General features: G+C 36.8%; 6 protein-coding genes, 1 long non-coding RNA gene and 1 pseudogene across 13 annotated transcripts; 4 read left to right on the plus strand and 4 right to left on the minus strand.

Annotated features, from left to right (window-relative positions):
* Positions 1 to 1,079: 1,079 nt before the first annotated feature.
* LOC145824075 (uncharacterized) lies at positions 1,080 to 8,657 on the minus strand. The gene is made up of 7 exons (XM_082923665.1): positions 8,534 to 8,657; positions 7,413 to 8,452; positions 6,906 to 7,288; positions 3,405 to 3,490; positions 2,048 to 2,113; positions 1,786 to 1,956; positions 1,080 to 1,411 (listed from the first exon to the last, which is right to left on the minus strand). The coding sequence occupies exons 1-7, from the start codon at positions 8,597 to 8,599 to the stop codon at positions 1,322 to 1,324; spliced, it is 1,902 nt and encodes a 633-aa protein (XP_082779791.1). The 5' UTR covers positions 8,600 to 8,657; the 3' UTR covers positions 1,080 to 1,321.
* Positions 8,658 to 18,482: 9,825 nt separating this feature from the next.
* Positions 18,483 to 19,652, minus strand: LOC145824076 (uncharacterized). The gene has a single exon (XM_082923666.1). The coding sequence runs from the start codon at positions 19,650 to 19,652 to the stop codon at positions 18,483 to 18,485; it is 1,170 nt and encodes a 389-aa protein (XP_082779792.1).
* Positions 19,653 to 60,691: 41,039 nt separating this feature from the next.
* On the plus strand, positions 60,692 to 150,428 carry GSL8 (glucan synthase-like 8). Of its 7 annotated transcripts, none has more exons than XM_082866300.1 (51): positions 60,692 to 61,246; positions 62,158 to 62,255; positions 62,415 to 62,578; positions 67,103 to 67,226; positions 67,453 to 67,563; positions 68,016 to 68,141; positions 78,453 to 78,542; positions 79,443 to 79,540; positions 79,639 to 79,756; positions 80,273 to 80,401; positions 82,949 to 83,025; positions 83,113 to 83,191; positions 84,882 to 84,974; positions 85,075 to 85,177; positions 85,312 to 85,435; positions 85,590 to 85,776; positions 85,883 to 85,935; positions 91,294 to 91,354; positions 91,494 to 91,575; positions 94,434 to 94,483; positions 97,119 to 97,205; positions 97,410 to 97,495; positions 99,021 to 99,048; positions 100,202 to 100,299; positions 100,380 to 100,461; positions 100,588 to 100,748; positions 100,885 to 101,005; positions 116,647 to 116,744; positions 116,841 to 116,931; positions 117,015 to 117,175; positions 117,270 to 117,379; positions 126,259 to 126,384; positions 126,459 to 126,605; positions 126,696 to 126,867; positions 127,893 to 128,010; positions 132,139 to 132,258; positions 137,130 to 137,245; positions 137,339 to 137,422; positions 139,399 to 139,511; positions 140,719 to 140,771; positions 140,855 to 141,031; positions 141,153 to 141,200; positions 144,431 to 144,589; positions 144,781 to 144,894; positions 145,001 to 145,089; positions 145,214 to 145,372; positions 145,595 to 145,697; positions 146,315 to 146,434; positions 148,941 to 148,991; positions 149,138 to 149,320; positions 149,975 to 150,428. In XM_082866300.1, the coding sequence occupies exons 1-51, from the start codon at positions 61,039 to 61,041 to the stop codon at positions 150,209 to 150,211; spliced, it is 5,787 nt and encodes a 1,928-aa protein (XP_082722426.1). In that variant the 5' UTR covers positions 60,692 to 61,038; the 3' UTR covers positions 150,212 to 150,428. The 7 variants fall into 7 exon arrangements, with proteins under 7 accessions (XP_082722426.1, XP_028116348.2, XP_082722425.1 ...); XM_028260547.2 differs by having other exon boundaries at positions 126,537 to 126,605; XM_082866299.1 differs by having other exon boundaries at positions 60,750 to 61,246; positions 79,440 to 79,540.
* Positions 150,429 to 151,876: 1,448 nt separating this feature from the next.
* On the minus strand, positions 151,877 to 153,197 carry LOC145824077 (annexin D1 pseudogene; annotated as a pseudogene).
* A 40,870-nt stretch (positions 153,198 to 194,067) lies between these two features.
* LOC114316239 (uncharacterized) lies at positions 194,068 to 196,667 on the plus strand. Its single transcript, XR_014365733.1, has 3 exons — positions 194,068 to 194,257; positions 195,929 to 196,109; positions 196,199 to 196,667. It is a non-coding gene; the product is annotated as an uncharacterized LOC114316239 (long non-coding RNA).
* Positions 196,668 to 216,752: 20,085 nt separating this feature from the next.
* LOC114293132 (uncharacterized) lies at positions 216,753 to 218,232 on the plus strand. The gene is made up of 2 exons (XM_082923667.1): positions 216,753 to 217,443; positions 217,490 to 218,232. Exons 1-2 carry the CDS (start codon positions 216,753 to 216,755, stop codon positions 218,230 to 218,232), a joined length of 1,434 nt encoding a protein of 477 aa, XP_082779793.1.
* An 11,849-nt stretch (positions 218,233 to 230,081) lies between these two features.
* LOC145789538 (uncharacterized) lies at positions 230,082 to 231,129 on the plus strand. The gene is made up of 2 exons (XM_082866303.1): positions 230,082 to 230,285; positions 230,393 to 231,129. The coding sequence occupies exons 1-2, from the start codon at positions 230,119 to 230,121 to the stop codon at positions 230,997 to 230,999; spliced, it is 774 nt and encodes a 257-aa protein (XP_082722429.1). The 5' UTR covers positions 230,082 to 230,118; the 3' UTR covers positions 231,000 to 231,129.
* Positions 231,130 to 232,957: 1,828 nt separating this feature from the next.
* On the minus strand, positions 232,958 to 240,543 carry LOC114314104 (Zinc finger C-x8-C-x5-C-x3-H type family protein). Its single transcript, XM_028260548.2, has 6 exons — positions 239,629 to 240,543; positions 239,314 to 239,379; positions 236,820 to 236,948; positions 236,364 to 236,642; positions 235,067 to 235,339; positions 232,958 to 233,394 (listed from the first exon to the last, which is right to left on the minus strand). Exons 1-6 carry the CDS (start codon positions 240,364 to 240,366, stop codon positions 233,176 to 233,178), a joined length of 1,704 nt encoding a protein of 567 aa, XP_028116349.2. The 5' UTR covers positions 240,367 to 240,543; the 3' UTR covers positions 232,958 to 233,175.
* Between the last annotated feature and the right edge of the window lie 27,679 nt (positions 240,544 to 268,222).

Here is a 268,222-nt window from a genome sequence, read left to right on the forward strand (position 1 = left end):
TTTGGAATTGGAAATGAGAGATCGGATTGGATTGGATTGGTCTTACAAAGATTGGATTGGATTGGTCTTACAAAGGATTTGAAAGTCACTGCTCAACATAAAAATCAGAATAAAAGAGCTCAAGATAAATAAGAGGTGCAACCATAAAGAAAGGAACAAGCCTTTATCATTATACACAAAATTGTTAATAGACAATTCTACTTCATCAAGTTATGCTGTACAACCAATAAATTCCTCCGCTTGTTCTTTAAAGGGTTGAGAATCAACAAACAGAGCATCTAACAAAAAATGAAACAGGCTTCTAGGATCATAGACTCATGATCATGAAAATCCTTGGACTTCAAAACATTAAGAAGATCATGCTGAAGGCACACTGTAGCCTGCTTGAATACCTCAACAATTGAATTTGTCATGGTGTTTCCTTGTAAAATTTTGGGGGGAGGGCTGAGACCTGATGGCCCCGAAAGAGAAGAACCTAAAGGCTGACCAAGAGGAGTAAGCAAAGATTATTTGTTAGATTGAGCAGGTGACAGACTCGGCATTGCAATGTTTGCTGCTTCAACATCAAATGTGTCGACATCTTGAGGGACAAAAATGGGATGAAATGCAGGGACAACACCTGAGAAGAAATGCAAAATAAATTTGAAACTTGGTTGCCAGACGTGAAGAAAAAGCTAACTGAAGTGTATATTCATACTTACAACAAAAGAAAGGCTTAGGAGCAGGAAATATCAGGCATTGAGATGGTGAAAACACAAGCCGTCCACACCAACCCTTAACATTAAACCCTAAAATTTGACATATGGTCATTCCCTTCAAACAATTATCTGTCAGGGCCACTGTGGTCGTAGGCAAGGCAGAATCATTGTGGTAGTAAGTAGAACCTACACAAGGTGAATTCATATAAGAACCACATTAACAAAATTATTTCTCCACAACCATTCATTCATTCAATTATTCATCCAAAATTATTTCTCACTTGTAACCTGTGCATATACAAAATTATTTCATTCAATTATTCATTCAAAATTATTTCATTCAATTATTTGTCACATGTAACCTGTGCATATACAAAATTATTCATCCATCCATTCATTCATTCAATTCTCAACCATTCAATAAAAATATTTCTCCACAACCTGTAGCATTCAATTTTCAATCATATACACAACTTAACTATTAACCGTACATATCAAAGAAAATAAGAATCCATAAATATAGTATAATCTAACAAATACATATACTATCCGAACCAACAATTACAATTCAAACTAAAAAAAAAAACTTAATAACAAAACATATCAGTTGTACATGTTTTCCATTAAAAAAAAAATATAATGTAAATTGCGCCCATGCAAACATCATCAATCTGGCCCAAAAACATCACTGTATCCATGCCAACATTATCAATCTGCAACAAAAACCAGTGAGGTAAGTAATAAAAAATACAGTGCTTGATTTCTTTTTAAACAGAATATGGTTAAATTTATTTAACAAGTCGAGTTAGCTTATGGAGAAGGAAAAAATTAGACAACTAACTCAGATGATTTTAGATGAATAACACAACGAATATACCAATTGATATACCATCCTATATCAACTTTGGCATCGGAGCTACAACGAGAGTGTTTCCTATCGCTTTCTACATCAATCACGATATGTAGGAATGGATGATGTTATTAGTACAGCATGACCATGCTTAGTTAGGAAAAAGTACACCATGGCCATGACTCAAGAGCAAAGAAAGAAAGTTATGAAGTCATTGTTGGAGAAGTCGATATTTACCTCCAACCGAGCTAGTTTTAGCTCTGCCTCCAGTGGAGTAATTATGGCCTCAATAGGAGGCATCTCATCATCTTTCTGAGCAGCATGGACTCTTCGAAGGGTTGCTTCTGCGGCAAATTGTGCAGCCAAAGCTGCCTTTTTCTCATCATTTATCTTCTTAATCTCTAGGTTCTAGAAAATTAAGGCAAACCCATCAGCACATGTAGAATACAACTTCTACGAAGAGCTGGCTTTCAACAAACAGAATCACAACACAAAGTACCTTACTTTCCAGAAGAGCTTCAGTAGCTTTTAGCTTCTCATCTACTTTATTCAGTTCATCAGTTAGCTACAATGGCGTCGACCAAAAGAATCAATGAGCAACATCACTATAAATATATTCAGAAAGAGAGTAAATTTAACTTGTAACTTAATCCTTGAATGTGTCAAAAATCAATTCAAGACTATTTAATCCAAGCTTTTGGTGTTGAGCTTGATTTCTGTATTAGCAAGTTCTTTCAAGTGAAGATGAATATTTCAAATTTAAGGATAAAGTACAAAAAAAACAACAAAATCCTACTTCTTACCCAAAGAGCTCCATTCTTTCATCAACTAACTATAGTAAGTGAAGATGAATTTTATAGATTGGAGGAAAAAGGTACAAAAACAAGACAAATGCATTTTTTGGAAGAAAATAAAAAATAAATAAGAACAAAATGAAAATAGGATATTAATGTGCATAAAAAGTAAACCCTATGGAGAAAGTATGAAAATATGTTGTAAGAAAATCAAACACCAAAAGATTTATTGATTAATTTGACTATTACGTGAATGGTCTAGAAATTTAGTAATGTAAAAATAATACTTAAGGAGAAATATAAACCATCGTGTTCAATCAAAAGAGAACTTCCACATTACTTGTTCGTTCTAACTCCTAGTGATGACATCAATATAAGGTCCTTGAAGGTTCAATGCCATTTATAAAGATAAAAATAAATAAATTAATAAATCTAATAAAAAATTACTTAATAGGTCCACAAGCAACCATAATGGTAATTGCCCTTCAATGTTTGCCATGTTATCGATCTGCTATGAACCACTTTGAGTAGATCAACTAAACAAGCCAACCAATATTGGTGAAATTCAACTATGGACTGGTAATAATATAGAATGTTACAAGACATAGAAAGTGGGATTTTATAAAAAAAAAAATTCACTAATATTGTACACCCCAAAGAAAATGTAGTTCAGCTCCTCGGGAGGGCTCTCAATAGAATATGGATATCTGAATTTAAAACATGTTCAGGTTCAAGAAATGATGCATATTAGTGTTTCTTGACTCCTTTAGTTGAATATTAGTGATTAACAAAATTCATGTTGTTCAAATGAGTTATTAGAGCTATAGAAAAATAAGTTCTCGTTCTATTGCAACGAAATTTGTCAATGTCAATCAGCTGAAGAAGTACCATCAAAACTAGAAATTCTTGGTAAGAAAATATGAGGATTGACCATAGAGTCAGAGAAAGGCCACGATTTCATATCCATCAACACATAGGTAACCCTGCTTGTTGATATAGAAAAATTAACTGGAGAAGGTACAGATATGAGCAAACTCTTGGAGCTAAAACCAATTAAAATACCTCTTCTACTGCCTTCTCTTTTACACGTTCAGAGTACTTTAATGCATTGATTTCTGCATGTGCATCTCCCAATTCCCTATCCTTGTCTGCAGATGCGAAGAAACAACATAAACCCTATCAGATAACTGGACTAACCCCAGCCTACATTTATAATGAACCCATCTTCTATTAACTGAAACAAGACAACGTTGTGTGTAAGAGACATAATGCTTGCACAAATGACAATTGAATTTTCATAATGAACCCATCTTCTATTAACTGAAACAGTGGGTGAGATAACCAACATTTTAGTGGTGCATAGTGCGTAAGTGGTGTAAATGTACAAAGATAAATACATACAGACACAAATTTGCAGTGTCATGACATACAAATAAAAGGCTCCATCAAACCTAATATAAGTTCTAGAATGTTTGGTACACCTGTTAACAAAGTTGGGTTGTTTCCTTTACTGTAGACTGCAATGGGGGTTTATGTGGTTTTTAGTTAAATTAGAAGGGCGTAAAATATAACTAAGCCGTCATTTCATCATTGAGATAAGAATTGAATAAGTTGGGGATCAAATGAATACAATGAAATATTATAGACTAATATAACATATAATGAATATATTTTGAAGAGTTTAAAGTCCTTTATTTTGAAATGAAAAATGTCGCTCGAACTATATTAATGCAAGTTGTTGTAGTATGAAATAAGTTAAAAGTAATTTAAGTAGACGAACAAGCTAAAATAGTCACTTTGTCAATAATTGAAATTGTTTGTGTTCTTATTTTATATAATTTTTAGGACAGTGAAAATATAAAGTAAGAAATCGCTGGCAAGTAGAAGATTATGTTATTCGGAATTGGCAAAACGCTTCACAGATGAATCAACAAATGAGAAATCATAACATATTAAGTGAATTATTTATTATTTCTTAAATTTTAAACAAAAGTGAATCAACATATTTTTCTCCTAGAGTACTACATAATTAGCCAGTTAGTAAGGATAATTATTGAGTCATCCAAGAGTATCATGTGGTGTTATTTATTTCATGTTCCCAACTACTTACGTGATGACAATTTTGACAAGAAATAATGTTGACTCACTCTATTAACTAGGTAGAAGAGAAGGAATGAACAACTGGTCCTTCGTTTGCCATGGCAAAAAGACAAAATAGGCAAAAAAGCCAATAACACAAAATGTTACATCTAAACAATATTCATTTCATTTTATCTTTTATAAAAGCCAAAAAGCCTATCCCAAGTGAGGCTTTTAGACCCAGGCTAAAATAGCCAAAAAGTTAAAAAGCCAAAGAGTCAACCCACATCCCAAATGAACCCGTTCATGTGTTTATTTGGTACAGTTTATTGTAAGTTAAAGGTTAGCAATAAAAAAGACGCCGAAAGCATTATTTTGCTAACATTATGGTAATTAACTTTTTCAACTTATTTAAAAATAAAAGTTGCAACAACAGGGCAATACGCAACTCTGAAATTATAGTTAAAAAAAAACTACAAACAATTCATGTAAATTATTCTGAAAATCGTCTCATAAAAATTGAAAAAGTCAATGTGGGTTAATAGTGTGAAAACAGTTCGTACCATGAATTCCAACAACCAGCGGGTGGTTCCCGCTGTTACAACACTTAACTATTTTTGAAAGGGCAAACTCCACCTAGATTTAAAATTTTTTATTGAAATTTATCAAATGAAATAATGTTGTTCAAGTAAGGAAGTAGACAGATCTACTTTTCCACACTCCGATGGTACTATGAGTCGCTGAAATTGGATTATTTAAAAATTTTTTGAGTAGGTAATGGGTGATGAACTAGGACTTCTGATTTGATGATTATATAATATTATTTTGTGCTATAAGATTATGAATTCAACCTCTATAAAAAAGAATTTTGTTTGTGATATTTATTTATTCTTTTATTTTAGGAATTTTATTTACAAGTCCTTTATATTAAAAGTCCTTTGTGATGATTATATAACCAATTTTGATGAGTTTTTTTTTTTTGGTTAAGCTAGCGGTCCATTTAATATAATCTTCTTCGTTCTCTCTCTATGGAAAACATTTACAGTTTCACATTATATTATGTAACAACTACAGTGTTTGTGTAGTATTCAAATATCGATTATAAGTAAATAATTCATACCGACTGACGCCATATCGTATCAGCTCGATGCTGATGAGTCAATAATGGGATCTCCTCTGCTAAATGAGTCATAGACCTGCACAAGTTTTCATATATGAAATGGATATCTGATAACAAGAAGTTTGACAACAGTACATACATATGCTGACAAAATTAGAATACGACCTGACAGTATATCGCAGGTATACAAACTGCAACAAGTTAGGGAAAACAAAAAGAAAGGGTTGCCTGGAAAAATTTCTTGATAACTAAAAAACAGTTCACCACCTAACAAAATATGGCTACGCAATGAATATTACATGCATTTATATTGTTGCTTAGTAATTCATTTCACATTATTGTCATAGGAGATAAGGTACACATGGTACCCGTGAGTTTAAAGATATTGTCAGTGCGTTGTCACGTCAAGCTTTGTGACATGAAAACCCATGCTTTAAGTAGATTTCAAATCCACTACTCACACTTTTTACAACAACTAAGCATTTACCAATATGTACTAAATTTAAGACACATGATTGAATTGATAAAATGGTCTTCCCTCACGTAATGAATTTTTGAAAACTAAAAAAAAAAATTCACGACGTAACAAAATGTGGCAACGCATTAAATATCGCATGCATTTATATTGGTGATTAGTAATTCATTTCACATTATTGTCATAGGAGATAAGGTTCACATGGTACCTCTGTGATTAAAGTTATTGTCAGTGTGTTGTCACGTCAACCTGTAAGACATGAAAAAACGTGCTTTCACTTTAAAGGAGTTGTCATTTGGACTAGAAAGAAGTACGAAAGTTTGAAGAGGGTTTTATGTAGGTTTGAAATACATTAGTCAAAGTTTTTACAAGAACTAAGCATATACGAATACGTAGTAAATGTCCGAGAAATGATTGAATTCATAAAATAGGCCTTCACCCACGTAATGGATGTTGGAAAAAAAATTAAAAAAAAATTAGTTTCCCACATAACAAAATGTGGCAAAACACACATTCAATATAAACTGCATTTATATTGGTGATTATCAAGTCATTCTGTGAATATTTGCATTTTTGTAACATTAGATAAACTGGTGTCCATCGAGGTCAGGACACAATCGACCATCAACGCACCAAAGTCTGCACAATCCAGTGCACAAAGGACACTTGCAACAACTAAAGCAATTAAAGAGATTTGCCACATTTGACCAAATCTATGTCATTAGTAATTGAAGTCGTAAATACATTATCAATTTACTGAATACTGACTCCAATTCAAAGAAAGTAGCGTGGAGCTAATATGTAAAGAAGACAAACAACTACTGTCGAATCGATCGGATTCTCGCTGGACATTTTCTCTTATCATGCCCTCTTTGCAAACACAAACTACAATGGTGCAATCCACTTTGTCTGGAAGTATCCATTTCGTTGTGTATGCGGCTATGTTGAGGACGACCCGTTTTAACTTCACATTGTCGAGCTGGAATAGCAAGCAAAGTTGGGTAATCATTGTCAGGCCAATATTGCTCGTGCGGCATGGGCCTAAACTTCTGCGCGAAGATACGCTTGTGGACTTCCAACCTATACTCTGGTGCAACGAAAGGAAAAGGGTCCTCGCCCAAGTCTGTTGTCACAGCAAGCATGTGGGAACATGGCAAGTGAAATAATGTGTACTTCCCACATGAACAACTCGGTGGTCGGAGACTAACTATTTGACGAGCACCACCCCCTATCCCATGCGGTGCTGTCCTCACCTCATATTCCCCTATTCCCCTGCAGGAAAAATGTATGTACGTGGATGAATATGCATATATGATAAAATTATGACACAACATCAATGATCGGCGAGTGCAAAATGTTAAAGTGTAGTGAATTCGATGCATCCAATAAAAATTACCTATTAATCGGTACCAACATATGCACATTTGCTTTAGCTTGGTGCTCGTCAATCCATCGTTGAACATTAGTCGTGTACAAGTGACCCCGATTACTTGCATTTTCAGCAATGGTCCTGCCCTCGTCAAAATATTTCACGAGCCGATAAAAAGTGATCTCAACTGATGCTGTAATGGGAACACTGCGTGCGCCTTTCAATACACCATTGAAGCCCTCTATATGGTTTGTCGTCAATATGCCCCAACGACAACCACCATCATGGCACAATGTCCAATGAATAGGGTTCATCCGTCTAAACCACCGTTCAGCAATCTTCTCGAGCTTGTAGATATCATCCATAATCTTATTAAACTTCCGCACTTGCCGTGCAGAACCAGCTCTCCAGACAAGATCCTTGGCTACTGTATTGCCGAATTTTTCATTGAAATTGCTGCATACGTGTCGCAAGCAATACCTATGGTACCCTCTTGGTTGAACTGCTGGATTGTCCCAAATTCTGGACAGGACACTAAGCAAAGTTGTGTGTCGATCGGATATCAATGTGACCCCCTCTCGGTCACGGCACACATGTCGCCTAAGCAGAGTAATGAACCAACCCCAACTCTCGATCATCTCCTTGTCAACAACGGCAAAGGCAAGAGGTATAATCTTGTCCGCAGCAGTCACTGCAGTGGCCGCAACAATCTTCCCTTCGTATTTACCGTACAAGTGTGTGCCGTCAATGCATATCACTGGACGACAATACTTGAAGCCTTCTATTGCAGGTTTAAATGCCCAGAACACATAGTTCATGTACATTTCAGTTCCGATTGAGGTAGAGTGCAAATTCGGAATCATGTCCCACATGACAACTGTGCCTGGATTGAATGACTGCAATGCAGCCATATATCTAGGCAACCTTCGGTACGACTCGTCCCAGTCACCAAACACCATTGCAACTGCCTTCGTCCTTGCAAGCCACGCTTTCTTATATGATATAGTGAACTGAAACTTCTCCTTCACGACCTCAATTATGGTAGCAAGAGGCAATTCTGGTGATATCTGCAAATATAAATTATATTTGAATACATTACAGTCATAATGAAATCCTAAAAACAATAATCTATCTACCATGGCACTTACCGCAATTTGTGCCTTGATGAAATGAGCAATGACCTCGGACTTGAGGTTACAATTGTCCCTATTCATTCTGGGGTACACACGCTGATGCGGCGCTTCAAACCTTCTAATTTGAAAGAAATCTTTGTCTTTCAACTTTGTTGCCCGAACCCTCTAGTTGCAGCCGTGCTTGCACTCGGCCACCCAACTGTTTCCTTTGGATTCTACAACCCTGCATTCTCGATTGCGCTTCAGGTTATACAACTGAACAGCGTGCACTAGTCTTTTCTTATCAGTAAATATCATTCCTTTCTCCAAATGAGCAGTTTCGAAGTCCCACAATGGCCAACGTTCGACAACATCACGGCTAGTGATGGAACCATCATTGTCCAAATGCAAATTATGGTAGAAAGGGATATGGACATTTGTGTGTACCTCCTGCATATCATGATGCCCTCCAACTTCATCATCACCGGAGTCATTGTCTGCACCTTCCCATGCGACATCCAAATCTTCCACGGAATCTTCATCACTTACTCCAACCTCGTCAGACAATGGCACTGTATCATCGGAGTATGCATAATTTTGGACAGCCGTCTCCGGTGTACGTTGAACATTACAAACCAGTGGACATTGTTCATTCCAGTGGGGATATGGGGTTGTAAGAACCATCGGATTATACATTGTCGGAGCACTTGGACCTGCTCCGGCACTGTAATAACCATCTACGTTCTGTGATGCATTTAATTCATTGTAACTCTGAGAATGATTGAATAGAGGGTTATCTGCAGGGAACATGTGTGCAGACTGTGTAAGTGTATTGTCAGGGGATTGCAATTGTGTCAACATTTGAGTGAATGTCCCACCCACCGGAAATGGCATCCCTGTGCTACCAAAATTGCTCTCCTTCTCCACATAGATTTCCAAAAAATAATCAGGGCCTAATTTATGTGGGAGGTCTAACACATTACTTAAGGTCTCATTATCTTTGATTGGCAACAACCTATACTGCCCCCGACATGGGAGTCTACATTTAAACTCTAATCGCATTATTTCCCCATGCGTACCAACCTTCGGCACCATCATAGCCTCCAATTCGGACAATGTTATCCCCCTGTACACATTATACAACCCCTGAGGTTCGATGTCGTAGGACACACCTTCATCGCGATTGCTCAAAATCTTTCCACCCCAATAGAACATAATGCTCACAACTTCCATACCTACACTTTGCATTCAAAGTAACTCAATTATTTCAAAATAATGAAGTAAGCACATTTGAGACCAAACACCACATATATTACACAGGAGTGCCTTTAGGCATGGGTCTTTTGGCTAAAAATCACCACAAAAATTAAGACCAACCAAAAAAGATTTTTTCAGACTTTATTGTGAGAACAAATTAGCTACCAATTGTGCTCGTAGTATGAAATCCATTAAGGAGCAATGCACCGATTGTTTATTTTTCCATGCCTACTGTTACAAGAATTTCGCAATTTATTTAAATATACTTTTCTTAAAATGGGAAACCCCTTTATCCAACTAAGCATGCATAACACTCAACATGTTCAAGTAATTAACTATTGAGAATTTATTAACATCAATCAAAGTTTTTGTTTTTTTTCCTAAATATTTTCAGACACTTTCAAATCCTTTTGTTGTTTTTTAAACTTTTCGAAAAGTTTAAAAAGTTTCCAATTCTATTTTCATTTCCAACCTAACCGAAAGAACGTAGGGAAACGAAATTTTGATCCTATTAGAGAAGATTATTAAAATTATCACATTTTAATAACAACATTTGATTTCTTTAACATCAATTTATAACCCAAGTTTGACATCACATAAGCACACCCATACAGTACCACCGAGCAAAGTACTAGCCAAAATTAACAACAAACAAACAAAAAAAGAAAAAAAAAGCTTAGTGGGTTGGGCTAGGCTGTGGGCTCATACAAGAAAATTGTGGGCTTATTGTAGGGCTTGGTCCAACCGGGCCAGACTTCTATATCTAGAGGCTCTGAATTATAGAATTTTCCTTTCTTCAAAAAAGGTTTGATTCCCTTTGTAGATGTGGGCTTTTTCTTTTTATATGTGTTTTGAGGATCTTTCTTGCACATATTTATAATTTTCTTTTTATGTACTAACAAAAAAGTAATTAAAATACAAGGAAAAATATGTTAAGTTTGTTGTGAAGTTTTCTCAAACTTATTATATTATTATTTGAAGGCATTTGTTATTCCCAAACTTGTAGAATTATGAATTTTTTTATCTTGTTTTTTCTTTTTTTTCTTGCCATTTCTATTGACAAATTTAAAATCCAAATGTAGAAATTAAAATTAAATCTTCTAAAATATAGCCCTCCATTCCTCGGTCATTTGGCATATTAATTCCATGTTGATCACTCAACAGGTAAAGTCTCAGAAAATTATGAAGTCCAAGTGTCCATCAATGGCCGTAGGGGGTTCGAGGACAACAATGTGATGTTCAATCACCAAAAACTCCAAGCAACTCATTGTTATCCTTTGTTTTTAATCTTTCCTCAACCCACTTACAAAAAAATATATATTTTTTGATTGGTATCCGGCCGTAATGACTGACTAATATGATCTCAAAAATACATATATATATATATATATATTTGGATTGATATCCGGCCGTATTGACTAACTAATATGAGAGATCAATCCCAACGCAGGATTTATACAAAAAATTACTTAGTAGTTAACCTAACTCTGATACTATATTAAAATATGTAAGAGAGAGAGAGAAAGAGAAATTTGTATCATATTAAATGTTGTAATAATGTATACAAGATTGCATCATATAGAAGGAGATAAATCTAAGTATAGTAATGAATATAATATGGTATGTATAATAGATAAAATATATAGTTACTATATTTAACAAGTAGAATATTGACGATGTTAACTTTGATAAGTAAATTACTCTATTGCCCTTCATGATGTAAAATGAATTACTTAACTACCCTTGCCCTGTCTTTCCCTTGACAGCAATACAGCCACCATAGGCCCCTTACGGTAATTGGTCTCAGAGGTATTGATGCAGGGAAGGTAATGAGATGAACATTCGAACACAAACAACAACAACAAATTTAATAAAAAGATATTCTCTTTGGTAATAATACTAATTCTCCACAATAAATTGGTTTTTTTTTTTTCTAAAGTTTACAATAGTTATTTATAATAGAACGAGGTTCTAATTAAGCTAAAAGATAAATTGAAAAAAACAATATGTGCTCATCAATCTTAAATCAAAGGAATTATAAAAATTATCAAATATGAAAATATTTGCGTTAAGCTCAAATCTAAAAATTACAATGAAAAATACATGTTATGAGCAAAAAAAAATCTAGTCCCAATTGGATTCGTTTAAATTGAGTTATATGTGAATCAATTATTTTCAAAACTAGCAAAATTACAAAATTGAAGACATAAACATTAAAAATTATTCAAAATTCATCGTATGCCATGACGAAGCAATGAATATTGTTGGCCATGTCATTTTCATATTTCGATCAAATTTCACATGATTCTAAAGACATGCCGTATTACGTCTATTAATGTTTTAACATTTATCTTGTTTTTCCTAAATTTCAAAAATTCTATAGCAAGCATGTATCCGATATGCATCAAATTCTCAAGTTAAGAATTGTATTTGCCGCGTATATCAATTGATGAGAGAGAGAGACGTGTGATATACGTAAGTTCTAGAGAGAGAGAGAGAGAGAGAGATTGGAGACATATTTGCATGGGGAGTGTTTCTTACCATATCCGGAAGTTGGGCAGAAACATAGGATAAATATTTGTGTAATGATAGGGTAGGGATGCATGTGTGAATAGCTAAGAAACAAATAAAGAGTTGAATGAATCAATATAAAACGTGGCCGATAATACTCTTTTGACTATTTTGTATCTATCTATATCTCTATAGGTTTGTATGTGCACTTGTCCCTCTTTAACACCCCTACCTCTGTTCTACAAAAACCAATCTCTACCATCCATTTCTTTCTCTTCTTCTATCATCGTAATCCACCTCACTTTCCTTTCACATGGATTCTCTCTCTCTCTCTCTAATTATATGTTTGTATGTGCACTTGTCCCTCTTTGACACCCTAACCTGACTTTTCAACTAGAGCAAATCATTACCAATCATTCCTTTCCATTCTATTTAAGCTAATCCACCACACTCTCATTGACAATCCCCAACTCAGCAATTCTCTCTCTCTCTCTCAAATTAATTAGAAAAACTGTCATTTGTTGTTGATTATCTTGAGCTTTGTTCTAAAAGAGAGAGAGAACTGAAGAATCATCTTTGCACTTCTCTCTCCTATATTGGTTGTGAGCTTATCTTTGCTTCGCTTCTCACACCAATTTGTATCTGTGAGAGAGCTTTCTCTTTCTTTGGGTTTCTCTTTTGCAGCTCTTATTCTTGATACATTTATATAACTACATTTGCACATGTAAGCTCTCTCTCTCTTTCTTTTCCTTGAATCTCTATTTCAATCACATTCTGTATGATAAATCTCAAGACATACTTCATTTTGAAGGTGGTTGTTAGGTCTTCAATAAGATATTGGCTTGTTATTAGGAAGAAATGGTTGGAATCATCATGCTATTCATCTAAATATAGGCATTTGATTGATTTATTCATCATTACAGCTCCTAATATTAACTAAGTTTTCGTCAATCTTACAAAATTCTTTAAAATATCATAGAAACTATTTTCATATATATGATCACAACCTATCAAATTAATTTGAAAAATTATTCACAAATATCATTTTTATATCATGGAACTGACGAGAAAATTATTCAAAAAATTCTGGCGTTGTTGAATGAAAAGTTTACAACCCTAATTTCGAAATTTAAAATCCCAAATCTGAAACCCTAATTTCAAAATTTAAAATCCCAAATCTGAAACCCTAATTTCGAAATTTAAAATCCCAAATCTGAATCCCTAATTTCGAAATTTAAAATCCCAAATCTGAATCCCTAATTTCGAAATTTAAAATCCCAAATCTGAAACCCTAATTTCAAAATTTAAAATCCCAAATCTGAAACCCTAATTTCAAAATTTAAAATCCCAAATCTGAAACCCTAATTTCGAAATTTAAAATCCCAAATCTGAATCCCTAATTTCGAAATTTAAAATCCCAAATCTGAAACCCTAATTTCAAATTTTAAAATCCCAAATCTGAAACCCTAATTTCAAAATTTAAAATCCCAAATCTAAAATGAAATCCCTCATTTATGCGATACAAACCTGAAGTGGGTGTTTGATGAAGGTGTTCCGCCGGTGGTGTGCTTCCTCTTCGTCGCCGGTCTTCTTCGGTTGAGAGAGAGAGAAGAAGATGGGTTGGATCAAGTCGTCGGTCTTCTTCGGCTGAGGGAGGAAGAAGAAGATGGGTTGGATCAAGTCGTCGGTCTTCTTCGGCTGAGAGAGGGAGAAGAAAATGGTTTGGATCAAACACGGCTTTCGTAAGGGAGAAGAAGGAATGAAATGGCTTTTCTAAAACCGGTTTTCATTAAAAATGTTTTTGGTCAAAAAACGACTTTTGTAAAACCGTTTTTAAAAAAAAAAAAAATTCTTAAAAACGACTTTTCTAAAACCGTTTTTTATTAAAAAAAAATTTTTGTCATAAAATATTTATTTAAAAAAAAATTAATGCAAAAACGGCTTTTCTAAAACCGGTTTTTATTAAAAAAAAAATTTGACCAAAAAATATTTATGTTGAAAATATAAATTAAAAAAAAAATTAATGGGAAAACGGTTTTACGAAAACCGTTTTTAATTAATTCAAAATAATTAAAAACTTAATTAAAAACGGCTTTAGAAAAGCCAGTTTCTATTTTGAAATTTTATTATTATTTTAATCGATGAATACGGTTTTGGGAAAACCGTTTTCTAAAAAACGGCATTAGGAAAACCGTTTTACCCTATTTTGGGAATAAAGATAAAAACACACCCTAAAATGGGACTAAAATGTTCAAAATGGCACGAAGAGGGAAATTGGCCCCTTGGAGGAACCAGCCTCCTGCAAATCAAAAGCCAAAGCTAAAGCCAACGAAAGAGGCTCAACAAACAAAATCTCAAATTGCATAGCCATGCCAAGAGCTTCTTTAGCAAGAATGTCTGCACACCCATTAGCCTCGCGCCAAGTTAATTGAACATCACATTCCCAATCCTAATGTAACAGGTTCCACAACTCTTGACAGATATTGAATTAAGGATGCAAAAGAGTTGCCTTCTGAATGGCTTGAAAAGCCTCAGCCGAATCAGTTTCAATAATCACTCAGCGATGCTCGTGCATCCAGGCAAGCTGTAACCCCTTCCAAATACCCTAAAGCTCAACAACAAGAATTGAGGAGGAGCCAACCTGATGCTTGAAATCACTAAGCCATTTACCTTGGGCGGAACAAACGAAACCACCACAAGCGGCTTGCCCAGATCGCTTGGCCACAGCACCATCAACATTAATTTTTACCCAGTCAGTCATAAGGCGTTGCCAAGCAATAAGAATGGAGGTCATGCTTGAACCCGTGATTAGACTATCCTTCAAGGCCGTGAATTCGTGAGCTCTAGCCTTAATGAATGCCACCTGTTGAAAAGGATCTATAAAATCTGAGTCATGAACTTGTTGATTTTGCCAAAACCAGAAAGAAGATATGGCAGCCATAAATAAAAAGGGCCAAGATTCAGAGCTGGAGTTCCATGGAGGAGTTCTCAAATTCTGATATACCCACTGGGTTAAAGGTAATAAGAAAAAGGCTATCCAATGAGATGGAGGAATAATCTCTTTCCATATACACCTAGCTCAAGTGCAGTCACACATAGCATGAAGCGTCGATTCATTATGGTGGAGACATAGAGAGCATGATGAATCTGGCACAAGTTGTCGCTGATATTTTAAAGAATTAGTCAATAAACGGTCACTACGGGCCAACCACGTGAAATATTTCCATCGATTAGGACCTTGAGCCCTCCAAATTAACCTCCAATCCTCCAAATTTGCCTCAACATGACCATCTTGCTGCTTAATGGCTAAATAGGCAGATTTAGTAATGAATTTACCATGAATAGAATGTTTCCACACTAAGATGTTAGGATTTTCAACTCCAGGCCGAACCACCACTGGTGAAAGAAGGGCCGAAAAATTAGGAGAAAGCCAGTTGGATAGTTTGGCCCAGTCCCAGCTTCCGTTAACTCCCCAATACTCTACAACCTTTAAAACCAATTCATCATTAGATAGAGGGGCTAGGACATGATTAAGAAGAGGCACAGAGCCTAACCATAAATCTGTCCAAAAATTGATACGTCTCCCATTGCTAACCCTCCATTGGGCCACATCCCTTACCACCAAGGCACCTTTAGAAATACTACGCCCAGTGTATGAAGAAGTTGAGGGAAAAGGATCCCACACTTGATTACCCGAGGCTAAGTATTTGGAACAGAGTGCTACCGCCTAAGGAGTAGACTCATGAATAGTCTGTCATCCTAACTTCGCTAATAAAGCAATATTTATGGCTCTCATGTTACGTGAACCCAAACCCCCCTCAATTTTGGGCTTACACACCATATCTCAAGCCACAAGAGACATACGCTGATGATTTGGGTCTCCCCCCCAAAGAAAACGGCGATGACATTTATCAATGGTAGTACAAACGGAGCTAAGAAGAAATGTAGTTTACATGGCGTAGGCAGGAATAAAAGATGTCACTGATTGGATGAGGGTAGCACGGCCAACCAAAGACAGCTGCCTGGCCTTCCAACCTGCTAACCGATCATTGACTCGATCAATAATGTACTTGTAAATGTTCTTGGAGACCCGAATATGAAGTAAATGAACACCCAAATATTTACCCAGATCAAGAGTAATAGGAATGCCACTTTCCATGCTCAAAACGTTATAGGTTTGGCGAGCGACACACGGGGAAAATAAAACCTTAGACTTTTGAAAGTTGATGCGTTGGCCGGAGCTAGCACATAATACTTGCATGATGTCTTTCATCACTAAAACTTGATTGCTAGAAACCTCACCAAATAAAAACAGGGCGTCGGCAAAAAAGAGATGAGAGAACCTGGGGCCCTGTCTGGAGATCTTAACTGGCTTCCATCACTTCTGATTAACAGCTTCCAAGATACCGTGGCCCAATTTCTCAATACAGAATAGGAAGAAGTAAGGGGGAAGAAGATATTCTTGTCTTAACCCTCTGGAGGGTTGGAAAAAGGAAGTAGATGCGTCATTCCAAAGGATGGCTAGCTGAGTTATAGAGACACACTTCATAATCAGAGTGATCCAAGAAGAGGGGAACCCCATCTCATTCAGAACCTGCTCCAAAAACGGCCATTCAATTCTATCATACGCCTTTTCAAGATCAATTTTAATGGCCATGGCCCCTTTAGAGCTTTTAGACTTGTGCATGGAGTGAAGAAGCTCTTGAACGAGCATGATATTATCCGTAGCTTGTCTACCAGGAATAAAGTTGCCCTGAAGAGAATTAACAAGCTTTGTGAGAAAAGGGCGTACCCGAAATACCAGAATTTTGGATAGAATTCGCATCGTGGCATTGCACAAGGAGATGGGGTGAAATGATTCATAGTAGAGGGATGATCCACCTTAGAAATGAGGGTAACGAGAGTCTTATTCAAATATGTGGGAATGTCTCCAGAGGCAAACATCTGCTGAATAACTGAGGTGAGAGCAGGCCCAACAATTAGGAATGGCAACGGGGTAGGGACGGGCCTGGGATCACACTCCCCGTCCTCGATCCCCGATGGTAAAATTTTCCCCGTCCTTGGCCCCGATCCCCGACGGGGAACTTATCCTCGCCCCCTAACGGGGATCAGGTTTCCCCGACCCCGAAATTCCCCGAACCAAAAAAAAAAACAAAAACAAAAACAAACAGAGAGAGAGAGAGATCAACAACATCATCAACGTCAAAAACAACATCATCAACATCAGAAGGAGAGATCTGATATGAGTAGAGAGAAAGAGAGAGAAAAAAAAAAAAAGATATCTGCTCGTTGATCTGCTCTAACGTCGATCTGCTCGTCTGAATTCAAATGGCAGATCTGATCTGGCGTCGATCTGCTCGTCACCCATCGTCCTTACATCTCTCTGCTCATCGTCGAAGGAGGTAGCGCTCGTCATCGTTGTCGTAGTCGGAGGTGGCGTCATCAAAGACGGACCGTCGTTGGAGACGGAGGCGGCGTCTCAGACTGTGAGGAAGAGAAAGAGAAGAGCAGCTATGAAATGAAACAAAAAGATAGAAATGAGAGATTAAATGAGAGAGACGAAAACAGATAATAAAAAGAATATATATTATATATATATCAGTTCGGGGAACATACGTGCCCGGGGCTTGGGAACTTATCACCGTACCCGGCCCAAAATTGATCGGGGATTGATTTTTGAATACCATTCTCGTCCCATCGGGGGTATTTTTCGGAGATAACCCGTTCAAATCGGGGTGGGGGATTGGGTCTCCGTTGGGTCAGTTTCAAATTGCCATCCCTACTAATAACATTCCAAAACTGTTGATAAAAGAAATGCTTAATTTCATCAGGACCGGGGGCTTTGTAAGGACGCAATAAAAAAACAGCATCTTTAACTTCAGTAGCTGAAAGAGGATGCTTGAGAAGAGCTACCTCTCTAGGGGTTAAGATCGGTAATAAATGAGTTAAAAGAGAAGTGGAGATCCCAAGCTCAGATTGGAACAGCTTTTGAAAATGTTGAATAGCTTTACTTTGTAACTCTAGTTGATCTGAACACCAAGAACCATCATCATTTCTTAGAGCCATGACTCTATTTCGTTTATGTTGAATTATAGTGGAAGTATGGAAAAAGCGAGTGTTAGTATCACCAAACATAAGCCAGTTAGATTGAGACTTCTGAAACCAGAGAACCTCCTCCTGAAGAAGAATTCTATTGTATTCTTGAGTAAGTTCCGATTCAAGTTGCTCCAGAAAATGGGTTAGGGAAAGAGCCCAAGGCTCGTTGGATACCACTCAGTCTAGCCAAAACCTTGTTCTTTCTCCAGAAAATATTCCCAAAGACTTCTTTATTCCAAATAGTAACAGCATGCACAAGATGATTAATGGTTAAAGGCAAATTATTCTCTGCGAAGCTCCAAGAATGATGAACGACATCCTTAAAGGTAGGGTGAGTTAGCCAAGCTGCCTCCATTTGGAATTGTTGAGGAGTTGTCCCAAACAAAGAAATTAGTAAAGGACAGTGATCAGAGTTTATCCTGGAAAGGTGCTGGACCCACGCCTCCGGAAATAAATGATGCCACGAATCAGTACAAAGAGCTCGATCAATTCGCTCTTTAATATTAGCAACCCCTTTGCGTTCGTTTGTCCAGGTGAATTTCGGCCCGAAGAAACCCAAATCTAAAAGATGACAGCGACTGATATTATCCCATAACATAATTAATTGACGTTGAGATGAGGAGGCACCTCCTTGTTTTTCAGAACGATCCATAATTTGGTTGAAATCACTAGCCACTAACCAAGGTAGAGAGAGGCCATGAGCTACCCCTGCCAGATAATCCCACAATTCAGTGTGAGAGTGAGCACATGGACTAGCATAGACTGTGGTGAAGAGCCAATCCATCTCATTACGCTGACGAATTACAGCACTTAAAGCTTGAGAATGTGGTGGAAGAACCTCCACATCAATCAAGTTAGTTTTCCACAATAACCATATCCCACCGACAAAACCCACCGCTTCAACAGCAGCCACGGCTGAGAATCTAATCCTATGAAGGATGCGATTAGCTTTCAGACTTTGAACCCTAGTTTCAAGTAACACCAAGACTGTCAAGTCATGTGCTCGAACAAGCTCACAGATCGTACGGACAGTTGCAGCACCACCAGTACCTCTACAATTCCAAACAAGGAGCTTCATGGAGATGATTATTAATGGGAGGCCAAACACTTGGCTAGAGCTCCATATGGGTTGATCCTGAACGATCAAACCTTGTTGTAACACCATCCATAAACTCGCAGCTCTCCCCAGCTTCACTGGAACATCGTGAATAGGGCTTATTTTCAATAGGATCACAGTGATTATCTCGGGAGAAATGACCAAGGTGGGCCGAGTAGTCCGGTGGGCGACCATGATTGGCACAAGTAGAAATCTCAGGAATTCGATCATCTGGAAAGGAGATGTCAATAGTGGGGGGTGTAGGTTACAAAACTAATCCATCTACTTGGCTTTTAACAGAGCCTCCGACTTTAAATGAGGGAAAATGGTGAAAATTGTCCAGAGACGCGGAAGGAGGGAAGGGGGTGAGAGAAGTGTAGGATGTGGAAGCTTGGGGGAGATTAGGGATGTGTGGGACTGTGGAAATTTAGGATGGTTTGTCTGGATAAGAGAGGCATTAAAGGCCTTAGGGATAGAAGAGTGGGCTTTTTGGGCTTAATGGAATGGGCCTTGGAACTTGGCTGCAGCTGTTCAGTACTGGGGGAGGGCCCAAAAGTAGAACCATGGCCCAACTCGAAAGGCCTGATGGATAAATTATCAAAAGAGTTAAATGGCCCAAAAGAGTTGTGTAATTCAGTAGTGTCCCCTTCATGTAGGACTGGAAAACGAGAGCCTAAGGTGCCACGTGACATAACTGCCTTACCCTTGTGCAGAGTGGGTCGTGCATTAGGCGACGTGCGAGCACCTTGGGACATGGTTACAGAATCACCCTTTATGGCAGAGGTTGTACGAGAGCGATTAGTGGTCGTACCCCTATTACGTGTTTGCGCTATCATCTATGGTCCAAATTTCTGACCCTTCTCAACTTCGGTCATCGACAGTTGGACAGTCCCCCTCTCAACTCCTGGTGCCGACACTGGAACCAACAACGGACAAACTTCCTTACGATGCCCATACTTGCCACACTCAAAACAGATAAGATGTAAGCCTTCTTATTCTACAGGGAATTCAATATTATTGATGCTCACCTGGAGATGAGTGCATGTTTCAGATTGAGCTTAACACAAACTCTTGCAAACCTCCCTTTAGTGGCATCAGCAGAAAGCCTATCAGTTTTAATAGCCCGGCCAAGCAAATTCCCTAACCACATCAATAATTGCTCATTAAAATACTCAATCGGGATACCAAGAAATCGAACCCATACCAGTGTAGAAGGGAGGTCATCAAAAACTGATCGAAAATTAGGTCACCATTTGCTCACCGTTAAGTAATGCCCAAGAACAATCCATGGCCCATCAAGAAGGACATGAAGGTAATCGGCTTAACAAGCAAAACGAATCAAGTAGTAACTCTCTTCGACGTCAACCATGTCAAAATGCTGCTGCAAGTGCCACACTTGTTTCATCCGCTGGTTAGGAGACTAAAACCAACGGTTCATCCTAAGACTTTAACGATGAGAGCCTTGCGCCATATTATTATTTTTACTTTTTTTACATACTTTTTTTTTATAAAAAAAAACAAAAAATTAATTAAAATAATTGATTTCAAAATCACGCCTAATTTTTTCTAAAAATTTTAAATTTAATTTCATCAAAAAATGAAAAATAATTATCATTTTTATATCAAAAATGCTAGAGGCCCCAAATGGTTTACCAGATTTTTACATTTTGGCAAACCATTTAAGTCCCTAGTATTCCTCTTTTTATATAGATTCATGTTTTTGGAGGGTATAAATAAATTTTAGAAATATATTTTTGATGTTTAATTTTGTCAAACTATAAAATCGTTTCAGCAAAACAAACCAAACATAATACCCAAAAAAAAAAAAAAAAAACATGACAAAGTTGTTTGTCAAAAATAAACAGGAAAATTACAAATACACTCTCTAATATTTGTTTAAAATACGAATTACCTCTTCTAATTTGGAAAATTATAAATACTTCCTTGTTAGAATTTTTTGTTAAACAAAATTAACTGAAAAAATAAAATTCCTAATTGCTTTTATATACAATGATAAAATTACCTAGATTAATAATTAAAATAAATTTTTAATATCATTAAAAAAATAAATTGATTTGATGATTTACTGATAAAATGAGTAATTTGTTTTAAAATTAGAAATTTTGAGAGGTGGAATGTAATTTTTAAAATTACATGGGACATATCGTATTTTAAGTAAATCTCAAATGGTGTATTTATAATTGTCCAAAATAACCTAACACATATTTTGGAAACTAACAAATTTAATCAATAAAAAAAATAATAAAAAAGTCAACTCTTCTCTCTCTTTTCTTTTTTTTTTCTTTTTTTTTTCTTTTTTTTTTTTTTTGCACGGGCAAAAAAATACTAAAAAAAATCAATTCTTAAAACAATCTGGTTATGATGAAAAATAATGGAAAGTGAGGGAAATAAAAAAATAAATCACCTTGTTTGGTTCAAATTTTTAGAATTTAATTTTCTAAAAATTAATTTTTTTGTTTTTCATATTTTTATATTTTTTGTGAATTTTTTGTTAATAGTTTAAACAAATTTTTTATTTTTTAGATGTACCTAAACTAGATGTACACAAGAATATGAAAATGTACTGAATTTTCATATTTTATTTTTGTGTTTTTTGTATTTAGTGAATTTTTTTTAAGAAAAAAAATCATAAATATTATACTTTTTAATTATATTTCTAATAAGAGTATCTAAGAAGTTTTTTATAAATAAAAATAAAAATTCACAAGATAGTAAAACAGGGGGATTTTTTTTTTTTTTTGAAAAAATTACTCATAAATTCTATATGGGAAAATGTTACACTATTTAGTCCTATGTGTTTTCTTTTAGACTAGTTACTCTTGCCTATTTTTGGTATATTATATTTGGTTGATTTATTGATTTTGGAAAGATGTTGGATGTGTGTGGATAAGGTATGTTCTAATATTACTATTTTTTTAAGGAGGATTGCATGGGAGTGATTTTGGGGGTGGATGATATTTCCCAGTTGATGTTTATTCCTAATGTGGAATCTGTTATTCCAAGTAGGCAATCCAAGAATGGGTGAATTGAGTTTCTAAAAATAATTTCACAATATTAAAAATATTAACCCAAGTGATAAATAAATAAATTTGCTCAATAATATAAATTAGAGTAATGAAATAAAATAAGTAAAGGGAAGAGAAAGAACACTCAGCAATTTATAGTGGTTCAGCGTGTCAGGATTACATCCACTCCCCAAGTATCTTAATCGGGAATTTCTCTACTATTTTTCAAATAGTAATTGCAGTACTAGCTTTACGGGTGCTAGTAAACCTTTACAACAAGTGGCCAATCTCGATCACTCTGACTAGTTTAGAATCCCGTACCTAATCACACCTAACCAAGTAATTTTATCTAAAAAATCACTCACAAAAATATTTCAACTAGTTTAGAATTCGGTGCATAGTCACACCTAACCAAAATGATTTTATCCCAAAAACTCTCTCTTTACAAGAATAAAAAGAGTAAGTGATAGAAAACCCTTTTACAATTTTGCTTAACTCTCAACAAATTTTTTCACCAAAAATATAACTTAATGGAGCACAATACAATATTTGATAATATTTTAATATAAAAGATTTTTCACTTCTTCGCTTCTTATTTTTCTCAAACTAAAACACTTCTATATATGTCAAAAAATATATCCATTAGGTAGGCAAACGCTTATCTTCTGACTTTGTAACACTTGAATCACGTAAGCAATGCAGAACATAGGCACAATTCTTTTGTCAAAAACGACAAGCGAAGATTTGAATTAATAAGCCAAAGTCGCTTTCGATGAATAGCGTTCTGCTGATTTTTCTTTCAAACTTAACGAATTTCAAATGTTACACATAACTTGAATAGTAACTCCTCTATTAAAAAATATATGATGCACAGTAAAATCTATTTAAATAATTGTGGAGATATATTTTCTGAGTACCAACACGTGGCAAGGTGACGCCGACGTGTCAGCCGAGGTGCCACGTGTCTTGGTCGTTGTGCCGAGGTCATCTCAGCTAGGCCGAGGTTGCCTCCGAAGATATCGGAATCCGAGATAAGCAGATAAGGGACAAGAGTCCTAGAATGACGAGGGAACTCAACTTGGATATGGACAAGAGTCCTAGATTGGGAGAAGACTTCAGTTTGGGTAAAGATAAGACTCTTAGAGAGTTTATCCTAATCCCACTGGGAGTCCCAGATTAGCAGTAATCCTAAGTCCATTAGGGCCAGGCTCCTATTGGGACTAGGATTGTATTGGCTATAAAAGAGAGGCACCCCCATGGGTCTAAGGTATGCTTTTTTATACTCAAGCTTGTGAGTTTAGTAATTGATTATCTTTGAGAGATATACTGACTTGATCGTCGGAGTGCCCCCGGGTGGTTGAACTATCGCGGGATTCTTATATTTCTGTTGCAGGTCAGTCGGGTGCCATTTATTCTGCCGGTGCTCTCCAGCTGGTTACTAAGCGGGCAGTGTGGTCAGAAAATCACCCACACAATTTGGCGCCGTCTGTGGGAAAGAAAGAAGAATAGACGGCCAATGACGGACAAAAGGATCAGATTAGAGACAACGCTCCTGTTGGGAGTGGGAGACCTATCGATCTCGACGTTGAAGGGGACGACCGCAACACAAAAACTCGTAACCAGAGTCACGGAGTGAAAGACGCCGCCCAGGAAGGTGACGCACCAAAGACAACAGATCAAAGCGGATACTACAACGAAGATGACCTCCAGGTATGGAAGGATAGATACCCGCAGAGGAACGAAGACCCTTCCAGAAGGGATGCAAAGACAGGGGCATAAGCGCTCCCAAGAAGATAACATTCAAGTATAGAAGAGCTCAACCTGAGTGAGCAAATCCTGGATCCCAGATCCCAGAAGACATGATCTCGGCCTAGGTGAGTAGGTCCGAGAAAAGAAGAGCTCAACCTGAGTGAGCAGATCCAAGATTTTAGCAGACAAGATCTCGGCACTTAAGTCCGAAAAGAGAAAAGCTCAGTGAGCAAATCTCAGATCCCAGAAGATAAAAAAGAAAACACACAAGGTTGGACTGCAGTTAGCCAGGTTGAAGATCTTTTATAAGGTTCGCAAAGGAGTATGTGGAAGCCATGCAGGGGGTAGAGAGAAGAAGAATATGTTTATCACTTGTTGAAATTTGTAGCAATTTACAAGTTGGTTAAACCGAGATGATGCTTAACCGAAGTTAAGCCCAGATGATGTTTAACCGAAGTTAAACCGAGACGATGCTTAACCGAAGTTAAGCCGAGATGATGCTTAACCGAAGTTGAGCCCAGAAGATGTTTAACCGAAGTTAAACCGAGACGATGCTTAAATGAAGTTAAGCCGAGATGATGCTTAACCGAAGTTAAGCCCAAATGATGCTTAATCGAAGCTAAACCGAGACGATGCTTAACCGAAGTTAAGCCGAGATGATGCTTAACTGAAATTAAGCCAAGATGGTTCCTTATCTTCAATTATTAAAATTTGTAGCAATTTACAAGTTGAAGTTAAGCTAAGATGGTTCCTTATCTTCACTTGTTGAAATTTGTAGCAATTTACAAGTTGAAGTTAAGCTGAGATGGTTCCTTATCTTCACTTGTTGAAATTTGTAGCAATTTACAAGTTGAAGTTAAGCTGAGATGGTTCCTTATCTTCACTTGTTGAAATTTGTAGCAATTTACAAGTTGAAGTTAAGCCGAGATCATTGTTTACCTTCACTTGTTAAAATTTGTAGTAATTTACAAGTTGAAGTTAAGCCAAGATTACTATTTCTCTTCGCTTGTTGAAATTTGTAGCAATTTACAAGTTGAAGCAAAGCCGAGGTTATTGCTAAACACTTGTAGCAATCTACAGGTTGGTTAAACCAAAGAAGATGCTCAACACTTGTTGAAATTTGTAGTAATTTACAAGATAATGTTAAGCCGACATGTGATCATCTGTTGAAATTTGCAGCAATTTGCAGGTTGAGGTAACAGCTAAGTATGTTGTTTAAACACTTGTTGAAATTCGTAGCAATTTACAAATAGATTATTGTTTAACACTTGTTATGTTAATCCTTGTTGAAATTTGTAGCAATTTACAAGTAGGCTAGACCGAAGATCACCGTTTAAACACTTGTTGAAACTTGAGAAAAAGTTTGCAAAGTTAACATTGAGTAGTATATGTTTCACATTTGTTAGAATTTATGAAAAGTTTGCAGGTCAGTATCTTGCCGAAGTAAAAATTTTGTAGTTATTATACCCGATGTATGTAACCCCGAGAAGATTGCACGAAGGAGGCAAAGTAGGAAAGGCATACAAAATATTCTAAGTATAGAATCATGCAAGAGCAGTTAGAAGAAGATCAAAACAGAATTCGTCATGATTGACACGCCTTCACCTTACAACATCATCTCGGGAAGGCCATGGTTGCATGCAATGGGGGCAGTTCTCTCAACGTTGCATCAACTATTGCGGTTCCCCACAGATCATGGGATTGAAGAAGTCAGAGGAGACCAACTGCAGGCAAAGAATTGCTCCATGGCAGCAATGAAAACTACCTGCAACATTCGGGAACCAGGGAAGGCAGAGATTGAAGACGAGGACATGAAGCTCCTAGATGATGTCGGCAAGGAGCCAGCCAAAAAGAGTGAAGAGACACTGAAGAAAATCCTCGTCCAGGAGGGCGATGAAGAGCGCTTCTTTCTTCTCGGCTCAGGCTTAGCCAAAGAAGAAGAAAGAGAATTGAAAACAAAACTACTCGGCATCAATGGCAGGATATAGAAGACAGCTGGGAAGACTTCTCAGCAGCCTTCTCGGCCTCGAGCTCAGCCTCGATCTCCTGAATAGTTTGATCAAGGCTCTTCTCGGCAATTGGCACCTCGGAGTTTGAAGGCAAAGATTGAAAGCAAGAATCTGGAAAAAGACACAGAAAACAGAAACAAGAATGTAATTCGTAATCAACAATGATGATGAAGCTATCAAGAAATCAAGACAAAAAGATTGCACAAGTATGTCAAGCCAAGAATAGTGGCAGAAATCAACAGATGTGTGAACAGTGTGTATTCAAGAAGATGATTTGAAAATAACGGGTAAAACAAGCAATGGTGATTAACAATGAAGCAGAGCTTCTTGGAAAGCAACAAGAAATAAAACCAGGAGGAACAATGGCTTACCAAAAAGAGGGAAGCCGGAATGAGAATTGCCGAAGTCTGACGACAATGACAGAATGACGTAAAGCTTCACTGGAGAAGAGAAACGAAAACAGTTGCAGAAGCTTGAAAGCTTGGAACAAATGACGGATTTAAGCAAAAGAGCTAGAAAGAGAAGAAGCCAGAGGATTAAATGAAAAAAAAGAAAAATAGTCAAGAAGATGACGAAGTTCAAGAATAAAGCCAAGTGCACAGGCACTAAATAAGTATGTAAAGAACAAGAAATTAATGACCCAGACACGATACTAGCAACAGAAAGCGAATATGACAAGAACAGTGCCAGGCATTCAAACAATTCAAAACTTGAAGACAGACGAAAAACAGATGGCAAGTAAACAGATTCAGAAAGAGTTATGAAAGACTGAGCTTAAATAGCAAGTAAAGAGTTTATGAACCTACCAAGTGAAATGAACGCCGATATGAAAATCGCCGGAGTCAAATAGATGACTGGAAATCGGGAACTCACCAGAGAGTGTGAGTGGAGCAGTTTCAAAGCTCTTGGAGTTTACGAATTAATGGAACCAAAACCTCGGCTAGGAGGTGCGATTTTAAGCAGCTTGGAAAGCAAGAAACTTGATTCTTGACACCAGTGGACAGTAAAGTCCAGGGAACTTTGAGGTCGGCAAGTTTGATCTCGGACAGAGCGCATAGATGAACGAACAGTATAGGTTCCATCACCTCAGAATGCCGAGGTAATAGAACCTAGGGGGCAGTTGTGGGGATATATTTTCTGAGTACCAACACGTGGCAAGGTGACGCCGACGTGTCAGCCGAGGTGCCACGTGTCTTGGTCATTGTGCCGAGGTCATCTCGGCTAGGCCGAGGTTGCCTCCGAAGATATCGGAATCTGAGATAAGCGGATAAGGGACAAGAGTCCTAGAATAAAGAGGGAACTCAACTTGGATATGGACAAGAGTCCTAGATTGGGAGAAGACTTCAGTTTGGGTAAAGATAAGACTCTTAGAGAGTTTATCCTAATCCCACTGGGAGTCCCAGATTAGCAGTAATCCTAAGTCCATTAGGGCCAGGCTCCTATTGGGACTAGGATTGTATTGGCTATAAAAGAGAGGCACCCCCATGGGTCTAAGGTATGCTTTTTTATACTCAAGCTTGTGAGTTTAATAATTGATTATCTTTGAGAGATATACTGACTTGATCGTCGGAGTGCCCCCGGGTGGTTGAACCATCACGGGATTCTTATATTTCTGTTGCAGGTCAGTCAGGTGCCATCTATTCTGCCGGTGCTCTCCAGCTGGTTACTAAGCGGGCAGTGTGGTCGGAAAATCACCCACACAATAATATTTATAACACATACGTCATACAACATATATTTTAACAAATAATATTTTGTGTTAAAGAATGTAAAATATGTATATTAAAAAATTACAAATTATCTCATAATAGTTTAGTCATCATCAAAATCAAACAATATGATTAATAGAATCGTTGTGTTATTTGGTGAGGAGTTGGGTGTGGTTCATTTGTTTGTGCAACTCTTTCTGGGTTTGTGTGTTTCACGAACTATGCGTCTTGTTTGAAGTTGGTGTTCATTTTTTTCCTAATGTTGGTTTATGGTGGTTTTTGTTATTTCGACTTGGTGGGTACGTTGGACCATGCTAGTTATGATGTTAATGCGTTCTTCGATTGGTTTGTGATGTTGTTTTCTTGTTTATGGTGGTTGAAACGTGTAGGCATTTTTCCCGACGATGAGGATATAGTGATGGTATATGTTAATGTTGTTTATATTTTTATCCAAGTGTGTAGTCAAGGTAGTGTTCCAAGATTTGACATACCAAAGTTGAATATGAGGTTATGCTGATATTGATGTTTCTAGCAATACACAGTACCTACATGAATTTCATCAACTTTTTCCACACCCATCTTACACTGCGCCGACAAAACCAACTCTCAAACTAACACTAACATTATTCTAAATTCCAAAACACAAACCATCACAACAACAATCACCACACAGATCCCCACAATCGCTGTAACATTACATAAACAATTTGAAGACATGTACATCAACTAACATTACACATGCAACACTACCATTGTTACCAACATTAACAACTAACCCCAACTAAAAGTATAGTAAAAAAATAGGGGAGCCTAAACCACATTAACACACAACAACACAACCAATACAACCAACTCAAACATCACTAATACCCCGTTAGAATAACTCCAAATACAGATGACCCCAAATGGAGGACACACACTAACACACCCAGTGACACCATCATAACTAACAACACAAAAAAAATGGACACCACACCATTATACCCTCAATGAAATTCGAATTGCACCCTGCCATTAACACACAACAACATGCATTGGACTATCTACCATTACGAAAGTCCGAATCGAAACCAAATAACCAAATAAGCAACAAAGCCAAATGTTACCCATACCATTGTCGATTAGGCCCTAAACCAAAATAATATCAGAAAACACACACCTGCCACCATGGGAGTACGAAATAAAAAATGACACCGATGAAGGGATAATGTGAACTTGCCGGCGATACGTCGTCACTGTCAACCACAAGTCAAAATGACTCAGTCGTCGCTCCCAAATGACGAGAGAATGAGGTTTTCGACTTTCTAGGGTTTGGAGAGGAAATTGAATGCTTAGTTCGGAATGTTAAATGTAAGTGACTAACGTTGCCAAATTCAGTTGTTCAAAACAACTGGAATGAGAGTCGTCCATGTAACATTCGAAGAAAATTGAAAAGTTTCCATCTTCATCTTGTTTGTTTTCTGATCGCTTAGGAGAGAAACCAAAAAAACACTATAGTACATTTGTTGGTCAATTTGGTAAATTCAACATCACCTAAAAAACACAATTACCCCTAAGATTTGCCTTCCATGCACTCATAACATGAGCTCACACGTCTTTCACATTAAAATGGGACTTATCAGTTTGTAAAATAAAAAGGCAAGGCTAAAAGATTGAAAATACCTTGATTTGGGATTTATTGGTGCTTTACCCTAAAAAATAAATAAATAATTTGTTAAACAAAAGCATTGGTACAAGATTCATCAATTTTTTGTTGTCTCACACTGCAAAAAATATATAAATTTTTCATGATATTATTTCCCACAATTCTTTTAATGAAGTATTAATAAAAGTAGGCCTTTTGGTTTATTAACCAAATATAATTTTCATAATGCAGTGCAAAAGAAAATAATGAATCGTACACCATAGTTTTTTATATTTTATAATAAAATTGTTGTTCTAATTTTGTTTGACATAATTTATTTAATTCTTACAACTAAAAATTTAAATATTAAGTAAACTAAATTATTTATACAATTGTTACTTATATTTGAATAAGAATGATTATTTGTATTTTAATAATAAGGGAAATTTTGAAATTAAATATGTCATTAGGAATAATTGAATTTTTTAAAAAATAAATTATGACACATATGATTTAGTTTTTTATTTCCAATTTTGATAGGACTCGTTAATAATCTTAAGAGTAAAATTAAACTTATTAACAATTTTATAAAAAAAGAAAAAAAAATACTATAATCCACTGAGGTAAACTGCAGAAAATTTTATTTCCATACACTTAATTACCTTAGTACACATCTTCTCTCAGTACACACATTTATTAATTTGATTATTAATTAATTTTCTCAATCCATACGCTAAAAGTTACAATTATACATTAATTTGATTATTAATTAATTTTCTCAATCCACACAATAAAAGTTATAATTATACCCTTCACTCATAATCATTGTACACACACCACTCAACCCTCCTTTCCACACACTTAGGCCAAGTTTGGGATAATTAAAAAAAGCCAAAAGTCAAAAAGTTACTCAAAAAGTTAAAAAGTTAACACTATTCATCAAAAGTCAACAATTACGGCTGCACAACTCCCAATCCTAATTTTCCTCTACAAACCAATTTTTACTATTTTTTATTACACATTTTTCCATAAAAAGTCAAAAAGTTAACCCAAACATCCATATTTTTTCCCTCAACTTTTTAGTCCAAAAAGACAAAAAGTGCACTTATTTATGACACCCCAAACAACCCCTTATTGAGTGACCCTACTTTCAGATTTGTAGATCCATTATAAACCCACGTGAAAACTATTCATGACCACGGTGTGAAGTGAAGACAAAGTCTTCCATTAGAGACCCTATTGAACCTCCATTAAAAACACTATTGAAATCCCTTTAAAATATTGTTGAAGATGAGGCATCTTTCTATTTTTGTTATTGCGTTTGCCATTTTCAGATCTCTATACACTTTATTGCCATAAAACCCTCATTTTTTTATATATATATTTTTCAATTTGGGAATTTCGACACTAATTTTCCAAAATTATACATTTAATTCAAAACTTAACTTCTGAATAAAAGTGATTAGTTTGACAAATTTGTTCCGAAAAAAAATTTAAAAAATTTCAGTAGTTGATGTCCGAATATAATGAAATAATTCGGCATTAGTTGTCCGATTGAAAACCGCGAAATGGGGGGGAAAAAAAGTTCTGCACAAAAGAAACTAACATTTTCATCACTAATAGAGTATAAATCTAGAGATTAAAGCAATATGAGAGTTGTTATGAGAGTTGCTTTACAAGCAATAGAGGAGTATAGAGTATGTAGCAACCAAAGTGACAACAATAAAAAAACTAGATTTTAGTTTTTTTTTTTTTTACTCAAAAGGTGTAAATTGAGGTCTTTTTTTTTTTTTTTTTTTTTTTTTTTCAAGATGTGTACATAGAATATTTTCATATAATATTTTGGGAATTTGTAGATGTCTATTATGGCCATTTTAGTTTAGGGTATAATTTCCATTAAAATAATATTTCATTAAGTATGTGCATTGAGATAATTAGGTGTATGGAAATAGAATTTCCCGTAAACTGCAGTAGGGTTTTGAATTTTGGGGGTTGAAAGAGAGAAGCTAGCTAGGGCTAAGGAAGAAGACCTTGATCATCTATGGCTACCACTCTTTTCTCATTTTCCATCTCATATCTTCCCTCATCCATGAGCGGCTAAGCATCTCTCTTAGGGTTTCGATGAAACCTTAGCTAAGTAACCGGTTTTTGTAATCTTTGATAGTTAGATTTGTAGAGTTTTGATTGGAATAGTTGTACAATTTTTCAATTTAATTAAATGTTCTTGTATCTTTACTCTTCATTCATTTTCTATGATTATTAAATGAATACTTTACTTTATTTTTCATTATTGTTGTATTCGGAACCTGCGACGGGCTATATTATGACTAGACAGATTGTGCCACGAACCGTAGTTTAAAGTGGACAATCCATGCCAGTTGAGATAGGGTGTGCTCGTGCTTCAAATGTAACTTTATATCTCACCTCAATTCCCGACTTACAGTTGAGGAATTAGCTCATTCCAATCAAGCATTCATGTGCTTTGTAGATTGCAAATCCAGGTATTAAACTAGTGGTGGATTCAGACCCCTAAGTTCTCAATTCCAATTAATTCATTATCATCTTATTGCTTTATTAATTAGGGTTTTAGAAATTACTATTGGAAACAAACCATCAACTAAACAAATTGAGAAATTAATAATAAAAATGGTTTTGGAATACAATATAGTCCCTGTGGCTATGATACTCATACTTACTATCTACACTTATTTAATAGAGTATTGGAAGATTGGTTCATGACAAACCAGACATATATAGAGGACTCATCATTATATTCCAAAATTACTTAAAAGAGGTGGAGATAAAATCAGACTCAAAGATGGTTGTAGGACTTGCCCAGGATGGAGCAAACCGTAATTCACCTTATAAGGCTTTGATAAAAAAATGCAAATTTTTTATTGGGAACATGCAAATGTCATACAAAAATAGAAGGAAATAAATATGCTGATATAATGGCAAACATAGGAGTGGAACATCAAGAGCACATAGTAATCTTAAAAGAACCCTCAGAACTTATTAGGGTCATGGTCATTACAAATAGATATGATTAGGGTGGGTTGTGCGAAGGATTAGCGCGAACTTCTTTTGTTTGTTTATTTGTTTTTTCCCCTGTTTATTTAACTTTCATTTGAATAAAAGTGTTTGGAATGAGGGAAAAAAACAATTTATTGTGGCAAAATGACAAATTTATCTTAATTTTTACCGAGTGCAAAACTGTTGGAGAATTTTTCATATAGTGTTTGTGCATTGCATCAAAACTGTTGGGGTGTTTTTCCATATAGGGTTTGTGCATTGCACCAAAACTATTGGGGGAATTTTCAAAACGATTTTCAAAATTTATAGTTTAGTTTTAGGTGTTTTCAAAACCTTCCTTGTTTTTTTTTTTGGAAAGCTTGAAATAAGCTTGGGGACTTTGTCCCACATTGGAAAGAAAGGAAAACATGGAGCACTTAATAAAGTGCTACATAGAATATTCCTTTGAATATGGAATTGTGGAATGGATGCTAGTGTGCATGTACTCACATCGTAAGGATGGTGCACCATCCGCACACACACACGCACACTCGCGCACGTGTAGCGTGGGCAATAGGCTGTGTGGCGTTTGATGGCACACTTTGCACTTAGCACGGACGCATCGGCGCAAAGTGCCATAAGGGCGCTTTTCTATTTGCATCGGATAGGTTGAAGTAATGATATGGATCCAACGTGGCATGGGTGATGTGGAATACAGTCAGCTCTACGTGGAAGTGATGTGGCGTCCGTTGGTGATGAGTCAATCAATCGATTGAATGGTTGCATGTCCGATCTAGAGCGATTTGATCATAGCCATTGATTAGAGATGTGCGCAATCATACGGATGAGATGGCACCCGATTGTGATCAGGTATGATCAGTCAAGGCATTTATTCAGTGTGAGAATGATCTACACCATATATCGTCGATTTAACGGTCAGATCTGATCGGATGTGATCAAGAGACATAACCATTCGATTAGATGCATCTGTAACAATCCCGACTTGTAATTAGTCTCTAATCCTTGATTAAGAATGTTTAACAAGTAATTAAGGAGAAATTCTGAGTTAATTGCATGTACCATGTGTTATTTATTTTATATTTGTCTGTTGTAAGAATATCTGTTGATAATTTTGTTTGAATCTGTGAACTGAAAGCCTTATCGGCCACTAAACATGAAATTGGCTGGGCTAACGTGTAATTTAGAATTTTTAGAAATTTATGGTAAGTTTAATTAGAATTCGAATTGGAACCAAATAATTAGAATAAATTGAATTAGACTAACAACTTAAAGTATACTTAATTAAATCCCACTTATATAAGCCAAGACATGCATAGAAACACTCATATACACACACTTTATTCATTATTTTGAACTCAACAAAATGGAGGGAGAGATTGAGATCAAACAAGAGGAATTGAGGAAGACTTGGTGAGATTAGAAGAAAATTTGGAAGAATTAGCTTGGAAACTCAAGGAATTTACTCTATAGAGCCCAATTGAAGACTTACGGTAGGTAATTCAACTCTTAAATTATGAATTTAAGTCACTTAGTGCAAGAAGTCAAGAGAATTAGAATAATGAAGCTAGGATTGAAGAATTTAAACTTAATACATGCATGCATGCCTATCTCATTTCATTTGAAGTTGTTTTCAAAGAATTTTCACATGCATGTTCTTATCTTGGCTATGTTTTAAGAATTCAACATGTTTTTGTGATAAACATCTTAATTGATCATGTTTTGAAAGGAAGGATAGCATGTAAATTCTTGTATGTGTTATATCTCAAGTTTCAAGTTTGGTTTTGCATAATTGACTTGCTTTTGGGCTTTGATTTTGTAAAATGATCTTCAATTCATGAGGTTTTAAAATTTTACACATGTTTTCTCAAGTTTTGGTCCAAAAGAATGTGTTTTGATGCATTAGAATTGTGTTTTGAAGCTTGGAGAGCAATTTGGAAATTTCAGAATTCGGTATGATCGCTCGAGTGACAATTCCTTCACTCGAGCGTAAAATTTGAGCTCTTAAAAGTTTTGCAGAGTTTGGGGGAGTTTGGGGGTTAGCTCGAGCGGCAAAAGTTGCGCTCGAGCAACCACTCTTTGTTTTGAACCTTGGCTCGAGCGACCAAAAGTTAGCTCGAGCATGAAAATCGAATATCCAATACTTTTACTAACTTTGTAGACCGCTCGAGTGACAAAAGTTGCGCTCGAGCGAACCGTCCTGTTTTTTCAAAATTTGGCAAAGTGTATCAAAGTACAGTTTTGCATCCTCATTGCATCCTAGGCATTCCTAGGCCATAATTAAGCTACAATAATAAGTATAAGAGTTAAAAACACACGTTAAGAAAAAAGAATGATAAGTTAAACATCCTTGAGACGTGTGTTCAATGTGTATTTGTCACGTGTTTATGTAGGTCACGTGTTATCGTCCGCTTGATCAATCTGTTTTGTCCACGTGATCTGTTTTACTCTATATATGAGTAACAACTCTGTAAAATTATGTTTGATTATACGTATTTTCTGACTGAAATGATATAATTAGTTTTTTGAAATGCTATTTGTGAACCATGAATGAATGTTCAATTTTTTGTAACGTAATGTGGCATCCTATGTTCATATGGCCCTTACCCGGGGGTAACAATACTGCAGTCTATGTTCATATGGCCCCCGCTTGGAGGTAACAATACCATGGCTATATGTGCACAGAGATCTCTGCCAGTTCCAATTCTTAGAACTACTATTTACTATATTGATGGCCATTAAGTGACTGTTCGGTCTTTAAGACCTACTGTAATATTAGTTACTGGATGTACCATGTATGACTGTTCATGAAATCTATATATGAATCTGAATCTATTTCTGATCTAAAATTTGATGTTTGAATCTAATGGGACATCATTCTTGAACCCTTTACCTTGTTATTCACTCGGCTCCAGCTTATTGTATTATTTATATATGTAGGTGATCAGGTGCAGAACCAGATTTAAACTGTTGCCTGGAGTTCTGTCTTGTCAAGCCAACCAATGTACCTCTCGAGGAGGTTCCCAAGTGGTTCAAGTGATTAAGTTTTGTGCACGTGACGTTTGTTTTTATCTTTCCTTTTCTTCTGCTTAGGCAAGACTTTTGTTTATCTATATGTAAGGGTGACGCAAGACAATGATATGTATATATATGACATCACTGTTTATATGTGAATATAAGTTTTAAATTTTCTATCCCATATATGTCTACATAGCTCTATGGATATTGTATTTTATATATTTGCTTCTGCCAGCCCCTTATTTTGTTAATCCGTTTCAGAGGCTTTCGATAATCTTAGAATTACTAGCCGGTTACGATGCTAAACCTATAGGGGAAAGTTTGGGTCGTGACAACATCAAGGCCTATAAATAGGTTACGAAATCAGCCATTTTAATCCATTCAAAAATTCAAAAAGCATTCCTGCAATTCTCTCTCTCTCTCTCTCTCTCTCTCTCTCTCTCTCTCTCTCTCTCTCCCCCTCTTGATTTAGAGTTTTCGATCAAAAGTTTTTTAAGTAAGTTTATACTTTTCTTACTGGTAATCAAATTTTGCAGACTTGATTATTAGTGTCTTGGTTTTCTTGATTATATCAAGAGTATTATGATCTACTGTCGTCAGTGCAGACGCTGGTAGACTTCATCTTTAGATTAGGCTTCATGGTATCCTAGAGGCGAATTTGCTGTAACCCCCTGCACACCTTTGGTGGGTGCAAATATTGTCTTTAGGAAAACGACTAAGTAATGCAATTTGAAGCACCAAATTTCTGTTCTACATAGACAAGATCATTACCAAGTTTTGAAGACTCGAAGACTACCAACTGAAGAATTCAAGACGAATTGTTTCAACAATCTAAAGACAATATTTAGATATGGTGATGTCTATTCAGAAAATGACTCAAGATTTCATGAAGCTTGACCAATTTGATGGAGGAAATTTTCGACGCTGGCAAAAGAAGATGCACTTTTTGCTCACCACTCTCAAAGTGGTCTATGTGTTGACTACCCCCTATTCGACTGAGCAAGAAGAGGAGACTATAGGGCAAACATGTACCAGAACCAAATGGGAAAATGACGACTACATTTGCTGAGGACACATTCTGAATGCACTGTCAGACTCTCTGTTCAATGTGTATCAATATCTGGAAACAACAAAGCAACTCTGGGACATGTTACAGTCAAAGTACCTCACTAAGGATTCCACCAGTAAGAAATTTCTTGTTAGTAATTTTATGTGTTTTACTATGATTGATACAAAGCCTATTATGGAACAATTCCACGAGATCCAACATATTCTTAGTCAGTTTCGACAAAAGAATATGAACATTGATGAATCTATTGCAGTTTTGTCTATAACAAAGAAACTGACATCTTCTTGGAAGGATTTTAAGAAAACTCTGAAACACAAAAAGAAAAACCTAACTTTGGAGGAATTGGCTCAACACCTCCAAGTTGAGGAAGAGTCAAGACTTCTTGAAAGTAAAGATAACCAATTTGCTCAAACTTCTAAGATTCACGTGGTGGATGATGGCAAGAGGTTTAACAAAAAGAAGCGTAAGCGCAACCCCAACCCCTAACCTAGGAAATATGCTAAGAAGCCGAAAGGAGCTTACTGGCACTGTGGCAAGCCGGGGCACTTCAGAAATTAATGTCGATCATACAAGAAGAAGCCAGAAGCATCAAATGCCAAGAACAAGTTCGTGGCTGTTGTATCCGAGGTCAACATGCTCTAAAATGCTGGTGACTGGTGGGTTGACTCAGGTGCAACAAGGCACATCTGCAACGACAAGAGCTGTTTTACTACTTATGAACAAGTGAGTGATGAAACAGTTCTCTACTTGGGCAACTCTTCAACTGCTACTATCAAAGGCAAAAGGATGGTGGATCTAAAGTTCACATCTAGAAAAGTCTTAAGTCTTAATGATGTTTATCATGTACCTAATGTCGGGAAAAACCTTATATCTGGAAGCCTGCTTAATAAGCAAGGTTTCAAGTTAGTATTTGAGTCAGACAAATTTGTCCTGTCTAAGGGTGGGATTTTTGTTAGGAAGGGCTATATATATCAAGGAATGTTCAAACTTAACGTTATCAATAATACATCTGTTTCTGTTTATATTGTTGATTCTCTTTCTTTATGGCATGCCCTGTTTAGGTCATGTTAATACTAAGAAAATGCATGATACGGTTAATTTAAATTTAATTCCTAAGTATGACATTGATATGTTTGAAAAATACAAATTTTGTGTGCAATCTAAAATTACTAGCATTCCATTTCCTAAAATAGATAATATCACATCTCTGCTTGAACTTGTGCATAGTGATGTATGTGACATGCATAGCACCCCCACTAGAGGTGGTAAGAAATATTTTGTGACATTCATTGACCATTTTTCTAAGTACTATCATATCTATCTTTTGCATTCAAAAGATGAGGTGCTTAATAAATTCAAGATTTTTAAAACATAAGTAAAAAATCAGTGTAATGTCCAAATAAAGAGACTTAGGTCTAATAGAGGCAGTGACTACCATTTTCCAGAATATTATGAAAATGTTGGTATTATTCATGAGAAGTCTGCACCCTACACACCACAACAAAATGGAGTAGCTGAAAGAAAGAGTAAGATATTAACAGAAATGATTAATGATATGCTTTCTTACTCCAATTTAAGTTTTGGTTTTTGGGGTGAAGCCTTGTTCACTGTCTGTCACATACTCAATAGAATTCCTCTCAAGGGAAGAAATGTTACTCCTTATGAACTTTGAAAAAATAAGAAACCTAATCTAGATTACTTGAAAACATGGGGTTGTAGAGCAATAGTCAGATTGCCTGAACCTAAAAAGAAGAAATTAGGCGAAAAAGGAATTGAATGCATATTCCTTGGCTATGCTATACCTAGCAAAGCATATAGGTTTCTGGTAGTAGAGCCCAATGGTTTAGTGAAAACAAATACCATCACTAAATCACTTGATTTGGTATTTTATGAAAATCGTTTCACAACCATTCCAAGGTTGGATTCTAATCAAGGAAATGAATCAACTCATTTTATGTCTACAGAGGAAAATGAACGACATGAACCCATTGAGTCTAATGAACCTAATGAGCCTGTTGAGCTAAAGAGAAGTAAGAGGGTTAGGACTAAGAAGTCATTTGGCCCTGATTTCATTGTTTACCTTGTAGAAGGAACTAGGAAAGCTTATTATAAGCAAACAAGGATTTCTCTGAATATAGATTCAGATCCATCAACCTTTGAGGAGGCTATGAAATCTTAAAATGTAGGGCTGTGCAGCGGATGACCCGGCCTGCCATAACCGCCCAACCCGACCCGACGTCAAATGGGTGGATGCGTGGTACCTGGCGGACGGGTGTGGGCTGAATATTTCAGGGTTTTCGGGTTCGGGTCGGGTGGCGGGTGATCCGCCATTTTACTCCGCAAACCCGACCCGCCCGTGCCTTTCTTTTTTCATTCGTTTTTCCCTCCAAATTAATACACGCATCAGTCCCCTTTTGTTTAGAATTGGCCCTAATTCCTTCACAGACCAACACGCTGAGACTCTCTCTCTCTCTCTCTCTACCCTACCCTACCGTCCGACGGTAACCTCCGGCCGACGATCTACACTGAACGACCGACGATCTACACTTCTAATCGACGATTTGCTTGCACTGAACAACGATCGATCTACTCCACTGAGGTATCTCTCTCTCTCTCTCTCTCTCTACTACATTTTTCTCTCTCTTCTACCATTTATTTGAGGAGTGGAGTACAGACCTTGAATGAGTTGGGTGATCAAGTTTGTGTTTTTTTTAGACTGAAATGGGAAGAGCACCTTGCTGTGAGAAAGTGGGGTTGAAAGGGGGGAGATGGACTGCAGAAGAAGATGAGATCTTGACCAAGTACATTCAAGCTAATGGGGAAGCTTCTTGGAGGTCTATGCCCAAGAATGCTGGTGAGATTTTCTACTCTTCTTTACATTTCACTATATCAAACTTATATATGTAAGTTGAGAGGGTTGCTTTTCGTCTTTGTCTTGTCAATATAAGTTTTCAATAGAGGGAAATAGATTGACAAATATTTCGTATCTCATTATGATTTGATTTTGGGAACTTTTTCTTTCTTTGTTTGGCTTTGGCCAAACATCACTTTGTTTGTAGGTTTTGACCAAATTATGAATCTTGCAATAAATTAAGTTACCAATTATTTTTTTTTAAAAAAAATTATTTTTTAGTTGAGGAAAGCTACCAAATTTTGTTGGTGAATTCTTTAGGCTCAATTCATGGTAGATAATAAGGTCAATCCACTACTGTGAAGTGAACATTTGTCAATTCTCTCAAATTACGTTGTTGCAACGATGGTTTTTTTCTTCTTTTTTTTCTTATTATATATATATATATATTTTTTTTTTAATTTTAGTAATTATATAATACTTATTAAAAAATATCCAATAAAGTTGTGATTAGAAATTGTTTTTAAGAACCACAACTGAAATTGTTTTTAAGTCTCATTCTTTATTTTAAGTCTTTTTCAGAATCTTAGTGAAATTCTTTGTGGTTTTAGTTGAGTTTCATGTGTGATTAAGTATGAGATCATTTGGCTCAAAGTGGTATAGCTTGAATCATGATTGTCTAGAGTGATTTTTCGCAAAGTGTTTTTAGAGTAATTTTTTAAATGACTGAGAATTAATTTTGACAAAATTGAGGATATCTAATTATTTGACCTTCCAACTCTCAAAACCTAATCTTATTACTTTGCAATCACTTTACGAAAAATCACTCTAGAGGATCCTGACTCGTATGGCTTACCGGTGAGACTTTTGAAGCAACATGTTTTGAGTTCAAGTCTCCTTAACTTTGCTTGATATATGCTTAATAAGTATTTTATGGTTTTAGAAATAACAATAAAAAGATAAGAAGATTACTCTGATGAGAAAATTGCATATGATGGCATATGAGAAAATTGCATATGACATATGAAAATCATTTGATCTTCAATGTCTCTGATGGATGGTTGAGCCCATGTGTGCTTAACCTTATTGTAATTTGTTTGTATACTCTGTCTTACATATTCTGTGCTATAAAAAAAATGCAATACAATTTAGATTTGGTATGTCACAACAGCAGTGCAATAGCTAAGCAATACAATAGATTGGTATGTCTTATATTTTTTATTTATGGTTTTGAAGGGTTACTTAGGTGTGGGAAAAGCTGCAGACTGAGGTGGATTAACTACTTGAGATTTGACTTGAAGTGAGGCAGCATATCTTCTGAAGAAGAAGAAATCATCATTAAATTGCACTCTACTTTGGGCAATAGGTTAGTGCAGCATTCCCTCATTATCTTTCCAACAAAAAATCTGTACACATAATCTATGATGTGAATTTTGAAAAAAATTTTATTGAAATTTGAGATTAGATATATTTTTTTTTGTATGTCAAAAATTTGTAAAATTTCAAACCGCCAAACCGATTCGTATCCATTCGCCAATCCGCCAAATCCGCATCCGCCGGATTGGTGGACGGATGCAGATTGATTTTTTCCAATCTGCCAATTTGGCGGACGGATGACGGATTGGAGGTTTCGTGGCCGCAACCGATCCGCGCCCACCCCTATTAAAATGTTGCTTTCTGGAAAGAAGCAATAAACGATGAGATGGATTTTATCATGGGTAACAATACCTGGATCATTGCTGATTTCCCACCTGGATACAAACCAATTGGTTGTAAATGGATTTTCAAAAGGAAAATGAAAGTTGATGGTACAATTAACAAGTTCAAAGCAATATTAGTTGCTAAGGGTTTTACTCAAAAGAAAGGTATCAATTATTTTGATACATATGCTCTAGGTATCAATTATTTTGATACATATGCTCCAGTGGCCAGAATCGCCACCATTCGAGTGTTGATTGCCTTAACCTCAATCTACAAGCTTGAAATCTATCAAATGGATGTTAAGACCGCATTTCTAAATGGAGAGTTTGATGAGGAAATCTACATGCAACAACCGGAAGGACTTGTTGTACAAGGTCAATAACACAAAGTGTGTAAGCTCGTGAAGTCAATATGTGGATTGAAACAAACTCCAAAGCAGTGGCATAGGAAATTTGACCAAGTAATATTGTCAAATGGTTTTAGGATACATGAATCTGACAAGTGTGTGTACAGTAAGTTTACTGACAATAGAGGTGTAATCATGTCTCTATATGTAGATGACATGCTTATTTTTGGTACTGACAATGATGTCATTGAAAGTACTAAAAGTTTCTTGTCATCTAGCTTTAATATGAAAGACATGGGCTTGGCTGATATAATTATGGTTATTAAGATCAAATGAGAGGACAATAATTTGGTTCTTACCTAGTCACATACATTAAGAAAATTCTTAAGAAATTTAATCAATATAATTATGCACCCATGTCTACACCTTTTTATTCAAATTTGAAATTATGAGAGCTTGAATTTTTAGACAACTAATTAATTTGTTAATAATAATATTAAATCAATTAATAGTAATTATTAAATTATAATGTTAATATATTAGCATCTTGATCACTACCACTATTAAACTATTTTAAATAAATTTATTTTTCTTTCTGTGATTAAATTTTTGTATCTAAATACAGTTGTGGAAACTAAATGAGTTAATATATATATATATATAACTTAGTTAGTCAGAGGACAATAGGGACTAAAACATTTAGTGAATAGGTTATATATATATACATTGATTTTATTTTGTACAAAAAAAAACAAAATCATATTTTTTGGGTAGAGGATTCAACCACATTTCCTTCCCAAGGAGGCATGCCAAGGCATGCATACAAACACACTCAAGGCCTACACATTGTAAGTAATCTTTCCTAAGTCAAGAAGAAGAAAATAAATAAATAAATAAATCTGCCTCCAAACTATTTTGAAACTAATTGAAAATAAATAAATAAATAGAGAGAAAGCAGAGTGTGCTTGGTGGTCACTATTTTGAAACTAATTGAAGATAGTTTGTAAAAGCTCTTGAGATAAGAATATTTTACCTCTATCCCCCCTTAGATGTTCTTAACTGAATTTATATATTAAATATATGCAAGTGTATGCATTGTTAATACATACATAGCAAAAATAGCTCAATGCACGTTTGCATTTTGATAGAATGATAATTTCATGACTATATGATTTCTATTCCTTCTTGCAAGCATAGATTAGATGGTTTAGCTACTGATTTTATCTTCTTATATGTTTAAATATTCTCCATTGTTTGAAATAATCTTGCATGGAGGCAAAATGAGATAAGGTTGGTTCACTTTTACTTGAAACTTATATTTTCTTCCCTATTTTAGATTTTACTGGATGAAAAATGCTCGAATAAATTGAAAATAACTTGTGTTTAAAAGTTGTTTTTACAGGGAGTATATATAGGTGTTCTATACACGTGTAAAATTTTATCAAATCATTTGACACCATTTCCTTTCCTTACCAAAGTAAATATTTGTCCTAAGTGTTGCTTATAACACAGTAGAAATAGTGAATTCAAACAGGTCCTATTTTCTTTGCAAATGGTATTTTTCTGCACGACCACTTGGGATAGTTAGGTATAAGAGTTATCTTTCATTTTCCGCTGATTTCACAAAAGATGGATAAGTCTAAGAGGATAAATTGCAATTTTACTAAAATGCGACAGAATCTGTCTAATTTTCTTGGTAAAATTATTTGACCATCTTCCATTGGTTTTCAGTATGCAAGCTCTTTTGTAAACATGTTCTAGACTCAAATATCTAGCAAGCCATTCTGACCATACCTCTATTTGACATCGTTTAAGGCCCTTTTTTTATTTTTCAAAAATAGATAACCTGTGCTGGAAGTTACTGTAGCTCACTGCCCCAGAAACTAGTTTTCTTCCAAATTTTATTTCTCTATTTTAAAATCGTTTTTAGCCATGGTATTCTTCTCAAAATATTTTCCTAACTCAATGAACTAGCACCAGTTAAAATGTTGTGATAATTGAACTTCTTTTGGTATGGGTTTCATTATTTTTAGTCTAACCATATTGCGCTAAAAAAAAAAAAGTATGGGAAATTCTAAGAAATTTGTGATGACTCCTAAGACATTCTATAATATTTATTTTGGTTGCCACATGTGGTTGTATTGTGCTATATAAACCTTATGTCACTATGGTTTTCAAACTAAAACTCGCACATGCATCAAAATGTGAATTCAACGAAGTAAAGAAAAGACAAAATTAAACCGTGATTGGGTGAGCCCAATTTAGAGTCTTGCGCAAGTGAGTTGCGAACCCTAACATAGCACAGGAAGGTATTTCGGCTCTTATCGGTATAGGTGATATAAGGTTTGTGATGTGGGTGTCACAACATAGACCGTTCCCTTGGGGCAGACCGTGATGTCACGACTTAGGTGCATAACCTCGGTGCATGAGCATCATTGGTAGTTACAGCAAGTAACATTTTAATATTTTACCAAGGGAGAGTCAGAATTGCCCCTGGCCATTGCTTAACGGTTGAGTGAAAATAGTGCTCTGCGGGAAGTTACTGAGACTTATTTGATAAACTAAACCTATGTGAATTTAAAAGAAAAGTTAGCATTTTTTCTTATGATGAATTACTGCTTCCGCTTGCCATTGTTCTTATTATCTATTTTATTATTTCAACTGATAGCATTCATGTTATACTTTTTAAATGATGCTTGTTACTCTGTTACTACACAGTATTCATTAATTGTGAGTATTATTATTGGGATAGGTATTTTCAGGTTGTAGTATTTTATTGAGCTCGTCGCTCACTCGCATTCCCGTTGCCCTAGCGTTTTATGCCAGGTACCGAAGAAACCGAAGGAAATACTGAGGTCTTGGAAGGCGACGTTCAGCCTTGGTTAGCTTGAAGTGTGTCCAAGCCTGATGAACTCTTTTTCTGTGTTTTCTAGTTTTTCTCTAATTTTCTTTTTATATTTATGTTTTTCTTTCATGAATGTACTATAACTAAGCTTTAAGTTTGATTGGAATGGTAATTTAAGAACTTTTAATTTATGTGTTGTTAATTAATGGATGATGGCAAACTTAGTCGCAACAATGATTAGAAGTTCTTAATTAAGAAAATTGATTTTAAGTGTTAAACCTTATTATGATATCCTAAAATTTTGGGGCATCACAGAAATTGTATCTTAATACTGAAAGAGATGTTGATCAGCTAGAATACTTAAGACTAATAGGTAGCCTAATGTATGCCATGATTTGCACTAGACCAGATATTGCATTTGCAGTAGAAAAACTTAGTAGATACACTAGTAATCCCAGCAGTGTGCATTGGCATGCTGTTAACCGAATACTTAGATACTTGAGGAAAACGAAAGACTATGGAATAGTCTATAATGGCTATCCAACAATGTTAGAAGAATTCACGGATGCTCGTTGGATAACTAATCGTGAATAGGGATGGCAATTTAAACCCGGCCCGACGGGGACCCGATCCCCCGACCCCGAAATAAGTGGTTTTTCCCCGAAAAATATCCCCGCGGGGACGGGGATGGTATTAAAAAATCACTCCCCGATCAATTTCGGGCCGGGGATAGGGATAGGCTCATCGGCCCCGGCCCGGCCCGACCCCGGAATTTCCTCGATTCATCCATGCCTCTATATCTCATTGTATTATATAAATATTATTAGTTGTATTATATTTTGTATTATATAAATATTAGTTGTACTTTTGAAACACTCTCACTGACTCACTCTCTTAACTCTCATTCTCTCTCTCACTCTCTCGTCTCTCTCAGTGTCTCGTCTCTCTCGTTCTTCTCTCTCTCACTCTCACCGACACGGCGTCACTCTCATCAACACGGCGACACAGTCACCGACTCCTCTCTCTCACTCTCAGTCACCGACACGGCGACACCACCACCACTCTCTCTCACACCTCGTTTGCTCTCTCAGCTCTCATCTTCAGCCGTTGATCGCTGGTCCAGTCTTCGATCTACACCACTACCACCGCTGGTCCAAACTCCGATCTACACCACTACCACCGCTGGTCTAGACTCCGATCTACAGATCTGTTGTTTGAATCTGTTTACTGGATGATGATTATAGATCTGTTGTTTGAATCTGTTTAATGGATGGTGATGATTATGAATCTGTTTAATGGATGATGATGATTATAGATCTGTTGTTTGAATCTGTTTACTTGGATGATTGTAGATATGTTGTATGATTATAGATCTGTTTCCACCGCTGGTCTAGACGCTGATCTCATTTTTTTTATTTTTTTTAGCCGGGGAATGTTCGGGGTCGGGGAAACCCGATCCCCGTCGGGGGTCGGGGGTGGGGGCGGTGATACGTTCCCCGTCGGGGATCGAGGTCGGGGCCGGGGGAAATTTAACCATCGGGGATCGGGGAAGGGGAGGGTGATCCCCGGCCCCGTCCCGCCCCGTTGCCATTCCTAATCGTGAAGATCACTCGTCTACGAGTGGTTAGAATTTCACTCTTGGATAAAATGTTATCTCTTAGGGTTCTAAGAAGCAAACATGCATAACAGACTCAACCATGGCGTCAGAGTTTGTAGCATTAGCTTCTTGTAGCAAGGAGACAGAGTGGCTAAGGAATCTCTTGTTAGAGATTAAGATATGGTCAAAACCTATGCCACTAATATCTTTGCATTGTGCTAGTGAAACAACTCTATCACGAGCCTATAACCATGTCTATAATGAAAGTCCAGGCATATAGGACTGAGACATAGTTGTATCAGGCAGTTAATCACAGAAGGTGTGATTACCATTAGTTATATAAAGTCAAGTGAAAATTTGGCCGACCCCTTAACAAAAAGACTTTCAAGGGATTTGGTATGGAAAACATCAAAGGGGGTGGGTCTTAAGCCCATTTAACATAATCACTCTTGGTGGAAACTTAACTCAATGCTTGAAGAAACATTAAGTCTTGAGCTCAACGAGCCCAAGTACACCATATGTCGTGATTGTAAGCACTTAGTTTTATTTCATTTTTATCCCAGGTTGAAGTGTTTGGTACCTGTAATGTGAAAATAAGAGGATGAGTAGGAATGTAAAAATGGCTCGAGGCCCGAGGTGGGCCCGACCCATTTCGGTCCGAAGCCCGAGCCTAGCCCAATATCTTGCGTCTGGGCTTTCCATTTGTGGCCCGGCTTGGCTTGTTAACCCAATCCAGCCCAAAAAAATTCTGACCTTGTAGGCGGCCCGACCCGGCCCTCTCTTTACCAATGGTCAAATTTCAAAAAATAAAAATAAAAAAACATCTTGCAACGGCTAAAAAATAAAAAAATATAAACAAATAATTCAATAAATAACATTAATAATAATAGTTTATGAACTGAAATAAAAAATTATATTATTAAATAAATAACATTAATAACTTAAAAATAAAACAAAAATAATAATAGTTTATGAAATTAAAATCAAATTAACTTTATTTTGTTTTTTTTTTTAATTTTTAATTTTTAAATTTTAAATTTTTGTGTTTTGTAATAACACGTGTTTAGAATGTCGATCACAATTCTGTCAATTCACAAAGTATGGAAGCACATCACTCATGTGGGGTCCATCTCCAATCGTGATGATGATTCTTCTTACCCAAACTCGTAATTTCTCTAGCCAACCATCACACAGGGACAAGAGAGAGAGAGAGAGAGAGAGAGAGAGAGGGACCCACTAGCTGCTAGCAACCGAAATGACATTGAAGAAAAAGAACCTGCCCCGCCCCTAGTAGCCTACTCTTGTCTGTTGCATCTCATCAATCACTTCACTCACACTCTTCATTCATTGAACAAAAAGAAAAAAAAAAATCAAACGGTCATAAATTAGTAGAGATGGCCATAAAAAAATTCGAACGGTCATGAAAATTCAAACGGGTCATAATTTAAGTGGTAATATATATCTTTTTTTATAAATTTATTTCACTTTTTGAAACTACTATAAATATTCTTCATTTCCAAAATAAATCTCACAAATAATTCTCTCTCTCTCTCTCTTAAACTCTCAATCTCTCTCAACTCTCAATTAATTTTGAAGTGTCATCCCTAAGTAACAATTGTAATTGTGCAACAAAAAACTTTTATCAGAATAAGCTAATTTCTGTATTGCAATCGCCAGTCGGCAACATTAATTAGTTTAATTAAATTTATTAGCTACTCATTTTTTTCATTAATTATTTGTGCACAGATATTAATTATTATTTTTTACTCATTGTATTTATACATTATTTAAATTAATTGTTAATTCTTATATATTGTTTTACTTACATTACTATGGATCCTAATATTCCTAATGTTTATGTCGATATTGATACATATACTATACAACATGAATCTATTGATTCTCCTTCTAATATTCTTCTTCCAATAGTTGGATTATCATCTAGGAGCAAAAGTAATAGTGTTTGGGAATATTTTGAAAAAATATATATAAATAATCCTGATGATACAATTATATTTAAAGAAAAATGTAAATATTGTGCACATTTACTTAGTGTTACATCTGTAGAGGGTACTAGTCATCTAAAAAGGCATGCTAACAAACATTTACAAAGTCAACAGCTTGATATTCAAAGTCAAATGCAATTAGAGGCTTCATCGACTGGTAATTTGCAAATATTTTCATATGATCCTATACATGCACAAAATTCTGTAATTGATTATATTATTAAAAAAGAATAACCTTTTACTACTAGTGAATGTCTCGATTTTACCGAAATGTTTCATGAAAGTTTTGCACCGCAATATTAAAATTTTTTAAGAAATACTATTAGAAATAGGGTTTTAAAGAAATTTGAGTATGTTAAAAATGAATTATTTGATATCTTTAAAAATTTGAATGGAAGAGTTTGTTTAACATCTGATCTGTGGCCAAATTTGAATATCAATGTATCACTACATCTTTTATTGATAATGATTGGAAATTAAATAAAAAAATTATTTCATTTAAATTAGTTGAACTTCCATACACTAGTCATTTGCTTGGTGTAGAAACAATAAATGTATTATATGAGTGGACTTTATAAAATAAAATATTTACGATTAGTTTAAATAATGCTGCATATTATAATCAAACTACACCCCATTTAAAATCAACTTTGCAATTACTTGTTGATGGTGATTTATTTCATGTTCGTTGTTGTGTCCATATTTTAAATTTGATTGTTAAAGAAACTATGCATGTATACGAGACTTCTGTACTTATAATAAAAAATGTAGTTGTTACTATTATGTCTTCTGCTAATCGAATTTTGAAATATAGAAAAAATTGTCAACAAAAAAATATGCCATTTAGAAAATTAATTTTAGATGTAGATAGTAGGTAGAATTCAATATATAATATGTTAAAATAGCTTGTAAATAAAGAAGAACAATAGATTTATTTTTTGCAACAACTTCAATAAGAGGAGTATTGACTCTTACAGAACTTAACTGGCGTCAAGTAGCCTTGTATAAAGATTTTTTAAAAGTTTTCGATACTTCAACAAAATTATTTTCTTATATATATATATATATATTCCTACTTCACCATTTGTTTTACATATGCTAGCAGAAATAATTAAAGTTTTCGTAAAATATATGGGTAATGAATATTATGTAACCATTGTTACTTCAATGAAAACAAAAATTGATAAATATTTTGATCATTTGCCTCATCTATTAGGTTTAGCTATAATAATTGATCCTATATGTAAAGAAATTGGTTTACAAGAATTTTTAGACTAACTTTTCGTTGATCAAACACAGTTTGTCCTTATTATACAAGCATGTAACAGATTATTTGAAGAATACAGGGCAGCTGCATCTGTAAATACACCTACACACACTACACTAGCAATCTCATCTCGAGGAGGGAGATTAAGTGTTTTTTCAGCAATAAAAAGTAGAAGAATATCTCAACATACAAGTGCAAGTAGTTTTGAATTACAACGTTATTTGGAAAGCCCGTCAGTGGATGATTCCGATAATTTTGATATTTTGGAATGGTGGAAACAAAATGAAACTATGTGACCTGTGGTTTCATAGATGGCCCGTGATATACTAACCACTCTTATTTATACAGTTGTTTTAGAAACAACTTTTAGTGCAAGTGGACGGGTGCTGAGCGATTACCGGAGTAGGCTTTCACCTCAAATGGTTGAGGCACTGATGATATCCAAAGATCATATGCATGCGCTTACAAGAAGACAAAATTATAGTGAAAATGAGCGAATTCAAAATGATTTGGATGACATATCCTCCGGCAACGCAACTGAAATGTCTGTCTCCTTTGTTGATTGATCAACAATTTATTTTTTACTATTTCATTTCATTTCGAATTTTTTTTTTTTTTTGTATTAGATTATTGAGGTGGAGTATAATGCAAATGATTGGTAGGCTAGTAGGTGCCAACGTATTTGGAATGTACTTGACCTATAGTGATGCAATTGCTCTGCCATCATTAATAATCTACACATATTTTATTTAATAATATCAATTTTTGTAATATTTTATTTCATTTTGAAATAAAAATTATCCATTCAATAAATGTTATATAAATAATTTAATATTGTAATATTGAAAGTTTCATTTTCATATATATAAAATTATTCATTTCGAAAGGAAAAAATCACATAATTGCATACTTTTTTAGTTATAAGTTCATAATTAAAAAATATAAGTCAAACATAAGTCATACATAATTAAATTTAAATATCACCATGAAATATAACCAAACAAGACATCTCATTAATCTTAACTAAAATACTCTAGTATATTTTTCTTTTATTTGTTATTTCTAATAATTTTTTTTAAAAAAAAGGCCCAACTAGGTCTGATCCGCTGCCTAGGCCCTATTATGAGTGGGCTTAGGCTTGGGCTTGGGCTTAGGCCCTACTTTTTGGTCCAAGGGCCAACCTAGTCGGCCCGACCCGCTAAAAATGAGGTAGCCCGTGAGGCTCGCTTAGACCGGCTCGGAGCAGAGCTCGAACTTAAGCCCGTGCCCGGATGGGCCAAGCCGGGCCATTATTACATCCCTAAGGATGAGTTAGCAAACTCTTAATAAGCTTATAACTGGGTTGTTAGAGTATTGTAATTTACAAGGGTACTCTTAGTAAGCTTACCTATCTGAGTGTAGGAAGTGGTGCCGCTTCCTATGAGTCTAAAGGCTTTACTCTAGAGTGCTCACGAAATAGGATATAGACACAAGGCCAATCCTCGTGTCGGTTTGTTTGAATACTTGTGGTAACATGTACCATGCGTGAGACATGTCCAGTTAGTCGTATAAGATCGCTAGTTCAAAGACAAGTCTACTATGCCATCTTGACTAACTTTGAGGTGTCTTCACTAAGTGAATAATTCAAATCATAAAATATCTTCACCTATACATAAGGTTGCCAAGTGAACCAAGAGTCATCATCTGGTATTTTAAAAATGATGAGGGAATGTTGGAGAATTTTCAAAATTTATAGTTTAGTTTTGGGTGTCTTCAAAACATTCCTTGTTTTTCTTTAGAAAACTTGAAATAAGCTTGGGGACTTTGTCTTACATTGGAAAGAGAGCAAAACATGAATCACTTAATAAATTGCTACATGGAATATTCCTTTGAATATGGAATTGTGGGATGGATGCTAGTGTAGTTACACTGCAAGGATGATGCTTCGCACCATTCGCACACTCGCGATCGCGTAGCGTGGGCAGTAGGCTGTGTGGCGTTTGATGGCGCACTTTGAACTTAGCATGGACGCATCGGTGCAAGGCGTCATGAGAGCGTTTTTCTATTTGCGTCGGACAGGTTGGAGCGATGATGTAGATCCAACGTGGCATGGGTGACATGGAATACAGTCAGCTCCACGTGGCAGTGATGTGGCGTTCGTTGGCGATGAGTCAATCAACCGATCAAACAGTTGCGTGTCCGATCTAGAGTGGTTTAATCATATCCGTTAATTGGTGATGTGCGCGATCATACAAATGAGATGGCATTCGATCGTGATCAGGTATGATTAGTCAAGGCATCTATTTGGTGTGAGATTGATCTACACCATAGATCGACGATCCAACGGTCAGATCTGATCGGATGCGATCAAGGAGCATGACCATTCGATCAGATGCATCAAGGCCTATAAAATAGGCTACAAAATCAGTCATTTCAATCCATCCAAAAATTCAAAAAGCATTCCTGCAATTCTCTTTCTCTCTCTCCCTCTTGATTTAGAGTTTTTGATCAAGAGTTTCTTAAGCAAGTTTCTACTTTTCTTACTGGTAATCAAATTCTGCAAACTTGATTATCAGTGTGATAACCTAACTCGTACTATGCTCAATTATGTATGTGATTATGTGTTTGATATGAATTTGCAAGTTTGAATATGTAAATTATGTGAATTTAGAATAATATCTATTGAATGTAGGAATATATGTTGCAATTATAACTTTGAACTAAAATTGAAAGCCTTAGAGATGCGATAAACAAAAACCGACTTTATATCTGTGATTAGCATGATTTTTAGAGCCTACAGTGAAATTTTGAAAAATTATGATTCATAATATTTTAATTAGCCTAATTTATATACCCCTGGCTCTTATGTTCATCATTTTTGGTTGAGAGCTCTAGAGAATGAGTTAGCGAGAGAGGAAGAGGAAAGCTAGGGATTTGGAAGAGATTCAAAGGGCTAACCCTAGATTTTTACTAAGGTATGATAATCTACGTGGAATCTTTGTATATGACTCGTCTTTTGGTTGAAATCAAAAGGAAATTAGGAAACTATGGGTTAATGTTTGAGATATATAATGGTTAGAGCTAAATGTATGAAATTGAACCTTAATCTCTCCATTTGAGTTCATTCTTGTGGTTAATCCATGAAATAAACTCTAAATGGTTCATACAACCAAGATTTGTTGGAAGAGTCACCATGTTTGTATGTATATTGAGCTTGTGTATGTAATTTATGAATATATGAAAAAGATGAAAACATGAATCTAAAGTTAAAGCAAGATTGATATGTTTGAAGTGAAATTACACTTGTATCATGCTAGTAGATCATGTTTTTGGATTAGTTTTGCATGAATTTAGGGTTGGGAATGAGTTTGGAGGATTTCATTTTGTGCCTTCTTCGGACTGTCTGGTTTTTGCCCAGACCACTCGTGCAGCCATGGGCTCCGCACGAGCAGACCATGAACCAAACTTGGGTAACTCACACTTTCGCAGGAGTGGAACCAGACCGCTCGAGCGGTTGGACCAACCGCACATGTGGCTAGGTAGGGAGAAAAGCCTGCTTTTTTGTGTTGATATTCCCGACCTTTTGAACGCATTCTCAACCTTATTTAAACCCTTTTTGGGAGTGAAATGATGATTAGAAACTCATTAAAGAAGGTTGTGAATTATGAAAGAAAAGTGTACGAATTGAAACAAATGATTTATCGAATGTGCGTGTGAAATGTTTGTGTAGGTCGTGTGCCGGAGGAAACACAGCAAGATCAAATGCACTGTGAGTAATAATGTTGTACATTTATGGTCTTAATTGTGTACTTTAAGCCATGAATAGTGAATTGTGCCGACATTGTGTTTTGATCGAAATGAATGAACTTCATAAATATTATATGACACGTGCAATGTAGACCTAAGGTCGTTCCGTTTCTGTTTATGCTATGATATGTTTGGGCCTAAGGCCGTTCTGTTAATGATATGATAATACGTGATTGGACCTGAGGTCATTCTGAACAGTTATTAATATGTGGACTTGAGACTGTTTTGATATTGATGGACCCAAGACCGTTTTGTTTATATGATGGGCTCAAGGCTGTTACGTGTTACGATTATAGATATTGTGAGAACCTTATGATCATCAATTTATACTACTTTACTGTATTATTACTCATTGAGCTTCGCTCACCCAATGTTATACATGCACATGTAGGTGATCCGCAGCATGGAGTCCATCCCTAGAGTCAGCTTTGGGAGCTATATTTGTGAACCTATCGAGTCATGTCTTTGAGATGGAGTTTTTCCCTTGACTCCCATTATGCTTTGACTTTATTTTGTTTTTTCTATTTTGGTCTTGGGATATGCAATCGTATGTATAAAATTTCCTATGGTACTTATACTTTTGCATGGGCATGTAAATGATGTGAATGCATTATGGTGTAAGCTTTATAATTTTGCTCATATTGGCTCAGCTCAATGAACTTCTTCATTTGTTATATGCTTCCGTTTATGGCTCCATTATTATAATTATTCTGTATATTTGTTTGAGGCCAAATGTAATCAAGTGATTGCTGGCTGGTTATAATCCAAACTTTTAGGGACGGGTTCGGGTTATGACTATTATTATAATTATTCTGTATGTTTGTTTGAGGCCGAAGGTAATCAAGTGATTGCTGGCCGGTTATGATTCAAACTTTTAGGGACGGGTTCGGGTCATGACAATCAGTATCTTGGTTTTCTTGATTATATCAAGAGTATTTTGATCTACTATTGTTAGTGCAGATGCCAATAGACTTGATCTTTAGATCAGGCTTCATTGTGTCCTGGAAGCGAATTTGCTGTAACCCATTTGTACACCTTTTGATGGGTGTAAATATTATCTTTAGGAAAACAACTAAGTAACGTGACGGTAGCTCGACTTTTCGTGCTCATTTCGGAAGATGAATAAGCCCTACAGTATCGGACTCCTGCGGTTTTGAATCTGATTCCACATGTGCAATGTGGAATAGATAAACACCAAAAAGGCCAAATCCGACAAATCTTTTGGAAAATCATTTTTGAATTAAATTGTCAAAAATGGACTACTTTGCCAGATACAGAGTCGCCACCCAAATATTTTTAGAAAATTTAAGAAACTCATGACTCGTGCCAAAGGCCACGTGTCCGTCATCACCGAGATTGTCTCGGCGCGGGAACTTAGGTACGGGAGGAGAAGTTCATGAATTGAGCACCCCCGCTAGCCCGATCAAAGATCTGCCTCTACTAAACATGATATGAATCTTATCTACATTATATGCATTTGTTCCAATTTATTAGGTTAACATTACTATGTGATGCGCACACACGCAAGTATAGACTAAGTTGCAAGAATTTGAACACTTGATCTGATGTTTGTTTTTGAAAATTGTTTCGAATATGTACCACTTGAAAAGGTGATCGCATATGTACATTACTCAAATTATTCCAATTCAAGCAATTAACCTTCATCCACAGGCATTCAAACAGTTTATCATTTAAGCACTTAGCCTCATGGCAAGTATGCTAGACATGGAAACGACAACATTCGTGCAATATGCTAAAGCACAAAAGAGCTCACCTAGTATTCCAAGCCAAAAAAGATAAAAGAGTTTGAATAATGCATGATCCTAACTAATGTAACATGACTAATGCAACACATACAAGATGCAATTAATAGGCTTGGCTATTAATATGGCATATGAATCGATTTGATAGCATGCGGTCTAAGCACGTATTTAAATAAGTGTAAGAAATAACAATGCAAGTTAGAATGATGCGCCGAGCCTTAATGCATACAATATAAGTGGATGCAAACATGAGAGATGCTAAATGAAACATGATGCTTCTAAACTAACCATCATAAGCAAGTAAATAAAAACGAGAAAGATGTGGGGTTGGAAGACATACACATTATTACAAGTTTGCGACCTCACGCAGGAGGGTTCAAATAAATTAACTAGCTAAGATAATTACTACGAATTAACTAACTACAAACCCAAATGAATAAATTAGCTAAGCTACTTAACTAATTATTACAACCAATTAATTAACTATTCTAGTTAACTAATTATTACGAGACAAAATTAAATAACTAGTCTAGCTAACTAATTATTTACAACACTTTACAAAACTAACTAGTTACAACTAATTAATAATAACAAATATCTAAACTAAGTAATTAGACTAAACAACCTTGGAAAACGAGGAATGCTCATGCACGCGCGTGGATTTCCACCCGAAAAAACCACTGTTCTGTTGCGAGGAAGCCCATGTTGCACAGTAGAACACTTGTACTGTTTTTCCTCCTCAAAAAAACTCTATTTCATTTCAAAAAACTAATGCTGGATTTTGCAAAGGTGGCCGGCAGGTTGGAAGTGGTGGCCTGGCGTCTTTAAATGGTGGTCTGCCGACCACTGATGGCTGGTTCTTTCTGCTGCAACAGAAAACAAACAGCGCAAGCACAAGATATTCTCAAGGGTTGCTTGCAGAACTTACCCTTCTTTATCATCTAACAGCTCAAAGGAGTGACAAAATTTGATTTACAAACCATCAATTGATGCAATTTCATTGCATGATGGCCTATGAACCAAATGGTACAAGTTCAATAAATGCAACGAATAAAGACTATTAAACCTTCTCTCTATCATGGATTGATCAAGAGAAGTGGTTGATAATGACTCTTGAATCGTTTACATCATTAGTAAGTATGAAACGATTCCAGACTCAATGGTTCAATTAACGTCCGATTGAACCCAACCAAGTTATTATCTTGCATTACTTTTTTAGTCCTCAATTTTACTTCATTTTAATTACCAACCATTCCTTAGTACATTAAGTCCAAATGTGAATTTTAAGTCCTCTAATGGAAGGGAACATCAAACCAAGAGTTGTTTTAGACATGAGAGAAGTTTCATGCCGTTGGTAATGAACCCCCAAAGGGATTAAACCATTAAGCACAAGACCTCAATCTCATGCTTTAAACAAGCAACTAGTTTGAACCAACTTTTAAAGCAAAGCAAAAGCAAAAGCAAAAACCAACTTTTAAAGGTGATCACAAGTATGGAAAGCCATAAATAAGTGCTATCAATTCAAATAGGTTGGGTGGTAAGACCTAAACCACTAAACCTATGAGGACTATTACACCATAAGCATGCAATACAAGGCTCAAATGCAATGAACACTTAAAAATAGTCTTAAAACAATGCTAAATAAGTCCTAAAACATGCTGGAATTAGGACAAAAATAGCTAGAACAATAAGTTAAAACATATAGCATGCTAGGCTAGTAAGCAAGACACAAGGAGGGGAGGCCAACCCCTCCAATTCTGGACTTCAAAACAACATTTTAGCCACTGAAAATCAGTATTTTTAAAAGCTCAAAAAAGATAGTGTAAAGGTAGGAAACACAAGGGTAAAGGCTAGAGAAGCGAGATGGAAAGAGAGGTGAACCACCCCTCCATCCTTTAAGGCCTTAAACCATAAGTTTCAGTCCAAAATTACAGAGCTTAAATAGCCCCAAAACAATAGAAAAACAATAGGAAAAATAGTAGAAAAATAGCACGCAAAACAATGAAACAAATCAAGCCTGATACCTCTTGAAGAGGAGAACACTTCCAAGCAACAATTTAACACAATCACACCTTAAGAGCTCAAAGAAAACTAAAAAATACCTCATCTCCAAGATGGTAAGGTTTGGTTTAGAGTGTATAGGCAAAAGGTTAGGAAATTTACAAAAGAGAAAGAGAATTGTAAAGAGGGGAGGTCCTCTATATATAGAAAAACATCACACTCCCTCATAAATATCAATACATACACGTGTAAGAAGGTGCATGCATTTGTGCCAACAGTGGGCACAACTGGCAGAAAAATATCTGCAAAACACACTTGTGGCCGGCATGCCACTAACGCTGGCCGGCAGCCAAAAGCTGTGGCTGGCAGCCAATTGTAGTGGTCGGCAGAGCCCAAGAGGTTACAGGATTGAAAATCTATAGTTGTGGTCCAAAACAAGGCAAAATGTGTGTAGGCTTTGAAAGGCTCGAAGTTGTGGCATTCCGCTGAGGACTCTGAGTACTTGACAAGCATATACACTCATCATTGGGTGTGCAAGTGGTGGCTTCCAAGTCATAAGGACAGTAAAAAATGGAGTGTCTACAGCGACTTGAAGCACCAAATTTATGTTGTACATAGACAAGATTACCAACTGAAGAATTCAAGATGAATTGTTCTAACAACAACAACGTTGTTTTTGTGCATACCCCCCTAAAAAATAGAGGAAGATACGTAAAAGTAGAGTAGTGGAGAGAAGACCCACTAGCAAGAGATCAAGATAAAGAGAAACACGGGCTTGAGGGATCGTCATCGTCATCGTCATCATCATCTTCTCTACTCTTAGTTTATCTCTCTCTCAATCGATTTCGCATAGGTGGCTTCTCTATTACTCCTCTTTATCTCTCTCGATCGATTTCATACAGGCGGCGACAATGGAAGCGAAACGGTTTGGCAAAAACCTTAGATCTAGGATTTGGGGGTGATGGTGGTGCTAGGGCAATATCAGTGGTAGCCAGAGGGGTTGGGAGAGGAAAATAGAAGGGAATAAAAACGAATAGATGGTTTTCAGATCGTGGTGGTGCGAGGGTGCTGTGGTGGCAGCTGGAGCTGAGGTAGAGGGGGTGGAGAAGGAGAATGAGAAAAAAGAAGGAAGACAAGGTTTTCAAATGGTGGTGCGAGAGTGGTGTTGGTAGCAAATAGAGCATAGATGAAAAAATGGGAAGGGAAGGAATGAGGTTGTGAGGGTCGCTAGATGTGAAATCCCAGAGCTGTAATATGTGTTATTCTTCTTCACTTTTTTTTTTGGCGCCGAAATGGGGGGTGTATTGTTTTGGTGCACTGCATAAACACTACAAGGAAAAACGCCCCAGAGGATCTGGACTCATTGTCACCATCTAAGCCACCTGTGTGACACATGTCCAAAGATCAACGGTCAAATTTTAAAACACAATTTTTTTTGACGTCATATCATATTTTATATATAAAAAACAACAAATAAACAATTACCCAACACCTTTATAAAGAATGGTTATTAAAAAAAGCATTGAGTTTATTTCCAGCCCTTAATTGGAATAGAGAGGTGTTGTTGGGCTTATTAGGCCAACTTTTGAGTTTCATTTTGATGATTTAAACAAGGGATGGTTATGAGTTAGTTTGTGACGGATTTATAGAAATTCACCCTCGCCCTATATCACATTGGGGGTAAGAAAAATTAGGAGTGGCGGAAGCGGGACAGGTTAATTTTATAAGTTGAAAAATTATTGACAATATAATATAATACGAATAATAATTTGTACTTAATGAGAATTATATTATTTAACATATAAAATAAATGAATAAAAATTAATAGGGTAAATTACATTGACACTCCCTGAGATTTATGTTTATTACAGTTTCCCCTTCACCTTTTGGAAATTACATCCCCCTTCCTGAGATTTAAAGTTTCATTACAAATTGCTCCCTCCAGCAATTTAATTTTTTTAAATACCAATTTTGCCCTCACTAGGTAAGTTACATTGACACCCCTCACATTTTAGAAATTATAATCCCCTCCCCAAAGTTTAAAATAGCATTACCAATTGCTCTCTCGGTTAGTATTAGTTGAAAAAAAAATTCATTGGAAAAAAAATTAATTGGAAAAAAAATTAATTGAAAAAAATTTGTGTTAGTCAAATTTTTAAATTTCTGTTTAAAAACCAACGTAAACTCATTTTTTGAATTTACGTTTTTTCCTCAAATTTACAAACTGGGACAACCATTTATAAAATAAAAAAATTATCAAACAAGTTTTTATGATAGTTTTTTGAATTTTTGTAACAATCTTGCTACAGACCTCTAATTAGAGGTCATTCCGTACAGCTCTAATGAGCTGTCCGGGAATAAAAAAAAAAAACAGTGAAGTAAAAGACAAAAATAGGGGAAGAAAAAGACAAATTAGAGGTGTATTAGAGGTGTTTTTTTAGAGGTCCAAATCATTTTTCTTTTTGTAAATATAAATTGAAAACTGAAAACGAAATGATTACCAAATAGGCATTAGATGATAAAAATGTCGTAAAATTAACAAATAATTAAATAAAATACCAACGTAAGAAATGACTTATCAAAAGATTCGCTATGTATGATTTGATTTTTAGAATTTTTTTTTGAAAAATTAAAAATTAATTTGGTTAAGAAATAAAAAATAAACAATAATTATCATTTTTATATAATTTTTATATTCCGAGTGTAATAAACATAAACCTTAAGGGGTGTCAGTATAATTTTTATCTTACTTTGGTTTTTAAACAAAAATTTAAAAATTTGATTAACAAATTTTTTTTCAACTAATTTTTTTTCCAATTATTTTTTTTCAATGATTTTTTTTTCCAACTAATACTAACCAAGGGGGCAATTGGTAATGCTACTTTAAACCTTGGGGAGAGGATTGTAATTTCTAAAATGTGAAAGGTGTCGATGTAATTTACCCAGTGAGGGCAAAATTGGTATTTAAAAAAATTAAATTGTTGGAGGGAATAATCTATAATGAAACTTTAAAACTCAAGGAGGGGGATGTAATTTCCAAAAGGTGAGGAGGAAACTGTAATATATATAAATCTCAGGGGGTGTCAATGTAATTTACCCAAATTAATATTAAGTATAATATTTTAGTGTTTTAACTTTACCATAATGAAAAATAAACAGATTATAAATATATTTAATAAATATAATCAAGGCGGGGAAGCAAAACCCATTCCCGCCCCACTTCTTAATTGGGACAGGGCAGGAGATGCGGGGTAGGAAAAAATGACCATCTCTTATTTGAACCGTTAACATTTTCGAGTTTATCGAGTACACCATTCATGCAAAAAATCAAGTCGATCGGATAACAACAATCAAGCGTTCGGATCATTGTTGTATGAAATGTTTATTTTGCTATTATCGAATCAATTTAATTCTTTTTATAAAAATAATATATTTAACGAATTGTAAAATATGAATGATGTAAATTATTTAAGCGGATTCAAAAAAATAGGTCCAATAGGCTCAGGGACCTCCCTTCCGACTTCAGGGTAAGTTCGACAACTCAAAAATAATTCATTTTTTTATCTTTTTTCATCACATTACTTCCCTACTTTTCTGCACATCTTTTCATAAAAAGACAAAATATACACTTATTTAGGTCATCCCAAACAACTCTTCCGTCTTTAGCCCAGTCCTTAAAAATCCCCTAATTTGGGGAGCCCTAATCTCCCGAAAATTGGCAAAAAAAAAAAAAAAAAAAATTCTCCAAAAACAACGTCGTTTTAGAAATTAGGGGATTAAGAAAGGCTTTTTTAGGGCTCCAAATCATTTCCCTAAAAAAAATCAGGAAGTCTGAATGATGAAAAAAAAAAAAAAAAAAAAAAAAAAAATCCCTAGACAGCCCTACGTTTTGGTTGACGGCAAACGTAACCAAAGCTTTGAAATTTGACCTCATCTCACAACTCATCTTGCATTCAGAACCCATCGCTTTCCCCCCAGATCCCCCGAGATTTGCACGCAATGTCGACGACGCGTTTCTTCGCCTCACCACCTTAACAACCAAGTCATCATCAACATCAACAACAACAACATCACTGTAAAACCCTAATCGACCCCCCCTCTTTCACCACCCTCACTCACAGATCTGCACATCCAAACTCTCAATTCGAACAGAGCTAGGTTTTGTTTAAACCCTCGGAGAAGGGATGGTGAGGCCATCAGAGAATTGGGATCGGCTGGTGCGAGCGACTTTGCAGAGAGAGAAGCAACGACATGCGGGTAAAGGACACGAGAGAGCCCCTAGCGGGATCGCCGGTTCGGTCCCGCCTTCGCTCACCCGGGCCACCAACATCGACTTGATCTTGCAAGCTGCCGACGAGATTCAATCCGAGGACCCCAATGTTGCTCGAATTCGTAAGTGTCTTCCATTCTTGTTGTTTGTGTTTCCACTACTTCATTTTGATATTTCATGGGTTACTAAGAATTAGAGTACCAGATCAAGTCGAGCTTAAGTAGGCTCGTTAAGTATTTGAGAAACTCGACTCGGCTTGAGTGAACTAGGATTACATGAACCGAGCTCCAACTTAAGATCAAAAAGAGAAATTTATCAGCAAAATGTAAAATAATGCTTATATTAATAATAAATTTTATTAATCAATTACGTAAATTTACACAAATACTAAACATAAATAGAAAAATAAAATAAATTAATGAAAATTGTTTTGATATATATATTATAAATATCGAGCTTAGGTTGTTCATTTGGTAAACGAATTGAACTCAAACGAGAGTCGAGTTTGAGATGTTCGTGAATAGCTCGGTTCATTTGTGGCTAGTAGTATGTGCTGTTAAAATTGCAAGAAAATACAATTTTGATTTGAATTTGATCTGGCAGTCAGAAGAGGCAAGAAGTTATAGGCAGTTACATGAGGGTATTTTGGGATAACTAACAAAAGTGACAGTCTACCCCAACTCAGTTCCAGGCCTTATATAACAGTATAGAAGTATAGATATATAAACACTTAGAGAACCACAATTTAAGTCCTAAAATTGACTCACAATGGCATGATAAGAGAGTTGGGCTTTACATGATTATGACTGTGTTTGCACCAACACAAAACTTCCCATGTCATCGTGGGTCTGAAGTGAAGAGACAGTATATTGTTGTGATTAAAGGCTAATTAAGTGAAGAGGCAGTAGCATATTGTTGGGATTATGCACATATACTAGTTGCAGTATATGATAGAATGATCATACTGCTTCAACATTGATAAATTTGATGGGTATGTCTGACATTTATATTATTTTTTCCTTCTGGATATTAGTTTGTGAGCAGGCATATAGCATGGCACAAACTTTGGACCCCAATAGCGACGGTAGAGGTGTACTTCAGTTTAAGACTGGCTTGATGTCTGTAATCAAGGTATTGTGATTGGTTTTATTTTTGATGTGGTACTTGTTGGATCTAAAACGAAAATCTTGATTTTTTTATAAACATATTAAATAGACTTATGTCTTGTTGTATGATTATAAGTTTTGATTGACGCTATGACAAATTGAGTCATTTTGCCATGTTGTGCAGCAAAAACTTGCCAAAAGGGATGGCACTCGAATAGATCGTAATCGTGATATTGAACGCTTTTGGGAATTTTATCAACTTTATAAGCGACGGCACAGAGTGGATGATATCCAAAGAGAGGAGCAAAAATTTCGTGAATCCGGAACTTTTAGTACTAACCTGGGAGAGTATGGCCTTCTCATGCTATTTGTTTTGTTTCCTTGTATCCTAATTAGTTGCTTATACCCAATAATATTTTCAGCATGACTTTATGTTTTTGAGAAGGAATATTAATTTCATGCATCATAATTGTTGGGTACTGAAAATTTAGATTTTTTTTTGAATGTATACTTCAAATTTTTTTCTTCATAAGAACTCTGAATAGGACTTTGACAAAGAGTTTAGTGGAGTGTTTTAGATCTAGAAAGCATGAGCTCGTCCTTTATATTCTTTAAGTCACTGGTGAAGCTGGAATTGGAGGTATCATAGGGGTAACCCAGGATTGGATTTTAAAAGATGCTGTTTCAGTAAGAAATTTTCTTACAATGTTTGTAGCTACTCCACATATTTCATCACGATAACTAATATGTATTATTACTAGCATAAATTATTTGCCTGTGAACAGAAAACAATTGAATTCATGACTATGAAAACCCCCCCCCCAACTGAATTCACAATTACATTCTAGGCAAGCAATTATTAATCTAGGCAAGTTGTATATCTTACTTTATTTGAATGACTTTCGGAGCTAATTCATTTGGATATCCAACATCCAGGGTTGGTATTGGTGTTGATTCCTACTTGTTTACCAATGATAAAAAGTGAACGACATCATATAAGGGTACACTAGAAGAAGGCTAAAGTTAAGCATTCAAGTTGTAAATTTTTTTAGTGGAGAAAGTAGAACCTTCTTAAATGATAAAGCTTCAAGTTGTATTCTTCTCGCAAAATTTTTAATTTTGAAACTAGAAAACCTGTCAAAATTATGAAGCTCCTGGTTATCAGTGTTGCCCTATCTTCATTGACAAATTAGGAAGCATCGAGATGTTTGATTGTCGTTGTGGTAACTCTCAAGTTTTCAATAGTAGCATAAGGAAATATCAAATACTAACATCTTTAAATCTTTCATTTGTTATTGAATTGTTTGAGGGCTTGTTTACCAATGCACCTATTGGCAAATTATACATTTTAAAATTGTTGTCATTTTCAATATGTTATTGTGAGAAATTTAGGTAGCGTTTGGTTTACTTTTCAAAACTCAATTATGTTTTTAAATCATGATTTGGATGAAACATGTTAACTAAACATATTTTTAAAATATAACTCAAAATTACTTTCAACACTCTTTTATTCTCTTTATTTATTTATTTATTATTATTAATCAATCAATCAATCACTTTTTCTCTCTCCTCTCTCCTCTCTCCTCTCACATTCTCTCATATTCTTTACATTAATCAATCAAACTATTTTCAAAACTCATAACCAAATAAATTTTCTCTTTTCAAATCATGATTCAAAAACTAAACCAAATGGACCCTTATTGTTTTCTGATTTCAAACCTCGAGTTTTCTGAATACGTTTTAGAGGGTTTATGGTGATTAATTAATTTAGCTACTTAATTAATATACAAGTTCATACGTATAAATCATATTGTTAAAGTAAAGATGTAATCAAACGCACAAGACACAATTGTTATGTGAAAAATCCAAACGAAAACCAACTAATTCATTACAACCAAGAACACGATAGAAGTTGCAACTTATAGCCCAACCCTAGCCAAATTCATGGGCTGCAAATGTCAAATTTACGTGCTTGCGGGTGTGCTTATTGTATTGATCGAATCCATGATTTACGTTCTTCAATGGTTGATTGAGTATTGAATCACTACTATACCTCTGAAATCCACCACAATCTAAACTCAATCCATCAGTGTTTTGTAATCCACGAAGACAACCACCGATGGATGTTTCTAATTGTTGAATGCTTAGGGATAGATCAATGGCGAGTACAATAGAATGAGACTTCTTTTAATGTTCTCTAAGGGTTTTTTTTTGTTTTTTTGTTTTGTTTTGTTTGTGTGTGTGTGTGGGTATTTTTTCTAGGCTCATATTTATAGTTGAATCGATTTAGGCTGACTCAAAGGACTAATTTGGCATGTTTTTCCAAGTTGAAACGAATTAGGAAACCCAAAATCAGCGCTTTTTGCTTGAGCTTCCAAAATCTCGCTTGAGCTTCTAAATTCTAGAACCAAAATCGAGCAAATTGTCTTTTTCTAGCTTGAGCTTTAAGGGGCTCTCGAGCAGCCTTCTACTGGTTTCAATATTTGCTTCATCCTGCTTTATACAACTTGTACTTTGGTCTATGCTTTGGCCTTGTCTTTCAGTTCAACTAGCTTGCATGAACACTTAATTCGAACCCGAAATCATTTAATAAAATGCAGTTTAAAAATGAAATATCTAGTAAAACATCTAAAACATTTGAAACAAAATTACAACTCAACTAGGACGTGGGTTTTGTGAATAGGATTGCCAATCCTAGGCTATCTACGGTATCGTGTTACATTAGGATGCATGCATGCTTTCTTTGCCAAGTTTACGAAGTTTGTTGCCTACAATCAAGTGGGGTTGCCTACAATACGTTTTCGCCATTCAACTCTATTGAGGGCTATGTGTTCAGCTAAAATAAATTCATATATATTTTTTTACTACTGTATCTCATGTCAACTTGGGTCTTCCCCTAGCATCTCTATTTATGGTGATCCTATCACTCTTCCTTACTTTTGCATCTATAGGTCTTCGTTGTCGATGAACAAACCATCTTTACTTGTTATTTCTCAACTTATTTTCTATAGGTGCTACTTCTACTATTTCACGGATATATTCATTTCGAATTTTGATGGTGCTTGGGATTGGCTTTTTTGTTTTATTCGTCTTTAGTAAACTTTTTTTAAAATTTTTCAAAAAGATTTATACTCGACTAGACGAATGAGAAAAGTTAAAAAAATGGGAAAAAGTTCACTAAACACAAAAAAAGCCAAAACAGTTTTTTTTTGGTTTTACCTTTTTTTGTCTTTAGTGAACTTTTTGGATTTTTTTTTTCCTTCCATTTCTTACTTTTTAGATCCTTCTACACTAGACATACTATATAAGTACAATTATTTGACACAAATTTTAAAAGAATACTAAATACAAAAAAATTCGGAAAAAGTGTGCCTGTTTTAACTGGATGACAAACAACGCCTCTATATTTTCTAGTCTTACCTCACATTCATCTAAGCATTCTCATCCAGCAACACCCATTTTATGAACATATTATTTTTTAGTTGCCTAACACTTTGTCTCGTAAAAGCATCACTGGCTTTATAAAATTTTTCTTTCAATTTAGTTGGTATTTGTCGATCACATAATATGCCAGAAGAACTCCTCCACTTGTGCCAGCCTACTTTGATTCTATTCTATGAATCACATCATCTCCAACCCCACCATTTTTATTAATAATTGAGCTTAAATAATAAAAATATTCTCTATTTGTTATCTCATGGTTTTGCAATCTTCACTTCTCCATTTTTTCTACTTCTATTGTTGCTAAAGCTACATTCCATATATTCAGTTTTATTTTGATTGATTTTAAACTCTTTTGACTCGGGCACTTTTCTCTCAATTTCTAGCTTAGTGTTAGTTCCTTCTTTAGTTTCATTTACTAGAACGATATCAGTAGTGAACAACATACATCGTGAGATGTCATCTTGAATGTGTTTAGTTAATTCATCCATGACTAAGGCAAATAAGTAAGGACTTAAAACAGACCCTTGATGCAATCCTATATCGTTTTTTTTTGGCTTTTTGTGATTTTTAAAAATGTTTTAATAAGCTTTTTTTTTTTGTTTGTATAATTTTTAATTTTTATACTTTTTAGATCAACTTACTCTAGATACATTTAAAAAGTAAAATATTTGTAAAGAAATCTAAATAAAGTTCAATAAATACAAAAAAAAAAAAGAAAAGAAAAGAAAAGAAAAAGAAAATGTACTAAATTTATATATATATATATATATTTTGTATTTAGTGAATATTATAAATATTTTTTTCAGAATTTTTGTAGTTTTTAAGTGTATTCTAAATTAAGAATACGGATTATACATGCCTTTTATCATCCTGCTTTTCTCCCACACTCACCATATTATATCTTTAGAAACCCTACCATATGCTTTTTCTAGATCTATAAAAGCCATATGTAGATCCCTCCTTTTCTCTGTGTGCTTTTCTATTAATCTTCTTAGTAAATAAATTGCTTCCATAGTTGATCTCCTGGGCATAAATTCGGGCATGGGATGGGTTGTATAAATGATTAAACAATAAGCGCGACACTGGCGGAGTTGTATCCATGATTAAAGCAGCAATTAAATTCTGCTTCCCATACCTCAGCTTGGTTTCTGTATGATTAACCAGTTGTTGTGGTTTTATCACAGTTCAAATATATACTAAAATCATTTGAGGATTTTTTATTAGTTTCTGTTTGGATAATGCTAGTGTAGATGTCAAAAAGTTCAATCACTTGTTAGTTTGAAGTTTATTAACAAGTTTTCCGATGCAAGTGATTACTTCTTACAGAAACTAACATCTTCATTTGTTCATTGTTTTATTTAATAAAGTTGTCTTTGTTGCTGATAAAAAAAAAAAAAAACTTCATCTCTTCATTGCTTCTTGTTTCAGCTTGGAATTCAGATCTTCAGAAATGAAAAAGGTATTTGCTACATTGAGGGCCCTGGTTGATGTGATGGAAGCGCTGAGCAAAGATGCAGCTCCTGATGGAGTGGGAAGACTTATAAGGGAGGAGGTACTTCTTTGCTGTTTTTTTTCCCTCTCCTGGTTTTTTTTCCCTGCTTTCCTGGTTCTTTTGTTGTTCTCATTGTCATGTATAACACAAGTACCATTGTGTACTAAACTGTCTCCTAGTTGCTGTGCACATTTATTTTGCCTTGCAGAGATTATGTTGATATTTTAAATACATCCTCATGCAAAGTAAAATTGACTGAAAGCCTTTTTTTGATTTTTTGTTTCAGCTAAGAAGGATAAAGAATTCAGAGGCAACATTATCAGGGGAGCTCACACCGTACAATATTGTTCCTTTGGAAGCACTATCAATTACAAATCCTATTGCATTTTTTCCGGAAGTAAGTGAAACTTGAAATTTTATGTGATACTTTTTTGTCCGCTTTGATCCTCTTTTCGTATGCATAACTAATATATTCTTAGCTGATTTTATTGCATTTTTTCTGGAAGTAAGTGAAACTTGAAATTTTATGTGATACTTTTTTGTCCGCTTTGATCCTCTTTTTGTTTGCATAACTAATATATTCTAAGCTGATTTTTTGCTTACAAAAAATGTTATAAGTTGATTTTTGCCTCCATTTAGTGTTTTGTGTTGTCTATGATTGTTTATTCCAAAGAGTCGTTGACACTAATTCATGGTTGTTGTGTATCATTTTTATTAGATGGTGAGCATGCTATTATTTCTATTTTATTTTATTACAGAACCTCACCTGTTATCTGGGCTGTATTATAAATTTTTGTTTTTGCCGAATAATAAAATTTATTTCTCACATACTCCTTGTGATCTGTTCAGGTTAGAGGTGCAATATCTGCGATTAAATATACTGAACACTTTGCTAGGCTTCCTGCTGATTATGAAATTTCTGCACCACGGGATATGGACATGTTTGATCTTCTGGAATATGTGTTCGGTTTTCAGGTTTTTGTTCTTTAATATCCCCATCTGTTTCTGATGCTTTATTGACTTTGTTACATTCTCTAACACGTGCGTTAAACTTCATTTATGTATTACTGTGGTTGTTGAGTTGGTACAATACTAGGATACTGCATACAAATGGAGAAGTAAGCCACCATTCTCTCCCAATCTCACACATGGTTTTCCCCCTCCATCATAGTCATTCTGAAGTTGATTGGAGTAGAAAAAGGCCAAAAAAAAAAAAAAAAAAAAAAAGAGGAAGAAAAAGATGGAAGAACCATTTCAGACTTGATTCTTCATCAGTCAAAGTTATGAGATTTTGATTTTTTTTTTTTTGCAATTAATTTTGTTGGTGTAGATGCATCAGTGTGCTCCACTTTTAGATATTTATTATTTTCTTGTTCCTACTTTTCTCATTTGGGGAGGTGCTCTTTCACCTTATTTATTGATGTCACTGTCTTCGTCAATGGTACTTCCCACCACACCCTTACTGTTTCAAGTTGGGTGGGTTGAACCTGAACAAGCCAAGTTCAATCCAACTCCTTGGGGCCTTGGACTGGTGCTTTAACATCAATCTAAGCTTGGGCTAATAATCCTCAATGATTTGAGTTCAGGCAGGGCATGGCAAAGGTAGTGTCCAACATGTGCCAATCTGAGCCAAACATCACATGTATATGCATATATGTAACTTGTATGTGTATTTCTGCTTATGTATGTTGTATAAAATTGTTTTTTCCTTTAGCAGCTCAACCATAAGATTTATTACGAAAATACTTTAGAGCATGTTTGGTACGATGGAATGGGCTGGAATAGAATATTCATTCCAGTGTTATCAGAGGCGAGCCTAAGCGCTAAGTGAGGCGAGGCGAGGCGAGGCGAGGCTTTAGCGCTTCAGGCACACTGAGGCGAGGCGAAATGGTGAGGCGATGGAGAAGCGCCTGAAGCGAGGCTTAGGCGATGAAGCGGGAGGCGAAACGAAGCGACGCTTCACCAGATTTTTGCTTGATTTCAGTTCGAATCATTTGGCACTTCATCGACTTCGTTCGAATCATCTGGGCCCTTCATCGACAAAGTTAATTAGTTTTATAATTGTTTTATACTAAAAAAGAAGTCCAAACCCTAGATCGACTTCGTTCATCGACATTGAAAGGCATACCGAAGTCGTTCCTTCTTCTTCACCTGGTGAGTTCCTTCTTCTTCCTTTCTTCTTCTTCTTCCTTTCTCCTTTCTTCCCTTTGACTTCACTGTCGGACCCCCCCTTTCTTCCCCCCTATTCTTCCTTTGTTCCAGTCATTCATTTTTCTTCACTGAAGAACATTGTCGAACCCTGTGTTAAAATTAATTCAATTATTTTTTAAAATTAATTTTTAATTCGCAAAAATTAATATGCAAAAATTAATTTTTAAAATTAATTCAATTATTTTAAAATTAATTTTTTTTTCAATTAATTCAATTATTTTTTTTCTGTGCTAAAATTTCAATTAATTCAATTAATTTCCTGGTTATTCAATTCATTATTTTAATTCAATTAATTTGTTTAATTCAATTAATTCAATTAATTTAATTAATTTGTTTATTTTAATGCAATTAATTCAATTAATTTCTTGGTTATTCAATTAATTATTTTAATTCAATTAATTTGTTTAATTCAATTAATTCAATTAATTTGTTTATTTTAATTCAATTAATTTCCTGGTTATTTTAATTTCTTGGTTATTCAATTAATTATTTTAATTCAATTAATTTCTTGGTTCTTTTAATTTCGTGGTTATTCAATTAATTATTTTAATTCAATTAATTCAATTAATTTCAACTATTTTAATTTTTTTATGTTCTTTAATGTTGTTAAAATGTGTTCTTTAATTTCTTTATGCTGAAAATATTTATATTTTTGTCTATGCCATTTATTTTAAAAAAATATCCTTTCTGGTCGCCTCGATTCGATGAAGCCCTCGTCTCGCCTCGTCGCCTCGCACTTAGGCGTTAGGAGACCTTGTTGCCTCGGTTCGCTTTTCGCCTTAAAAAACACTGGTTCATTCTAGCTTTGCATTTCCTTTCCCTTGTTTGGTACACCTTATTTAAGTGGGAATAGTCATTCCATTGGAATGACCATTCTAACAAAATGTGGGAATGCTATTCCTCCCTCCAACCTAAGGAATGACCATTCCATTCTATCATGGAATTATCATAAAATTTTATTATTATTTTTTTTGTTGGCACTTGAAAAAAATGTTATTATTTAATTGTTACCACCATTCAGTTCTCCTACCACCCATTCCACCACCCTATTGCCACTGCCATCGCCACCACCACCACTCTATTTCTACCACAACCACAACTGCTACCACGGTCGCCACCACAACCACCACACCACCATGCATACTACTGTGAGAATATATTGTGTATATTCTCAATTTGGCATGATTGTGTATATTAGGAATTAGGAATTAGGAATTAGGAATTAGGAATTAGGAAAGATTGTGGTGTAAATATGTGAATTGGCTGTATTTCCTTTTTCAGTCATAGGTTTAGGGTTATATAAACTGATGAACTCTTCGTAAATAAGATACAATTGAATATAGAAGTTTATTCAGAAACTTAAATGGTATTAGAGCCACGTTTGAAGCCCTAACTGCTTGATTCACCAACTCTTTCTCTGGTTTTTGAATCACGAATTGATTGAGCTTATTCTCTCTCTTGATTCGCGATTATTCTGGTGGAATTTCTGGTTTGTTGTTTGAAGCTTGCGCTTCTTTCTTTGATTCGGACTTCAATTGCTATCAACCCCAGAGAGGAAGTCGCGATCATAACCCTTCCTCTCTGGTTTTGGTTCTGGTTCGTGAGTTGCCTCTAACTCGTCTTGTTGCATCCCTAGTTTTCTCTTGCTTCGATTCGCACGATCGAAGAGCTGTTTGCCCTTGTTCCTCTCGATTAGCTTCGACTTCGATCCTTTGCTCTGTGTCGGCTGCTCCAGAGTCGACTTCGACTCTTGTCTCTCTCTGTGTGGTTCGAAGTCGATCCATTGTGACATCTCTCTTAGTTGTGGCCTGATTCTAAAATTTGGTTGACCCAGTTCTCTTTTATTCTTGTTTGGACTTATCAAGTTCCTTATTATTATAGTTTGACCCCTCAGATTTTGATTATTACACTTGAACCCCTAGTTTGGCTATTTTGTTTGATTGCACTTGAACTGCTCAGTTTTTTGGTTACTATGATGCCTCTAGCTTCTGATAAGTGGGCCTTTTGCCATCAGATGGGTCATTGGAAGTATCATTGTCCCAAGAAGAGATGTTTGTCTGTCTCGTCTTCTCAGCAGTTTCCGATCTAGTTTTGCGCTCCTCTTTCGAATATTTTTCAGCCTCTCGCCGGTTCTACTGCATCTGCTCCGGCTCCTAATCCTAACCTGGCTTCTTTGAGTGCTCAGATTAGCTAGCTTCAGCATATACTGTTTACCTCCCAACCATCCCAGTTTGCCTCTATTGTTTCCTCTTTTTACTTAGGTTTGCTTGGGTCTTCTTCAGGTATCTCTTCGTCTGTTTGGATTTTTGACTTTGGTGCCTCTCATCACATGACTCTCTATTTCTTCTTACTTTTGTACTCCCCCTTTTCTTCCTATTACTGTTAATACTACTAATGAGTCTGGTATGTTTGTTATATCTGTTGGGTTTGTCTTATGGTCTGTTATGTCTACTGTCTCTATTCCATCTGTCTTTTATATTCCTCAGTTTTCTGTCAGTTTATTATCTATCAGGCAACTTGATGCCTCCGGTTTTGATGTTATCCTTTATTCTTCTATCTTTTCTGTGCAAGATTGGATGTCCAAGCTGCAGATTGTGACTGGCCGTAGAGTTGGAGACCTCTATGTGGTAGAGAGCTTGCATTTGCCTATGACAACCTCTCCGACTGCCTTTTCATCTTTTTAGTTAGATTCTCTGTCTAGTCTTTTCTACTTGTGGCATTCTAGATTAGGGCATTTGTCTGTTGACCGCTTACGGTATTTAGCTCAATAAGGTATATTGGGTAAAGTTTCTCCTAGTGAACTTACTAAATGTTGGGGGTGTAAACTTACCAAAATGACAGCCTATCTTTTCGTAAAGTTACTTTTATATTTGATACACCGTTTTTTTTAGTTCATATTGATGTTTGGGGCTGTTCACTTGTTCTCACCAAAGGGGGTTTTGCATACTATGTGTCATTTGTTGACGACTGCACCCATTATACTTGAGTTTATCTCATGACTCATAAGTCGATTGCTATCATATATACCGTACTTTTCAGTCTATGATTACTACTCAGTTTGGGTCTACAATGAAAGTATTACGGTCGGACTTGGGTGGGAAATATTTTAAAAATGAGTTCTGTGAGTATTTGGCCAATTTGGGTACCATTTACCAAACTTCCTGTATAGATTCACCTGTCCAAAATGGTCGAGCCGAGCGTAAACACTATCATCTCTTTGAGACAGTTAGGTCTCTTTTTTTCTCTGCCTTAGTTTCGGCTCCGTTTTGGGAAGAGACAGTTCTTATTGCTGCTGTTCTTCTCAATCGCATGCCTACTTCTCTTCTTTCTAATTAGTCTCTTTATGAGGCTTTGTTCTCCCAAATTCTTAATTACTCTTTCCTTCGTGTGTTTGGGTCAGCCTATTTTGTCCTTTCCCGCAAAGATCAGACCAAACTTAGTACCCGGTCCGGTCTGTCCTCTGTTTCTTTTTAAGTTATAGTCCTACTTAGAAAGGCTATCGGTGCTATGACCCTGTTTCCTGTTATCTTTATGTCTCCCGTCATGTTTATTTTTTTGAACGTTTGCCTTACTTTCAGCTTCCTCCTATCACTACTTCGGTTTCTAAAGATGATTTGGTTCATATTGATCCATTTCCTTCTGAGGTCCCTCCTGATGAGTGCATCTCTACTGTTCCCCTTGAACTTGTTCCCTCTTCTCCTCTTACCACCCCTTCTGCTGAGTCTTTCTCCACTAAACCCCATGAATCTGCTCCCTTCTTCCCAGTCGCCTCCTCCTCCTCTGTTGTTAGTTTATTCTCGTCACCAGGCTCTTTCTCCACCAATTGTCTCTGTCCCTACTGTTGATCCTCCTGTTTCTGACAACTTTGATCTTGTTGCACATCGATATCCTACTCGAGAGCATCATCCTCCAAACAGGTTAGGTTGGTCTAATACATGTTTTTCTGCTTCTTATCATATTTTTTTGTCTGCTATTCATTCTTTTTTAGGACCTCAATCTTACAAGGAGGCTTGTTAGGATCCCAATTGGGTTCGAGCTATGGAGGATAAGTTGTTTGCCTTGCAGAAAACTAACACTTGGCCGTTGGTTCTGTTGCCTGCTAGCAAGAATCTGGTTGGTTACAAATGAGTCTATAAAGTCAAGACTCATTCTGATGGTTCTCTTGAGCGATACAAAGCTCGCTTGGTTGCTAAGGAGACCTTTTCCCCGGTTGTCAAGATGACTATTGTCGGTACTTTGATTTCTATTTCGACATTAACCTCTCTATCAGATGGACGTTAAGAATGCTTTTCTTAATGGTCATCTCATTGAGGAGGTCTACATGCGTTCACCCCCTGGCCTTTCCCATTCCTTTAGGCAGGTTTGTTGTCTTCGGCGTGCTCTGTATGGTTTGAAGCAATCTCCTCATGCTTGGTATGATCGCTTTTAGACTGCTGGTACTGAGCTTGGATTTCATCATTCTTCTTCCGACTCTGCTTTGTTTTTGAGACTTATCTCGACTGGTTTTGTTGCTCTCTTACTGTATGTAGATGATATGATCATCACTGGTTTTGACTCTTCTGCTATCTCTGAGGTTAAGCAGTATCGCTTCCGCACCTTCGAGATGAAGGATTTGGGTCCATTGCGTTTTTTTCTTGGGGTATTGTGGTTGCTTCTTTGCTAAAGGGCTATTTTTTTGTCTCAGGCTAAGTATGCTAATGACGTCATTCACCGTGCCGGTCTTACTGATACTAAGGTTTCTAATATACCTACTGAGCTTAATGTGAAGCTCAACTCTACTAATGGTGTCCCTTTGGATGATCCACTTTATATCGCGAGCTTGTGGATTGCTTAGTCTATCAGACGGTTACTCGTCCTGATCTTGCCTATGCTATTCATGTGGTTAGCCAGTTTGTTTCTGCTCTTCACTCCACACATTGGGCTATATTGGTTCGGATTCTTCGTTATCTCCAAGGTACTATATTTTAGGGTTTACTATTGTCCTCTACTTCCTCTTTGGATTTGATGGCCTATGCAGATTTTGATTGGGCTGGTGATGTTACTGATCGCAAGTCTATGTCTGGTTTCTGTATGTTTCTTGGCGATTCCTTGATCTCTTGGAAAAGTAAAAACAAACTGTTGTTGCTCGCTCTATTGCCGAACTGAGTACCGTGCTATGACTCATGCTACTGGTGAGATTGTTTGGTTTCGTTGTCTCTTATTTGATTTGGGTGTCTCTCAGTCTTTTCTGACCTCCCTCTATTGTGACAACCGCAGTGCTATTTAGATTTCTCACAATACTGTCTTCTATGAATGGACAAAACACATTGAGATTGATTGTCACTTCGTCTGACAGCATTTGCAGTCTGGCTCTTTCTCGTTTCCTTTTGTCTCTTCGGTTTTGCAATTTGCGGACTTCTTCATCAAGACTTACACTACCGCTCGATTTTAATTTCTTCTTAGCAAACTCTCAGTGTTTTCTGTTAAAACACCTTGAGTTTGAGCGGGGATATAAGAATATATTGTGCATATTCTCAATTTGGCATGATTGTGTATGTTAGGAATCAAGAAAGATTGTGGTGTAAATATTTGAATTGGCTGTATTTCCTTTTCCAGTCATAGGTTTAGAGTTATATAAAATGATGAACTCTTTGTAAATAAGATACAATTGAATATACAAATTTATTCAGAAACTTACAACTACCCCCACCTATGTTGCACGGACATGGACACGCGACACAACATGAACACGACACGGACACGCAAAAACGCAAATTTTCAAAAAATAGGGGACACGACACGTTGGGGACACGTTTAATATATATAATTAATTTTATTTATTATATGTCAAAAAAAAAATAATTAATTTTTATACAACTACAATAATAATAAAATCAATAAACATATTTTTTTTAAAAAAATTAATAAAAAATGAGTGTTTCTAAATAAAAACAATTTATTTTATGAATTTTAGGTTTAATAAAAATAAAGATAAAAAAAAGAAAAAAGAAAAAAGAAAAAAGAAAAAAGAAAAAAAAGAGTGAAGGAAATAAAAGAGGAGAGAGAGAGAGAGAAACGTGTGAAATAAAAAAAGAGGGGAAAGTGAAGCAAAAGGGGAGGAGAAGAGAGAGAGAGAGAACAGGAGAAGTCGAAGAAGAACAGGGAGGAGAAGAAGGAGAAGAAGATGGAGACAGAAGAGGACGAGGCGAAGAAATGGAGAGAGAAGAATACCTCAGCTTCTTCATTGATCAGAACAGGTTAGGCTCCTCTCTTCTCCTCCCTCTTATCTCTTTCTCTGTCTCTTTCTCTGTCTGTCTCCTCTCATCTCCTCCCTCGATCTTTGTCTTCTCTCGTTCCTTGATCTCTTTCGTTGTCTCCTCTTCTCCCTTGATCTCTTTCTCTTTCTCTATTTCAGTTAGGGTTAGGGCTTCGATTCGATCCACCTCAGGCGTGTCCGGAAAGTGTCACAGCGTGTCCATGGCGTCTCCCACTGCAAAAATTCAAAAAAAAAAAGAGGACACGTTAGAGAGAGTGTCGGACACGTGTCCACCGCGTGTCCGACGCGTGTCCGACACGTGTCCGACACTCGTACGCAGGCCTAGGGAACGTGTCGGTGCTTCATAGACCCCCACCGTAGTACCGATGTCGCCACTACTACTGCCACTACTATCGTTGGCCACTGCAACCGCCAACCACAACACTAGCTTACCATCACCACTAAGGCTACAACAATCTACTACCACCATCCTACTATCATTGCTATCACCACCACCGATGCTGTCACTACAATTCACACCATCATTTTCACAATTATCAATATTACCATGATCTATGTAAGTTTTTAATTTATTTGTTGTTAGCTTGTTAAAAAAATAAATAAACAATAAAACTTATTTCATTCCATGAGTTTAATAGATATAACCAAACATGAGAGTGAGAATTATTATCCTATTCCTATGCCATTCCATGTTGGTAAACAAACAATAGAATGGGAATGGACATTTCATTCCATTCAACCTTTTATTCCATTCTCACTTTCATTCCATTCCCACTTCATTTCATTCCATTGTACCAAACATGCTCTTAGTAGCTTAACACGGTATATGGTTTTGCATGGGATCACCGACCCTTTAAACATGAGACCCTAATTGGTTTCATCATGTTGCTATTTTTACTTGAGGGTGTTTCTTTGAGGTGGTGACGAGAGATTATGAACTATCCATTTTTTGATAAGTTGATTGATGTTCCAAATTTACCTATCTTTGCCCTTTTTAACATTATTCGTAATGCATTTGTGTTGTTTAAAGTAAAATCATTTGTTTGGACTATGGCTCATAAGAAACTGAACACCAATGACATGCTTCAGACATGGAGACCAACTTGTTATTTGCATCCAGAGTGGTGTATTACGTGTAGGAGGGAGAGGAGAGTCCCTAGTTATTTTTGCATTGTCATGTGGCTTTGGCCTTATATGGTTGTGTTGGTTGGTAGGAATGGATTGGGTATTACTCTTTTCATGTAGTCAGTAGTTAGTGATTGATTTAAGAGGATTTTGGTATTAATAGTACAGCTTGAGTTCTTGCTCCAGAATAGAGTCATGGGTCGTTTCAATGCTTTCCCTTATAGAAGAGTAAGTGCCCATTCAGGTCCAGGAGTATGTCCTTACTTGTGGTTTTGTTCATCTTTCAAATAATCTATCAATATGCTCCGCTTCTTGCTCTCAAAAGGCAAAACGACTTGTCATAATAGTAAAATGTGATATTTTGGGTTATTTGTTGAAAGGAATGCAAGGATTTTTTTAAGACAAGTTCAACGATATTGACGGTTTATGGCAAAATATTTGCTATTTTGCTTTTTTTTGGGCTTCAGTATCTTCGGCATTTAAGGAGGTTCCTGATGCAGAATATAAGAGGCTCAAAGAAGAGTCAATTCAAAGAAGTGGCTATATTTGAAAATTGGCATGATTTCAAAGTGAAACTGATAGGAATTTTATATAATAATATTTTTAGGATTTTGAATCTTATTTTTTGATTTTTTTTATGTTTTCTAGAATTTTTAGGTCAAGGGTATTTTTGTAATTTTAATTATTGTTGTCATAGGTTGTAGGGGTTGTGCATGGGTCATCTTGGGGGTCAAGTTATTTAATTGAGTTGGCTCTAGTTGGTTGAGGACGTCTCTAAAGTCTAAATAAAGTTATGTAATGCTTCTAATTCAATAGAGTTGATATTTTATAAAAATTTGAGAGTTTTGAACCTTTTTATGGATTGTGTGATGCAATCAAACCCTAGGTGTGATGCCTTAGGGATTCTATGAGTGATTCCTAGGCCTATCTTCTTCTTTCCCCCTTTTTTTTTTGTGGTTTCAATTTACTATTCTCAGATTATTATTCACAGCCCTGTAAAAGTGCGTTTTTCAACAAAACTCTATCCAATCACCCCCAAATCAACCCTAATCCCTTACCCTACCTATTAGCTTTCAATTTAATCCTCAAAACCCTAAATTACTCACTGTTTAAGCCGCCAAATAACCTCTGTTTTCAAAATCCAGTGCTGTCCCTACTTGTCATGCATTAGTTCCTTTTTTAAAATTTTTTAATTACTTCAAATTAGAAAGCGGTGTGTGAAATGCAATTTTGGTGGTTTTATTTTCCTTCCTTTGTTTTTGGATGGACATCTTGTCCTACTTTTTCCCTTTGTAATCTTTTCTTTTATTAATAAAGCTTCCTACTTTTTCCCTTTGTAATCTTTTCTTTATTAATAAAACTTCTTTGTTGCTGATAAAAAAAAAGAAACTTATTCAGTATATGTCTGTAAAAGTGCCATGAATTTACTAGGGACAATCTTGGTTAATCATTAATCATCATTATCCGCTGTCCTAGTTATTGTCCTCCTCCTCCTCCTCCTCCTCATCCTTTTGTTCGAGCATATGCGCATGTGGTACATGCTTTCTTGATATTTATTCAGAATATCTCTATTAATCTGTCGTCGTTTTACCCGGCATAATATTGGTTAATAATGATTCTTTCCTGCTTTTTTTGTCATTGCTGTTATTTTTTCTTGTTTTAGCTCTAATGGCTTATCTCGTTGAACTTTACAGAAAGACAATATAAGGAACCAGCGTGAGAATGTTGTTCTTACTGTAGCAAATGCGCAGTCACGACTTGGAATCCCTGGTGAGGGTGATCCGGTGAGTGATGACTTATGTGGATGACCTTCTTTCCTGAACAATTGGTTCATACCTGGTTAAGTTGTTTGCCTTTGTTAATGAGTTCTGATTGGAGCCGTATTCTCCCTCAACTTGACACAATTTATGGATAAGAATACTATTTACCTGTCTTCTCTATGACATTCTAAGCCTGACTTTCTTTCACAGAACTACTCACAACAAGTTTTCTTCTCCCAAACTTGAACTCATATGGAAACCTATTAGTTGAGAATTTCACAGTACTGCTGAACTTTTAATTTCACAGAATGGTACGACAATATGTTCTCAATAGCTTTTTAATTTATCAGCATCCAAAAAGTTCTTGGGAAAAGGAAAATGATATCAAGTAAATTTTCATTCAAAGTGACCAATCTTCAAAACATTATGATGTATTGCCAATCCTCAGATCTTGTAGAATTGTTTCCCTGCTGTACGTTGTAACCAGAAGGCCTAAAATATTGAATCTCATAGTGCCTGTAAAAAGGGCCATACAATCCTCTGCTAGTTTAAAAAGCCTTTGACACTTCTATACAGTTTACAAGTGGTCAAAATTGTTGAAGTTTTTGCACAATGCCGGCCAGATTCCAGAACCTTGGATTGGATACTTTTATAGAAGTTTAAGTTCTGTATGAATCCATGTTGCTTTAAATGCATTTATAAAGTATATTGCTATTGCTATTATACTTGGGCGTAGTACTTACTGAGAAAAAAAATTTTGAAACCAATTTTATATGGGCACTTTTTCATGCATCTGAAAATATGGCAGCTAAGTCTTATTTTTGGATTCAGTAATCTGTGTTGCAGAAGCCAGATATTCATGTTTCCTTTTTGTCCTTTTTGATGCAAAGCTAGTTGATTAATCTTTATGATTTCCTTTAGCAGAAAATAGATGAGAAAGCTATCAATGAAGTTTTCTTGAAGGTACTGGATAACTACATCAAATGGTGCAAATATTTGCGGATACGCCTTGTATGGAATAGGTGACTTCTGCAGCCTGCTGCTTTTTTGAAATGCCTCAAGTTCCTTTATGCGCAACTAATTTGCATTCTCTGTGTATTTATTTATGTACGTTGGACAGTTTAGAAGCAATTAATCGGGAAAGAAAGCTCTTTTTGGTTTCTCTGTACTTCCTCATATGGGGTGAAGCTGCAAATGTCCGTTTTCTTCCTGAATGTATTTGCTATATATTCCACCATGTAAGCCCTTTCTTATGGCTGCTAATTCACTTACTATTTGATCGGGTAGCTTGTCTTATTGTGCAACTCAGCAAGCTTTTTGTTCTATAGTAGTAGTTATGCTGTGTAATATATGTTGGTTATTATGCTGAATTTTCATTCATAAATAGCCCAGTTTATTGCTGCTTATTTAGTTTATAATATGAAATCACATGTTTAAATAGTTTTACTTTAAAAGGTAGGGTGTTTGATTTCACTTTTCAGCTTACTTGTTTTTTCAGCTTAAAAAGCTTCAAATAATCTCAAAAAGCTACTTTTTTGAAGTTGGGTTTTAAACTAAAAAAAAGAAGCTAAAATTATTATTTTTAAGTGTTCACTAATGGGTCTTTTTCTTTTTGAGCTGTTTGTGAGTACTGTTTGCTTATAAAATTAATAAAAGTTTTCATTGACATTGATTGGTTCACAGGACAAATCCAAAGATCAATAGTTGTACTGTTTGACGTTTTAGTAATATGTTACTAATTATGCCTTCTGCAGATGGCAAGAGAGTTAGATGCAATATTGGACCACGGTGAAGCTACTCCAGTGGCTAGTTGTATGGGCGAAAATGATTCAGTGTCCTTCCTTGAGCAAATCATTTGTCCCATATATGGGACAGTGGCAAAGGTCAGTGAATCTTGCTATATTGGTTTCCTAGTTGTGTAATTGGATTTTGGCTGAATTTTTTCTTGACTTTATGTTTCTTTATGTATTAAAGGCCATTATGTCAAAAGAGGATATACTTCACATTGAGTCTCTACATTGGTATAGCAATTAGGCTGCCTTCTCTGAATCATGTCATTAGTATTGGGTTTCGTATGAGCCACTGATCAATAAAAAACTTTGTATGTGGCACATTTCCTATGTTATAGCGTTGCAATTTAAGATTTTAAGCCATGTCTGTGTCAGGTCTATTACGACTTAGACTGTCCTTGTACAAATTTCGTACATTTTGGATGTGTCTGTAGTAAAGGAGTACATTACTAAATTTTGCAAGGACACTTTCTTGGCATTCGTAGGCTATGCTTGACGTGCCTCCAACTTGGGATATAACTTTGCAAAGCATATTATCTGCAGCGATGTTTTTCGCCAGCTACTAGCTTGAGTGGTATCTGTTGCCACCCCCAAAATTCAAAACCCAGTTTGAATTAGGGTTTTTAGCCTATAAATAAAGTGATTTCGATTGTATTCAAGCATTAGGCCGTGCCTCTTGTGTTCTCCCCAATTATTATTCTTCTTGAAAGGAAACGTTTAATCTTCCGTTTTGGATCAGTTCTCCATATATTCTGGTTTTGGATAAATTGAATAGTTGAATGGACTTTTTTTTTATAAGTGTTCGACATTATTTGGTATTAGAGCAAACTAATAATATTATCAATGTCTTTGTTTATTTGATGTTCGACATTATTTGGTATTAGAGCAAACTATTAATATTATCAATGTCTTTGTTTATTTGATGTGGTTGCCTTCTTGATATGACCTCATCGTTTGAACCCCACCCCCCCCCCCAAAAAAAAAAAAAAAAGAAGATAAAAATCCATAGCAACATTGCTACTAATTGTCATGTCAGCAACATCAGAGCAACCCACTATCCTCATGATGCACAGCCATCAGGAAGGCTTGGTGCCTTTTGATTAGTGGTTGTTCAGGTTCAATTAAGAGATATTCAGGAGGGTTGTACGAAAACCTAGACTTGAATAACAATATTTTTGCACTAGTGTATTATAACAAAGGTTAGCGAAGATCTATTCTAGATTGCTGCCATCTTCGAACACCATTTGGTTCTGTTCGGTCAAATCATTCTAGCGAAACCCATCCTTGTCCACTCATACCTGGCAATCTTCCTGCAATCGACCGCAAGGAAATCCTTATGGTTTTGCCTTTCGTTTTGTCCGCTGCCACCTTCAACAGTCTTCACCTGCACTGCATCGACAAAGCCTTAGGGCTTCGACTGAGAAATTGAAGAAAACCACCCAGAACTCAACTGAGTTTGATTCATTTTGTCGTGATCTGAACCAAACCCATTACCCAACCTACTATCTTTTTTTTAGGGTTGATCCCAACCCCATTAACCTAGCCTACAGCCATATCACCAACTCAAAATTTTTCAATCCAACCCAACCTGCATGGTCCAAGTAGCCTTGCCCACTCCTTAAATTGGCACAAAAACCCTAAGCCCATACCCAACCCACCCTCTAATAAAAATAAACCCAGCCCACTCCCTTTTCAAATGGTCCACTGCCACCCAAAAAACCAAGCCCAAAACTAAGCCCAGTTCACCCATTAAGACAACCTAAAAACTAAGGCCCAATGGCAGAGGAAATTGAAATTTGGAAGTCCAAGAAGCTGCTCTCACGCAGACAATGCTCCTACCGAAAGGAGAGCTTCTTGAACGTACAGATGCACTCAACTTGTTGGATCCTATCCACCAACTGATTGCTTGGTCAAGTTCAAAGGGATGATTTTATTGGCACAAAAGATTTTCTCTGTGTATTCAATCCATGCTTTGTGGATTTCCTCAACAGTCTGACCACAAAAATTAGGTGGAATGAGACAAATATCACACAACCAGCATATTTAAAATATTTGATTTGTTTGCATGGCCTTGATCAATATTTAAAGGAGAACTTGAGGAAGAGTTCATTTTCTCAGTCGGGGAGAACGATGCATAACTTGAATGGGAGATTTTATTTTTTATTTTCTAATCTTATGCCATTAATATTTATTTATTTATTCTCTTTTTAATTATAGCTTAATTAAGATATTATCTAAATTTTGTTTCTTGTTTTTAGGGATTTATTTTCCTAGTTTGAGTTAGGGTTTTTAGCTTATAAATAAAGTACTTTTGATTGTATTAGATAGCCTTGGATTAATATTATTATTACGTTGTGACCCTTGTGTTCGTTTTCTCTATTCTTATTCTTTTTGAATCTTTTGATCTTCCCTTTTGGATCAATTCTCCATATATTCTGTTTTTGGATCTATTGAATAGTTGAATGGATTTCTTAATTGCCATTTGTCATCGGTATGGTTGTTTGACTTGGAATTGAGATATAATAGGATATGTCCAGGAGTTGTTTGTGTACAATGTAGATTATTTCTTCTCTCCTTCTCTCTCTTTTTCTTCTCTCTAGTCAGCTCTTTTATTGTGTGCCTCAAATTTTGTATTCACAGGAAGCTGAGGAAAACAATAATGGGAAAGCCTCACACTCGTCCTGGAGGAATTATGATGATTTTAACGAATATTTCTGGTTCTTTTTTGCATAAATCTAATAATTTTGCAGTTTGTTACTCCATTTGGATTATGTTTTGTAATCTCATTCTTATTGTATATGCAGGTCACCTGGTTGCTTTGAGTTGGGCTGGCCTATGAAAAGGGATTCATCATTTTTGATGAAGCCCAAAAAGAGGAAAAGGGTTGGTTCTAGGCTTCTAGCAATGACTTCTTCCAATAATTGTTTTTGTTGTGTATTCCAGTCTATATTAGATGTTTTATTTTTATTTTTGTTTCCTGTTTTGTTTTGTTTTTTCTTTTCTTTGTTTTATTTTGTTTTATGAGTGTATTGGATCTTGTAAACCTTTTAATGTGAAGTGTAGCACTAGTATGAGCTTCCCTTTTGATTTTATCAATGTGGATATTGACATTGCTTTTGTTGTTTGAATGGCATATAAGTTGTCTAATTTAGTAATCTCCTGAAAACTGACAAATGATTTGATTCATAAAGAATTGGACCTACAGTATATATTACGACAATCAGCTGTATTTCTTTGTAGAATGAGAAAAGGCTTCCTTGTTGGGTTTAGTCTCCACATGGGGTTTTACTGTGGTCCTTAACATCCACTGAAAATTCATTTAAGTTACATGGGGCGTGTGTGGTGTGTAGTTGGAATGTTGATCTGTTCATTTCTGCTTATGGCATTTCCACTTCTTTTGGCGGCATCAGCTATTTCAGAGATTGGATGTGAGAATTTCGAAAATTTTACTTCTTTCACAGTAATAAATTGCATATTAATTTTACAGTCTTTTTGGCTCAGAATGTTGTCAGTCTTTTGTGTTAAGTTTGTGTTGTTAATTTGCATGCAGTCATACATTCAACAATCATTTGGTTGAGTCAACATTTTTATACTATAATCAGTCCTTGTTATGAGGAAAGAAAAGGCTTACTTTGGAAAGTTTGATTTTTAGGAATTTTGTCAATATTAGAATATTAATTAAGATTTATTTATTGTATTATTTGAATTTTGGTCACTCTTATTAGGGTTTTCTGTGCGTGCCTATAAATTGGCTATTATGTAATAGGATTCATACTATGATATTGAATTTTAGATATTGTAAAAAAGTGATTTAGTGTTTCTGTTATTTTTTTTTGGTGTACCCTTTCTTTTCTTTTACATCTATTTTCTTCACTGGTCATCCAACATCACCTTTGGGTCATGGTCAATGCTGGAAATGTCATTAGTCTTATGGAAGGTCCTGTAAACACTCTCTTTTGGAAAATAGTAGTTTATCTCCATTCTACTGCTAGATTTGCTCCTAACCAGTGATGCTGTATGGAACTAAAACTTTTCTTCTTTTGTTCCCCTAGGAATATGTTATGGTCACTACTACGATGATAGTGCTAATTCACTGCTTGGTGATCTCTTCTACTTCATCCTTTCCATACTGTTGTTGCCACTACTACCATAGCTTCAATCGTTATGGCTAAACAAGTTAATCTTATTTCTGGCTCTGAAACTGTTAACTTTTCCAATTTCATGCTCAAAGCCTGACCTCATCCTTTCCTCTTCTTCTTCCCATGATGTCATTGTTGTATCTTAAAGATGAAAGTATGTCTTCTTTTCATTCTACCCATTTGGGTACATGTTTGGTGGAGCTTTACTATTTGTAGTTTATTTATTTATTTTTTTTGCATCTTTGGCTATTGCTGTATTTGTACTTTTTTCTTTATCCATTCTTCTGGCAATACTGCATGCAGTGCATGCAGGGGAAATTCTGTCCTTTTTTTTATCTTCTAATTCTTTGATCCAACACTTGTACCCGACAATTTGTTTTCTCCTTTCATCAAGTCATCTCTCTTTTTTAATAATTTTGTTCGTGAATTGGCAGACTGGGAAAAGCTCTTTTGTTGAGCATCGGACATTTCTTCACTTGTATCGAAGTTTTCATCGTATGTGGATTTTTTTGGTTGTAATGTTCCAGGTAAATATTGGTTGTCCATCTGCTATTACTGCACCTGTCTTATATGCAGTTTCTTTATGGCTGAAATAAAAAATCAAATGTGTGTTTTAATCTTCTTCAGATGCTGACAATCATAGCCTTCCACGGTGGGAAAATTAATCTCGATACTTTTAAAGCTGTACTTAGTGTTGGACCAACTTATACAATCATGAACTTCATTGAGAGTGAGTTTTTATGTATTTTCCTATGTAGTTATATCTTTTTGTTATTCCACTAACTTTTGAAATCTAAAATTTTCTTTGTCTTGCTTTTCCTTATTTTCTTTTTTTGTTCACTGTGTCATGTATGACTTATGCAGGTTGTTTAGATGTCCTGCTTACATTTGGAGCTTACAGCACAGCAAGAGCCATGGCTATCTCTAGGCTGGTTATTAGGTTTTTCTGGTTTGGGTTGAGCTCTGCATTTGTGACATATCTTTATGTGTGAGCGTACAATCTCCTTCTTATTGTTTTCCTTCGTTGATTCTTCTTCGGTCTTTTTATTTTGTTATTTTTTTGTTTTTAATTTTTATCTTAGTTTTCCATTGAATTCAATATGGCTCTATTTGCTCCCTCACCTGGCAAAATGAATTTTCAGGAAGGTTGTGGAGGAAAGCAATAAGTCGACGTCCGATTCATTTTATTTTCGGATTTATATTCTTGTGTTGGGTGTTTATGCCGGTCTACGCCTAGTTTTTTCAATGTTACTTAAATTTCCGGTTTGTCATTCATTGTCCGCAATGACTGATCAATCATTCTTTCAATTTTTCAAGTGGATTTATGAGGTAATTATTGTTGAATATACTAGCGTTGAAATTGAAATTGATTCTGGAGATTGATTAAAAGTATATTTTAATGTTGTGTTTCACAAACTTGTTTGGTTGTTTGCAGGAGCGATACTTTGTGGGCCGTGGCCTATATGAAAGAACCACTGATTATTTAAGGTTTGTCATCATTCATTATTAAATAATATTTAATTTCATATTGTTTACTAGTGAGGTGGAATTTTTGCTATCTGAACTAGATTGCTTAATTTTAATATTTTTACCTTATTTGGTTGGTTTGTAATATATAGCATCAGCTATTCTGTAAGAAACTTTTATGATCCTCTTGCTTTAGTTTGCAATATGTGTGAGAAAAATTTGATTTTAGAGCTAACTTGTGTGGTTCATACTTTTAAACCCGCCTCTTTCAGAATGGTGGTTGATGAGGTATCTGTAATCTTTTTCTAATGAATTTTCTCTTGCATTTAATTGCGTTGCTGAATGCTTTGCGATGTAGTTTCTTCACTTGCTTTTGGATTCATATATGTTTTTGTAGCTCTGAAATTTCATCTTTGGGGTTGAAATGGTTTCTGTCCCACTTAGGTGTTTGAAATAGACACATTGAGTGTACTATTTGTTTTGTAAGATGTTAGGTAATGATGGTCCATTCTTCAGGATTCTGGTGCTTTATCAATCTCATGCTCTTGAATTACAGAACAAACTTAATTATTGAAATGGTTTGTTAATTGGGCTTGGCTGGAATTTTTTCTTCATGCAACTTGTTGGTTTCAACTCTAGGAAAGGTGGAATAATGAATTCACTCTGCTGACCTGTTGTGAAAACATGTATTATCTTTGTGTTAGTTTTATCAGTGTCATCATCATATATGTTAGGAATTAGGATTGATACATTTAGTTCAAGATATGAGAACTTCAAGATTTTAATTTAGTTGGTCGAGTCCTCGATGCATTTCAGGAACTCGTAGGTAACATAGATGATCTGTTTCATGGTCTCTCTAAAATTGTGAAGTACCCGTCTTGGGCACAAGATAATGTGTAAGTGTGGAATAGCACACTGACTAACTTACTGTTGCCTCATACCCCAGCGGGAAAAAGTTATGGATAATACATTCTTAAATTGTCCATTTCTTTCCTTTGTAATTCTAAGCGAGTGAATGATCTGTATATGAAAAGTTTTGTTGTCAAGAAGCTTTAATGAGCTAGTGATGTGGAAGAATTTACAACTTTTGATCATATTGCCCAGTCTCCATTCGCTTATCAACAAAAATAAAATAAATTTACCCAGTCGCCATTCATGGAATTGGACAAGTGATGAAGTCGATAGATAAGAGGCACTGATGATCTACATGTGTAGCTGAATTGGTGCAACGTAAATTAGATTATAAGAGGTGCTCAGATTAATATATGGAAGCAGATTAATAGGCTTTGCCGGGGCATATTTCAGTTGTTTTTTAAAAGCTGGATGAGTGCTAAATTATGGGGATTTTAGGGTTCCAAAAGGTGTAACAAAAGGTTAGAGATTTGAGAATAAAAATACGAGATTTTGTGGCTGTTCTAATTCTGTTCCAGAGGTTGTGAATAATTCCTGAGCAGTAAACTAACAAGAAAAGAAAGAAGAAAGTCTAGGCATTGCACTCAGATACCATAAGCTGCACATCTAGGGTTTGATTACATCACATAATCTCAGAAGCGTATTTGCTAAAATAATTCTTTCAAAACTATTCTGTATTAAGTTTCAAGCATTACATGATTTTATATTGGCTATTAAGAGACTTCTTTTACCAACTAGAACTATAATTCTAAAGTAGGAAACTACTGAACTTTTGACTTCTAAAACCTATCTAAGATCAAATAAAACCCATAAATAAAAACCAAATACATAACTTGACCCATATGACAACCATGGGTGATGACCCCTACAACCCGAGGAATTCTATTTGCACACCATCAATATATTCTCAGTACACATCGTCTTCTAAGTTCACACCACCCCTATTTTGAAAATATTGACTTTTTCTCAATTCACATCATTAATTCGTCAATAATACTAAACACCCCTATCTTCTCCATTCTCAAACGCCAACCTTAATTCTTCAGCAGCAACAACCTCTGCCACGGTCAATTGCTGCCAACCGCAGCCACTACCACCACCTCCCTAACCCCATAATCCCTCTCCAGTCCCTCCTCCACCCCTCCTCCGTCTTCATAGGGGTGGTGGTGGAGTGGTGGGGTTGGAGGGGTTGCGATGGGGCTGCGACGGTTGGGGAGGGGTGATCGTCTTGGTGGTGGCTTGGGACGTCAGGTGGGGGAGTTTGGTGGTGGGTATTAGGGTTCTAGAATATTTTATAAAAATGTAATTTGTATGAGGGATAAAAGTGTAATTTAAAAAAGTTAGGGTGATGGTGTGTACTAAAATGAATATTGGTGTGCAAATAGAATTTCCCGTACAACCCATGTCCAACAAATCTGAAAAATGCCAAAATACCCTTGACTTACAAAAATTCATTTAAAACTAATGAGTAGCATATTTAACCTAAAAGAAACACAAATAGGATTTTAGTAACTCTAGTAGCTTGAAACCACGTCGATTTTCAAATATTGCCACTTCTTTAAAGTTTAGTTATCTGTATTTTATGTGAAATAGCTTGAAGTGGAATATCTATTTAAGTGTCCATCCATCTCATTTTCATATCGGGGCGTATAAAATATTGAATCGACATATTCTAATTGCCCACCAGACCAACCAAACTAAACCTTGTGTCCCAATCAAGTGGGATTGGCTATGTGATTCCTTTTTCACCATTCTTCTTGGTTAAATTAAATAAATCCGCTGCACCCGTCTGTCCCAAAAGTCCGAGTGTAGTTTTCTAGTATTAAGGGAATTTTTAGTAACCCAAAGGTTTGAAACCTAATTTATGAATGAAAGTGAGCATGTTGGTGGGCTAGAAGGGCCTCATCTTCAAAGAGTCTGGACTGGAGAAATTACTTGAATACTAAAAAGAAGTGAGTTGGAGGCATTTGGCAGAGAACAAAAGATGGAAAAGGAGTCCATGAAGAACTTGGAGGTAAAGTTGGGGAATATTTGGATAAATTGTGGTTGTTTGTAGACTTGAGGTTCATTTCGTAGTTTTATGTCAAAAGGCATGTATAGTGGTATAGTTGGAGCCTAAAGTGGTTTCCTATTTTGTAATAGAGGTTTATGTGGCTCTAGAGATTGATTGAGAAGGTTATTAAGGGTGGTTGTTTTGAGGTGTGTGTGGTTAAGGCTGTTGGGAGATTCTGACAGCTGAGATATTAGTATTTTGAGGACCAAGCATTATCTAAGAGTAAACATTTTCGTTATTTAGGATCGATTATTACAACATTTAGGGAGATTGGAGCAGATGTAGTCCATAGAATTAAGGCGGGGTGATTTCAATGGAGGAGTGCGTCTGGGGTACTGTGCGATAAACGAGTATCCACTAGAATAAAAAGGAAGTTTTATAGAATGTCTATTAGACCAGCGATGTTGTATGGGACGGAATGTTGGGCAACTAAGAAACAACATGTTGGTAAGATGAGTGTTGTTGAGATGATAATGTTAAGGTGGATGTGTGGCAAAATTAGAAAAGATAGAGTTAGGAATTGAGTATATTCGAGAATGGGTAGTAGTAGTACTTGTAGAAGATAAGTTGAGGGAGAATAGGTTCAGATGGTTTGGTTATATACAACGGAGACCAAAAGAGGCAGTAGTAAAAAGATGCGATACAGTGACGGTAGATGGAAGTATTAAGGGAAGCGGCATACCTAGATTGACTCGGGCTAGTGTAGTAAATAGAGATATGAATCTCCTTAATTTGACTAACAATATGGCCTTGGATAGAGTCGAATGGAGAAGAAGGATTCATGTAGCCGATCCCATTTGATGGGACTTAAGGCTTGTTTTGGTTTGGTTATCCGTCTATTTTTGTTCTTTTTTATTTTTATTTTTATAGTGAAGTAAAATATATTGCTAAGAGCTCCAAAAGAAGGGGGGGAGGGGGGTTTAGAGTTTCTGTAGATGCGTTTTATACGAAGCAGTACACCCCTTCTAAATGCAGTACTGTTCAAGTCATTCACAAAAGTCAAAGAGGCTTTAGGAATGGATTTAGACCACCCATGACCCAATGTAGTCTGTACTCCGTTAGAACAACAAATTGGAAGTTGGCCAAATATTTACCTAATGGTGAGAATCTTCTTAGGGTGTTACTTTTCATGTGTTCTCTTTACCTAGAAGGAGTTGCACCCCCTATGGTTTTGTGATTAGTTTTGGTCTAATAGGCTGAATGGTATCTTACTCCATCTTATTCTTATATCAATTATATATTGTGTGAACCACTGACTATGTACTATTTACCAAATGAAACTAAGCCTTGTGTTGCACTCAAGTGGGATTGGCTACATGAATCTTTTTTCGCCATTCTACTTTGTCAAGGGCTAGATACTCTGTTAAATTATATAAATTCATATATTTTTTGTACTAATCGCATTACATGTCAATTTAGGTCTTCCCCTCCCCTAAGAGCATCTCCAATGCTAAAATTGTGAAAATGCTAAATTTTAGTAATGTTTTCTCTAATGGTACAGTAGCCATTTCTTATATTTTCTTCACAAAAAATAAAATCAAAATGCCATTTGTGGACCCCACTATGAAAGAGAGAGACAGAGAGGAGCTCTAGCCAAAAATTTAGCATTTTGCCAAACCTTGTGCCAAATTTCGCACAAAGTTTGGCATTTACATATTTTGGCGACCTATTTGGCATGACCATTGAAGCTTGTTTTTTTTGATTAAGTTGCTATAATTTAGCAATAGCAGATACTGTAGCAATTCCATTGGAGTTGCTCTAACATTTTCGTTTATAGTGATCACATAACTCTTTGTTAATGCTGCAACTATTTGCCTTTGTTGTACATGACTAAACTATCTTAGCATGTTCTTTGTCAACTTATCTTCGTTTGGTGTTATTCTTACCGTTTTATGAATATATTCATTTCTAATTTTATTTTTTCTACTCTTATCACACATCCATCTAACTATTTTCATCTCAGCTACACTTATTCTATGAATTTGTTGTTTTTCAGTTGCCTAACATTTTGTTGCGTAAGGCATCACTTCCTTATTGGTGTTCTATAAAATTTTCCTTTCAATTTTGTTGGTATTCATCGATCATAGAATATGCGAGACATTCTTCTACTTGAGCCAACCTATTTTGATTCTATAGATCACGTCATCTTCAACCTCACCATCATTATTCATAATTGAACCTAGATAATGAAAATGTTCACTATTTGTTATCTTCTTGTAAGCTATATGTTATTGTAAAATAAATGTACTTTTTCCTTAGACATTAGAGTCCTGATTTGAAATTTTAGTGAATAATTATAGCTGATATAACTTTGCTTCCAAATTCCAATCTATAACCATTCATAGCAGAGAAACATGACCGCGTTGTTATTTTTGTGAGTCTCTAAATCCTTCAATTTGTTTTGACTATTGCAGGTATGTGCTCTACTGGTTGGTGATTTTTGCATGCAAATTCACATTTGCCTACTTTCTCCAGGTAATGTAATCCTTTAATATGGTCAATGTTTTTTCTTTGTTAAGGGCCCACTATCTGTTTTTAGCTTGTAAAACATGTGGGTCTGGTCCATACAAGATACATCATATTGTTAACCTGCTGTATTTGTCATTTTTTGCAGATTAAACCATTGGTCAGTCCCACCCAAATTATTACACATCTTCCATCACTTACGTACTCGTGGCATGATTTGATGTCAAAAAGTAAGTTTGGTTATATCTGTTTACTTCTGCCAACAGGCTGCTTATCCTCTTCTCATTTGTTGCGTGCATCAAGTGATTGAAACTTGTATTGTCTGGATCATGCCTTTTTAATAAGTATTATGGAGCAACTGGATAAAAATATGAAATAAATTGTGGCCATAAGCTTACCATTCCACCTCCAAAAATAATAATTCTTCTTCAAGTCAAACCAGGACTTCCAAGCTTTATGGAAGATTAGAAGTCAGTAAGTTGAAATCTTTTAAATGTATCACTTGTGAAACTTGCAAAAGATGTTGCAGAATCATGTGATTCACCATTTCTGCCTCTATAGTATTAGTTGGTCCTTGGAAACCTTTCTCTTTCCGTAGCCTACTGCAAATAGAAGATCTATCTACAAAATGGAGCATTTAGAGCCTTGTGACTGTCATGCCCATCTTTTCACATGCTTTCAAAGAAAGGCATTATAGAAGTTAAGTCGAGCCTTAATTTTAAAGCACAAATCTAGTTCTGATCTTGCACTTTCAAATTTTCTATGTGAGACAAATGTGGTGTGCGCTATCAATAATCAGTATACTTCACTGAAGGGATGGGATTTATAATTATACCTTCCACATGTGGAGAACCTGGAATTCTCCCTTCAGGTAAGCTCTTGAAAACACTTGTGCTAGGAATGAAAGATACACTCTCTATCCAGGTATGATTCACACAAAATGTGAATGAGGGTGTGTGATACTAATAGTTGTATAGATCTCTTTGTGCCTTCTTTTTATCAACTTTGAGTAAGCTCTTCAAAATACTTGCGCAAGGAATGGTTACACTCTCTATCCAATGTAGTATTTACACTCAAAATGAGTACGGGGGTGTGTAATAGTTGTATACATCCTGTTGAATAAAAAAAAAAAATAGTTGTGTATATCTCTTTGTTCCTTCCTCTTATCAAAAGACTCCAATTCGGTGTGTGAGGGTATATATAGCTGAATCACCAACAGCTAGTTAACAACAAATTTTCTTTTCCTTTCAATTTCTGAAGTGAAGTCGACCATACATCGTCATGGTTGGTCATCAACCACTATTGTCGACCACATTTGCTGTGATGGTTGACCGTACAGTGTTATGCCAATCCTGGGCTCTCAGTGCTTTTATTGTGGTGGGCCACAACCATCAGGATGATCAGCATGTTGTTCTACCTAAGGTTGCACATACTAGTCATGAAATTGCCAACCTAATACTACTACTAACACTAAGAGTCCCAAAAACTCGAAGCTGTGGGGGGAATAGGCCTACAATGTACATAATGATCTCACTGTTGGTCTATAAGAAAGATCTTTGATTCTTCCCCCTAATTGAAGCTGTTAGATTTCAAACCATTTTTACACATCGTAGTTGTTATGATATACACATTATTATTCCATGAGATCAGTCTAATTTATTTATTGTGCTCTTATATAAGAAATCATTGACACCTTTGCAATTTCTTAATGGGTTTAAAGTATTTGGTGGAGCTGTGGTTCAGTAAGTAAAATCATTGGCCTAAACTTGTTCTTTTTTTTCCGTTTATGAAAATCAAATTTCTGAATATTATTTTTTGTTTATCATAATTATTTCCAAAAAAAAAAGAAAATACAGAATTGTAAAATTTCTGGATCTATGTGATCTGAAGTATGTTGTACAGACATGGTTTAAGAGGAAAGACCACTGAGTAGAAATCTTATTATATTGATCGACGGTCTGAAATTAGGGCTAATGTCTTTAGTGATATTGATGCTTGAATGCTAAACTCTGTCACTTTTGGAACACATAGCTTTGAGATTTAAGTTCCATCCAAGACCACTAGAATGTTGCCGACATGCTTATGGCTTGAAGATAAATTCAATTGGTGCATCTGTTCATATTTCTCTATTATCGTAAGCCTGCAGCTTGGTCTCGAGTAATGTCTATATTTAGCTGCTTATATCCAAGGGCTTTTTTACTTTTGGGATCCTGTTTGTAATCCAAGTATACTTGTTCCACAGAATAAGAAATGGTTTCAAACCTAAATTTGGTGGGACTGCTTGGATGGTGTATTTAGGGTTGGTTTGGCATAAACTAAATAATACAAAAAGTCAAAAAGTCACTATCCTATTTAAGTCACATCATCTTAAGTTTGGCATGAGGCAAAAAAGACAAAAAGTCAAAAAGTCACTATCCTATTTAAGTCACATCATCTTATTTAAGTCACATCACCTCTCTAACCCATCACTTCAAACCCAACCCAAACCCAACCCATATTTCATAAAAAGTCAAAAAGTGCACTTATTTAGTCTTCCCAAACTAGGCCGTTGAACCCAACCCAAACCCAACCCATATAAGCCAATAAGTCAAAAAGTGCACTTTTTTAGAACATCCCAAACCAATCACAAAATTTGTTGGTTGCAGATTGAAAGTGGTAGACTAAATTAAAGTGATATGGTTTTTATTCATTTTTCTCTCTCTCTTGAGCTTGTAGTCCTTCCCTCTTTGTGTTTGTATGTTTTTGGAAGTATTTTGACCATTTTTTATCTCTCTCCATCACACTCTTTCACTCTCTCTTCCTAGCTATTGGTTATTTATTTTGTGTGAAGTCCTTAATTTTTATTGATCTTGCTTATTGAAGTAATGATTCTGTAGCTATAATTCTTCATTAAGAATTGCAATTGTGTTAAATTTCAGAAGGATTTTGTAATTAGAGTGAGGAATCTTATTTATAGAAAGTGCTTGTATGAGCCTTCCTTTTTGCTGAAATATTCTGCTCTTAGTCATGTCACTTTGGATGGTTCTTTTTGCATGTGTGGAAGAGTTGGCTTCTGTTTCTAATGTATTCTTGTACTGTTTTCTTGCAGACAATAATAACTTTTTGACCATTGCTAGCCTGTGGGCTCCTGTTGTGGCTGTGAGCGTTTTTCTTTGATCTTTTGGCTTCGTATATCTTGAACTATATTTATTACCGTATACTAATAGTAGTTTTATCTTTTGTACTAATATATAGTAAGAGAAGCTTACCCCATACTTTCTGGGGCTGACAGGCTGTTATGTGACCATAGATTATTTATTTATTTATTTTTGTAATATCCATCCTTAATGTGACCATTACTAATTAGCAAGTTTTGGGCAAATTTATAATTTAATATGCAAATTTGGTGGATTGGGGCCGGATCTGTCTACCTAAGCAAGCTGGGGGTTTGGGGGTGAGGCGGTTGGTGACTTTCAACAGAGCTCTCTTAGGGAAGTGGTTGTGGCGCTTTGCGTTGGAGCATGACCGTTTCTGGCAGAAGGTTGTGGCGTTTAAATATAGGGTGGGCAAGAGGGATTGGGTCTCAAGGGATGTGGCTTGTACTTATGGTTGTGGGTTATGGAAAGGGATTTGGCTAGGGAGGGTGGAGTTTTGGAAGTGGGTTGGGTTCAAGGTGGGGAGTGGGGTGAGGGTTAGGTTGTGGAAGGATAGGTGGTGTGGTGGGGTTTTGCTAGAGACCCGTTTCCCGTTGATTTTTCATATTTCATTTGATCGGGAGGCTACAGTGGCTTCTTATTTGGGAGGTGGAGGTACGGTGGTTTGGGATATTCAGTTACGACGGGAAGTGCAGGATTGGGAGGTTGCTCAGTTGGTGGAGTTGTGGGGTTTTTATATGGTTTGGGGATAACTGGGGAGGGACAAGATGGTTTGGTTTGGTGTGGAGTGGAGGGGGGGCTAAGGGGTGTTTTACAGTTGCGTCATTCTATTGGGGATTGGTGGGGGATTGTGGGGGGGTATTTCCTTAGAAGAGTGTTTGGGTTCAAGGGGTTCCATCTAAGGTTGCTTTCTTCATGTGGACGGCTGCTTTAGGAAAGAATCTCACTTTGGATAATTTGATTCGGCGGGGGCATGTTTTAGTAAATCGGTGTTGTATGAATGCGGAGTCGGTGAACCATTTGTTTCTTCATTGTTCGGTGGCATCATGATTGTGGGGTTTTGTTTGCTTATTTTTTGGGATTGCTTGGGTCCAACCGAAGGGAGTGTTGGAGTTGCTTTGGGTTTGGCGGGGTGTTTGGCTTGGGTGTCGATGCTGGCGGGTGTGGTTGTTGGCCCCATTTTGTTTAATGCTGCTTGTTTGGTTGGAGCGGAACAAACGCACCTTTTCCGAGGTGTCACATGGTGTCTCTTTGTTAGAGAATCGTCTTCTTGTAATTCTGTATAGTTGGGTGGAGGGGAAAGCTGATCCGGACTTATTTGTCTTTTTAGATTTTTTAGATGATGTGCTTGGCTAGTGCTTGCTTGTCTGTTTTTCCCTAATTAGGGCGACAATTTTGTATTTGTTGTATCACCTTGATGCTTTTTAATAATATTTGATTATTTATAAAAAAAAAAAAAAATTAATATGCAAGGACTAGAGTTTAATATGTGATTAGGATATGTATAAAGGTGTGGTGACCATTATTAGATCGCCTGCTAGAAAGACGAGTGAATTTTTAATTACTGTAGGATTACACCAAGGATCAACCTTAAATTCTCATCTTTTCGCTTTAGTTATGGATGAGTTGACGTGAAATATTTAGGATGATGTGCCATGGTGTATGTTTTTTGCAGATGATATCATGTTAGCGGATGTGATTAGAGGAGTTAATACTAAGTTGGAGATTTGGAGAAAAACATTTGAATCTAAAGGATTTAGGATAAACAGAACTTATATGGAGTGTAATTTTAGTAACAGTCACAATGGAAGGAGAGGAGAAGTGAAAATTTAGAATCAAGAACTACCTAAGAATGAACATTTTCGTTATTAAGGATTGATTATCACAACGATTGGGGAGATTAGAGCAGATGTGGTCCATAGAATTAAGGCGGGGTGGCTTAAGTGGAGGAGTACGTCTGGAGTACTGTGCGATAAACGAGTACCCATTAGACTAAAATGAAAGTTTTATAGAATGGCTATTAGACTAGCAATGTTGTATGGGACGGAATGTTGGGTAACTAAGAAACAACATGTAGATAAGATGAGTGTTGCTGACATGAGGATGCTAAGGTGGATGTGTGGCAAGATTAGAAAAAACAGAGTTATAAATGAGTATATTTGAGAATGGGTAGGAGTAGTATTGATAGAAGATAAGTTGAGAGAGAATAGATTGAGGTGGTTTGGTCATATACAACGGAGACCAACAGAGGTAGTAGTGAAGAGATGCGATACAGTGACGGTAGATGGTAGTGTTATTGGAAGAGGTAGATCTAGATTGACGTGGACTAGTGCAGTAGATAGATATATGAATCTCCTTAACTTGACTAACAAAATGGCTTCGGATAGAGTCGAGTGGAGAAGAAGGATTCATGCAGCCAACCCTAGTTGATGGGACTTCAGGCTTGGTTTGGTTTGGTTTAGAGTTTAAAGTCATTTTTTGCTTACCACCAAATGTTGATCACTTATTCATTATATTACCGCAGGGATTTGATTATGGCATGCACTTGCACCACATGCATCACATATCACCTCTATTAGTATATGAAGCTTATTTTCTGATTGATAATTCTTTTTCACTTTCTGTCTGCATATTTTCAGATCTATCTGATGGACATTCACATATGGTACACTCTCTTATCCGCCGTTGTTGGTGGTGTGATGGGTGCACGTGCTCGGTTGGGTGAGGTATCAATATTTTCTTGTTTGTTGGTGATTTATGAGGTGTTTTTTCTTTAGTTTTTTCTCTTTAGTTAGAATAAAAAAATGTTGTGCTTTTTCTATATTTGATTTTAGTTTGTGTTTATATCCTCTGTACTTTTTGTTTGAGTTCATATGCTCTTTGAATTTCCAGTTGTTTTGGCTTGATCACATACAATTGATTTTTGGCAGATACGTTCACTTGAAATGGTACATAAACGCTTTGAGAGTTTTCCAGAAGCCTTTGTCAAGAACCTTGTGTCTCCGGAAACAAAAAGGTGGCTTATTGTTTGCTGTTTATATCATTAATTTATTGGATTTGGTTCAGTGGTTTTCTTTCTTTTTTTTTCCCCCCCTTCCCCTCACCTCATTAAATCGGGCACCGTCTATTGGAAGAATGATCATCAAGGAACTCTGTCGGTCGATCTAAAACAGTCCACATGAAGCTTGATGTTTCTTCAAATATTTAACTATTTGCAATATTAATTTTATTGTTTTTATTGTTGTATTATTCTCCCTTAATGTCTCTCTATGTAAAGATGGTGAGAAAGATGTCCTTGAATTTAATTAATGATGTAAAGCTCCACGTAGACCTGAATTGTTGAAAAGGGTTGTGTACCTGGCTTCATATAGTTAGGAGTGGCTTCGTTGAGTTGATTCAAAATGTTCTCTCTAGCTTATCGTATTTTTGTGTGTGTGGCTGCTTGCTTTCTCTTTGACAGTATAAAAGCCATCTGTTTCCAGAATAAGAATAGATTTGATAAGATTGAGTTTTGGCATAATGAATTTAAAACTGGTCCATGACATGCTAGATAGTTCCATTGCTCCTAGACAATGGTTTGACACTTGTCGTAAATGTAACATTGGAAGTCCTCCTTTCGTTTAGAAAATGAATGAAGGATTACCTTAGTCGTGGCTGTTCATCTTCATACCTTTTGTTCGATACCCGATGTAGGACTCTGAGAAGGCTTAAAAAATATACTCATGGAATTCAGTTTCTGATTCAGCCCCTTCAATGAAATTAAATTTTGGTTTATAAACTTGATGCTACAGTGGAGCCTGCAGTATTCTTTATATTTTCTTCATTTTTTAGTTTTTTGTGTTAATCAATGGGTTAGTCATAAATAGTGAGCGAAATTTGTAGCTGTAAACACGATTTTAACCTCTTTTGCGGTGTATGCTCCCTCGTCTTTTAATGCTGCAACTATTGCATCTCCTGTACCAATTTCTATACCAAAAATAACATAAACTTGGTCTATTAACCCGTACCGGATTTTAAAGATAGGATGACATTATGTAGATCATTATTGCCTTGGTATGTTAGGATGGAAGATTTTTGTGTTGATTCAGATGCTTGATATAGAAAAAGTACCTTATTCAGTGCTGGCCTCCTCTCCCCTTGTTCTAGGGGGCTGGGAGGAGTGGTCTGGATTCAGACCTAATTTTTTGGAATATATTTGCAACTTGGCTGTTCTCATACTAACCCTACATTCTCATATCACTTGATTATAGAGGAAATTTGGGGAATGGTTGGTAACTCATAAGAAATGGTCTGGATTATCTACTCTAATATGTAATCCCAATAAAATTGACGGGTTCTATGTATGGTGTTTGGTATTTGCCTTTCTTCTAGTATACGCAATAGTTATGTATAGGGCTTATAGGCTTATAGATTTGGTTATTGATAGAAAACTGGTATTACCTTGCTTTAAAGCACTATATTATTTTAGCTAAGCAGTATGTTAATTTTGGCTTCTTCGATGATGTTATTTTTATGACAAGTTTGTTTCTCTACTCTTACAGGATGCCTTCAAGTACACACTCATCTCAGGTTGGTCATCTCATGTTGTTTCTTTTAAGTCTAGACATTTTAGAGACCATCTTATAACATCTTTCAGTTAATGTTCTTGGTCATTATTATTGCTTGCTTTTCTTTTCATAATTATGCTTATTCCTTCTGTTTACGTCAGCTTATTTTTTTCTTGTTTTTACCATAATTCATTGTTATTATAAACTTCTAATGAGTCTGTTTTCTATTTTGAATCTCAAGATTGGGGGAAGACTGGCTAGATGCATATATTAAATATTTTAAAAGCTAGGCTAGCCAGAGATGATGAAAAAAAGATGAGCTTACACACACCCAGATCACAGAATTGATCGGGGCAAGTTTTTATTTAATTAATTAATTAATTAAATTTTTTTTTTTCGTCGAAGCTGATTTGATTCATATGATAGTGATGATGGTTTGAAGCAACAAGGCTGTATAAAGAAGGCAACCGTAGTGATCAAACATAAATGGTTAATCTTTTTAGCTATGATACAAAAATGGTTGTAGCAGCAAAATGAAGGGAAGCAGAATTATAATGAAAAAGAATTGGAGAAACAGGGAAAAGAACAAGAGGATGAGCGAAAACGGGGAATACAATCCCAGTTAATCAATATCCAAGGAAGTCTGATAAATCCATCACATAAATGGCCAATTTATAGGCATACTAGGAAACCCTAATTAAAGTTACCAAATATAAAAAAACTTCAACAATTAAATCCTAATAAATCATTAATAAGAAAATAACATTAAAATAAATCCAGATTATTCAATTCAATTTTATCCAATAAATCATTAATAAGAAAATAACATTAAAATAAATCCACAACCTTGAATTTTATTTTATCCAATGCCTTTCCGTTTCCCATCAGGCATACTTAATTTTAATATGGCCATGTTTATTGCCACCAACTGTTAGCTTGAGTGGTATCTCCTGCCATCTCAAAGGGGTGTTGCATGGTTCTAATCCCTGTTGGAAGTTGGAATGGAAGCATGTCTATTAAAGAAAAAGGGAAAATATATAGTTATGTTAACTGGCTGAAGACTAAATGTGTGGTTTGATTTGTGCCTGCTTCTCTCTCAATACATTTCTGTCATTGAATAATTTTAATATTTTCTGGATTGATATATTTTTTTTTCTTTTTCTTTTTCCCCTCAGGTTCCTGAAGATAGCAATAAGACATATGCAGCAATATTTTCCCCATTTTGGAATGAGATAATTAATAGTTTGCGTGAGGAAGATTTCATCAGTAATCGGTATATCACTGAACCTTGTACATGGTTTAAGAAATTAGGTATGTCCTTAGTTTTGTAATTGACTTTGTGGTAACTTGCAGGGAGAAGGATTTGCTTTCTATGCCTAGCAACACTGGCAGTCTCAGATTGGTTCAATGGCCTTTGTTTCTTCTAAGCAGCAAGGTGCAGCCTGCTAATACTTTACTTCTCTACTATACTTGCCAACAGATTGTAGTATTAGCCGCCTGTTTACCAACATATTGTAGTATTAGTTGCCTGTTTATGTTCTGAAACTACATATTGTTACAGATCTTGTTGGCAATTGATTTAGCTTTGGACTGCAAAGATACACAAGCGGATCTTTGGAATAGAATAAACAGGGATGAATATATGGCATACGCAGTTCAGGAGTGCTATTACAGCATTGAAAAAATTTTACATTCCCTGGTTGATGGTGAAGGCAGACTTTGGTATGATTCTGCTTACATTCTAGAGCAGCAAACTACTTTCTAATTAAGAGTTACTTTTTACCTTTTACATATGATATATGGGGGGTAGGCTTAATTTTGATGTTGCCTTTCCTAATCCTGAATCTCCTTTTGGCAGGGTTGATAGGATCTTTCGTGAAATCAACAATAGTATATTGGAGAATTCACTTGTTATAACCTTAACTCTTAAAAAGCTTCCGCTGCTGCTGCAGAGATTTACGGCATTGACTGGGCTTCTGGTAATCTTTATTAAGTATGAGCTTAATGTTACTTGTTGGAATCTATAGTAATACCTGTTTAGTGCATTTGAGCCTTCTTTTTTTTCTTCTTTTTTGTTTGTTGGCATATGAAGTGTTTCGAGCTGAGGTTGATTCTGCTGACCCCTCTATTTGTTTTTGGTGTGTTCCACTTTCTTGTGTGCAAATGCCTCCTCTCCCTTCCTCTGTCCCTCCCCCGTCCCCAAAAAAATAAATAAAAAATGATGCAGTTTTTCATACTTTGTGAATCATTAATGAAATTTGCAAGGTCAGCTGATAAAACATACTGATGATTCCAGTTTTTAGTTTGAGTGACTGCAGTTCTATGATTTTTTTTTTTGAAGTCTCTAAGAGGAGCAGATCCTGGGAATATTAGTAATGCAGTGAAAAGAGATGAAAAATATTTGAGTTTTGGAAAAAATAGGGAATTATTAGTGCAATGTGAGAAAAAAGGTTGCAGATACTATGCTGTAGGCGTGTTACATCAGATTATGTATTTACGATCTTATGAAACATGGGAACTATTGTGGCAGTGAGTAAATATCTGGAACTGTTGTGTGAAATCCATTATTTTATTCAAAACCATCTTGTTCATAAATGAAGAATGTGTAATTGAAAATGTTTTATCAATGAAAAGGAACACATGTTTCATATAATCCTTATACACACCTTGTATTTGGGATAAGAAAATCAACAGTTTGATTTTGGATTGCTCTGTTTTTTTGGGCTGTGCACTTGAACATATTTATATTTGTAGCAATTGCATACACAAATACATTACCTTATATAAAATTTGTTATGTTTTACACTTTGGTCAGTCCTCAGCTTGGCCTGAACATCTTAGTTTAGCCCCCTGTAGATCTGCAGGTTAAGAACATCCATGCACTCCTTGCTGGAGATTCAGAATCAGATTTGAAGTGTCTAAATCTCTTTTTGGTTTCATCCGCAGACTCTCTCTACTCTATTGGCCATCTCGCAAGTAATCAACACATGACACTTTCAGCTTTCCTAAATAAATCTACTCTTCGGCTCACCACCTGCTCTTGACTTTGTAACATGAATCGCCAACTCTTATCTTCTCCCTATCAAGTTCTAATGAACTGAAAAATTCCATCAACAGCACTAAACATCTTCAGCTTATCATTCAACAGAGTGGACCAACCTTGTCTTAAAAATTGTACCTTTTTGCAATGCTGTAGTCTGTGCACATTGGAGTTTTTGAATCTTATTTTTCTCCTCCCAATACTAGGTGCATTGCCATTGGTACTGGACGTCTGGTATTGAACTGTCAGTAGGAGTTTTCTACCTCATGTATTAAGCTTATTTCCTTCTCTGCTTTTTATTTTTATTTTTATTTTTCTTGGAACTACTTCTTGTGGTGTTCAGATACAGGTTACTTTTTTTTTTTTTACTGCATTTATTGTAATTGTCAGGCTCAGTAGATGTTGATTTTTTTTTTTAAATGTTGCTATGCATATGGTACTTGCGCTATTTAAGCAGTCTCTACCAGACCTATCTGTTTTATAATTTTGATGTAGTCTCGTACTTCATGTGGGATAGAAACTGCTTATCATTTGCTGCTTCTGAAGTGAACATTTTGCCATCATACTTTGAGATTTTGTTCTTAAACAGAACTCAGGAAATTCATTATAAACTCTTCTTTGTTAATGATTGATTGGAAAAAATAAGAAATGTTGAGATGTTCCGATAAAGAATATAAAAATTGATGTAAGATTTCTGAATAAGAACTATATATTCAATTATGTAAAATAGAAGAATACATTGGTTTATATATCAATCTAACCCTAAAACTGAAAAAGGAATAAAATTCCTAATATATACAGAATATATAAATGGTCATATATACATGAAACGTAATATTCTCACACCCCCGCTTAAACTCAAGGTGTTTTAGCAGAAAACACTGAGAGTTTGCTAAGAAGAAAGTGAAACCGAGCAATGGTTTGAGTCTTGGTAAGAAGTCAGCAAGTTGCAAAGTCGAAGAGACGAAAGGAAGCGAGATAGAGCCAGACTGCAGATGGTGACAGACAAAGTGACAATCAATCTTAATGTGCTTTGTTCGCTCATGGAAGACAATGTTATGAGCAATCTTAATAGCACTACGGTTGTCACAATAGAGGGAGGTCGGAGAAGACTGAGGGACACCCAAATCAAATAAGAGACAACGAAGCCAAACAATCTCAGCAGTAGCAAGAGCCATAGCACGGTACTCAGCTTCGGCAGTGGAGCGAGCAACAACAGTTTGTTTCTTGCTTTTTCAAGAGATCAAGGAATCGCCAAGAAACATACAAAAACTAGACGTGGACTTGTGATCAGTAACATCACCAGTCCAATCAGAATCAACATAAGCCACCAAATCCAGAGAGGAAGTAGAGGACAATAGTAAATCCTGAAAGATAGTAACTTGGAGATAGTGAATAATCCGAACCAATGCAGCCCAATGTGTAGAGCGAGGGGTAGAAACAAATTGACTAACCACATAGACAACATAGGTAAGATCAAGACGAGTAACCGTCAGATAGACTGGCATGAAAGGTTCAGTGAGGTTGATGGAAGTTATTGTCATGCAAGGTTCATTGCTGGTGCATTACTGCTGTGAGGAATGGTCCATTACTGGCATGAAAGGTTCTATTTTGCTGGTATCTGTTTGGTGCTTGGAAGGGCTGACTGATCTGTCTGATTTAATTTTTCTGGTTTTTGCCTTTGTTTTGCGCGTTGGTTTCTCACCAACTAGGAGGTTGGAGCTTGTTATAGCTCCAAGCTCCTCTTTACTGATGTAAATTTTTTCCATCAATAAAGTCTTTTTTGCTGATAAAAAAAAAAAAAAAAAAAAAAAAAAAAAAAAGATAGACTAAGCAACCTACAAGCTCGCTATATAAAGTAGGATCATCTAGAGGGACACCATCAGTAGAGTGAAGCTTCACATTAAATTCAGTAGGTGTATCAGAAACCTTAGTATTGGTGAGTCCAACACGGTGAATGACCTCATTAGCATACTTAGCCTGAAATAGAAAATAATTCTTTGGAGAAGAAACAACCTCAATACTAAGAAAATACCGCAATGGACTCAGATCCTTCATTTTGAAGGTGCGGAAGAGATGCTGCTTGACCTCATAGATAGCGGAAGAGTCAGAATTAGTGATTATCATATCATCCACATATAGTGAGAGAGCAACAAAACCAGTAGAGGTATGTCTTAGAAACAATGCAGAGTCGGAAGCAGAAGGATGAAGCTCAAGCTCAATAACAGTAGTCTGAAAGCGGTCATACCAAGCATGAGGAGATTGTTTCAAACCATACAGAGCACACCAAAGACGACAAACCTGCCCAGAGAAATGGGGAAGGCCAGGGGGTGGACGCATGTAGACCTCCTTAGTGAGATGACCATTAAGAAAAGCATTCTTGACGTCCATATGATAGAGAGACCAATGTCGAATAGCGGCAACAAAAATTAAGGTACGACCGGTAGTCATCTTGGCAACAGGGACAAAGGTCTCTTCATAATCAATACCATATTCCTGCGATAAACCCTTAGCAACCAGGCAAGCTTTGTATCGCTCGAAATGACCATCAGAATGAGTCTTGACTTTATAGATCTATTTGCAACCAACCAGATTCTTGTCAGCAGGCAACGAAACCTAATGTTTTGAAAACCGGACCGGTGAGCGAACCGGAAAAGGGACCGGGTGGACGGGTCACCGGTTCAATTGTTTAGTCAAAGCGGTTGAACTGTGACGTCATAATTAATATTATATAATTAAAAAATATAACTATAAATTATAAATAAATAAAAATATATATAAATATTGAAATAAAAATAAAAATTGTTGCATAGTATTTATTAATAATATTTAATAAAGTCTTAATTGATAAAAAAAAAAAGTCACTTGTTTTAAACAAATTAAGGGTATGTTTGGTTTGGTTTTGGAAGAGTAGTTTTTAAAAATTGTTTTGGGGAGAGAGTTTATAAATTTTTTTGGTTTGTTTGGTTGTGTATTTTGAAGGTAGTTTTGGAGTTTGGGAGTTTGTAATGATTTGATATTTTATTATAATTGAGTAGATATGTGTGAGAGAAAAAGTGATTGAGAAGGATAGAGGAGAGAGAAAAAGTGATTGATTGATAGGTAAGAGAGAGAGAGTGATTTTGGAAATTGTTTTGGAAAATTTACAAACCAAACAAATTTTTTAAAATGATTTTCCCAAAATCACTCTACAAATCCAAACCAAACATATCCTAAATTTTTTAAACATTCCCTCCAAACAAATTGATTGAACGCTAGATTTAATTTTGGAGGAAAATGAAATTTTCAACTCTCACTCAAATCAATATGTTTCAAATAATTTGATTGAATCCCACATAGAATTTTATAGGTTCTTTTTGAAAAATCTTAGACTTTCATAATCTTCTCAAGCTTCCAATGAGACTCTTCCTTATGAGAGGAGACTCTTGAAGTAAGAATTTTTAGTCATAATTTTGAAATATATTTATATATATAAATAACTTAGAAAATATGAGGAAGAAGAACTCCGAAAATATGAGGAAGAAGGAATATATTTCTGTTATATTCAAAACTTCTTATTTTACAAGACCAAATGACACTCCTTATATAGGAGATATTACAAACATCATTATAACCCATTATATGCCACTTACATATTATATATTACCACTATCTACCACTATCATATTATATACATGCCACTATCTACCACCAACACCACTATCATATTCTATACATGCCACTATCTACCACCAACACCACTATCATATTCTATACATGCCACTATCTACCACCAACACCACTATCATATTATATGTATTAACACAAATTTCCAGCACTCCCCCTCAAGCTGGTTTGAAGATATCTTCCATAGCCAGCTTGCTAGTCAGCTTATCAAATTGCTTCTTGTGTAGTCCCTTCGTTAGCACATCAGCTAATTGTTCACCTGTTGGAAGGTAGATCATACAGATTATGCCAGCATTGATTTTCTCCTTGATGAAATGTTTATCCACTTCTATATGTTTTGTGCGATCATGTAGAACTGGATTATGAGCTATAGATATAGCTGCTTTGTTGTCACAATAGACCTTCATAGGTGTCGGGTGAGAAAGTTTTAATTCTTCAAGAATTCTTTTAATCCACATTACTTCACAGATTCCATGGGCAACAGCTCTGAACTCTGCTTCTGCACTACTTCTAGCTACCACATTCTGTTTTTTACTCCGCCATGTAACTAGGTTCCCACCTACAAAGGAGCAGTATCCGGATGTTGATCTCCTGTCTGTAACACTTCCTGCCCAGTCTGCATCTGTGTATACTTCAACTTGAAGATGTCCATGTTTCTTGAACAGTAAGCCTCTCCCTGGAGTTCCTTTCAAATATCTTAAGATCTTATAAACGGCCTCAAAGTGCTCTGCCCCTGGTGAGTGCATGAACTGACTTACCATGCTGACTGCAAAGGCAATATCAGGCCGCGTATGAGACAAGTAAATCAATTTCCCGACAAGTCGCTGATATTGTTCCCTCTCTTTGACTTCTTCAGCCTTAGCAGCTTGTAACTTCAAGTTAGGCTCGATCGGAGTCTCCACCATCTTACAACCAAGCATACCTGTTTCTCCAAGGAGATCAAGAACATATTTTCTCTGATTAACGAATATACCTTCCTTGGATCTTGCAAATTCCATTCCGAGGAAATACTTGAGAGCTCCCAGATCCTTAATGTGAAATTCTTTTGCGAGTTTCTCTTTGATGGCTGCTAACTCTGCTTCATCATTACCAGTTAAAATGATGTCATCAACATAAACAATCAAAATTGCAATTTTACTGTTTTTTGAATGTTTATAAAATATTGTGTGATCTGCTTGACTCTGCGAGAAGCCACAACTGATAACTGCCTTCCCAAAGCGTTCAAACCACGCTCTTGGTGATTGTTTGAGTCCGTATAATGACTTGTTCAATCTGCATACTCTGTCGCTTCCAAGTCTCTGCTCAAATCCTGGCGGTAGGCTCATGAACACCTCCTCTTCAAGATCACCATTGAGAAATGCATTCTTAATGTCAAGTTGATGTAGAGGCCAATCTGAATTTACTGCAAGAGATAACAGTACTCTGATGGAATTTATTTTAGCAACAGGAGCAAACGTCTCCTGATAGTCGATCCAATAAGTTTGAGTGAAGCCTTTAGCCACCAGTCTCGCCTTGTATCTCTCAACGCTTCCATCTGCGTTACATTTTATCGTAAACACCCATTTACACCCAACTGTTTTCTTGTCTTTGGGTAGATCAACTATCTCCCAAGTACCACTTCTCCTTAAAGCATTCATCTTCTCCATGACTGCTAATTTCCAATTCGGATCATCCAATGCTTCCTGTATATTTCTTGGAACAAACAAGTGTGAAATCCTAGATGTGAAAGCTCTATGGTTTTTAGACAGTCTTTGATAGGAGAGGTAATTTGCAATAGGATGTTTAATGCAATTTCGGACACCTTTCCTAATTGCTATAGGAACATCAAGGTCGGAAATAGAAGGAATAGGATTACCTAAAATTTCGATGCCAGAACTCGGGTGGACATTCGGGTCATTAGGATGGACATTCAGGTCATTATTCTTCAGATGAAATCGCTTCCTAGTATAAACCTGAAGCTCAGGATTTAGATCATTTTGTAGTACTTCTCCCCCTAAACAAGAATCTTCTTGACTAGGCACCATAGAACTTGGTTCTCCTAAGTGATCATTATCAGACAGATGTGGTTTTTGTGTAGGATAAATGACATTGGGGAGCGGGATAGAAATATCCCAAAAACGGTCTTCTACTCCACTTGTCTCCCCCTGAAGAGAAGTGTTGGGGAAATAGGATTTTGTTTCCACAAATGACACATCCATACTCACATGAAATTTCTTGGTTTGAGGATCGAAACACTTATACCCCTTTTTGTTTGAGGAATAACCCAAAAAAACACATTTTATAGCACGGGGGTCAAGTTTTGAACGAAATTGACTAGGAACATGAACATAGGCAGTACATCCAAAAACTTTGGCGGGTAAATCAGAAAACAACCTCGTGTCAGGAAAAAAAGCTTTGAGACAATCGAAAGGTGTTTTGTATGTTAACACCTTTGTAGGCATCCTGTTTATCAAATAAGAGGCTGTTAAAATTGCTTCACCCCATAAATATTTAGGAACATGCATGTAAAACATTATAGCACGTGCAACTTCAAGTAGATGTTTATTTTTTCGTTCTGCAATGCCATTTTGTTGAGGGGTATCCCGACATGTAGATTGATGAAAAATTCCCTTTTTTTCCAAAAACTCACCCAACTGCTCATTGAAATATTCTGTTCCATTATCAGAATGTAAAATACCAATTTTGGTTTGAAATTGGTTTTCAATCATATTGTAAAAATTTGTGAATAAATTTTTCACGTCAGATTTTTTATTCATCAAATAAATCCAACATAAGCGGGTATGGTCATCAATAAATGTAACAAACCATCTTTTACCAGAAAGAGTAGTGATTTTAGAAGGGCCCCAAACATCACTATGAATCAAATAAAAAGGTTTGGAAGTCTGGTAAGGTTTTGGCAAATAAGTATAGCGATGAAATTTTGCAAAAATGCAACTTTCACAATGAAAAGAAGAACAATCAATCCCTTGAAATAATTCTGGAAATAAATGTTTCAGATAAAGAAAACTAGGATGTCCTAGCCTATAGTGCCATAGCATTATTTTTTCTCGAACAGAGATTGAACTAGTACTATTAAAGCTCTGAGCTTTTTTATTACTAACAGGTACTTCATCAAAGTAGTAAAGACCTTCAAGCATCCTAGCACGCCCAATCATCATCCCCGAGTTCTGGTCCTGAAATTCACAATGGGATTCAAAAAATGTAACACGACAATTAGAATCCTTAGATAGTTTACTGACAGACAAAAGGTTACAGGCTAAGTTGGGGACGTGAAGAACAGCATTGAGATTAATTTTCTCAGTTAGTTTAATAAATCCTTTTCCTGCAATAGGTGAAAAACTACCATCGGCTATTCTGATTTTGTCATGACCAGAACAAGGGAAATAGGTATTAAATAAATGGGAAAAACTAGTCATGTGATCGGAGGCACCGGAATCTATGATCCACGGAGAGAAGTTTAGGCAAGAGAAGGCTTTAGGATTTCTACCTGTTTGTGCCAACAAAACACTAGGAGTACCGGATGAGGAGTTGGATTTTATCAGCTTTAAGAGTTGATCAATCTGCTCTTTGTTGAAGGGACCTGAATCGGCTTCATTAGCAGTAGGAAAGCCACGATTCTTCTCTCCTTGTTTGCTGCTTTTCCAGTTGACAGGTTTGCCATGGATCTTCCAACACGTTTCGCGTGTATGGCGAGGCTTGTTGCAAAAATCACACCAGACCCGTGGCTTATCATCAAACCTGCGCTGGTAATTTGCAGCCTTGTTGGCCGCAGCATCGCTAATTAAAGCCGAAATTTCAATTGATTCACCAGTACCTTTTTTCTTAAGCATGACGCTCCTTCGGCTCTCTTCCCTTCTGACTTCGGCAAATACTTCGCCAATGGATGGGAGAGGAGGTCTGCCAATAATTCTTCCTCGCACTTCATCGAACTCAATGTTGAGGCCGGCAAGAAACTTGTAAATACGGCTGTCTTCCACAGTTTTCTTGTGGTGGTTGCAGTCGTCAACCGATTTCCATTCGTATGTGTTGAAGATGTCAAGATCCTGCCACAACCTTTTCAACGAATTGAAATATTTGGTGACGGAATCATCTCCTTGACGAATCTCTCCCAACTTCAAAGTTAATTCGAAAACTTGAGATTGATTTCCTAGGTCAGAATACATCTGACTAACATTATCCCACAATTCTTGTGCAGTAGGATAGCACATGTAATTAGAGCTTATATCCTCCTCCATAGAATTGACCAACCATGTCATAACCATGGAGTTTTCAGCGTCCCAACTGTCGAACAGCGGATCATTAACAGCAGGAGCCTTCTTGTCACCAGTGATGTAACCGATCTTTCCTTGCCCACGGATATACATCCGGACAGATTGTGACCAGCGGAGAAAATTATCACCATTTAGGCGGATGGTGGTGATTTGGACAGAGTGAGAGTTGGACGTTTTCACCGGAATGGCAGCGGCAGGGGTTGAAGTGGTTTCGGACGTGACTTCCGACATGGCTATGACGGTTTTAGGGCTGCTGCGTTTTTTGTTGCTCTGATACCAACTTAGAAAATATGAGGAAGAAGAACTCCGAAAATATGAGGAAGAAGGAATATATTTCTGTTATATTCAAAACTTCTTATTTTACAAGACCAAATGACACTCCTTATATAGGAGATATTACAAACATCATTATAACCCATTATATGCCACTTACATATTATATATTACCACTATCTACCACTATCATATTATATACATGCCACTATCTACCACCAACACCACTATCATATTCTATACATGCCACTATCTACCACCAACACCACTATCATATTATATGTATTAACACAAATTTCCAGCAAAATATATAAATATATAAGAAAGAAAGAAAGAAAAGAATAAAAAAAAAGGTTAAAAAAAAAAAAAAAAAAAACTGGCTGACGCTCAAAATCCGGTCCGGGTCACCGGTTTTGCCGGTTCGACCGCCGGGTCTTCCGGTTTTTCATTTTTACACCGGTTTTACTCCCACTCCGGTTTTAGGAGGTTGATCGGGCCAGAACAAGGCCCGGTTCTCGGTCCGACTAGCCGGTCCGGTCCGGGTTTCATGACATTGACGGAACCAACACCCAAGTGTTAGTCTTCTGTAAGGTAAACAACTCATTCTCCATAGCTGGAACTGAAGGGGAATCTTGACAGGCCTCCTTAAGACTGAGGTTTTGAAAAAGAATGAATATCGGACAAAATAGTACGATAGGAAGCAGAAAAACATGTATTAGACCAACCCAACCTGTTTGGAGGATGACGCTCTTGAGTAGGATATCAGTGTGCAACAGGATTAGAGTCGTCAAAAGTAGGAGGATCAGCGGTAGGGACAGAGACAACTGGTGGAGGAAGAGCCTGACGACGAGAATAAACTAACAACGGAGGAGGAGAATGAGCAGGCTAGGGAGAAAGAGGAGAAGAGGGAACAAGGTCATAGGGAACAATGGAGATGTACTCATCAGGGGGGATCTCAGAAGGAAATGGATCAATGTGAACGGAATCTTCTTTAGAAACCGGAGCAGCGATAGGAGGAAGTTGAAAGTAAGGTAGACATTTGAGAAAAGAAACATGATGGGAGACATAAAGACGACGGGAAACAAGGTCGTAACACCGATAGTCTTTTTGAGTTGGACTATGACCCAAAAATACACATAAGATAGACCGGGCACTAAGTTTGGTCCAATCTTTGCGGGGAAGGACAAAACAGACTGACTCAAACACACGAAGGAGGGAGTAATTAGGAATTTGGAAGAACAAAGCCTTATAAGGAAACCGACCAAAAAGAAGGGGAGTAGGCATGCAATTGAGAAGAAAAGCAGAAGTAAGAACTGCCTCCCCCCAAAACGGAGCTGGAACTGAGGTAGAGAGAAAAAGAGACCTAGTTGTCTTAAGGAGATGACAGTGTTTACGCTCGACTCGATCATTTTGGGCAGGTGTATCTGTACAGGAAGTTTGGTGAATGGTACCCAAATTGGCCAAATACTCACAAAACTCGTTTTTAAAATATTCCCCACGCAAGTCTGACCGTAACACTTTAATTGTAGACCCAAACTGAGTAGTAATCATAGACTGAAAAATACGGTCTATCTGATAGAAATTGGACTTATGAGTTATAAGATAAATCAAGTGTAACGGATGCAGTCATCAACCAATGACTGAGTATACAAAACCTTTTTTGGTGAAAACAGAAGAAGGGCCCCAAACATCAGTATGAACTAAAGAAAATGGTGTATCAGATATAGAAGTACTTTTACGAAACGGTAAGGCTGTCATTTTGGCAAGTTTACACCCGTGACATTCAGTAAGTTCACTAGGAGAAACTTTACCTAATATACTTGACTGAGCTAAAGACCGTAAGCGGTCAGCAGACAAGTGCCCTAATCTAGAATGCCACAAGTAGAAAGGACTGGATAGAGAATCTAACTGAAAAGAGAAAAAAACAGTTGGAGAGGTTGTTATAGACAGATGCAAGCTCTCCACCACATAGAGGTTTCCAACTCTATGGCCAATCCCAATCTGTTGCTTGGACATTCGATCCTGCACAGAACAGATAGAAGAAGAAAAGATAACATCAAAACTGGAGGCATCAAGCTGACTAATAGATAATAAACTGACAGATAACTAAGGAACATAAAGGATAGATGGAATAGAGACAACAAACATAAGAGACAGTAAGATAGACCCAACAGATATAACAGACATACCAGACCTCTTAGCAGCATTAACAGTAATATGAAAGGGTGGGGAAGTACAATTTTGAAGTAAGAAGAAACGCAGAGTCATATGATGAGAGGCACCAGAGTAAAAAATCCAGACAGACAAAGAGATACCTGAAGAAGTCCCGAACTAACTTGAATGAAGAGAGGAAACAATAGAGATAGACGGGGATGGTTGGGAGGTAGACAGTGTATGCTGAAGCGGACTAATCTGAAGGAAAAGTCAGGATCAAGAGCTGGAACAGATACAGTAGAATCGGTGGGAGCCTGAAAATTACTTAGAGAAGAAGGGCAAAATTGGGTCCGAGACTGCTGAGAAGACGAGCCAGACAAACATCCTTTCTTGAGACATTGATACTTCCAATGAACCCTTTGATGGCAGAAGGCACACTCATCTGATGCCAATGGCTCTTTTTTTGGGCTTTGCAGAAGGCTGAAGCTAATGGATATCCAACACCGTAATGATCCAAAGCTGATGGATTAATAATATAATAAGCTAGAAAACTGATTGTAATATCCAGAAACAATACCAGATAGGTCAATAATATAATAAGCTGAGACCAAATACACAGATAATCCAAACCCAGTTTACAAAGAGAGAACCAACAAAGGAGATTCGCCAAGCAAAGCTAAACCAGGAAGCAAGAAAACTTCACGATATGAAGCTGAGTCAGCGAATGGTTGCGCAAAATCTACTCTAGCGAGAGAGAAGAAGACCTTGCGAACCAAACCAAGAGAGAGAAAAACCCCTCGCACGACTGGACGAGCCAAACGAAGCCCTCGTACGAACTGCTGAAGCAGAGGAAGAAGTCCTCGGTCTTCTCGAGTCAGATAGGTCACGATTCGAAGTCAGACGGATCGCAATGAACCAGACAGGTCAAAAACCAGATGACTAGAGAGATGGATGAACTGGGTCTTTTCGAATATGATGTTTTGCGTTCGAAATATCATAACTCAAACTCAAATGGGTCTCACAACCCTAACGAAGCAGAGGATGGACTTGATGAGGACCAGATAACTCGATTGAGTCCAGCGAACAGATTCGAAACCATAAATCAGACCAGAGAGGATTTTGGGATGGCTGCTAAGATTTTCGACAAAGCTCTACTACTATGTAAGATTTCTGAATAAGAACTGTATATTCAATTGTGTGTAAAATAGAAGAATACATTGGTTTATATATCAATCTAGCCCCAGAATTAAAAAAGGAACAAAATCCCTAATATATACAGAATATATAAACTATCATATATACATGAAACGTAATATTCTCACAGGCTTGATATGTTATTTGTAATTTTACATTTTAGGGTTTTGAAGATTTTATAAATACACAAGTCAATTAGGTCAGTTGAGCATGTCAAGATGTGATAACCATGTGGGTTTTTGAGGGTTGCGGCTATGTATCCTTCCCCATTCTCCCCTTGCTCCATTCTTCTTGTGAATTCAAGCTCCCTAGTGGACCGTAGGGTTTTCCTCCATTTTTTCCCCTTATGGTTTCCTAGTCGACTCCGTTTTATCGGTTAATGTATCCAAAACATTTCTCTTTCAATAAAATAATATACTTCAAATTGTGTGTGCTGTTTTTTTTTTTTTTTTTTTGTGTGTGTGTGTGTGTGATTTCCAAGTTACATCAGTTAGATATTAGAGCTTGAACTCCTTAAGCTCAGATTGGGACCTAATGACAGCCAAATTACATCAGATTGAGTACATAATCAGAGCCAAGTTACATCTGCTTCTCTGTTTCTTCTACTTATCAGCATCTCCTTTGTTTCATCGTTGTCTCAACATCTCATTTTTCTCTGTTTCTTCTTCTCAACATCGGCTTCCTCCTGTCTCTCCGTTCTGCATCTCCCTTGTTCTTTCTCCTTCTTTGCGTATCTCAACTTCTTCCTTTTCTTTACTGTTTTCTTGTTCTTTCTCTTCTTCCCTACCTGTTTCTTATTCCTTTCCTCTGCTCTTTTCTTCTCCTTTTATTATTACTGTTTATCTTTTTTGAATTTATTATCCTATTCTCTGCATCTGCAACCTTGTCCTTTCTTTCTGTTGGTCTGTCTCTTCAATGCTGTAAATGTTGCTTTCCCTTCTCCCTTACTGTTGCTGGAATTCTCTTCTATCACTGCTGCTGCTATTATATTCTTCTTCTTTGCTGGTGTTATTGTTGTTGCCTTTGTCTCCTTCTCTGCTGCCGATTTTTTCCCTCTCCACTCGTTTAGTTTCCCTTTGGTTGGTGCTACACCGGTGTTGGTGTTATTCCTGTGAGAAAGTAGTTACTTGTTTGGATTTTGGGCTATAAAGATTTTCATTTTAATTATGATAATTCATGTTTTGGGAACATAGGGCTGCATTGATTGGATTATGGAACAAGGTGCAATTTTTGGAGCATTCATGACCTCTTAAACTCAAGGACGAGTTTTCTCCAAGAAGGGTTTGATGTGATATACTTCAATAAGGAAAAACATACAAATTGATGACCTGATATGTTATTGCAATTTTTGGATGAGGGCTATTTTTGTAAATATGTGTATGGGGTTATATTTGTAAATTTGCATTTTAGAGTTGAGTGATTCTACTTACACGACTACTTTACCTCTTTACACCCTTCAATGAGATGTTCGTTTTTTTTTTTCAATTTTACCCATGTGTGAAATTACCTTTAAAGACAAAACACTAAAATTAAATACATTTTATTGTCTCCTTACACCCCTTAGTCTTCAATCCCTAAATCCCTAACTCATCTTCTTCCTTTCTCAATTTTTCTTCTCTACATATCTCTTTTCAAAAAGTGAGAATCAAAGTATTTTGATCATAGAATAAAGCAATGGATGAAGGAATGGTGGTGATGAACCATCAAAAAAGTGAGATGGTGAATTTTTTTATTTGTTTGGTAGGTTTTTGTTTAGTTTTTCTAGACTGTTCTTTGATATTTGTTCGGTGTTTCAAAATCGAACAAAATAAAATAGTCCGGCATCACATTGTCGAACAAAAAAATGTATGTCTGGTAACTAACTGCCGAATAAAAGATACATTTCTGGTAATCCCATGTTGAATTTTTTTAATTTGTTCAGTTACTTATTATCGTGTATTTCCAGTTTCATTTTTTTTATATATATATATATTTTTTTTCTTGAAAGGGTTATGCTTCTACTCATTACAACAATGCAAGTACTGCATTATTAGTGGACTCAAATCATGAATTCATTACAGGCGAGATTTGTTAAGTTTTTTATGAATACGATTTTTTTACGAACAACAACATATTGTTGGGAAAAAAAAAAGTTTGTCTGCTAACATGGCACTAGATTAATTTAAATTCATTAGCATTGTCTTACCGAATAAGCCCGACACAAATTTAAAAATCATTGTTTGGAAGAAAGTGGCTCTGTAAATAAAGTTGGAGAAATCTATTTTTTTTGGCAACATAAAGTTGGAGGAATGTAAATTGTTTAGTGGCGTAAAGGGATGAAAGGGTTTTGAACAGTTTTACTTTAGGGTTAGTTTTGGTAATATAATAGGTGTAATGAGAATCACATTTTTTTTAGTGGTGTAATGAAATTGAGGGTGTAAAGTGGTAAAGTAATGGTGCAAGTAGAATCACTCTTTAGAGTTTTTAGAGTCTATAAATATGACTAAATTACGTCAGTTAAGCAAGTCAAGATGTGAAATTCCTGTGGGTTTGTTTAGGGCTGCAATCATGTATCCTTCACCCTCCTTTCCCGTTCTCTGTTCTTCTACTTGCAGATTCAAGCCCCCCAGAGGACTCTAGAGTTCTCCTCCATTCCCCTTCCATCTATTCTTCTTGTGGATTTAATCCCCATAGTAGACTATAGGGTTTCTCCTCCACTTTCTTGTCTCTCTCTATCCCCCAAGTTATTGTCTAATGTATCTGAAGCAAATTTGCTTCAATGAAATAACATACTGCATTTTGTATTTATTATTGTGATTTTCCAAGTTACATCAACAACACTTCATGATTTAGTATGTCGTCTTTAAATTTTGCCTCTATCTTTTAATTGTTAATTTGCTTCTAGTTGAAGCGGTTGTGCTGGACTAATTTCTTGTATAGTTTGATAAATTTTCTCGGGATTGGATTTCATGTTATTTTTTTATCCATGTTCTAATATTATTCTCATAGTTATATTGCTTGTCTGCAAAAAATATTGTATCAGACCCAGAATGCAACTCCTCAACTTGAAAAAGGTGCTGCTAATGCCGTGTACGAACTTTATGAGGTTGTTACACATGATCTGTTGTCATCTGATTTAAGGTACACTGTTACCGGACATCATTTCCTGCAAAATTGTGTATCAAATAGTTTTTCGTTAGCATATATGTTCAAAGATTTAAATACTTGAATCCTCAGGGAGCAGCTTGATACATGGAATATATTAGCAAGGGCAAGAAATGAAGGGAGACTCTTTTCTAGGATAGAATGGCCCAAGGATCCTGAAATTGTAAGAACCTTTGAAAATGTTTTATTTGTTCAAATGTGTTGTTGTATTTACTAGTGCTATGTCATTGCTTTTCCTTGTTGTAGGTGGAGCAGGTGAAGCGGTTGCACTTACTTCTTACTGTAAAAGATTCTGCATCTAATATTCCAAAAAATCTTGAAGCAAGAAGAAGATTACAGTTTTTCACGAATTCATTATTTATGAAAATGCCTTCAGCGAAGCCAGTTTCTGAAATGATGCCATTCTGGTATGTTCTGTTGAATTTGTCCATGGTGGCTATTGATTTATTGTTCCATAAATATTATTGTAATTCTGTTTTGTTTTGTTTTGTTTGAGCATAGTGTATTCACCCCATACTACAGTGAGACTGTACTTTATAGTTCCTCTGAGCTACGGGTTGAAAATGAGGATGGGATATCTACTCTTTTCTATCTACAGAAGATTTTTCCAGGTATGGTTCTCATTGCTTGAAATCTGTCTTTCAGAGGTCTCTGTCTCTCTCTTTAGTTTTTGCTCTGGTAGCTTATTCCATTTTGTGAACGGCTTTAGAAATATTTTTGCATCTCCTGTAGTAGAAACGTTGCTTTTTTTTTTTTTTTTTCCTACTTGTGTTATTCGATTGTGATATTCTTTATTCATATGCCTTTTGAGGGCCATGTTTTTCAGCCTTCTATTTGAAGCTAGTGAATTGCTTTTCAAAAACATGAAGATCGGTACAAGAACATTGTGGCAAGAAATATCACTTTGCTCGGGAAGTGGTTATGGAGATTCCCCAATGAGTGCAACTCTTTATGGCAATCTATTATTAACAGTAAATATAGGGCTTATGAGAGTGGAAATCTCCATGGAAATCTATTTCTCACACCCTTCCTTTGTTCTCTTGTTTTTTATCCTTGAAGGTGGAAATGGTGAGTGTTCTGTTTTGGGAGGAAGCTCGGGCAAGGGATTTTCTTTTCGATGTGTTGTTTCCATGTTTATATTGTTTTTTTCCATTGCATCTATAGCAAATTTCCATTTGTCTCTGATCCCATGGAGTTGCATGGTGAATCGGTTGAATTGGACCTAATCTTAGTGATTCTCGGGTTTGGTCTCTCCATCCCTCAGATTTTCTCATGTGAATTGTTTTTTTCATAGAATTATTGATGATCTCATAATGCTCCTCTTTTTTTTCACATTTTAAAAGGATTTGGAAATTGGTTTCGACTCTTAACGTAAAGTTTTTTTTTTGTTGACTTTGGCTTGTAGTTGTCTCATGGCCAATGGCATTTTTTTAAGATAGAGACCAAATTGTTTTCTTTGGCCTCAATGGTGTATTATGTGTGTAGGAGGAATGAGGAGTCTCTAGATTATTTATTTTTACGTTGCTCTTTGGTGATGACTTTGTGGCATAGTCATTTTCGATTGGCACTAGTTGGGTGGCGCTGGCTTCTTGCTCTCAATCTCTTTCGATTGGCACTTGTTGTGTAGTGCATTTAAACGCAAAGAATTTGCTTTTTAGGATTGGTTTGAATATTGAGGGTGGGATCTCAGACAAAAAAAGTTGTTCAGTGTTTTAATTTACTATTTCTTTCTTTTACTTCTATGCCTACATGTTCATGAAGCAGACAACTATTTCTTTGAAAAACAAACCATTTCTTGTTTCGAAAAGCATGGTGTACAGTTCTGCAGGTCGTAAAGCAAATGTTTTTAGCCCTCTCGGGGACTTGCTTAAGAATAAGAAAGAGGAACCTCATGTAAATACCATGGAATAAGGTTTGATCCTATTCATGGAGATTTCGTAAATATTCCATTCCAAAAATAGAAAGTTCGAAACAATTGAGATTTTTTTGGAAATTGGATGCAGTTACTAATTCATGATCTGGCATGTACAAAATGAAAACTTCATTCTCAATTCTATGAGAATTTTTATGAAAACCTTTCATTTGCTTCTTTTCGACGAACGTTTTATTTTCCCAGAGTGTATCCTAATATTTGGCCTAATTCTTCTTCTGATGATTCGATTCAACCTCTGATTAAAAAGATATACCTTGATTATATTTCATCTCTTCAACAAGTTTAGTAATGAGCATAACGGCCTGTCGTTCTATTTCCTTTAGCCAGTATCGAGACTCTAAGAGTCTTTGCGCTTTATCCACCACAGGTGCTTTAGTGTCACTTTCGGGTTGAAAGGCACAAGGGGATCTTGAATCAATTCCTTCTTTGCTAGTAGCTAGTTTAGACGTGGCAAGCGGTTCGAGTCAAGTGCCAATTAAAGAACCAATTGTTGAACTAGAGTAACAAATATGAAGTAAATGACTTGGTCTCTTCGTTCTTGCACTTGCTACTCCTGGCCTCTTCTGAAAAGTGATGTTGACCAAATAAAGTATCCTTTTGTGGTGGTGTGGCAGTTATGGCAGTGGTAGTGTGATGATGCGGAGAGTTTCTAGGGGAGGTTGGAAAATGGTGATTGGAGATTCTCATCGGAAATTCACTAGCGACCAGTGGCTGGAAAACAATTGTCAGAAGCCAGAGATGACCGCCGGTGGTAGGGCCCAACAATGGCTGGCGGTTGTGAAGGTGGAACGCTATGAAGCACGGATACTCGGAAATAGTCCCCATACGCGTATCGGATACGTATCGAATACGGATACGCGCTCGATACGGCGGGATACGTATCAGATACGGGAAATGAAGTATCCAATTTTACTTTTTTTAATTTTTGAATTTCAGATACGGCTAGGATACGCGAGGTTACGGTCAGGATACAGTATGGATACGGCGAGGCAAAAAAATAATTTAAAACACTTAAAAATGGGTCAAATTGTAAACTATGAAAAAAAGATGAAATAAAACACAAAAAAAAGAAAAATAATAAACAACTAAACTCTCTCTTACCTAGGTCGAACAGCAGCCGCAAAGGAGGAGGAGAGGAGTTCGTCGTCGTCTCGAACAGCAGCTCGCCGATCGTCGATCTGGTTCGCGAACAGGAGCTCCACGATCGTTGATCAGGTTCGTCCCTCTCTCTCTCCCTTTCGCTCCCTCTGTCAGCATCTCACTCGATCTCACGAACTCTCTCTCTCTCCCTCTTGCTCTCGCTCGATCTGTCTGGTTGGAGATCTCAATCTCATCTCCCCCCGCCCCCCCCCTCTTGGTCGATCTGTCTCTCCCTCTCCCTTCTCTATGTCTGTTTTGCCTATTTATTTTTATTATTATTATTTTTTAATTTGTTGTATGTATACTCTGCAAATCAAATAAGATATTAAAAAAAAAAAAGAAACTTATATGTATTATTCGGTTTACTTGAATCTGATAAAACAAATAAATAAATAAACTTATTAATAAATAAATAAATAAAATAAGGTAAAAAAACTTATTAATAAATAAATAAATAAACTTATTAAAAATAAAATTTGTCAACTTATAAAATTATAAACTTTGTAAACTTATTAATAAATCAAATAAGGCAAAAAAAACTTATTAATAAATAATTAAATAAACTTATTGATAAATAAATGAACTTCGTAAATTTTTTCCCCCTTAATTTGGGATTGAATTGCATTATGGTTGTTATGGGTGATGCAATATTGTTAAAATTGTTGAAATTTAATTGAATTGATGAATTTTTTGTTATGGGTGATGCATTATGGTTGTTATGGGTGATGCTACATTAATTGAATTTGAAGTTTTATTTTTGTGTATGCTACATTACTAAAAATTGTGAAAAAAATATTTTTTACGAACGTATCCCCGCCGTATCCGTATCCTACTTTTTCGAATTTTGCTGTATCGCCGTATCCGTATCGTATCGTACCCGTATCCCGTATCCGTATCCGTGCTTCCTAGGTGGAAAGTCTCCTGTAGAGGGTTTCCCTCTTTAGAATGATACTAAGTTGGTTATACCTAACTTTGTGTTTTTCTACTTATCTCAAATCCAGGGTAAGGCAAAGGGCGGTGTGTCAAGAGAGTTTGCTAAAAGACTGTCCCCCGGGATCCACCACAGGTTGGGTTTGAGAGCCGTGTGATGGGTGACTAGTTGAATTGTTTATGCGCGCATAGATGCAATTTCCATGACTTGACCATATGTGGAGCTCTCGAATCTAGGGGAGGAGGCTAGTAAAATTTCACTTGGATCATTTTTGTCATATTTGACATTTCTTCTTGATGAAGGAAACTTTTTGACTTCTCCTTATGCAGGAAAAGCTGAGCTCAAATGGTGATTTTAACTTGTCAAGAGACTTGTGGATGCATTATGCATTTACATTTGTATATCCAGACACATATACATCCCTAGAAGTACTTTTGAATTAGCTATGCTTTACAAAATTTAGGGTGATATTTTTTTTTCTTCTTTTCTTTTGATGAATAAGTGTTTTATTACAAGAAAAAAAAAAAGAAAAAAACAGAGAAAGGGATTTTCATTTAGCTCAATACATGCCCGAAGGGACCACCCCCTTTAGAGTGGAAAAACACACCTAGCCTACATAAAATAAACCTCTCACAACCTGAGAGCCTTGGCCAGAAGTATGTTGGTGCTTCATAGATGCAAATGTGTTGAATACTGCCTTGTGAGCCTGAATAATGTATTGGTGCATCATAGATTCAAATGTGTTACCAAATAATTAGAAAAAAAGCACATCAATAGAGAACTCTCTTTTTTTTGGTCTTATCCTAAGTAGCACAAACACAGACACATACATAGACAAGCGACATGACACTGACACTGACACGACACGTCACGGACATGCCGACATGCTGATTTTTTAAAAATGAAGGACATGAAATGTTTTGGACACGTTAAAATTTTATATATTTATAAATTTATTAAGCCATATATGAATAATTTATTCAAAAATATGTAACATTACACTAAATATATTTAAAAAGTTACATATTTTTCATAATTTAAACCTCAATATATCATTCACATAAGAATTACATTCTAAAGAATACAAAAAATTACAAAACATTATAATGCACATGTATTCATCTTTTAAATGTTTCAAAACATATTTAGAGTGTGTAAGTTATGTTTTGAAGCATGCAAAACATTGTTATTATGAAGTGATTTATCACAGAGGAGGACATGTTTGTAGGGTTCAAGAAGTGTTGCCAAAGTGTCCGCGAAGTGCTGGTAAAGTGGCCATAATTTAAATTTGATTTCTTTAATTAAGACATGTTGAAGAAGGGTGAGGCATGCTTCTAGAAGTGTCCGAAGAGTGTCAGTGTCGGACACGACACACTTACTTCCTAGAAGTGTCTGTGCTTCTTAGGTCTTATCTTTGTGACACACGAACAATACATACATGTGTTATATATAAATATACATATCGAGTATTCTTTGTTCTACAAAATCTAGAAATAAGATGGAATGGAAAAAGGATGAGATGCATCTCCAAATAGCTTCACTAGTTTTGTGTTGCTTTAAAGTAAATGGAGTTTGGTGCCTGCCAACTTTTGCCTAGACTTGATGTTTGTGGGTGATTGGTTCTGAATAGGTTGCTACGGAGCCATCTGAGAAGTATGGTAGTTGCTGAGATGACACTTTGGTTGCTGTAGATGGGCTGGGTGAAAGCTGAGCTGGTCCCCGAAGAAACGGGAGCAGTATTGGAGGCCAGGAGTGGATGAACCAGAGTCTCTATATGACCTGTTAAAAATCATGTATTATTGATTTATTGATAAATTTGTTTACAATTCCTATACAATCTATATATAGAAGAAAATGTGGTAGTAGGTGTAGTGGAGGTGGTAGTGGGTTAGGTGAAGTGGATTGTGTGGTGAAGTGGAGTGTGTAGTGGAGTAGGTGAAGGTAAAGATGAGAAATTCTAACAGCCCCCCGCAAACTCAAGGAGGATAGAAACTAACCAACTTGAGTTTGAAGAGAGGAACAAAACAAGAAAATACATAAAAATAAACAAGAAAATACAGAAAAATAAAAAATAAAAAAAGATAGGAGACACTGTATGGTCGTGTCAGACCGTTGGTGAAGACTCTGAAAGGTGGGGGTGTCATAACGTTGTAGAGGACACGGTATGGTGATGTCAGACCGCTGTAGAAGACAGTTTATGGGGTCATGTCGGACCGTTGTAGAAGACAGTTTATGGGGTCATGTCGGACCGTTGTAGAAAAACAGTTTATGGGGTCATGTCGGACCGTTTGTAGAAGACAGTTTATGGGGTCATGTCGGACCGTTGTAGAAGACAGTTTATGGGGTCATGTCGGACCCTTGTAGAAACTAACCGGAATCAATGTCGGGACAGTTTACAGAGTCTTGTCGGACCCTTGTAGAAACTAACCGGAATCTATGTCGGGACAGTTTACAGAGTCTTGTCGGACCCATAAAGGAGCTAACCGGAATCAATGTCGGGACAGTTTACAGAGTCTTGTCGGACCCATAAAAAATCGCATCCTCAAAAGGTGCGCTCAATTTTTTAAAAAGGCGTGCCATCAAAAGGCGTGCCCAATCCATAAAAAGGCGTGCCATCAAAAGGCGTGCCGGACATGATGGCGAGGCACGTGGGCGCCTTGGCTTGCGTGCCCGTTTGTCGGCTGGGGGCAAGTGGCGCGCGATGCGCGGATCGGCCTTGGCTATTTAAACCAAGACGAAGGCTGAGGCTGAGGCATACCATTCTGAAACCTCTGAAACCAACCTGCTCTGAAAAACTCTGCCTCTTCGGAGAGAGAAACTGTGGAACACTTTGTAGCCCAGAAAAATGGCTTCGTCTTCCCGCGAGCTGCTCACCCTCTTTCCCGACCTCAACGAGTCAACAGGAGAGAGAACTGGTGCGGTGGCACTGGAACCTCAACCAAGTGCCCCGGAGTTTGCTCCGTTGAATTTTCCGATGCGGTCGGTGGAGCAAAAAATGGCGGTGCTGTCAGATGTGGAGGCCAATCAGTATACTCTGAAGGCATGTGTGGAAAGTATGACGGCGGTCACAAATTTGTCGAACCGGCTGCAGAGTAGGACAAATGAGGTGCAGCATGTAAACTCCCAGCTGGCTCTGCTTCAACGCATGTATAAGGATGCGCGAGCAGAGATAAGCATGCTAAGGGCAGAAAACAAGGAGCTGAAGCGGAAGGCCACCGTGATGTTCCGATTTGGAGGGCCGCCATATGCGGCAGTGGAGGAGTATGGGGGAGTGATCATGCCCAGTGGAGTGGGAAACACGGAGGCAACACCGTCAAGGGCCGGCCAGGACGGAGGCAAGAAGAAGAGACCGGCGGCAGAGTAGAGAAGAAAAAATCGTGCCTGTGGAGAGGGTTGTTTTTTTGTTTTTGTTTTTGTTTTTTTTTTTTTTTTTTTTGCTGTAAAATGCTGATCGGGGTTGAGCCCCGGTAGAAATAAAATGAGTGTATTGTGCAAATGCGAATCTCTTTGAAACTATATGCTGGTGTGGATCAAAACCGTGGGCCAAAAAGTTGGACGGTGTAAAAAAAAAAATATTATCGTTTTTTTTTTATTTTTTTTTTATTTTTAATATAATATAATAAAAAGATATATATATATATATATAGATATATATATATAAAATAATGAAAGTTGGCTGGCACAGCTTTATATATATATATATATATAAAATAAAGAAAGCATAGATTATATATATATACTATTGGTGGCTGCGATGCTTTGGACAAAATTCGAGTTGGAGTTGGGGCACAGAGTGAGTGGACAAAAAAAAAAATAATATATGTGAGTGGGGCACAGATTATATATATATTTATAGAGAAAAAGGTTTGGGCATGTGAGTGGGGCATAGATTATATATATATATATATATATATAAAATGGTTTGGGCGGTGGATGGGAAGATAATGATGTCTCGCATGCATGTGGCCATGGGCTGGATCCTTGGATGTCTCGCATCTACTTGGTCCTCCAGATAATGTGCAGCTCATACATTATTGTAGAGGCTCCCACAGCCAATTTGCTTGGATGGGGTACGTTATTGTAGAGGCTCCAGAACTGTTCGACGGTAGAGAAAGTGTAGATGGGGCGAATGGAACTGCCCCAAGTGGCTTGCTTGGACTTGGCGGAGGGATTGTTGAACCAGAACGTCCACGAGTGTTCCAGTGGGTGTTGTTGTTCTTCATCGACTACGGCCTTGCCGGACTTCGACTCCGACACGATCTCTCCTTCCCCCGCTTCTTCGCCATCGTCGTTGTTCTGAACAGCAGTGAAGGTGTCAGTGGCACCGTACACTTCACTCAAGAAGGAGATGGTCCAACTACAGTTACCGGAAGCGTCTCTGGGCTTAAACCTGGACTTCATGGTTTCCACGTCCATGGCCATGGTGATTTGACTAGCAAATTTCAGTGGCTCTAAAATTAGGGAAGAACGGTACCTAATGAATTGAAGATGTAGCAGATCACGGCTGGGTGTCTGGATCAGACTGCTCAGGTTGATTTATCGGGTATGCAGAACAGAGAGAACAGCGGTGGGCTAGGAGGACTTGATTGGCAAGGTGAGCGTAGAAAATAAACGGACTAGGTTGAGATCCGGCGGACGGCTTAAGGTGAGGTTGCCGCCCGCCGGTGAAACGAAAATATTAGGTTCTAAACCTGCTCTGATACCATGTTAAAAATCATGTATTATTGATTTATTGATAAATTTGTTTACAATTCCTATACAATCTATATATAGAAGAAAATGTGGTAGTAGGTGTAGTGGAGGTGGTAGTGGGTTAGGTGAAGTGGATTGTGTGGTGAAGTGGAGTGTGTAGTGGAGTAGGTGAAGGTAAAGATGAGAAATTCTAACATGACCACATGGAGACTATGGAGGATGAAAATCTATGTATATCGATGGGTCAGGTGATGGAGGCCAACTTACCCTGGCGTGTGTGAGGCACATGCCCAAGCTGGTACAAATGCCAGGTGACTCTCCCTAAATGGCCTGACATCCTGTTAGTGGAGACGTGTTGGTGGGTTGTTGTGGCACTGATATCCTCTTATGTGCTTGGAGGTTGCAAGAGTAGTAGAGGCATGTTCCTTAGGTGTGGGAAGCTACAGGGCATGCCACTTGTCTTTGTCTTGGTTTGGTGATGTCTCTAAGACCAGTGTCTAGGTGCAAGACCCTCAAGGAGGTTGGGATGAAGCACCTTGACAAACTCTCAACTCTAGCAAGCCGCAAGATTGGTTCTTGTAAATTTCCTTCTTAACTAATGAGGAGTCCTATTGCATTGCATTGCTTTTTTATATTTTTATTTTAATGTTCTCTTGTATGCTATCTCACAGTTTGTAATTTTATTTATTTTGTACCTTTTAGATTCCTATTGCATTGCTTTTTTTTTTTTTTCACTTGTTTGCTATCTCAGTTCATGTCATTGCAAATAATTTTATTTATTTTGTATTTTTTAGATGAATGGGATAACTTTTTGGAACGGATTGGTCGAAGAGATAGTGGGGATGCAGAACTTCAAGAAACTGCTTCCTTGGAGCTTCGGTTTTGGGCATCGTATCGAGGCCAGACTTTAGCTAGGACAGGTTAGATTCAGTTGATGCTTGTTCATATTACTCCCTGAATCTTGTGTGAAAACTTTGTTTATTTTCAATTTCAGCATCCTTTGGAAAGTTTACACGACATAGATATTTACTTCATATCCTAATAGTGTCCATTATCATGGTTGGAATTACAGTACGTGGCATGATGTACTATAGAAGGGCATTAATGTTACAGAGTTTCCTGGAAAGAAGATCTCCGGGAGGTATTTTGTTTTGTGAATTCTTATCAGTCCGAAGTACTATTTGAAGCAAAGGCATAGATATTCTTTCTCATCTATTTCTTGTATCAACAGAGGATGATTTTTCTCAAGCAAAAGCCCTAACATCACAAGGTTTTCAGTCTTCCTTTGAAGCACGGGCACAAGCTGACTTAAAGTTCACTTATGTTATTTCTTGCCAAATTTATGGGCAACAAAAACAGCGCAAAGCTCCAGAGGCGGCTGATATTGCTCTTTTGTTGCAAAGGTACTTTTCAATATTAAGTAGGTGTTTGGCATGCACTAAAAAAGTGCACTTTTTTTGCATACATACACTTATTTGGGTCACATCAATCAACATCTATTAACATCTCCTCTTTACTTTTCTACAATTTTTTTTATAAAAAGTCAAAAAGTGCACTTATTTTGAATATTCCATACCAAACTTTTAATCTTATATGAACTTACTAGTTTCTTTTTTACCTCGAGGCCTTTGTGTTCACAGACTATAACAGAATTCTTGGTGTGAATTAAAATAGTCTTATATTTGATCTTGTAGCTCAAAGGTTTTCAACACTGAAGTGTTAGGGGGAATGTGATGTCAATGTCATGCGCTCAGGCTCCTCATCTGAAGTGCCCGTCTTGAATATTCTAGTACAGGAAAAATGAATTCTTTTTGCATATAATTCTAGAAACAATATATATATACACAATTCAACAAGCCTTTGTGTCAGTTATTTTGGGTCTGCTACTTGCATTTATTTCCTCCAGCTGACTATTAGAAATGAATAAATCAAATTTAATTAAAAAAATATAGCATTATAAGAAATGAATTACAATCTGGCATGAATTCACAATTGATGCGCACAAAAAAAATTGAGAATTAAGGAAGCACTACTGAAACTGGGAAATCAGATGGCAAAGGAGCATGCAAGGGAACTGAAAAGAAATTGGTTGTCATGGATCCTGGAGGTGAAGGAAATCTTTTTGTTTACTAAGTGAGGCTTGGAGCTGAAATAACTAATAATCATGGAGGTGGTTTTAGGTTGCTGCCATCCCAGTGGAGCCCTCTCCTTATTGAGTGATCCTCAGCACACGTAGGTATATAGGAATGGAGTGGAGATGTCAGGATTCAGGACTAAAGCGTTTCCTGGTTTTCAGAAACATCACTGTAAATTCCTGCAAAAGGACGGGCCCTTGTGTGATCTTTGTTAATAGCTGATTACTTCTTGGAAGCGCTTCACTTTAGAGCCAGTGGTTAAAGCTTTTTAATTGTTTGTTATTTGTTGTTAGGAATGAGGCACTTCGTGTTGCTTTCATACATGTGGAGGAGAGTGGTGCAGCTGATGGAACGGTTTTAAAGGAATTCTATTCAAAGCTTGTTAAAGCTGATGTACATGGGAAAGATCAGGTATGCAACATTGTTCCACATAGTTTTTGTTTTCCTGTCTATATGAATCAGATCATTTACTTGCATCATCTTCACAAAAACCTACAAACCCCACTATCCTGCACAATGTTCCACATAGTTTTTGTTTCACTGTGTATATGAATTAGATCTTTTACTTATGAATTTTCTATTCTTTTATCCTTTCTTTCCTTTTCCTCTTTCTTTCCCTTTAGTATTATTTGTTGGGAAAAATAGGTGATTTCCCAGAAGTGTAAATCAATCAAAGGAAATAAAAATATGCGGAAAAAGTATCAAACAATTACAAAGAATTTTAAGTGGTTCCTCAATGTGTGGTACATCCACGAGACCGTAGTCCAATTTCACTATCACCAAAGTGTTTACAAGGGATTACAACCGAGACATTAAAGTCTCACAACCACTTTGAGGTGAATTCCAACTAAACACAATAGTAAGAGGAAAAACCTCACCAAACAAATTGACTGAACAAAGACTTCAAAACAGGTTACAGTGAAGTTGTCTGTCCTTCAAGGCAACAACAGAAGCAGCAAGAGCACCGTCGAAGCTACTGATTTCAGCTGTAGATGGAGCTAGGCCTGTGAATGGATCAGATTCAGATCGGATCTGTCAAAATCTGAATCCGATCCGAACCTGTTTATCCCATATCCAGTTATAGATCACCCGAATCCGAATCCGATAATTTCGGATGTCCAATTCGATAATCAGATCCGATCCTTCTATTTATTTATTGAGCTGCAATTATATAATTTGATTTTTTTTTTTAGTCATTTTTTGATAAATCCTCTTTCTAAGTATTTTATTCCATCTAACCCATATTTTTTTTGAGTATTCCATTAAGTCATGTTTAATATAATATAACCAAATCTTTTCTAATTTTTTGCACATGTTTCTATTTTGATACTAAGACATAACAATAGTCTCTCATTTTATGGAGAAAATCTCTCCCTCATTCTAAAGAGAAAATCTTTCCCTTATTCCATGGAGAAAATCTCTCCTTTATTCTAAGGAGAAAACCTCTCCCGCATTCCATGGAGAAAATTTCAAATTTTGAATTTTGAATTTTGAACCTTTTTATAATTTGAAAATTTTAAAAATAACGCAACAAAAAATTTGAATGAAAATCAAAATACAATGTGAATGTTCACAATAAATAACAAACATACAACTAACTTTTGAAAAAACAAAATACATACTGAAGTACAATGTGAATGTTTACAATAAATAATAAACATACAACTAATCTTCAAAAAAATAAAATTCATACCAAAATATAATGTGAATGTTCACAATTTATAATTAACACACAATGAGCCTTAAAAAAAATAATTTATACCAATGTAAACATTTGCATTGCAACGTGAAAACATAAAAACAAAATTGAAAAAAGTAAAAATCGACTATTTCAATTGTTCAATGGTAACAAAAATGATTGTTCAATTAATAAGCATAGTAACAAAAAACAACAAACATACAATTAACTTTCGAAAAAACAAAACTTATACCAAAATACAATGTGAATGTTCACAATTTACAATTAATATACAACTAGTTTTTTTTTTTTATAAAAAAAACTCATACTAATGTAAACATTCACACTGTAACGTGAAAACATAAAATAAAATTGAAAAAAGTGTGAATAGACTATTTCGATTGTTCAATGGTAACAAAAATGATTGTTCAACTAACAAGTATAGTTTAAAAAAACAAAAAAACAAAATACAATTAACTTGTGAAAAAACTTCAAAAAAAAAAAAAAAAAAAAGATCATATCAAAATACAATGTGAATGTTCGCAATTTACAATTAACATGCAATTAACTTTAGAAAAACTAAATTCATACCAATGTGAACATTAACACTGCAACATGAAACAAAATTGAAAAAAAAAAAAAAAAAACTATTTCAATTGTTTTATGGTAACAAAAAATGATTGTTCAAACAACAAGTGTAGTAACAAATAACCAATAATATGTGAACATTCGCATCTTGCAAAATATATAATTATGCCCATATCTATATTTTAACATTTATTTCTTAGACTTTCAAACAATATGAAATTTGAACATTCACACTGATTGACAAAAAAATAGAAATAATGGGAGTAGTATAATTAGAAATCCAAAAACTCAATCACTCTAAAAACAAAAAAAAAATCACCCACATCCTCATCTTCATCATCATCATCATTATCATTATCATTAACAATCTATGCAATTTCACTATTCCACCAATCCAAATCAAACCAAACCCACCTTTGAAGAATATGTTTGTAACAAAATTGACTGGATATAAACAAAGTTTCAACTTACAACAATGGACAAACATAGAGTTTCGAACACAGAACAAAAATGGACGAACACAGAATTTCGAACACAATGGAGGAACACGAAGTTTCACCGCAACAATGGAGGAAAATATTATTTAACTACCATGTGTAAACTAGAGTTCTAAACTTTACCAAATAGAGAGTTTCGAAATCCTAGCACAATGAAACAATACGACAAATGTGAATGAAATTGATTAAAAAAAAAAATGTGAATAATGGTAACTACTAAGATAGAAGTAGCAACAAAAAAGAAATGTGTATATCATTTTTCTATGTAATACATATCAACAATAGACATAAGGGTATAATAGTCTAACAAACAATATAAATCAGGAAAAAAGGACCTCATGGAATAAAAGTATAAATACATGGAACTAACTAGGTTATAATTTTCCTTGGTGGACTTATTGGGTTAGAACACCTCTAAATGAGATTTATCAATAAAAAACCCCCCTTTTTTTTTTTTTTCATTTGTGTTTTCTTCATTCAAATTGAGAGTAATCAGATTATCAGATCGGGTCGGATTTTCGGATTGCCGTTTCGGATTTTTATGTAAATGTATTAGTACTTTTTGGGTTGGATTCGGGTCGGATTCGGATTAAATCCAATCCATTGACTGCCCTGGATGCAGCACATCAAAGAGGCCTTCGAAGCTTTAATGTGGACTGCTAATGATGGAGCAAAATTAGAGCCACCAAGTCTGGGACCAACAAAGCGCAAGTGAAGCACTTAAAAGTTAATTAGAGTATATCCCTGAAGCACTTGATACAGAGAGTGAATATGTGTCCATTAGACTACCAATGCACTCTAAAGTGCTCCCACCAAGTTTCCACCAATGAGAAAATAAGGATACCAAAAGGTCTTTTAGTGCTCGTTAGGCAATGACTTTTTTAGTTGGTTTTTTGATTTTTTTGACTTTTTTAGCCTAGGACTTTTTTGGTCGTTTGGTATTCTTTTTTGGCTTTTTGGCTTTGGAATGGCAAATATTTTTTTGTCTTTTTGTGATTTTTGACCTTTTTTTTTTTTGTCCTTCTGTGATTTTTTAGCCCCAACTCAAAAACGAAACAACACCTTAATAAATTAGCTGCCAACTTGATTAATTACTCCATTGGGTCTCCAAAGATCATATTGCAACTAACACCGAACTTAATTGAATATCACTTCAATAAATAAATTGGGTCTCACACTCCACTAAAGAGGTACACCCAACATTATTCACTTGCCATTGGTGTTTTTGTTTGATATGGTTTTCTTAAGATGACAACAAAGAAGATAGTGGGTTTTTTTCTTCGAAGGGCATCAAGTAATTGTTAAGTGAAGAACGCTAGCCTATTATTTGTCCAAATCTAGTGATTGGCAATTTTTTTTTGTTGTGAAATTATATGAATGCAGATAGGAAGCAGGTTTACTTCACTTAGGCAGGTGTACATTTGTTGGACACGTGGTGGGGCACCTTTTAATTTTCTTGAATATTTTATTTTATTTTTTCCTGTACACCACAGACAATGCTGAGGACACTATGGTGGCCATGACAGGGATCAAAATTTAAAATTATTTTGATGATGGGTTAAATTGTAAAAATGAAAAGCTAATACTTTTAGAACATAAAGGAAAATAAACCCTCACATCTGTTAAATTGTACCACTAGATCGATTGTTGTACTTTATTGTATTTTAGTTTTCAAGATGTCAATTTGTATGCTATATATTGGTATTAATCTTTTCAAATTTGGGCTTTGCGATCATCAATTTGGTGTTTATATGTTCCTCATTCATCCATATGCAGGAAATATATTCCATTAAACTTCCTGGAGATCCAAAACTTGGAGAAGGGAAGCCTGAGAACCAAAATCATGCTATAGTCTTTACTCGTGGAGAAGCTGTTCAAACCATTGACATGAATCAGGTGACTCATTTATTTTTTGTGTGTAATAATGTCTCACATAGGCTTTTAGTTGTCAGATCTGTGCTTTTATGTATGTGATTCTTTAAGAAGTGGCAATCACCTTGGTGGACAAGAATAAGTTTTGCAACCTTTTTACATGTTAAAGGTTATGGCTTTTGTAGGTAAAAATGTGGGAGTAAGAGGGATATTATTCTATACTTTCCTTGCTCTTACTTGTACTATATATAAGATGTTATAAAGAAAAAGCTCACGAGAATTGGTCACAATAGTATTTCGCTAGATTTCATATGTAATCTTATTTTGTGTCTTATGCATGGGGCTAGAGGTCATCACTGATTTGGTCTGTGGGATGACCTTTGGGCTGGATAAGTTTTGCTTTGGATGTTTTTTCTGTAGATGATTGAAAGGCAGTCTCGTGATTGTTTACTAATGAGGCAATGGGAAAAAATTGTGTAAATTCAATACTTGTCAAGAGGTGTATACTTTCAATTTGTTTTTATGGAAACGCATGCAATTGGACAGCACATTGTCATGTCCCGCCAAATTACCTAGACAGAATTGCCTGCCAAGAGCAAGTCTCAACGAAGGGAGGCTAATGGAATATTCCGGAAGCTCCTAGAAGACTAGGGAAAATGTGGAAATATGGTACATAATTCTATAATGTACATCGAAAGATCTAGAATAGGTTTTATAGCATTTAAGTAAAGATTGGAAGAATGGAAGCAATAGAAGCTTCTAGAGAAATGGAGGTGGTAAAAGATCCTTGTACCTACTTCTAGGATGAGGTAGATGTTTGTATAGATATTTTTAGGGAGGATTCTAGAACCCTCTTGTAGGATAAGGGAGGCTTCCATGAGACTCTTCTCCATAGTCCTTTTCTTGTATGCTTTGAAATATTCTAAAGAAGACCTAAGATGCCTATAAATAGGAGAGGGGCTCATTTGCTCCATTAATAATCCAAGAGTTGTGTAAGCTTTCTCAAATTGAATACAAAGGCATTCTTTTAAACTCTCTGTCTTTTTACTTGTCTTTCTTGCAAGTTTGTGGGTTAGGCTGACTTAGCATCACAAAGTAAAACTTATGATTGTCTAAGTGCCGCACAGATAGCTTGGAAACTACCAAGGCCGTGACAATATGCTGACAATGAATTTTTAGACATGCATACTTTCAAATGATTCCTTAATGTTCAAGGTATAATTTGGGCTCAAAATGCCTATGTTAAGCTGTGCAAAGCTTAGATATGGGATGTTTTGTGGGATTCACCTTTCATACCACAAATCTATTTGCTGGGATGTTTATTTTACTTGTGTAGAAAGCATCAAAACAAATAGTAAAAATTCTAGGAATTTACTTTGTATTCGTTTTTGGTTTTCTTTTTCATTTTTTTTTTTTTTTTAAATGTCTTGGGCTTGCATGGTGGAATATAGGGATGATATTTATGGCTTGCTGGTAGAAGCATGTTCTCACCTGATATTAGTATTCTCATTTTGTTTAATGTTCTTAATGTGTATGCTTCAGCAGTCAGCAAATGGTTGTGGCATTGACTTTCTATTATTTTCTTACCATAATTTAGAAATGTGCATCTATGTGTTTTTGTTTACCATTTAATTTGTAATTCGATTTGTAAAAAAATGATGTATTATTGATTGATATTTGATTGATAGATTACAAGATTCCTATACAATCTATATATAGAAGAAAATGTGGTAGTAGGTGTAGTGGAGGTGATAGTGGGTTAGGTGAAGTGGAGTGTGTAGTGGAGTAGGTGAAGGTAAAGATGGGAATATAGAAGAAAATGTGGTAGTAGGTGTAGTGGAGGTGATAGTGGGTTAGGTGAAGTGGAGTGTGTAGTGGAGTAGGTGAAGGTAAAGATGAGAAATTCTAACAGCCCCCCGCAAACTCAAGGAGGAGAGAAACTAACCAACTTGAGTTTGGAGAGAGTAACAAAACAAGAAAATACATAAAAATAAAAAAGGATAGGAGACACTGTATGGTCGTGTCAGACCGTTGGTGAAGACACTGAAAGGTGGTGTCATAACGTGGTAGAGGACACTGTATGGTGGTGTCATAATGTTGTAGATGACACTGTATGGGGGTGTCATAACGTGGTAGAAGACACTGTATGGTGGTGTCAGACCGATGTAGAAGACAGTTTATGGGGTCATGTCGGACCGTTGTAGAAGACAGTTTATGGGGTCATGTCGGACCGTTGTAGCAGACAATGTTGTGATAGTTGTTGTGACAGTTTACGGAGTCTTGCTGGACCCTTGTAGAAACTAACCGGAATCAATGTCGGGACAGTTTACAGAGTCTTGTCGGACCCTTGTAGAAACTAACCGGAATCTATGTCGGGACAGTTTACAGAGTCTTGTCGGACCCTTAAAAAGTTGCACCCTCAAAAGGTGTGCCCAATTTTGTCAAAAGGCGTGCCATCAAAAGGCGTGCCCAATTCATCAAAAGGCGTGCCATCAAAAGGCGTGTCCACTTTGTCAAAAGATGTGCCATGAAAAGGCGTGCCAGTTTGTCGGGCGGCAAGAGGCGCGCGATACGCGTGGCTGCCTCGGCTATTTAACCAAGACGAAGGCTGAGGCTGAGGCATACCATTCTGAAACCTCTGAAACCAACCCTTCGCTGAAAAAACTCTGCCTCTGCGGAGAGAGAAACTGTGGAACACTTTGTTGCCATTCTGTCACCAACCCTTCCGAACATTACCAGTCTGAAATTGCTATTTCGCTGAAACACTTAGCAACCCAAAAACATGGCCTCTTCTTCCCGTCCAGCTACCCAGAACCTGCTCACGCTCTTTCCAGAACTGAACGAGCCCACAAGAGAAATAACTGGTGCGGTGGCCAGTGAACCTCAACCAAACACCTCTGGTTTTGCTCCATTGAACTTTCCGATGCGGTCGGTGGAGCAAAAAATGGCGGTGCAAACTGATATTGAGGCTAATCAGTATACTCTGAAGTCATGCGTGGAAACCATGACGGCGGTCACAAATTTGTCGAACCGGCTGCAGAGTAGGACAAATGAGGTGCAGCATTTAAATTCCCAGCTGGCTCTGCTCCAACGCATGTATAAGGATGCGCGAGCAGAGATCAGTGTGCTAAAGGCAGAAAATAAGGAACTGAAGCGGAAGGCCACCGTGATGTTCCGATTTGGAGGGCCGCCATATGCTGCAGTGGAGGAGCAGGGAGTAGTGATCATGCCCAGTGGAGTGGGAAATATGGAGACAACACCGGCAAGGGCTGCCCAGGACGGAGGCAAAAAGAAGAGACCTGCAGTAGAGTAGAGGAGAAAAAAATTCCGCCTGTGGATGAGGTTGTTGTTGTTTTTGTGTTTTTTTTTTTTTTTTTTTTTTTTTTTTGTGTAAAATGGTGATCGGAGTTGATCCTGATATGAATAAAATGAGTCTATTGTGCAAGTTCGTCGTCTGCCTGTTTGTTTGTTTGTTTGTTTTTTTTTTTTTTTTTTTTTTTTTTTTTTTTAATAATAATAATAATAATAAGAATAATAATAAGAGAGGACAAGCTCACATGGGTGGAACCAGCAGAGGGGTTTGATGTTATGATTGATTATTTTAATATATATATATATAATAAAATAAAATAAAAGATGGGTATAAAGAAAGTGGGGGATATGGGCGGTGGATGTGTGATAATGGTTTTGGATGGAAAAGAGGATAGAATAATAAGGAGAAAAGGGAATGGGAAGATTAAAATAAAAAGAAAGGAAAGAGAGGGATACTGTGAGAGAGAGAGAAATTGAAACTAAGAAGCCAGTCATTTTAGCAGAAACCCAAACAGGAGAAGAAAGAAAAAACCAGAGCGATCTCTCTGACCAGCCTCTGAAATGGGAGCTTTCGGATCAGAAGCTCAGTGCTCTGAGAGAATGGCAAACCCCAAGGTGTTCTTCGATATGGCCGTCGGAGGTCAATCGGCCGGGAGGATCGTAATGGAGCTCTACGCCGACACCACTCCCCGCACGGCGGAGAACTTCCGTGCACTTTGCACCGGCGAGAAAGGAGTTGGAAAGAGCGGCAAGCCTTTGCACTACAAGGGCTCGTCGTTTCATCGCGTGATTCCTGGATTCATGTGCCAAGGAGGCGATTTCACCGCCGGAAATGGCACAGGAGGCGAATCCATCTACGGATCAAAGTTCGCCGACGAGAACTTCGTCAAGAAGCATACCGGAACCTGTGGGGCTTCTTCACTCCTCCGGTCGCCGGAGCTGACTTCCGGGCAGCTTTGGTCGCCAGTTGCTTCCTGGGTGCCTTGCCGCCGGTGGATTTTCGGGCAGTTTGCTGGGTACGTGCTATTGTAGAGAGAGAAAGTGATAAAGAATAGGGTTTCTGGTGTTTGGTTTGGTGATGTTGTTGAAAAACTCCCGCGGGCAGCGAAGGCAAGGTTGCCGGCCGGCTGCCCGCCGGAAAGAAAGGAGTATATGCCTAAATCTTATCGCTCTGATACCATGTAAAAAAATGATGTATTATTGATTGATATTTGATTGATAGATTACAAGATTCCTATACAATCTATATATAGAAGAAAATGTGGTAGTAGGTGTAGTGGAGGTGATAGTGGGTTAGGTGAAGTGGAGTGTGTAGTGGAGTAGGTGAAGGTAAAGATGGGAATATAGAAGAAAATGTGGTAGTAGGTGTAGTGGAGGTGATAGTGGGTTAGGTGAAGTGGAGTGTGTAGTGGAGTAGGTGAAGGTAAAGATGGGAAATTCTAACAGACATCTTCTATATTAATTCCATACGAATGTTTGTGACCGGAGGCGTTTTGAACCTTTATGTAATTAACACATTTTTATATTAGCATGGGGGGATGTAGCTCTAATTTTAAATGAATTATGCCATTATTGTTTTGTAGGATAACTATCTTGAGGAGGCAATGAAAATGAGAAATCTTCTAGAGGAATTTCGGGCGGATCATGGCCTTCGACATCCAACTATTCTTGGTGTTAGAGAGCATGTGTTCACAGGAAGGTTTGGCGCACTTTTTCTTCTCATTGGGGCAACTCCTATTTTCTTGCCGTCTGATCTCTTTTACCTATTTTTCTGTTGTTTGATTTTTTGCAGTGTCTCATCTTTAGCTTGGTTTATGTCCAATCAAGAGACTAGTTTTGTGACCTTGGGCCAGCGAGTTTTGGCAAATCCACTCAAGTGAGTAGTAGTTTGTAACTTGTGATTGAATTATCTAGAAGAAGCTAAGTGTTTTTTTTTTTTTTTTTTGGCTTCAGATCAGGTTGATAAATACATTCTGCCTGCTAAGCTAGTGAGCATTTATCAGAATGTAGGGAGCATATTATACTGCATGGTAGCTCAAAAAGTTGATGTTAAACTGGTCATGGTAACATAAGTTGATGTTAAACTGATCATGAAATATCCATATATGAGTGGTTTATGTGCCACCTTATGAGGCTAATATAGGGGACCAATAGTTATGTGGAGTTGATATAAAGGTGACCTAGAGGTGCCATGTGGCAAGTTGAGACCATGTACCCACACATAGGAGAGGGCTACCTAGAGTAAAGGGGACTCAAGAAGGAAAAAGGGTACTGGGGTGCAATTTGTCACAAAAGGGCTACTGGGAATGTGCTAGCTGGATTAGAGTGTGGGTGGGGAAAAATCGTTAGTAATGTGATAAAAGATCCAAGCCTATTTTTTTGTTAAAGGCGATTTACAGTGCTTTGTGATAAAGAAAAAATTCGAGTTGTTTTTTTAATCAAAATTTGTGATTAAATGTAATTGTTACATTTAGGATTAATATATTTTACAAGTTAGTTTTTAAATTTCCTTAGTTGTAAGGTAACATCCTTAGGAGGTGGCCAGTTATAAACCACTTGTCCTTGGGGTGGCTACTTATGTGCAATTTGCAACCTAATTGTCATTAAGGTTGTTCTATCTAAGCCACTTGTCACTTGCTTGTCATTAAGTGGTTGCAAGTAAGCTGCTTGCCACTTCATTATTAATGGTAGCATGTAAGCCGCTTGTCTCCATGTTTTTTGTTTTTGTAACTTACTGTCTTCATAAGTATTTTAGCATGAAGTAATCAGTTAGTCTTTTATATATGGCCGCACTCTTTGTTTGAGAAAGTCATTTTCTTATTTTTTGTTGGACAATTTTCTTATTTTGATATTTCTCGAATTCTTATTTTTCTGCTTTCTTAGAGTTTGGTTTTAAGCCCCGTAGCTCGTTGGGTTCGAGCCTTAATTTCTGCAAATAGTAGAAATTGGCTGTAAGACCTGATTTTGCAAAATTTTTGCCTTGATCCGTGCTTCATTTAGGTTGACCTCTGATTGTATCCGTTGGAACCTCTAATTGACTGCATCAGCTACCTACCCCTGTAATGGGGACTACCAAGGATGTTGGCTGGAAAGTGTTGCATCTACTTTACTGTCCTAAATGGTTGTAATATAATATTTAATTGACCAATATTCCTGAAGATTTTGTTGTAATGGTCATGTTCATGAAAGATGTTCATGAAATTATTTCCTTTTGATAAGAGAGCTGACCAGTGTTTCTTGATCAATTGCTTGTGATGGCTTCATGGTTTCTTGATAGGCTTAATTAAGAACTAGTACATTAGTTAAAAATGGGGGTTTAAGCTTGAGGCAGTTCTTACTCATTTGCAGCACTAGTGTATGAGCTTTTGTTCTTTTATTTTTTAGGATCTATCTTCCTTGTATCTTGCCCATTATTTTCCTTTATTTTTTTAAACTGTTATTTTATTTACCTCTTGATAGAAAGAGGTGATGATCTTTTACCTGTAATATGAGTTGGTTGCATTCATTGTGTATTGTATGTGCTTGTTAGAGATACAAAAAATTTCAGAGAGTACATGGATGTCCCATGAAAATGGAATGATTGTAGTTTTGTTATCTTAAATTGAGCGTACTCTGAATCTTTGTTGTCTTTTGTGATGACTTTAGTAGTATAGATCAATTTTGGCATAAAATGTTATCTAAAAAAGGTGGGGATTCCATTTCATTAGAATTGCTAGACACTTCTAAAGCGATTATGGAAAGTTGATCTTTATTTTGGCTAGTTTGACTTCATATGATTTATCTAACATACTCATACAATGTCCTGTTTTTCCTGTGAAAGTATTTAATTTATTTTACAACAAAATGTTGCAGAGTTCGTATGCACTACGGACATCCAGATGTCTTTGATCGAATCTTTCATATATCTCGAGGTGGCATTAGTAAAGCATCACGTGTTATTAATATTAGTGAAGATATATATGCAGGTAAGCATGTAGGAGGCCACTAATTTCTTAATTTATTGTTGGTACTTCATTCTGAGTTGTAATTAAGGTTACAGAAACCTATATATATATGACATTAAGCAATTAAATAGTACCTTTTTGTAGTCTTTCTAATCCCAAGAAAGAGGCAGCATGCATCTTTTAAAGTAATTGATGATTTTTTCTTGTGTGAGTAACCAGTGTCCAACATGGGTGTATGGCTGTCATTTGTAGCTCACAAAATAGTTAAGTTTTGGCATGAACATGAATGCATTATTAAGCATAAAAACATCTGTGCATACTTCCTTAGAGATCACACTTCACGTTAGTACTCTTTGTGAAACTTTATGATCAACTCTCTAATGAAAGAGCATAAATTTGACAGTTCTCGTGCCAAAGAAGCATGATATATCTATTTTGGACCAAACTTAAGTAACACTAGACACACACTTATACAAGTGTCTTCCGCCATGCGGGTTTGGGAAAAACTTGGTATCATGTCTACAATAGATTCATAGATAGAACTAAACTTATATTCATGTGTTTGCTCTTCATTGCCTTGATTACTCTGCATCACACTTGCAAGATTTCTTCCTCCCACTTGAATCACATTCTGCCCTCATGATCTGCTGCAATTCTTGTATTGTGTGGACTATATTCTTGGATGAAAGGAACACATTAACTGTTCTTATATTTTTGTCCATCTTGGCATCTGGATTACAATTTCTGGGAGAATTCAGTTTTGATTTCATAACTGGATACTCTGTGCGTAAGGAATTACAGTTATAAAGAAAGAGAGAGTTTCCTGTGTAATATCCCTTCTCATTTAGTGAGTTTATTGTTGAAAAATCGTTATCATTTATCAGGGATCTGTCTGGGGCTGGTTGCATGTGATTTAGGCATAAAGAGACTACTTGGCCTTTTTGCAGTACTAAAACATTATGCCTGCCATTTCTTTTCTCATACTGACTATTTGTAATATGTGCACATCTGCATGCACACATCTTGGCATAGGTTCTCCTAATTAATCATGATGGGAGGATTGAAACATTGGATTGTTTCAGTTCAAACATCAATGATCTAGTTATTTCCGAAGAGAGACCAGTCCCAAATTGTGACTTTTCTCGTAAAACATAGCTTTCTTGCAAGGTGAATTTATACATATATGTCTTGTTTTTATATTTTTCTGAAATACATAAAATTTCTGCAGGGTTTAATTCCACATTAAGGCAGGGTAACATTACGCACCATGAATACATTCAGGTTTGTTACAGTAATATGTGCGTGTTTCTAGTTGAAGTAAAGATATTCTAGGTTGTTTCTTGACAGATTGCTTCTCAATATAGGTTGGAAAGGGAAGAGATGTTGGGTTGAATCAAATTGCCTTATTTGAAGGTAAAGTTGCTGGTGGAAATGGAGAGCAAGTTCTAAGCAGGGATGTATATAGACTTGGACAGCTTTTTGACTTCTTTAGAATGCTTTCTTTCTTCTTCACAACTGTCGGTTATTACGTGTGCACAATGGTACTAAATCCTTCCCTTTAACGTGTTCCTCTTCGGTTCTTCCTATATGATCCATAATGTATTGATGTTTTGAGATGCCAAGTTTCTTGAATAATCTTATAACAATTTGGCTTAATTGCAGATGACTGTTCTTACAGTATATGTATTCTTATATGGAAGAGCTTACCTGGTAATTTGGCATACTTACATCCTGCCTTTTCATATTTATCTTCTCTTCTTTTCTTTTCTTTTTTCCTTTTTTCTGTCCTCTCTCTTTTTTTTTTTTATATAATTTTTTTTATTTACATTTCAAAGTAGGCTTGTGTGAGATCTTCTATGATACATTAATAAGTCTATGAGGGTAGTTTAGTCATAATACATGTATTTAGCACTATAGGGCTTTCATATTTTCCCTATTGAATATTGTATTCAGCATAGTCAATAATTCATTTCAATAATAGAGAAGTATATTTTGGATACCTTTGTTATCAGCTCGCTGCATTTTCATATAATGCTTGTTAGGTGACCAGTTGCCCCGAAGCTTCAGCTGGTAGAGAGGGTGTACATTACCTATTCATATGCTCAACATGCCTACTAAATGGTGTCTAGACACTTCTCTATGATCCTTCATGAGTTTTTCAAACTCGTTCAACTATTATAAAAATTGTGATTCAAAGCCAAAACATTCCTGCTTTGTTAAACTGGGCCCAACTTCTCTAAAAACATAAGCTACTAAGGAATGAGCCCAACAATGTATATCAGGTCTCACACACTCCCTCACATACAACTTCGGCTTTCATGTGGAGGGATAGATAGACAGATGGATAGAATGCAAGCAAACCACAAATAACGAAGTCCACAAATATAAACATGAAGTAAGCAAACACACAGAAGATTTTAACCCAATACCTCCAAAAACCAAAGCTCTGAAACAATTTTAGGCATAGTTTTCAAATCAGGATTCGAATCGTAAATCGTAAAGATTTGGTCACTTTTTCTATATTACTTAGAAAAATATATCTACACCCTTGAATGCTAAATATATCTTATAAATATAAAATATTTAGACTTAAATCGATGAAAATGTTGTTTTTAATGATGGTCACGTAGTTTAATCGGTAAGAAGTTAACGAAGATTTCTATGTAAGATCACCATCTTACCTTTTTCCCTTTTTTTGATATTTCTTATCAACCATTCTTAATAAAGATAGTAAACAAAAACAAATTCTCAATTTTCAAAGTAACAATAACTTAACAACAATATTGATATTTAGACAATAAGCATACATATTTTCCAAGTAATAATGACCAAATAACAAAATTATGTAAGCCTAAAATATTTTAAAAAGTATAACTGACCTCACCCATGCAATATTCAACTATATTTAATTTAATAAAATAGCAATATGTAAGTTATTTTAATCTTAAAGCAGATATATTATGATTTTGAAGGGAAAAAAATGAGGAAAGGTTAATAACATGTTAGATTGACTGAATCTGATTGGAACTTATTAAAAACTCCATGATCACTAAAATGACAACAAATCATGTATATGTATTAGTTATTTTGGCACTAAACGCTATTAAAAGTTGTATTATGTCATTTTAACTACAAAGATGGAGAAAAAAATAGTCAAAAATATATCGGACACGATAGTTTTAAGAATTGCATGAATCGTAAAAAGTGAATCGAATCATGAATCGTGCGATTCACTATAAATTCACTTCCAAAATAGATTCATTGATAGATTCATATTGATCTTGCAAAAATTGCGAATTGAATCATGAATTGAATCGCAAATCGTAAGATGCTAATAATAGAGATTTTAGGTCAACAGTTGTTCCAAAGTTAAGTCATGAGAGACCGTGTGACTTTAATTATTTAACATTTATGATTGTCAATTTTTACAATTGTTGTTATCAAAAGACATACTGGCGTCGGCTATAAAGCACGGGTACTCCAAAAATAATGCCGTACGAGTACCGGGTACTTACCGGGTGCGGGTACGCGTGCCGATATGGCAAAAGAAGGTCCGGTACGTTTGGTTTATTCGGGTACGGCATGGGTACGCCAGGGCCTTTTTTTTAATATTTTTTTTTTGCCCTTGCAGATCAGCAATTATTTTTATTATTTTTATTTTTTTTTGGTGCCCTTGCAGATCAGTAATTTTGATGTTTCTCTGTTGTTCTGTCTGTCTGTATAAATTGTATAAGCATATCAGCAAATGATTTTGATGTTTTTAAAAAGCAATTTGAACCAAAAAAAATAACAAGGCCTATAAAGGGTAGTTCTGTGTATGACTATGCATTATGCTTTTGCTTCAGATCCTCCTAGAATTTCTTTATAAAATCTTTAATCATAACAAACTTTGAAGTTTATGCACAAAACATTAAAAATTGATACTGTATTAGTTGATTAGTAGTGGTTGAGAATGATGCAATTTTATGTATTATGCAAATTGCAATTGAAAACCTGCCCCAATTGATAATTTTTTTTCCTTTACTGTTGGCAATTAACTTTAAATCTTTCTTTGGTCTCCTGTTATTTCTTTGGTCTCACCCTATGAAAATAGCAAATTGATGAGCAAAAAGAAAGATTTTAAAAATAAATTATGATCACAAATTCACAGTGCATAACATGTCAAAGTGAGAGATTTCACAAATATTATTTTTAACGCTTAATGGTTTTAAATTATAGGAAAATGAGTAATTCTTTTTTTAGTTTTGATATTTAATTTTAATTTGTAAGTTGGATCCTTTAATCATAATTATATTTCAAAATATATATATATATATATCGACGTACTGCAGTCGTACCCGTATCGTACTTTTTTTGAGTTTTGCCGAATCGGCGTACCCGCACTCGTACCCGCACCCGCACCCGCACCCGTGCTTCCTTGGGCGTAGGTGTGCTTGATGCCACTATTTTACATGCATCAGTTTGTACTAGTTGAACACCTGGTGGTAACGAAGCTTTCAAGTCTTCAGTTTGCTGCAACAGTTAAAAAGCCTTGGAACATTCTAATAACTATGGTTTTGGTATGTCATAAAAATTTGAAAAGTTGGAGACCATGGTATGCTGGGCTTGTGCTGCCTCCGTGTACTTTGGTCACCCCTCGAGCTGGTCAAATGATGATCCCTGACAGGATGGATGCATTCATAGTTTTTTTTTCTTTGAAGGAAAACAAAGCGTTTACAGCAATAACGGCAACATACCTTGTTCTATGCATGTAGTAGTTGGGTAGTATGTTCTTTCTGCTTCAATTGAATCTGTTGTTTAGGTTTCTAATTGCTTTACTGTCATATCAGCCTGTTTGATTGGATGGACAACTGTAGGATTTTTTTTTTAGTTCGGTAATAGCTAGCACTTTTCCCCGTTCAGATATTTAACCTTTAGTGATTTGCTTCTAAATCTTTCAGGCTTTCTCTGGTCTTGATGAAGGAATTTCAAAGACAGCTAAAATGCTGGGTAATACTGCACTGAATGCAGTTTTAAATGCTCAATTCTTGGTCCAGATTGGAATTTTTACTGCCGTTCCAATGATAATGGGTTTCATTCTTGAAATGGGATTGCTGCAGGTTGGCCCATCTAATTTTGACAAGTCAAGATCACATTTCCTCTAAATATGTCATATTCATCGACAAACATCTAAATTTTTCTGTCATCTTAGTTATTATACTCTGATTGAAGTTTTATCGGGCTGAATATATTCTCATTACCTAGTGCAATATTTCATCATTTTGATCATCTTCCATGCTATATTTTACAGGCGATTTTCAGCTTCATTACAATGCAGCTTCAGCTATGTTCTGTCTTTTTCACATTCTCATTAGGAACTAGAACTCATTATTTTGGACGTACTATCCTCCATGGTGGTGCAAAAGTATGCTACCCCCATCTGTTGTTTGAAATTAGGATGCTTATATATATATACAGTTTTTAGGGCACAATTAATTGATTACATATGCTTTGTGAAATATCACCTACAGTACAGAGCAACAGGCAGAGGCTTTGTTGTACGTCACATCAAGTTTGCTGATAATTACAGGCTTTATTCAAGAAGTCATTTCGTCAAGGCGTGAGTGTATATTTGATCAAAATGAATGATTGAATTTTCTCATACTAATTATTTTTGTAGGGAGGGGATGGGGATTTTATGAATGATATGTAACACTTTGCTTTACAACTCTTTTTTTCCAAAGGCTCGAAGTAGCACTGCTGCTTATAGTTTACCTCGCATATGGGTACACGGAGGGTGGTGCTGTATCTTTCGTTCTGCTGACTCTCAGCAGTTGGTTCCTTGTCATCTCGTGGCTGTTTGCTCCTTATATCTTCAACCCCTCTGGTTTTGAGTGGCAAAAGTAAGTATTAAATCATTTCTTATTTTTTTTTTAAACTACCTCAAATCTTCTGTGGTTTATGTATTGTTGGTTCAATGTATCATTTTCTCTGTAGCTTTGAATTTTGCATCTCATGTACAACTACTACTTTGCTGCTTTCCCCATTTGAAACATTATATTGTGCAGGTTTTGGAGGCTTAACCGGGCCTTATTTGTCTTATAATTCTTTGATGCAATGAACAGGACTGTCGAAGATTTTGATGATTGGACTAGTTGGCTTCTGTATAAAGGTGGAGTCGGTGTAAAGGGAGAAAGTAGCTGGGAATCATGGTGGGACGAAGAACAGGTGGTTCTCAGTAACTGTGTTGCTTAGATGAGACACTACTCTCATCTTTTTTCTCTTATTCTTTGTCTTTTTGTTTCTTTTATATATGATACTAGAAAGTCGCCAACATAATTTCCTGTTTCCTTCTCTTTTCAGTCATAGGAGTGTTAATTTGACCACATTGTAACTTCTCTTTGCTTGAGCTTGAGCAAATTTTTTTTTTTTTTTTTTTTTTTTTTCTCTCTCCCGGTTGTAAGGGGGTTGGGGAAGGTAGCTAGACCATTTTAATCTTTCTTTTAAAAAGTAAGAAAAAAAAAAAAAATATATATATATATATATTATGTCAGAAAATTAAACAAACATGGGAAGCCTGCTAAAGGCATACTTCTAAAATTTTGATAAAGGAGCAAAATTGTTGCGAAAGAAAAAACTTTTACATTTCTCAATTCCTTCTTCAGTTTCACAAATGTGGTTGTGTTGCTTTCATTATTTCCTTTACTTAATTATTGTTAACCTTGGGAATCTTTTAAAGTATTGGTTTCAATTTCTAACTCATTCCAAAAGTTTGACCTGTGATTATTGCTTTTTGCTGCTTTTTAACCGCTTTTATTAAGAGAGTTACTCTTTTTGTCTTGCAGATGCATATCCAAACATTGAGAGGCCAGATACTTGAAACAATTTTAAGCTTGAGGTTTTTGCTTTTTCAATATGGTATTGTATACAAACTCCATGTCACGGCGAAGGACACATCACTTGCGGTATACTCTGGTTCTTTTCTTGCTCGTATGATGCATATTTTATATATTATTTCATGCTAGAGTCGTATTTGAGGTACTCCTGACCCAGGGAGTTACCACTTCCTATTGCTTATGGATTAGTAATTTAAGTTCCCATGATTTATCCCATTATGATCTGTTGACATAAATAGCCTTGAAGGATGCATTGCAATACACGTTAAACTGGTAGTTGGAACTTGAGCTAATCTAAATTTGATTTCTAAGTTCTTTCTGACTAATCTGTAAATCAAGGAGTGTACTGATAGTGATTATTCTTCATTTCATCTACGCTGTTTTATTAAGCCAAACCTTTCTGATGTAACTACGCACCCTTCTAGAAATACCAAGAAAATGTCTGCTGTCAGAAAAAGAAAATGTAAAATAGTCTGTTTTAACAATACAAAGCAAGCACCACTACCATACTTTTTTTGTTGTTGTTGTTGATAACCGGATGTCTGGGCCAGCTTACGCACACCTCAACTAATCCCGGGACCTTGAAGTTAACGACTGGGCAAACCTCTAGTGGCCCCAAGGTTTGGGATGTTTGGTCCTCGTGGGATTTGACCCTACAATCTACATGAAAAAAACTTGCTCCTTTTTTCACATTGCACTACAATAAATATGTATATTTACTTTTATGTATAGATATCAATATAATCCCTACTCTGCTTTTTACATGCAAATATTTTTATTTTTGTTATATCATGCTAGTATAAAAAATATTTTCTTCACTCTATATGTTGGTAAAGAAGTGTGATATGAAGTCCTAATATTAATTTAAGTGCAAATTACACTTTACCTCCTTGGTATAGGTCATGTGCACATAATTTCCCTATCAACAGAGGAAGAAAAAAATAGAGTGAGGGGGAGGAGGGAGTAGGATAGAGAAATAGAAAAGAGAGAAGAAAATGGCATTTTTTTTTTTTTTTGTAAAACTTGAAGTTTAATAAGAGTATTTTTGTCTTAGAAAAATGGTTCCCACAACATAGTGTTAGAATGTGTCTCACATTGCCTGGAGTTGCTTCATTTGTGCTGGTTATAAAGCTCTAGTTTCCCTCTCCTTAATACCTGAATTTTTAAGTAGTGTGGTTGGGCTTTTCAATTTGGTATCGGAGCTTGGTTGGCCCTGTGATTGACGTACCATTTGTCCGGTTATTGTATGTTGTGGTCCAGGAGGGTGTGTTGGAATGTGTCTCACATCGCCTGGAGTTGCCTCATATGTGCTAGTTATAAGGCTCTAGTTTCTCTCTCCTTAATACTTGGGTTTTAAGAAGAAGTGTGAGCTAGGCTTTTCAATTCATAGACGTGTGTAATGAGCTTTCAGTTAATTTGGATGGAAATTGTGACGATGCGTTTTAGTCCACAGCCCAAAGGGGGTTGAGTGATTTTTCCAAATGATAAGAGGGGTTATGTGACCATGGCCTATACCACACAAGGATAATGTGAAGTTTGTCCCTTTTTTAAAATGGCTCTATTGACAAACAAATCAAAGATTTTAGATTTAAGAGTTCTTGAAATCTATGTTGAGATGAACTCTAATAATTGTGTGATGTATCCATTTCAGACACACGACGCTTAGGTAAGGGTTTGGTCTTATGGGATATGTATTAGACATGTATATAGTTGGACATTTGCCCAACAACTACAAGTGTGATTAACAATTCAAGTTTACTATATAGTGATGCATGAAACTTCCATATAATACATGTAATGCTCTATCTGACCTTGTAAACACCATTTCACTCTTGAAAATAAAAGAAGAATATTAAGAAACATGAATATTTTGCGGTGTCATTTTGTCCTCAGACATGAGAATTAGATGAATCTAGCACTTAAATGTAGAACCTGCACCAGGCACCTATACTTTATTTGAAAATATAGCTTAAAATTATAAAGACTAACATTTCAATTAATCATTGGATCCATGTTTATTTTCTTTTAACTTGCCATGTGTTTTACATGTGTCTAAGCGACGGACACATTTGTTCCGTAACTGTCCAGTTCCTAAAAATTAAAAAAACAATGTCATGTTTGGACACTTGTCCAACACGTTGCAGAGTGTTCAAAATGAAATCTTCGTAGCAGTGTTTGTGCTTCTTAGACAGTTATCTCCGTGCTTGAAAAAATAAATAAAAAATTTCGCAAACTGCTTTGGGTTATCATTTCTGTGGCCCTCTGGGACCTGTTTAAGATAATAGCATTGTCTTCATCAGAAGGCAGAAAGTCAAAAACTGCATGAAGAGTGATTTAGTAGCCTAGCCATGATTCAGTTCCTCATTTCCAGATTAAGTTCTTTTTCACTTGTGAAACCAAGCCAACATTTTGTTTTAAGCTCTTATTGCTGAAAGTAAACACTCTCATGACTACAATATTGTTTTTTCTTTTAACCTACAAATATAAGATACAGATAATTTGAGTTGCAGAGTCTATGTGCATTGATTTTTAGCCTTGCTTCTTCATGATCTTGACATTTGCTATTATTGTCCAGCTTTATGGCTTTTCTTGGATTGTACTGGTCGGAATTGTTATGATATTCAAGGTTGGAATCCTTTCTTCTTTAAGATTGTCTTTTTCTTTCTTTTCATTTTGTTCTCAAACTTTTATTTTTTATGGAGCATGAATCATATGGTTGCTTGAGTTGTGCTGTAAAACTCATGTTGTGTTCAATATTCTATGACTTCACAGATCTTCACATATAGCCCAAAGAAATCAACCAACTTCCAGCTAATGATTCGGTTTTTGCAAGGAGTTACATCCTTGGGACTCATTGTAGCTCTTTGCCTTGTTGTTGCCTTTACAAACCTTTCAATTCCAGACTTGTTCGCTAGCATTCTCGCGTTTATTCCTACTGGATGGACCATTTTATGTGTAAGTTAATAGCATAGATTAACTCTCTTTTTTGTGTGCTAATTTGCAAGTACTCTGAATCTTTGTGAGAAGTATAGAGATACTTTTTGAGTGGATTGAAATTATGATACTTTCCCGAAAGTGAGCAAATAAGAGACTATCCTTGCATGTTTGGGAGAAAGGGATGAAGAATTCACCATGTTAATTTAGCAGCTAATGGGACTTAAAAAATGTGGTATAACTTCACCATGTTACTTAGTTTATTAATTACTCTACCAGACTAGAGGATGTTGGATTCATGTTCACCTTGAAGTGAAATGACCTTAAATTAGATGTTTGTAGGAATCTAGCTCATACAGTTGGTTTTGGAGCAACGTATTGCTATTTTTGTGTGCTTGGATTGTTGTATATACATAGGTTGGGTTGGTAATTTCATTTATTTGTAATTGGGCTTGCTCTCGTTTCTTTGGCACATTCTCATGAAAGAGCAGTCAATTCGGATGGTGATCCCTTTGGTGGGACGTTTAGAGAAGAGGGGGAAAAAATCGAAAGAAAAACATATCTTGGTGAAAACTGTTTACTTGTATTCTTTGCAACTGCTCTTTCCTGTATTCTTTGCACCTGCTCTTTCCTGATATCCTCTAAACCTTTTTTTTTCTTTTTGTGCTGATGCAGCTGGCGATTACATGGAAGAGAATAGTAAGAAGCCTAGGCTTATGGGATTCAGTGCGGGAGTTTGCGAGAATGTATGATGCCGGGATGGGTATGATCATTTTTGCGCCCATCGCTGTGTTGTCTTGGTTCCCATTTGTTTCCACCTTCCAGTCTCGCTTACTCTTCAATCAAGCATTTAGTCGTGGGCTTGAGATCTCCCTCATCCTTGCCGGGAACAAAGCTAATGTTGAGGTCTAATTATCAACTTATATTTTATGGGAAAGGATGGCAATGGTTCCAACCCTGTAAAAAGATTGTGAAACTGAGCTTGAACCCTATTTTTTTTTTTGTAAATTATTGGTAGCCAACATGCCTGCACATGTATAGATGGTTTTGGGAGAATGGTGGAGTTAGTGTATTTGATTCTTATCGGCTTTGCAATGAATATGAATTTTGTTTGCTTTTTGCTTGCTTAGTTTATCTATCACCTCTGTAAGTTTGAATTTCCTGCCTGGTAGAACATCATGTTATGATTTTGTGAATCGAAAACCTATCTTACTCAGATGACCAGATTTCGTTCCCCTGATGGCAGTAGCAGCACATGAAGTATGTTTTGTTGTAAAGCCCAACATAGTAATTTATTGGCAGGTGACTTCCAACTTTCAGGACCGTGGCTGAAGCACTGGAATCTGCATCTCTGCTGCAAACATGTTCTGGATTGGGACTGCTATAGAATGAATTTCGAATCCCACTAATTTCACAAAGGTATGAAGCACAAATTTGAGTTGTTTTTTGCTTCTGGCTGTACAGTTGGTCTAAAGTATTTTTAGAAATGCTTTTCCTATTGTTGGGGATGATTTCACGAGTCCTTTTGCTTCTGGTTTGGGTTCAGTCTAATTCTTATGCCCAGTACAATGATTCTCTCTCTCTCTCTCTCTCTCTCTCTCTCTCTCTCTCTCTCTCCTTGACCGGTCAGTTTTTGGAGACTTTTCCCAAATTAAGCCAAATTAGCAACTTAATTCCCAAACTAGGTCTAGTTTGGACAGAATTCTCAAACTAGGCTAAAACGTGGTTGTGAACCACGCTTTCAACGTTTTTGTGGCTGTCGCGTGAAAATTTTGTGAAATCGTAAAAGCGTGTTTCCAAACCACGCTTTTAATTAAGAAATTGTGATTTGTAACCACGCTTTTAGTTAATTTTTTTTTTTTTTTTTTTTTCTGAAAGCGTGGTTGTGAACCACGTTTTTAACTGAAAATTATTTTTTTTTTGAAGACGTGGTTGTGAACCACGCTTTTAACTAAAAAAAAAATTCTTCTGAAAACGTAGTTGTGAATCACGCTTTTACTGTTCACCATAGAAAGCGTGGATGATAACCACGCTTTTAACCAAAATCCGTTTTTAAGTGAAACCGTGTGTAAGAATTTATGTATTATTGATTGTTGTATTTATATATATATATATATATATATAGATATAAAATAAAGAAAGTTGGGTAGTGGAGACATAATGATGATGGCTAAAATAAAATAAAATAAAATAAAATAAAAAAACGATGATGGGATTTCAGAGAAAGAGAATGTAGGTTGGGGGTAGTGCACCTGCAAAAGATATATGGTTGGAGAGTGGGTCACATGGGTGAGTGGTGGTAAAGGAAGTAAAAGAAAAAATAAAGAAATAAGAGAAGAAAAGTAAAATGGGGTTGGTGTTGTCGAGAGAGAGAAGAGAGAGATGGGTTTGTGCAGTGAATTCAGCTCAAGAAAAGCATGTCCAGATCTAGATAAACCACACAGCAATGGAAGATGCAATGACAAGGATCATCAGAAATGGTTCTCCATGAAAATCCAATAAAAATGCCCCGAAATTCCATAGGCAGCCATGATTTTCGGTCCACAACAACCTGAAATGAAACTAAGAAGACGGGGCTTATTCTTGTTCTTGAGGAGGAGGAGGTTGTTGTTCCAATGGGGGAACCCAAATCCCGTGGACCCACTCACGGTGTAAGCGCAGATCGGAATCAGGAAAATCAATCTGCTCCCTGGAACTTCTGAAGAAAACAGAGTATCTAGAATCTTGGAGAATGGCAGTGACAATACCCTCCCACCAACCGTCGTTGTGGAAAGCATCGACCTCTTCGTTGAGCTTCGAAGACGAGGGTTTCAGAGGGTCCTGGTACATAGCCACTGTTCTCCGAACCGTCTCCAAGAAGAACAACAAGATCTTCGTGCAGAAACAAATTGCAGTCACCAACTTTATCCACTCCTTTCAGCTTGAGGACGGAGGAAAGAGTAGCGAGGAGAAAACAGAAACTTGAAAAAAAATTCAACGCTAAGGACACACAAAAAGTGCAGCTGCAGACAAGATTAAAGGAGAAAGCAGGAACAGAACTTAGAAAATTGCGGCAAAGCTTCTGCTTCAAAGCCCGGCCACTACCTGATTTTTACAAGGAAAGAGAAACACCAAAAGATCAGATAAACAAAACTCCATCGACACATTGATGTGCATGGACCTGAAGTTCATCGATTGGCTGCTATGGCTGGAAAATATAAGGTATATTTAGTGATGGGTGTGATAGAGATGAGAATCTTAGCCTCCGATTTTGCAAGTGTCATGTTCACCTCATCTCCGTTGTACCGATATGTGCTCACAAGCGGTACCAAAAGCTTGCGGAAGTCACCAGTTGTGTGATGTGCAACATCCTCTTCAAGGGATTTCTTAAAACGAGCATGATAGGCTTGCTTTGCCAGAAGTAGTTCATATGGAGACCTTGCACAAGCTATTTCTACTAGAACCTGGTTGCTTGAAGTCCACCTCTTTGTAGCTTCATTAGCCAAAACTGCATCACGTTCAGCAGGTTCAAGTGTCCAGAGCTGCAGCAACTTTCTCAGATAAACACATTGTTTTTAATCACTTTACAGGGACACTCACCTTTAATCTTTTTTTAAATACCCCACTCACCTTTCTTTTCTTTTAATCTATATATATATATTTTTTATTATAATATATTTCTCCATCAATATTTCATTATTATACAACTCGTTAGTGAGCATCACCCTTTTTTTCATTATCTTATTATTCTTTTTTATATTCCACCAAAAAAAAAAAAAAAAAAAAAATCACACCGATGTTTTTCATATGACCCATCCACAAATATTTTTATCTATTTTCTTTATCCATTGTTTTATTTTCTTTTATTTTTATTCTTAAACAAAATAACAACACCACCAACATTCCACAAACTTGTCATTTCTTCATGCCGGGGATCAACCCCGATCACAATTTTACACCAAAAAAAAAAAAAAAAAAAACAATCAAACAATCAAACAAAACCAAAAACAACCACATCCACAGGCGGGATTTTTTTTCTTCTCTACTCTGCCGCCGGTCTCTTCTTCTTGCCTCCGTCTTGGGTGGCCCTTGCCGGTGTTGTCTCCGTGTTTCCCACGCCACCGAGCACGTTCACTCCACCCTGCTCCTCCACTGCAGCATATGACGGCCCTCCAAATCGGAACATAACGGTGGCCTTCCGCTTCAGCTCCTTCTTTTCCGCCTTTAGCACACTTAACTCTGCTCGCGCATCCTTATACATGCGTTGGAGCAGAGCCAGTTGGGCGTTTAACTGCTGCACCTCATTTGTTCTACTCTGCAGCCGGTTCGACAAATTTGTAACCGCAGTCATGGTTTCCACACATGACTTCAATGTATATTGATTGGCCTCCACATCCGACTGCACTGCCATTCTTTGCTCCACAGACCGCATAGGAAAGTTCAACGGAGCAAACTCCGGGGCGCTTGGTTGAGGTTCCAGTGCCACTGCACCAGTTATCTCTCTTGTTGACTCGTTGAGGTCGAGAAAGAGAGTGAGCAGACCGCGGGAAGACGAAGCCATTTTTCTGGGCAACAGAGTGTTACAGAGTATCTTTCTCAGCAAAACGAAGAATTTTTCAGAGGTTTCTCTCAGTTTTTCTGTCTCAGCTTCTGCCTCAGCCTCAGCCTCCGTCTTGGTTAAATAGCCGAGGCAGCCACGCGTATCGCGCGCCACTTGACGCCAGACGACAAACGGGCGCGCCAGCCAAGGCACTCACGTGCCTCGCCATCATATCTGGCACGCCTTTTTATGGCTTGGGCACGCCTTTTGATGGCACGCCTTTTTTGACAGATTGGGCACACCTTTTGAGGGTGCGACTTTTTAAGGGTCCGACAAGACTCTATAAACTGTCCCGACATTGATTCCGGTTAGCTCCTTCAAGGGTCCGACAAGACTCTGTAAACTGTCCCGACATTGATTCCGGTTAGTTTCTACAAGGGTCCAGCAAGACTCCGTAAACTGTCACAACAACTGTCCCAACACCTTTTGAGGGTGCGACTTTTTAGGGGTCCGACAAGACTCTGTAAACTGTCTCGACATTGATTCCGGTTAGTTTCTACAAGGGTCCAGCAAGACTCCGTAAACTGTCACAACAACTGTCACCACATTGTCTGCTACAACGGTCCGACATGACCCTATAAACTGTCTTCTACATCGGTCTGACACCGCCATACAGTGTCCTCTACAACGTTATGACACCCCCATACAGTGTCCTCTACAACGTTATGACACCACCATACAGTGTCCTCTACAACGTTATGACACCACCATCCAGTGTCTTCACCAATGGTCTGACACGACCATACAGTGTCTCCTATCCATTTTTTATTTTTCAGATTATTTTCTTGTTTTGTTACTCTCTCCAAACTCAAGTTGGTTAGTTCCTATCCCCCTTGAGTTTGCGGGGGGCTGTTAAAATTCACCTACTACACACCTACCACTACCACCTACTACATACTCACCTACTTCACCTACTCTCCACCTACTCCATACCTACTACACACTCACCTATTCTCTTCCCACATCCTCTCTTCTATATATAGGAATCATTGTAATATATCAACAACATCAATCAATAATACATCAATTTTAACACCGTGGTTCGTAACCACGTTTTTAAAACTTATATAAAAACTCTCCTAGTCCTGTCATTTGCAACAACGCTTTTCACACTTAGGTTTTTTCGACTTCAAGCTCTCTCTCACTCTCGCTCTCGGTCTCTCTCTGCTCTCGCTCCCTCTACTCTCAAACTATCTCTCTGCTCTCACACACACTCTCTGCTCTCAGTCTCTCTTTGCTCTCTCTTCGTCCGTGGGTTGCTCTCTCTCGCTGGTATGGCGTCTGTCTCTCTCTGTCTCATTTGAATTTTATGTGTTTATTGTGTTTGTGAAAATGTGAATGTGGGTACAATGTGGGTAGAATAGGGTTTATGAATGTGAAAATGTTGTGAATTGATGGAAATGTTGGTAGAATAGGGTTTGTGACTGTGAAAATATTGTGAATTGAAATTGATATCAATGTGGGTAGAATAGGTTTTGTGAATTGAAATTGTAGTTTTGAATTTGTACATGTTGTGGTTGTGGTTTTGAATTGTGAAAATTTTCTAGGGTTTTCAATTGAATGTGAAATCATGAATTAGGGTTAGGGTTTTGAATTGTGAAATCAGAAATTAGGGTTATGGTTTCAGAAATTAGGGTTTTGAATTGTGAATCCTGTCTATATTTTTTGCATTGTGAATTGTGAATCCTGTCTATATTTTTTGAAATTAGGGTTTTATATTTTGAATTGTGAATCCTGCCTATATTTTTTAAATTGAAAATTTTATTTTTTGCTATTAATCCTGTCTATATGGTGAAATCTTCTTATTCTTTTGCCTATCTCTTAAGCTACATCATTAGCCCATTATAACTAGTACAAACAATTTTTTTGGATTGTTTTAGGAAATATGTTAAAAGCTAATTTTTCGTATTTTTTTTTTGAAACTTTTTTCTGGAAAAACATGTAAAAAAAGTAGAGAAATGATGTGACTAAAAAAAAATTGGAAGTCAAAAAATGACTTTTAACCTCTTTGCCCAAAGAGGCCTTTGAAGTTGTCTTGAAAAATGCTATTACCAAAACATTTTATATAAATAAAAAAAATTTGTTTAAAAATTATGTTTGAAAAAATTAAAATTTTTGATTTATAAAATGACTCATTCTCGATAATTTTTAGCCACTTGAACTATCCAATTGACTTATTCCCTCTGCGTCTGGATTATGTTTATTCAATTAAGTTTTATATTTTTATGATAGTCGGATGTCTGAATCAGTTACGTATTTCTCGACTAATCTTAGAATCTACACCAAACGTCCCTTCCATGTAGATCGGACAAATCTCAAATAATACCTATAAACATGACACATCCTGAGAGTTTAACTTGAGACCTGAAAGGAGCATACCTAATTTTTAAGGGGGATTTGGTGATAGCCCCATCACTATCTAATTTGTCTTTCAAAAAGACACGAATTATATAAGTACTTTCAAAACCTTCTAATATTTTAAAACTTGTTTCTTTTACTATATTACCCTCATATCTATCAGCTCTCCTATTAAGTCATCTTCATTGTGTATTTCAGAGTAAAATTCTACTCTGTATAAAAGTAAAATTTTACTCTGAATAAGAGTAAAATGTTACTCTGAAACTAAAAGTAAAATTTTAATCTGTATAAAAGTTAAATTTTACTCTGAAAAACTAGTAAAATGTTAGACTCTACACAAAAGTAAAATTTTACTCAGTATAAAAGTAAAATTTTACTCTGAAAAACTAGTAAAATGTTAGACTCTACACAAAAGTAAAATTTTACTCTGTATAAAAGTAAAATTTTACTCTACACAAAAGTAAAATTTTACTCTACAATAGAACAAGAGTAAAATTTTACTCTCATTATCTGAAACAAAAAACAGAGCAATAGAACCAGAGTAAAATTTTACTCTGGTTCTGTCAAATGAATTAGATAAAAAATAACAAAAATAAATCAAAAAACAAACAAACAAAAACAAAACAAATTAATCAACAAATCAACATATCTAATTGAGAAGAAAAACTTCTAAAACTCGATCAACAATCGCAAATCTCAAAGAAAAGAATACATGTATTCAACAACACTCATACACACAAATATATATATATATATATACATACATATATTCAACACTCAAATCTATGTTTAAAAAAATATGTATAACCAAACAACTCCACCAAACATGCCGTTTCAACGATCAATTCATTGCTCTTCGGAGTAACAACGATCAATTCAGAGACGATATGTTTTTCCTCGTAGACGATCTCCTTCGATTCCGGCACCGGATGACAGATCGAGGCAATGAGAAGGAGGAGGAGCACGTCACCAAAATTGTCGAGAAACAGAGCTTCAGATCTGGAAGGAAATCATCATAGCCGTCATTGCTATCATTGCCGGAGAAGAATCTGGAAGTTTCCGACGGTAATGAGGAGGAAAACGTTGGCGGAGAACAAAGTCAGAAGGAAAAGAGGGAGGAGAGAGAAAGAGAAGGTGGGGAGAGAGTGGGTGGAGAAGGTGAGAAAATTTAGTTGAAGGTATAATAGTCTAATAAAATATTTAAACAATAAATTTTGTCCTTTATGCAAGACTTTATAATTATGAGGGGGTTTAGAAAGTATAATTTTTTTCTTAGTCCTTATAACAATGAAAGGAAGGTAAAAGAGGTTTATAGCTAAATTTCCCTAAATATATAAGAAGTAATCAGCAAACTCTAGTCAAGCAAAACAGTGACTGCAGTAGTACTTAATATTGTAATGTCAATACGATGCATAAACATAAGTCATACTATCCTCACAAGTGAAAAGTCTAAACTCAACTACTATGATCGTCTTTCAAACAATACATTTTTCTTTCTCCCCCACCCACCTCTCCCCTTCTCCAACTTTAACAGACAAATGTATTTTTACAACATTGATATGCACTATGCACTACTCTCATCCCTCTTTTCATTACGTATTTTGCCGTCAAAGGTATAATTTGAGGAAGTTATTTTCCACAACTGGTGGAGTAAGTCAAGAAAACTAATATATCTAGATAATTTGTGAAATACATTGTAGATCAATAATGCTACCAATGCCATGCTTAGTGTAATTGCAGCATTAGCTTTTCTCCTCACCAACCCCCCCAAAAAAAAAAATAGTGATCCGAGTAGTATACGAAATACACTGTAGATCAATCATGCTATCAATATCATGCTTAGTGTTTTATATTTCACATCACATGTCTAAGCCAATGAAAAAATAACACTTGTGGTAGGCATGCAGCCATACATGAGCAGAGTTTGTTTTTATATGATAACTAAAATTGGAGGCCCACACGCTGAGTGTGCCAAACTAATAAGAGAATGCATCACGAGAAGGCGTAGATTTGATGCAGGGAGTCCGCTAAAAGTGAAGAATCATCATATCAAGATTCAAAAACTATGAACTGGGCAGTTCGAAAAGTGGAGAGTCCACAAGGATTCAAAACTTCAAATTGAGACAGTTAAGAGTAAGTGTCCATAAAGATATAAAAACTATAAACTGGAGCAGTTTTTGAGGGTATTATTAAGTGGAGTTTGTTGGACAATCTCCACTGTATTTAAATAGATTAAATTCTGTTGTGTACAAAACAACAACAAGAATATAAAGAAATAAAGAAAAGGAGAGAATTTGTTTGATTACAAAAATCAAACTGGAAATAAAAATAAATGAATAAAATCTGTTTTTATTTTGTTACAAAAACAAAATTAAAATCTGATTAAATAAATAAAATTAAAATCGGAATAAAAATTAAACAACTTACTTGGTTAATTTCTTTTGAATAACTATCTGATCAAGTCCAGTGTTTAACACTGTGTCTATAAGATAGATTCATCCTCTCCACGGTGCTTTCAGAATCTAGACGTCTATCTCCCAGGATAAAATGATCTATCAACGAATAAAAGCAGCACTACAATTTATTCGTTTGTCGAACACACTAAGTGTTTATACTCTCTGTAACAAGAACTTAATGCAAAATGAAGAATAAATTTATAGCAGAAGAAGGAGTACGAAAATTGGAGTATCTTTCCAAATGGGGGGGCTTAGTCTATTTATAGATGGATTGGTGACTTTACATTTTGATTTAAACAGGTACTGTACCTGTTCAATTTGAATTAAACAGATACAAAACTGTTTAGGCACTGTTTGGTTTGAAATTCAAACAGATTTAGAGTTGTTGGGTTCAAAAAACAGAATGGCCCTGTTTGGGTGTACAGAAAAAACCGAACCAGATTATTTCCGGTTAATTTGAATTATGGATTTTATCAAAAACATTAGTATTGGGCCGAGCAAGTCCAACCACACACGCACAGCCCGCTCGCCCAGACGGCGGCGCGCGCGTGTGGTGATTTTTGGGTCCATTGGGTATAGTCCATAACCTCTTCCTCTAAAACACTTGGGTACCCCTTGGGGCACACCCCAAGTACCAAACCCATGCCTTATAAACCCTTTCAAAACTTCCCACCAAATCAATGTGGGACAAGTCATTTTACAATCTTAAGGAATTTCCACCAAAACTCCATTTCCATGGAGCACACTTTGGCTTCAATTTCCCATTCACTCGGTAATGGTTTTGAGCAACCAAATATACCACGTGAATCACAACGCGGCATAGAACGCGTTACCACTTTGACCCGAGTAAATCGACGCTCGGGGCCCACCTAAAAAATAGACCAAACTTGAGAAATTTTTTTGGTTTTACCCAGAATTTTTCTACCATTTCCAACAGAGTTGGTTATGACAAACAGTGGTCAGTAAGACGAGGAGTTTATCACTGAATTAGGAATTTAATTTTACATTGTTTTACCCTTTCAGCTAATTAAGAAGAACCCTTGTTAGACATCAAATAAGTAGCTCTTTTGGATAACAAGAAGGCAATACACAACTTCAAAAAAGTGTCCACACCAAATTAAGCTAAACAAAAAAAATACTTGATTAATCACCATGTTAACAGTATATGGAGCATGTATAAGAAACCACCTTCAAAATTATTATTAAAAAAAAAAAACACATTTGAACACCCAACTATTACCCAATATAAATAAATAAAATTAAAACTCTATTGAGCAAATTCCAAAACCAACTTCCCACTATTTTCACCCCCCAAAAAACAGAAAAATATATCCATAGATTACCCAAAAATGTGTTTGGTTTCAATTTTCTGGAAATTCAGTTTTTTGTTTTTCGTGTTTTAAGTAATTTTTTTATTTTTTAGATGCACTTTACTTAGATGTATTTAAAGAGTAAAATATTTGTAAATTTGTTTATTTAAAAATCAATAAATACACAACAATACGAAAAATATATTGAATTTTCATTTTTTTTTATATTTTTGGTATTTAGTGAATTTTTTAAAGATGTTTTTTTTCACAAATATTATACTTTTTAAGTGTATTTATGTTAGGTGTATTTAAAAATTAAAAAAAATTACTTAAAATTAAAAAAAATGAAAAATAAAAAAGTTCAATTTTCTAAAAAGTGTATGAAATGAAACCAAACAAGCTAAAAGACCCTGCATTCACAATTTTCACAATACTAAGGTGAGATTATTGTTATAAATTAATAAATGAAAATCTCTAGACAATATGTCGATATTCATTGGCACGTTTAATCATGAATTCGCTAAGTCTTTGAGTCCTAAGACAAAACATTTACTCCTCTCTTTGATCATTTCATGTCTGATCATGTACGTAGGTTTTGTTCATGTTTACACATACATGTCTATACACACACATATTCATACCTACAAACAAAATCAAATACAGAAATCGAAAAACATAAAAACTGAAGGCAAATGGGGAATAAGGAGGCTTTTCCCATATTAAGCCAATTTTGTATCTTAATTCCCAAACTAGGCCTAGTTTGGACGGAATTCCCAAACTAGGCTAAAGCGCTATTAAAAATCGCACTTTCACTATTTGAGGCCAAAAATTTGATGAATAGTGAAAGCACTATTAGAAACCACGCTTTTAATTAAGAAAGCGTAGTTCCAAACCACGCTTTTAACATAAATTTTTTTCGCGAAGAAAACGTGGTTCCAAACCACGCTTTCACTGTGCATGTCGTGTAATTTGTTTTCTGAAGAAAGCGTGGTTTAGAACCACGCTTTCACTGTGCATATTCATTTTGTGAAGAAAACGTGATTCACAATCACGCTTTCATTGTGCATTGTTTTTTCTTAAGAAAACGTGATTTGAAATCACGCTTTCACTGTTGGTAAATGAAAGCGTGGATTGAAACCATGCTTTTACAACTTATATAAAAAACCCAAGCCCCCTCATTTGCAATCACGTTTTTTACACTAAAACTCTTTCGACTCTGGCTCTCCCTCTCCCTCTGCTCACAGACTACTCTCACTCTCCCTCTGCTCTCAGACTCTCACTCACTGTCGCTCTCACTCTCTCTCTGCTCTCAGACTCTCTCTCTGCTCTCACTCTCTGTCTCTGCTCTCTCTCTGTCTGTGGTATGGCATCTATCTCTCTTTGTCTCATTTGAATTTTATGTATTTCTTGTGTTTGTGAAAATGTGAATGTGTGGTTTAAAATGTGAATGTTAGGGTTTTAAATGTCAATTATTAAATGTGTTAGGGTTTTGAATTAGGGTTTTAAATGTGTGGTGATGAAATTATGAAATCATAATATGTTAGGGTTTTGAATTGTGAAATCAGAAATTATGCTTGTGGTTTCAGAAATTAGGGTTTGGAATTTTTTGAAATCAGAAATCAGGGTTTGGAATTAGTGTTTAGAATTTTGCTTGTGAATCAGAAATCGGAAATTATGCTTGTGAATCCTGTCTATATTTTTTGAAATTAGGGTTTGGAATTTTGAATTGTGAATAAACCAACCTATATTTGTTGAATTTGAAATTTTATTTTTTGCTTGTTAAGAGGAATTAAAAGGAAATTAGGGTTTGAAATTAGGTATTATGAAATTTAATTAACTACTTAATTTATCCTCACCACTACTTAATTTTATAGATTTAATTATAGCTAATGAGACCCATATTTGAAATCAACCTCATTTCTTTGATATGTATTTTATGTATTTTTTCCAAGTAAACTCTGTTATCTGAAGACTATTGTTTCAATAAACTAGCCGATATCTGAATGAGTCTATACATCTTTTCTATAATTTTTCATGACAAATTTAAGTTCCAAATATGACATTAACACAATGGATTGCACAACCAATAGGATCCATCCAATGGAGACAAGGCATATAGATAGTGTCACAACAAGTTGGTTGGTTTAGCACCCAAAGCCGTTGACACGGTTGGACACTAACAACCAAAATTTATGCCCTCCATCCTCATTCTAAGGTTGTCCCTCTTGATGCCTTAGTTTCACTTAATTGATTCCCAATATTGATTTAGGTTTATATGCACATTGCTCATATTCTTAGCTTAAAGTAGAACATTACTCATCAGCACAAAAGCAGACATGACTTGAAAATGAAGGGTACCTGCAAGTGCAGAGAGATTTCATTTTGGTTGTTGAATACAGTTTATTAAAATTACAAGTATGATGAGATTGAGTAATAGAAAGATATTTATAAAAAAAAGTTTACAATGTCCAATCCAATGAAAGGTACTTATTATGAGAATTTTAATCTCACCTTGGATGAATTAACCTATACTTTTATTTTTCAACTAAACGGGATTTATGTGAGACTCACTAAATTGTTAATCAATTCCATTCTCTAAAAGAGAGTTATCAAACATGGCCTAACTATGTATCTCACTTAAGAGAGTTTTGAATCATATGTCTAAATACACTCCTATTCTTGAAATTATGCTTTGAAACTTATGTTTTCAGATTCTCATATAATATAACGATTGACAGAATGTATTAAGATAAAAGGACTTAAATGAATTTAAAGACAAAAAATTCTTGGTCATATTTAAAAGACCTCTTTTACCTTCTCTACTATATTTGAGAGTTAAATTGATACCAAAATGTTATACGTTGCAAAAGTATTTGTGATTGCACAAACAAATAAGGTGTAGTAGGGGAAAAAAAATATCAGGTGGTCTAGGGCACCATTAGGTCCTTGAACTCTACCAATCATCAAATGATAAGTCTCATAGTTATTTCGTTATACCTAATACAAATTTATGAGTTCTACGCTCTCCGTCAATGACAACATCTGACAAGATACATGTTAACCATTTTAGAGAAGTAGTGGTTAGGATAAATTAAATTAGGGTTTTGAAAGTAATTTTTTTTTAATTAAGAATAAAATTATGCGAATTGAAATTCATATAATTGAGAATTGTTAATGTCATATTATGAAATTCATGAATTGAGAATTAAGGTGGACTGACAATTTCAATTCGAGGTCCACATGGTTACATATATATGATCATTTTGTTTTAGAAAATAAGACTGTAAACTGTATGATTGAATTCAAAATCTGAAAATTGAAATGAATTTGAAAAAGTCAAAAGTTGAGAGATTTGGCAAAAAAAAAAAAAAAAAAATGAATTTAGTGCATAACTGGCCATATAACTGATATAGGGGTATTTTTGAAAAACCCAAAATATGAGACGTGAACACCCAGAGAAGACTTCTCTTTATAATAGTATTACATATATATACACCTTTATTCAGTATTTCACTTGGTAATATCAAGGTGGGGTTGTATACTTGAATCTGCCACCTATTATTCTATATGAGAAATGGTTTTTGTCATCTGATTTATTTCACTATACTATTTTACCCTCTAGGTGTATTTATTCAATTCAAGACATTTCATCATAAAAAAAAAACAAAAAAAAAACTGTCAAAAAAAAAACTGCCCCTCCAAGCTAACCAACAAAAAAAACTAAATTTTGGGAGGTGCCACATTCTGCCACAACCATTTGGAAAATCAAACCAAACAATTTATTTTTGTCAAATTGATTTATATTTTTTTTTAAAAAAAATCAAAAAATTATTTAAAAAATCAAACCAAACCGCTATATCATGTATTATTTTTAATATACATTCAATAAAATTAATAATTTTTATAAAAAATATTAACTTTGATATTAGAATAATTTGAAGACATTTCATCATAAAATATTAACATTTAATTTTATAATCTTGTCATAGAAATTTTAAAAAATTTAATGACCTGAATTTGTAATACATATAATAGCATTATAGTATAAATTAAAATTTCCTAACAAAACTTAAGAAAATTTGAAATTTTTTTGAAATGGGTATTGAACGAAGGGACTTATCGCCACTTCCGCTTTGTGACTGTCCACCACCATTGAAAAGAAAAACCTTATCATTATGTTTTAATAATTTCTATTTTGATTTATATAATTAGAAGTCATTATTAATTACACCGTCCCTTCAGGCACGGGCATACACTAGTTATAATATATGCATGAAAAGAGTCTTAAAACATACACTATGAATGGAACAAATACTTGATAGAATCGAGTTCTTTCAACTCACACCATATCGTGCATACACTAGTGATTAATTTGATGAAAAGAGTCTTAAAACATACACCGTGCCATCAATCGAGTTCTTTCAACTCAATGGTACAAATATTTAATTATCTACAAAACTTACACTATGATTTAAGATGTTTGTATGACTTGTCCAATTTTGTCCAGTCTCACTGAATAAGAAAAATACTTGATAGAATGAAGTGTTTTTTAAATGTGTGATATATCTGTCTACTTTATCAAAATACTAAAAAATAGATCAAGATTTATGAAAAGAAAACAAAATATGTGTTTTTAAAATTGGTCCCGCTTACATGCATACGATTAAATCATTGCCTAAATTAACGGTTGTGTAGAGTCATTATTATTTATTTATTTATTTTGAGTGAATGCCTTTTAAAAATTGATCATATTGAGGGAGGGAGGCCCTTGCCGCAATGGTAAAGTTGTTTTATTATGCTGATAATAATATAAAATAAAATAAATCTATTATAATTCAAGTGTTATGGATTCAAATCATAGAAATAATGGGCTTGTTTGGTTTGTTTTTCATATAAAATGTTGGGAAAATTTCCCTACAAACAAATTTATAGATTCATCAAACCAAACAAATTTTTCCAAATAAAATTTTTATAATTTTGTTTGGTTACCTACTTTCCAAAATAACTTTCTCTCTCATACACATCAAATTAATCAATTTTTGTAAAACTCTCTCCCCAAAACAATTTTCCACAACCATTTTTGAAAGAAGGCAAACCAAATAAGTTTTCGTACTTTTTATCTCAAAACACTCTAGAAACACAAACCCAACACACCTCTTTAAATACTTAATAATACGCATGCATATATCTGATCTTCCTCTAAACTTTGCCATGACTGTAATCTTTGGAATTGTCCCTTTATAGATCTTGTAAATGAAAATGGGTCACTAGCTAAAAATCTTGTAGTTTTGTTATAAACAAACAAAATTGATCATAAAATTGACTAAAAATACATATATATACGCATAAAATTTTATAGAGTTTGTTACTATTTTTAAAAATTTTATCCATCTATATATATTTTTTGTACAGTTCTATAACCATTTTTGTATTCTTAGACTTATTCAAAATCTGAAGTTATTGCTGCTATGTGATTCAAAATTTATTCTTCACCACTAATTCAATATACATTTTATAGGACATCTATACATGTGTATGAATTCCAAAAAGGATCATATGAACAAAGCATATCCAACTTCAAAAAGAATGAGAATAAAAAAAGACCAATGACAATAAAGAACTAAGACAAGAAGTATAGTTGTTGTGATGTTTTTTTTGAATTAAGGCAAGAGAGCAATGACAACAAAGAACCTGCATGCAGAAAATATAAGAGTCTCCACATAGGAAGTAAATAAAAACTCCACGTAGAGATTGTTGGACAATCTTCACTGTATTTAAAAGATTTAATTCTATTGTGTACACAACAACAAATAGAATTTAAAGAAATAAAGAAAAGGAGAGAATTTGTTTGATTACAAATATCAAACTCGAAATAAAAATAAATAAATAAAAACACAGATTTTATTTTGTTACAAAAACAAAATTAAAATCTGATTAAATAAACAAATAAAAACAGAATTAAATTAAACAACTTACTTGGTTAATTTATATGAATAATATTTCTGATCAAGTCCAGTGTTTAACACTGTGTCCTTAAGACAGATTCGTCCTCTCCACGGTGCTTTCAGAATTTGGACGTCTATCTCCCAGGATGAAATGATCTTATCACAAACAATAGCAGCACTACAAATTGTTTGCCTTACGAACACACTAAGTGTTTACACTCTTTCTTTCAAAAATAAAATGCAGCAAGATGAAGAATAGAATTAACAGAGGTGAAATACGAAATTTCTGAATTCACAAAACATCAAATGAGGGTGGTCCTATTTATAGATGTGAAGGTGGCTCTTGGATTTGAATTGAACAGGTATGTGGCTCTTGGTTTTGAATTGAACAGGTATGATACCTGTTGGGTTTTGAATTCAAACAGATTCAACAATTCAAACAGATAGCAATTACGGGAAGGGCCCTGTTTGGGTGTGCATTAATTCCAAAACAGTTTATTTCGGTTTGAAACCGGGAAGGGCCCTGTTTGGATGAACAAAAAATCCAAACTAATTTAATTTGAATTCTGGATTTTATTTTAATAAAAAATAAAATTAAATTCAAATGTTTTTGGCCCAAAAAGATTAGAAGCCCAACCCAACCACACACCAGCGCCCAAGCCCAGCCCGCCCGACCGGCCGGCCGGCGGCGGCGCGCGCGCGTGTGGTGATTTTTGGGTCCAATGGGTCTAGCCCATTTTGCCCATAACCTCTCCCTCTAAAACACTTGGGTACCCCTTGGGGCACACCCCAAGTATCTCACCCTAAGCCATATAAACCCTTTCAAACCTTCCCACCAAATCAATGTGGGACAAGCCAATTTACAACCTTAAGGAATTTCCACCAAAACTCCATTTCCATGGAGCACACTTTGGCTTCAATTTCCCATTCACTCGGTAATGGTTTTGAGCAACCAAATATACCACGTGAATCACAACGCGGCATAGAACGCGTTACCACTTTGACCCGAGTAAATCGACACTCGGGGCCCACCTAAAAAATAGACCAAACTTGAGGAAAAATTAACCATTTCCAACAATCCCCCACATGAATGGAATTTGATGACAACGGAAATGCAACAATATGCAGACTTTAACGAAAGAGTATAAGTCGAAAATATCTTGCATCGGGATAGGTAGTTTTCGGCTTTGAACCTTCCCTAGTGATAACCTATCGGACTTACTGGCTAACCAATGGACGCGATGCCTTGAATTGTTCAGCCGTTTGTGTAAGCCAAGACAATAGATTTCACACAAAATATCTTCTAACACATCGTGGTTCTCACTGTTGTGTTCATTTTGGCCTTGAACGCGCCTGGTTTTCATAAGTGTTTCTAGAGAATTTAGCCTTTGCATTCTCATAGAACCGGCCCCTGTTCAACACTCATATAGGTGATTCTTATTGTGAGTATCTCTTTATACTCGTCTTGATTTTATGCCTTAATCAAGATATAAGTAATCATTAAAAGCAAAGCTTATCCTTATACCCCTGCAGACAACATATGTTGCAGATATCACTCTCACCATAGGAATGGGTAGGAATTTTAATCCCATGGTGATTTCTGGTGAGCCATACATAACTTAGTTGTCCCTTTGAACTTAGTTCTTGGGATCTCCAGTCATATAAGTAGGGTTACCATTATGACGACTCTTAAGTAATAGGCTTTAATCCCATCCCCTTCGATGAACTATACACTAGCTCTTTTGTCAAACCTTTTGTTAACGGATCCGCAATATTCTCTTTAGATTTTATATAATCTATTGAGATTATTCCGTTTGACAACAATTGCCTTACGGTATTATGTCGACGACGTATATGTCGTGACTTACCGTTATACATGTGATTCTGTGCCCTGCCTATTGCAGATTAACTATTACAATGAATGCAAATAGCTGGCACAGGTTTTGGCCACATTGGAATGTCTTCTAAGAAGTGACGAAGCCATTCTGCTTCTTCACCTGCTTTGTCTAAAGCAATGAACTCGGATTCCATTGTGGATCGTGCGATGCACGTTTGTTTCGTGGACTTCCAAGAAACAGCAGCGCCTCCTAGAGTAAAGACATATCCACTAGTGGATTTTGAATCTTTAGTATCCGATATCCAATTGGCATCACAATAACCTTCGAGTACTGCTGGATATCGAGTAAAGTTCAAACCATGATCACGAGTAAATCTCAGATATCTAAGAACTCGAATGATCGCTTTCCAATGGTCTTCTCCAGGGTTACTAGTGTACCTACTCAATTTACTGATAGCATAAGCTATATCAGGACGAGTACAATTCATTTGGTACATTAGGCTTCCAATGATTTGGGAGTATTTTAACTGAGACACTGCATCTCCTTTATTTTTTGATAAATAAAGACTGATGTCTACAGGTGTTCTAGCTAGATTCAAATCATCCTTGATAAATTTATCAAGAATTTTCTCAATATAATGAGATTGAGATAATGCATATCCGTCAGATGTTTTAGTAATTTTCATTCCTAATATAACATCTGCGACCCCCATATCTTTCATATCAAATCTTTTGTTAAGCATCTGCTTAGTTGATTTGATCATGTTTTGACTGCTTCCAATGATAAGCATGTCATCCACATAAAGACAAACTATGACATATCCTTGGTCAGTGTTTTTAACATAGACGCATTTGTCACATTTGTTTATCTTAAACCCATTAGTAAGCATTGCATGATCAAATTTTTCATGCCATTGCTTAGGTGCTTGTTTTAATCCATAAAGGGATTTTACAAGTCGACAAACTTTCTTTTCTTGCCCTGATACTACAAACCCTTCGGGTTGTTCCATATAGATCTCTTCATTTAGATCACCGTTTAAGAAAGCTGTCTTAACATCCATTTGATGTATTTATAAATTAAACAACGCTGCTATAGAAATAAGCATGCGAATGGATGTTATTCTTGTCACAGGGGAATATGTGTCAAAATAGTCCAGACCTTCCTTTTGTCTATAACCTTTAACAACAAGTCTTGCTTTATACTTGTCAATTGAACCATCTGCTTTAATTTTTCTCTTGAATATCCATTTATATCCAAGAGGTTTAGAACCTGGTGGAAGATCCACCAATTCCCAAGTATGATTTTGCATAATGGATTCAATTTCATTATTAACAGCCTCTTTCCACAAAGGTGCTTCAGGACCTGTCATTGCTGCCTTAAAGCTTTGAGGTTCATTTTCTAACAAGTATGTCAGAAAATCTGGACCAAAGGATTTTGATGTTCTCGCTCTCTTACCTCGTCTTGGTTCATCATTAGTTAAATCCTGTTGGTCGAGACTATTACTAGTCTCTTCTGTTTGATTGTCATTAGTCTCTTGACTTTGTGTACAATCATAAGTTCTTTTCTGTGAACTTAATTCCTGTCCTTTCTTATAAGGAAAGACATGTTCAAAAAACACAGCATTCCTTGACTCTATAATAGTGTTCACATTTATATCAGGTATTTCTGATTTATAAGTCAGAAACCGATATGTACTACTATTCTGAGCATAACCAATAAACACACAGTCTATTGTTTTTGGTCCAATCTTAGTCTTTTTAGGAACATGAACTTCAACTTTTGCCAAACACCCCCACATTTTTAAGTATTTGTAGGAAGGCGATCGACCTTTCCACAATTCATAAGGAGTGCTGTTGGTTTTCTTGTGGGGTATTCTATTTAGAACAAAATTAGCAGACAATATTGCTTCCCCCCACAAGTTCTGTGGTAAACCTGAACTTAGTAACATGGCATTCATCATTTCTTTTAGGATTCTATTCTTCTTTTCAGCAATTCCATTTTGCTGTGGAGAATAAGGGGCTGTAGTTTGGTGAATAATGCCATGTTGTGCACAAAATTCATTTAATGGTGCATCATATTCACCACCCCTATCACTTCTAATATAAATCAATGAATTTTAAAACAAATTCAAGAAAAAACCAAAATAATTATGACTACTCCAGGCAGAATTAATGTTTTGACAAAATCATATCCTCATAAAAAATTTTGCCTAAGAATCAAACAATTCAAAAACCCATTTGATTGTATACATTCTTGCAACTTAATAACAAATAAATGTCACTATCATAAAAATATTTGTGACAGAAGAAAAATAAATTATCTCAACTAATGCAAGAGATACACCCCCATATTAATAAAATGGTTCATGGTTTAACAAATTCTACTACGCAAGTAAAATAATTATTAATGACATCTCATGTCACATAATTCAATAATCAACATAAAAGATTTCTTAAATTACTTCCCAATTAAACGGACCGATATAATTACATACATCTTCATGTTTAAATTTCTCTGGTGTTTAAACACCCATTCAAAATTGATTAGAAATATTCAAATTAACCTGTTTATGTCCAAAGTCGTCATAACAATTTATCATTCCAAATCACTTGAAATTATTGTTAAGAAATAACTTAAGTAGATATCATATATGCATATCAAACGCATCAACTAAAAATAATGAATGAACAAAATAAATTAATCATGCACGATCCCATCACTTGCATCATGAAATAAAAGGATTCTCAACTCATAAATAAAATCCAACGCATTTAAACTTTAAACTTCAAAATGACAAAACATACCTTCATTTAATAAGTTTGATTTGTACATAAATAAACAAATTAAATATGCATTAAAATGCTCTTGTGAATATATATATATATATATATTTTCCGACTCAAGTGCAGAAACAATTCAAGACTATGAATCCACATTGTAATAAAAATAAAATTAGTTTGTAAAACTAAAATTTTTACTCTAGAAACAAATTCTTTCATGTATACTCATGATGAACTATGATAAAGTCAAAAGAATTAATACTTTTTCACAAAGGGTTCAAAAAAAAATAAGTGGTCTACCAAACGAAACCATAAGTCACTTATAAAATTAACAGATTGTGACCGAGTCACAAAGTTTACATGATTGATTAACAAAATTAATTTTCTAGTTACTAAAACCAGAAAATAAATTACAATACAAAATAATTTTATTTTCCTTGTTACTAAAACTAGTAAAATAAAATACCGAAATAATATCTGATTACAAAAATCAGAAAACCAAACCACAAATTAATTTTCTAGTTACTTAAACCAGAAAATAAATTATAACACAAAATCATTTTATTTTTCTTGTTACTGAAACTAGAAACTAAAATACCACAAAACTATCTGATTACAAAAATCAGAACAAACACAAAATAATTTTCTAGGTACCAAAACCAGAAAATAAATTAAAACACAAATTAATTTTCTAGTTACTAAAACCAGAAAAGAAATTATAACAACAAAATAATTTTATTTTCTTTGTTACTAAAACTAGAAAATAATATAATTTTATTTTCCTTGTTACTAAAACTAGAAAAATAAAATACCAAGAATTTTCTGTAATACCAAATAATATTCTGAATTGTTAATGACACCAGTATCGTACTACTAGTTGTTGTCAAAGAAAAGAGACAGTATATTACTACTATCTGTCAAATAGCATAAATCACTATTTGTTTTTCCAACCAGAATATTAATTTGGAAACACAGAAAATTAAATACAATGAAGATACCCAAAAAGGACGAATCTGTCTTAAGATTGTTGGACAATCTTCACTGTATTTAAAAGATTTAATTCTATTGTGTACACAACAACAAATAGAATTTAAAGAAATAAAGAAAATGAGAGAATTTGTTTGATTACAAATATCAAACTCGAAATAAAAATAAATAAATAAAAACACAGATTTTATTTTGTTACAAAAACAAAATTAAAATCTGATTAAATAAACAAATAAAAACAGAATTAAATTAAACAACTTACTTGGTTAATTTATATGAATAATATTTCTGATCAAGTCCAGTGTTTAACACTGTGTCCTTAAGACAGATTCGTCCTCTCCACGGTGCTTTCAGAATTTGGACGTCTATCTCCCAGGACGAAATGATCTTACCACAAACAATAGCAGCACTACAAATTGTTTGCCTTACGAACACACTAAGTGTTTACACTCTTTCTTTCAAAAATAAAATGCAGCAAGATGAAGAATAGAATTAACAGAGGTGAAATACGAAATTTCTGAATTCACAAAACATCAAATGAGGGTGGTCCTATTTATAGATGTGAAGGTGGCTCTTGGATTTGAATTGAACAGGTATGTGGCTCTTGGTTTTGAATTGAACAGGTATGATACCTGTTGGGTTTTGAATTCAAACAGATTCAACAATTCAAGCAGATAGCAATTACGGGAAGGGCCCTGTTTGGGTGTGCATTAATTCCAAAACAGTTTATTTCGGTTTGAAACCGGGAAGGGCCCTGTTTGGATGAACAAAAAATCCAAACTAATTTAATTAAAATTCTGGATTTTATTTTAATAAAAAATAAAATTAAATTCAAATGTTTTTGGCCCAAAAAGATTAGAAGCCCAACCCAACCACACACCAGCGCCCAAGCCCAGCCCGCCCGACCGGCGGCGGCGCGCGCGTGTGTGGTGATTTTTGGGTCCAATGGGTCTAGCCCATTTTGCCCATAACCTCTCCCTCTAAAACACTTGGGTACCCCTTGGGGCACACCCCAAGTATCTCACCCTAAGCCATATAAACCCTTTCAAACCTTCCCACCAAATCAATGTGGGACAAGCCAATTTACAACCTTAAAGAATTTCCATCAAAACTCCATTTCCATGGAGCACACTTTGGCTTCAATTTCCCATTCACTCGGTAATGGTTTTGAGCAACCAAATATACCACGTGAATCACAACGCGGCATAGAACGCGTTACCACTTTGACCCGAGTAAATCGACACTCGGGGCCCACCTAAAAAATAGACCAAACTTGAGGAAAAATTAACCATTTCCAACAGAGATGAAATCTCAGCTGTTGTTTTATACGAATCAAAAGTACGCAAGAAAAAATGAGAAAATAAACAAACCAAATAATGGAAATTCAAATTCAAATAAACAAATTCACAAAGTGTCCGCCTAAACAAATTCAAATAACGAATATAAAAATAAAAGCAAGTTAATTTACAAAAATCAAATCAACATTGAAATGTTATCAAAACAAAGAAGAAGAAACATGGAAAAAAAAAATTTACATTACCGTGCGCAATGGCATGATGTTAATCATAATAAATAATGGAAAAAGTAGAACACAGGAGTTCCATAGACAGTTATGTCCAAACAAACCAACATTCTTTATGTGTTTTAAGCTTTTTTCTTAAAAACCTAAAAAATCCAAAACATAAGGTTTATTTAAACTCATATTTTAATTAAAAAATGAATAATGATTGTTGGATTACAATTACTGATTACTTAAATAAAGTTATCGCCTCACAAGTAATTGTAATTGAATGATTTAAAATTCATATAATTATTTGCTCGATTGTAAAATTCGATATATGTATATTGTTGCTATTTTAATGTTCGTTGTTTCATTGAAGCGAGTATATGGCAACTGTTCCAATTATCTTCTACTGGGGGGAAACATAATTTGGGATCCCGATGAAGGTGTGACATATGACGTTGAGCCGAAAGGGATATATGGGGTGCAACTTGGCACCACACTTAGCAATTTGGAGGAGATGTTTATGTCGAAGGTGGCAAATTACGGGGATATTGCCCGATTGATCTTCAAATGTAGATATCCTTATCGCCAGTGGCAAGCAACCAGCAAATACAAAATATTACTGATCAATGACGATGAGGCGTTGAACACTGTATTAACTATCGGTGGAAGTTTCCAACCACCAAATTGTTTGGAAGTGTACATTGATAAAGAGATTGTACACAATGTCCCCAATATGACACAGATGGAAAGTTCAAATCCGTTCACTACATTGCTGACACATGGGATTGACACGACAACGTTTTAGTCTCCTATGTATGAATCAAATGAATGTTATGCAGCAGGCTACACACAACAGACATTTCATGGCCATGGTGGAGAATCAAGTTCACGTGGTGGATATGAGACTGAATTTCATAATAACACCGAAGATGTGCCCACCTACAGCCATCATACCACTCCAGTTGAAGTTGCTAGTAATATGGCTGAAATGGTTAATCCTGTGCAGTTTGCTGACAGTGACATGTACGGTCCTGATGTCGCCCTAGACAATGATGAGAATGAAATGTGTGATGAAGAAAATTTATTGGGGGGATCAGATGATGATGATGAAGAAGATGATGCTGACGCTCCCATTGATATTCAAAATGTCTGCATTCCACCTAGACCTGAAATCCCTTTCTATGAAAACATTCACATGGGTGGTGATTTTGACATTAGTAACCGCGATGCCGTTCCCCGTAACCGAATATGGAATGCTAAAAATCTAGAGTTGGACAAAGGGATGGTTTTCGTTGATAAGAAGCAACTCGTACATGCTGTGAAATTGTACCATGCAACAAATAATCGAGAGTATAAAGTCGTAACCTCCAAGCGAGACGTTTGGGTGTGTGCTTGCAAGCACGATTGCAAATGGTGGTTGCGTGCATCTCTTAGTAGGATATATGGTCTTTTTGAAATAAAGCAGTATAGGGGTCCTCACCATTGTTTATACCCATGAATGAACAGGGACCACACTAATATTAGCTCTAGTTACATTGCTTCTCATCTTTTGGGACAAGTTGCAGTGAGTATACAAAATAAATGTTTATATATATATATACATATTTGTTTGTTTATAGTGTTCACACCAAAATAATTTGACTCATAGGTATTGTCGTATGCAGAATGAACCTGATATGCCAATTAAGAATGTCATCGAAGATATCAAAAAGACGATAAACTATAATATATCATACAAGAAGGCGTGGCATGCAAGGGCAAAGGCAATTAGAATAGTATTTGGGGATTGGGATGAATCATATAGGATGTTGCCTAAATTCATGCATGCATTACAAACATGTAATCCTGGCACCATCGTGCAATGGAAGCATAGATATACCGGAGGTACAACCATTATGCCCGTCTTCCACTTTGTTTTCTGGTCTTTCAAACCCGTCATCGATGGATTCAGATATTGTAAGCCTGTTATAACCATAGACGGTACATTCTTATATGGGAAATACACTGGTGTGTTGCTTGTAGTAACGATTGTCACTGCTAATGGCAAAGTATTACCGCTTGCATTCGCTGTTGTCGACAGGGAGAGTTTGGAGTCTTGGTCATTCTTCATTTCAAATATCAAAGAACATATTGTCATGAACCGACAGGGAGTGACTTTGATATCTGATTGAGCTGAGAGTATTTTAACTGCTGTGATGTGGCATTGGCTGAATCCTTTGATCCAATTTGTTGGATATCATCGGCACTGCCTTCGACATGTTTGTAGTAATTTTAACACTAGGTTCAAAAATAAGGAGCTCAAACAACTTCTATGGAAAGCAGGGAGTGCTCATCAACGACGAAAGTGTAATGGTTACTTACAACAGATACAGGCTATTGACCAAGATGCCATCAATTGGGTTCACAAGATGAATCCTGTGGAGTGGGCCCTTTTGTATGACGGTGGCTATCGGTGGGGGGTATTGACCAGCAACAATGCAGAGTGCTTCAATAGCGTCTTGAAAGGTGCAAGGAACTTACCTATCTCAGCTATGGTTGAATTTACATTTCAACGGCTCGTAAAATATTTTGACGAGATGGGAGCCCAAGTTGAAATAGATGTATGAAATGAGTTCCGATACCCTAGAGAGATGCAAAAAACTATTGAGGATGGCATAGCAAGGGCAAATACTTTCAAGTTGATATTGTATGACAGATTAGTTTGCAATATAAACTAAATTGTTGTTATTATGTTGTGAAGTTAAGTACACCTAAAAACATGAACTTGATTAGTTTGTATCAATATTGTCTGATAGGCCCCGCCGCGTATTTGAGATGCAAACATCTTTTCGCCATGGACGAGGTCGCAATACACAGATTGTGCGGATGAATCAACCCACGTGCAGTTGTGGGAAATATGAGATAAGACACTATCCATGCTCTCATATGCTCGCTGTAATGTCTGAATGCGGTGACAATCCATTCGAGTATGTTGATCCAATATATAGGCTTCCTGTATACATGAGGGTTTGGGAAACTAAATTCAATCCAATACCGCATCAAGATTATTGGGATGATCCGCAGTGGACCTTAATGCCTAATATACTTCGTCTGCGAGAAGTAAAACGAGGTCGTACATCTATGTCTCGTATTCCGAATGAGATGAATATATCAGATAGGCGTTTGACCGCTCGTTGCAGTGAGTGCCAGCAGACAGGTCATGACAAGCGAACATGTTCGGCGCGACTTGGTCGATGAAGACTATGTAATACTTACATATTGTAATAGATCATTTTTTAATTCTTTATTTGTAATAGATCATTTAATTCTTTATTTTTTAATTCTTAATTTGTAAACGGGGTCGTACATTTAAATAGATCATTTTTTATTTGTAATAGATCATTTCTAATTTTTAATTCTTTATATATTGTAATTGTTTGATTTCCTTGAAAAAATTTACAACTAACATACAGACAATCAATAAATTAAACTAAATATGTATTCAAAAATATTTAACTATACCACATAGGCCTAAGTTTTTTATTCTCTACTTGATTGAAAATGTCTATTACAAAATTTTAGTGAAAATCACATAGTTCTTCTACCATTTTTAAATTTATTATTTATGAATAAATTTTATATTTTCGAATGCTGCAAGCATTTTTTAAATTTACAATTTATGAATCAGATGTATGTAATTTATAAATTTTATACTTTATTGGAACTTTTACCATTACAAAATCAATAATGAAGTTTTGTCAAATATGTCATAAATGTAATTAGCAACCTATTATTTGAAAAAAAATTCTCATTAAATTTTTTCGCAAATATTTATGTACGAAAACTATCCACATGTTTATACTCATTATTAAGCTTATGTAACTGAGACCCTAAAATTATTTTGTACAGAAATTGATACTTTTAGATTTTAGTGAATTGCTTCCATGTTAGCGGCACAGAAATTGATAATTTTAAAATAATGGATCACATTTGTTGTTAAAGTCGTCATGTATGGAATAATTAGAGTTTCCTTGTTATAGTTAAATTACATGCTCACCAATACAGTTTTTCGAAATAAAAATTAATTACATTTTAGTGAATTGTTTCCATATATGGAGTCACACAAATATAAATTTGTAATTAGTTGAGCATACTTTTCATTTACAAATCGTAATTTATGGAATAATTATAGTTTTGCTGTTATGATTAAATGAGACTTTTATTGTTATGATCTAGTTTTTCACTTGTACAGGCTTCATGGCACACCTACCTGATGAGGTGCCACTATTCAGTCATCCACATTGGGATGACAGTATATGGGAGGATCCGGTATGCAATGACATTTGTTGGACTTTACGCTTACAATGAAAATACCCTACATTTTGTTTTATATTACGTGATAATGCTATAATTTAAACTAGTCATTCTGTTATGCAGGACGAGGCACGCACCGTGGTGACATGCCGGCGGGGAGATTCCGGCCTGTGGGAGCGTCCATTGGACCATAGAGTATTGCAGTGTCTACTACATGTGGGATTCTATGGTGTCTATCGTATAGGCCATATCAGACTGGACCACCTACTCATCACTGCTCTCGTTGAGAGGTGGCACACAGAAACTCATACATTTCATTTCCCGATCGGGGAGGCCACCGTCACATTGCAGGACGTATCTGTCCTATATGGTCTCCGAATTGATGGGCGAGTAGTTACTGGAGCTGACCTACCATTGACGAGGAAGCAGTGGATAGCCCTATGTGCTGAGCTATTGGGAGTAGCACCTACACCTATAGACTTACAGGCAGGTAGACTGAGGGTCAGGTGGCTGTCCGAGTTGTTTCAGGGCCATCTTCCAGATCAGGCTCTAGATGAGTTAGTACAGCAGCATGCTCGAGCATATATTCTGTGGCTTATTAGGGGGGTAGTTCTCCTTGATAAGTCACAGAACTTGCTCAAGCTGATGTACTTGCCACTGTTAAGAGGCATTGACGCGATCGGCCAGTACAGCTGGGGCGCCGCGACTTTGGCATGCTTGTATAGGATGCTTTGTAAGGCCCCGGTGTCCCACATCGGGAATGGAGGGGGATTTCCTGGGCTATAAATGTAAAAACCTGGACCCTTATATAGCATCAAGGCCTTTTCCCGGGTGGTGAAATCCCTATTAGAACTCCCCAGTGAAGCGTGCTTAGGCTGGAGTAGTTCTAGGATAGGTGACCCACTGGGAAGAACAAATCCGTGCGGGCGTGACCCAAAGCGGACAATATCGATGACGTGTAAAGGGTCGGGGCGTTACAAATGGTATCAGAGCCGACTCTTCGGAGTACCGAGTGTGGGCCCCTGGCGTCTCTCGGTGCATGTGGGCGGGCTTGCGAGCTGGTAGGCTACTGCACGGGGACGTGCAGCCTTATGGGGGGTGGATTGTAAGGCCCTGGTGTCCCACATCGGGAATGGAGGGGGATTTCCTGGGCTATAAATGTAAAAACCTGGACCCTTATATAGCATCAAGGCCTTTTCCCGAGTGGTGAAATTCCTATTAGAACTCCCCAGTTAAGCGTGCTTAGGCTGGAGTAGTTCTAGGATGGGTGACCCACTGGGAAGAACAAATCCGTGCGGGCGTGACCCAAAGCGGACAATATCGATGACGTGTAAAGGGTCGGGGCGTTACATGCTTTGTTGAGCATCTCAAGTGGGTGCGAAGGAGATCGGAGGACCCCTTGTCTTGCTACAGGTTAGTAAGAATTTTATTACATGTCAATTCATTTTGTATGGCATATATCAGTATTGTAATTGCGTTTAAACTATTGCAGATTTGGGCATGGGAGATATTGATTCGCATTGCCCCGTCTAGGCGACAACTGATTGCTCCTGGTGAGGTTCCGATCGACCAAGGAGACATGCAGTTGCCAGCCGGACCTCGAGGTAGCCGGTGGAGGGTTGACATGGGCCACGAGGTCGTATCGACCCACGTAGTCGTCGTGTATAGAGACCAGCTTGACCGGATGATAGAGGGCGAGGTATGAAATTGAAATACCTAAATTTTAATTGTCATATGCAGTGTATATGTTCATGAGCAATTTTTAATAGACTTGTCGTTATTGTAGTTTATCTAGCAGCCTTATGCTGGGGTCTTCAGTACGCTCCCAAACTATTGCCGAGTGGGTGAGGAGATATGGATGGCGAGAGTGCCACTCATTTGTTTTGACGTGGTTGAGTGGCATCTCCCTGATTGTGTCCTTCGACAGTTTGGTCGGGTCTAGTCCGTGCCGGATTGGTGCGACACTGAGTGGCGGTTACATGTGACTGATAGGCGTGGCCGAGCCGACACTGACTGGAGTCTGTTTCATATGCGACATATACAGCTGTGGGATGCCCGCCGCGACAGTATTGTATAGGCTGACTAGAGCGATGAGGTTCTCCCCTCTTCGGACCCTTACATGTTGTGGTATCGGCGACATACACACCTACTAGTCGGTAATCCGAGCCACCTGTCTCAGTCTGGATATCAGGGACTTGGGCCTTCTCTCGAGACATTGGTGAGTATCATAGTATGTGTCAGATAATTGTTCAGATCATAATTGATTTACTTTCAGTTAACTATAGCCTAATACGTCTGATTTTTTGTTCAGGTGGCTCGAGCTGGAAGGTCATATCACTTGGCTGAGGATACCCTTTTCGGACGTAGTGGACAGTATGCGATGCAGGCCCTTGCAGAGATCTGAGAGTTATTATATGAGGGGATCCAGCATGCCCATCGGCTAGATCGTTTGCATTTTGGCCACTACGGTGTACACAGTGCAGCAGCTGTTCCAGATATATCAGTCCCATCCACGTCAGCGCCTTCCACTTCAGCGCCAGCCACAGCAGGTCATTGGACTTCAGTCACCTCACCGCATGTTACCCCATACATTTCTCCAGATTCCCCACACGTACATCCTACCCAGCATGCTGACCCTGATTGGACACCGCCCCGATACATGCATGACGTTGTTACCCTACCCACCCAGTTACCACCTGTTTTTCTGGGGACTAGTTCGACCGCGACCATGAGTACACATGATGCAGTTCTCACTAACATCTCCCACGTTGAGGATGAGGCCCATATTGAGCCCCCTCCAGAGCACAAGGGAGAGGCCGAGGTTATGGTCGTGGCGGACGTCGCGGTCGAGGTCGGGGGCAGAGGCAGAGATCGAGGTCACAGCTCACAGTAGTATCCAATCTTCAGCCAGAGACAGGAATAGGGCCAGGACATGCAGGAGAGGGGGGGTCACATGCAGGGGAGGGAGTGCTAGATATTCACAGAGTCTACCGCAGGAGACCGAGGAGGGAGGTCCACGATTGGGGTTGTGGGACTGGGGGCAGGTTAGGGCATTAGCGGGTGTGATATGGAGTGTATAGTTTTTTTTATTTGTAGTAATTGTTATAGTTTTTGTAAATCAAACTTGTATAGATGATGTAAATGTGTCATACTTATTGATTCGAAAATATAATTTCACAATTTTTTATTCTTACTTATTTTGATGAATCACACAAATCTCTTTCACATCTCTATCTCTCTCTCATTCTCCGTAGTCTCTGCATTATTTATAGTAATTTATGTTTATCCTCAAACTTAGAAATTGAGACAACCATTTATAAACCAAAAAAATTATCAAACAAGTTTTCATGATAGTTTTTTAAATTTGGTAAAAATGTCTTCAAATTAACAAATAATTAAATAAGTTACCAATGTAACAAATAACTTATCAAAAATTATCAACGCGTTTGGTTTGAACAAAAACTTGTACAAAAAATTTTAAAAATATAAAATAAAAAATATGTTTGTTCAGGCCTAAAATATTTATATTTATTTTTATTATTTATAACAATGGGATCATACATATTATAATTGAAAAAAAAAATAATAGAAATAAATTTAAAGGAGACCAAATTTTTTTTATGTAAAAGATTAACTGAAAAAAAAAATTAATAGAAAAAAAATTATTTGAAAACAAATTATTTGAAAATATTGGTCTTAATTGAATATAGTTGATTATTATTTGCTATTATAAAATTTATTATATATATATATATATATATATATTTAATATTGGTTTTAATTTTATAAAATAAAATTTATATATATTAAAAAGTATATTGGTTTGGTGTGTGTGTGTGTGGTTTGGTGTGTGTGTGTGGGATGAGTGTGTGTGCGTCAGAGAGAGAGAAAAGAGAAGAATGAGTGCGTACAGTGAATGCATGGAGTGGCTGGTATTGAAAACGTTCTTCAAAATAACAATAACGGAGAGAAAGCAAAGGTATTTGTTATTTGTAGAATTACAAGAACTCTTCAAAAACAATTGAAATATCTCCCTTCATTGATAAGTCGTGGATAAGCATTACAAATCCATTACAACATAAATGGTTTGGTCATTCATCCAAACAATTTCATTCATTATCATCATAATCTGACATCTCAATATCAGATTCATACATAACATCCATGCTCCAGGCGAAGTATTGGTGTGCATCATCCATTAACCCATCTTCGGCACGCTCATTTGCGGTCTTCATTAGTGAGGACCATTGCAAATGTTGGGTCATGCGATTAACTTTGTCGCGGATACGATGCAATGCCCTTTGCAACAACTGTGGAGTGTCAGTTGGCATACACATGGCTAACCGGCGAGGAAATTTAATATTAACTTCACGACATAACTCAACGAGAACGTTTTCTCGAGTTATGCGAAATTCCAACTTAGCTCTCATGGTATTGACGGTGGCACGTGAGTAACACAAATTTGGATTTAATGGGTATTGAAATTCATCTCCATCTGCAACCCAATAGCGACCCATTGCTGAATATAAATCAACCACCGTATATCTCATAATGATATCACTTGAAATAGCTGTGAAACTTTTGTTGTGGTATGATATGATATTTATACCATATATACACATAGTAACTGTATGTATGAAATTATTGTAAACAACTATGCATCAGAGTTGTCACGTCAACTTTTATTGTAAACAACTATGCTCGACGCAGTGATACATCCAACGATTCTCAATGATGCTCTCCAGTGACTTGAACAGACGTAATAATTTGTATGCTTTGTTTTTTCCTCAGATGCTATATCACTTTGTGCAGCGATGCAGTGATGCATGTGACTTTGTGTAGTGATACAGTGATGCATGTGACTTTGTGCAGTGATGCAGTGATGCATGTCACTTTATGCAGTGATGCAGTAATGCATGTGACTTTCTGCCTTTGCCATGGTTGTATACTTTGTGACTTTTTTTCTCACATTACGTGGTGCATGTGACTTTGTGCAACGCAACTTACATGCTTTGTTTTTTCCTCACATTTTAGAATTCATCTAAGTCACATTAATACGACCACATGGCAATAGTGTTAATAAACAATTATGTGATGGACTGAAGGAGTGAAGTGTAATTTACCGAATATAAAAAGAAGCAGAAAATGCAAAGAGGAGAAAATGGGATGACTGTTAAGTTCATTAAGTGAAAATAAGATAAAATACAGGCTGCAAAGTTCCAATCGTGTTTACATATCAGGTGACCATTTTATTATTTGGGTGAAAAAAACAACGATAGTTTTGTAGGTCGAAGTGAGTTGGATGGTTGTGTATTTACTTGCACTCTGTTTCATAGTTGTTTATGAACAATATTACTTTAAAATAAACAAAATTAAAGCTGTTGTTTCATTTTATGATTTCATTTATAATTTTTTTAAAACAACTATTTGTACTGAAATCGTCAATTCCTAGTGACTACTTACTGTATTACAAAAGTAAGCATGAAAAAATAGTTTCATGTGGCGATGTGACAACTCACTGCATTTTGTTTTATTTGACAACTCACTGCTTGAATATGAAGGGATTGCATTGTGATCCTCTGGCCTACAATTATGATTTTATCTGACAACCACGTCCGTGACTACATCACAGGTACACAAAGTCACGGGTACTCAAAATTGCATGAAATGAATAACATAAAATAATATCACGGGTATCACTTCTTCCATAGTGCCCCAGCATGCATTATCGTCACCAGATCATCTCTAGTTAACCCCCACTATGATGTCTACAAATAGTGATACCCCCAGTATGATGTTTGTTGAGGTCATAACAATAGTAATATATCTACAGTTACTATTATTATTAATTTTTTTATTTTATGAACAATGTCTTCAAGAGGTGCAGGAAGTTCACGCCGGCAAAGAAATCTGAAAGTGTGGCTGCTACCTCCATTTACCTATGACTACAAGAGTGAAAAGTACTCGAGTCCGAAGGATTATTATACTGGTATCCGAGCAGAATGGGCGTTCAGGGTAACGGAGCAAGAAGGATTGTTTAATGATCTACGTAACTTTGGGGCACCGGTACCTCATCGTCGTTCATTGACCATGGCTAGACGAAATGTGAGTGACTATGAAAAAGCAGTTAGCAGAATTAAGAAGGAGAACAACAGAATGTTGATGTGGAGATGTCGACATTTCATGCTTCAGCTAGCCACTGAAATGGCAGAAGCAAGCAACAGAGATTTGACAGTGATTGAGCGAAATAATGTCTTAAACAATGAAAAATATCTCTTTGACTATTACATGTCAGATGAGGAATGAGAAATCAAACACTGTTATCTGTCATATATATTTGTATGTTGTGTCGTATCTTCATTACTGGAGTGTAAGACAATGTTGTTGTTCATCTAACATACGGATGTATTTCAAGTATTTGTTTTATGAACCTGAAGTTTATGAAATAACTACATTTATAACTACACATTTATTAGTTCATGACTTTCTTTATTGAATTGCAATGAGTTAATGAATGTTCTAGATTAATGAATGGATTAATGTATGTTGAATTATGTGAATACTTAAAACACATAAAACAGAACAGGTAGCTCGGTGAAAAGCTTCCCTTAACTGGGGCTCGTGAAATAGGGATCCTCTACGTAAAGAATTTCAATCTCCATCAGGAAATAATAAAGAGTCACCTTCCAATTCCTAGAAGTCCAGTAAAAATGATGACTCTGGTAAGGAATGAGGGGTTGACAGAAAACTAAACTCGGTGAAACGAACTACCGCCTTCAATAACACATAAAATAGAACAGGTAGCTTGGTGAAAACCTTCCCTTAACTGGGGCCCGTGAAATAGGGATCCTCTACGTAAAGAATTTCAATCTCCATTAGGAAAGAATAAAGAGTTACCTTCCAATTCCTGGAAGTCCAGTAAAAATGATGACTCTGGTAAGGAATGAGGGGTTGACAGAAAACTAAACTCGGTGAAACGAACTACTACCTTCAATAACACATAAAACAGAACAGGTAGCTCGGTGAAAAGCTTCCCTTAACTGGGGCTAGTCAAATATGGATCCTCTACGTAAATAATTTCAATCTCCATCAGGAAAGAATAAAGAGTCACCTTCAAATTCTTGGAAGTCCAATAAAAAGGATGACTCTGGTAAGGAATGAGGGGTTGACAGAAAACTAAACTCGGTGAAATGAACTACCGCCTTCAATAACACATAAAATAAAACAGGTAGCTCGGTGAAAAGCTTCCCTTAACTGGGGCTCGTCAAATAGGGATCCTCTACGTAAAGAATTTCAATCTCTATCAGGAAAGAATAAAGAGTCACCTTCAAATTCTTGGAAGTCCAGTAAAAATGATGACTCTGGTAAGGAATGAGGGGTTGACAGAAAACTAAACTCGGTGAAACGAACTACCGCCTTCAATAACACATAAAACAGAACAGGTAGCTCGGTGAAAAGCTTCCCTTAACTGGGGCTCGTCAAATAGGGATCCTCTACGTAAAGAATTTCAATCTCCATCAGGAAAGAAGAAAGAATGGCCTTCCAATTCTTGGAAGTCCAGTAAAAATGATGACTCTGGTAAGGAATGAGGGGTTGATAGAAAACTAAACTTCGGGGGCTAGACCAACAAGCTCAAAGGCAAGTGGTTGGTCCAGTTGGTGGACTAATCAAGTTCAGACAAGTGAACTACCACCTTCAATAACACATAAAACAGAACAGATAGCTCAGTGAAAAGCTTCCCGTAACTGGGGATCGTCAAATAGGGATCCTCTACGTAAAGAATTTCAATCTCCATCAGGAAAGAAGAAAGAGTCACCTTCTAATTCCTGTAAGTCCAGTACAAATGACGACTCTGGTAAGGAATGGGGGGTTGACAGAAAACTAAACTTCGGGGGCTGGACAAACAAGCTCAAAGCCAAGTGGTTGGTCTAGTTGGGGGACTAAGTTTAAAACCCAATTGGTTTTACTTGATTTGCTTGTGAAAATCACTATTTACAATTAATTATACCCAAATAGATTGTTTTCTGCACATTTTTAAAGAAATTGACGATTCTCTTAGTATAGAATAGCAATCAACGCAAGGCGAAAAATGTAAGAAACTAGACTTGTGACTAGTTCTAATGACGTTGATTTGTTATTTTTCGGATTTATATCCAAAGAGAACAACACTTCCAAAATTACTGTGTAACACCAGTTTTCTAGACAGATTTGAATGCACCATGATATTCACAAACATTGGTGGCCAAGTACTCCTACCTAACCCACGTTTCACTCACAAGATCCACCATTATTTTAAAGTTGATTTCAACAGTTGAGATTGTAAATGTTTCCCAAAATATTACAAATTGAATATTCAAAAGTTGATTTTAAAATAATTCTAAATGACAACAAAAATGTAAGAAACTAGTCATATTTTTCAATGAAATACAAATAGTAGGTCGTAACAACGAATGATGCATAGCTAAGTGAAACACAACATTGCCTACATAAGCTTCATTTTTCCACACATTGAGTAGTCAAATCGTGGAGAGACTTGTCAGTATATGCAGATGGATTGTGAAGTCATGTGACCTGGTGCAGAGGCTTTGGTTTTCTCGATTTTTTGCTCGAGTTTTTTATTACAGTGACAACTCGTCTCTTATCGATATATGTGGGATTCTCAATTCAAAAAGTCACATGACAACAGTGAATTCACTGATTTACCTTACAGTGAGCATGCCCTTATTTTGTCCGTATATGCAGATAGATTGTGAAGTCATGTGACTTGGTGCACAGGTTTTGGTTTTCTTGATTTTTTGCTCGACTTTTTTTTTACAGTGACAACTCATCTCTTATTGATATATGTGGGATTCTCAATTCAGAAAGTCACATGGCAACAGTGAATTCACTGATTTACCTTACAGTGAGCATGCCCTTATTTTATCCGTATATGCAGATGGATTGTCAAGTCATATGACTTGGTGCACAGGCTTTGGTTTTCTCGATTTTTTGCTCGAGTTTTTTGTTACAGTGACAACTCATCTCTTATTGATATATGTGAGGTTCTCAATTCAGAAAGTCACATGGCAACAGTTAATTCACTGATTTACCTTACAGTGAGCATGCTCTTATTTTGTCCGTATATGCAGGTGGATTGTCAAGTCATGTGACTTGGTGCACAGGCTTTGGTTTTCTCGATTTTTTGCTCGAGTTTTTTATTACAGTGACAACTCATCTCTTATTGATATACGTGGGATTCTCAATTTAGAAAGTCACATGGCAATTGTGAATTCACTGATTTACCTTACATTGAATATGCCCTTATTTTGTCCGTATATGCAGATGGATTGTCAAGTCACATGACTTGGTACACAGTATTTGCTTTTCTCTGTTTTTTCATTCTAGTGACAACTCATACCTTGTTTGTATATGTGGGATTGTCATGCAGAGGCATCTTCCTAAAGTCGTTCATAACCAACTATATAAACAACTAAAGGTGAAGACATAACCTTACAACTCATTTTGCCCTACGAAATTATCATTCATTTGTTTTAAAAAATTAGCATGGCTACACAATTCATGAGAGGGAGTGGGAATCGCAGAGGTGGTAGGAACTTGCAAAGGGGTGACAATTCACGACGAGGAGGGGGAAGGGGACGTGGCGATGCTGAAGACGATTCATGGGAGGAAGTGGGAATACCTGTTTTAGATTATGCTTGTGGTTATCGTGATAGGTTTGGGAAGTGAGATTTTTTGATGCCTAAATATTATCCAGTTCAAGGAGGTTCATGTATGGAGCCATCTGACAATCAAACATGATATGGTTTATCTAACGCTGCTCGTCTCAAGTGGCCCGCACTATTTATAGAGCGGGTACAACTGGAAACCTTAAGTCGGGAAAATCAACTTAAGGTACCAAAAGCACGTTCTGTTGAGATCCAAAAGGAAGATCCTGATAATGTTGATCGACTATGTGAAAGACTACAACATGAGATTTCTCAAATGCGCCGTAGGTTAGCCCGCGATATGCAGCTATACATAGTTAAGAAGGATGCCCAGAAGAACAAAACAAAACCAAATGTTGTGGCTATCAAGGGTATCACGGTAGATCTTGAACTTGTCTCTGACGCTGAGCTTTCGGATTATTCAGACTTTGAGCCACCTGCCGATTTAAGCGCAAATTAGGTGTTAATGTCTACATTTCGGCAATATTAGGTCATGCATTAATATGTAATGTCTGTGTTAGACTAAGTGTTTCCGTAATGAGTTTGTCAGATTGTCTGCCTAATATTTGTCTGTCTAACCGTTATGTTTATGTATTGTGTGTTCAGTTCAGGGTGTCCAGGATGTATGTAATGTGCGTTCAGTTCATGGTGTCCAGAATGTATTTTTGTGGAAGACTTATGTCTGTACTACCTATGTAACTGAAAACCGTTACATTTGCAACTTCAGTTGTGTTGTTTTCATGTCTGTATGAGTATTTAATGAATTAGTGACTTCATATATTATGTATTAAGTTTTATTACAAAAATGTTGACAAAATTTATTTTAGGAGCTCTCGTGGTGGCCTTCGTCTTCTTGGCCTACTTCGCGGTGCTCTTCGCGTCTCACCCTTCGTCGTTGCTCGTAGAACTGCACAGTGTGTGGATGTGCTTCAGACTGTAGAGCATGCATATCACCTTCTAATCCAAAACAAAGACGAAAGAAATTTTTTTTTTTTAATGAAAACGGGTACAAAACGGTTTTACTAAACTGATTTTCTGAATTACATTCTCACCTTCTAACCCAAAACAAAGACAAAAGAATAAATATATATATTTAAATGAAAACGGCTTTAGTAAAGCCAAAATAATTTTCTAAATAACACCTTCTAACCTAAAACAAAGACAAAAGAAAAAAAAAATTACATGAAAACAGCTTTAGTAAAGCCAAAAAAAAATTATTAATTACATTATCACCTTCTAACCTAAAACAAAGACAAAACAATAAATAAAAAAAATTTACATGAAAACGGCTTTAGTAAAGACAAAAAAAAATTCTGAATTACATATTCTAAACCAAAACAAAAACAAAAGAAAAAAAAATTAAATAACATGAGAACGGCTTTCGTAAAGCTTCAAAAAAATTTATGAATTACATTATCACCAAAACAATGACAACAGAAAAAAAAATTAAAAAAAAATAAAAATAAAATTTAAATGAACAGTGAAAGCGTGGTTTCAATCCATGCTTACTGTAGTGAACAGTGAAAGCATGAATTTTGTAAATGAACATGATTTTAAAATTATATATATGAACAATATTATGTAAAATTAATATATGAAAAGAGACTTTTCCCATAAAAATTTAAATGATATATAAATTGGCTTAATTCCCAAATGCTTGGTAATTAGTTAAAAATATTATGTAAAATTAATATATAAAGAAGAGGTTTTTCCCATATTATGTAAAATTTCTGAATTACACCTTCTAAACCAAAACAAAGACAAAAGAAAGGGAAAAAAAAAATTTAACTTGAGAACGGCTTTAGTAAAGCCAAATTTTTTTTATGAATTACGTTATCACCAAAACAATGAGAACAGGAAAAAAAACAAAATATTAAAAAAATAAAATAAATGAACAGTGAAAGCGTAGTTTCAATCCACGCTTACTGTAGTGAACAGTGAAAGTGTGGTTACAATCCATGCTTCTTTAGCTGAACAGTGAAAGCGTGATTCGCAATCACGTTTTCTTCAGAAAAAAAAAATTTATTGTACAGTGAAAGCGTGGTTCAGAAAACGAATTAAACGAGATGCACAGTGAAAGCGAGGTTTGGAACCACGCTTTCTTCAGAAAAATTTTTTATGTTAAAAGCGTGATTTGCAACCACGCTTTCTTAATTAAAAGTGTGGTTTGCAATAGTGCTTTCACTATTCACCACATTTTGGGCTCCAAACAGTGAAAGCGCGATTTGTAATAGCGATTTAGCCTAGTTTGGGAATTCCGTCCAAACTAGGCCTAGTTTGGGAATTAAGATACAAAATAGACTTAATATGGGAAAAGCTCGGGGAATAAGAGGACCGTATTCGTACCGAGGCCATGAATGAAGTATGAAAGATCGCAGTAGGTTTGGCACAACCAGAGATGGAAGACAGAAACAGGAATTGCAATTATCCTATTTTAAAGATAAAAAGCGTCAATTTGATAAAATATAAATTAATTTGATAAAAATAAATGTTACAATTTTATTTTTGAAATTTTTTAAAAATTATCTTTACCTAGCAAAGATAAAATTATATAAAAATAGTAAATCTTTTACATTTTTAACTTTATTATTTTTGTAACAAATTAATTTTTAGTATGTGTTTAGATGATAATCATGTAATGGCTGATTATTTTTGTTAATATTTTTGGATGGTTATCGTGTAATAGAGGGTTTTATTTGTTGTTAATAGATACTCTTTTTTTTTTCTTTTTTTTTTAATGATTATCATGTAATGGATGGTTATTTAGTTTTTAATTTGTATTTGATATATTTAATATATGAAATATTTTTATTTTTTGGTTTTTTTTAATTAATAGATTGGTTTAATAATGACATCAAAGTTGTCGTCATATTTGATTTTTGAAAAAATAGAAACTAATTTTAAAAAAATAAATATCAAAAAAAAAAGTAATACTTATACCCTTCCAAAAGATAAAATTATATAAAAATAATATGTTTTTAATCTTTTCCCCAATTTAATTTTTAGTTTCTTAGAAATTTTTTCTAAAAATAGATTCTGAAAACCAAACTAAACAAAACTTTATAATCAAGAAAGTTCCAACATTAGTCATTAAAAAAAAGGTCATTACATTTCAAATAATATACAAGTTTAACTAACACAAAATAAGTTGTATGACGACTTTACCTTGAAATCGACCGTTTGCAAATGAAACCTTTTTTTAATCTTTATATGGAACAACATTCAAAATTTAGGATTAAATGTATCACAATTAAAAATTCATGGATCAAAATGACACAAGTCTCAAACTATAAGAACCATTAGTGTAATTTGCCTAGTTATAAATTAATTGTGAATGAAGGATCGTCAAATGTTTGAGTGGTTTGGGACAGTTTTCATTTGTTAGTTGATTGAAAAATATTCTTAAATAATTATTAAATATTTACATAATATATAACACTAATTTGTATAATATTATTCATATGGAAAATTTTAATATATATCCCTTTAAAAATGGTATACCATCTGCACCCCTAATTATGCTATTTTCTTCTTTAGTCATAACCAATTTTCTTCTTTAGTTATGATATTATTTTAGTTATAACTCTCATGAATTCTTAAATTATGACTCATGTTGTGTTTAGTCATGATATTTTATTATTATTATTTTTAGTTATGACAAAAAAAAATTGAAATTATACCATTTTTTAAAAAAATTATAAAGTGCACATAGTGCACACCCTTTGAAGGGTGTGCATATAACACAAACTAATTTTACATAATATTTTTCATATATATAACTACTAATTAATAACAAATTTCATATTTTAAATCTCTTACACTCATTTTTTACTTTTATTTTATTAGAGATTAAAAAAAATATATGTATTAATTATAGTGGAGAGGAGCAGTTTCAAAGGCGGATTATAAATTTCAAAGATTAATTTGCAGTTGGCGGATAGATTGGTGTAGATGGGTGCAGATCAGTGCTATTTTAGTGAATTTGATGATATTTTGCACAACCCTATCTCCTGCTATCTTACACCTGTTCTGCATTTTTTTTTGGGGGGGGGCTAAATTACACTTCACCTCCTCCGAAAAACTACAATTAATCTCACATTTCTAAATAAAATTACATTGACTTTTCTTTTAGTATGTATGACAAAAACCACTAAAACTAATCCTGATGGTGACACTGAAATAAGAGTAGTGCTATTCTACCCAAACAATTAGATTCACTTTTCAAGTTCAATGGTCAACCAATCAATCACTCTCATGTATTATTTATTTCTTTTATATTTTCTCTAATTATCGACCAATTATTCTACTTACACATCACTAATTCTTGAAAGTGTGTCTAAAAGTAGGCTTGTATATAATTTTTCTTAAAAGAAATAGATAAATATATATTTTGGTTGAAAATAGGAGCCAAAATTACTTTTTTTTATTCATATGATTAACGAATATTTATGAAAAAAAGACCTACCTATTATGTGAATTATTAAAACAGAAAATTTGGCCAAAACCCCTTCATTGGGCCTTTTCTTTTCATAAACCCACTCACTTAGAGGGGAATTCTTGATGGAAGACACATAAATATATTTCTATTTTTTTTTGGTTGACAAACTTGCGCTTCCATATATATCGTTGCTTGTTGCCTCTTTTGTGATCAGTGTCGTTGCTTGTTGCTTCAGCTATGCTTTGGAATTGAGCTACCCACTCAGACCAACCCTTCCCGAGAAGAGCCAAAAGCGAAAGAGTTTTCGTAAGGAAGAAGAAAATTAATGATTTGTGAAACAAGCAAATTTGTGAGTGTGATTGTCGTTATTTTCCTTTATCAATTGTTTTCCAATTTGTAGTAGTGAGAGATTTATCGAATTGCAAAGCAAGAGAATCTCGTCAAATTGCAAATCTTCATTCAATTCAATTTTATCTGAGTTGTTTGTTGATTGTTGTTAATTTGTTTGTGAATTCATAGTGAATGAACTTGTAGAGCTTCCTTTTATTCATACTCAGTTTTTTGTTACTGATGCACTACTCAAGAAAATAGTAAAGTGTTACTCTAGTAGTCAGTAATATGTTATTATTAATCAAAGTAACATTTTATTTTTAAACAGAGTAAAATTTTATTATTTACGTCAATTTCGATGGTAATTTTTTTTAAAATGATTTTATAGTCAATTTGGATCTTGTTTGATAAATCTTTATGAGAGGATTCTAAAAATATTAATTTTATTAAAAATCGATATTTAGATCAAAAGTTATATCATTTTAAAGTTTAAAATATTAAATTACTCGCTAAGAATATTTTGGTAATAGGGGTATGTACTGAATTTTTCAAAGAAACTTTTTGTGTTTGTCCGTAATGTATTAAAATTTTATTATGAGGGGGCTTTGGCCAAATTCCTCAATTAAAACCTCAAGAAAACTTAGTGGGTATTTGGGAAGTGAGTTTTTATGTAGGTTTTTTTAGTTATAGAACATTATTGGAGAATTTTTTTTTGTGTTTGGAAAGATAGTTGGATTTTTTGTAGTTGGATGTGATGTTTGTGAGAGAAAAAATGAAATGATTATGGGGTTAGATGTGATATTTTGTTTGGATGTGTTTTTTTTGGTTTTGCAAAAAGTTTGTCTTTTAGTGGAAAAAATAAAATAAAAAATCTCAAACCCAAGTTCCCAAACACCAAATGTAATTATGTCAAAAGTGTAGAGTTAATTTTTATTTTATTTTATTTTATTTTTTTCAAATCTTAAGGGAGGTGAGTATAATTTATATATATATATATATATATTATACTAACCTTTATGAAATTTAGAAAAATTAGAGTAAAAAGTTTGATATAATATAATAAGATCTCTTAAGATTTTAATTTTTATAACAATTAATTCTCAATTTTATTAGTAATATATATATATATATATATTTATTTTTTTGTCAACATTTTAGGTAGTTAGATTTGTTAGTTTGTTAGTAAATGTGTACTACTTACAAGGTTGCTCCATCAACTTGAACCCCTGACATTTGAACATTTCCTCAATGCACCTTAAGGTGCAACTACACACCAACTTGTCACAAGGGCCTTGGCAATTAGTTAGTTATATATATAAAAAAAAATGATATTATTATGTATTTAACACAAATCTATATTTTACTTTGTTTATCATGACAGTTTTACACCATCTAGATTAATTCGGGTACATTTAACTTTACTAGAAGAGATATTAGCATAATTTGCTAAAATTGTAACACTTATATTTTGGACTACTTACCAGTCCTATTAAATAGATTTATTTATGTATAGATTCTGACTGATAAATTTATCACTACAAATTTATTTATAAAAATAAGAGAAACTAACAAATTTATCACTTGATAAATTTATTAATATGATTTAATGGGTAATAAGACCCAAAAGTAAAACTTATTGATAATTTACCATATTTTCTCTAAACTTCAAAAGAGTTTACTAGCATTTCCCTTTTTCATTTTTGTCCAATTCCCTTTTAATTGAAAATTTAACACAAAGTAATAAATTTTAACCTATTAAGTTTTTAACTTAATTGATTTTCATTGCATACATTAAATTTTAAATATTGAATGGAATTATTAATCTTAGTTATAAATTTTATTAATGAAGAAGCACTACAAAAAGGGTGACATGAAAAAATTTCTTACATATTCGAGTAAGGAAAAATATATTCTATACTTGTACCTGACCTACCGATATAATAATAAAACAAATAATATTGCAATTTTAATTTTATCCACCCATATATGTCTAGATGAATGTAGTATGTATACAGTGTATTATTATTGAGTTTTTATTATACTATATATAAATATATAACTTCTTATTTATTATAGATATTGCTTCTTAATTTTTGGAAATTCTATTTCCACACACCAATTTATTTTTGTGTACATTTTTTTCTCAATTCACACATTAAGTAATTTGATTTTTGGGTGATTCTACTTACACCACTCTTTTACCTCCTTACACCCTCCATCTCATTACACCACTTAAAAAAAAATTGAATTCTCATTACACCTAATATAGTACCAAAACAAACCCTATGATAAAAAACTCTTCAAAACCCATCTCTTTACACCCATACCTTTGGAGGGAAAAGAGAACAACGCAGGGAAGAAGAGTAGACAACACCGGCGTGGAGGCGTTCGGACGGCGTGGACAATTGAACTCACTCTTCTCATTTGCCAAAGGTAAGTGAGAAAACTCTTCTTTCTCTCTCTATATTGATAGACATAGATATGTGTATCTATCTATATATCTATATCATCTATGTCATCATTTTTTGCGAATAGACAAAGAATAGCACATTCCCAACATAGCTTTGGTGGTTTAGATCTTGGAATTTAATTGGGTTTGTGATTTTTGGTGCTAGTTTTGAATGTTGAAGTTCAGATTTTGGTTCTATGTTTTATCAGATTTTTGGTCCTCTGTTTTGCCCACTGTCTCTTTCTTTTTCTTTTTCTTTTTGTTTTGTTGAGAGTGATAGTTAAGTGGAAAGGGTTAGGGTTCTATGGGTAAAGAGCTTCCATAGAAGGTTATCAATAGTTGTGGAAAAAAATTGAATTTCTGAGTTAGAGTTTTGTGGGTTAGTCAAGTGAGCACCATTTCTAGGTTAGTCCAGTGAGCACCATCTCTACAAAACATTCCATCATCACATTAAAAATGAATCATGTATAATAAAAATGTTACATTAACTAAGTTCAAGATTACCATTTTTTTTTAATACTTCTCTTAATTTATGTTCAAAATTATAATCAGAATCTCTCATAGATGTCTCCTTGTTTCATAGATTTGGGTTACCCCAAACTTTTTAGTAAGTAACTTATATAAGATAATGAGCTGAGTTTTTGAAGTGGGAATGTTCTAGTGACAAGCTAAGCCAATGCCTAGTACCAGTTTTTCTTCTTCAGGACGATCTCACACTAAAGCTAGCCTAATTGACAACCCTATAGTATGTACAATGCACCAATCTCAGCCACATTGCACTTCCCTATAGCACCACTCCAAACCATACACCAATAGTGGAATCCTTGAACATCTATCCACCTATTACCACAAGCTGACCATCATGACTCCCACAAATCAATAATTAGTTCACCAACTCATCAACACTACCATCAAACTCACTAGTCACCGCTGCCATTATTAATCCATTCTAAATCATATTAATCCACCTTCCAACCATATTCTCATCCCCCACTAACACAACCACCAAGGTTGCCACACCCTGTTTTTTTTTACTTTTTTCCTAGTTTACTTTCTAATTTCTCTTCCTAAACTTCTTTGTATTCTTGAAACACATTCTCTCTCGACTCTTCACCTTCCTTCTCTATTTCTTCTGCTAAATATCTTCACTTTCTCTACAATATCTTTCTAATGTCAAACCTCTTTAAACCTCTATACTTTTACCAAACTGGAATATCACTTGGCTCCTTCAAAATCACCAGAATATTCACCAACACCTATTTGTGAACGTCAATTTGTTCTGCCGATACAGAGGAGGCTTCTTCAGAATTATCAAATCATTCATGGTGATAATTCTTTTTTATTTTTTTGATAAATATTTTCATGGTGATAATTCTGAATCAAGCAATACCTCGAAGCTACTGAACCTAATGCTTCACCAGAAGGCCCAGAACACTTATGGTGGTGGTGGCAGCTTCGATTGGCAGAGGAAGTTAAGGGAGGATTTGACAGAGGGTCTTGCTCAATGAAGTCACTGACCAAAAAAGTATATATTTTTACTCTACAGAGTTGCAAGGACCCTTGTAAAAACAAGAGAATCATTCTTGATTAGCTAGTATATGCGAAGGCACCATCACGACATACTATTTATCTAGTTATTGATGTTTTCATTTCAGTAAGCAACATATAAATGCTCGTTGTGTGCCTGTACAGCAGCGGCCATCTGAATGTGTACGAGGATACCGTGAGTGGTATGCTCGTGTTTCGCATCGGGTTGTTCAAAATTCTACACATCACTCTCAGTTTGATCCACGTGTTCAACGTCCCGAGAATGATCTTACTATGGATCCTGAGTGGGTAAGCAAATTGTGAATTAACTTTTTTCACTTTTAAGTGGTTCATCATAAATCAAACACTAAGTACAATTTTTATCAATTTTTTTGCAGTGTAATGATGCTGCTTTCAATGTTGGTGCTGCAGTCCATAGGCTCGGTCGTGATGAGTGTGTCTTGTACCCTGACATGCTGTATGAAACCATTGGTCATATGCTGCAAGTTCTTGATGGACAAAGTTTAGGATCTACTTCGACACGTACAGAGCATCAAGTCTACTATCGTAAACATCGTAGGATGGACCGTACATGAGGATTGAGATCTACTTTTTGTTTGATGACATAATTTTGCATAATGTCTAGCTCGTATACATTTTGGGATATAGTTTTGTGCTAACCGTACATGATATTTGGGATGTAGTTTTTTTTTTTATGGCATAGTTTTTGTGAAAGCCTAGCTCGTACAAAATTTGGGATCTAGTTTTTTTTATGACATAGTTTTTGTGAATGCCTAGGCCGTACAGAATTTGGGATATACTTTTCCCTAATGGCATAGTTTTTGTAGATCTTTTGTAAACTGGATGCTTGGTTGGACAAGTAATGAATTGTCATACTTTTGTAAGAATTTTAAACAGTTTCACATCTATTTTGTATTCAATATTTATGTCAATGGAAACTTATTTTGGTGAACATATGGATTTGTTATTGTTCGTAATGCATTGTAATGGTATTAAAGTGTTTTGGAGGGATATGGTACCATTTGCTGGAAGTAACATTGTTTTTTTTAGTGTCATGGGCCAGTTCAGCGTCATACTGCTAAACAACTTGAATTATTCTAGTGTTCAGTTGCCGAAAACAATAGATCCCTCCAGCATTTAGTTGCTATATATTTCCAGAGCCACTTTATCCAAAATAATGTTTTTTTTATTTGTGCTGGGGCTGTTCGGTAATAAGATGCTAGTGAATTTTAATTAATCCATTATTGTGTTACCAGACAAAATAGTTTTTTCTAGCATTATGTTGCCATACAATTGGAAATTTTCAATTTGCTTCATAACAAAGACAGTGGAGCCTACTGTGAAGTGTCTGTTCAGTCACACAATAATAGACAAATTACATTTGTCCGGTGTTATGTTGCTGGAAAAAATATATTTGTCTAGCGTTCTGTTGCTATACATTTACAGAGCCACTTTGTTAAAAATAATAATTTGGGGCTGTTCAGTAATAGAATGCTAGACTTATATTTTTTTTCGGCACTATGATGTCGGACTATGTTATTTTGTTTAATTTCGAAATACCGAACAAAAGTCGCACACCAACCCAGAAAATCGAAACAAAAACCTACCAAACTAATAAAAAAAACTCACCATTTCACTTTTTTGATGATTTTTCACTACCGTTTCTTCATCCATTGCTTTTTTTGATGATCAAAACATTATGATTATCAGTTTTTCAAAAGAGATGTGTAAGAAAAAAGAAAAGTTGAGAAAGGAAAAAGAGAAGTTGGAATTGAAAGGTCAGGGGGTGTAAGGAGATAATCAAATACATTTAATTTTAGTGTTTTGTCCCTTTAAGTAATTTTACATATGGATAAAATTGGAAGAAAAAAACAATCTTATAGGGAGAGTGTACGGAGATAAAAGAGTGGTGTAAGTAGAATTACCCTTGATTTTTACTTCTTTATCTCAGTCCACATACTTGACATTCCAAATATACCCTCATCTTTTCTGTGTACATCCTCTCCTTTTATCTTTTCTCATTCCAAAAACCTTAACCCTAAAGAGTGCCATGACTTGCCAACGCACCTGTAACATGCAAGTGTTTGGACTGGTAGTCTTGCAAAGAGCTCCATCACGATTTTCATAGGCAAACTCATAGAGGCTGATATCCATCCAAGCTTGAAATATTTCTGCATTTCTTATAAGAAGAAAGAGAGAGAACATGCCAGGATAAGATTCTACTTTTTCCGTGTAATACATGACATTATAGTACTGTATTTTTCTTATTTAAATCTATTACCTATCTATCTATTTATATTTATATCCATACCTTAAAACTAAATTACTTGAATTTCTAATTTCTAACAATAAATAAATACCACACAATTTATATATATATATATATATCACTAAGCAGACCTTACCTTCGTTATCTCGAACTTTATGTACTAAGCATACATTATCTCTAACGTTCCACAATTAGTATTGAGAAGTCTACAAATTTTGCACATAAATTGAATACTTTGAGTCAATATTATTGAGGCAAAGGATTAGGTTTTCCAGTATAATCCGATTGCTCTAGCCAATTAATAGAGAAAGAAAAAGACATAGAGAGATTCGATAAGGAAATGCTGTGTATGGTTGAGATTTGGGCATGGGAGGTGATGGCCGGCGGTGGAGTGACTGGTGAGATGGTGGTGGGTGATATGGTAATTTTGTTAAAAGATAAAATTGTGATTCTAAAAAAATTCATGAAATGCGTGGAATAAGAAAACTTGGTGGGTGGAAATAGAATTTCCCTAATTTTTTAGTTTCAATATTATTGTAGAATTTTTAATTTTGTGTAGCAAATTGGGTAGGGTTAGAGTGGGGATTACATTTGCGAGTTTAGGGTCGAGGGCAGAGAAGGGTTTTTGCAGAGCAGGAGCTAGCTTGGGATAGAGGGCCCAACCCATACCTTACAAGTTGCCATTCTTAATGTTGTGTGTGGTTGGAGGATTTGAGGAAGAATTTGGAAAGAGAAATGAAAAAGATAGGTGAAATGTGAATAAAATATATGTACATTTTACCTAATTTCATACATCTTTTTCCTTTTTTTTTTCCTTTCCAAATCTTTCTCTAAATCGCCCAACTAAACACAACGTAAAGAGGCAGCCAAAAAGAAAAGGCTACACAATTCTCTAGAAAAAGAATGAGTTAGACAACAAGGAAGAACAAAAACCCTATGGCCATGAGGGAGTAGGCCGAAGAGTACAAACACACAAATAAAACAAACAAGCAATCCCAAACCAAACAGAAACATTCTCATTATTTAGGCATATAATAAAGAATTCAAGAAACTATACAACGAACAAAGAGCCATAAGCCCCAAACTCCTACTCGTTATTTTATTATAGAGCTTTTAAGGCACGACTTCTTTGGCTTAATTGAAAGATGTGCTGTTTTTTTTGCCACTCACATGCTTTAGATTTTGAATTTTCCTTTGTTATTGGCACTAGTAAAAGCCAGATACAAAAAACAATCTCACATCAAAAAAACTACATATAAATTAAATGAAATCAAATAAACAAGTGAAAACGATACACCTTTTGAAAACACATTGTTGGAATTTACCAACCGTCATCCGGAAGGTAGTCACAGATGGCCAAAAGGTCGCTAGAAGTCACCGTCAACTCGTGAGGAAAGAAAATAGAGTAAAACTATTTTGAAAACAACTGAAACCCTTTTTTTTCTTTTTTTAAATTTTAATTTTTAAAAATCAATTTCACTTTTTAAAAAATGAAAACAGTAAATTAAATATGTTTTTGTTTTTAATTTAAAAAAGAAAAAACAAGAATAGAAGGAAATAGAAAAGAACTACTAAAGTAGATAGTATAGCTTGATTTAACTATAAAATAACGTTACAATTACCATTATTTTTTATATCATATTTTGTTTATTATTTTATGTAAAACATTCACGGTTATTAATATAATGGGAACAAAAATAATTGGCCCATATGGAAGAAGAGAATAAAGAATCCAAGTTCATCCAAATGTGCCAACTTTGCTTAAAAACAGCTTGATTAAAGCAACATATCCCTAAAACTCAAACCATCCAAAGAGGTTTAGGTGAACATACAGTGGCAAATACTGTGTACCAAAGCAAAAACTGGGGGCTTTTCCCAAATTAAGCCAAATTAGCAACTTAATTCCTAAACTAGGCCTAGTTTGAAAGAAATTCCCAAACTAGGCTAAAACGTGATTGTGAACCACGCTTTCAACGTTTTTGTGGCTATCGCACGGAAATTTTGTGAAATCGTAAAAGCGTGTTTCCAAACTACGCTTTTAATTAAGAAAGCGTGATTTGTAACCACGCTTTTAATTAAATTTTTATTTTCTGAAAGCGTGGTTGTGAACCACGCTTTTAACTGAAAATTATTTTTTTCTGAAAACGTGGTTGTAAACCACGCTTTTACTATTCACCATAGAAAGCGTGGATGATAACCACGCTTTTAACCAAAATCTGTTTTAAAAACTTATATAAAAACTCCCCCAGCCCTGTCATTTGCCAAACCCGTTTTCTTTAAAACGGCTTTTCCAATGTCGTTTTTGATGAATAAAAAAATATAAAAATTTTATTTCGTAAAAAACAATTTTTTAGTAATTTTTTCCCCAATTTATATTATCCAACATAAATATAAATTGCCACAAAATAATGTAATTCAGAAAACGGGTTTAGTAAAACCGTTTTCTAATACAGCTTTCCTAAAGCCGTTTTTATGTAAATTTATTATTTTTTTTTTCTGTTGTCTTTGTTCTGGTGTAATTCAGAAAACGGGTTTTCTAAAACCGTTTTCAAATACGGCTTTCCTAAAGCTGTTTTAATGTAAAAAAAAAAATTAATGTAATTCAGAAAACGGGTTTACTAAAACCGTTTTCTAATACGGCTTTCCTAAAGCCGTTTTCATGTAATTTTTTTTTTCTGTTGTCTTTGTTTTGGTGATAATGTAATTCAGAATTTTTTTTTGACTTTACTAAAGCCGTTCTCATGTTAATTTTTTTTTTCTTTTGTCTTTGTTTTGGGTTAGAAGGTGTAATTCAAAAAAAAAATGGCTTTATTAAAGCTGTTTTCATGTAAAATTTTTTTGTTTTTTGTTTTGTCTTTGTTTTGGGTTAGAAGGTGATAATGTAATTCAAAAAAAAATTTTGGCTTTACTAAAGCCGTTTTCAGGTAATTTTTTCTTTTTTCCTTCTTGTCTTTGTTTTAGGTTAGAAGGTGTAATTCATAAATTTTTTCATTTAATTTTTTTTTCTTTTGTCTTTATTTTGGGTTAGAAGGTGATAATGTAATTCAAAAAACTGGTTTAGTAAAACCGTTTTCATTAATTTTTTTTTTCTTTTTCTTTCGTCTTTGTTTTGGGTTAGAAGGTGATATACATGCTCTACAGTCCGAAGCACACCCACACACTCTGCAGTTCGACGAACAACGACGAAGGGTGAAACGCGAAGAGCACCGTTGAGGAGGCCAAGAAGACGAAGGCCACCACGAGAGCTGCAGTAAGAAGGAAGAAGAGAAAAACCTCAAATTTTGATGATGTATTTTTTACATACGAATGGTACTTTTTCCGTTTTTTGCTATGTAATGTAACTTATATGTAATTTGGTGTCTGATTACGAACAGGAACTTATGTAATGTTAATATTGGGTTGGAGTTGATGTTATTGTGATTCAATTGGTTTCGCTTATTTCATAAGACTGATGTTGTGCAATGAATGAATGAATGAAAAGGTTATTTGTTTTATTCAATTGGTAGTGTATTTTTTGTAAGAATGAGAACATTATTTGTTATATTGAATGAATAATGGTTACATTTTTGGGTTGTCACGATTGAGAAGATGAACAAGTTAAGAGAATGTGTATTTCTCCTAAAATAAATTTTGTCAACATTTTTGTAATAAAACTTAATACATAATACGAAATCACTAATTTACTAAATACTCATACGGGCATGAAAACAACATAACTGAAGTTGCAAATGTAACAGTTTTCAGTTACATAGGTAGTACAGACATAAGTCTCCCACAAAAATACATTTTGGACACCATGAACTGAACACACAATACATACATCCTGAACACTCTGAACTGAACACACAATACATAAACATAACAGTTACATAGACAACTATTAGGCAGACAATCTGACAAACTCATTACGGAAACACTTAGTCTAACACACACATTACATATTAATGCATGAACTAATATTGCTGAAGTATAGATATAAACACCTAATTCGCGCTTAAATCGGCAATCTCAGAGTCTAAATAATCCGAAAGCTCAGGGTCAGAGACAAGTTCAGGATCCTCTATGATACCCTTGATAGCCGCAACATTTGGTTCTGTTCTTCTGGGCATCCTTCTTAACTATGTATAGTTGCATATCGCGGGCTAACCTACGGCGCATTTGAGAAATCTCACGTTGTAGTTTTTCACATAGTCGATCAACATTATCAGGATCTTCCTTTTAGATCTCAACAGAACGTGCTTTTGGCACCTTAAGTTGATTTTCCCGACTTAAGGTTTCCAGTTGTACCCGCTCTATAAATAGTGCGGGCCACTTGAGACGAGCAGTGTCAAATAAACCATATCCTGTTTGATTGTCAGATGGCTCCATACATGAACCTCCTTGAACTCGATAATACTTGGGCATCAAAAAATGTCGCTTCCCAAACCTATCACGATAACCACAAGCATAATCTAAAACAGGTATTGTTGTTTTGCCTTCAGCATTGCCACGTCCCCTTCCCCCTCCTCGTCGTGAACTGTCACCCCTTTGCAAGTTTCTACCACCTCTGCGATTCGCACTCCCTTCCATGAATCGTGTAGCCATGCTAATTTTTTTAAACAAATGAATAATAATTTCCTAGGGCGAAATGAGTTGTAAGGTTGTGTCTTCTCCTTTAGTCGTTTATATAATTGGTTATGAACGGCTTTAGAAAGACACTGAAGGAAAAACCATAGAAAATAAATGCCTGTGATTACAATCCCACATATACGAACAAGGTATGAGTTGTCAGTACAATGAAAAAACATAGAAAAGCAAATGTTGTGTACCAAGTCATGTGACTTGACAATCCATCTACATATATTAACAAAATAAGGGCATGCTCACTGTAAGGTAAATTAATGAATTCACTGTTGCCATGTGACTTTCTGAATTGACAATCCCACATATATCAATAAGAGATGAGTTGTCACTGTAATCAGAAAACAGAGAAAAGCAATGCCTGTGCACCAAGTCACATGACTTAGCAATCCATCTGCATATACCGACAAAATAAGGACATACTGACTGTAAAGTAAATCAGTGAATTCACTGTTGCCATGTGACTTTCTGAATTGACAATCCCACATATATCAATAAGAGATGAGTTGTCAATATAATAAAAAAATCAAGAAAACCAAAGTCTGTGCACCAAGTCACATGACTTGACAATCCATCTGCATATACCGACAAGTCTCTCCACGATTTGACTACTCAATGTGTGAAAAAAGGAAACTTATGTAGGCAATGTTATGTTTCACTTAGCTATGCATCATTCGTTGTTACGACCAACTATTTGTATTTCATTGAAAAGTATGACTATTTGAATTTTTTTTGTCATTTGGAATTATTTTAAAATCAACTTTTGAATATTCAATTTGTAATATTTTTGAAAACATTTACAACATCACTCGTAATAAATTTGCAAATCTCACGCGCAACCACTTAACCCAATAGTATTGGAAGACTAGTGTATGAAAATATTGTTGGAATGAAAATGTATATATTAAAATAATTTTTATAAATTTTCAATCTAAAACTTACTTGGTTTTCGAATTTCCAAGAACAATTTCTTGGAAATTTATTAATCCCCCAACTGGACCAATCACTTGGCTTTCAGCTTGTTTGTCCTGCGCCCAAGTTTAGTTTTCTGTCAACCCCCCATTCCTTACCAAAGTCATCATTTTGACTGGACTACCAAGAATTGAAAGGCGACTCTTGCTTCTTTCCTGATGGAAATTGAAATTCTTTACGTACAGGATCACTATTTGAGGAGCCCCAGTTAAGGGAAGCTTTTGATTGAGCTACCTGTTCTGTTTTCTGTGTTGTTGAATGTGGTAGTTCGTTTGTATGAACTTTATTAGTCCCCCAACTGGACCAACCACTTGTTTTTGGGTAATGTTTGTCCAGACCCCAAGTTTAGTTTTCTGTCAACCCCCCATTCCTTACCAGAGTCATCATTTTCACTGGACTTCCAGGAATTGGAAGGTGACTCTTTCTTCTTTCCGGATGGAGATTGAAATTCATTACGTAGAGGTCACTATTTGAGGAGCCCTTGTTGAGAGAAAATTTTGACTGAGTGTAGACGTTCCCGAACGTCCTGGGAGGGAAATCCCGTTTTGTTCATTTGGCGCTCACTACAATTCGGACTCAAATGTCACAGTTCTTAATCTGATCTCGCAAAGTGCAATGCAAGATTGATAAATCACCAAAGAGTCCAAGTCCGGAAAATCGTTTTGAAAAACAGATTTTTAAAAAGAAGTGCCAAACATGGACTGCTTTGCCAGATACAGAGTCGCTACCTAAATATTTTTTTATGGGGGAATTTAGGAAACCCTGACTCGTTTGCCTAAGGCCACATGTCCGTCATCACCAAAGTTTTCTCGGCTCGGGAACTTGGGTACGATTGGGGAAGGTCAGCTATGAGCACCCCCGCTCGCCCGATCAAAGATCGGCCACTACTAAACATGATATCTTGTTTTTTTGAAAACACATGCGTTCTTATTCCGGTTAATTAGCTAATCTTTACTACGTGATGCGCACAGCAAAATAAGTATAGACTAGATTGCCTAATTTGGAACAAAGCATCGCATATCCGTTTGTTTGGAAATGGTTTGAAGTTTGCTACTCGCAAGTAGGCTTAAAACACGGATTTCAATGAATTATCCCAATTCAAGCAATCCAACCTTCACCCACAGGCATTCAGGCAGTTATATCACATAAGCAAATAGCCTCATGGTAAGCATTATGTCATGGCAGTCACTCACACACATGCAAGGATGCTAAAACATAAAAGCTTACCTAGTACTCCGAGCCAAAACAAAAGATAGTTAGTAATCAAATGTATGATCCTAGCTCATGTTAAGATGGCTAATTCAACGCATGCAAAATGCAACTAGAAATAGGCTCGGCTATTCTAAGATGGCATATAAAATGCGACAGATAGCATGTATTCAACTTTGGAGTGGAAAATACAATGCAGTTAGTATGATGCGCCGAGCCCGATGCATGCAATACAGATGAATGATGCAAACATGCGAGCATAAGGATGCTAATTGAAATATGCCCTAGTACTAACCATCAAAAACAGGTAAGTAAAAGGGAGAAAGAAGTGGAGGTTGGAAGACATGCATCACACACACACACGCTTATTACATAATTCGCCCTCTCTCGGAGAGACCAAAAGAATAATACAAATTAATTAACTAACAAGCTAATTAAATATTACACAACCACTTAACTAATTAAACAAAATTAATTAAGTTAAGAAAGCAATAAAACAGCCTCGGGAAGAGGGTCAAATGCACACATGCTCAGCATCGCTCGAAAATCCATCGCCATGCCACAGTTGCCTCTGTTTGTACTGCCTTGCACCTCTGGAAATTATACAAGTTTCCAGAACACTTCTGATCCACCTCATGGATGCTATGAGAGGCCATCGGCCAAGAGGGGTGGCCATTGGCCACCGAAAACTGGTCATCGACTATTTGTGAAGCCATCGGCTAAGTATGGTTGGTCGGTCGGCACTGAAAGAAGTCGACCGGCCATTTCTTCCTGCAAAACCCTATTTTGACAGCAGCAGAGGACAGACAGTGCATAGCTGTAACAACCCTCATACTGTTTACCGATTAATGACTGATTAACTACTAATTACTGTTAACCGAGACTGGTTATGACTGATAGTTGAACTGATTAAAGTACTGAACTGACTGACCGAAATTGAAACTGAATTAAACGAATACATCTGTTTGAATTGCATTTTATCTGTTGACTGTTTGTTGATCTGTTTATGTTTTATGTTTAAATTGTTAATTGAAGGCCTTATCGGCGGCCGAACCCAAAATGGATTGTTGTCCCATAATCAGTAGAATTTATGTGACTTTATAGTATATCTATCTGAAAACTGATTAGGTATGATTAAAATAGTTTAAAATAAGCTAATTAAAGAGTTAGGCTTAATTACCTTTTTGCCATCCTAGTGGGTCACTTACTTAATGCTTTGAGGGCTCATTCTTATGCATTACAACACATGCTCAGCCATTTCTCTTGGGTGTATTGCCGACTAGAGAGAGAGAGATTAGGGAGTGGGAGTGTCTTCATCTCTTTTGCTTGAAATTGGAGGAATTGAAGTGTAGATTGCTTAATTGAACCTCTAGACTTGCATTCAAGGAACCTAGGTAAGGATTTCATCCTCCCATTCTTGTGTTTGAACTAATTCTTGCATGGTCCATGATAAATTGTAGAGCTAAGCCATGAATTAGTTCTAGCATGTTGAAATAGAGCATAATTCATGCATGCATGTTAGTATTGTTGCGTTTTGAGGTTGATTACATGGACATTGGTACATGCATGCTCATATTGTTGTTATAGACCATGTTTGCATCTGGTTTTGAAAAGAAATGAGCTCATTTGAACAAGTTTTGGAGCTTTAATTTGGTGTAAAACTCATGCATGACACGTTTGGATGTTGTTCTTGAAGAATGGTTGGAAATTGGGTTTGAATTAAACACCCTTGGGCTTTGATTTCCTAAATTGAGTTTTGAAATATGTTATTCTATGTGTTTAAAAGAGTTTTCCAGGAAATTGGCCCAAGAGGATCGAATTTTATGCATCTAAGCTTGGTTTTGGACCTGGAGCTCGAATCTGGGATTTCCAGATTCCAGTCGTCCGCTCGAGCGGGGAGAGTGCCGCTCGAGCGGGAAAATCGAGCTTCCAGCATCTTGCACTGTAGAACAGTACGCTCGAGCGGAGTATTGGGCGCTCGAGCGGAGGACTGGATGACACGCTCGAGCGAGCTTCGAGCGAGGATTTCCCCTATCCAGTACTTTTTGGTCCGCTCGAGCGGTATAAGGGACGCTCGAGCGGGGACCTTTGTTTGCCTGTACGCTCGAGCGGGGAAACATGCGCTCGAGCGGGACCCTGTTTCACTGAAATTTCTGAAAATGTTTTCTAAGTGCATCTTTGCATCCTCATTTCATTCTGGGCATTCTTAGGCCTAGTTTAAGGCATCTTAATGAGGATATAGATGTAAAACACACCAAGGCAAATTAGGGATTAAGTTATGATATTTCCCAACTGTGTAGCTTAGTGTGCTCAACCTGTGAACTGTGTAGGGTTGGCGACTGGGGAGGCACGCTCTAGCATACTGTAGCCCAGAACTCTGTGAGTAACAACTGTGTAAAGATATGTTCAAAATGATTATTTTCTGAACAATTGAACTGTACTGCTTTCTGAACTGTTACTGTTAATTGAATGAATGTATGTCCTCTATTCTGAACTGTATTGTGGCATCCTTAGCAACTACTGTTACTGACTGTTACTGTTACAGAGATCTCTGTCGGTTTCCTCGAGGAACCACTACTGTTTACTGATTGATGGCCATCATTACTGTTCGGTCTTTTAAGACCTACTGTTACTGTTATGCTAATGGATGTACCACATATGACTGTTTACTGTACTGAACAACTGAAATACTGATTCAATTGAACTGTTTTCATTACCGTAAGGACATTCATTCTAAACCTCTTTACGCATTATGTTATTCACTGGGCTGTAGCTCACTGCTCATATATATATGTAGGTGTGCAGGCACCAGAGCGCAGCTAGGAGCGTGGGGTTAGACTCCAGTTTTGGTCAAGCCAGCCTTTGTGCCTCACTGCGAGGTTCCGAGTTGCCATGCTATGGCTTTGGGGTGTTTTGTTTGTTTTCCCCCGTTTGTCTCCATACTGTTTGGATTACTGTATAGACTGTCAGTTACTAACTGTACTGTTATCAAGGGATTAGGTCCCTGTACTGTGTGACTGTAAATTTTGTATAGACTGTACTGTTTGTGTATGTATGAATGCATGAAAATCTTTTTGGCATACAGACTGTTACAGCTCATTGGACATTGTTTAATTACTGTATTGGCTTCCGCCAGGCCCTGTACTCTGTTTTACTGTATTACTGTTAAGCAGGCCTTCGGTAATCTCGGATTACTGGCCGGTTACGGTGCTAAACCCATAGGGCCGGGTTTGGGTCGTGACAATAGCAATGCATTTTCAAGGCAATGTTTGCATGACCACCCTCTCTATCATGTTTAAGACTCAAGGGAGTGTGGTTCTCGGCTCTCGAGCCACCAATCACGCATTTCGATGCATGATGGCCAAAGATGCCAAGTCTGCAAATCAATGTGAAATAAATGCACAAAATGAATGAATGCTACACACTCTATCATGTTGGATCAAGAGTGTCGGCGACTGAGGATTGAGATACGTTTCGTCACGAACGTACCTCGATCCTCATGTTTGGTTTGACGCCCCAAACCAAACACAATGCAATGTATGTAAGCAATATGGCTCAAATATGCAACATGGCTCAAGTATGCACATGAAGCTAAGGGAACCAAACATGCCAAATGGGATGCAACCTAAACATGCAAATGTGCAATGTGTCAAACATGCAAAATGCAATGTAACGAACATGGAACAAGGCCAAATATGCAACAACATGCAAGGCAACATGCAACAACATGCTAGAATGGTCTTAAACCGAAGCGGACAACTCTCAAGTAGGCCCAAAACAGTGGCCAAAATGATGCAACAAAGGCATAAAAACACACACACAAGCGTGCATGCATAAGGGCCTAAACATGGAGCATAAGCCATCAACTCTTCAAGGCATGAAAGGGATGGAAAATGCAAGCATGGAACATGGACTGAAATATGGTCTCCAATGATGCTAAATCATGAGAACAAGCCAAGTAAAGCATGCTAGTGACCCACACACCCAAGGCTAGTAAGCTAGAATGCAAGATGGCTATACAAATCATGGAAAACATGATCAAAACAACCAAAACCAGACCTCAAGCATGGCAAAACAGTGCTAAAACCCTCTTGGAACCAAATCAAAATCATGCTAAAATGACATGTTACAACATGATGCGTGTCAGGCCAAATGATGGGATTTCAAGACAAGTGTATGATGCATGTTAGAGACCATTGAACCAACTCAAAACAGAGGTATAATATGTCAAACTAACAACAAATACCTACTGAAAAGATGCTAAGACCAACTAAGCATGCATGCTACCCTTATGAGCCAAAAACACAAGCATATGAGACACAAAGGGAGAGGGGTGTCCCTCCCCTATACAAGACCTCAAAGCTCAACTGATAAGGCTCAAAAAGAGGCCAAACAAGGCCTAAGAGGGGGTGGATGACCTCCAACACCAAAATGACCTTAAACAAAAATGTTAAGCAAGTAAATACAAAAAATTTTCAGTTTATAGCTAAGCTCGAAACAACATGCAAGATAGGCTAAAAGCTTGTACAAAAAAAAAGATAATAAAAGGGTAAGTGGCTCACCCTTGAAGACCTCTTTCGAGAACACCAAAACCAGCTCAAAAGCTCCTCAAACAACTCCCTAACACTTCAACAACTCAAAGATGGTGTGCTACAAGGTGTTCTAGTGTAAGAGAATGAACAAAAACTCACTTTAGGGCGCTCTAACACGCACAAATGTAGAGAGAGATGGAGATATAGAGAGAGAGTGATATATATGCTATATCTCAGATTGATCAACCCCTAGAAAGGGAGGAGAGGCTCCCTTTTTATAGGAAAAAGCAATGCAAAGCTTCCAAGGGAAGTTAACTCAAGGAGCAAATCCCTCCATACATGTGTATGGAGGGTAGAGTCTGTGCTCACCAGCTAGCACAACTGGCATCCACTCAGCCTGTAGAACACGCAGGAAGGCCACCGACCAGTCAATTTGTCGGCCGGCAACTTTTTCTGGTCGACTGACTACTTATTTGGTCGGCCGACTATTTTTGCTGGCCGATCAGCTATTTTGGTGGCCGGTAGGTGGCTGCCAAGGTCAAAACGTGGTCGGTAGGTGTCCAGATTGAAGCCCCAGAAGTTAGCTTTCCAATGGTGCCAACCTTGCATCAAAATTCCTCCTGTAAAAAACGTTATGCCCGTTTCGGTGAAGCCGCGCAGTTTCGATCCAACCGGATTGATCCCCTACTTCAACCAACCATATCTCCCCCACCCGGACTTGGCTTTAGGAGATTCTTGAGTGCCAAATGAAGCCTCGGAAGTAAGATTTCCAACGGTGGTGGCCTCATAGCTAAAATCCAAGTATGCAAATGAATAAGCCCGATTCAACGAGGGCTGCTCGACTCTCTCTTACCCGGATTCATGCCGAACTTCTCCTAAACTAGTTTTCTTCTCTCCTTTCCTCTTTTCTTCAACTCCAAAACCCTAACAATGTGTTTTGAAAGATTTTTCAAAGATTTCATCTCTCTTTCATTCATCTCCACTTTGTCCTTGCTCGATTTACCGAAAAGTGTAACATTTAACGAAATGCGAGCGTCGGAACATCATAGGAACTTTATTTTCAACACATTTTGAAAGAGAGGGTTTTAAGATCTAAAATCTTTTGATCAAGATTGTTTTGGTCCAAGAGGGGTATGAAGTTAGGATTTGACTCTCTCATTGCCGAAGAAATTGAACCTTTGCCCTGCACACCTTTTTTCCACCAAGTAAACCATCAGTAACACCCAAGTCTTAAGGGCGGTCAAAAATAGGGTGTCTACACTGAGCTACCTGTTCTGTGAGAACCCGAATATAAAAATTAAGTACATAATTAAATAATAATAATATTACAATCTCAAATATTTTGGTGGTCAATCCTAAAGTGCAAATTAAATATTTGGAAAGTCTTTTAATTAATTTTTAAACCTAAAATAAATTTATGGTGGAAATCTCTAATTTAGAGATAAGATTTTAATAATAACAAAATAAATAAATAAATAAAAACAAAAGGATAAGAGAGTCAGATTTTTTAAAGTGTGTGGGTAACCCTAAACTCTCATATTATTCAACTAGCAGCCATGAAGACAAGATAGGAGTAGCTTTTGATGAAAATTGAACAACTAGTTTGGTGCTTTAATAACTCCATCTCCAAGGTTGAAACCAATATTCTGTGAATATAGTTATTTTGTATTAATTAATCAGTAATGCAGTGAGTTGTCACATCGCCACATTAAGCTATTTTTTCATGCTTACTTTTTTAATACAGTAAGTAGTCACTTCGAATTGACGATTTCAGTACAAATTGGTGTTTTCAAAAAATTATAAATTAAATCATAAAATGAAACAGCGGCTTTAATTTTCTTTGTTTTAAAGTAATATTGTTCATAAACAACTATGAAACAGAGTACAAGTATGGTGCAACTATGAAACACAACCGTCCAACTCACTTCGACCTACAAAACTATCATTGATTTTTTCACCAAAACAATGTTTAAAACAAAAGAAAACAAAATAATAAAATGGTCACCTGATATGTAAACAAGATTGGCACTGCAGCCTATATTTTATCTTATTTTCACTTAATGAACTTCATAGTCATCCCCTTTTTCTCCTCTTTGCATTTTCTGCTTCTTTTTATATTCGGTAAATTACACTTCACTCCTTCAATCCTTTATATAATGTAACTTAGATGAATTCTGAAATGTGAGGAAAAAAGTCACAAAGTATATAATTTACAAAGTCAGAAAGTCACATGCATCACTGCATCACTGCACAAAGTCACATGGATCACTGCATCATTGCACAAAGTCACATGCATCACATGCATCGCTGCACAAAGTCTCATAGCATCTGAAGAAAAAACAAAGCATACAAATTATTACGTCTGTTCAAGTCACTGCACTGCATCACTGAGAAATATTAGACGTATCACTGCGCTGAGCTACAATTTATTATCGTACCATACCTACTGTGCCCATGTGAATTCTGCAATTCATAATGGGAGGAGGGGGTTTCAGAACAAAATAACAAAACAATTAGACCCTTTGTGTTTAAAAAGCCACCCTATGCAGCTCCAAATAGATTCATAAACGTTGAAGATAAAATATTATAGAGTTAGAATGTATTGAAGATTAATTTGTAGTAGAGTTAGAATGAATGGGTTTTTCGATGTACAGAACTTGAAAGTGTTACAAATAAAACCTACCCTAGTATGCAGACAAGAACAACACCAACTTAGGGACGTTTCAAATAGGGCTACAAATGAGCCAAACTTTTCATGAACAAGCTCGACTGAGCTTGTTAAGGGCTCAGCTCGATTCGTCAAGCTCGACTCTTTTTTTTATTTAAACAATATAAATAACATTAAAAAAAATTATCGAGCCGAACCGAGCCGAACTTGAGTTTCATTAATATTAATGAGCTCTCATTATGTGTTCAAAATTGGGAAATTTAGCTATAAACCCCTTTGACCTTCCTTTCATTGTTATAAGGGCTAAGAAAAAAATTATACTTTCCAAACCCTCTCATAATTATAAAGTCTTGCATAAAGGACAAAATTTATTATTTAAATATTTTATTAGACTATTATACCCTCAACTAAATTTTCTCACCTTCTCCACCCACTCTCTCCCCACCTTCTCTTTCTCTCTCCTCCCTCTTTCCCTTCTGACTTTGTTCTCCGCCGACGTGCTCCTCCTCATTACCGTCGGAAACTTCCAGATTCTTATCCGGCGATGATAGCAACGACGGCTATGATGATTCCCTTCCAGATCTGAAGCTCTGTTTCTCGACAATTTTGGTGATGTGCTCCTCCTCCTTCTCGTTGCCTCGATCTGTCATCCGGTGCCGGAATCGAAGGAGATCGTCTACGACGAGAAACATATCATCTCTGAATTGATCGCTGTTACTCTGAAGAGCAATGAATTGATCGCTAAAACGGCATGTTTAGTGGAGTTGTTTGGTTATACATATTTTTTTAAATACAGATTTGAGTTTTGAATATATGTATGTATATATATATTTGTGTGTATGAGTGTTGTTGAACACATGTATTCTTTTCTTTGAGATTTGTGATTGTTGATCGAGTTTTAGAAGTTTTTCTTCTCAATTAGATATGTTGATTTGTTGATTAATTTGTTTTGTTTTTGTTTGTTTGTTTTTTGATTTATTTTCGTTGTTTTTTATCTAATTTCATTTGACAGAACCAGATTGCTCTGTTTTTTGTTTCAGATAATGAGAGTAAAATTTTACTCTTGTTCTATTGCAGAGTAAAATTTTACTTTTGTGCAGAGTAACATTTTACTTTTAGCTTCAGAGTCTCACAGTTTACTCGTTTTTCAGAGTAAAATTTTACTTTTATACAGAGTAAAATTTTACTTTTAGTTTCAGAGTCTCACAGCTTACTCGTTTTTCAGAGTAAAATTTTACTTTTATACAAAGTAAAATTTTACTTTTGTGTAGAGTCTAACATTTTACTAGTTTTTCAGAGTAAAATTTTACTTTTATACAGATTAAAATTTTACTTTTAGTTTCAGAGTGTAACATTTTACTCTTATTCAGAGTAAAATTTGACTTAATAGGAGAGCTGATAGATATGAGAGTAATATAGTAAAAGAAACAAGTTTTAAAATATTAGGAGGTGTTAAAAGTACTTATATAATTCTTGTCTTTTGAAAGACAAATTAGATAGTGAGGGGGCTATCACCAAATCTCCCTATTTTATTTTTATCATAATCTTTCATTTGTGGGACAAAGCTTCCAATTAATGAACTGTTCTCTTCAACAACAAAAAATACCGCTATGTACCTATGAATTCATCTCATTTATCCCCAAAAAAAAAATGAACCTATGAATGCATCTCAGTTTGTCCATTTAAGTTGAAAATTCTTTCTTGTAGCTAACATTCTCATTTGCAGCAGGATAAAGGTAGGCCATTGCCAAAATTTGGCGATTGGGACATGAACAACCCTGCCTCTGCCGAAGGATTTACAGTCATATTCAATAAATCCAGAGATGAAAAGAGGACTACTGGCACTTCTGGGCCAGTTGTGTCACCACGAAGAAACAATAATTCATACAAAAAAAAAAATGAGACCTATCAACCAAGGGTATGACATATTGTAGTTGTGGCCTGGTAAAATTTTAGTGGCCATCAATCTCTTCAGCTGCCTTACTTTCTCATCAAGTAAAACAGTTCAAAGGTTAATATATGTATTTTTTAATTATAAATGCAGAAGAGGTGGTTTTGTTGTGGGTGAACCCACAATGCCTCCAGAGGATTTGGAACAGTGCAATTTGCTTTAGGGAGAGAGTTGGTGGGGGAAGTCCCTGTGGGGGGCAGTATCTTTGCACCTGGCAAACTGATGGAGCAAAGAATGGCTGGTGATCTATGAAGCACGGATACTCCGAAATAAGTCACGTATGCGTATCGGATACGTATCGAATACGGATACGCACCCGATACGCGAGGATACGTATCAGATACGGGAAATGAAGTATCCGAATTTTTTTTTAATTTTTGAGTTTCGGATACGTGAGGATACGGTCTGGATACGGAATGGATACGGTATGGATACGGCGGGGCAAAAAAATAATTTAAAAAACTTAAAATGGGGTGAAATTGTAAAATATGAAAATAAAGATGAAATAAAACACAAAAAATTGAAAAATAATAAACCAAACTCTGTCTTACCTAGGAATTCGACGCAGCCGCAAAGGAGGAGGAGAAGCAGCTCGCCGATCGTCTCGAACAGCAGCTCGCCGATCGTCGATCTCATCTCGATCAAGTTCGTCCCTCTCTCTCTCCCTTTCGCTCCCTTTGTCTGTCACGAACTCTCTCTCTCTCCCTTTCGCTCCCTTTGTCTGTCTGGACTCTGGACTTGGATGTTCTTTTTTTTTTTTTTTTATTTTTTATATGTAGACTCTACAAATCACGTAAAAAAAAATGTGTTTGGTAACGTTTACGTTTTCAGTTTATATTTACAAAAATTTTATAAACTGGTTTTTGTTTATTTTTAGAAAAACATAAACTACAAACGTGTTTGGTAATTGAAAAAATGTTTTAAAAATTTTAAAAATATAAAAAATAGTGAGAAATGGCAAGTGGTAGCAAGTGGCGCCGGAAGACGGTGGTGGAAAGTGGTGATGGTGGGTGGCGGGTAGCTGGTGGTGACAGGTGGGTGGTGATGGTGGGTGGCGGGTAGTTGGTGGTGACAGGTGGGTGGTGGTGGTGGGTGGGTGGGGACGGTGACGGGTGGTGGGTGGTAGCGAGTGGGTGGTGGTGGTGGTGGTGGTGGCGGTGGGGGTGGCGGTGGCGGTGGCTAGTAGTGGCAGGTGGGTGGCAGGTGGCGGGTGGTGGTGGGTGGTGACGGGTGGTAGTGGTAGGTGGATGGGTAACGGTGGCGGGTGGTAGCGAGTGGGTGGTGGTGGTGGTGGTGGTGGCAGGTTGTGGCGGGTGGGTGGTGGGTGGCGGCGGGTGGGTGGGTGGGTGGGTGGGTGACAGTGGCGAGTGGTGGGTGGTGGTGGTGGTGGGTGGTGGTGGCAAATGGGTGGCAGATGACGGGTGGTGGTGGGTAGTGGCGGGTAGGTAGCGGTGGTGGGTGGGTGGGTGACGGTGGTCGGTGGTAGGTGGTAGCGAGTAGGTAGTGGTGGTGGGTGGTAGGTAGCGGGTGGGTAGTGGGTGATGGTGGTGACGGGTGGGTGGGTGAGGGTGACGGTGACGGTGACGAGTGGTAAGTGATAGCGAGTGGGTGGTGGTGGTGGTGGTAGTGGTGGTGGTGGATGGTGGGTGGTGGTGGCGGGTGGGTGGTAGGTGGCTAGTGGTGGTGGGTGGTAGGTGGCTAGTGGTGGTGGGTGGCTGGTGGTGGCAGGTGGTGGATGGTGGTGACAGGTGGGTGATGAGTGGTGGTGGCAAGTAGGTGACGGGTGGTGGTGGCGGGCGATGGATGGTAGTGGCGGGTGGATGGCAAGTAGGTGGTGGTGGTGGTGGTGGTGGTGGCGAGGGATGGGTGGTGGTGGCGAGTGGGTTGCAGATGGGTGGTGGTGGCGGGTGGGGGTGGTAGGTGGGTGGTGAGTGGTGGTGGTGGGTAGTGGTGGCGGAAGACGGTGGTGAAAAATGGTGGCGGGTGGTGGCTAGTGTTGGGTGATAAAAAAAAAAACTGAAAACTCAAAATGGAAACACATTTTTTGTGTTTTCATTTTTTGGCCAAATTTATAAACTGAGACCACTGATTTATAAATCAAAAATTTTACCAAACAAGTTTTTATTTGAGTTATTAAAATTTTTGTAAATATAAACAGAAAACTGAAAACGTAAGTGTTACCAAACGGCACTATATATTCGGTTTATTGAATCTAATAAAACAAACAAATAAATAAATAAATAAAATAAGGTGAAAAAAACTTAGTAATAAATAAATAAATAAATAAACTTATTAAAAATAAAATTTGTCAACTTCTAAAATTATAAACTTTGTAAACTTATTAATAAATCAAATAAGGTAAAAAAAAATTATTAATAAATAAATAAATAAACTTATTGATAAATAAATGAACTTTGTAAAATTTTTCCCCCTTAATTTGGGATTGAATTGCATTATGGTTGTTATGGGTGATGCTATACTGTTAAAATTGTTGAAATTTAATTGAATTGATGAATTTTTTTTGTTATGGATGAGGATGATGCATTATGGTTGTTATGGGTGATGCTACATTAATGTTTTGTTTTATTTGTTTACCATAAATTTTAGGAAATGAGTTCAGGTACGAGAAGTTTAGGTTCAACAAGTGGTACACCAATGGAAGAAGATGATCATGCTCCTCTTTGGTGTTATGTTACAAAACTAGAAAAAAATGGGAGGAGGTGGTAATACTAGGTTTAAATGCAATTACTGTCAACAAGAGTACAGGGGGTCATACTTTAGGGTCAAGGCACATTTGTTAAAACTTTCTGGCAATGGGATTAGAGTGTGCCCCAAAGTGACTCCGCAACACCTTACTGAAATACAAAGGAAAATTGAAAAAGTTGAGAAGAGGTTAAAGATGGCTATGCCTAAAAACGTTCCTTTACCACCTTCCACCCAATCTACTTCAACAAGTTCAGGGGCTTTAGATATTGGAGGATTTAGGATGGAGGGGTATGAGCCAAGAAAAAGAAAGGCTACTGGAACTTCTGCTATAGAAAAGGCATTCAACCCAATTATTCGTGAACAACTACATTCTGAGATTGCTCGCATGTTTTATTCAGCGGGGTTACCTTTTCATTTATCAAGGAACCCATATTATGTTAGTGCATTTCAATTTGCTACCAACAATCCAATTCCTGGTTATGTACCACCCGGTTATAACTTGTTGAGGACTACATTGCTTCAAAAGGAAAGGGCTAATGTAGAGAGGTTGTTGGAGCCAACTAGAGCATCATGGAAGGAAAAAGGGTTGAGTATTGTTTCAGATGGATGGACTGATTCTCAAAGAAGGCCCCTTATTAATTTTATGGGAGCATCAGAAGCTTGGGCAGTGTTCTTGAAAGCTGTTAATTGTGAAGGCGAGCATAAAGACAAGTTTTTTTATTTCCAACTTAATTAGTCAAGCAATTGAAGAAGTTGGACATCAGAATGTCATTCAAGTCATTACAGATAATGCTCCAGTGTGTAGTGCAGCCGGTTTACTCATTGAAAGTAAGTACCCGAATATCTTTTGGACACCATGTGTAGTTCACACATTGAATCTTGCTCTTAAGAACATTTGTGCTCCAAAGGAAACAGGGGGTACTGCTTTTGCTTATGATGAATGTCACTGGATCACACTTTGTGTTGATGATGTGATGTTTATCAAAAACTTCATCATGAACCATTCCATGCGGCTAGCTATTTTCAATGAATTTGTACCCTTGAAGTTGCTTGCTGTTGCAGATACACGTTTCGCATCTGCCATTATCATGCTCAAAAGGTTTAAACTTATAAAGCGTGGCCTCCAATCAATGGTTATTAGTGACCAGTGGGTTTCTTACAAAGAAGACGATGTTGGGAAAGCCGCATCTGTGAAGGAAAAATTATTGAATGATGTGTGGTGGGATAAGATTGATTATATTTTAATTTTTACATTGCCTATCTTTGAGATGCTTAGGTTTTGTGACACTGACAAACCATGCCTTCACTTAGTCTATGAAATGTGGGACACCATGATTGAAAATGTGAAGGCAAGCATCTTTAGGCATGAAAGGAAGCTAGATCATGAGGAATCAATCTTTTATTCCGTTGTGCACAATATACTAGTTGAAAGGTGGTCCAAAAGTAACACTCCTATGGTCGAGGTTATCTCCGACGTGGCATAGTGACGCCGACGTGTCAACCGAGGTGCCACGTGTCGTGGTAGTTAGGCCGAGGTGATCTCGGTATGGCCGAGGTTATCTCCGAAGATATCGGAGTCCGAGATTAACGGATAAGGGACAAGAGTCCTAAGACGAAGAGGGGACTCAACCAAGATAAGGATAAAACTCTTAGGGAATTTATCTTTATCTCATGAGGAGTCCAAAGTAAGCACAGAATTGGAATTCATAGAAGTCATACTTCTAGTAGGACTTGGATTGAGTATATTATAAAAGAGAGGCACCCCCATGGGTCTAAGGTATGCAATTTATGTTTTGAGTATTAAGTTTAGCACTTGATTATCTTTGAGAGATATACTGACTTGATCGTCGGAGTGCCCCCGGGTGGAAGAACCACCGCCGGAGCCTTTTCTTTCTGTTACAGGTTGCTGAAGCCATCTATTCTGCCTGTGCTCTCCAGCTGATCACTAAGCAAGCAGTGTGGTCAGATTTTCACCCACACAATTTGGCGCCGTCTGTGGGAATCGAAGAAGAATAGATGGCCAGTGATGGAGAAAGGGAAAACATTGGAGGCAACACTCCTGTTGGGAGTGGCAGACAATAGATCTTGATATTGAAGGAGACAACCACAATACAGAAGCCCGTGACCAGGGTCATAGAGAGAAAGACGTCATCCAGGAGGGCGATACGTCAAAAAGGACAGACCAAGGAAAATACTACAATGAAGATAACCTCCAGGTATGGAGGGACAGGTGCCTACGGAGGGATGAGGAAGTAAAAGAATTGGCGAACAAGTTGGCAGACCTTCAGTCAGTCGTCAACTTCATGATGCAGAATAATGTTATGCGGCCACCATACCCGCTGCAAGATACGCCGATGCCAGCAACCAACACCCAGAAGGACGGAAGAAAAACGATCCCCGAGGTCCCTCAGCATACCAGGAGCGGAAGGCATTCTCACCGGCCTTCCAGGGAAGTCGGACGAGAAGAGCCGAGGCAAGAAGAGTCCCGAAGGACGCACCACATGAAGAATAGAGAGCCCAAAGAACATCGGCATATTCAAGGGCAAGCACTCTGCTTTGACACAACCCATGGAGAAAGATCCAAACGGGCCCACCATGAAGCCGAAAGCAGTATACCAAAAAGACTAAAATCCAAAGACAGCCAAGCTCCAGGGAGGAGCAAAGAAGACCTAAGGGACTACCTCAAAAGGAGACAACAGAATGCTGAAGCCGAGGTAAACTCCCCAGTAAAACCAAAAACAGCCTTCTCGGTGGAACTAGACAAATTCGAACCACCAAAGAGATTCAGTATGCCGAGGTTTCAAATTTATGATGGTAAGTCAGATCCAAACTTTCATGTTGGACTATACCTGAATTCAATGGCATTATATAGCGGGAACGAGCCGTTGCTCTGCAAAGTTTTCCCCTCATCCTTTGGGCAAATTGCATCTGATTGGTTCCATAAATTACCAAAGGGAAGTGTAAAGACATGGGAAGGCCTGGCCGAGATGTTTGTGGCCAGATTCGTGACCAACAAGCTGCAGCCCCTGAGGGTTGATGCTTTGATGGCTCTAAGAATCACCAAGGAAGAAGGCCTTAGGGCCTATGCGAAGAGGTACTACGAGGTGTTCAACCGAATACCCGAATGCAACCAAGAGGTAGCGGTCGTGTCTTTCAAGAACGGCCTGAAAGATGACTGCCCACTACGGAAATCTTTGGCAAAAACATTGCCAAAAAGCATGGAAGAACTCATGGCAAGAATTGAGAAGTACGCCAGAGCCAAAGAAGATACATCGGGAAACAAAGAGGAAAAGCAAGAAAAGGGAAATGGCTCGCCGAAGCGAGGCTGAGGCAACAATGGGCCAACCAAACAAGAAACAGAGTTGAGAAGTAAACAGGCAGTAACGACGGTGTTCCGAATCCCAATCCATAAAGTCCTAGATCAGATTCGAAACCAACCTTATTTCAGGGCTCCGGCAAGAACACCAGGGGAATTCATGGGAAGGAACGTTGGTAGACGTTGTGCCTACCACAATGAAGAAGGGCACCCAACTCAAGGTTGCAGAGCCTTAAAAGCACACTTGGAGGACCTGGTGAGACAAGGCCTTCTGAGGGACCTGGTCGATGAAGCCAGAACAAGGGAAGAACAGGCAAGGTTGCCTCAAGCACCAGCAGCACCGCCTCCCCCAGCACAGCTACCACAAGCAGGGGGACCTAGGGTGGTTAATGTGATCCACTCAAGGATCAACGAAAACGAAGTCAGAGGAGAGACCCGGAGGGTAAGACATTTACAGCATGTCTACCAAGTCGGGGAGAAGAGACATCGGCCAGAAGAATGCCAAGGGCCGATGATCGCCTTTACTGAAGCCGACCTAGAATTAGTCCAACACCCGCATAATGATGCCTTGGTAGTATCCCTCCAGGTTGGGGAGTGCCAAGTGAAACGCATCCTAATAGATCAAGGCAGCTCTTATGACATCATGTATGTCAGATGTTACAAGGAGTTGGGCCTTCACCCTGATGACTTAGAACAATCCAGCGGCCCGATGGTCGGCTTTAATGGAACGCCGACATGGCCACTGGGCGCAACAAGCTTGGAAGTACAAGCCAGCACTAAGAAGATCCAGACGGAATTCCTGGTAATTGACACGCCCTCACCATACAACATCATCTTGGGAAGGCCATGGTTGCATGCAATGGGGGCAGTTCCCTCAACGTTGCATCAACTACTGCGGTTCCCAACAGAGCATGGGATTGAAGAAGTTAGAGGAGATCAACTGCAAGCAAAAAATTGCTCCATGGCAGCAATGAAGTCCACCTGTAGTATACGAGAGCGAAGGAAAGCAGAAGTTGAAGATGAGGACATGGAGGTCCTAGAAGACGTCGGGAAAGAACCAGCCGAAAAGAGCGAAGAGGCGCTAAAAAAAGTTTTCATCCAGGAGGGCAACGAAGAGCGTTTCTTTCTTCTCGGCTCAGGCTTAGCTAGAGAAGAAGAGAGAGAACTGGAAGATTTTTTTGAGGGCAAACATAGAGGTGTTCGCCTAGACACCTTATGAAATGCCAGGCATTAACCCCGAGGTCACTTGCCACAGACTGAATGTCGACAGGTCGGAAAAACCTGTGATTCAACGAGCCAGAAGACCGACGTTAATGCACGTCGAAGCAGTAGAAGAAGAGGTAGACAAACTCCTAAAGGCCAGGGCCATCCGAGAAGTTCAGTACCCAACATGGCTGTCCAACACAGTAGTAGTAAAAAAGAAGAATGGCAAATTGAGGGTTTGTGTAGACTTTACCAGCCTCAACAAAGCCTGCCCCAAAGACAGCTTTCCTCTGCCCAAGATCGACCAACTGGTAGACGCCACTTCAGGACATGAAAGGATGAGTTTTTTAGATGCATACAGAGGGTACCACCAGATTGCCATGTATCCTCCAGACGAGGAGAAGACCGCGTTCATCACCCCTAAAGGCCTGTACTGCTACAAGGTAATGCCTTTTGGGTTGAAAAACGCAAGAGCAACCTATCAGAGGTTAGTGACAAAGATGTTTAAGCACCTGATTGGCAAAACAGTAGAAGTCTACATCGACGATATGGTCGTAAAAACCAAGGAATCAAAGGGTCATCTTGCCGACCTAAAAGAGGTCTTTGACATACTCAAAAGATATCGGCTCCGACTCAACGCCTCAAAGTGCGCCTTTGGAGTTGGATCAGGTAAATTTTTAGGGTATCTGGTAACAAGAAAAGGCATTGAGGCCAGCCCAGACCAAATCAAGGCCATCTTGGACCTACAGAGCCCGACATCGGCAAAGCAAGTTCAAATACTTACTGGAAGGGCCGCAGTCCTAAACAGATTCATCAGCAGAAGCTCAGACAAATGCAGACCCTTCTTCAACCTGGTGAAAAAAGCCACGGACTTCCTATGGACAGAAGAATGTGAAGCCGCGCTAACCGACCTAAAAAAGTACTTGACCACAACTCCAGTTCTTTCCAACCCAGTACCAGGAGAGGAATTGTTTTTGTACTTAGCAGTCTCAGAACACGCAGTCAGTGCAGTGCTAATCCGAGAGGAAAAAGGGGAGCAAAAGGCTGTTTATTATGTAAGTAAAACTTTGGCCGACGCAGAAACAAGGTACCTACCACTAGAAAAATTAATGCTGGCCTTAGTAATGGCTTCAAAGAAGTTGAACCATTACTTTCAGGCACACAAGATTGTGGTCCTAATAGAGCACCCACTGAAGTCCTTATTACAACAAGGAGACTTAACATGAAGGATAGCAAAATGGGCAGTAACCCTGGGCCAGTTTGACCTGGAGTTCAGGCCGAGAACAGCAATAAAGGGCCAAGTTTTGGCCGACTTCGTCGCAGAACTCACACCTGAAGCCATCGCACATCGGGCTCCGTCGAGCCAAGATGAGCATTGTCCCAACAAGCAAAAAGAATCCCAGCAAAAGACAAAAAAGCAAGAGAAGGAGATGCTCAGACCCTGCAGCATCTACATCGGTGACTCATTCAGACTATTCGTCGATGGAAGTTCAAACCGCCAGGGAGCAGGGGCAGGAGTACTGCTAATATCTCCAGATGGAGAAATAGTAGAACAGTCCATCCGTTTGGGGTTCAAAGCCTCAAACAATGAAGCAGAATATGAAGCATTAATTGCAGGGCTAAAGCTGGCAGCAGCAGCAGAAGCAGATGAGGTAATTGTTTTTTGTGATTCACAACTCATTGTTAACCAGTCAACAGGAGAATTTGCAGCCAGGGACGAAAGAATGTCGGCATATGCAAAGGAAGTCGTCAGATTGGCAGCCCTATTTCAGAACTACAGATTACTCCAAGTTAGCCGAGATGATAACACCCACGCCGACGCGTTGGCTAACCTGGCCAGTTCAATTCAAACTGGAAAAACAAGGACAATTATGATCGACTACATGTCGGCCCCGAGCATAGAACAACAGAGCACCGAACAAGAAGCAATGTTCGTGAACTTAGGACCAAGCTGGATGGATGCAATCATTGCATTCCTAAAAGAGGGGAAGCTGTCAGAAGACCATAAGGAAGCACATAAGATCAGACTGAAGTCGGCCAGATTCAGTCTAACAGCAAAAGGCCATCTCTACAGGAGGTCCTTCACTGGGCCGCTTTTAAGGTGCATACACCCTTTGCAGGTTGAAGATTTTCTTTACGAAATTCATGAAAGAATTTGTGGAAGCCATGCTGGGGGCAGATCATTAGCCCACAGGGCCATTACCCAGGGGTATTGGTGGCCCTACATGCAAAAGGATGCCGAAGCCTACGTGAAGAAGTGTGAACAATGCCAAAGGTTTGCACCTTTGATACATCAACCAGCCGCTGACCTGAACCCAGTATCCAGCCCTTGGCCGTTTGCCTAATGGGGCATGGATCTGGTTGGACAACTTCCTCAGGCAACTGGGCAGAGAAAATATTTGTTGGTGGCGACAGACTACTTTACAAAATGGATAGAGGCAGAACCTCTTGCCAAAATCCGAGATATGGACGTCAAGAACTTTATATGGAAAAACATTATCACCAGATTCGGAATCCTAAGAGCAATAGTTTCCGACAACGGAACACAGTTTGACAGCAAACTCATCAAGAACTTTTGTGCAAAATTCAAAATCAAGAATTATTTCTCAACACCAAGTTTTCCTCAAAGCAATGGGCAAGCAGAGGTGTCCAACAAAGTAATTCTAGATGGAATAAAGAAGAGACTGCAAGCAGCAAAAGGAAAGTGGGTAGACGAATTGCCTAACGTACTTTGGGCATATCGGACTACGCCGAGAAGATCAACAGGAGAATCCCCCTTTGCCATGGCTTATGGCACAGAAGCAGTCATCCCATTGGAGATCGGCATCCCAGGGATCAGAACCCAGGGAGTAGAGAATGGCACCAATGACATACTCTTAGCCCGAAATCTGGATTTGCTGGAAGAACGAAGAGAGAAAGCTGCAATTCAACTTGCAATATACCAGCAACAGCTTGCCAGAGCTTACAACAAGAAGGTCAATCCAAGAGATTTTCAAGTCGGCGACCTAGTCCTGAGAAAAGTCGTCGGGAACAAGAAGGATCCCAGGGAAGACAAGCTTGGCCCAAACTGGGAAGGACCCTACAGAATTACTTCAGTATTAGGCAATGGAGCTTATCGGCTTGAGGACAATGAGGGCAAAGCATTGCCCAGACCTTGGAATACTTGTAATTTGAAATTTTTCTATCATTAGATGTGCATCATTTTTTGGCCGATATCATCAATAAATTCTTTTCAGAATTATTTCAACACATATGATTGATAAAGTTATGCATTAATGTTTATTGAAGACATAATTAATGTGAACCCAAGTCAAACTCAGGTTCACATTGGGGGCAAAGAAAAGGCAGAGATTATTCCTTAATTCACTTGTTGAAATTTGTAGCAATTTACAAGTTGAAATTAAGCTGATTCCTTATCTTCACTTGTTGAAATTTGTAGCAATTTACAAGTTGAAGTTAAGCCGAGATTATTCCTTAATTCGCTTGTTGAAATTTGTAGCAATTTACAAGTTGGAATTAAGCTGATTCCTTATCTTCACTTGTTGAAATTTGTAGCAATTTACAAGTTGAAGTTAAGCCGAGATTATTCCTTAATTCGCTTGTTGAAATTTGTAGCAATTTACAAATTGGAATTAAGCTGATTCCTTATCTTCACTTGTTGAAATTTGTAGCAATTTACAAGTTGAAGTTAAGCCGAGATTATTCCTTAATTCACTTGTTGAAATTTGTAGCAATTTACAAGTTGAAATTAAGCTGATTCCTTATCTTCACTTGTTGAAATTTGTAGCAATTTACAAGTTGATGTTAAGCCGAGATTATTCCTTAATTCACTTGTTGAAATTTGTAGCAATTTACAAGTTGGAATTAAGCTGATTCCTTATCTTCACTTGTTGAAATTTGTAGCAATTTACAAGTTGAAGTTAAGCCGATGTTATTGCTTAAAGCAATATGTGGGTTGCTTCACCCTAAGGAAGATGCTTAACACCTGTTGAAATTTGTAGCAATTCACAAGTTTATGTTAAGCCGACATATGATCACCCGCAGAGGTATACAGAAATTTACAGGTTGAAGTCAAGGCTAAGTATATTGTTTAAACACTTGTTGAAATTTGTAGCAATTTACAAGTAGGTTAGATCGAGATCACTGTTTAATACTTGTTGAAACTTGAGAAGAAGCTTGCAAAGTTTACATTGAGTAGTATATGTTTTATACTTGTTAAAATTTATGCAAGGTTTGCAGGTCAGCATCTTGCCGAAGAAAAAGTTTTGTAGTTATACCCGAGGTATGTAACCCCGAGAAGATTGCACAAAGGAAAATTTCTACGTATAGAACTATGACGGAAACAATCAACAGAACATCACAAGATTAAAAACATCTGTAAAAGGAACAGTTGCAGTTACATATTGAAAAAGTTGCGTCGGCCATAAGAAGAAGTTTTACATTGTCCAGAAATTAAAAGAGAATACAGAGTGCAAAGTGCAGAAAAAGAAGAAAAAAGTACAAAAGGCATTTTAAATCAAGACTCTTCAGTATTAGCAGCTGCAGGGACTGGGACCTCGGACGATTCTGGCAGAACCTCGTCGGCCACTTTTTTCGCTTGTATCTCGGCATCAATCTCTGCTAATGTATTCTCAACACTTCTTTCTACCAAGAGAAGGTCGGACGATAGCTGCCCAATAACAATTTCCTTGGCTGCCTCCTCAACCTCATCACCCTCCTCATCCAAGGTTAAGTCCATAACCTGTTCAGATGGAGGAGGGGACTTGGCTTCGGCGGCATCCTTGGGTTTTCTCACCAAGGCTTCTTCATGGATCTCCTTATCTTCATCCTCGGCATCAGCCTCAGACTCTGATTCGCCTTCAGGTGGAGGTGGGGGAAATGGTAAAGGAATAGCGTCGGCCCGGCGCAATGGCGAGTCAGCGGGAAGATCAAGCTTCTTTATCAGGGCCATCCAGCCAAGGGAAAATCCCCTGTTGCATGCCTGCCTGACTTGAAGTTTATAGTCCTCAGTGACATCAGCCATGCCCTGTGCATAGGCCTTTTCGTCGGCCTCTTTGACTTCGGCCTCTTTGGTGGACAGGGCTTGCTGGAGCTCTTTCTCCGCTTGGGCCTTCTTAGCCTCGGCCTCTCTTTTCTCGGCCTCAGTAACTTTTTTGACGGCCTCAGTGGATTCAGCCTTCTCAAGAGCTAAAGTTTGGGCTTTAGTTGCAGCCTCGGCCTGATCCTCCAGTTTTTTCATTTTTGATTCAAGGGTCTTTATCTCCTTCTTCAGAGAGGACGTCTCCCTCTTCATATCAACCAATCTTTGACGATTTTCAAAAGATTGCATTGAAAATGAATGGGCATGTTGGATAGCCTAAAGAAAAAACAGAAGTATTAGAAAATATTCTCAGTAAGAAACAGAAGAAAAAAATCACAAGTGCAAACAGGAACACTTACTTGAACGGAGTGTTGGAGCATGAGAGCGTAATTCTCATACTCACTGAGCTTAGCATTTCGCTCCAAGTCCTTCGGAAAGAGAAGAGCAGTGCTGATGGCGACACCAACGTTGATATCGTCGGCACTTTCGCTGGCCATAATAGGCCTATCCTCCAGAGTTAGTTGAGGGGCCCATGGAACGTCAGGCTTCTTGGACGTCGAGGTCGTCGCAGACGATGACCTCGGCTTTTTTGATTGTGTAGACCCTGAGGGTTGGGCCTCAGCAGACCTCTTGGTGGAAGCAGAGGTTGATTTTTTGCTTTCTGCCAGCTGAGAAATAGGCAAAGCATCCTCAGCTTCGGCATCAGTAGCCTTGGCCTTGGGCTGAGCCTTTTTTACTCTTTTCGGCTTTGGTGGGAGCATCGCATGCGTTGGTTCAGCATCGGCGTCGGTTGGAAGGTCGGCAAGAAGATCTTGAGCAACAGGCCTTGGACGAAACATCTCGGCAGTCTTCACAAGTCTTCGTCGACGTTTACGTTCTGGAATTGGTATTAAGTAGGGGGCCGAAGTAGATGGCAAATCAACTGGGTCAGAAGTAGATCCTTCGTCTGCCCGTGATATGGTAGCAGTGGAAGGAGTTGTGGCAGAAGGTGGAGAAAGACTTTTTTTCTTCCTTCTTGGGATATCGGGTAAAGTGGATTTATATGTAGGGATGAAGTTTAGTAACAGTGGGGCTTTTCGTTTATGGATTGGAAGGTTAAGGAGTTTTTTCAGATCTGTTCCTGGGAAGAAGGATTGACGGAAATTTTTCGGTGGCTGATGAAGATCTGCAGAACAAAGAAACAGACGTCAGAAACAGAAAATATTAAAAGCTTAAATAAAGACAACTGAGTGTTGGCTCAGGGCTCTTACCCTTGCCCTCTTTTACTGATCGAGGAAGAGGGTAGAGGTGGACATCTTCATCTGGACCAAATTTCCAATTTCCCGAAGCAATAACAAAGTCATCCCCAGCCCCCTTGTTAGAGTCTGGGAGGTCGGCTACAATTTTGTACTTGGTAGACCTCGGCTTAAGGTAATAAACAAAGCCCCTTTCCTTCAGGTTGAGGGGGCACATTGTATAACAGTACTGAAGGTCGGCCAGGGTGATCCTAAGATTCTCTTGCCTAGCTAAAGCTATAATACCGTTAATCACCCTATAGGAGTTGATAGTAAGTTGCATGGGGTTCAGTTTGTAGAAATAAAGAACTTCACGAAACAGGGGATCAAGTGGAAGCCGAAGTCCACATTCAGTGAAGGCTACTATAGGAAAGGGCATCGTATGGTCTGTGGGCATAATGGTATCATTATCCCCAGCTAGCTTAAGGTGAACATCGGCTGGGATAGAGAATTCCTGCCTAAAGTATTCGAGTTTTGTTGGAGTATTAACCCTATGCCTCCACATACCCATTATGTCAACTTAAACAAAGGAAGAATGTATTACAGAAAATGGGCGTTCAAAGAAGGGTTGCAAGAACCTCAGCAAAGACCTAGGGAGGGACTGACAAGGCTTGTTTCAGTTTTTCCTAAAAGATTAAAGGTTCTACACGCAAATCCCAGGCCAAAGAAATATAAAGAGCAAAATTGAAGGCACAGATCTGGAACAGATACAAAACAAAACAGGAAAACAATGGCAAAGTTTCAGATTCAAGAACAACCATGGGCTATCAGAAACACGTAGAATACAAAGGGTTAAAGGTCAAGAATTATGGCAAGAAAAGTGGTGAAATAATGCAAGAATTCAAGATATAGCTACGATTCGAGATACAAACAAATCCAAGACTTTGAACGAAGCAATAATGACAACAGGCAGACGAAAGCACATAAAGAGAACTAAAAGTAAAAGGAGCAGAATCTTACCAGAACAGATGAAGCCGAAGCAGTATTCGCCGAAATCAGATATCGGTTGTGACGGCAAAGAAAGCTTCGCAAGAATAGAAGATTAAAGACAGTTGCAGAAGGGAGATGGAAGCAATGACAGATTCGAAGAAAAAAAGGGGGGTTTCAGAGAGAGAAAGCAAGAAATCAGAATGCAAAAAGTAAAGAAAGGAAAGAATGGAAAGAGAAGTTTTTATCAAAAACTTGAAACGGCGGCAAAAATAGGGCATTTATTATGCCTGGAGCAACGCACGCGTCAGACGGCGCAGACGGATGAAAAGACAGCCTTAAGGCGCGTCGCAGGAACGAGCCAATAAAAACAAAACACGTGAAAGGAACGGTTAGATATGCATGACAGCTCATGCACGTGATGGAGTACATTTGAATTCTTGTTCTCAGAAGCGAACACATCGGCTTGGAAAAGAGTTATCTCGGCCAAACAGGTTTCTTGGCCACAGTTCAGAAAGAAATATCAATATAGGTTCCATCACCTCAGAATGCCGAGGTAATAGAACCTAGGGGGCAGTTGTGGGGATATATTTTCTAAATACCAACACATGGCATAGTGACGCCGACGTGTCAGCCGAGGTGCCACGTGTCGTGGTAGTTAGGCCGAGGTGATCTCGGTATGGCCGAGGTTATCTCCGAAGATATCGAAGTCCGAGATTAACGGATAAGGGACAAGAGTCCTAAGACGAAGAAGGGACTCAACCAAGATAAGGATAAAACTCTTAGGGAATTTATCTTTATCTCATGAGGAGTCCAAAGTAAGCACAGAATTGGAATTCATAGAAGTCATACTTCTAGTAGGACTTGGATTGAGTATATTATAAAAGAGAGGCACCCCCATGGGTCTAAGGTATGCAATTTATGTTTTGAGTATTAAGTTTAGCACTTGATTATCTTTGAGAGATATACTGACTTGATCGTCGGAGTGCCCCCGGGTGGAAGAACCACCGCCGGAGCCTTTTCTTTCTGTTACAGGTTGTTGAAGCCATCTATTCTGCCTGTGCTCTCCAGCTGATCACTAAGCAAGCAGTGTGGTCAGATTTTCACCCACACAGTTCACACATTGAATCTTGCTCTTAAGAACATTTGTGCTCCAAAGGAAACAGGGGGTACTGCTTTTGCTTATGATGAATGTCACTGGATCACACTTTGTGTTGATGATGTGATGTTTATCAAAAACTTCATCATGAACCATTCCATGCGGCTAGCTATTTTCAATGAATTTGTACCCTTGAAGTTGCTTGCTATTGCAGATACACGTTTCGCATCTGCCATTATCATGCTCAAAAGGTTTAAACTTATAAAGCGTGGCCTCCAATCAATGGTTATTAGTGACCAGTGGGTTTCTTACAAAGAAGACGATGTTGGGAAAGCCGCATCTATGAAGGAAAAATTATTGAATGATGTGTGGTGGGATAAGATCGATTATATTTTAACTTTTACATTGCCTATCTATAAGATGCTTAGGTTTTGTGACACTGACAAACCATGCCTTCACTTAGTCTATGAAATGTGGGACACCATGATTGAAAAGGTGAAGGCAAGCATCTTTAGGCATGAAAGGAAGCTAGATCATGAGGAATCAATCTTTTATTCCGTTGTGCACAATATACTAGTTGAAAGGTGGTCCAAAAGTAACACTCCTCTTCATTGCCTTGCACATTCTTTGAATCCAAGGTAATAGCTTAATTCATACTCTTACTAATTACATTTCTTTGTTGACATTTGTCTTTTAATATAAATAACATAATTTAATTTTAAAACTTTCTAATGTTGTAATCTAGGTATTATAGTTCAACGTGGCTTGATGAAAATCCCAATCGTGTCCCTCCTCATAGGGATGAAGAAATTTCAAGTATGAGAAACAAGTGCTTCAAGAAATACTTTCCAAATTTAGAGGAGAGACGGGTTGTAAATATGGAACATGCCAAGTTTTCAGGAGGTGTGGATATGTTTGGAGATTTTGACTCAAAAATTGATAGAGGAGTATTGGATCCACTTATTTGGTGGTTTACACATGGGTCTCCTGCTCCTATGCTTCAATCTTTAGCATTAAAATTGGTTGGCCAGCCATGTTCCTCATCATGCTGTGAAAGGAATTGGAGCACCTACTCCTTTATTCACTCCATGAAAAGAAAAAAAATGACACCACAACGTGCTGAAGATTTGGTTTTTGTGCACAACAATCTTCGTCTCCTATCAAGGAGAAGTCGACAGTACATTGAAGGAGAATCCAAGTTATGGGGTGTTGGTGGAGATGCTTTTGATTCATTGGAGGGTGCAGGCTTACTTGAAATTGCAAGCCTTTCTCTTGATGAACCAGATATGGAAGCTGTGATATTCACTGATGAAGGGGAACAAGTTGAACCTATTGATGTTGAAGACTCTTAGTTCATAGGAATCTCTCTTTTTTTATCAAGTTGTCTTTTGTTTTAAGTTTTATTTTTATGTATGCTACATTACTAAAAATTGTTGAAGTTTTATTTTATGTATGTTACATTACTAAAAATTGTTGAAGTTTTATTTTTATGTATGCTACATTACTAAAAATTGTGAAAAAAAATATTTTTTTTGAACGTATCCCCGCCGTATCCGTATCTACTTTTTCAAATTTTACCGTATCGTCGTATCTGTATTGTATCGTACCCGTATCCTGTATCCGTATCCGTGCTTCCTAGCTGGTGATTAGTGCATTTTTCTCTATTTGGCTTTTTCTTTTTTTTTAAAAAAAAAAAAACGAACTTATTTGTTCCCTGTGCTTTTCTTATACTTTGTGAATGAAAGAGAGGAAAGCAATGGACAAGAAAACATATTGTTTCTTGATGGGATTAGAGTTTTTTCTGCGATTGTCAGGACTTGACTTCTTGATTATAAGCAGAAACATTAGTAATCTATAAAATATATATGTGCAGACTACTCTCTCTCTCTCTCTCTCTCTCTCTCTCTCTTGATTTCTTCTCTTCTCTTCCATTGTGCTGTGACAACATCCCTTTGGATGAAGGATGTGATGGTTTTGGGGCTCTTGCATCGATTCAATATTGTGCGTAGGACCATCTTTGCTGCGGTAGGGAAACATGGGGTACTGGAATCATGTTTTTGTTTGATGCCCGTTAGAGGGGTTCCAAAAATGTCTGCAATAGAGTAAATAGCTCTACAAATGAATGGATTGGATCTACTTGGAAAATGAAAAGATTTGTACAAGTTATACATTTGGTCACCACTTTGTGAAAAATAGTTAGGCACGAATATGTTAGATACCTGTGACTCAATTGGTGAAATAATCTCTCCCAAAAAGCATTTTTTTTTTACCGATGCACAAAGAAAATAGTTTGTTGTTTGAGGAAACAGAAACTAGCATTAGACTTCAAAGGGAGATTTCTGTCCCTGGAGAAATATTGTGGAAAACATGGCCTATGTAAAGTAGTCTGAAGAGATGCAATTGTAGTTCAATTTTTGTTGCCTTCTGAGTTGTTTGAAATACCTAACTGATCAATGTTTCATGGAACTCAATGGATTACTTGGACATGTTACAGTTGGAAGAATCACAGCAATAAAAATGTTAAAAATCTTGGAATCAACATGGCTTTTGTTCGTTATTATAGCGTCAAATGTGGGTCAGCCAAGGTTACTATGCAGGGTATAACTGAGACAGGCAAGATGCGATGAGTGGAAAATCAATATCTTGGGACAAGTTTATTTGGTGTCCTAATTTTATTTTTATTGATTAAAATAGTAAGATATAACACTTTTGTAAAAGTGTTGCTTTTTAGACAATAACTTAATGAGCATCATGCGATAAATAGTGTAGACCGTACTTTAAAACCCCCAAATAATCAAACAAAAATGTTTTAGACCACTAGTGTAGACCATACTTTAAAACCTCCAAATACCCAAACAAAAATGCTTTATACCACTAATTAGTGGTGACTCTAATGATGTGACAGTAGATCCCACCCACTGCCACATGTATTTTGTGCCTCATTTTTTTTTTTTTTTTTCAATTGCCACCTCACTGGTGATGGTATTAGTGATGATAAATTAGTGGTCTATAGCATTACTCATAGCCAAAACAATAACTTTTTTTTCAACTATATTGTTTTCAGTGAATTTTTTTAAATTATGTCAAAAAATTACTTTCTAGGTTCAGGATCTAAATAGTAAAAAATTCACCTTCCCAAAAAAAAAAAACTTACTTGAAACAAAAAGAAAACCAAAAAAAAAAAAATCTTTTAAAACTTGTTTTGTAAGTCTTTCTTAATTTGGATCAATCTAGTCTAATATGGACCTAAAAAAGAAAGTTAAATAACTAAAAACGAAAAAAAGGCAACAAAAAATTACTGAAAAAGCAATTGCCAAACCCAATGAGAATGATAATTTCCCAAATCCATTCATAACTTGACATAGAGAGACACAATTTACATAAAACACATGATAAAATATATCATGCCATCCTCTGAAAAGGTTGTGGCAGCTGAGCTGAGAAGTAAAAAGAGAATTCTCATGTCTAAGAAGAAAATTCAAAATCCTAAAACACTAGACTAGAGATGCCCTAATTATGCAAAACTTCTTACACATGCTGCTGGATTAGAGCCTCACTTCCATTGTCACCACCAACAACCATTCTAGCCCCATATGTTGTTGCCGAGTTGCCAGAAGGAGAAGGCTTGTCTGGTCCGGACAATGCTGAAGAATCCGAGGGGCCACAATTTACTGGATGGTCAAATTTACAGGCAGGTCCGAACTTGCAAATACCATAACGGTTGTAATGCGAGCAGATGTTCTGATCCTGAGGTAAAAATAGATGTCAAAACGCATAATTATTGCAGCAATGACAAAAGAAAAATCCTATTTATGAAAAATATTAAGTTTTATGACATGAACAAACTCGGTTATTTATGAATGGATAAATTGGGTAACAGTAGTACTCAATTTTTGGATGAGACGTATCTTTGTGCAGGTACATCGGTGTACTCTGTAGCAATGTTTTGAAAATCGGACCGGTGAGCGAACCGGAAAAAAAACTGGGTGGACGAGTCACCAGTTCAACCGTTAGGCCATAGCGGTCGAACCGTGACGTCATAATTAATATTATATAATTAAAAAATATAAATAAATAAATATATATATAAATATTCAAATAAAAATAAAAATTGTTGTATAATATTTATTAATAATATTTAATCAAGTCATAATTGATAAAAAAAAAAAGTCACTTGTTTTAAAGAAATTAAATTTTTTAAACATTCCCTCCAAACAAATTGATTGAATGTTAGGTTTAATTTTGGAGGGAAATGAAATTTTCAACTCTCCCTCCAATCAATATGTTTCAAATAATTTGATTGAATCCCACATAGAATTTTGTAGGTTCTTTTTGAAAAATCTTTTCCTATAAATAGGAATAGACTTTCATAATCTTCTCCAACTTCCAATGAGACTCTTCCTTATGAGAGGAGACTCTTGAAGTAAGAATTTTTAGTCAAAATTTTAAAATATATTTATAATATATATATATATATATAAATATATAAGAAAGAAAGAAAGAAAATAAAAAGAAAAAATCACCGGTCCAAACCACCAAACCCGGTCCGGGTCACCGGTTTTCCTGGTTCAACCGCCGGGTCTCCCGGTTTTCCATTTCTTGGCCGGTTTTCCTCCTACTCCGGTTCTAGGGGGTTGACCGAACCGGAACAAGGCCCGGTTCCCGGTCCAACCGGCCGGTCCGGTCAGGATTTCACAACATTGCTCTGTAGCCCAATCACTAATGCAGCATTATAATTATCTGGGAAACTGATTTCCCATCAATATACATTCACCCAGACAATTCACGTTTCAATTCAAGTTACTGGTTATTTGAACCTAAGAAGTTGAGATACATGCCAGCAATTTCCAAAAAATACAAGACAACAATACTTGGAGGACATACACAAGATGTATTAAGTGCAATGTACCAATAATGCAATGGACACGTGTGTCCAAAGAGTGTTCGGGTTAAAAAAAATTTCGAGAAATGTCTAAAGTGTATCATCACCTTCTAAGAAGTTTTCCGTGCTCTTCTTAGAATTTAAATTTACTTAAGTTAACTGAAAGCTATTTCATAAGAACCTTATCTAGACTAGCAACACCTTTTGAGAAAAAAAATTCCCAGAAAAAAGGGGGAATTTGGTTCCTCCAATTTGGGAAAGTACTAAGGGGAAACACGTATCACTAGTTGATTCCACCGCTCCATCATGTCCTTTCCGAAGTATATTAATTCAATTGCAAAAAGAGACAAAGAGGATTCCAATTAGATGGAGTATATTTAATCTTCCTTCTTTCAGGAAATATTTATGTAGACTACATCATTATGGTATCAGGAATGCGTGCTCCAAAAATGGGAAGACAGCATTCTATGAAAGGTTTTCCCAACCAAGCCTGCATCTTTAAAAGAAACCAGAATCAGAAGGTAAGTATGAACTTACTGGTCTTAGTGGCAGGCCTTTGTCACTTAGAGTCAGAGCAGATGCAGTTGTCTTCGGCATCCGATTCTTAGGATGGTGAAACTTGCATCCAGATCTATATTTACAGTCCCCGGTTTTCAAGAAATAACTGCATTCAGGTTGGCCTGGTCGTTCAGGAAATTCATCAACTAGCATTGGCTGCGTATGATGTGTATAGAAATTGGCATCAGCCGGAGTGTTAAGGAATGCTGGTGGTGTAGGCAGGCTCCTTACTGGTGTAGGGTATACAGGTGCCTTGACAAGACACAAAGTGAATGGGGACAAGATTAGAGACAGAGAGAGAGAGAGTTAATATAAGGGGAGAAAGCACAGTAAACATAGAGTACTAATCTAACTCATTTCATTAACCATTATAAATATACAAGGAACACTTGGGGTTGCTGGGAGGCAACTTGGTGCTTCGGACTCCCAAGTATTTCTTTTTTGGGGTGACAAATGAAGATGAAGACAAGCCCCCACATGTCCAAACAAATTTTCTTTCTTTTTTTCCCCCAGTGTGTCATGCTCAAACGGCATACCCTTAGGGTCAAATACTGGATGAGTTGATTAGGGGACGTGACCCACAAATACATGCAGAGATACACTACGTTTAAAGCTTTTGGGCATTCTCTCAAGAGCTTTGTGTCAATTGACATCCCAAGTGTTATGCTCCAAGAGCCTTTGAAAAGTAGTTTTGATAAAGTATCTCAGGAAAAAAATAGAGTCCACAATGAGAATTGAATATCATACCATCTCCAAACAGTAGATTAAATCAAGCTTACAAACTAACAAGGATACTGATGCAGTAGTATAAATGCTGTGTTCTAATCACATTTTAAATATAATAATTTATTGGAAAACACAATTAATTTGTTCAAATTACCAGTGTCTTTGGCATTTATCTATAATACAGATGAAAGAAAGTGAAACAAATGAATTAAAAACCCAATAGCAACAAATCAGAATCTCAAGTTATCTCCGATAAAGTGTTCGCAATACCATCTTGAGCTGCTTATTACAGAAAAAAAGAGCATAAAAGATAGGAGAAAATGAAGAGAATACCATATTTCAGATAACAATAACGAAAGGGGCTGATATCCACAGCTCTTTTTGGTGCATCCGCAACCCCCTCAATTACATGTTTGGGCCCATAGAACAGATTAGCCATAGAAATAGCCCCCAACTCAAAAGAAGACTAATACTAGTGTTGGTGATAATAATTTCTCAAGGCAATGAAAGTTACTTGGCTTCAAATTGTAGCATAAGAGTAACAAAATACCTGATAACCATTCCATTCCAGATTTGAGGAAGAAACCCCTTGGGTTGGCGAAAACATCACTGGAACAAAAGGAACAGTAGTCTCATTCAACACTCTTGGCGTCGACCAAGATGAAATAGTTGGTTGAGATGCACCTTGTAATGAAACAGGTCCATCATTACCATATCCACAAGGAGTGTCACCTCCTCCCACAGCAGTTGGATCAGGGTGATTAAACCTGCAGTTTGATTCATACTTGCAGGAGCCATTGCGCATGTAGTAGGGGCACTCTCTTTCTCCCTGGAATGAATTTTAACCTTGTCAGGATATTTGTGGAAAACTGTTCCAAAAGACAGAAACTACTAAACATAACCTTTATATAACCAGGAAATCATGAGAGATGAATCAAGTTAAATTTCGTATGGTATTAAGGACAGGTATTAAATAAAATTTTGAAACGATGTATAAAAGTGATACCGGCCGGATTGGCAGACCCAGAAAGTTGAACTCTACTACTGGAGCCACTGGAGCTACTGGACCTTTTCCTCTACTGTGATTGTATCTACAAGCTTTTCCATACTTACACCCTCCAGACCGCAGATAATACTGCAACCAACTCAAGATAAGGATTATAACACCGTGAGATTGATATTAGTAAAAACAGTAGTCCATGCATATACTACTCAACCAAACAGATAATAATACAGCAAGGTCAAGTGAATGTCAGTGTCATCTGATAGCCACATATCAGAAACTTTACCCTTCTGAAAGATAAATGGATAAGCTTTGGGAAAACAGGGAAAGCAGGAGCAAAATAACAAGGTATTCACTTTGAATTACCATGACTTAGCACTATGAATTGCAGTAACTTGAAGACCTACTCATTTAAAAGCTTGGAAGAACCTCTAAACCCCCTCGTTCTTTTAAGTTCTGGGCCAGCACATGTAGGAATATTATTACATACAATAATGCTTTCATGATCATATCTTCATCACTAAGTGATGGAAAATCTTTCGAAAAACTCTTTTTTCCTCGATGTCTTCATTAAATCCAACAGTCTTTGTTAGATAGAAACATATTTGATAAATAACGATAACTGTATTCAAATATGTGATACTTCGCGATAATAAAAACTCATGCTGGGGAATTGACACTGTTGACAGTTTAAACAATGCAAGAACCAGTTTTTCATTTCTTATATGACTTCAAAACTGTGTTACATTAATATTGGATTTAACTAGTAACATATAAGCAATGCATCAAATGACAACATCAATTTGCCCAAAATCAAGATGTGATTGTTTTGCATTAGAGAGCATAGATTACTATCAAAAGTTTGTGGATGCTAAATCTATTGCACAAAATCTCTTGCGAGGACCGAAAAAAGTGTGCCACAAAGATTTTCCCTGGGTTCAAAGGTTCTTACGAAAATCTTGAACAAATATGGTTCTAGATCAATGGATCTGACTGACACCAATGTTTGTAGATTTCCAACACTTTAATCAAACATCAGAAAGACAAATAATTTGAGAAAACAATTTAACAAAATTATAGACATGTATTTTTTACATAAATTCGGGCCCAAATCACTGGAGGAAATGGCCTTCCACAGCTAAAATGGATTATAGAGCCTAATATTTCACACAGAATTTCAAGCCACCAGAGATGTGAAGAGGGAGGGAGTTTTCTCACATATATATTGCATACTACTACTATAAATTGACCAAATGCATAAATCCTCAAGACCGTTGATTTAGGAAAGGAAAAAAAAACAATGCAAAATTACTTGATCGGATAATAAAAAGAGTACTATTTTAGAAAAACTCCTATTATGAAAAATGCAACCATACCCAGAGTGATCCATTAAGTTTCACCCCGTTGACAGTAGGAGGGGGAGGGGGAGGGGGAGGGGGGAAGAAAAGAAAATAGTTTGCCCTATGTTAGGCATTATTCAGCAGGTGCCAGGTGATGCCAGAACTGCCTTTGTGGTACATTGGAACTTAACCACACAAGAAGGTTTTATTTTGGGGTATCAAGGGCCAATGCCTCTACAGTTATTTTTCCAGTGAATAGGCCTTCAATTCTGCGGTGCTTCCTACCAGAGTCAGCCTGACACTTGACTGTTGACTCTGGACACCCATGCAGAACAGAAGCACCACGCCATGGTCCCCCATTGAGGAATGGTGCAACCCCACACATGACCCTAACGGAATGGCTCACCAGAGATAGTATGTATGGATGTGTTGGTCTGGTGGCCACAGTAAGGGACTAGTAGATTTCACTGAAGCTTGTGGTTATGCCTGGACTCCCGCATTAACCCTGTCATTTTTTGGAAACAGAGAGGAAGGGCTAGTTTTACCTTCATGACACGGATAACACTCAGCAGGATACACACCTATCAACAAATTAGTTATCAATTACGCTAGCGCATATGTGCAAACTCAATAGACTAGGACAGCTAGCTAGAAGCATAAGCATTTTCTCCTACTGATTGTGGGCCCACTGGCTCAATTGATAGGCCATTTTCATGGGCAAAGCCTCACCAAACCTTGAAGCATTACCCATGGACTATTGCATATCAATTACACATGTAATTCCTCAAATAAAGAAACCGCATTGTAAACACACATTAGGCTAAAATTTAACTAAATGATATTTTCCGACAAAGGAACGATACAATGAGCCCAACACAAAGACACTAAGTATAGATGCAAATCTATGTCTCTGGGGAAGGTATAATTCAAAAACTGACTGAATCTTCTGCTTTATAAAGATTCTCACTTTAGTTAGTCTAGCTATTGCTTGCCTCTCAATATACCCAAAATTAGCGACAAATATCACATATGACATGCAAATGAAAGATCACGGCAGGAAAAACCTTGACAATAACAAATCCGACAAGAAATGTATCTTTTTCATCCACGTGATGTTAGATAAGAACGTGTATAATCATAACAATAATAATCATAACCTTGCATTCAGTCTGTCCCGGCCTTTCCGGATATTCTTCCTTCTCCCTGATCTTCTCCTTTGGAGCCTTCAGTAACATAAGAAACAAACAATTAATTACAACCCAACAAAGCAATCAACAATGAAACAAAACCAATAAGAAATAAAAAATAAATTAAAAAACTCAAATTTACCAGCTAAAACCCATCAAATATAGAACAGAGAAAAACCATTAAATTCCACAGAGACAACTGAAACGCCTAAGTATCAATGTCCCACTCATACACATCAATCAATATTCATCTTTAATTTTAGAAAATATCGAACTGAAGTATACCTGATTTTTCATTCTGGGAGGGTGATTGAACTTGCAATTCGATCCGAACTTGCACAACCCCGTTCGCATATAATAGGAACAATCTTCGGCATCAGGTTTCAATGGATAATTGTATTTTCTATAGCTCCGGTCCTTCGATCCCGCTACCAACCCAGTCTCTCCTCCAACATTCTCATTTCCATTCTCATCTTCCTTCTCATTCTCACTCCTATCATCATCATCATCATCATCATCACCACTATCATTTCCACCATCAATACCCTCAGCATCATCATCGCTCACTTCACGATCACCCTTCTTCTCCTCGGCTTTGCTCTCTGCTCCCTCACCATCGTCTTCGCGATCCACACCCTTCTCGCTCACTTTTTCCCTCTCTTCCAAAACCAGATTCTGAAGCTCTTCATTGATTCCCTCCTGATTCTGAAGCTCTCGATTGACGTTTTGCTGATTCAGAAGCACTTCATCGGTGGTTTCCTGATTTCGAAGCTCTTCGCAAATGGGTTGTTGCTGATTCTGAAGCTCTTGACTGACGATTTGCGGATTCTGAAGCTGTTCATCGGCGGTTTTCTGATCGAGCTCATCAGTTGGGGGTGGTGGATCGAGAATCTGATCAGGATCGAGAGGAGAGGGTTGAAACCCTAACCCTAGTTGGTGGTCTGGGAGTTGAAGAGGCGAGTGTTTGTGTTCTTCGTGAGTGAAGGGTTTAGGGAGAGAGGTGAGTTGTTGAGAGCCTTCCATTGTACCTCCACATTCCAAACCCTAATTAAGCCTTTTTGGTGGTTGAAAAAGAGAACAAGCCTGTTTTTCGTTTCCGTTTCTGAATTTTATCAGAGAGAGAGAGAGAGACATGAATGGAGAGAGAAAACGAGAGAGGAGAGTGGAAATGTGTAGAATGTATTGCTTCAGTTTCTACTCGTATTATGTATGTATGTATGTACAATTAGGGCTAGGCAAAAAAATCGTCTAATCTATACTATTATATATGTGAGCACATGACTTGGTGTCTAATAGTGTGGTAGCTTCTCCTTCTGCCACGTGGCAAATTTTTCTATCCTAAAATAAAAAAATGTTATTCAAAGGCATGAGTAAGATTTGAACCCAAGACCTTGGGTTTCATTAAAAACACTCTTACCATTTAGACAATATACATATTATTGCATTAATTTCTTTATTATTTGTTTTTATGCTTATTTATCTGAATTGCACATGCATCGCATGTGCCACACCACTAGTTTTTTAAAAGCGCACCTATTCGTATTAATTTATATTATTCTAATTGTTAATTGTGATTTAAATTTTAAAATTTATAATCTATAAATCGAATCACTCCGCTCCGCTATAATTAATATATATACATTTATTAACTTCTAATAAAATATCAATATAAAAATGAGTAAGTGAGAGATGTAAGATATGAAATTTATTACAAATTAGTGATTATATATATAAAACATATTACGTAAAATTATTTTGTATTATATATCTAAAAAATATTATATAAATTAGGATTATATATTATGTAAATGTATGATAATTAGTTAGAATATTTTTTAATCCGTCAATTTGTCAAAAACTGCATAAATTGTAATTTGCCAATTCACTAATCCGTTAATCCATCATTCGATTTGTAATTTTACTTTTAAACCGCCTGAAATGCACCGCATGCACCCCTGTATATAATACATGAGAAATTCTATGCTATGCACCCTAGTTAGTTTCCGTTTAACAAAAAAAAAAAAAAAAATAGTTGTCTTTTGGGGAATTGACCAGTAAATCCTATTTTATCATCTTGTAGATCATGTGGTCCTAATTGTTTTCTTTTAAACCGTTTAGTCCTTTGGGTTGTTTGTTTACTATTTTACCATTAAAGTGTTAATTTGAGTTTGTAGACCCGCATGTATTTATGGGAAGGGGTGTGTGAGATTCACGTTTCAAAAAAAGGTAATAGTACTCTTTTTCTTTGACGTGGGTTGTGACGTGAATTTGACACTTTTTTCATTTTATTTTTTCCATGACGTGGATTGTGTCACGTTTCAGCTTTACATCAGTTTGAGCCTTTGTTTTCCAATTGCCATTTGTGACGTTTCGACGTGAACCTCACCGATTCCACCGATTCTCGTTCTCAAGCTCACCTATTCTGGTTCTCAATCTCAGCGATTCACAGTTCTGGTTCTCAATATCAATCTCAGTCCTGGTTCCACAGTTCCGGTTGTACACTGTGGGGTTCGCTCGGTGAGGTTCACATTGAAACACAAACTGGATTAAGGTTCACATCTGAAGAACGAGAATCGAAACACAAACTGGATTAAGGTTCACATCGAAACACAATCCGCCGGAAGTGTCCATCTGAAGAAAACACAAACTGGAAAAACCAAAATCAAAGTTGGGGGGTCGGACGTGAACCTTACCATTGATGTTTCGACATGAACCAAAATCAAAGTTCCATTTACTCACATCCTTCGTCTCACACTAGACACACAACACAATCTCTCTCCCTCTCTCTTATCATGGACGCTCTCACTCTCTTCTGCACCGCCTCTCTCATCGCCGGCGGCTTCTATTCGCCGTTTCTGGAGGTTGGTGTTGTACAGGGAGGCCTCCGAATTCGTCTTCATCCCAGTACTCGAACGAACTCGTTGAGGGTTTGGGAGGTGCATCTGAATCGGCTGAAAAGAGGGTTTGATCAGGGGGTTCATGATCGGACTCGATGGTGTCGGACTGAGTGATAGTCGGAGGTGTTGGGGATCGGAGAGGGAGATCGATGAGATGGATAGGGTCATCGTCTAGGGTTTCGTCATCTGCATCAAAACCCTCGAAGTGTGAGTCGGCGGCGGAAACGGTGGAGAGAGTGAGGTGATGGAGGAGGAGAGAGAGAATGAAGATGAGAGCTAGGAGGTCGCCTCTGGGGAAGAAGAGGGAGGAGAGTGGAGAGAACCATAGAGAAGAAGAGCAGTGTCTTCTCGCCGCCATCGCCATGATTGTCAGAGAGAGAGAGAGTGAGATTTCTAGAGAAAGAAGAGCAGTGTCTTCTCGTGGAGGAATGTGGGATTTCGCGGAGGAAGAGAATAGCGGTGAGGCAGACGAGGATCAGCAAACGTGGGTCAGCAAACGTGAATCAGCCAACTAGCACTGCAGTGTTCATCCCTGTTCAAAACATGAGACCCAAATTACCAAACGTGGATCAGCAAATGTATCCCACAAAATCTGCCTTTAATCCTAATATACACCTCTATAGAAAAAAAACAAAAAAGGATAAACCTGTCCATACACATATCACATAAATTCAAAATGGGTCCTAACTGTCTACAAAACATACCAAATAGGACTTGTCAATCCAAAAGAATGAATGTGGGACCAAATGGAGTAATAAATTGATAAATAGGACTTTCTGATAATTTCCCCTTGTCTTTTTTAACTTAAGATTAAAAAATTCATTTTGGATAATTTTTTTTATATTTTTTTAAATTTTTATAAGAGAAAAAATTAAATAATTATAATTTAAATATCTTTTTAGTAAAACGAAACCCTACTACTTTGTGATTTTTTATTTTATTTTATTTTTTGATAGGTTACTACTTTGTGAATTTTCATGATAACTTATTAAAGTATTAGTTATAATTGATTGTCATGTTAGTTATTATATTATTTTGATTATGATTTTGTTAAAAAAAATTAGTTATATCATATTGTAGACACCCCATTTTTTATCACCCTTACGATTTGGGCGCTACCGATTGAATCACCCAATGATGATTTGTACATTTGTCCAAATGCTCGATTTCCTCAACAGGAAACCTCCGTTTTGAATCTACAAACCTTGTGTCGTGTTTTTGGATCAAAATAGTAATTTTTCAAACCTGACCATTCGAGGGACCAGCAGACCCGCTAGTGGCCTACCGGCCACTTGTGTAAAAATTCAAATCTTTTTGCCAGCTGTGCCAGCTGTCTCCACAGATACATGCACTGCCTTAGCTGTATCTGTATGGATATTTTAGAGATGGTTTGATATATTTCTATATATAGAGAAGTCTCTCTCAAAAATTAGGGTTAGAAAAATTTAGGGAGCAAAAGTTTTGGAAAATATTTTTCTCTCTATACATTTCTCTCTCTCCCTTGCAACTTCTATACCCTTTGTCTGGACACTCTAAACCAAACCTTAAGGGTTCTTTGTTGAGGTGTTTAAGCTTGTATTTTAGCTCTTAAGGGTGTGGAATTAGTGGTTTATAATTCAAAAGGATCATTCCTCTTCAAGAGGTATAACTTCAAGCTTCTTTCCTTTATTTATTTCTATCATTTATTGCTGTTTTTGGGTTGTTTTTCACCTGTATTTGTGGGCTAAAACTTGTGGTTTAAAGCCATTAAAGGTGGAGGGGTGGATCACCCTTCTTTGAACCTTGTCTTCTAGGCTCTTGCCCTTGTGTTTCCCACATTTTCATTAACTTTTTTTGAGCATTTTATCACTGATTTTCAGAGGTTTTCAGAGGCTAAAAAAGTGGTTTTGAAGTCCCAAAAATAGAGGGGCTAGCCACCCCCTTATTTGGCTTGTTTACTAGCTTAATTTATCCATTATTTTAGCTTACTCTTTTAGTTTTTTGTACCTTAATTTCAGTGCTGTTTTAGCCTATTTTAGGACTGTTTTAAGTTGTTCACATCATTTATGCTTTGTATTGCAAGCTTGTAGGGTAACGGTCCTCATAGAATTGGTGTTTTAGGCATTAGACACCAACCTATTTGAGTTGATAGCATTTATTTTAAGTTTTCCATACTTGTGATCATCTATAATCATCTCTGTACTTCTCTCATTTCTTGGCTTCTTTCTTGCTTTGAGAGTCGTTTTAAATCGATTACTTGTTTAAGCTTGAGATAGAGATTGTTGTGCTTAATGGTTTAATCTCTTCGGAGGTTTATTACCAACGGCGTGACATCTCTCTCATGTACAAAACAACCCTTTGTTTGGTACTTCTTTCCATTAGTGGACTTAATGCTCATTTTGAACTAAAATGATTAATGAATGGAAAGGTAATTAAAAGAGGTGTTAAAATTGGAATAAAATAGAGCAAGATAATAAAATAGTTTGGGATTCAACCAGACATTAATTGAACCCGTTGAGTCTTGAAGCATTTCGTACTAACTAGTGATGAAAATGGTTCAAGTTTCAATGTCAACCGCTTCCCTTGATCAATATCATGATAAGGAGGGGGTTTGTGAATTTTTAATTGTACATTTATTGAAATTGTACCCCTTGGTTCATAAGTCATCACGAATGAATTTGCGTCGATTGATGGCTTGCAAATCGAGCCAACCACTCCTTTGAGTTGTTTGATGATAAGGAGGGGTAGGGTGGACAAACATCCCCTGAGAATGCTCTGTTTGTGCTCTGTTTGTTTTCTGTTGTAACAAGAGAAAATCAACATTAGTCGCCGGCAGGCCACCTTTACTGGGCGACAGGCTACTATTAGTGGGTGGCCAACTACCACTTCTGGCCTGCCGGTCACCTTTTTCAGCTAAGTAGTACCACTTTCTTCACAGAACAGAGCAGAGCAGAGGCTGAGGTGTAAAAATAGTGCAGAGGCATTTTCAGGAGAGAAATTCATGTGCATGTATAAGTCATTTCCTTGCTCCTCGGGACCCGTTACATTTGTTAATGTTATACAACTTGTAATTAATTACTTAGTTAATTAATTCCTTAATGTAACTAATTAGTTAGTTTAATTGGTTAATTTGTATTAATTAGTTAGAGTAGCTAGTTGATTTAATTTTGTGTTGTAATTATTTAATTAGTTAGAATAGTTAATTAAATTCGGTGTTGTAATAATTAGTTAGCTAGCTTAGCTAATTTATTCATTCGGACCCTCCTGCGCGAGGGCAAACTTGTTATAATGTGTATGTCTTTCAATCCCACATCTTTCTCCCTTTTATTTACCCGTTTATGATGGATAGTGTAGCACATCATATTTTCTTTAGCATTTTCCATGTATAAAGCATTCATTTATCTTGCATGCATTAGGCTCGGTTCATCATTCTAACAAGTATTATCGTTTAAATACTTCTTTGAAAACATGCTTAAAGTCGCATATTATCAAATTGATTCACATGCTATATTTGTAGCCAAGCCTACAAATTGCGTCTTCACATATGTTGCATTAGTCATTTTACATTAGTTATGAGCATACAAGTTTTCTAATTGTTTTGTTTTGTTTTGGCTTATCGTGGAGTACTAGGTGAGCATTTCATTCCTTTACTGCGTTGCATATGTGCGATTGTTGCAATGTCGAGCATGATTACCATGAGGCTAAGTGCTTAAGTGTTATACCTGCTTGAATGTCTGTAGATGAAAGCTAGTTGCTCAAATTGGGATAATTTGATGAATGTACATACGAGCCCACTTTTTTAAGTGATACACACTCAAAACAATTTTCAAACAAATATGAAATCGAAGTGTTCCAATTTTTGCAAATTAGTCTATACTTGTGTGCAACACGTAATAAGGTTAGCTTAATAATCGGAATAACAGCATATAATGTAAATAAGAATCATATCATGATTAGTAGAGGCTGATCTTTAATCGGGCGAGCGGGGGTGCTCAATTCATGACATTTCCCTCTCATACCTAAATCCCCGAACCGAGATAATTTTGGTGATGACAGACACGTGCCCTTTGGCACAAGTTATGGATTTCTTAAATTTCTTAAAAATATTTGGGTGGCGACTCTGTAATCTGGCAAAATAGTCTATTTTTTGCATTTTGATTCAAAATCAAAATTTCAAAAGATTTGCTGGATTTGGACTCTTTTGTGTTTATCTATTTCACATTGCACTTGTGGGATCAAATTCAGAACCATGGGAATCCGAACTGTAGGGCTATTGTATTTGAAAGGAGCACGAAAAGCAAGCTACACTTTTCTGGTATTTAGATAAGGAATTAGACTGTCTCCGGTCTATAATCGGACTGGACAATTCAGTCTAGCCCAATAAGCCCACTTTTGGGACCTGTTTCAATAATCTAAACCACTCACATTTTAGGATTCGTCAAATACCTTATACCTGTAAAAAAATCAAGTCGATTGAATAACGAAAATTACGTGTTCAAATTAATTTTGTATGAATCATTTATTTTCTCACCGTTTATTTTTTTTAATACAAAACTGATCGAAATACATGGTTGTTGTTATCCGATCAACTTGATTTTTTACAAGAATGCTATACTCGACAAACCCTAAAATATGAACGGTTCAGATTATCAAAACATGACTCAAAAGTGGGCTTACAAGGCCCAAAAGCATCTTTCTAGCCATAGCCTTTGGATAATAACTTGTATATTGCGTTATGGGATTTATAATAATCAATCTCATAAATGTCATAACTTGCATATAGTACACAAATGTCATAGCTTAAGAGTGTGTATCGTAACCCATAATACATATATTATGTATGTGTATATTTATAACAAAAAATATTAATTATACCAATTTTACATATAAAAAAAGGGCTTGAGTTCTCTTAAGTTGTTGTCAACTTGAGAGAGAATTTAGATTTAGTAATCCCATTTTGGAGCCGATTTCGGTGTCCGAATCGTTTACTTTTTAAGTCCTTTTAAGTACAATATTTATGTAAAAAAATTAAGATGATTGAATATCGATAGTTATATGTTTGAATCGTATGTGTTTCACAAAAATGAACGACAAATATAATTTCAATAATAGTCATCTATTTTTTATAGTACAAATTTGATTAAAATGCATAACTATCAATATCCGATCATCTTGATTTTTTGCATTAATATTTTTCTTAACGAAACTTAAAAAGTAAACGGTTTATCTCCGAAATCAATTTCAAAATGAGCCCATAAAGCCTAAACACTCTCTAAAGTTGAGATGGTCAATATGAGAGAAGCCCAACCTATAAAAAAAATAGATAAATTACACTGACCTTCCTTAAGGTTTAGAAAAAATACAAGCAGCCTTAAAGTTTTGATATAATTATACTAACATTCCTTTAGTAAAATTAAAGAAAACGAAACTAATACACACGATGTGAAAACGCAAAAAGAAATAAGAAAAAATATACATTTTAATGTAAAAATAATTACAACATCAATTATAGAAAATGATGTGCACATTATTTATTGACTAAAAAAGGACTAAGTGTTTCGTAAATTAAGTTTTCGTTTGGAAAGAGCTAAAATAGCTTGGCTTTTTGGCTTTTTCAGCCTCGTTTGGTTTTTGTTTTTGGCTTTTTTGACTTTTGTGAGAGAAAAAGTATAATGATTATGATTTAAATGTGGCATTTTGTCTTATTGGCTTACGTAGCCAATTTTGTCTTTTGTATTTTTTTAACCAAAAAGCCAAAACCAAACATGGCTTAAAGAACTCAATGTAATTATATAAAAATTGTATAACTTTCTCTAATACTCAAGGGAGCTCAATGTAATTTATCAACAAAAAAAAAATTATAATGAATGATGTATACATTTTTTTTTTTTGAGTCTAGCGTTTAAAATTTTACAAATTATTTAGCAATTATTTTTTTACTACTGTCTTCAAATAAAAATTTGAGTTGGGTGCTTTATATAAATAATATATTATATTTTTATTTTTAATAAAAAATTATAAATAAAATACCATTTTGTTTATTATTTATAGGGTAAAATAACACCGACACCCATGAAATTTTTATTTAACACAGATTTCCTTCTCACGTTTGAAAAATTATACTTATTCCCCGGTCAGATTAAAATATTCGCCCCTTAACCTTTGTATATATAAAATAATAAAATAATGTTGATATTTTGTTCATGTCATTTCAAGAGAAATAACAATCATCTTCTTTAATTTAACTTACACACAAACAAAACAAAACAAAAAAATGAATTTTTTTATTTTTCGTATTTTTTATTTTTACTGAATTTTTATTAACATTTTAAGCAATTATTTATTTATTTATTAGATACACTTAATCTAGATATACTTAAAAAGTATAATATTTTGTGATTTTTTTTTTTATATAAATTCACCAAATACAAAAAAAAAAAAAAAGTATAAAAATTTAGTAATATTGTAATAAATGTGAATGACAGTGTTTGTAATACTATAATAAATGTGAGTGAACATATGAGAAACGAAAATGATGGTGAAAATAAAAATAAAAAATTCTATTCATATATAAAAATTTATACAAAAAATATCATAAAAATGTTGTAACAATGATGTTGTTGTAAGTATAAATCATGTTTATGAGTGTTTTGTTTTAAAGTGAAATGTCACCATTAAATTATATCATTGTGTTTGAAAATTTTATATAAAATTCATGTTTGTATATTATCACTCAATAAGAATATGTTTAGGTAGAATTTAATGATAGAAAGTTCTAGAATGTAATCTTGATAACATGAAGAAGAAATGATAAAAAAAAAAGGACAAAATAGTCATTTAAAAAATTTCAAGGCATGGCATCAACAATACATGGAACAATTTGTAATAAGATTACAAATTTCAGGAAGGAGAATGTAATTTTTTAAACGTGAAGGGAGAATTTGTATTAAATAAAAATATCAGTGGATGTCAGTGTAATTTATCCTTATATATATATAAATTTTATTGTATTACTTATATTTATATTCATAGGTATGTATACATACAAATTATTCGTATGTATATTTTCTCTAAATTTGTAAACTTTTCTAAAAAATATTATATAAATAGAAAATTTAAAAAAAAAATTAATTATAAATTTATTTTTTTTTCATTTCCCAATTTGATCCCAACCAAACTTACCCAGAGGGAGATAGAAAATGATAGAATGACAAAGTGCCATAACTTTTTTAAACTTAAAATTGAAAGTGATGAAGTAAAATTTAAAAACCCTCATTGCCCTCATTCTTAATATTTAATATTTTTCAATTTATTTAATTTATTTCTATTACATAAGTTATGAATAAAAATTACACAAAAATTCTTGCATATATTTTGATAATGTTGTGATTTCTACAGAAGATGGGCCAAGCTGATCCACACTTTTAACGGCTTTGCTGGTCTTAAAGCCCACAAAACGTTCTTGCAAAAAGGTCCAAATGAGGAGGTAAATCCCCTGGCGGACCCTCCAACGATCAAGTTAGAATGTGATATGTTATCTGTGTAGAGAAAGAAAAAGGAAACGAAGAAGAATTGACCTCTAGTGCGTCTTGGAAACTTCCTTATATCCTTTGCTCATCATTTCCTTGTTCACTCCAGACTGTCGTATTGGCCGAAAGTCTATATTCTAGCTTGCATCGTTCATGGTGAGTCTGTACATTCCGACGTAAAGAGGTTGTCGTATTTAATGCTGTGAGAGCCTCATTAATGGCAGATATATAGGTGCAATAACTTTGTAGGATCTTTGTCTGCTTATGTGGCTAGACCTCTGCTTGATAGGTGTTTTAATGCTATTGGTCCTGGTCCATCATTGATTTCTCAATATTACTGGGCCTTGATATCTGGTCTGCGGGCTGGATCTTGAGTTGTGGACCGGACCCTTTTGTGGGCCCATCGATATTAGTAGTCTCCCATTCTCAAGTGTAGCTTTAGTTCAACGAAGGGAATAAGTAATTAGCCAATCGGGAGGAGGGCCGACCGAGAAAAGGGGCCGAGCGGGATGACCGATCGTGAAGAGGGTCGACTGCGAAGGGGGCCGAGCGGGATCATCGATCATGAGGAAGGCCGACCATGAAGGGGGCCAAGCGGGGTGACTGATCGTGAGGAAGGCCGACCACGAAGAGGGCCAAGCGGGGTGACCGATCGTGAGGAGGGCCGACCGTAAAGGGGGCCGAGCGGGGTGACCAATCGTGAGGAAGGACGACCGCGAATGAGGGCCTAGCGGGATGACAGATCGCTAAGAGGGCCGAGCGGGATGACAGATCGTAAGAAGGGCCGATCGGGATGACCGATCCTGAGGAGGGCCGATGAGGCAGTGATGGCGCACGGGGCTCAAGGAACGACAAAGCACGCGATGATGTAAAGTGGAATAGACGGGGGAGAGAAAAATGGAGGGATGGGTTGATGGGCGAATCGTGGCCGTACACGTGGGTAATCGGGGGTAGTGGTGGGAAATGTGATGCGTTAGTAGGAAGCGAAGGGTTAGTATAAGACGTGGAAAATGGGGGTTTTAACTTAAGAAAATTTTTAAACTGGCGAATTTTAATCGCAATTCATGGAAAATAGGTAAACCCTAGGCCTTTGAAGTAATACGCTTTACTTACCTGATTGCGAAAAATCACCGTATTCTAGACTTAAGTTCCTTCATCGCAATAGACTCCTTGTAGACGTCCCCGAACGCCCCGGGGATGAACGAGTCCCCCGTTCCGTTCGATATTGGGCTCACTACAGTTCAAGACTCTCAAATTGTCACGGTTCTTAATCTGAACCAAAGAGTCCAAATCCGGCAAATCGTTTTGAGAAAACAGATTTTTAGAAAAGAAGTGCCAAACATGGACTGTTTTGCCAGATACAGAGTCGCCACCTAAATATTTTATTTTGGGAAATTTAGGAAACCCTGACTCGTTGCCTAAGGCCACGTGTCCGTCTTCACCAAAGTTGCCTCGGCTCGGGAACTTGGGTACGATTGGGAAAGGTCACTTCGTAAGCACCCCCACTCGCCCGATCAAAGATCGGCCTCTACTAACCATGATATCTATTTTTGAAAACATTATGTGTTCTTATTCCGGTTATTAGCCTAGATTACTATGTGATGCGCACAGCATACAAGTATAGACTGAATCGCCTGAATTGGAACAAAACATTTCATGTTTGTTTGTTTGAAAATGGTTTGATGGCGCTACCCGCAAGTAGGCTAAGACGTGGATTTGCCACCCTCAGGTGCGCTTAGAAAACATGATTTTGCCACTATCTAGTGGGCTTAAAACACACAGTGAATGAATTGTTCCAATCCAAATAACTCAACCTTCACCCACAGGCATTCAGGCAGTTATATCACATAAGCATATAGCTTCATGGTAAGCATGCTATTCATGGCAGTCACTCACACACATGCAAGGATGCTAAAGCATAAAACTTACCGAGTACTCCAAGCCAAAACAAAAACTAATTAGAAATCCATACATGATCCTAATTATATAGAAATGCCTAATGCAACACATGTAAAAATGCAACTATAGCAGGCTCGGCTATTCTAAACATGGCATATGAAATGCTACAGCTAACATGTATTCAACTTGGAATTGAAAATGCAATGCAATTAGTATGATGCGCCGAGCCCGGCGCATGCAAAACAGATGAATGAATACAAACATGCTATCATACTGTATGCTAATTGAAACATGCCCTAATCTAACCATCATAAGCGGGTAAATAAAAGGGAGAAAGACGTGGGGTTGGAAGACATACATCACACACACGCACACTTATTACAGTTGTGCCCTCGCTCGGAGGGTCTGAATAAATAATATACAGTCCGAAATAAATATTACAGTCCAAATAATTACAAAATCCTAATTAATTAACAAATTAAACTAGGTAAGCTGTAAACTAGCATGCAAGCTAGGGACTGCCTCGACGCTGCTTCGGATGATGAATGATGCATGTCCGGGTTGCTTTGCACGGAAATCCACTGCGATGCCCCAATTAGCCTCTGTTTGCGATTGATGCCGAAATGCTGTGCAAGGCTTTTGAAAGGCTATTGATTCTTGATTTGCTGCAACAGAGAGCAGGAAAAGGGCATGGCAATGTATTTTCACAAATGTATGTATGCCTCTATCCTCGTGCCACCAATCACGCATATCAATGCATAATGGTCAAGGAGTCGAATTGCACGACCCAATATGAAATGAATGCACATATAAACACAACAGGGCCTAGACTCCATCATGGATAATCTGGAGTGTCGGCGACCAGGAATTGAGATACGTTCCGTCACTCAGAGTACGAAACGTACCTCATTTTCCGTGCTCGGGCTAACTCCTATCCCAAACACAATGCAATATGCATGACATGCATGAATGCAACTAATATACAACCTAGCATGCACAATGCTGGAAAATGGCATACACGATGCACGAGGTAACATGGCATACACAATGCGCTAACATACGGCCTAGCATACACAATACTATGAAATGAAATGGCATACACAATGCAATATGGGCTTACACCAACATGAGTGAACCACAGTCGCACTCACATAGGAGGCCATTAGATGAAAATGAGACACTCGAAATGCGTACACGCATGCACGCAAACCGATGACCGATCCTAAGGCACAACATGCAACTCTAACTAGGCATGGCAAGGCATGAAATATGGTATGCAAACATGCAAATTTCAGCGCTGGCATATGATGCTAAGCAGCCCTGAAACATGGCAATATGGCACCCGATGCATGGAATGAGACCCGAAACATGAAATTAGGTACATGGAATGACCTATGGCTATGCAAAGCATGCATTATTTGAACATGAAGTGTGAAGACAGAATCAAAACAGTCCCAAAAAAAGCATATTTACAGTTTTAAGCAAGACCAAACAATGGACACAAATAGGACTAAGTTAGCATGCAAAAATGGCCCCGTAAGAGAGATAATGAAGCAAGTAGCAGCTGCTGGCTCTAAATGGCCAAGATCCCTTCAACAAAGTTGAAGAGGGGCTCAAAATTAAGTACTTTACAGTTTACAATAAGCCACGAAAACAAACACAAGTATGGCTAAACTATTGTGCAAGAAATGGGCCAAAAGGGAGACAAAGAAGCAGGTCATGGTTTCTGGCCTCAAAAAGAGGAGGGCCCTTCAACAAAGTTGAACAGGGGCCCAAAACATGGTGTTTTACAGTTAGTGACCAAACCCAAAACAGTGCACATGCAATCTTAAAATACTATGCAAAATAAGGCCTAAAAAGAGGTTTAAACACAACGAGCAAAAAGGGAGCTTCAAAAAGCAAAATTCCCTTGATAAAACATGAATAGGGGGTCAAAATAAGGCTATTTACAGTTCAGACCAGAGCCCAAAAATACAAGCACAAGGGGCTAACAAAACATGCAAAAATAAGGCCAAAAGAGGGATAAAGAGGCAAGTGACAAAAGGAAGCCTCAAACGGTGAAGAGCCCTTCAACAATGTTGAAGAAGGGCTCAAAATAAGCCACTTTTCAGTTCATGATCAAGCTCAAAAAAGTTTACAAATAGGCCTAAAATACTATGCAAGAAAGAGGCATACAAGAGAGGTAAAGAAGCAAGTGTAAAAAGGAAGCCTCAAACAGGGAGAGGCCCTTAAACAAACATGAAAAAAACCTCAAAATAATGCTATTTTAAGTTAGGTTCGGAATCCAAATATGCAAGCAAGTATGGCTAATATATTGAGCAAAATAAGGCAAGAAAAAGGGAAGAGAAGACTTACCCTTGAAGACCAAATATTTGACAACTCTTGGACCAAGTTTGGTGGCTCCTTAGCTCTGGAAAATAGCTCCAAGTGGGTGGAATGGATGGTGGTGGTGTGGTGCTAGGTGGTGGTGTAGAAATGGTGTAGGGTTTGGGAGGTTTTGAGGGTTGGAGTGTAGAGAGAGAGAGATACAATGTAGGAGCTCCAAACCAAAATTTCTAACCCTTCAAATGGGAGCTGGAGCGCCTGGATATATAGGCAAAAGAGGGGGGGGGAAAAGGGGGGGAAAGGATTTCAAATTTCTCCCCAAAAGTTGGCCCCCCCGATACAAAATCTAGGGGGAAACAGAGGGCATTTCTGTAAAGTACCTGGAGAGAGGATTATGGCCGGCCGGTTTCCTAGGGTTTAGGTGGTCGGTCGGCCTTCCCCATGGCCGGTCGGCCAAGGGTCAAAAGGTTCAATGAAGGTTAATGGCAGGCCACCCCAGAAAGAGCGTCTCTCATGTGTGCACAACACAACCATGTGGTCAAAAACTGGAGAGAATGAACCATGAGAGAGAAAAGGCCACTTTTAGGAGGGGTTCAAAAGGGTCACACACAATTACTGGCCGACCATATGATATTGGTGGCCACCCAGGTGTGTACAACACAAATATGTGGTTTAGGGCTGGAAAAAGTGGTCTTAGGGTGGTCAACATTGGCTTTCAAGTGAGAAAAAGGGCGACGGAGGGCGATGGAGGAATAAAACTGGTTGTCAGAACAATTACTGGCCTCCCATCCTTCTACGACCTTCTTAGCAGTGAAAATAAGGTCTCCACCAAAAATGAGCCTAAACCGATGCAAAAATGAAGGTTCGGGGGCCGAAACGCACAGCCCGAGGCCCCGAAAACTGACTGTTAGGCACCAGAAGTGGTGTTCGACCACGAAGTTGGTCTCTCGAGCCACAGTGTCCCTCAAAAGGGAGAAAATAAGATGCATGCCAAAAACCGGAGCAAACGGAGGTGGTTAAGCGGTCCCGAACCGAGGCACACGGCCAACGGTTCCGAAAAACCAGAAACCGGACTCCAAACGGGCAAAATGGCCTACGACCACGAAACGTAGCCTACGGCCACTGAGAGATGATCTACGAGACCTCTCCCTCCCTTTGGGAAGAGAAAAAAGAGAAAACAGAGCCTGGTTCGCAAACTGAGGCAAAGCACGAAAGAGCCCGGAAGTCCTGAGGCAAGGCTCGCAGCCGAGACTCTGAAACTTCTGAACGAGCACAATATGCACCATCACCGAGCGCTCAATCGGTGACGTCTAAGTCTTAAGGTTGGTCAAAAATGGGGTGTCTACACTCTTCCCTCTTGCAAATTGTAGAATTTCTAGAGCCTGCAACTGAAGCGATTGTCAAAAACGTGGCAGAGATGGCCCAAGACAAAGCAGCAGCTGTGGGGTTAGAATTGTTAGGAGATGATGATGCGGTAGAGTTGGCGGAGCAATATAGGGTGGGGAAGGGTGTCACAACCCAAACTCGCCCCTATAGGTTTAGCGTCGTAACTGGCCAGTAATCATTGAATTACCAAAGGCCTCTTAACAGAATAATATTTAATTAGGGGTTGTGGAAGCAATTATACCAAATATGAATAGTCTATGGAGCCGTGCAAATATACATGGGACAGAAATTTGAAACCTTATATAATATATTCATATATGTGACATCATGATGCATTGGTCTTCATCACAGTTGATATAGTTGTAGCCCAAAATGGAAGATAGCTTTTATACACAACACAAAAGACTTGCTCATATTATAAACAAAAACATAAGGTCTTTACTTATGCCACTTAGGCTTGACTTGATCACACAAAGGAACCTACTCGGAGGAACAACGGTTGGCTGACAAAACATATGTGCCAAATCCTCAACTTTGGGTCTGGTCACGCGCCTGGTCACCTACATACATAATATAAAAAGTGAGCGGAAGCCCAGTGAATAATAACAGAGCAAAGATTTTAATGAATGATGCCCGTAACAGATTTCAAATCTAATAGCAACTCAAAATCATAATCAGGTAGCAGAAACGGAGTCATAATCTTATTCATATTCAAATCATGTGTGGTACATCCATTAGCATAAATATGTCTTTTTGGTCAAGCATATCAAGTTCCATAAACTGGTATCGGGTAAAATATCTCATATATGAGCCGTTGTATTGTTTCCCCCAAGCGAGGGCCTGTGCCACGGTATTATCCCCCAGGCTAGGTCCTCATGACCATAAGCCACAGTATTATGTCCCTTGGGTGAGGGCCTCTGCTAAGAATACCACAATTACGTTTCAAAGAAAATTTGGACAATCATTCATTCATACGAAACGTAACATTTCAGAAAACTGCTCATTTTATATCATCATAAAATAATTAAAGGCAAATATAACTTTACAGAGTTATTACTCACAGATAACCAGTGGCTCCAAATAGACGAGTAGAGTAGGTAGTTCACTTAACTTGAGGCGCGTGACCTACATAACATGACAAATACATACGTTGAAACACACGCTCGAATTGTACATAGCTTATTTCATTTGTCCTTAGTGTGTTTCTAGCCTTTATCCTCATTATAGTGTTTTAATCTTGGCCTAGGAATGCCTAGAATGGAATGACGATACAAAAATGTACTTGAAAACATTTTTCAAAACTTGCTAAAAACAGGGTCCACGCTTGAGTGTGACTTTCCTTGCTTGAGCGGACATGCAAAATGTGAGGGTCCACTCGAGCGTAACTTTCTTCTCTCGAGCGGTCTACAAACTTTGACAAAAGTACTGGTTGCTCGATTTTCACGCTCGACGGACGCTTGATCCCTGCTAGAGCGTGAGACTCAAACCTTCGCTCGAGTGTGACTTTCGTCGCTCGAGCGATCTGCAAAACATATGAACTTCTGGGAACATGCATTTCACGCTCGAGCGGACTTCAGGTTGCTCGAGCGGAAGTGCACGCATTCAGAGTGGTCGCTCGAGCATGAACTCCTACGCTCGAGCGTAGGTGCAAATTCTGGAATTTCCAGATTTGTTCTCCAAGTTCAAAACTCAATCTTTAAGCTTCAAAACTTGATTTTTTTGGGCCAAACTTGAGGAAACACTTAGAAACTCATAAAACATCATGAATTAAGAATCATTTCAAGAAATCATGGCCCAATAGCTTGCCAATTGTGTAAAATTTAACTTAAAATTTATGAATGTTCCATAAACATGACATGCATGAATTCTTTTGAACTTAAGCTTCTCAAAACATGATCAAATGCTACAAAACAACATGAAACTTGATGATTTTTCAAAATTAAGGTGAATTCAAGACATGCATGAGGAAATTCGAGGCAATTAAACTCAAAATATAAGGAAAATATGCATGCATGCATGGTATGGCTCAATACTCTTCATTTCTAACTCAATTCTTACTTTAATCAACATAATCCTCTTGTGTTCGTGCGTTATAGTCTAGATTTCAAGGCTTAAGGATAAAATTCTTACCTAGAGACTTGAGTTCACAAGTGTTGAAGTTGAAACTCTCAAATTTTCTTCAATCTCTCAACAATTCTTGCAAGTTCCCCCTTTCTTACTTGATCTCAAACCCCTTTCTTAGTCTCTCACTTCTCTCTCACGTTTGAGTCACAAGATGACGGATTGAAATTGTATTCTTAATAGTCTTGAATCAACAATTAGCCTTATATAGGCTTGGGCAAAAGTTTAATTATGTATTGATCAAGTTAATCAAGTAAACATTAAATTATTTTAATTTAATCGTTCCGAACCGAATTTCAATTAAACCTACCATAAAATTCTAAAAATTCTAGTTAACACATAAATCAAGTCAATTTTTGAATCATATGCCGATAAGGTTTTCAATTCATAATTCGAAACGGAAATATGAACAGATCTTTCTACACTGAACAAATATAAACGCATATAATGCAATGTATGATGCAAAATTTCACTTTAATTTCTTTTTAGGTATAATTAAACATGGATTAACGTTAACTATGGGTCGGGGTTGTTACAAGGGGTGTGGAGCGGCCGTCAGGATCCGTGTCAACGACGATGATGGCAGCAGTCTAGCCCATTAGACACGTGGCACCCGACCATTGGCACACGAAGGCGGATAAATCTATGTTAACGGCAGAAGATCTTGAGGAGATTCGGAGTAGATATCAGATTACGAAGGAGGTGGAGTTGAGAGTGCTAACAGCGAAGGAGAGGGCATCGGATGCACGGCCGATAGAGTTCACCTTGTACAAAGAGGCGTTACATAGGGGCCTGAGGTTGCCTCTTCCGCAGTTAGTTGTGGATGTGTTGAACCGTCTGGAGGTGGCTTTAGGCCAATTGATGTCGAACGTATGGAAGATAATATTCGCATGCGCGATCGCGTAGCCACAGGCGACTAGTGGGGAAACAATGACTATGGATGAATTTTTTTCATACTATAAAGACTCAAGGCAACAGAAGACTTGGGTGACACTGTAGGCGGTGGCGGGGAGAGGGTTGGTAGCGGGGTTGCCCTTGTTAGTGAAGGGTTGGAGGCCGAGATGGTTTTATGTGTCGGCGAATGGTGGGAGGGGGTGTACATGAGTTGGAAGGTGCCCACGAAGTCACCGGAGCCGAAGTTGGGGGCAGTGGCGGAGAGTAGGGTGAAAAAGGTGAGGGAGTGAATGGAAAAGGAAGGACTGATATGGGATGACCTTGTCTAACCTTCGGTCCTCTTTGCCTTGAACCTAGGGCCCAAACCAAACAAATGAGACCCTGCGCCAAAAGAGGTGGAGATGAGGAGGAACGCGCAGGAGGCGGAAGACAAGCATGTGTTCGCGAAGGCCAAAAAATACAAGGAGTAGCAATTAGGCCCAGCGCTAAAGTTGGTCGTGAAGAGGCCTGTTTGACCATGACCTAAGCCCTTGGGCAAGAAGGACTTAACCGATTTCGTGCCGTTGCGAGCGCCAGTGGACTCGCTGAAAGAGATAAGTGATAAAGAAATGGAGCTGGTATTGAAAAGGAAGAGAATGAGAGTGATCGCAAAGGATGGGGAATAAGAGCCCGTGGTGAAGAAGGTGAAAGAGGTAGTGATGGAGGAGCCCCCAAAAGTAGGGGAAGAAGAGAGTAGGGTTGGGGGGGAGGAGGTGGTGAATGAGCAAAAAGGGGTGACGGAGGGCGATCGAATGACAGACCTGCCCCCCAAGGATGTGCCCTGCAAAGAAGTACAGCCAAGGCAAGAGGTGGGGGTAGGGCGGTCAAGCGGAGCAGAAAGGGGTGTCGTGTTGAATACCTCCATGCACCATGTTGGTGCAGTGGTTGGCTACCTAGGAGGCGATGATGGCAAAGCGAAGGTGGCCGTAGATCGTCTGTTGGGGATTGTGGAAGATGTGGCGATGCAAAGTGTGACGCGATTTATAGAGGTTGACCTCCTTAGAGGATTCTACTCGACGCAGATGGAAGTGGCAACCCTGGCTACAGCCTTTCTAGGCAAAGTAGTGGAAGCAAAGGTGGAAGCAGAGTCGCTGAAGGCTGAACTAGAAGAGGCAAGAGTGCAAGTCCAAAACTTAAGGGGTGAGGTAGCTGGCTAGAGAAAAGTAGAGCGGAGCGCCTGTGCAAAAGGTCTGGCCTACGCTCAGAGGGCCAAAAAGATGGAGGTGTTGGCGGTGGTGTAGGGTTATTTGACCGAGCGCGCCAGGATGAGTTAGGGTGAGGTTGTGTCCCAACTATCGGCCGCCAAGTTTGAGCTAGAAGTGGTACGCCATGGGGTGATATCACTAGAGTTTGAGCTGGCGAGCGAGCAGAAAATGACGGACGAGGCCCAACAAGCTTGTGCTATCGCCAAGGAGAGATTAGACGAGGCCCTGGTGAATAATGAGGAACTGCATGATTCGGCCGTGAAAGATAAATAGGATGCAGATGTACGCATCACTGATTTGGAGAGGGCCTTGGAAGAAGAGAAGGCCAAGACAACAGAGTTAACCAGAATGATGGAATTTGAAAAGGTTGCCTATCCAGATTTCTGTACGGCGACAATGGAGCAGTTTAAGTAATCCTTAGAGTTCCAAATGGTCGTGGATGCAATGATGGCGACGAGTTTATCTAGAGAGGGGGATGGTGAGGTTGGAATGTCGAACGTCACTGTTGCGAAGCTGGTGGAGAGGGAAACCAAGGAAGACATAATTCAATGGTTTCAACAGTCGGATTATTACAAACATGAGATGAGCTTGTATTAGGATAGTGGCTGGACAAGCTTTAAGTATAAAGCGGAAGAGCTCTTCCCAGGCACGGATTTTAGCAGGGTGAGGCCAGGAGAGGAAGACATTGCCTAAACCCCGCTAGATGAGGGTGTCGAAGAAGAAGATCTAGTATCCAACGAGGGTGAGGAATAGAGAGCCTAGGCCTGAGGATTGTTCATGTTGTAACTTGTTTATTATTATATTTGTTGTTATTGTTGTCGTTTTTTTTTTTTTGGGTGTAGAGACGTAATTTCTATAATGAGATGTATGGTTTTACAAGATGTTAATAAATAAAAATTGGAATATATATATTTTTTTGTTTTGGTATTTGTATTGTGTGAGGATGATTAATGGTATAACTGGATAAATAATGTAACTTGTGTAAAAGTAGAAATGAACTTAGATTTAACTTAGTCTGGGTTTGCTTTTCATGCTCAGTCTGACTGAGACTTTGGTGGGGTCAGTCTGGCCGAGCTATGGTTAACTTAATCTGGTTGAGCTCTTCATGCACAGTTTAACTGAGGCTTGTTTAACTCAGTCTGGCTGAGCTCTTCGTGCTCAGTCTGGCTGAGGCTTTGGAGGGCTCGGTCTGGCTGAGCTCTTCATGCTCAATCTGGCTGAGACTTGTTTGACTCAGTCTAGTTGAGCTTTTCATGCTCAGTCTAGCTGAGACTTTGGAGGGCTCAGTCTGGCTGAGCTTTTCATGCTTAGTCTGGCTGAGGCTTATTTAACTCAGTTGGGCTGAGCTCTTTATGCACTCAATCTAGCACTCAGTCAGGCTGAGCTCTTCATGCTCAGTCTGGCTGAGGCTTTGGAGGGTTTAGCCTGGCCGGGGTTTTGTTTACTGCTTGGATTAAGGCACAACACATATGATGGGAATTTGGAATTGTTGTTATAGTCTTGCAATCATAAATACATGTGTGGGAGCCAAAATGGACAAGTGTTCCGATCATCAAAATAAAACATGCAACAATTTAAATAAAAGAAGAAGCAGGAACTGCCACTTTACTGGAAGTAACGTTTCAAGTGTTCGGCATTTCATAAATGGGGAAGGTCTCTGCCCTCCATATCTTGGAGACGGTATGTGCCTGGATGGGGTCTTACTTTAATAATACAAGGGCCTTTTCACTTAGCTGCTAGTTTTCCCTCGGTTGGGTTTTTGGTGGCGAGAGTGGCTTCACGTAAGATAAGGATTCCTATTGTGAACGCCCTCAGTCGAACTCTACAGTTATAGTGCTTCTTGCCTTGCTATTGATATGAGGCCAGTCGGACAGCGGCCGTTTCTCGCAATTCCTCAATGAGGTCTAGGTCGGCTCTCCGAAGGTCTTCGTTCAGGTGTGGATTGGGGTGGATGATTCTGGGCATTGGTAGGCCGACTTCTACATGGATGACCGCTTCGGCACCGTATGTTAGGCGAAATGAGGTCTCCCCAGTTGGAGTCCGAACGGTCGTCCGATAGGCCCAAAGGACATTTGGCAATTCCTTTGTCCAGAGGCCCTTGGCGGCCTCCAGCTTGGTCTTGATGATTTTCAGCAAGGAGCGGTTGGTAACCTCCACCTGGCCGTTGGCTTGAGGGTGGCCTGGGGAGGAAAAACAGGTCTTGATGTTGAGTTATGTGCAGAATTTCCTGAATTTGGCATTGTCAAATTATTTGCCATTGTTGGAGATAATGGCTTAGGGAATCCCAAAACGACACACAATGGATTGCCAAATGAACCTAGTGGTATTTCGCTCAGTAATCTTAGCGAGAGGTTCCGCTTCGACCCATTTGGTGAAATAATCAATGGCTACAACAGCAAACTTTACTTGACCCCTGCCGGTCGGCAAGGGACCCACGAGATCAATTTCCCATTTAGTGAAGGGAAAAGGGCTCCCCCCTTTTCGGAGAGGGCGCGAATTTGGTCTTACTACAGTTCGGACTCCTGTCACAGTTCTGAATCTAATCTCACAAAGTGCAATGTGAGACTGATAAACACCAAAGAGTCCAAATTTGGCAATTGGTTTGGAAAATCAATTTTGAATGAAAAAAGTGCCAAATATGGACTGCTTTTCCAGATTACAGAGTCGCCACCTAAATATTTTGTTTTGAGAAATTTAGGAAACCCTGACTCGTGCCAAAGGTCACGTGTCCGTCATCACCAAAGTTGCCTCGGTTCGGGAACTTGGGTACGAGAGGGGAAGGTCGTGCAATGAGCACCCTCGCTTGCCCAATCAAAGATCGGCCTCTACTAAGCATTAGAGGTGTTCAAATAACCGAACAATCCGTGAAACCGACCATGCCCGTCCGACCCGGATGCGATACGGGCGGTTTCGACCAATAACTCGGTCGGCTATGGATGTAAAATCCAAATTTTCTGTGAATTTCGGTCGGAAGTCGAGTATAATATAATTAAATTCGCTTAAACCGATCCGACCAAATTAGATATATATATTTTATTATTATTACGTTAGCTTTGTCTAGGGAGTTTAACCAAAAGTTGACATCTACTGTCTGTCTTTTGTCTTGAAAATTATACAAATTGTACACTTTTATTTTTCCAACATCTTTGTATACCTTCCCAAGATCTTTTACAAGCTGTGCACTTATCTCTTCCCAATCAAACTTATTTTTTCAAGATTTTTATATACCTACTGTCTCTTTTTATCACAATTTTGACGCCTCTCTCTGACCCACAAACGTCGCATCTCATCACCTCTCTTTCTCTCTCCTCAATTCTGATGTCGTCTTTTCCACTCTCTCTCTTTCTTTCTCTATGTGAAAAACCACCATCTCTTTTCCTTTCTCATCTTTCTTATCCTCTCTCTCTCTCTCTCTCTCTCTCTCTCTCTCTCAATAGATCCATCCGTTTCTTACACTCCCTCATCCCTCATTGCGATTTTATTTTTTTTCATAAACAGATCCATCCATCTTACTCTCCTTCATATTTATTTCTCTTTTCTCCTTACCCTCTTTCTATTGATGATGTGGCGGTGGTGGTGGATGAGCGCAAAATTAACGATGGTGGCGATGATGAGCGATGGCCATGGTGGTGGTTGCGGCTGCGATGAGCAATGGCAGGGATAATGATCAACAATGGCGATCCCTCTCTCGTTTTTTCTTTATTTTCTCTCCTCAAGTCTCATTCTAATTGTAAGAAATATATGTATATGTGTTATATAAGTGTTTTTTGTTTCATAATGAATGTATATGTGTGTTTAAGTTTGCTATTTTCAAATTTTAATTCCATTTTTCATAATATTTTTTCTACTTCTTTCGGATCTACGAAATCGACCGAACCGATTACCAAACCGATTTGTTTGGTTCGGTCGATTTCAAACCCTAGATCGGTAGATGATGGGTGACTGATTCTCTAACCCTAAGGTATCGGTTCGATTGCTGGGTCAAGGACAAACCCGAGCTGAACTGACCCATGAACACCCCTACTAAGCATGATATGTTGTTTTATAAACCATGTGTTCTTATTCCGGTTATTAATCTCTCTTTACTATGTGATGCGCACAACATACAAGTATAGACTCAATCACGAGAATTAGAACAAAACAACTCATGTTTGTTTTTGAAAATGGTTTGAAAGTGCTACTCGCAAGTAGGCTAAAGTGCGGATTTGCCACCCTCAAGTGGGCTTGAAACATGATTTTGCCATGCCGCAAAGTGGGCTTAAAACTCACAATCATCGAGTTATTCCAATTCAGGTAATCAAGCCTCCACCCACAGGCATTCAAACAGTTAAAGCATATAAGCAAATAACCTCATGGCAACACTCACACACATGCAAAGATGCTAAAGCATAAACACTTATAGTGTACTCCGAGCCAAAACGGAAAACTAGTTAGAAACAATGCATGAATCCTAACTATGCTAGATGCCTAATGCAACACATATAATAATGCAACTAAATAGGCTCGGAAGGAGTTGGTGGTATCCCACCACCTCTCCACCAAAGCTCCTAAGAGAGGGCGACTCGCTCTAACCCGCGTCAGGCTAGAGCAGAACAGACCAAAGCCTGTCGCGTCGATAATGTCGCGGACCCTGGCCGAGAGCTCGTCGTACCAGTCCCGAGCTGTCGTCGTGCCATAGCCTTTGAAGAAGCGAGATCCGTCTTGTGGCAATGCATGTGATGTAATTAGATCAAATACTAAAAGTGCAGTGGAGAGTATAGTTAAATGCAGTGAAAAGTACAGATGAAAGTACAGTTAAATGTGAAGCAGTGATGTATGAGATACAGCAGTAATGTATGAGACACAGTTAGATCAATGCAATTTGTGCAGTCAGATCAAAAACAGTGCAAGAGATACGAACAACTAAAGGTAGTGCTACAGAAAAAGTGAAGTTCGTACCTCCACGGAAATAGCTGATAAGTGAGACGCAGGCTCTCTCAGTAAGAGGTCGTCTGGCATGTCCTCGGCAAAGTCAGTGAAGGCTTTGATGCCTCTCGCTGCAAGTACTATATGAGTCTCTAGATGATACCTCGCTAGGTCGAAAGGACGTATGTTCAGTGGTAAAAGCTCTGGCTCGACCTCAGGCTCGGCCGTAAAGTCAGCCACAAACTCTATCAGAGGAAGCGCGGGGAGGGCCCTGTCATGTAGGACATCGTCAGCCATCTGAAATAGATGCAAGAGAAGCAAAAATGAGAAAAAAAATGAACAAAATGGTAAAAATTTGCAAAAGTCAAACCCTAGGAGAGAGAAAAGTCAAGGAAGGTCAAGATCCGGAGAAAGTGTACTAACCTTGGGAGAATCTCGAGGGGAATCAACCTAGAATGGTGGAAATGGCGAAAGAAGCGTCGAAATCAATTTCTGATCGGTTCAAAGTGAAGAGAACTAGAGGGTTTTCGCGAATAAAGTTTGTTTAGGGTGTTGGGAAACGTGTAGAATGCGCGGATCTAAAGAGAAGGAACACCTAGGGAGCAAGGGAAATGATTTTTGTGCAAGGGGTTGTGAGGAAATGAAGTGATTTTACCTCTACTTAAAGAGCCACGGCCGAAAAGACTGAAATGTCCAAAGCTACCATCGGTGGCCGGCACTCCCTCATTGGTGGCCGGCAGTGTTGCATTGGTGGCCGGCAGGGGGCCGGCAGCCTCCCCCCATGGCTGGCATGCTTCTATCAGCTTTCTATGCCTCTTTTCCTTTGATTAGTGTCCTTGGATTCTGGGAAATGAAGGGTATTCTCAAAATTTGAGTCAAAATGCCTCTGCGGAAACTCAAAATCGCATTTCCAATGCGCGGTGGTCACCGCTCATCAAACACGAACAAGGTTTATCCTTTTTAACATGTTGCAACTCTTTCTGGGAGGTAAATCGAAAGTTGCCTTCGAGTTGTCTTTATCAAGCATGCTTTTGTCGTCACATAGAATTCGCACATTGCATTAAACATGCATCGCTGATTATCTTGCATTGAATATGCATCATTGTTATCATGTTTTCATTGAATATGCTTCGTTGATTGCATGCATTAAATATGCATCGTTGATTGCTTGCATTGAATATGCATCGTAGATTATCTTGCATTGAATATGCATCATCAATCATTTTGCATTGAATATACGTCTCTTTCGTTTCTTGCATGATGTGCATAGAAGCATGCCTCTCGCATTTGTATTGCGATTATTCATCTTACGTGAAATGCGCATTGTATTGCATTGTACCTATCAAGTTTCTTTCTCATACATGCACGATATTGTATGTACGGTTCATTTGGAGGAATTCCGAGTAAGACCATTCCTCTCTCTTATCTTGTTGGCTAGAAACATCTAGGTACGCCTGATGTTTACGCCGACACTTTCCGGTGTTCGCACCGTCCTTTTCACCTCTCACGTGTGATACGCTATGAGGTGCGTCCTTTTCACCTCTCACGTGTGATACGCTAGGAGGTGCGTCCTTTTCACCTCTTGCGTGTGATACGCTGAGAGGTGCTCCATTTCCCTCTCTTACGTGTGATACGTTGAGAGGTGCTCTCTTTCCCTCTCTTGCATGTGATACGTTAAGAGGTGCTCCATTTCCCTCTCTTACGTATGATACGCTGAGAGGTGTTTCCTTTCCCTCTCTCGCATGTGATACGCTAAGAGGTGCTTCCTTTTTCCCTCTCGCGTGTGATACGCTAAGAGGTGTTTCATTTGAGACATCGGGTACGCCCGATAGTCGCTTTTGGCCTTTCCTGCGTGAGGCGCAGTGAAGATTGCATAATTTTCTTACATCATTTCTATTGAAATGTGTAAGACTGCTGTAACTTGTCAGTTTGCTTAAAATGTTGTATTTGTTTTGCATAAATGCTCCATTACAGCCCTCTTTGCATAATTATAAGTTATGCTCTTACATCATGCATGTCATTTGCATTTTGTCCCAGCCTGTGGGCGCATCTATATTGTCATCTTGAATGCTTGTCTAAGTCTTCGTCCTTGTCAAAAATGGGTCGTCTCTGGGCTTTGACATTCACTCCCGTCATTTCATGACTTCCGAGTTCTGTTAAAGAAGGGCAACTATAGACACCCCATTTTTTACCGTCCTCAAGATTTGGATGTTCTTGTAGGTACATCCAGCGACAAGTTTGATTGTTCATCGAGCACTCGAATTCCGTGACAGAACACGCCAGGTTTGCTCTTTCCAAATCCTATTTCCATTCTGTCTCATATTTGGATCATATGTTGGTCTTTGCAGGTTGATGTCTTTTATGGCCTGTTGGCCATAGTAGGGCTCTGTCGGCCATGCATTTGGGTCTACCAGCCAATGATAAGGCCTGTCGGCCATCAATAAGGCACTGCCGGCCACCACTGATGGCCGGCCGGCCACTACTGCTTTAGTAGATATTTTTGCAGATATTTGTGCAAACAGCTGTCAAAATATCTGCAAAAGCAATAATGGCCGCCCGACCATCAGTGGCGGCCGACAGTGCCTCATTGATGGCCAGCAGACCCAAATGCATGGCCGATAGGCCATAAAGGACATCAACCTGCAAAGACCAACATATGGTCCAAATATGAGACAGAATGGAAATAGGGTTTAGAAAGAGCAAACCTGGCGCGTTCTGTCACGGAATTCGAGTGCTCAACAAGCAATCAAACTTGTCGCTGGATGTACCTGCAAGAACATCCAAATCTTGAGGGCAGTCAAAAATGGGGTGTCTACAGCTGCTGAGCGTGATCAACTCCGTTAGAGGGGCTTGGGGGATGTTAGCGAAGCACTGGCATTTATCACATTTCATCACAAAATCAGTGGCGTTCTGATTGAGTGTGGGCCAAAAGTAACATGTTCGAAGAATTTTATGGGCCAGATATCGTTCCCCAGAGTGATTCTCACAAACTCCCCCATGTATTTCTCTCATTACATAAGTTGCTTGGTCATTATTGAGACATCTAAGATATGGTCGTGCGAATCCCTTTTTATACAAGGTGCTACTGATAATGACATAATTCGGTGACCGATCCCTGACTTTGGCGGCTTCGAGTTTGTCTGTTGGAAGTGTTCCCTGCTCGAGAAATGCGATGATGTCTTGGGCCCATGAGATAGGCTCGTCCTAGAGCAAGTGAATTGCTCGTTGATTTGGTGAGACTGCTGGATGGGTCAAGTACTCGACCCAGACGCCATGGCAGAGGTCTAATTGTTTTTCTAAGGCTAACTGTGCCATTTCGTCTACTTAGGAGTTTTTGAACCTTAGGACATGTTGGATACGAAAACTATTAAAGAGGTGGGTCAGAGGAAGAGTAATGTCCCTGTATGATCGCATGGTTTCTTCATTGGCATCAAACTTGCCCGTTATCTAGCCGACTACCAACTGAGAGTCGCTAAGTACTTGGAGATGATCGACTCCGATAGCTTTATCCAATCGGAGACCTGCTATGAGAGCTTCATATTCAGCTTGGTTGTTGCTTGCTGTAAATAGGAATTGAATGGCACATTTGAAGTATTCTCGTTCAGGGGTAGTAAGGATTAAACCGACCCTGCTACCCTTTTTGCAAGATGAACTATCGATACAAAGAGCCCAGGAATGGGGATCTTCCTCCTTGATAGGG

Source organism: Camellia sinensis, chromosome 4 (assembly GCF_055761805.1).
Source record: "Camellia sinensis isolate YWXY chromosome 4, ASM5576180v1, whole genome shotgun sequence".
NCBI classification, from domain to species: Eukaryota; Viridiplantae; Streptophyta; class Magnoliopsida; order Ericales; family Theaceae; genus Camellia; species Camellia sinensis.

Bases quoted from the DNA above. Each gene is read 5' to 3' on its own strand.
- LOC145824075 (XM_082923665.1), bottom strand. From the start codon at position 8,599: ATGAATAGGGACAATTGTAACCTCAAGTCCGAGGTCATTGCTCATTTC. The intron at 1,957-2,047 runs GTACTTTGTGTT...TTAATTTTCTAG, and splicing joins AAGCTCTTCTGGAAAGTAAG to AACCTAGAGATTAAGAAGAT. The intron at 1,412-1,785 runs GTAAATATCGAC...TTTTTGTTGCAG, and splicing joins TAAAACTAGCTCGGTTGGAG to ATTGATAATGTTGGCATGGA.
- LOC145824076 (XM_082923666.1), bottom strand. From the start codon at position 19,652: ATGGTCGCCCACCGGACTACTCGGCCCACCTTGGTCATTTCTCCCGAG.
- GSL8 (XM_082866299.1), top strand. From the start codon at position 61,039: ATGGTGAGGCCATCAGAGAATTGGGATCGGCTGGTGCGAGCGACTTTG. The intron at 79,541-79,638 runs GTGACTTCTGCA...TACGTTGGACAG, and splicing joins ATACGCCTTGTATGGAATAG to TTTAGAAGCAATTAATCGGG. The intron at 97,496-99,020 runs GTGGCTTATTGT...CTACTCTTACAG, and splicing joins GTGTCTCCGGAAACAAAAAG to GATGCCTTCAAGTACACACT.
- LOC114293132 (XM_082923667.1), top strand. From the start codon at position 216,753: ATGGGAGGAGGTGGTAATACTAGGTTTAAATGCAATTACTGTCAACAA. The intron at 217,444-217,489 runs GCGAGCATAAAG...TAATTAGTCAAG, and splicing joins GAAAGCTGTTAATTGTGAAG to CAATTGAAGAAGTTGGACAT.
- LOC145789538 (XM_082866303.1), top strand. From the start codon at position 230,119: ATGTGGGACACCATGATTGAAAAGGTGAAGGCAAGCATCTTTAGGCAT. The intron at 230,286-230,392 runs GTAATAGCTTAA...GTTGTAATCTAG, and splicing joins GCACATTCTTTGAATCCAAG to GTATTATAGTTCAACGTGGC.
- LOC114314104 (XM_028260548.2), bottom strand. From the start codon at position 240,366: ATGGAAGGCTCTCAACAACTCACCTCTCTCCCTAAACCCTTCACTCAC. The intron at 236,643-236,819 runs GTATCACTTTTA...AATTCATTCCAG, and splicing joins TGGGTCTGCCAATCCGGCCG to GGAGAAAGAGAGTGCCCCTA. The intron at 235,340-236,363 runs GTATTTTGTTAC...TGTCTTGTCAAG, and splicing joins TGGAATGGAATGGTTATCAG to GCACCTGTATACCCTACACC.